The sequence below is a fragment of the Bacillus rossius genome, chromosome 1, assembly GCF_032445375.1.
Source record: "Bacillus rossius redtenbacheri isolate Brsri chromosome 1, Brsri_v3, whole genome shotgun sequence".
In the NCBI taxonomy this organism is placed as follows: Eukaryota; Metazoa; Arthropoda; class Insecta; order Phasmatodea; family Bacillidae; genus Bacillus; species Bacillus rossius.
The window spans coordinates 122584259-122863151 of NC_086330.1; the positions used below are offsets into that span (position 1 = coordinate 122584259).

At 38.4% G+C, this 278893-nt stretch overlaps 1 protein-coding gene and 1 non-coding gene across 3 annotated transcripts; both read left to right on the forward strand.

The window, feature by feature from the left end:
* Positions 1-21793: 21793 nt before the first annotated feature.
* On the forward strand, positions 21794-243382 carry LOC134529447 (transient receptor potential cation channel subfamily A member 1). Of its 2 annotated transcripts, XM_063363567.1 has the most exons (26): positions 21794-21916; positions 118595-118751; positions 133874-133964; positions 137898-138093; positions 142345-142554; positions 144648-144884; positions 152152-152352; positions 156339-156344; positions 163764-163942; positions 205280-205392; positions 209486-209652; positions 211485-211654; positions 213139-213283; positions 216303-216413; positions 220075-220259; positions 220456-220461; positions 220857-220875; position 221080; positions 222891-222931; positions 227806-228077; positions 229428-229554; positions 231699-232001; positions 236036-236203; positions 237515-237549; positions 239273-239402; positions 242790-243302. In XM_063363567.1, exons 1-26 carry the CDS (start codon positions 21803-21805, stop codon positions 242943-242945), a joined length of 3540 nt encoding a protein of 1179 aa, XP_063219637.1. In that variant the 5' UTR covers positions 21794-21802; the 3' UTR covers positions 242946-243302. The 2 variants fall into 2 exon arrangements, with proteins under 2 accessions (XP_063219637.1, XP_063219628.1); XM_063363558.1 differs by lacking the exons at positions 21794-21916; positions 118595-118751; positions 133874-133964; ... (5 more) ...; positions 222891-222931; positions 237515-237549 and adding an exon at positions 161638-161691 and having other exon boundaries at positions 142357-142554; positions 220075-220335; positions 227788-228077; ... (1 more) ...; positions 239275-239402; positions 242790-243382.
* On the forward strand, positions 99645-99717 carry Trnar-ucu (transfer RNA arginine (anticodon UCU)). The gene has a single exon. It is a non-coding gene; the product is annotated as a tRNA-Arg (tRNA).
* Positions 243383-278893: the final 35511 nt, after the last annotated feature.

Sequence of the window (278893 nt, forward strand, 5' to 3'; positions counted from 1 at the left end):
AAGAGCATCATTTGATAATATTCAATTTTTACATCTAAGGATAAGTAACCGAAAGACGTAATCCGTTTTTATCAACAATATGTTTTATATTTTAATATAAACAATTTTGGTTTCGGCTGAGCCTAACACACTACTTAATTGAATGTCTTAATAATAGTGACTGAGTGCTACAAATTGTTTATCCTGCGATATGATTATTGGTGTTTAGCATTAAGCAATTATTTTTTTCTTTCAGATTGACTACAACTGTAATAATTATGTCAATAGAAACTATATAATGGTATTAAGAAACTAAACAAATAGAAAAAAAACATAATTGTTACTAACGGTAGAAATTAAAATAAGATTTTTAATGTTATAAAGCCGTAAATTATCAATCTGGCAATAGTTTGCGCCATTTTCTTTGCACTGAAACTAAATGTTACACTCGATAGTCATTACCTGCTGCCACATTCTTCCTTCTGCGTGTTTTGAACACGGTTAGATCATTTAGATACTGGCATTTTATTATTGGTTGTTTGCTCGTGACCCGATGTAAATACACAGGATCATGTATTTTTCGCAAAAATATTTTCAGACCAGCTGTGTGTTAAAACTTTGTAGTATCGTCTGTGTTTTGTGGCTGACTGGGCTTATTTCAGGTATATGTCTACTGTCAGCACACCAATCACAGACACCTAGTGCTGAAGCAAACGCTTCCTGATTGGCCCAGCTAAATATGGCAATGGCTTCTCTTGCAAACGGCTGCCAATGACAAGGAAAAATTCGCTAGTGCAGGCACTGCATACCTTATTGCAGTCTAATGAGCGATCATAATTTTCTGCGATAAATACACGCCCATATAAATACCATATAAACGTATGATGGTTGGTACTCTAGCCTGAACCAGAAAGTAACGCAAATTTTTCAGACTTGCTACTAAAAAAAGCTACGCATACAGGTGTGCCTCATCCAAGTTATAATTTGAATGGCATTTTCACTGAGTCATGGGTAGGGCCATGTTTTATTCGTGAAAAGATTTTGAGACAAGCTGAGAGTCTAAACACTGTAGCATCGTCTGTGTTCAGAGGACCGCCAATTAAAAGGAAGAAACTGTTGGCCCAGGCATACCATATTGCGTTCTAATTGGCGTTCAGATATTTTCGCGATAAATGCCTGCCCCTAGTTATAGGTAGTTTGACACGCATCGAAGCACATGCCACCACTAATAAAGTACAGAAATTCGTATGATACAATCATATGCAATCAGGTTAGAGGGTAAAATGGCAGCAGCCAATGAAATAGACACTTATTAAAAATATTTTCTTACATCAATGACGATCTGCACTGTATGCTATACACAGTATGCGCAGTTGATAAAGGAATTCAGGGAACAGTTTACAAATAACTTTCACTGTTGGAAGTACTAGGACAACACAAAGCATACAGTCTCGTATAAGAATCCGAGCCCAGAATAACTGCGAACTATATTTTGTAGTGATACAGTCGTTTTCATGTAAATGTACAAATTTACAAATATCTATAATTTATCACGAATATTTCTGTTTCATTAAAAAAAAATAGTAGTGTAGAGGAACTTCAAGTACGGAGAAAAAAAGATGAATATACAAAAAAACAGAAAACAATCTAAAATAAGCCGGCGTCAAAAGTTTAATTCATAGACAGCACAGAGAATTCAGTGGACTAAATAAGTCATTGTTACTGTTCTTGTTGCAGCTGCCTCATCACTGTCAGCCTGCTGGGGTCGTCTGTGCTGGGATGTTGGTCTGAATAATTCCTTCCACGGGATTCTCTGTGCTGGATATGCATTTAACTTTTGACATCGGCTGATTTTGGCTTGTTTTGTTTTTGTTTGAGTATGCATCTTTTTTGTCCGTTCTCGAGGTTTCGCTACGACATACAGTGTAAACCATAATTGACGTATGCAAAAGAAAGTTTTGAACCAATCTTCTCCATAGCAAGAACCATTCAAAGAACTTGTTCGTGTGTGCAAGTGTTTGCAGTCTAGAAAATAACGCCAATTTTAATTTTACAGGGGTCTACTTAATAATGATATAGAAAGCGAGCTCGTGTTGCGCTTTAGAAAATTTCTTAGTCAATTTTTGAGCTACTTATTTGTCAATAGAACGTGGATTCCGCGCACGTCAGAAGTGAAACTTCTTGCTTTCTAGGTACAGATAGAGATAAATAATTATAGTTTTCGATCAAACTATCAACATTAAAATAAAATATAACTATAAACTTGATTGCACAAATCAATAACTCTTTTCCACACTATTAAATAAATTGTAGGTACTTTAAATGAAACAAAAGAAATATGGCAGTGTCAATCGTCAGCCGTTACTACCACTGCGGAGTAGACAAACACAAGCAGCGTTACTAGAAATCAGTAGCATCACTGCTGCGTCATTTATACCTCTCCCCTGCCGTCTCTTCTTCCGGCCGTTCCAACCAGCACATAGGATGCTACGCCACGTACCTTCTCCCCCTCCCTCCCTTGACGGCTTCCCATTCGACCGCTAGCGCATGCATTGGAGTGGAGTCGCAGCTGAAGCACTCTCCTCCTGTCCCCCCCCCCCCCCCCCATCACCACCACGTAACTAACTATTCCCCTCATGCGAATGGAATTTTCGTAACGCTCGAAAATTGTTACCCCCCTCAGCAAAGAAATTCCACTTCAAAAAGAGTCATGGAGGATGATAGTTGGTGTATCGTCGAAGCTATAAAACTCCGTGTTATTTTGTATTCCGAGTTTGTAATACATTAAATATTATATATTTAATTACAAGTACATTTTCATATTATATATGCATACTCACTACATAACGTTTAAATTTTATTGACAATAACCTGAGTTTGTAGGTGTGCCGTTAAGCAGGTATTACACTATTTGGTTTAAACGGAGCGGTTGCTAGTTTCTACTCAGTGGTTTCTTCTACAAAAGTTGTTTACAGGTTAAATTTTGATGGATTTACTTAGTTAGTTCTTGAGAAATCTGCGTTTTGCACTGTAAGTAAAGAGGTCGGAAGAATATTGAGCTAAAACACGCTGCGGAAGTGTTAGCCGCAGTGGCAGAAGCGCATAGTGTGACACCAACCTTTGTAAAAAAAAAGTGGCTTTGTTGACATCAGATTAATTACATTGTTCTCTTGGAAAAACTTAAGCTAATGTTAGTCTCGTGCGCAAAATACAATGAAGGCTCTTTATCATACAGAGTGAGTCTGAATTCAACCGTCAAACATCGGCTGCAAGTGCATCCCGACAAAATAGTTGAAAACTTCCATAGTATTGTCTAAGTGCTACCCAAGGCTGGTATACACCTTTGAAATTGGGATTAACAAAGTTTTTTATTGTAAATAATAGAGAAAATATTTATGTCAATATTTCCAAAATTTTTTTTTTTTTGCAAAAGTTTATTGATTTTTGTAAATTAATCTTGCAACAAAAAAACTGAACTGCACAAAGCTAAGAATAAACATGGAATTCTGCAATTTACAGTATATCTAAGACAAAAAGAAACCTTTTTTTTTTAGGTATGTTGAGAATACTCTTTAATTTCGTCGCTAAACAAAAATATTTGATTTAAGCAACTGAGGATAGTAATACGTAATGAAAATATATGAAAAATAACGGTGTTACCCCTAATTATTTCAATGACATGATTTTGCTCTAGAGACGAAATTCGCGTTGGTTGTAGAAATTCATTCAATGAAACATAATTCGGAACACACCCAGTGTTCCATATTAAATACTTTTTTCTATTAGCTACAGTAAAAATAATGTTCAGCTCCAACTTCAAAGAAGTTAGGAAGCATTAAAGACCATAAGTCTTATGAAGTATATGTTCTCAACTTATTTTTTTTCGGGATGAGCCTGCAGCCGAAGACTGTAGCTGGAGTTTCAACCAATGCAAGCCTGTATAAACCAGCCAGTGCGAGGCACGCGTCCCGGCACGTCAGTGGCGGTCACCCCTCGCTTCAAGAGGAGCGACGTAGACGCGGATAGGCACCTATCACCACGCAACCACCTGGATCCTCTACACTTTTTTTTCAATCAAACTCCCTCCCCCTCCGCAAGTCCAAAACATGAATTATAATCACTGAGAGTGCATTGAATCCAACCGAATTTAAGTATCAAGGATCAGAAATAAACCAAGTTCTTCCAGAACTCGCCAGATATGTGCAATCTAGGCTCGGTGTAACGAGCATATTCATGTGTTATCATGTTGCAAATGCACTTATAATACGACACTTGGACGCCAAATTTTACGTAGAGTTACTTAAAATAATCACGAGTGTGAAAACCATTTTATTATACATATTTATCACATTTACATAATCACTCATTAAAAGTACAACATCTTTCGGGGACAGTTAGATAATAGGTAGGAAGAAAAACACAAATAGGCTTAGTGAACTTGAGAGTTTTCAGTGGTGAATTTACTACAGTTCCTTCACTACTTTCCTTCGAGGTTTTTTCCTCGAATCCAAAAGCTTTTAAATACTTGAAACTTGATGGCATTCGAGGGTTTCGCGTATTCTCCCAGTCCTTTCAATACATTCTTTGCCTTAAGAAAATACTTACGTTTAAACACTTAAAACACACTATTAATATTAGTTCCACAGAGATTTCAATTAAAACAAATTATGAAGCAACAGGTACAGGAGAGGGAGGGGTAAGATTTATGTACTACTTGGGCACGGGGCTGTAAGCAAGGAGGTGGAAAGGAGATGCACCCTCCCTTGAAAATATTGCCCCTCTTCCCAAAAAGCATAAATGTTCAAAGTATTGACTAAAAATAGTTTTCACGCAAATAAAAAATATTTTAAAAATATGACCGAAAAATTGCTAACGATAAAAGGAACTGTGTAAGTAATGTCGTGTTTTGCCCAACATGTTGCTAATAATTAATTTAAATATCTTCTCTACTGAAGAACGATAATTCAAACGCAAAAAATAGGATCGACCTTTTTGTTTTTTAAAATAAACCTTCAAATGTCTTTCTGGACCACAGCATCCTGCCTCCCCACCACCCACGCTCTCTCGGGGTACGCGTAATGTCCCAGGACCTCTTCCTCTCTTCCCCCGCCTCTCCAGAGACACTGGAGCAGCGCCTCTCAGCTTGCTCCCACCCTCACCTCGTTCCTTGCACTGTAATGTTTTGTAAATTGAACAGAAATATTCACGTAAAATTACAGCTGTTTGTAAATTTGCACATTTACATGAAAACAACTGTATCGCTACAAAACAGTGTCCGCAGATATTCTGGGTTTTGGATTCTTACCCGGGAGTTTATGCTTTGTGTTGTCCCAGTACCTCCAATAGTTAAAGCTATTTGGAAACCGTCCCCTGAATAGCGTTAGAGTATTAACTGCGCACATAACAAGCATGGTTAAACAAAATATAATCAAATTCTTGAATATCCGATTATCTTTTCCCTGGTGGAAATTTTTTTTGCTTGAATGGAAATCATTAAACTATAAAATTATGCGCCAAATTCCGTAAGAATTACTCAGTATTATCCCGAAAAACGTATTACGTACGTGCAAAAATAACGATAGCCATGTGTTGTACGAACTTACAATTTCTTTTTCGTAGTATGTGATGATATTTCCTGGCAACTGGTTTCCAAAAGTACAGATCAGTGTCTCCTGAGTGGGGTGATGTGACTGGCTGGGGATGGGTTGGGGGGGGGGGGGGGGTGGAAGTGCCAACCCCCAGGCGCCACTGGACAGGAACTGCCTGAGGTCAGTTAGTGGTGGGGATGGCGCGAAGAGCGGCAGGAAACTGCATCAGACGTGCCGTCCCACTTGCTCTCATTTAACATTAGGTATATGTCGGGCATACGCCTTTTTTGGTTTATGTTGCTTGTCATAAAACAGGGTGTCCACAAGTTGGCAAGTCAGCAAAAGTCAGGGAACAGCCAGGAAAATTGTATTTGGTCAAGGGAACGCCAGGAAATTTACTGGAAATCCTGGAAAAGTAATGGAAATTCCCTAGGTATAGAAATTTGAAGGAAAAAGGTTATGCTTTAGTAGTCCACCACTCCGACTGTCGAAGCATTTTTTTGTTAAAATTTATTAAGGAATAGTCTTACACACTCTAAAATGGTATATGCAAGGTTCTGTTTGAATTTTTATTTTGGTTATGTAATTATAGGTTAGACATGGGGATGTTGGAGGCCGTGTTTTCTTTACTTCTTTCATATAATCGTAAAATAGGCAAATCAGTAATATATATAATCTGATAAACTAAAAACTTTGGTTAAAGAAAATAAGGGAAAGCAAGGAAGTTTTAGTGCAGATTTTGTGGTTATCCGGTAAAAAAAACCCAGCATAAAACAGAAATGAAATATGCCCAACATATTACGTTGAATCTATCTTCCCCATTGCAAAAGTAATCCGAAGGACTCCTTTCTCTCTCTCTTTCTCATTCGTACCCACTCGTCTCGACTAGGCAGTGAACTGTATCGTGGTATTGTTGCACTACAAGAAGTATTTTTTTCTAAACAGGCACCTACCCCAGCTTACCCATCTTGGCATTCAACATGTGTGTGTAGGTGTATAGGAAAAATAGTCTGTAATAATAAAGTGTACCAAACAAAATTCAATGTGCGAGTATAAGTGTTAGTGTTTAAAAAGTATGTTGTTATTTCTTACCACCTCTTTGACAAAAGTGAAGACAATTTAGAAACATTGTGAAAAAAGCTTTGTTGTGTACGATCAAATATGTAAACAGAAAAAGCAAATGCGCCTGCAAAATAACGGGTAGGCTAAGTGCAATACACTAATGTATTCAGTTTGTGTGTGTTGCGTGCCGAGTGTGTGCAGGCAACCCACAAAGTTTACGAAAAGTATGGTTAAATACACATGTTATCATAAATAACTATGATTACGTGTAACTTCTCTACCTAAGCAAGCTAGATAAACGCAAATTATAAGCACAAGGAAGTTAAATATTAGAGACGAGCCCAGGGGATTTTTTGTAAAAATGATAAAAAATACGACACAAAAAGGCATACAAAAGTTATGAAAAACTTTAAATATCATCACTGCAGACACAACATATGTAAATGAAACAAGCTAGATTGCAAAATAGCAAACACTAATTCGAGAGAAAAAATCTTAAAGAAAATAATTATGCAACACAATCATCGCTGTCAGACACAGAAACACGACCGGTAATGAATACACGATTTGTAAAGTTATTTATAAAAATAGATATGTTTTAATCTTCTGCATAAGTAAGTTATTTTACAAGGGAACAAATTTTAAAAGAATAAAAAAGATCGAATGTCACCTAAATAGTATAATGTATATATAATTAAATTTGTTAAATTGTAAATAAAAATTCCTTTTTGTTGTCAATGCTGTCCAAAGACTCAAGGTTTTCAAGCTTTGGCATGTCAGTATTCCAACAATTGACTGCGATTTTATGAAACTTGGACACCAAATGTAACGCAGAATTCTTAAAAATAACGCAGCGTGAGATAAATATACGAAAAGTATTCATTTTAGTAAAAAAGAAAAAAGTAAAAAGTTTTTCCCCCTTATAAAAATATCTATAGTTCTGTTTAACAAGGTGGTACTATTGATTTCGTTTCTCAGGGCTAGCAGAACAACAGGAGTACCGAACGCTTCGCATGCAAATATCTCAACGCTTAACACGTGACGTTTTTCCCCCTAGACCGGAATTATCATTGCCTGCGTTTTTGAGGTTATACTTCTTTAGGCTCGTTGAGGGTGACATTTTAATATGCACCAGAAATGCAATGAAATAAGCGCGCATTACACGACGGAAATTTAACAGGCTGAAAGTCTAATGCACATGCATGGAGCAACTACTATAGCCACGAACCAAAGTCGTCAAGATGGCGGAACCACGTGTGGCAATATGCACACGTGCATGTTTCGCGAATATCGGGGGATGGTTTAAGCGTATTGGTGTGCCAAAGTAAACATTATGGTAGTGAAACTGTTCTGGAATACATTTTGTAAACTTGAATAGTCATAATAAAATATAATAGCAACTTTAAAATTACCTATAATTTATTAGCCAGGAAAAAAAGTGTTGTGATGAACATGGCATTAAATTTTTAACATTTAGTTGGTTCTCCAAAGCATTACGAACGTGGCGACATCTTTCAGGTATTTATTAAAAATAAAAATTGCAGTCCAATAGATCCCGGTTTTAAACTTGATTTTTGCTAAGGAATCTTATTAAAATACTGCCCATATTGTTAAATTCATTAAAAATTTCATGCTATAAATTTTCCGCACATGTTAGAAGTTATACTTCTATGTCATTACTAAAATGTTAACCTGAATACTAAGTATATGTTTGCAAATTTGTTTTTGCTTAAACGACTGAAATCAGTCTGTACATATTTCTACAAAAAAACTTTAACCTTATTGAGCTGATTCAAAATTATTATATAATATTATAATATTATTATATTATAATGTTATTTAAAAAAGTAAAATTAATTCCCTGTGGCTTGAGTTGAATCCCATTCCTTTATGTTAAAAAGCACGCTTTTTACTACTAAGCTATCGGGACAAATTGAATTTTCCGAGGAGACTATGTATAATCAACGTGTAATGACATTTCGCTAACGTATTCAAAAAAATTTGTGTTACTTTTACTATGATTATTTTACTTTACAAAAATATTCCAGGGTTGTTTCACTATCAAAAAGTTTCAATTGACACACCTATACGTTTGGTAATTTTGACGAAATTGACAATGTACGGGTTTATGATGTTACACATGATCCGCCATCTTTGTCCCACATTTACGTTCATCAACTTCCGTTCCATTTTCACGAAATCACTCTTACAAAATGCCGTATACGGAGAGCTAAGATGTTAACACATCAAAAAGTAAATAAAAAATACACTTATACAACATTAATAATGTTAATATTATATATTTGTGTAAAACTATTTATATATAGTTAACGATACGCAAATTAAAAAAAAAACATTACTATTTATTAAATTATAAAACCATTTATGTATATCACTGTGACATCAAGTAACATGAATCAATTAACATATTTTAATGGTTAAGAAATAAAATTAATGTTATATATTTACTGTTTTAACAAATACAGAGTGCAGAAACAATTTACTATCCATATTCAGTGGTATTTTTTCAAAATGATTTCCCTCATTCTGCCGTATTTCCCATCAACTCTTCAAAATTGTAGAAAAGATGTGTTAAAAGTACCTACCTTTTAAACATCATAATTACGTTAGCGAATGTTATCCAATACTTTTATTCTTGTGGTAAAGAATTTAAAAAAAAATTGGTTGTCTGTAAAGTCGGTTTACGGACGATAGTTTAACATGACAACGTCATAACAAAACATTGATGAAATGATTGCATATATAAATTGAATAATTTTTATTTTAATAATAAAAGAATAAATACTTGAAATTATACTAGTAATCAGATTTTTAAAATGCAAGAATAATTAACCTTTATTGCCGAAATTGTTGTTGTAATAAGCAATGAAAACCACATTAACTTTTCACTTCATACAAACAGTCGACGAAACAGTTCACGTAAAGATGACTTGTAATAATTACAATTAATTATTAATTTTAAAAACTGGCGTTTAGCTATAAATTTTAAATATAATTATGAACAAGTTTTCATATAAATAATCTGTAATCAAATATATATCATCAATTATATGAATCACCATAATTTTTTTAGTTAATTGTAACATAACCTATTATTACTGCACTAACCGACAGCGTAACGGAACACAGCGTAATGTTAAAATGAGCGTAACGGGACACAGCGTAAAGGAACAATGAGCTAATGGAACAATGTGCGTAACGGGACATTTTTTCGTGCGTGCAGCCAGCGTTGATCGATTTTTTAGACGTTGTCACGTCAATATTTTACTTAATATTATGAATACTTATTTAAATGTGGGTGCGCGAGTGAATACGCGAGTGAATAAGGTGTTACGTATGACCTAGCGAGATGAGCTCAGGCAGATGCAACTACAAAGTAGCTCCATAATCGCAACTCTGCCAAGAAAGCGATGTATGTGCTGTTATGCCCCATCCATAAACCATCCATAAACCAGAAAGGGAAATTAACAGCGTGGGTGAGTTCGACACGGTTGCAGTCTGGGCAGGGCGGGCTGGCCGATAGACGTGAATTCAAATATTTGAAGGGATTCGGCTTACTCTTCATCACAACGTCAAAACACTTTAGTTTATAGTGGCGCTTGTCATTAGTTAATGCAAGTGCACTTGGAGCCAACCATACTTTTAATTGTTTACCGCAACAAAACTTCAATTAAAAAACAGGTCTATAAAAACGTTAAGCAACTTTGCTTTAGAGTAGCGGCAATCTCGATCAGTACCTTACCAACATTTTGCTTTTACTCGGAATTATTTTTAGTGGATACAAGATTAGGATTTTCTATAGTAAATAAGACGCTGTTAAAGCAAAAGTTAACAAAGATTGCAGTCATTAACTGCGCAATGTTTTTACACAAATCTGTTAGGTGTGTTAAGAATATTAAAAAAAAATTATAACCCACGAATACTAACTCCGGACATTTTACTTGACAGCAGTGAGGCGAAAGCTAATTAACTAATAATATTATAAATGAAAAGTTTGGATGTTTGAATGTTTGTTACTCAGTCTGCGCATACTCCGGAAAATGTAACCTGCTCATTGGCAGTTGACTGGTCAGATGTCTCAACTGGGTGCTTGCGATTCGATACTTCCGTTGGTTGAGGGGCTTCTCGTTGGCCAAGAATCTTTACGATAAGTTGCGTTTCAATAGCGGAAATACCTTATAGGTATGAGTATTTGAATTTTAGCCTATCACGAAATAACACGCAATTTTTTTCTTGCCTCAGCAAATGTTTCGCTTGAAACTATTTAAGGCGTGTAAAACATTATTTCATAATTAAAAAAAAACATTTACAGTATGTTGAGAAACAGCGAGACGTGAAACGTTTTCTTGAAACAGGTGTGTCTGCCATCGAACCCATCGGTGAAACACGAAGTCGGAGTTCAACACAAGCGGAAACCAATGAATAGTTTATGTTATCATCTCTCGAACATGAGCAGGACAGCGGTATTTAGCCTGACGGTAAAATATACCATAAAAATTATGAGATTTATAACGGTTAGAGATCTGCGAAATCTACTGTATTTTCGGGTACCGTGCTGGACACCCCGCACTTGAGCACGAACAAGTCAATGGACTGTATTTTGTTAATAGCAAACTGCATCATTTTACCTTCTGTCTTGATTGCATACGATGTGATCATTAAGACCATGTATTTTTCGTGAAAATATTTCCAGGTCAGCTGTGTGCTAAAACACTGTAACATTGCCTGTGTTTCGTGGTTGGCTGGGTACATATCTAATATCAGCACACCAGTCATAGTCATCCAGTGCGGAAGCAAACGCGTCCTGAATGACCCGTCCAAACAGGGCAATGACTTCTCTTTCAGACGGCCACCAATCAAGGAAGGACACAACCTAACTGCAGAGATCATACATTTTTTTCAAAACATACTGGATGTCCATAAAGGATTTCCCAGTTTCAATGTTATATTATAAAAATTTAATTTAAACCATTTATAACAAATCATATATAAAATAGAAGGTAAACTAACCTAGTGTTTCTTACAAATATTCAATATGTGCACCTTTAGTTATACGGCACACATCCAACATCTTCCCACACGTTGGTTAAAAAGATCGGAGTAATGGAAGCAATATCCCCTTCATTTCAGTGTCTCAACTCTGGCAAATTCTTAGGAAGCGACGAAACGTAGACACGATCTTTTATAAAGCCACACAGGAAAAATCGCATGGCGTTATGTCAGTCCCATACTTTTCCTTTTACAAACACATCCAGTCGTTTCTAATTGCCTTTACCATCGGCGAATTTTTGACGTGACAACGTCTAATAAATCGATGAACGCCAGCTGCACGCACGAAAAAGTGTCCCGTTACACACATTGTCCCGTTACGCTGTGTCCCGTTACGCTAATTGTACGCTTGCGCCGCATCTATCTCTCTTACACTCGATTGGAACAACCATCGATTTGACTTTTTCGAGGCACATTAAACTTGAAACACTCCCATTCGTTTCCTACTTTTCCTATCATCGTCCTTTCCTTAACAGAATAATTCAGATTGGAAGAAGTTCAATAGCAAACATGTATAAAAGTTATAGTTAAAATAATCTCTTCGTTAAAGTAATAAACATATTTGAATTAATGAGTGCAAATAAAAGTAAATTTATCAATTAAATTGTAGATTTCATTTCACTCCTTCTTTGTATCCATACAAAATAGTGATAATTCAATAAACATGATTCAATTTTATTCATAAAAGTATGCAATCATTTCATTAATGTTTTGTTATGACTTTGTCACGTTAAACTATCGTCCGTAAACCTACTTTACAGACAACCAATTTTTTTGTCCACATGAGGGATCACAATTAAATTCAAACGAAATGCACGTTGAACTGAAATTACACATTCACTCTTAGAGAATTGCAGAATACTAAACATTTTACCCTCAAGAGTCACCATTTTTTCGTAGGTGGCGCTGCAAGCGACAAAACATCAAGGCTGTACTCGCACATAAGCTTATCTAAAACTGTTTGAGTTACTCATTAATTGTGACCTTGAACTAATACTCTACAACGCTTACAGATTATACTATTAAAATGTATACTTGGAATATTCTTTTATAGGTGTATAGTACTTTCCCGTAGTGATTATACAAATCTTGGTGCCTACTTATTGGTAAAGAACAGGAAATTTGGCGAATTTTTTTGGTTACCAGTTAGAATGACATCTATAGCTGAGTATTGATTTGGCGAATGGTTCACAATTGTTAAGCCACTCCCCTCTACGACTGCGGGCCAGTAAGCTACCAGCTGCCAGTGGAGATATGAAATCACACTGACCCACTCCCAAGAAGGAAAGATTCTTCATAAGAAATCAGCCACTAGGGAAGCACATGAGTGCACAGGACACACAAGACTGAGAATTTTAACAGGACAACAGTAGTATGTTAATGGGGCTCCGGGGACATGGCACTGGCGCGAGGAGCGAGGTGACAGTCCGCCAACTTGGATTATGACGTCACCGTTGCAATTTCCGTTACGGACGCCATCTGAAAATCTATATTCATTATCCGATTTTAATGAAAAAAATTCTAAAATTCATTTAAAAAATGAAACAATCTAATTATATATAAAAAAAATAATTTAAAAAAATGTACACTTACGCCATGAAACACGGGTTCCTCGGTTCAACTCGGCGAGGTCAAAAATTAAAAAAACACGTCAGGATATTCCTCCATGGAAGCCACCCGCAAAATGACCTCCCTCCACTTATGCCAAGGTATATATAGCTATATCGTCAACTAGTATGACGTCATGTCGCATCCTCGAAAATCAGTAATTTTAATCCGATTTTAACAAAAAAATAATAAATAAATAAAAATTTAATCAAATATAACTTAAAAACCACCATTCCACATATCGTTACACTCGTCATGTTGGATTATATAAATATTGCATGTTTGGTTACACCCACCACCTTAATAGAGTCTGTTGTCGTCGTTACACTTTTCGTTACGCCCACCATATTTGATTATTAAAATTTTGCATGTTTCGTTACGACCGCCATCTTGAAAATCCGTAATTATAATGCTAGCAATTCCAAAAAATTAAAAAAAAATTAAAATATTTGCCTACTTAAAATGTTTAGTTACTTAAACGATTTGGTCCTCGGTTCGATTTCAGGCGAGAAAAACAAGAAATTTATTAATATATAAAAAAAAAAACCTGAATAAAAAGTAATAAAAACATCTTACGTCACACCCGACATTTTGATATTATGTCACCACTGTATCAATTTTAATAACGGATGCCATCTTGAAAATCTTTATTATCAAATTTTAATGAAAAAAAGTTCAAAATTAATCAAAAAAATTTATTAGTATACTGATTAATCAGATCGATTCCTGTTCTTGGTTCGAAACTGGTAAGAGCAAACAATAAAAAACGACATATCCTTCCTCCACAGAAGCCACCCACAGACTGACCTCCCACCAACAATACCAAAGTATATATCGTCATATGGTAACACATCATGTCATCCATCTTATCTTATTCAGCTGGAGGCCACAACCTTGTTTTCGTCTACTAGAGTGCAATTATGCCATGTTAGAGTAATTTTTGGTTCACCATACCTTTGACATAGACTGTTGGCATTTAAATTAGACCTTGAACTTTGACCATGACATTGAACTTTGAACTTGACCTTTAATTTTGAACTTGGCCTCTGTTATTGACCTTGACGACCATCTTAGATCCGCCTGTTTGTGTTTCAGTACTCTCTACCAGGAACGATAGTTTACATATATTACCTGCTAGAGGACATTGTCACCATCTTGTTTTCATCTGCTGGAGGACGTCATCTTGTGTGTGCACTTGTCTGATAGAGTGCATTACCATCATATTTGTTTAAGTTTTACCCGCTAGAGTGCAGTAATCATTTATTATTATCGAGGCGCGCGGAATCTTGAAATTTTGGCGTCATCATTAATTTTGTGTAATTACGTAGTTAGAATTTCAGGAAAAAGTTCAAAATTCATCAAAAAATTAACTTATTAATATACTGACTGATTCGATCAGTTCCTGTCCTTGGTTCGATCCCTGGGCGATGCAATAAAATTTAATTTTATGTAAAAATACCACAAAAGTGAAAGGTACGAGAAATAAAACACCACCAGTTCTTTTAAAAACATAATATTTATAACTTAATTACTATTCTACTACAGGAACACTTGCAAAAGCCAGCAATCTTATAAACATTTAAACCTGCCTAGACGTGAAATGACTAATTCTTAGCTCCAACCTGTTTAAAACTAGACGTAGACCAACTAAAACACGCGTTGCACTGATGTTTAATACGTCCAGACTTATTATTACAATTGTGTATAACATAACCACGTAATTTCAAGTTTTTGATTTTGTCACAGTACGTACAGTTAGGTGATGGAACACCCTTGGATGCACCTTCCTTCATCAATGTCACTGGCACTGTTGACAACCATTGTAACACCGCTGAAATGTTAACTACTGAAGCCTTCGGGTCTGCTCTGCGGAAAATGTTGCACGCGTCGAAATCTTCTGCTGTGCTGAGAGAGTAAGTGTAGCTGTTGACGACGGTGTCATCGGGCTCTGCACTATTTATGGTAGACCTTTCATCAAGGTTGGTGTTAATAATGGTAATGATACCATCGAGTTCTCAAGAATAGCTAGATACTGGTCTATTATGTTATACAAGAATAACTATCTGATCCACACGGCACCGCGGCCAGAGGTGAACTGAGGGTCCAGTCGTCTGAACATTACTTATATATCCCCATTGGTTCATTACATGTGTCAAATAACAACCATGTACATTATACTTGCACTTAACTTTCTCGGGGCATTTTTTATAATGACGACATAATTATGCTATCGAGACGTGAAATTAGTTTATTGCACTTGTGGCACTGACATAGGATTCTTAGAGCAATGCTCGAACAACCGCTTTTTATAATGTCTACAAGCATTTGAAGTGCTAGTGAATCATACACCACAGTATTTGCACTGACGCGATGAACGCTCGTCATTCATTGAAGTCTGTATTATTGATGTCGAAACTTCGATCAATGGAACAACACAAGTTGGTACCGATATCGCAGATTGCACCGAATATTCTGCAGTTGGTGGTACCTATGACGTCAGGATCTCCGAAGCTGTCAACACCACAGCCATTGAGCTCTCTGCTGTCGCTGTTGTCATCGTCGGTGTCATCAGGTTCCGCGATGTTGATGATAGATCGTTCATCAAGGTCGATATTGGAAAAAAACGAAATATAACGAAACTTACTGAAGAGATACGATCTGTACTGCACCACGGCCAGAGGGGGACTGAGGGTCCTGTCGTATGAACCACACTTTTATACGCGAGGGCTACTGGTATACAACATGAGTCAAAGTAATGACGTTATTTAAATTATTTTTTATAGATAAGTAAGCATATTTAGAAACACAATCATCGAAAAAAAAGGACATTCAAAAGCAAACTCACAAAAAGGAAGCACATTCGGAAACACAATCATAGAAAGGAAGCACATTTGGAAGCACAACAATCGAAAAGGAAGCACATTTATAAGCACAATCATCAAAGGGAAGCTCAATTGGAAGCACAATCAACGAAAGGAAGCACAATCGGAAGTTCATTCTACAAAAAGGAAGCACAGTCATCGAAATTACACATTTTTCACGAACATTTAACTCAGTAGGTTGTGTTCGTTAATTTTATGTAATGATACAATGCCTCCAACCGCTTCAAAGCTCCAAAACTCCAACAGCTCCAAATCCCCAACAGCTCCAAATCCTCAACAGCTCCAAATGCTCCATAGCTCCAACAGCTCCAAAGATCTAACAGCTCCAAAGGCTCAAACAGTCATTTGCTCCAACTGTCTTGACTCCAACAATCGATAATGACGTCAAAAGTATTTAACTCCAAATAGTATTAAGGCTATCGATATTTGACTACAAGACTAGGAGGCCACGAAGATACTAGACTACAGGACTACATATCTACATGAGTACTTGACTACGAATCTACAAGTCTACAAGTTTCCAAGGCATCTTGACGACGCGACTACGTGCCATGTGGTTACGAGACTACGCGATTACGAGTCTAAAAGGTTACGAGACTGCGAGGCTACAGGACTACAAAGCTTCCACGACATAAGGCTACGGGGCTACGAGACTACTTGGCGCTAACTGTCTTGGACTCCATTCAGCTGCGAGAGTTAATTTATCTCATGCAAAGAAATTTGTAGTAAGTAGTCCCAATACTTGTCAACAGATGACGCCACGTGTTGCTTGAAGGTTAATATTTAGTTCTCCTATGTGGGATCGTGATGCTCACTAACGATCGCAAAAGAAGGATGACTTCGCTAGACACCAAGGAGAAGGAAGTTCGTCCTTCCTGTTAGTGTTTCTCAGATGTCTCAGAGGTTATTATTTGACTGAGTAATGGGTGTTTATTTTTTGAATTCCACCTGGTAAAAATATTGCAAGTGCTGCTTTAGCAGCAAAAATTCACTAATTAAATGTAACTCCAAATAAAATGTCATGTCTCATTAGGTAAACAATCCTTCATGCAGAGATGGGTTTCACATAAATAACCATAAGTACTTAGAGAAACCACGGGAATATTCGGGAGCACACGGAGAAAACCATCATAATATTTACAAGAGTAATCGGGAGCACACGGAGAAAACCATCATAGTATTGTCAAGAATAGTTGGGAGCACATGGAGAAAACCGTCACACATTTACATTGATATCAGAAAAATTACAGAAAAAATGTTGTGCTTCCAAATGTGCTTCCTTTCTATGATTGTGTTTCCGAATGTGCTTCTTTTTTGTGAGTTTGCTTTTGAATGTGCTTCCTTTTCGATGATTGTGTTTCTAAATATGCTTACTTATCTATAAAAATTAATTTAAATAACGTCATTACTTTGACTCATGTTGTATACCAGTAGCCCTCGCGTATATAAGTGTGGTTCATACGACAGGACCCTCAGTCCCCCTCTGGCCGTGGTGCAGTACAGATCGTATCTCTTCAGTAAGTTTCGTTATATTTCGTTTTTTTCCAATATCGACCTTGATGAACGATCTATCATCAACATCGCGGAACCTGATGACACCGACGATGACAACAGCGATGACAACAGCGACAGCAGAGAGCTCAATGGCTGTGGTGTTGACAGCTTCGGATATCCTGACGTCATAGGTACCACCAACTGCAGAATATTCGGTGCAATCTGCGATATCGGTACCAAATTGTGTTGTTCCATTGATCGAAGTTTCGACATCAATAATACAGACTTCAATGAATGACGAGCGTTCATCGCGTCAGTGCAAATACTGTGGTGTATGATTCACTAGCACTTCAAATGCTTGTAGACATTATAAAAAGCGGTTGTTCGAGCATTGCTCTAAGAATCCTATGTCAGTGCCACAAGTGCAATAAACTAATTTCACGTCTCGATAGCATAATTATGTCGTCATTATAAAAAATGCCCCGAGAAAGTTAAGTGCAAGTATAATGTACATGGTTGTTATTTGACACATGTAATGAACCAATGGGGATATATAAGTAATGTTCAGACGACTGGACCCTCAGTTCACCTCTGGCCGCGGTGCCGTGTGGATCAGATAGTTATTCTTGTATAACATAATAGACCAGTATCTAGCTATTCTTGGGAAATCGATGGTATCATTACCATTATTAACACCAACCTTGATGAAAGGTCTACCATAAATAGTGCAGAGCCCGATGACACCGTCGTCAACAGCTACACTTACTCTCTCAGCACAGCAGAAGATTTCGACGCGTGCAACATTTTCCGCAGAGCAGACCCGAAGGCTTCAGTAGTTAACATTTCAGCGGTGTTACAATGGTTGTCAACAGTGCCAGTGACATTGATGAAGGAAGGTGCATCCAAGGGTGTTCCATCACCTAACTGTACGTACTGTGACAAAATCAAAAACTTGAAATTACGTGGTTATGTTATACACAATTGTAATAATAAGTCTGGACGTATTAAACATCAGTGCAACGCGTGTTTTAGTTGGTCTACGTCTAGTTTTAAACAGGTTGGAGCTAAGAATTAGTCATTTCACGTCTAGGCAGGTTTAAATGTTTATAAGATTGCTGGCTTTTGCAAGTGTTCCTGTAGTAGAATAGTAATTAAGTTATAAATATTATGTTTTTAAAAGAACTGGTGGTGTTTTATTTCTCGTACCTTTCACTTTTGTGGTATTTTTACATAAAATTAAATTTTATTGCATCGCCCAGGGATCGAACCAAGGACAGGAACTGATCGAATCAGTCAGTATATTAATAAGTTAATTTTTTGATGAATTTTGAACTTTTTCCTGAAATTCTAACTACGTAATTACACAAAATTAATGATGACGCCAAAATTTCAAGATTCCGCGCGCCTCGATAATAATAAATGATTACTGCACTCTAGCGGGTAAAACTTAAACAAATATGATGGTAATGCACTCTATCAGACAAGTACACACACAAGATGACGTCCTCCAGCAGATGAAAACAAGATGGTGACAATGTCCTCTAGCAGGTAATATATGTAAACTATCGTTCCTGGTAGAGAGTACTGAAACACAAACAGGCGGATCTAAGATGGTCGTCAAGGTCAATAACAGAGGCCAAGTTCAAAATTAAAGGTCAAGTTCAAAGTTCAATGTCATGGTCAAAGTTCAAGGTCTAATTTAAATGCCAACAGTCTATGTCAAAGGTATGGTGAACCAAAAATTACTCTAACATGGCATAATTGCACTCTAGTAGACGAAAACAAGGTTGTGGCCTCCAGCTGAATAAGAGAAGATGGATGACATGATGTGTTACCATATGACGATATATACTTTGGTATTGTTGGTGGGAGGTCAGTCTGTGGGTGGCTTCTGTGGAGGAAGGATATGTCGTTTTTTATTGTTTGCTCTTACCAGTTTCGAACCAAGAACAGGAATCGATCTGATTAATCAGTATACTAATAAATTTTTTTGATTAATTTTGAACTTTTTTTCATTAAAATTTGATAATAAAGATTTTCAAGATGGCGTCCGTTATTAAAATTGATACAGTGGTGACATAATATCAAAATGTCGGGTGTGACGTAAGATGTTTTTATTACTTTTTATTCAGGTTTTTTTATATATTAATAAATTTCTTGTTTTTCTCGCCTGGAATCGAACCGAGGACCAAATCGTTTAAGTATCTAAACATTCGAAGTAAGCAAAGCAACTATTTACATATTTTTTTGAAATTTTTCCGAATTCTAGCATTAATATTAGGGATTTTAAAGATGGCGAAAAATGCAACATTTATTTAATCCAATATGGTGGGCGTAACATAAAGTGTAACTATGACAACATACTCAACCAAGATGGCGGGCGTAACAAAACATGCTACATTTATATATTCTAAAATGGCGATCGTAACAATATGTGGAACGGAGGTTGTTAAGTAATATTTTGTTTAAATTTTATTTAATATTTTATAAGTTTACAATTTTTTTTAAATGTAATAAATATTGCTGATTTTCAAGATGGCTGAAATGACGTCATACTAGTTGATATATATATACCTTGGCATAAGTGGTGGGAGGTTATTCTGCCGGTGGCTTCCGTGGAGGAAGATCCTGACGTCATTCTTTTTATTTTAGACCTCGCTGGGTTCGAACCGAGGACTCCAATCTTCATGGCATAAGTGTACATTTAATTTTTTTTAATTTTTTTTAAATATTTTATTAATAAATTCGAAGGATTATTTATTTATTTGATTTTCAAAAGTTTTTCATTAAAATCGAATAATAAATATAGATTTTCAATATGGCGACAGTAACGTAAATTGCAACGGTGACGTCATGATCCAAGATGGCGGTCACGGCATCCTAATTCATAGAAATGGCTTATCGAAGGCTGTAGACAGGGATGCTTAAGCCGTTTTTTTTTGGAATTTGTGTTCTATCTAAGGCAAAAAGTATTTTGAGGTTTTCAAAATCATTATTTTCGAATTGTTGAATTTTTGGGATTTTTTGCCGATTTTTTTTCTCGGAAAAAATGGAAATTTTGGTGAATTTTGGGTGAATTTTGTTGAATTTTAGCGAATTTTGAACAATTTTGACAAATTTTGAAGTCTAGGTTTAGCTCATCCAAGATGGCCGCCGTGACGTCACAATCCAAGATGGCGGACTGTCACATAGCACTTCGCGCCAGCGCCATGTTCCGGAGCCCCATTTACATACTACTGACACCAAATGAATCTGCGAAATTTCCGGGTCTCTTTTAATTGAAATGTTATTAAAACTTTTTTAGTGCACTTTAAAACGTGTTTCCAGATAAAAAAAATTTATCCCCGAATTTTGTAGGATTCTATTAACGATGCATTCTGTATGACATGTTTTATTCACGAATTCGCTTTTCCTCGAACGCTGTGTTTTCTTAATACAACGGGACATGTGAGATTTGTTTCTTACTCGCGGTGGAGCGTATTTGAAACGCTGCGTGTGTGAACAGGATCGCTGGTACTTTCCCGACACCACCGTTTTCTGTCCGCAGCGCTGCGACCCGCCGCGCGCACGTAGGGTTGCCAACACTGCCACTCCCTCAGGTCTCACTGCCGCAGTTGCGCTTGCTTGATGTTCGGGGAGGAGTCTGTCGGGGCTAATTCAGTGAATCTGATGTTGACTATTTGGTTTGCGGGATGGAATTGAGGCAGTGTATTTGAAATGATTATTATTTTTTTTTAATTTGTAACATGCCATGTAACATATCTTTAGACTTTTATGGTAGGCACGGCACTTATAGATAATACAAGGTTGTCACTGCAAATGTATGGACTCCTACCCCCGTCGGTACCATAGCAGGCAAAACATCCGCAAATGGCCAAAAAAAAAAATTACAAACAAACTTAGATAAAATAACTAAGGACGAACAAAAATAACAACAAGGAATAGCTGAGTAGAAAATACAAACTAATATAAGCCACGGTAAGCGAAAAGGGAATGCAGGAGGAGGTGTGTGCGCAGGGCAAGGTGGCGGTGACGGCGACCGGCGCGCTCAAGCGGCGGCTGTGGGCGGCGCGCGCCAGGGGCAGCGACTGCGGCCTGGCCGCCTCCGAGCTGCAGAGCATGCTGCCGCCCTCGGTGGTCGTGCAGGGGCTGCGCGACTCCACCGAGACCCCGGCGGCGAGCGAGGCGGGCGAGGTGTGCCTGCTCACCGACAGTCCCTTCCGCATCCTGCGGGTGAGTGCCGGCTGCTGCCTTTACTGTGGTGCACTGTGGCGCACACCGCGCTTTAGTTGCAGCGCAGACCGCGCTTTAGTTGTAGCGCAGACCATACTGTTAGTTTAGTACACATCTGACTGTAATCGTAGCTCAGATCTGACTGCACATGCAACAAAGAATATCTGCTAAATTCTTCTCTCCTTGTCGCATATGGGCACTTTTTGTCACTAAACCGCACTTGTATTTAAAATTTTTAAATCGACCGCCTTTCTTTCGGAATAAACGTCACCTAAACCCGCGCCGACAAGCAATCCACCGTCCACTCTCATTCAGTATCCACTTATAAAGTTATTCAATAAATAAAAATCTGGATGCACTCCATTGTACTAAGAGTTAGCTGTGAGTATGCTATGAAATGTATCCAAAATTTATCTTTAAATGTATAGATATCTGTTTATTCTTTTCCCTCAAGTGGAAGAATAAGTGAAATAAATCATGTTTAGAGTTTTAGAACATGCGGTGATATATATTTTTTAAACTGCGCACAGCAGTTTCTCTGACAGTTAACGTCTGCGAGACGGCTTCTCTATCTTGTTACTCTGATTACTCTGTCAACATGGCCTGTTCTGTGTGCTGTGCACACGGGTCTACAATTGGAGTGGATAGCAGACCACCCGGACTCTCTAGATAATCGAATTGTCTTACCCAGCCATCCGTTTCGAACGGGTAACTGTAGGGACGTAGACGTAAGCTGGATGTCATTTTAGCACTTCTGGTAGCTTGGGCTGAACAGAGAACAAACTACCGTCGAATAAACAGGATGGCGTGAAATTCACATGACATCTGAAATGTAATTATTTACTTAAATGTTGACCTACGTCTGAGGTGGAATTTCTTAGCTTTTAGTTTTTATTCATCTACCCTCACCTTCACAAAGCTTATCACTGCTATGTGGTATTTGTAAACAACCATGTCTGCGAGTCCGGTGTTGTTAATATTATTTACCTTCTTGCAGATACTAACTATTTTTTGAAAGCGAGTCTTCCAACTTTTCATTCGTGAATGTTAAATTTTTGTTTAACTTAATTTCTCCGAGAAGTTATCAAAGCTGACGAAACCTTTAAATTTTGAAACTTGTAAATAACCAATTTTTCCCTATCAACTATCGACGATGGACTCTAACGTGTTTTCGTGATTCGTTTGGTGAACCTTAGTGTAAAAAAAAAAAAAACAGCTAAATAACATGAAATTTTCTCTAGACTTCCAGCAGACATTATTATTTGGAATCCCTTAATTATTTATAGTTATTTGATGCTCATTAACATCAAGCCTCCACGCTTAAACAACTTCAATTTTTTTTTATGATAACGTGGAAAAATATCATTTCACTTTTTCAATTCAGCTACAAAATATGGACACAAAAAGCGTAAAAGCATGATTGTTCATCCGCGGTACCTACGAGTGTTGGTTCAGTCTATAACTTAATGATTAAATTATTGGTATTCCTCGCATTACTAACTGAAGATCTAAAGGACGCATGAGTGACAGGTGTCGCCCTTAAAGATTCAAACAGGACACGACTCTATCTGGGCTGAAAGTACTTCATACGGACAAAGGGGGTATACAAATCAAAACGGAAAATGAGGTTTGGAGGGGGATATTTTTTTAGAATTCATCATATTTCAGTGGGGAAGCAAGTGCTATACAGATCTATGCTTTGAGATACTCAAGGTCAAATGTTGGAGTGAATGACCTTGAAATGGTTATCCATCGCAAGGAAGTCATGCAAGGTATCTAAAAAAACGTTTCTATTATCTTTTCAGAGATTTTTGAATTTTTACGCTAATAAAATTTAGGAAAAAGATGTAGCTATTTATGAACGTGCAAGTGTCAATTTTTAAAGATAAATTCTGATTTTTATTATATGCATATATTAAACCACTTTGAAAATAAATTACGAAATTTGGTAGAATGAATTATTTTTTATGACATACAAAAACAATCAAAAACAATAGTTTGTAAGGGTTAGTTATACATTTTCTATCTTTTTTGCTCATGGTTTGCAAAAAAAAAAAAAATCGACAATGAATGCTTAGCATGGCTTACCTATCTAATCACTTTTACCAATAGTGATTCTTGGTCAACCTGTTAGTAAATTTATCAGAAATTTGTTGTTGGTATTTTTTTTCTCCCTTTTACTAAGTGGAAGAGGGGGTTGCTGGCCTCCATGCCACCCCACTGTATTTTGTTTTGCAAATGGAACAGGAATATTGTTGTAAAATTACAGATGTTTATAAATTTTACATTTACATGAAAATTGGTGTTCGCAGTAATACAGCTTTCGGATTCTTACCCGAGTATTTATGCCCTGTGTTGTCCCAGTACCTACAATAATTCAAAAGTTATTTGTAAAAAGTTCCCTGAATAGCTTTCCAGTATTAATTGCGAACATTAACAAGGACAATAAAACAATATAAAGTAAAATTATTGAATATTCGATTATATTTTTCATGGTTTAAAATAGTTATCCTTGGATGAAACATAAATTGAAGTATAAAAATTATGCGCCAATTTTCGTAAGAAATACTTAGTATGCAAAACTAAAAATAGCTACGTGTTGTACACATTTGCAATATCCCTATTACAGTATTACAAACTATTTATGGCGACTAGTTTCTAAATGAATATTTTGTAAAAGTACATAATTTTTTTTTGCCCGTGCAATGAGTACTCCCTTGTTAGGCACCACACTAAGTGCCGCTCTTCGTTGGTAGAAGATAATGGACACGTGTTTCGGAACGCCGACGGAGATTAGATTATTCCTCCCGTACGGGTCCCGAGGCAGCCACAAGCCAGTCGGCGCTCGGGCACCACGCCAGCTGTCGGCGTGCCTCGCCCGAGTACCCGCTACCTGCAGTACCCGGTACCAGCAGTACCCGCTACCTGCAGTACCCGCTACCTGCAGTACCCGGTACCAGCAGTACCCGGTACCAGCAGTACCCGCTACCTGCAGTACCCGCTACCTGCAGTACCCGGTACCAGCAGTACCCGGTACCAGCAGTACCCGCTACCTGCAGTACCCGGTGCGGCTCGTGTCACGTGAGTGGGCGTCGTGCTGGAGTCACAGCAGCGCCAACGACGGACGCGACGCGAACAACGTGATGCTACAACAAATATAGTATTCATTATTTCAAATCATGCTTTTTTTTTTAACCAAACGACAAACAAAATTCAAACGAATCTGTATAAAATAATTCTGACCATAACATATGCATCACACGTACGATAGCCATGAGCCATGCACATAAACAGGTTTTTACAATCGATTTGTTTGAAATAAATATATTTAATACTAACTTTATAGTTCATTCGGGAAAAAATCTCTACGCGTGAACACATTAAAAAGATTTTCCCAGATAATTATAATAAGCAAAACCTTATAAAATTATATATTTTAATAATATTTACCAATGCATAAGTCCAACCGTCAATGGAAAATGAAAATTATGACTTACATTTCAGTGATGTCGAGCCCACGACGTGATAGAACTGGAAAATATTTCTAATCGGAAAGTCTTTCGTGCCCACGAATTTAGTCAGATTGATTTCACACTTGAGTTTTTCGAAATTTTCTAGAAAAAAACGTCGCGCCATTCTGATTCCAGCGTTTGATATACTCCCGTCACGGGTAGCGAAGACATTGGTGATCAGAGGATCGAGGGTAACGTCAGAGAAAAAACTATTTATTAATAGTTTTAATGTATTTGTAAATTAAATCTTTAAATTGTATAAAACAAATTCGCTATCCGAGTATGTCTGTTTGCTTGCTTACTGCTAAATGGATTTTGATGCAGTTTCTACCATCATCTAGGGAATGTGTATAATACATTCATATAAAATTTGAGGGCATCTACATTACTTACGCTCACATGTATATGACTGATACATAAAATTAATGTACTACAGAGTAGTGGATTCTAAAAACGCCCTACAGAAAATTCCACGATGTATGACTATCTTCTAATGATGACTCACAGTAAAAATTTTGATATTTCAGAATTGGTTAAAAATAATGAGTTCTTGCTATCTAGATCGATATAGTATTAATCATCATCCATTTAAATATATTAGGCAGTTAATTTAGATCAAAATTGTCCTTTACACCATATCATATGTGATCCATCAAATAGTGCTATTTAGCGCAATATTTAGATATAAGTACCTAATTATTTTTGTCGGTTTATCTGTTACAACTTTATAATTTATGATTGAAACTAGCGACAAATCTCGGCTTCACCCGGATGCGATCTACTAATGTGGCGTCATTTAGATTTAATAAGTAAGTGCTTATAAGTATCACCTTCACATTCGTGCGAAGCCGGGGAGGGTTGCTGGTTAAAACTAATTATAGATCCGCACAGAATTAATGTATTATCTAACGTGTTTGACATTACAATTCATGCAAAACATGTATATTATATATTCTTGAACTTGGTTTCATTTAAACGTGATAACTGCTAGGCTTATGCAAATACTGTTTTTTTTTCTTCATTCGAATAGATATCACAATAATCACGAATGTCTAATATTTTTCGAATAGAATTTTTACCCACAGTGAAACTTATTTTCCACACTTCACAAGAGTTCAAGAAAATCTGATCAAAAATTAATTTAAAAAAAGAGGAATATATATGGTACCATACTAGACAGGTGTAAAATGAAGGGAAATAGAAAAAAACTCGACAATGCATTTTCTTAAAGCAGTATAAATTTAAGTATTAAAAAGTTTTTAAAAAGGTTTATGTATATAACTGCTTATATAGGTACATAATATATTTTTATTAATAATTTTGAATTTAAAATCATAAACAAAGATTTTTTAAAATATAAAAAACATCGTGTGAAAATGTTTGCTGAAAAGACTAAATGTCATAATAAATCATCTTAGCCCCATATATGTAACATTTTTTCAATAATTAATTTGTGATTGATTCCCACATGATATAGGCCTAAATATTGGTAACAAATAATAAATAAAATTAATCAATTTTAAATGTAGAAGTGAATAATAAATTATTCACAAATATAGAATAATTTAGAGTATTCGCAGAATCCTAACAGCTGATACCGTTAACTAACAAATATTTGATAATATTAAGGGCAGAAAATACTGGTGCCAACTGCGATCTGTTGTCCTGCAAACTACTCACCATTTTGCTGTTGTACATGGATTCGTATTCGCATAACATAAAGAAAACTTCCACAATTATTAGCTACATATAAACAAGTTTCTTTGACGTTCGTAAGCATTCATTTAATTAAATGTTTATTCAGTGTCCTGTCCGTAAAATCTTTCATTTCACACGACCTGCATGAAGAATTGTTCAACAAATATAAATATTATCATTTTTAATGTCATGTGTTATAAGTCTCTGTATACATCTAGAATAGTCAGTACATAGTTTCTAGAACCCCCCCCCCCCCCCCCAAAGATTAAAATTGGAAGAAAAATTTTCACAGCCGGTTTAGAGAAAACATACATACTTATCAGTTTGAACAGTATAAAAGGTAGAGTATGGATAAGTCTCGAATAAGCAAATGGAAAATAAAGCTTGTATATATATGTATATATTACTGTTTTTGATCCTATCCTACTAATATATAATAATTAAAACGTTTGGAAGTCAGGAACCTTGTTACTCAATCACTGAACGGATTTAAATACAGTTTGAAACAGAGATAGCTCATAGCCTACATACAATTATAGAATTCTACCCTAAGAGAGTGAAAGAAGTGCAAATAAGACAGTAGCAAATAAAAACATTGGGAATTTACGCCAAGCAAAACTCGTTTTAAACCTTGGAGTTATACAGTTATTGATCCAAAGGCAATCTATATGGTTGTTATACGCAAGTATTATACAAATGGGGTTCCTGGCACAGGTTTCAGGGCGTGGTGCCTGTGGTGCTGACCGCCATATTTTATTTTGATGTCACGGCGGCCATCTTGGATGCCCTTGACCTTTTACCTTGAACTTGACCTTATACCTTCAAAATTAGCCAAAATTAGCCAAAATTTACCCAAAATTCGTCAAAATTTCCATTTTTTTGGAGAAAAATCCCGCCAAAAACTCTCAAAAAATTCAACAATTCGAAAATTAGGATTTAAAAAACCTCAAAAGTCATTTTGTCGTAGAAAGATCACAAATTCCTAAAAACGGCTTAAGCATCCATGTCAAAAGTCTCCGATAAGCCGTTTCTAGGAATTAGGATACCATGACCGCTATTCTGAATTATATCACCGTTGCAATTTCCGTTACGGCCGCCATCTTTAAAATTCGTAATTTTTATGTTAGAAAATCGGGAAATATTTTAAAATTCATAAAACAATAAATAATTGCATTTAATAATACAAATTTAATAAAAAAGTATTAAAAAAAATTTACACTTACGCCATGGAGCTCGGAGTTCTTGGTTCGAAACTGGTAAGAGCAAAAAAAAAAAAAAAACGACAGATCCTTCCTCCACAGAAGCCACCAACAGACTGACGTCCCACCACTTATGTCAAGATATATATATATATATATATATATATATAGTCAGCTGGTATGACGTCATTTCCGCCATCTTGTCTTCGTCCGATGGAGGCCACCATCTTGTTTTCGTCTGCTAGAGTGTGCTGATGCCATGTTAGTTTAATTTTCTGTTCACCATACCTCTGACATGGACTGTTGGCATTGAACTGTGACCGTGACCTTGAACTTTGACCTTGACCTCTGACTTTGACCTTGAAATTTGACCTTGGCCATGTACTTTGACCTTTACCTTGAAATATGATTTTGACCTTGACGACCATCATGGATCCGACATTTTGTGTTCAGTACACGCTACCAGGAGCTACCACCTGCTAGAGGACATTGCCACAATATTGTTTTCGTCTGCTGGAGGACACCATCTTGTGTGTGTACTCGTCTTATAGAGTGCATTACCATCATGCGGAATCGTGTAATTATTTAGCTATAGATTAGGTAAAAAATCTAAAATTCATTAAAAATTAACTCATTAAAGTAATGATTGATTCGAAACTTGGTTCGATCCCTGGGCGATATAAAATTAATCTATAATATAACAATGAATCGCAAAATGTGTTGGTAAGCGCATAACTCAACAACGCCTGGACCAATTTGGCCAATTTTTTTTTAAATGTTCGTTGAAGTTCAAAGATGGTTTTTACGGCGAGAAAAATTCGAATAATTGCCGGAAAAACCCTAAAACCAGCCCTTTTCTTTTTCCCATACAAACGTTTTCTAACTAAAACGAGCACTCATTGTTGTTTAAACAATGTAGGTATGTTACTAACGTCAAACAGTCAATTTGCACTTTATTACCTCTGTACAACGTTCAATCATATCTATCAAAACGTGCGTTGGAGTACAGATAAATAAAAAAAAAAATAAACCGAAATCGAATAGTTCATTTTGGTGGGCTTCGTGATATTATTTCATTTGTTTTACTTTAAAATGCATCAGTTTACAAGTCATTACATCAGTCAAACAAAACCAGCGTTACCAAAAGTATTTCATAAGTTTAAGTTTTTATTACTTCTTTTCCCTATTTTAAATACGGCTTGAAGGATTTGACTCCAAGTCATATCAAATTTAAAAAAAGTTGAAACAACAACAAACTGTCAATGTCAGTGGTTTTTTTTCCTTGGATTTTAGGTTACCTACCCTAATGAGTTTGCTTTTGTCAACTTATACACGAAACAAATTCTTACCTATATAGTGATTTGTGCAGTGTTTATTTACCTATGATCGCTAATTATTGCATGTGACAAAATAATCTATAATATAGATATGCCTCCTATTAGACGAATCAATTTAGGTAGAAGAACCCGAAATGCTACAAACCAAGCTAATTACCGATATAATCATGCTCTACAATGAAAATAAAAATTATTATGTTTCACATGATTAACAATAAAGAGATTACTTATTTTTTTATTTATCTTTTTATTTATATGTTTTATTTAATTATATTTCTTATTAACAACACCCTATCACCAGGGTGACAGTTCTGTTCAGGAGAATTTTTTGCCCCGACTATAAAATATGTAGGGAAAAAAAATGTCACATTACAAATCATTTTGACAGGACTTTATTGCAATTTAATTAGGCAGTACGAAGTCTGCCGGGTCAGCTAGTTTAATATAACATCAATTTAGCATAATAGTGACAGATTCGATAAATAAATTACTGCAATATATTTTACAAACGTAATATGTTTTACTTAATTTCTATTCTACTATAGGATCACCCTGCAAAGGTTAGCAATCTTATAAACATTTAGGTCTACATAGCCGTGAAATGACTAAATCTTATCTCCAATTGGTTTATACTAGACAGAGACAAGCCAGAATCTTTACTGACATAGTCATCCTCTTTTTGACAGAGTTTCTGGACACCATGTTTAACAGTCTGCTTCACGTCGTCATAATTGTAAATTACTGCAGTCGATGTCTTGAATGCACACTTCGTCACTTTGTCATCCAACATATATGACTTTCCATATATAGAGTCCAACCACATGTTATATTTTAAAGGAAAGTTTGTTGCTAAATCATCAGTAAGCTGATTTATAATATTCTGCCTGATACCACCAAGGAAAATAAAAATGTCTTTGGCTCCAAATGCTCCAACAGATCCAACGCTCCAAAGCGCCATCTGCTCCAAAGCTCCAACGCTCCAAAGCTCCAACAGCTCCAAAGCTCTAAAGCTCTAAAGTTCCAATAGTCATTGGCTCCATCAGTCTATGACACCAACAGTCTTTTGGCTACAAAGCTCCAATGCTCCAACAGCTCCAAAGCTCCAAAGCTACAACAGCTTCAAAACACCGAAGCTCTAAAGCTCCAAAGCTCCAACAGCTCCAACAGTTACAAAGCTCCATCAGATCCAAAGCTCCAATGCTCCAAAGCTCCATCAGCTCCAAAACTCCAAAGCTCCATCAGATCCAAAGCTCCAAAGCTCCAAAGCTTCAACAGCTCCAAAGCTCCAAAGTTCCAATAGTCATTGGCTCCATCAGTCTATGACTCCAAAAGTCTTTTGGCTCCAAAGCTACAATTAATTGCTACAAAAGCTCCAAAGTTCTAATTGTTCCAAGTGCTCCAAAAGCTCCAATTCGTGCCATCAGGTCCATATACATTTGTATCTAATGCTTCAATTGCCCATCAGCGTCTAGTGCTCCAAGAGCTCCATTTGCTCCAACACGTAATGTTTACGCAATATACACGGAATGAACGCACAGTAAACACAGTAAACGGAACGAACTCGCAATGTTCAAGCATTTGACGTGCAATACACGCATTGTACACGCAATGTACGCAATGACCACACAACGTTCACGCAGTTCAGCATTTAATGAAAAAGTAGCACAATCGGAAGCACAATCATAGAAAAGGACGCACAATCGGAAGCACAAATATAGAAAATTACGCGCAATCGGAAGCACAATCACCGAAAAGGAAGCACAATCGGAAGCACAATCACGAAAAGGAAGCACATTTGGAAGCACAATCACAAAAAGGAACCACAATCGGAAGCACATTCAACAAAAAGGAAGCACATCTAACGAAAAGGACACACATTTTCACGAACATTCAACTCAGTAGGTTGCGTTCGTTAATTTTACGTTAGGATACAATGCCTCCAACAGTCATTTGCTCCAACTGTTTTTGACTCCATCAATCAATGACAACAAAAGTATTTGACTCCAAATAGTCTTAGGCCTAGCTATATTTGACTACAAGACTAGGAGGCTACGAAGATACGAGTCTACAGGACTACATGTCTACACTAGTACTTGACTACGAAGCTGCAAGTCTAAATGGCTCCAATTGATGCATCTGTCTTCGGTGGAATATTCTTTTTGGCTCCGACTGCTCCAGCAGCATTATGTTATAAGATTACAAGGCTACTTGGTTACGTAGCTACGAGTAGACACGGCTCAAAGACATCATGACTACGCAACTACGAACCATGAGTTTACGAGACTACGCGACTACGAGTCTACAAGGTTACGAGACTGCAAAACTACAGGACTACAAAGCTTACAGGACACAAGGCTACGTGGCTACGAGACTACTTGGCTCTAACTGTCTTGGAATCCATTCAGCTGTGAGAGTTAATATATTTCATGCAAAGAAACTTGTTGTAAGTAGTCCCAATTCTTGTTCAACAGATGACACCACGTGTTGCTTGAAGGTAAATATGATTTAGTTTTTTTATGTGAGATGCAGGATTTCACTAACGATCGCAAAAGAAGGATGGCTTTGCTAGACACCAAGGAGAAGGATGTTCGTCATTCCTGTTAGTGTTTCTCAGATGTCTCAGAGTTTATTATTTGACTCAGTAATGGTCGTTTATTTTTTGAAATCCACATAGTAAAAATATGGAAAGCACTGATTTAGTAGCAGAAATTCAATTAATTAAATTTAACTCTGAATAAAATGACATGACTCATTAAGTAAAAAATCCTTCATGCATAGATCGGTTTCTCAGAAACAACCAGAAGCACTTCGAGAAACCACAGGAATAATCAGGAGCACACAAAGAAAACCATCAAAATATTGACAAGAATAATCGGGAGCACACGGAGAAAACCAGCACACATATTTCTTTGATATCAAATAATCACAGAAAAAAAAATAAAAAAAATAAAAATAAAATAATAATAAAAATAAAAACAAAAAAAAATTAAAAATTACAAAAACAGCTTCTGACTTGTGCTGGAACTTTAGCCTTGTTCTACAAATGAAAAGTTCACAAGCTGACAAAATCTGTAATTGTAATTTTTAAATTTTTTTGTCTCTTGGCGGGATTTTTCCCCCCAAAAAATGGACATTATGGCGATTTTTTTGGTAAATGTTGGCTAATTTAGGCTAATTTAGACTAATTTTGAAGGTCAAAGGTTTAGTCAAAGGTCAAGGTCATCCAAGTTGGCCACCGTGACGACAAAATCCATGATGGCGGTTGGCACCACAGGCACCACACCCTGGACCCTGTGCCAGGAACCCCATTTGTATACTACGTACGCACTAAACATAGGGTTTTTATATAATGTGATCACGTTAAAAATGCGTGACCTTTTACGATACTAGGAGGATTACACGTTACAGATATCTCAGCTAATTGCCAGAATAAAAATTGGGGAATTCAAGAATGCATATTGTCACGTATATGAAAAATATTTAAATAATGTAACTAATCAAACACTGAAAACGACTGGCATGTATTCTTACCTGAAATAAACCCTAGGAAACTGTCAACAATATTTCATTACTTTAATATTTCACATACTTTTTAAAGATGTACAATAATACTGATCCTATTCCTCACTAAAATGTAAATAGGAGAATTTGATTGTATTTATGTTGTTGATAAAATTTAAAATAGAGATATTCCTCAACTAGATTAACATGTATGCTGTCTATCATTAGGAAATTGAACCCCACAGGGGGTGAAAAGAGGTAAGTTTAGTCTCATAAAATAAAACATAACTCCAAAGAAAATAAAACGTCAGGATAAACAATAAACAATTAAAAATTACAATTCTCCTAAGTTCTTCATTTAAGGTGATAACATGAAGTCAGATACCCTATTGTTTTATATTGAAAAATAATTTTTCTAAAGGTATTCAAACAATTTAAGTAACTGGGAGTAGTATGTAAATGGGGCTCCGGCGCCAGGCGTCAGGCGGTGGACTATGATTGTCGGTCCGCCATATTGGATTGTGACGTCACGGCGGAAATCTTGGATGACCGTGACCTTGATTCTGACCTTTAATTGACCTTTGACCTTAAAAATTTGTCAAAATGAGCCCAAATGTTCCAAAATTTGCCCAAAATTCCTCAAAAATCGGCTAAAAAACAATTTTTATGGAAAAAAAATTCTGCCAAAAAATCTCAAAAAATTACACAATTCAAAAATTAGGATTTCGAAAAACCTCAAAAGTCGATTTGCCTGAGAAAGAACTCAAAATCATTAAAACGGCTTAAAAGTCCTAAGAGCTAGTCGCTTTAAGCCGCCGAAGTAATGACCTTGAAAATTAGGATGCCATGGCAGCCATTTTGAATCATGACGTCACCGTTGCAATTTTTGTTATGTCCGCCATATTGAATATCTTTATTTATCATCGTATTTTAAAGAAAAAAAAAATAAAATTTATAAAAAAATTCAATTAATAAAATTTTAATAAAAACTATTTAAAAAAAAAACATACACCTACGACATGGAGCTCGGAGTCCTCGGTTCTAACCCGGTAAGGGCAAAATAAAAATGGCGATCGATACTTCCCACACGGTGGCTGCTGACAGACTGACCCCTACAATTTTTTTATGGCATATATATCATCAGGTAGTACGACGTCAAGTCCGCCATATTGAAATTCCGTAAATTTAATGTTAGAAAGTCGGGAAAATTTAAAAAAAAAATCATTAAAATATTAATCAATCAAATTAAGTAATAAAAATCTTTAAAAACACAGTTGCACTTTTCGTTACGACCACCATCTTGGAAATCTTTAATTTCAATGCTATTAATTCGGGAAAAATTCCACAATTCATCAAAAAATTTACTTATTAGAATACTGATTGATTATATCGATTCCCGTCCTTGGTTCGAAACCGTTAAGAGCAAATAAATTAACAAAAAATTTCGATGGATCCTGCCTCCGTGGAACCTACCTAGACTGACCTCACACCACCAATAACAAGGTATATATCGTCAGCTGGTATGACGCCATGTCCGCCATCTTGTCTTCGTCCGTTGTAGACCACCATATTGTTTTAGGTTCCTAGAGTACGCTGACGCCACGTAAGTGTAATTTTTACCCGCTAGAGTGCAGTAATCATTTATTATTACTGTGACACCCGCCATCTTATCATTTGGGTGTCATTTGGTATTTTATAATTATTTAGCTAGAAATCGGGAAAATGTCCAAAAGTTTAAATATAAAATATTAATGTACATATTGAATCGATACTTGGTTCGATCTATAATCGAAACTAAAAATAAATTTAAATGCCAGAAAAGTATCAGGTTCAACCAATAAAACACCGAAAGTTCTTTTACAAACATAATATTTATTACATAAATTCAGATTCTACTACAGGATCACTTGTGAAAGCAAGCAATCTTATAAAAATTTAGCCCTGCATAGGGGTGAAACGACTAATTCTTAGCTCCAACAGCTCCAAATGCTCCAAATGCTCCAACAGCTCCAACAGATCCAACAGCTCCAAATGCTCCAAAGGCTCCAAATACTCCTAGATCTAAATGCTCCAAATGAAATAACAGCTCCAAATGCTCCAAATGCTCAAAATGCTCCAACAGCTCCAACAGCTCCAACTACTTTAAATGCTCAAACATCTCCAACAGCTCTAAATTCTCCAAATGCTCCAACCGCCCCAAATTCTCCAAATGCTCCAACAGCTCGAACAGCTCCAAATGCTCCAAATGCTCCAACAGCTCCAACATCTCCAAATGCTTCAAAAGCTCCAACAGCCCCAAATGCTCCAAAAGCTTCAATGCTCCAAAAGCTCCAACAGCTCCAACAGCTCCAAAGCTCCAACAGCTCCAACTGCTCCAAATGCACCAAATGCTTCAAATTTTCCAAAAGCTCCAACAGCTCCAAAAGCACCAACAGCTCCAAATGCTCCAAAGGCTCTAAATGCTCCAAAAGCTCCAACAGCTCCAAATGCTCCAAAAGCTCCAAACGCTCCAACAGATCCAATGGCTCCAATTGCTCCAAATGCTCCAACAGCTCCAACAGCTCCAAATGCTCCAAAGGCTCCAAAGGCTCCAAATACTACAACAACTCCAAAAGCTCCAAATGCTCCATAGGCTCCAAATGCTCCAACAGCTCAAACAGATCCAACAGCTCCAAATGCTCCAACTGAGTTTAATTACTTTTTATCGAACTTCGCATGATTACTTCCATGGCTTTATTAGTATACTTTTGGTTGTCAGTGGTGACTTTGTTACACCTGTAAGTTTTAAGTTTTATTTAGAAAAGAGATTTCGAGAAATGATAAAATCCATTTAAAAAAAATATATTAATTATTTTTAAAGTTTATACACATGCATTAAATCAAAGCCATTATTGTATGTAGCCAGCTTCCCTCAGTTCTTTGAGTATGAAGGATATTTCTTTGATGCTCGAATAGTTTCCTGCACAAAGCGAACCATGTAGAAGTCTTAGCCTGTCAACCAAAATGTTAGGATATTCCCATGAGGTATAATCAATCTCTTCTGCTACGTTCATCTTCCTTGTATGTTTATAATAAATATTATTATCCCTGGTTTCTTCCGTTTTAACCCCAAACACAAGGTTACTTTCGTCATCGAGCCAGTGATTATCACAAGCTTGATCAGGATAATTTATTTTATTACGTCGTTTCCATCGTTTTGATCTCAAGCCACCATCAAAGTCTTCTCTCTTGCATGATTTATGTGCTTCAGCACAGTACTCAATCATGTCAGCATCACAAGCTTGATCAGGTTAATTTATTTTATTACGACGTTTCCACTTTTTTGGTCTCAGGCCGTCACCACAGTCTTCGGTCTTGACCGCTTTAGGTACTTCAGCACAGTACTCAATCATGTCAGCCTTAGATGTGTCAGCACAGTATCCGATCATGTCAGCCTCAGATGTGTCACCACAATTTTCAATCATGTCAGCTTCAGATGATTCATCACAGTCTTCGGTCTTGTCAGCTTCAGGTGGTTATCCATCTTTCACATTTTCATGGAGACGACTAGATATTGGTGTAAATATCTTTTCATTTCTAATGAGGTTGCTACTTTCTTCGTTTTTTTTTTAAAATTTAAATTATTGTCTTGACCTATTTTAGTATTTATAGCATTAGCTTTTTTACATTCTTCGTAATCATTATTGTCGTCTAATATTCCGCATTCGTTATCTTTATTCATCTTAGTTGTACAGTTCCTGCAATGTCTATCCAAGTAATATCTTCTACCAAAGGATTTCTGACACTGACTGCAATTAAATGGTTTTTGACAAGAACCCAAATTACACTCGCTTCTCTCATGTCGTTTAGCATTCTTTCTCAAGGTAAACACATTGCTGCAGTTTCTACAGTGATGTCGTTTTGATACAGCTACAGGTAACGAACCAGGGTACATGTTAGCTTCTGCGACTAATGCCAGATGCAAACTAAGAGTTTTAAATTAAAACTCAAATAGAAAACTTAAATAGAATTTTTTTAATATTTTGTCAGTGAGAGTTAAGTTATCTCATGCAAAGGTACTTATTGTAAGTAGTTCTGCTTTTCAACAACAGATTACACCACGTGCTGCTTGCAGGTAAATATTATTTATTTCTTTTATGCGGGATGTGGGATGCTCACTAACTATCGCAATAGAAGGATGGCTTCGCTAGACTCCAAGGAGAAGGAAGTTTGTTCTTGCAGTTAGTGTTTCACAGATTTCTCAGAGCATCATATTATTTGACTGAGTAATAATATTTTTTAAATTCCACCTGATAACAATATTGCAAGTGTTGATTTAGTAGCATAAATTCACAAATTAAATGTAACCTTGAATAAAATGACATGTCTCATTAAGAGTAAAACTCCTTCATGGAGGAGAGATCGGTTTCTCCGAAATAACCAGAAGAACTTGATGAAACCACAGGAATGATCGCAAGCACACGGAAAAAACCATCAAAATATCGACAAGAATAATCAGGAGCACACGGTGAAAACCACTACATATTTTCTTTGTTAACATAAAATTACAAAAAAAAAAATTGGCTTTGACTAGAACACTATCTTTGCTCAACAATGAGAAGTTCACAAGCCAGTACCTTTGTATGAGATAACTTAACTCTCACTGACAAAATATTTAAAAAATTCTATTTAAGTTTTCTATTTGAGTTTTAATTTAAAACTCTTAGTTTGCATCTGGCATTAGTCGCAGAAGCTAACATGTACCCTGGTTCGTTGCCTGTAGCTGTATCAAAACGACATCACTGTAGAAACTGCAGCAATGTGTTTACCTTGAGAAAAAATGATAAACGACATGAGCGAAGCGAGTGTAATTTGGGTCCTTGTCAAAAACCATTTAATTGCAGTTAGTGTCAGAAATCCATTGGTAGAAGATATTACTTGGATAGACATTGCAGGAACTGAACAACTAAGATGAATAAAGATAACGAAGGCGGAATATTAGACGACAATAATGATTACGAAGAATGTAAAAAAGCTAATGCTATAAATACTAAAATTGGCCAAGACAATAATTTAATTTTAAAACAAACGAAGAAAGTAGCAACCTCATTAGAAATGAAAAGATATTTACACCAATATCTAGTCGTCTCCATGAAAATGTGAAAGATGGATAACCACCTGAAGCTGACAAGACCGAAGACTGAGATGAATCATCTGAAGCTGACATGATTGAAAATTGTGGTGACACATCTGAGGCTGACATGATCGGATACTGTGCTGACACATCTAAGGCTGACATGAGTAGGGAGAGCGTGCCGACTCTGGAACATAGACGAGGGGGGAGCGGGGTAATCCGGGGATTATCCCATTTTTATGGTTTTTTATGCATTTTTTATGGTTTTTTATGTGCAAATCTAGTTTTTTATGCGCTAATCCAGTGGCTAATCCGCAAATCCGCAAATCCGCAAATGCGCAAATCCACCATTTTCTATTTCTAGAAATTTCCACCAACTTCGAATCATGACGTCATGATTCTGTGTCGTCTGCTGGAGGCCGCCATCTTGATTTTTCCTGGCCGCCATCTTGTTTCGTCTGCTGGAGGCCGCCATCTTGATTTTTCCTGGTCGCCATCTTGTTTCGTCTGCTGGAGGCCGCCATCTTGATTTTTCCTGGTCGCCATCTTGTTTCGGCTGCTGGAGGCCGCCATCTTGTGTGACGTCATATAGTTCTGTTGGTCGCCACCAGGTAGCAGCAGGTATTATTTTATTTTAACTAAAATATTTTCAGTGCCGAGGCTGGGATTCGATCCATGGGACGTGAAAACGTCCAGGATGTCGTGGTTACGAGGCGGACGCCTTGACCACTAGACCACGAGACCAATTGGAGTATGGTGGAATAAATAATCTATATATGCTACGTACTGACGGCAAGTTTATGATGAATGGGGGAGGGTGTTTTTGCCTTCCTTAATGCTTACCTAAGGCGCCACATTTGAAATTAAAATTATTATACAGCCGCCATCTTTAATTCCAGCACAGACTACCAGATGGCGCTAAATTAAAAAAAATTAGTTGTCAGAGGCGCCGCCATCTTGGTTCTCAAGTTGGCTGGTAGATGTCGCTAGTATCGCGCGCCAAATTCAAAAATTAGTTGTCAGAGGCGCCGCCATCTTGGTTCTCAAGTTGGCTGGTAGATGTCGCTAGTATCGCGCGCCAAATTCAAAAATTAGTTGTCAGAGGCGCCGCCATCTTGGTTCTCAAGTTGGCTGGTAGATGTCGCTAGTATCGCGCGCCAAATTCAAAAATTAGTTGTCAGAGGCGCCGCCATCTTGGTTCTCAAGTTGGCTGGTAGATGTCGCTAGTATCGCGCGCCAAATTCAAAAATTAGTTGTCAGAGGCGCCGCCATCTTGGTTCTCATGTTGGCTGGTAGATGTCGCTAGTATCGCGCGTCAAATTCAAAAATTAGTTGTCAGAGGCGCCGCCATCTTGGTTCTCAAGTTGGCTGGTAGATGTTGCTAGTATCGCGCGGCAAATTCAAAAAATAGTTGCCAGAGGCGCCACCATCTTGATTCTCAAGTTGGCTACCAGAGTGTGCCACCGTCGCCATCTTTATTTAATATTTCAGCTGCCAGGGCGCAGCACCATTCAATAGGTCGAATGCTAATCGATATATTTACTTTTATTTCATATTTCAGCTGCCAGGGCGCAGCACCATTCGATAGGTCGAATGCTAATCGATATATTTAGTAACAAGTGTTGCTACCAGAGGGCGCGATATTTAAATTTAAAAAATGTTACAACCTTTAAACAATTCTCCGCCATCTTGGATTCAACAGCCCCACCATCTTGGAAGCACATGATACACCTAAGGACTCGTTCCAATACATGCATAGAGTGCACCGAAAAGATTGTTCCCTTACATGCACAGAGTGCACCATATTGAATGATCATGATATGTGTTCCTTTATATGCATCAGAAGCAGGCATTATAAATTTTTTCTTATAGGCATACTTTAGTGTTAGCTTTCCTGTAATGCATTTAATAATAGTGTAAGCTCATTATTATTATTTAGTGATAGTGAATTTATAACTATGATGTGTAGTCTCATTCTCTTCGTCTCGACGTGGCGGAAGATTCCCTGGAGTGTAAGCTGAAAAAAAAAAAAAAACTTGTGTTTGAATTTATAGTGGTATGCTGCTTTCCACATCACCTTAGAGACTATGTCTCAGGAGGTACAGCATTAGATGCGTTAACTCCTTTTTTTTATACATGGTGAGTTTCCCCGAGAGGCCTATTTTCCATGTTTAACAAGGGCGCAAGCATTATGCTTCACCGTCACTCTCTCCGAAGCCGCTGTCCACTCCATCATCTGGCTCCACTTGCTCTTGAGCCTCTATTACAGCTTCAAGGCATGCTATAATACCGTTGTAAAGGTATGTTAGAAACTCGTATTCCTCTGGAAATGCAGCGAACAAATTGATCGCGGAGACCTCTAGATGGTGTACTATCGCATCTATATTCATGCCGATGCAAGCATGAAGCGCATATTCAATGCAATCGCGAATTTCCTCAAAAGCAGCCATGTTCATTATGGAATTGTCAGAGACAGAATGAAGACTATAGTTGACCGGGTCTTGACGGAAAGATGACATGCAACCCCGATGTCGCGCTACACATTCCAATGAGGCGCCCAGCGCGGGCTGACGTCACAGCTTGTTGATCCCAAGCTGCAGAGTGCTGGGTCGTGTTCAGGAAGTAGTCCACACATTATAAATACATTGCAGGAATAGAATCTCAACAACAGCCCACACAAACGATTCCATAGAATATGCTTCGATTGAGAACAAGCAATAAGGTAAAATAAAATGTGTATATGTAATCTTAAACTCCCATATTGTTTCTCTTTACCCATGTCCTCACGGTATCGGGAAACCCCTTCCAAGACACCTGGAATCTTTCACCACGCTTTCGATGAATTTTATTTACCAAATATGTATCGGGGTATTTTGTAATTTGAATTTCTGAAGCATAAAAAACACCTTGTATTTCATTTCCATCCATATCACTCAAGTTATACACACGCGGAAAGCTGGACCTCATAGCTGTTACTTTAAACACTTCGTGAGACCAATTCGGTGTAAACCCCTTTTCAAAAACTTTCTTGTTTCGTGACATGCGTACATGATCCCCCACACAAGCCTTAAGTTTTCTAGGGTCAATTGTCTTTACATATTTGTAAACACTTTGTAGCAAAGAGCCATCCTTCACTTGATTCGGAGCCATGCCAATGGTGCGGTGGAATCTGTTATTGTAGACACGTAGAACTTGTGGTAAAATTTTAAACCACTTATAATTTCCTTGAGCTGAAAACTCGCGAAAAAGCAGAGATTTTAGAGATCTATTAAACCGCTCTACCACACTTGCTTTAATCTCACTGTGAGTGGAATAATGATTAATATTTTTTCTGTTCATAAGAGCTCTGAAAGTTGAGTTATAAAATTCTGTTCCCGCATCACTTTGAATACTTTTAAAACTTCCTGCTTCTTTCAAAATACTTCTCATGGCAGCAGTAACCATCACACCTGTCTTTTGTTTAACTGGAACTGCATAAGCACGTTTGCTGTACACATCTATGGCAGTCAGGATGTACTTGTAACCACTGTTCACTTTACTGTATGGTATCATTTCTACCAAATCAATCTGTAGTAAATCATGGAGTCCATATGTTAAAACCTTTCTGCGAGGAAATATAATACGTTTGCCTCGGTGAATCTCGTATGCAATCCCACGCTGTTCGTCGCTCATTTTGCAATGTATCCTGATTCTTGTAACTCTTCAAGTATCGAAAGGATTTCGTTATTGTGTCCGGTGTGGCCAGAAGCCTGCGAGGCCATTAACAACCTGAGTCGATCTACTATCTCATTCGGATCATTCCAATAAATGAACTCTCGTTTACGACCTAAATCCAATGTTTTATGTAACAATCCACTTCCTCGTTGCTGCGAACCAATATGTGGAAACAGTTGCTTAATGATATCAAATTTCGCATGTGATGTGCTTTTATAGAGATTTGTTGCAGGATCATTCTTTTTAAAATAAGCATTTGTAAGCTCTAGTAGATTACCATATTGTTTAAGGGCCGATTCCGAGTACGTATGCGGCTCTCTGCGAAATAAAAGTTCAAATAAACCAGGAGCAGGTTGTATTAGTTCATCTTTAACGCGAATCATATTGTTATCGTGAAAAAATACTTCCGTGTCCCCTAAAAACCAGCGGTTATGTCGTTTAGATACACCATAGGTTCCATCACCAGAGCGAAGGCTGTAGCTCTGCAAATAAGACTGCACTCCACCTAAAGAATCATCATATGGAACACCGTGATGTTTTAAAGGAATAGCGTTCGAGTCATCACTGTCGCTTGATTCTAAACATTCTTTCACAGTAGCTTCTTCCGCAGAATCCTGCTTCACAGTATCGATAGACTGTGCGAGCGATGTAGTAGGTCCAAGTTTATCCAAACGTGAATTAACAGACTTGAATATTTCTTCATTAATTGCATCCCTCTCCAAACGAGCTCGTTTGGCAAGTAGATACTTTGCACGAACATTTTCTATGACGCGCTCCAACTTACTAGCCTCAAGAGCCATGACTGCAGAGTTAGCGATAGCATATCACCCTTTTATATACAACTAGCATCAATACGTGAGTGATCTAGGCATGTCTAGAGCTTGATGGTTTTGGAGGTGCTGGTTTTGGAGGTGCTGGTTTTGGAGGTGCTGGTTTTGGAGGTGCTGGTTTTGGAGGTGTTGGTTTTGGAGGTGCTGGTTTTGAAGATGCTGTTTTTGCAGGTGCTGGTTTTGGAGGTGAAGGTTTCTTAGACAACACACCGCGAGAATATTCATCAGGAGTAATCGTCAAAACACCAACAGTGCGATTCATTTGTGAAAGCTGTTGTACAATTCCAGCATTAATTTTCAATACCATCTCAACCATGTTAGCATTTAGTGCATCATTTAGTTCCTCTATAAATGTTTGTGCGAATAAATCTAACCTGCTCTCTAACGAGGTGCACATATCACCCAACTTTGTCGACACACCTGAAAGACTTTCATTTAATTGAGCAATTAAATGCTGTTCTTTAGCCTCCATATTGCGCAAGAACTCCATAATCCCCACTTGCACATCTCTTGTTACAGTAAGTGATCTGTTGATATCTGTAACTTGTCGTGTCATACCATCAGTCATCGAATGCAAAGTATGTGTAAAAGCCCCGCTTACTGCGTCAACATACTTCTTATTAGCAGCATCACCATCTTGTTTAGGATCACCAACTCTCTTCAAATGTTTCCAGCTTAAGTCGCAGTCCCCTTCACGAGTAAACGTCATGCATGAGTCGTGCGATCGTTTAAGTCCACCACCACCGAACTTTGACATCATGATTCATGAACCTATCACAATAAACTGATCAAAACCACATCTGTAACGCCCTTTATGTAGAGGAAAATCTTTAGCTATCACAATGAAACCATGCTCATTAGGACTGTTCCAACAGTGACCGCAAAGAGTTTTAAATCTCTCAAAGCTCATATCTGTACCGACATGGTCGGAAAACACATGTTTTAGATTAAGATCGTCCATTTTAAACAAAATTATTAGATTACAATTATCTCGCACTAATTGCTTTCGGGTTTGGGTATAAGTTTGTACCAAGTAGAAACAGTCGATCTTGTGGTGTCGCCCCATAGAATAATACTTTTGAACAATGCTTTGTTTATCACAAGCAACATCATCGAAGATTAGCACAGAGTTGGGGAGCAGGTTAGATTTATTCGCACAAACATTTATAGAGGAACTAAATGATGCACTAAATGCTAACATGGTTGAGATGGTATTGAAAATTAATGCTGGAATTGTACAACAGCTTTCACAAATGAATCGCACTGTTGGTGTTTTGACGATTACTCCTGATGAATATTCTCGCGGTGTGTTGTCTAAGAAACCTTCACCTCCAAAACCAGCACCTGCAAAAACAGCATCTTCAAAACCAGCACCTCCAAAACCAACACCTCCAAAACCAACACCTCCAAAACCAGCACCTCCAAAACCAGCACCTCCAAAACCATCAAGCTCTAGACATGCCTAGATCACTCACGTATTGATGCTAGTTGTATATAAAAGGGTGATATGCTATCGCTAACTCTGCAGTCATGGCTCTTGAGGCTAGTAAGTTGGAGCGCGTCATAGAAAATGTTCGTGCAAAGTATCTACTTGCCAAACGAGCTCGTTTGGAGAGGGATGCAATTAATGAAGAAATATTCAAGTCTGTTAATTCACGTTTGGATAAACTTGGACCTACTACATCGCTCGCACAGTCTATCGATACTGTGAAGCAGGATTCTGCGGAAGAAGCTACTGTGAAAGAATGTTTAGAATCAAGCGACAGTGATGACTCGAACGCTATTCCTTTAAAACATCACGGTGTTCCATATGATGATTCTTTAGGTGGAGTGCAGTCTTATTTGCAGAGCTACAGCCTTCGCTCTGGTGATGGAACCTATGGTGTATCTAAACGACATAACCGCTGGTTTTTAGGGGACACGGAAGTATTTTTTCACGATAACAATATGATTCGCGTTAAAGATGAACTAATACAACCTGCTCCTGGTTTATTTGAACTTTTATTTCGCAGAGAGCCGCATACGTACTCGGAATCGGCCCTTAAACAATATGGTAATCTACTAGAGCTTACAAATGCTTATTTTAAAAAGAATGATCCTGCAACAAATCTCTATAAAAGCACATCACATGCGAAATTTGATATCATTAAGCAACTGTTTCCACATATTGGTTCGCAGCAACGAGGAAGTGGATTGTTACATAAAACATTGGATTTAGGTCGTAAACGAGAGTTCATTTATTGGAATGATCCGAATGAGATAGTAGATCGACTCAGGTTGTTAATGGCCTCGCAGGCTTCTGGCCACACCGGACACAATAACGAAATCCTTTCGATACTTGAAGAGTTACAAGAATCAGGATACATTGCAAAATGAGCGACGAACAGCGTGGGATTGCATACGAGCTTCACCGAGGCAAACGTATTATATTTCCTCGCAGAAAGGTTTTAACATATGGACTCCATGATTTACTACAGATTGATTTGGTAGAAATGATACCATACAGTAAAGTGAACAGTGGTTACAAGTACATCCTGACTGCCATAGATGTGTACAGCAAACGTGCTTATGCAGTTCCAGTTAAACAAAAGACAGGTGTGATGGTTACTGCTGCCATGAGAAGTATTTTGAAAGAAGCAGGAAGTTTTAAAAGTATTCAAAGTGATGCGGGAACAGAATTTTATAACTCAACTTTCAGAGCTCTTATGAACAGAAAAAATATTAATCATTATTCCACTCACAGTGAGATTAAAGCAAGTGTGGTAGAGCGGTTTAATAGATCTCTAAAATCTCTGCTTTTTCGCGAGTTTTCAGCTCAAGGAAATTATAAGTGGTTTAAAATTTTACCACAAGTTCTACGTGTCTACAATAACAGATTCCACCGCACCATTGGCATGGCTCCGAATCAAGTGAAGGATGGCTCTTTGCTACAAAGTGTTTACAAATATGTAAAGACAAATATGTAAAGACAATTGACCCTAGAAAACCTAAGGCTTGTGTGGGGGATCATGTACGCGTGTCACGAAACAAGAAAGTTTTTGAAAAGGGGTTTACACCGAATTGGTCTCACGAAGTGTTTAAAGTAACAGCTATGAGGTCCAGCTTTCCGCGTGTGTATAACTTGAGTGATATGGATGGAAATGAAACACAAGGTGTTTTTTATGCTTCAGAAATTCAAATTACAAAATACCCCGATACATATTTGGTAAATAAAATTCATCGAAAGCGTGGTGAAAGATTCCAGGTGTCTTGGAAGGGGTTTCCCGATACCGTGAGGACATGGGTAAAGAGAAACAATATGGGAGTTTAAGATTACATATACACATTTTATTTTACCTTATTGCTTGTTCTCAATCGAAGCATATTCTATGGAATCGTTTGTGTGGGCTGTTGTTGAGATTCTATTCCTGCAATGTATTTATAATGTGTGGACTACTTCCTGAACACGACCCAGCACTCTGCAGCTTGGGATCAACAAGCTGTGACGTCAGCCCGCGCTGGGCGCCTCATTGGAATGTGTAGCGCGACATCGGGGTGCATGTCATCTTTCCATCAAGACCCGGTCAACTATATTCTTCATTCTGTCTCTGACAATTCCATAATGAACATGGCTGCTTTTGAGGAAATTCGCGATTGCATTGAATATGCGCTTCATGCTTGCATCGGCATGAATATAGATGCGATAGTACACCATCTAGAGGTCTCCGCGATCAATTTGTTCGCTGCATTTCCAGAGGAATACGAGTTTCTAACATACCTTTACAACGGTATTATAGCATGCCTTGAAGCTGTAATGGAGGCTCAAGAGCAAGTGGAGCCAGATGATGGAGTGGACAGCGGCTTCGGAGAGAGTGACGGTGAAGCATAATGCTTGCGCCCTTGTTAAACATGGAAAATAGGCCTCTCGGGGAAACTCACCATGTATAAAAAAAAGGAGTTAACGCATCTAATGCTGTACCTCCTGAGACATAGTCTCTAAGGTGATGTGGAAAGCAGCATACCACTATAAATTCAAACACAAGTTTTTTTTTTTTCAGCTTACACTCCAGGGAATCTTCCGCCACGTCGAGACAAAGAGAATGAGACTACACATCATAGTTATAAATTCACTATCACTAAATAATAATAATGAGCTTACACTATTATTAAATGCATTACAGGAAAGCTAACACTAAAGTATGCCTATAAGAAAAAATTTATAATGCCTGCTTCTGATGCATATAAAGGAACACATATCATGATCATTCAATATGGTGCACTCTGTGCATGTAAGGGAACAATCTTTTCGGTGCACTCGGTGCATGTATTGGAACGAGTCCTTGGGTGTATCATGTGCTTCCAAGATGGTGGGGCTGTTGAATCCAAGATGGCGGAGTATTGTTTAAAGGTTGTAATATTTTTTAAATTTAAATATCGCGCCCTCTGGTAGCAACACTTGTTACTAAATATATCGATTAGCATTCGACCTATCGAATGGTGCTGCGCCCTGGCAGCTGAAATATGAAATAAAAGTAAATATATCGATTAGCATTCGACCTATCGTATGGTGCTGCGCCCTGGCAGCTGAAATATGAAATAAAAGTAAATATATCGATTAGCATTCGACCTATCGAATGGTGCTGCGCCCTGGCAGCTGAAATATGAAATAAAGATGGCGACGGTGGCACACTCTGGTAGCCAACTTGAGAATCAAGATGGTGGCGCCTCTGGCAACTAATTTTTGAATTTGCCGCGCGATACTAGCGACATCTACCAGCCAACTTGAGAACCAAGATGGCGGCGCCTCTGACAACTAATTTTTGAATTTGGCGCGCGATACTAGCGACATCTACCAGCCAACTTGAGAACCAAGATGGCGGCGCCTCTGACAACTAATTTTTGAATTTGGCGCGCGATACTAGCGACATCTACCAGCCAACTTGAGAACCAAGATGGCGGCGCCTCTGACAACTAATTTTTGAATTTGGCGCGCGATACTAGCGACATCTACCAGCCAACTTGAGAACCAAGATGGCGGCGCCTCTGACAACTAATTTTTTTTTAATTTAGCGCCATCTGGTAGTCTGTGCTGGAATTAAAGATGGCGGCTGTATAATAATTTTAATTTCAAATGTGGCGCCTTAGGCATGCATTAAGGAAGGCAAAAACACCCTCCCCCATTTATCATAAACTTGCCATCAGTACGTAGCATATATAGATTATTTATTCCACCATGTTCCAATTGGTCTCGTGGTCTAGTGGTCAAGGCGTCCGCCTCGTAACCACGACATCCTGGACGTTTTCACGTCCCATGGATCGAATCCCAGCCTCGGCACTGAAAATATTTTAGTTAAAATAAAATAATACCTGCTGCTACCTGGTGGCGACCAACAGAACTATATGACGTCACACAAGATGGCGGCCTCCAGCAGCCGAAACAAGATGGCGACCAGGAAAAATCAAGATGGCGGCCTCCAGCAGACGAAACAAGATGGCGACCAGGAAAAATCAAGATGGCGGCCTCCAGCAGACGAAACAAGATGGCGGCCAGGAAAAATCAAGATGGCGGCCTCCAGCAGACGACACAGAATCATGACGTCATGATTCGAAGTTGGTGGAAATTTCTAGAAATACAAAATGGCGGATTTGCGAATTTGCGGATTTGCGGATTTGCGGATTTGCGGATTTGCGGATTTGCGGATCTCCGGATTAGCCAATGGATTAGCCACTGGATTAGCGCATAAAAAACTAGATTTGCACATATAAAACCATAAAAAAGCATAAAAAATGGGATAATCCCCGGATTACCCCGCCCCCCCCCCCCTCGTCTATGTTCCAGAGTCGGTACGCTCTCCCTACTGACATGATTGAGTACTGTGCTGAAGTACCTAAAGCGGTCAAGACCGAAGACTGTGGTGACGGCCTGAGACCAAAAAGGTGGAAATGTCGTAATAAAATAAATTAACCTGATCAAGCTTGTGATGCTGACATGATTGAGTACTGTGCTGAAGCACATAAATCATGCAAGAGAGAAGACTTTGATGGTGGCTTGAGATCAAAACGATGGAAACGACGTAATAAAATAAATTATCCTGATCAAGCTTGTGATAATCACTGGCTCGATGACGAAAGTGACCTTGTGTTTGGGGTTAAAACGGAAGAAACCAGGGATAATAATATTTATTATAAACATACAAGGAAGATGAACGTAGCAGAAGAGATTGATTTTACCTCATGGGAATATCCTAACATTTTGGTTGACAGGCTAAGACTTCTGCATGGTTCGCTTTGTGCAGGAAACTAATCGAGCATCAAAGAAATATTCTTCATACTCAAAGAACTGAGGGAAGCTGGCTACATACAATAATGGCTTCGATTAAATGCATGTGTATAAACTTGAAAAAAAAATTAATATATATATTTTTGAAATGGATATTATCATTTCTAAATAAAACTTATATCTTACAGGTGTAAAAAAAGGTCACCACTTACACCCAAAATGTATACTAATAAAATCATGCAAGTAATCATGTGAAGTTCCATAATAAGTAGACCTAATTGAACTCAGTTGGAGAATTTGAAGCTTTTGGAGCATTTGCAGTAGTTGGAGCATTTGGAGCTGATTGAGCTTTTGGAGCATTGAAGCTTTTGAAATGTTTGGAGCATTTGAATCTGTTGGAGCTTTGGAATTTTTGGATATATTGGAGCTGTTGGAGCTTTGGAGCTGTTGGAGCATTTGGAGCATTTGTAGCAGTTGGAACATTTGGAGCCTTAAAGCATTTGGAGGATTTGGAGCATTTGTATGTAGCCTTTGGAGCAGTTGGAGCTGTTGGAGCTTTTGGAGCTTTGGAGCATTATAACTGATGGAGCATTTGGAGCCTTTGGAGCATTTGGAGCTGTTGGAGCTGTTGGAGCATTTGGAGCATTTGGGATATTTGGAGCTGTTGGAGCTGTTGAAGATGTTTGAGCTGTTGGAGCATTTGGAGCATTTGTAGCAGTTGGAACATTTGGAGCCTTAAAGCATTTGGAGGATTTGGAGCATTTGTATGTAGCCTTTGGAGCAGTTGGAGCTGTTGGAGCTTTTGGAGCTTTGGAGCATTATAACTGATGGAGCATTTGGAGCCTTTGGAGCATTTGGAGCTGTTGGAGCTGTTGGAGCATTTGGAGCATTTGGGATATTTGGAGCTGTTGGAGCTGTTGAAGATGTTGGAGCTGTTGGAGCATTTGGAACATTTGGAGCTGTTGGAGCTGTTGGAGCACTTGGAGCAGTTCAATCAGTTTTAGCCTTTGGAGCTTTTAGAGTTGTTTGTGCATTTGGAGCAGTTGGAACTGTTGGAGCTGTTGGAGCTGTTGGAGCATTTGGATATGTTGGAGCATTTGTAGCCTTTGGAGCCTTTGGAGCCTTTGAAGCCTTTGGAGCATTTGGAGCTTTTGGAGCATTTGGAGCTGTTGGAGCTGTTGGGGCATTTAGAGCCCTTGGAGCATTTGGAGCTGTTGGAGCTGTTGGAGCATTTTAAGTTTTGGAGCATTAGGAACTGTTATTTCATTTGGAGCAGTTAGATCTAGGAGTATTTGGAGCCTTTGGAGCATTTGGAGCTAAGAATTAGTCGTTTCACCCCTATGCAGGGCTAAATGTTTATAAGATTGCTTGCTTTCATAAGTGATCCTGTAGTAGAATCTGAAATTATGTAATAAATATTATGTTTGTAAAAGAACTTTCGGTGTTTTATTGGTTGAACCTGATACTTTTCTGGCATTTAAATTTATTTTTAGCTTCGTTTATAGATCGAACCAAGTATCGATTCAATATGTACATTAATATTTTATATTTAAACTTTTGGACATTTTCCCGATTTCTAGCTAAATAATTATAAAATACCAAATGACACCCAAATGATAAGATGGCGGGTGTCACAGTAATAATAAATGATTACTGCACTCTAGTGGGTAAAAATTACACTAACATGGCGTCAGCATACTCTAGGAATCTAAAACAAGATGGTGGTCTCCAGCGGACGAAGACAAGATGGCGGACATGGCGTCATACCAGCTGACGATATATACCTTGTTATTGGTGGTGTGAGGTCAGTCTAGGTAGATTACACGGAGGCAGGATCCATCGAATTTTTTTGTTAATTTATTTGCTCTTAGCGGTTTCGAACCAAGGACGGGAATCGATATAATCAATCAGTATTCTAATAAGTAAATTTTTTGATGAATTGTGGAATTTTTCCCTAATTAATAGCATTGAAATTAAAGATTTCCAAGATGGTGGTCGTAACGAAAAGTGCAACTGTGTTTTAAAAGATTTTTATTACTTAATTTGATTGATTAATATTTTAATGATTTTTTTTAAAATTTTCCCAATTTTCTAACATGAAATTTACGGATTTTCAATATGGCGGAATGACGTCGTACTACCTGATGATATATATGCCATAAAAAAAGTGGTAGGGTTCAGTCTGTCAGCAGCCACCATGCGGGAAAGATCAATCGCCATTTTTTTTTGCCTCACCGGGTTCGAACCAAGGACTCCGAGCTCCATGTAGTAGGTGTATGTATGTTTTTTAAATAGTTTTTTATTAAAATTTTATTTACTGAATTTTTTTTTAAATTTTAAATTTTTTTCTTTAAAATACGATAATATATTAAGATTTTCAATATGGCGGACGTAACAAAAAATGCAACGGTGACGTCATGATTCAAAATGGCTGCCATGGCATCCTAATTACAAGGTCATGACCTTGGCGGCTTAAAGCGGCTAGCTCTTAGGACTTTTAAGCCGCTTTTAGGATTTTGAGTTCTTTCTAAGGCAAAACGACTTTTGAGGTTTTTCGAAATCCTAATTTTTGAATTTTTTGAGATTTTTTGGCGGAATATTTTTCCAAAAAAATAGAAATTTAGGTGAATTTTGAGGAATTTTGGGCTAATTTTGGCTAATTTTGACAAATTTCGAAGGTCAAAGGTCAAGGTCATAATAAAGGTCACGGTCATCCAAGATTTCCGCCGTGACCTCACAATCCAAGATGGCGGATGGACAATCACATTCCACCGCCTGACGCCTGGCGCTGGAGCCCCATTTACATACTACTACTGGGTATGGATAATAAATACACATAACATAATTATACTTTTTTTTAATGAATTCTATGAATGGAGTAATTTTTGTTTTGGAAAGAACATCTGAAATAATCGAATCTACAATGAGGAAGGTAACAGTTGTCATAAATTTCAATCCTAAAGAGTAACATCGTTGTTATTTTTTCAATGAATTTACATTTGACCGCATAGGGGGTGAACATGATGCAATTTTATTTTCATAATTAGAAATATTAATAGGATTTAAGATAATGGACTTAAACAAATACTAGCTTATTTTATCACTACAAAAATTCCACGCCAATTAAGGTAAAATGGTGTTCAATATAAAATATTTAATACATTTCTTAAATGTATCAAACGAAAATGTAGGAAAATAAATAATTTAATTAATAATTAATTTAATTAAAATAACCGTAATTTTTTTTTTAAACTAACGTTCTGGCGTATTCATAAATATATTTAACTATAGTGATATATGTCCGTTACTCCTTCGTTTTAAATATACTCAACTGATAAAGCAAAAAAATTTACATAAACAAAATTTAATAGGTACTTGATAAAAACTTAGGACTATAGCAGTTTCAAAATGTTTCACCGTTACAAGATGGTGCCCGTTTTAAAAGCCTGTGGCACCAAATAGATTATATTACTTGCCGATATTTAGCGTTACTACTACCAAACCGTTGGTAAAATCGATATCTGAAACAACCACAATACTAACAACAAAATAATTTAATAGTAAGAATTAAAATTATGAATCAAATAGAATTGTTAAAATTTATAAATAAATATAAATAGAATCTATCTTAATATAGTTTACTATAATTGAACGACAATTGTGTTGAGCATGGTCATAGGGTATACTTCACTGAAAGGAACACATTATTAAGCTAAAAGCGTGAAAATAACCAGCTCATTTTAAACGCTCCGTGCTCCAGAATTTTTTGTGACGAATCTGATATCCAACCTGTCAAAGACGGGTACTACATGTAATAATGTATATTTTAGAGAACGACGAAGGATCTGTTAGCCTGAAAACGCACAAAAAATTGGAAACTGCTTTTTTTTTTCACTTCGAAGAACATTAATTTGAAGTCATGGAATGACGCCTAAAGGACGTATGCTTGACGTGTTATTCTGCACGGAAGTGAGTGAGTCTTGTTGTTTGATGGGAAATGAGGAAGAAATAATGACAACTTTTTGAGGCTTAGTGTTATGTTTAAAAACACCTGGACATAAAATACACAAAACGTGTTATTCTCTACGGAAGTATACGGAAAATGTGAAATGAGGAAAAAGTAATATAGAAGACTGCTTTTAAAGGCTTGGTGTGACATTCAAAAACACCTGGTAAGAAAAGTCTACTAATGATGCTATTTTGGGAGATGTTTCAAATACTATATATGTATATATATAATTATTTTTTACGTGACAACGTCTAATAAATCGATGAACGCTGGCTGCACGCACGAAAAGTTGTCCCACTACGGATGTCCCACTACGGATGTGTCCTGTAATTTTTTTCTTTTTCCTAACCTAAATAAAACTAAGTGTATTTTGTTTGATTCTGTTATTTTTTTTCCTAACCTAAATTAAAACTAAGTGTGTTTGGGAGGGGTCTGGGTTAGGGAGAGACTCTAAGTGCGTCTCAGGCCAAAGCCTATACGCTCTAATCATGCAGCGGTTAAGCCTGTTTTTTTTCCTAACCTAACTAATTACTAAGTGTATTTGGGAGGAGTCTGGGTAGGGTAGACTCTAAGTGCGTCTCAGGCCGAAGCCTATACGCTCTAAGCATGCAGGTTATTAACCATGCAGGAGAGGAAGCATGCATCATGTGCTAGGAGGGGATTGGCCAGCCATGGCAAAGTTTTAGCCATGACTAACTCCCCTCACTGACTATTCTAAGTTAAAGCTAGATAAGTTGGGCCCAGGTAAAACCTGCATAGACAAAGGGAAAATCCTGGGCACTGACATGCGGGATGCAAAATTTCATGCATTAATTACAAGCAGGTTGGTTACAGGAAACAGAAGGATGGTTCTGGAAGAAGAGTTGGACAGAGTAGAAAGACTACTATGCAAATGGGTGGGAGCTTGGACATTTTGTCCGCACTGGTTGTTTCGGGGGTGACTTTGTCGTTTCCCACCAGGCTGCCAGCCAGCCTAGACTAAGTTAAGAAGGGGAAAAATTCGTGTGCGCTGTTGAATTTAAGCAAATGTAAAGACACATTAAATTAACATAAAATAAACATTTAAAAATTACGTTTAGTCGGTAGCTTTAATTTAATCATGCTTTTTCGTAGGCTGGTGCATCAGGCCTACACTCAGGAGTGGACAGAACCTCAGGTTTACAGAAGTCGGTTAGGGAAATTATTCAGTCCTTCATCGCGAGGTCAAAGCCTGTTTTTTTTTCCTAACCTAAATTAAATCTAAGTGTGTTGGGGAGGGTTCCGGGTTAGGGAGGGAGACTAAGTGCGTCTCAGGCCGAAGCCCATACGCTCTAATCATGCAGGGTATTAGCCATGCAGGAGGGGTAGCATGCATCATGTGCTAGGAGGGGATTGGCCAGCCATGGCAGCGATTGGCGCCATGACTAACTCCCCTCACTGACTATACTAGACTAAAACTAGATAAGTTGGGCCCAGGTAAAACCTGCATAGATACAGGGAAAACCCTGGGCTCAGACATGCGGGATGCAAAATTTCATGCATTAATATCAAGCAGGAGGCTTACGGGAAACAGAAGGATGGATCTGGAAGAAGAGTTGGACAGAGTAGAAAAGAGTCTACCATGCGGGGGGGGGGGGGGGGGGGTTGGGGGCTTGGACATTGCTGTCCGCATTGTTTTGGGTGGCACTGGTTGTTTCGGGGGCGACTTTAGTCGTTTCCCGCCAGGCTGCCAGCCAGCCCACTTAATATTACGAAGAAGGAAATTTTGTTAATTTATTAAAGCTGCAATTCAAAATCTCATGCCTTTCAGAACACAACCGGCACTGGAGGTGAGGCCTGCCAGGCGGGCGATGCCATCAGACATGAGAGTCAGCACTAACACGACAGGCAGAGAACCCCCGGGGGCCGACCATACACCTTCGTGCTTCGCACTATTTTGAATTGGCACTGTGTGTCCTTATCGCTGGTGGTGGTGTTGTGGTGTGTGAATTCGCATGTTTAACGCAGAATGTTGTGTACTTAAAGCTAAATGCCTAAAACTATTATTTTTTTTATTATTATTAATTTTTTTTTGGCACCTATAATCTAAATTGTGTGTGTTGTTCAGGGGTAGGGGAGGAGTTTCGCATGTTTAACGCGAAATTTTTAGTGTGATTACAGCTAGTTACTAAATCTATCTATCTATGACGAACTGCCAGCAGCACGAGTGTATGTGTGAAATTTTCCCACCAGTCCGCAACCACGTAGTTGGGGTCTGGCCTCGGCCGTCGCAGGCAGCTGTGATTGGCCGGCTGCTCAGCCAATCGCGTATCGCTACGGGGGGCGATGCGCGAGGATGGATTTCGGGCGTTTGTATTTTTGTGTTATGTCTGGATCATAATTCCCAAGTGATGAAACATGCGGATTTAAGCTGTTTACGCATTTATCGTAAAATGTTTGTGTTGTACGAATGTAAAAGTCTTGCAAAGTTTCCGATTCCGTTTCGCGATGCAAAGCTTCTACAGTACAGTACACTGGGGCGTCTGTAGCGATTCGAATACATTTGTTTTGAATTCGCTGTAGTTTCAACAAGTGTGTGCGAGCTGCGGTTGCCCAGACAGGGGATGCATATGTTATGATAGGGCGGATAAGAGCTTTGTAAAGCAGCAAGCCATTTTTGACTGTGCTGCCGCGTCGCCTACTCATGACTGGGTATAGGGCACTGATTCTAGCCTGCGCTTGCGTTCGTTTGGCGTCTATGTGATTGCGCCAAAGCAGTTTCCTGTCAATATATACGCCTAGATATTTAACTACGTCTTTGTGAGGGATGTTTTCGTCAAACAAACTAATGTGTGGCCTGTTGTCGGCAGGAGTAATGCGTTTGCGGGTAAACACAATTGCTTCTGACTTTGTTGTATTTAATTTGATTCGCCAGGTCGTGCACCAGTGTTGGAACTCTGTGAGTGCGACTTGTAGTCTGTCTGTGGCTAGCTGGAGGTTGTGAGACCTGCTATACAGCACCGTGTCGTCTGCATAGCAGCCTAGTTTGACAAGTCGGTGTGTTGGGCGTGGCATATCGCTTACGTATATGTTAAATAGGACAGGGCCTAGAATGCTACCTTGTGGTACTCCTGCTCGTATTTGTTTGATGTCTGATAGAGCTCCTTCTGTGAATACTCTGAATGTTCTGTCTGCTAGGTAGGACGCGACTAGCTTGATGTAGCAGTCTGGAAATCCTGTTTGATAGAGTTTATAAATCAGCCCCGCATGAAAAACTCTGTCGAAGGCTTTTTCTACGTCTATAAACGTTGCGACTATATAATCGTGTGTGTTAAATGCACTTGTTATCTCCTCTGTGAGACGCACTAATTGGTGTACTGTTGAGTGAGTACTGCGGAAGCCAAACTGTTCGTTAGGCAGTATGTTGTTATCGCAAATGTATCTGTTGAGACGATTTAGTATAATGCATTCTGCGACTTTCGACACAGTGCTTAATAAGCTGATTGGTCTGTAGTTTTGTGGTAGTGTTTTGTCTTTACCCGGCTTGTGGAAGACTATAACTTGTGCTTCTTTCCACTGAGAGGGGAAAATATTTAATCGAAACATTGCATTTATGCATTCCGTTAAGTATTCAAGTGTTTCGTTTGGGAGTTGTTTAAGAACAACAGCTTGTATGCCATCGTTTCCGGGAGCTTTGCGCGGCTTCATTTTTCTGATTGCTCGCTTTATTTCGTGTGCTTGTGTTCGCAAGGGCTCGGAGACTGTAGGCTGTCGCAATTTAATACGAAGTTCGCGGTAAATTTGTGCGGTGAATTGCCTGTCGCAGGGCTGCAGGTTAGGCTGGAAGGCTGTTTCTAGTGTGTCGGCAAAGGCCTGTGCCTTGTGTTGGGGCTGAAAAACTACGCCGTTGTTTGTTTGCAGGGGCGGGATTTTATCCGTTTTGTTTAGAATTCTTTTAGTCAGGGCCCAGGTACTGCCATCCTGGGTCTTGAGTTTTGATATTTTTGTTTCCCACTGGCTGCTGCGCCAGAGTGAGATTTCATCGGATATGACTGTTTTGAGTTCGTTGATTCGGCGTTTCGTCTGTTGTGTACGGCGCCGCGTGTATTCACGCCGCAGTCGATTCTTTTGTGCGATCAAGCTGCGGATGTACTCTGGCAGCTCGTCATGCGCTAACCTAACCTCCTTTTCAGGGATGCACTGGCTGATACCCTCCTGGATTTTTACAGTTAATTCAGTTATCGCGGAATCTAGATTTTCGCTATTCTCAATATTAATTTCGGCCGGGTCAGGGAGATTAATCATTAAGTAATGTTTAAATCGTTGCCAATCTGCGTTCTTGTAATCCTTAACCTTGCGCGGTGGATTTTTATCTACAGTTGCGTCATCAAAGATTAGGTGAACAGGGAAATGATCTGATGACATGTCGTGTACAACCTCGAGTTCGAATCCCGTGTTGACACGCTTATTTAGGGCGATATCTAATATATCGGGTATGCTATTCAGTCTGCCAGAGTCATGTGTTGGCTCTGAGGGAGCATGTACGTGGTAGTTTTTATTAAGCTGGTGAGTGTAGAGTAATCTGCCGTTCGCTGTAGCGCGCCTGCAGTTCCATTCTATGTGTTTTGCATTTATGTCGCCTACAGCGAGGAAGCTCGGGGCCGCCCCATACAAGGCGTCCAGATCCGCCACGCTGAGGGACCTACCAGGGATCGCATACATTGAAATGAGTTTAATTTGTTGGCGGTTAATAGTCAAATTAATACCTATTGCTTCTAAATTTTCAAAATCGGGGAGCTGGCAGGCAGAGTGCCTGATACTGTTGTGTACTGCCAGGGCGACTCCGCCGCCTCTGGCATCGCGGTCGCGCCTGTAGATGACATAATTTAAAATGGTTAGTCTATCAGTCGGTTTTAAGTGCGTTTCACTTATCGCAGCTATTTTTATTTTATATTTATTCAGGTGGTTTATTAATTCCGTTAATTTATTTTTAATGCCACGTGCATTCCAGAATAGGAGGGAATTTAACTTAAAACTACTGGCCGGGTTTGTGTTGTGAACCGGGGCCGCATTATTCGTCGCCGCCATGGATGGTGTCGGCGAGCGCACACACGCAATCCATGGTTGCACGGATTTTATCGGCCATGGATTTCGCTGGATCGAGCCAGATTGCCATCAGTTGGCAGAGTGGGCCGATGGCACCGCGCAATTGTGTGTTGGCCCTCAAGGCCTTATTGTTCAGGAGGAAGGATTGGACATCCTCCAGGAGTGGCACCTGAGTGTCGGTGGCGGGTGAGGGTGGGGGAGGTGGTGACACAGGGGCTGTGTCAACAACCATGGTCTGGGCAGCTGCTGGTGGCGTCACTCGTCGCGGGGCCGCGGCGGGTTTTTCCTTGGCCCGGGCAGCTGGGGCAGCTGGGGTCGGTTGTTGGTGTTTTTGTTTGTCATTGCCATTGCCATTTTTGTGGCCTGTCCAGTTTTTCTTTGGCTGCTTTTGTCGCGGCCTGCGCTGCCAGGGATTGTTGGCGACGACAGGGAAGTCCAGCTCGTTGTAGCTGGGTACACTGTGGTGTGCCAGTGCCTCGTACCTGTTTGTGGTGAACTGCGTGAAGCCCGGGGGCGGGTGGTGCCTCGGGGGGCCCCATGGTTGGGGGCCTGGGGGTCCGAAGAAGCCCGGTGGGGGTTGTTGTTGGGGCGCGGGCTGTGTCGCGGCTCGTCTGTTCTCGCGAATGTCGCGGCGAGACTGCTGTTCGCGCGCTTTGCGGACCTGGGGGGGAAGGTGCCTGCGGCTTTCCGTTTTGTAGGCACTGCAGCCCTTGTAGTTGGCGCAGTGCTGTCCCTGGCAGTGAGCGCATTTGTTGTGCTCCTGTTGCCCGGCCAGAGGGCAGTCAGGGGCGCGGTGCGGGCCACTGCACCACCTGCAGACTGGGGCGGCTCTACAGCCCTTGCCAACGTGGTTGAATCGCTGGCAAACACTGCATTGACTAGGGCCTGAGGGGCGGCGGTAGTCGTCGACGCGGATTTTCATGCCAGCAAATTCGGTCAGGGCGCGGATTTTCTCGGTGTCGTACGTCTGCGGCACCTCTATGACGAGCGCGTCGCATTTTTCCCGTTTCTGCCGGTTTTCGAGAAACCAGCAGTTTTGCACCGGCAGGTTGGCTGCAGCGAATTCCTGCTGTAGGAAGTCGTTGGGCGTGTGTCGGTGTACGCCACGCAACACGAACTTCTGGGGCGTCTCCTCCCGCTGGAGCAGGACGGAGTGTTGAGCGCCGATGGCCTGAAGGGCCTTAATGGCGCGGTGGTACTCTGTAATATTGGCCGTGTGGACCATGAGTTCATCGCGGCCGCGGTTCTGACAGACAAACTTCTCTGCCAGATTTGATTTCAGGGCGTGGTAGACCCTCGAATACTGGTGGCCTGCATCGAGGAACACAAATAATGGCTTCACTTTGGGAGCCTTGGTCGCTTGCGCTGATGGCGCTTGGGGGGCGGGAGTAGGGGCGGGGCCCTCCTCGTCGCTGCTGTCCTCACTTCGTTCGCTGTGGGCACGCTTTGCCCTCTTGTTGGACACTGTGGTCCAGCCTGGCTGCTCGCCACTGCCTGAAGGGCCTTCGTCCATGTCGCTGATGTCAATGGTCACTCAGTCCTAACGCTCAGTTGCACCCACTGACCACTCCCCCGGGGCTAGTTAGCCGGGTTCGTGGCTAGGCTATAGGGGTTCTAACACCCCGGGTGTCGCTGAGTTTGTCGGTCGTCAATACCTTTTACCTGTACAGTTACACTATTACCGCCTGTGCGCACTAGGCACACAGGCACCTTTCAAAGATCGTCTGCTGCCGGTTGTGATAGCACTGAGAAGTGCTATCAACAACAAAACAAGCGAGACTGCAGGAGCTGCTCCGGGACACGTCTGTCCTCCACGAAGGCGCAGCTGGAACTCTCCTGTTTTTTTTTTTTTTTTCCTAGCCTAAGTTAATTCTAAGTGTGTAGGGGAGGGTCCAGGTTAGGGGAGGACCTAAGTGTGTCTCAGGCCGAAGCCTTTACACTCTACCATGCGGGTTTTTAACCATGCAGGACAAGGGCGCGTGCATCATGTGCTTATTGGGGTTTATTGGCCAGCCATGGCTGCAATTGGCGCCATGACTGACGCCCCATTGGTCGCCTAGCTTAAAAGCTAGCTAAGTGTGGCCCAGGTAAAACCTGCATAGACACAGGGAAAACCCTGGGCCGGTTCATGCGGGGATCAATTAACATGCATTAAGCAAGCAGGTAACTACTGGACAAGAGGAAGAAGGGTCCAGGTAAGAAGAGTTGGAGGGGCTGAAAAATCAACCTTGGTGGAGTTGGGTGCTTGGGCCTTGCGGCCCGCATTTAAGTTGGGAGCTCCTGGGTTATTATTAGCCAGGGGCGCATGCGCCCCCAGGGGCGGGCGACTTCACGTCAGCCCAGCCACAGCTGCCCAGGCAGCCACAGTTAAGACAGAAGCGGGCAGACGAGCCAGTAAACCGGCTCGAACTGCTGGCTCTCGGTGCGAAAGGCAGCCTGACGTTGCGCCATCTTCATCTTCCTTCTTCAGGTCAACAGCAGTACTTTTCAAGCCAGGGTGGGGGGAGGGAACCAACCTCGCCACCCAAAATCCCCGAGACGGTTGAAGGTCGCGCCGCTCGAGGCTACTGCTGCCACACCTACAGCAGCCCCAGCTGAAGGTTCCTGATGTCTTCCTTCAGAGTTCCGATGCATTTCAATTCCGTTGCGCGCGCAGCAGTTCACAGCTCCGCAAGTTCCAGCCCGCAGTTCGTCTACACTTCGCATTTTTTCAGCACCTCGAGCTCCCCTGCGGGCCTTCGCCGACGAAGCTGCTTCCTGCCACGCGCCGAGCTGCATTCAGGCTACCTTTCACACCGACAGCCGTAATAACGACTCCGCAGGCCGGCCATTGGTCCGCGGACTGCTATTGGTTATTCACAGCCACCCCAGCGAGATTGCAACTCTCGGGCTGGGCTCCCGTATCCGCCACCCGCGGGACGCGGTCGGTAGCAGTTGGCGCTGCTAGGCCGCCCCCAGCACGCACACAAAACCAACACGCACTGCCAGCCTTCGGTTACCCAATAGGTCGTAGGGAACTCCCAGCCAACAGCCCGTGAGAGAGATGCGCACGCCCCGAGAGACGACCACCGACAACTCTCCTGTTTTACGCATGCGTGGCATCTCTCTGGTATGTTGCGGACGGTACAGAGATCTCGGCCGGCACGTGGAGGCAAACCGAGGTTATTGTTGTGCACCGCGCCACGGGAGTATATTCGCAAGGAAATGGCGTTCTTACAAGTATGTTTTATTTGAATTACTAGTGTAAATCAGTATATTTAAACAGTGTTGTAAGAGTATTGTTTTAGCTGTGTAACTAAATATTTATTGCTGGTATGATACTTTTCACTCTTTAGTTTGACATTGGTAATTATTTGTCATGAGTTATTATTTGATCAACTAAATCACACACCGTATTATAGTTATGAGCCCACGAGCGTGTAAATATTTCGAGTCCAACAGATAATATGCTATTAATCTATAACATCTGAAACAATTGTTTCCAATATGGCCTCGTTATTGTGCGGTTAGCGACGCTGACTGTCATTCGATAGGTTGACGGATCAAATCCCGGCGGCTGATATTTTTTATTTGTACTTGTAAAAATAAATACGGCGTACACGACACTTCAAAAGTAATAAATATATTTGAATTAATGAATGAAAATAAAAGTAAATTTATTAATTAAATTGTAGATTTTATTTCACTCCTTTGTATCCATACTAAATAGCGATAATTCAATAAAAATAATTAAATTTTATTCATAAAAGTATGCCATCATTTCATCAATGTTTTGTTATGATGTTGTCACGTTAAACTATCGTCCGTTAACCGACTTTACAGACAACCAATTTTTTAAATAGTCTCTATGATCGGACGAAAACTTTGTCATGCTGTATTTTTCAAGAAGGTATAAAATAAATAAGAAATAAATATTTAACTGGAAGGCGATATATGAAAATCACGGGATAGATTTTCAGGGCAAATAAATTGTAAATCATGCTGTGAATTGAAGAGAATATCTGATACACATGCATAATGAAAAGCTGTTATTGCCTACAAGCCAATACGCTATTAACATCAGAAGAAGAAAACTGCTGTTGAAGAATTGTTTCTACTCTTAGTAACAGTTCAAACTGAATTGCAACGATCGCCAAACTTGAGCCTTTAGTTTTTGAAAACTCGTATGGTAATTTAATTGTAATAGCAGCAAATAAATACATAAAGATTAATATTGTTACGAGGATGCTAGAGATGAGGTAGGCCTGTGCTGCGAGGCTGCTGGAAACGAGGCAGGCCAGAAGGCCCGGTCAGCTGGCCAGAGGGTGGTCCAGGGGAGGCCACACCTCCCGGACAGGTAGAGCCCGTCTCTCCACTAAATGGTAATCATATTAGTGCGGCACCTGTCTGTCCCTTTAGCGGGTTTGGGGCGTCCCCAGAGCCCCGTCTGCGTGAAGTGGTGTGGTGTAACTAGTAAGCCATTGTTTTCGGAGCTTCGAGTGTTAATACGATCTTGATGACGCGGTTCTTCTGAGGACTACGAGATATAAGTGCGGGTATATAAGTCGACGCTGACCTCAGGTGAGAGAGTGACAGAGGCAAGTGGCGACACCGGCGAGAGTGAGAGAGCCGTAGAGTGAAGAGAGTGAGTGATCCCTTGGCGGGCGACCAGCGGGCTCCGTGTGCATGGGACTGTGTCGCGGCGGACGAGTGAGTGGTGCGAGGCAGTGTGTTGGGACAGAGGTGCGCGGTAAGAGATGAGCAGTAGGGAGAGTCACTGTTGAGCCGAGCTCCGGTGGGGAGAGTGAATAGTGTACTTATTTAAAGTGTGATTACTTTGTGTACAGACAATTAAATTGTTGTATTTTAATTAATAGTGTAAATATTTTTTTTTAATAAAGCTTAAGTTAATTATTAATTTAGCTACCTATCCTTTCGGACCTGTTTTCCACTTGTAACAATAATGTAAAGAAATATAATACATAAATTACATAAATAGAAAAATACAGAAAATTAGCTAGTTTAATTTCACAAGGAGAGTTATTTTCCAACCTATCGAAACCTACTTTTAAGGGAGATTAGTTACTTATAATTCCTTATTTGTTGATTATCACGTAAAAAAAAATTCTGCTCTTTTTTATTACTACTTTTCAAGTGAAGTTATTTTCTGAAAAAATTTCGCTGCTTATTATTTTTGCATAATTGGTTAACAAACCCCGTAATTTTTGAAGCTCTTAAAAAGAATCAATTTTAAATTTTTATATTTGAGATCAATACTTTTTTGAACTTCTTGATAACAGTAGTATTTGTATAAACATGTGATTTATTTGTTTTTTCACCTGTATAAATTTATATATGCCACGCACATGAAGAAACACGATTGCCAGTTTATTTTTACTGATTTATATTTATTTAAATTTTACTGACCATAGACGTGTACATTTTGAAATTATTTATTGCTATATAGTCACTTATAGTAATGAACGATTTGTACATCTAAATAGTATCAACTTTGGATTTATTGTTGTAAACCTAGGTGGAGATTTAGTTATAAATACAGTATGTTAAGTATGCAATTCGCAGTGACATATCTATGTTTGTACATCTAAAAAATAGTGACGAAAACAATTTACTTATTTAAAATGTTCTTTATTGTATTGGCACATTCGTGTTTTTTAAATGAATTTATCACATCCTTTTAATTCTCTAGAGAATGTATGCAAAATTTTATTCTTTGCAGGCGTTTCTAAATAAATCACAAGATAAATATATAAAATTATTTAACATTCGTTCGTGTAATTTTACATTTTATATTTTAACTAAATTTCATGACTCACTAGTTGATTGCGTTTCCAATTCGCTGATTGCAAATTCCATTCCAAGTTAAAATTTAAATAGAAAAGTAAAAACATGGTGTTTTCAGGTGTCTTTCTCGACCGCATACGTCCACGTAATAAATCGACAATCGGGTCCTGCAACGCTGTATTTTTTTTTCTGTAACAAAACATGTGAATGATTGCTGTAACTTCTGACTGCATTGCCCCACAAATATCCTTCCAACCCGCAGGATAAAAAAATGCTCGTGACGCCCTTGACACATCCACCCGTGGTCATGAACACAGCCCGGCTTCTATTAACATTCCGCAGAGACCGCGCGCCTGTTATCTTCCACGCCTGCGCCCGTGGTTCGGCAAATGGCTCCCAGGGGCGCTGCTGAACTCTGCGGAAGGTAAGGTTCAGGTTTCACGACACCATGAAAGTATCCAGGGAAAGGAGAGGGTACAAACTACAGATGAAACAATTCACAAGATCTTGTAGTTAGAGAAATTTTTTAACTAATCCTCTAAAATAATATTTTTCCCAAGAAATGTATTTTTTTTATTGTTTATAATTTTATGGCCCTATGAACCTCCCCCCCCCACCCGCGAAAAAGGTTGAATTCCAGAAAATTCCACCCTTTATTTTTCTCTTTTGGGTTGGATAAGCCTTTGCGTCACCCGGCCATGCATCGATACTTACGATGTAAAATGGGGCATGGAGAATTCACTCGAACAAATCTCTTTCGCGTTTCTGAAACTTAAAACTAAATTTTACTGAGATACCAACCGTGAAAACGACTTTGTTTGCGTGAACAGTATAGTGCATACAGGTGATTTGGGTAGAGAAGATGGACAATAATTGTTTATTAGTGTGTGCATTTAAGTTAAAGGTACTACTTTAAAGCTTCCCTACAAATGATATTTTTAGCGTTACGTTTAGGAGCAAGCGCAAACAATTTAGTAGAATCATATAAATTTATTTATCAACGTTCACATGATAGTATTTTTTTTTAACTTTATAATCAAAGTAGAAATAATAATAATTGCTTTTGCATTTTAAATGAGTATCATCATATTTTTGGAAATCTTTGATGTAATTATCCAAAAATAAAGACAAAATTGAACATTGTGTTACAATCTGCAAATTGTTTTAATTTCAAGTCAATAGGATTATGTTTTTTTTAGTTAAATCATTTCGTAAAGACAGATGCAATGATTTTTAAACTTTATTATTAGTTAAGGTATCTTTGCTATCAAGAATAATATTTAATATATATAATTATAAAATAATAAACAGACACTTAAATTTTATTTTTTGGAATGATCCCATTCTATTTTCCCAAGGAAAGAGAACCAACTAAGTCACCAGGACTGTCAGAATTTTTTTTTATAAATTTAATTAAAATAATTTAAAAAAGGGTCACCAATGAAGTTTTTTTTTAACGTTTTCAAGGCTTCATTCAACAAAAAGTACTTATGACATATTAAACGACACGACCCTTCTGTGTTCTGCTGTAATAAAAGTAGTGGCTTGTACCTAAATCCGTAAGAGCGAAAAGTCTTCTCTTGTCAGGCAAACGAGAAAAATAAGTGCTTAGTGAAAGCGCATAGGTGTTCATGACCCAATTAGAACCCCAATTAAAATTTATAATAAAGTTAATTATTTAAAATTTAATAAAATATTACTTAAAAACCACCGTTGCACATATCGTTACGGTCGCCATCATGGATTATATAAATAATGTATGTTTCGTTACGCCCGCCATCTTGGTTGAGTATGTTGTCATCGTTACACTTTTCGTTAGTTAAAATCGGATAATAATTACTGATTTTAAGATGGCGGACATGACATCATACTATTTGACGATATAATATGCCTTGGCATAAGTGGTGGGAGGCCAGTCTGCCGGTGGCTTCCGTGGAGGAAGGACCTGACGTCATATTTTTTTTGACCTCGCCGTGTTTGAACCGAGGAGTCCGAGCTCCATGGCGTAAGTGCATGGTTTAAATAATATTTAATTAAATTTTGATTAGTTTTTTATGAATTTTAGAATTTTTTCATTAAATCAGATAATAAATATATATTTTTAAGATGGCGGCCGTAACAGAAATTGTAATGGTGACATCATAATCCAAGATGGCGGTTATGGCAACCTAATTGCTAGAAACGGCTTATCGGAGGCTGTAGACATGGATGCTTAAGCCGTTTTTAGGATTTGGTGTATTTCTAAGGCAAAATGACTTTTGAGGTTTTTCGACATCCTAATTTTAGAATTGTCGAATGTTTTGAGAATTTTTGGTGGGGTTTGGTTTTCAAAAAACTTGAAATTTTGGTGAATTTTAGGTAAATTTGGGCAAATTTAAGCAATTTTTGACAAATTGGGCAAATTTTGAAGGTCAAAGGTCAAGTTAAAATGTCTAGGTCATCCAAGATGGCCGCCGTGACGTCAGAGATGGACGTGACGTCAGAGCTGGGTCGGCACCTCACACCTCAGCCAGAAGCCAGGCGCAGGAAAGACATTTACATACTACTTTTCTTAATTAAATAATCGCTTAAATATTTCTAATAATTTGAATGAAATTTTCTTACCAATTGCACCTTGTTTGGCAGGCTCCATGTTGTTAAAATCAGCATACCATGTGTGTGCCACTTCCCACCATTTACTCTTTTTGATTTTACCGCTGTATTCCTCACACATAATGTCCCATATCGCGGCACTACTGCTAACTGCTCCACATCGAAGCCGACAGATGGAACGCCCTCAGCGGACTCGACTAGGCGACTGGCGTTAGGACGTATGCCTGGTAGTGTCTTGTGTTGAGTCTACTGGTGGGGACGAGGACAGGAGCCTACTGGCCACCCGCCAGAGGGGCATGTGAAGGGGTTCACTACATCACCACACTCCGGGCACCCACCCCTCCAACCAATGGAATAAACTAGTCGCCTCGTCTGAAATTGTTATTAAGGGGACCACTACACTCCAAGAGTGTAGTGGGTTCCGAACCACTCGGTTACCGGCACTCATTGAAGTGGGCCAAGCCAAGGGTTGGAACCGAACCAGCGACCCTAGCCCAAACTCTGTGAAGACCTCCACGTAATGAATATCCACGAATGCCTACAGTGTAGTGACGTGTCGTTCGTGAACGATTCCTTCAAAATGAACTAGACTTTCAGCGAACGAAAGCATAATATGGGTTTACTATGTAAAGAATAGGTTCTTTAACCAGTCATTGGTCACGCTATGAACATTTACCTCTCTCTCTCTCTCTCTCTCTCTATATATATATATATATATATATATATATAGAGAGAGAGAGAGAGAGAGAGAGAGAGTTTTATTTTTGAAGACGAGTCGGAGAGCAGCCTTTTCCCTTCTTCTAGCAGAGTTTTCAGCTTTCATTGGACAACGTGTGGATTGGTTACGACGGATGATGCCATGTTGACCTCGAGACAGGCTTACTGGCATGTGTAGTATGCGAGAACGTTTCTGGTCTCCTGACTAGTCAAATTTGTGAAACCGGAGGAGACGGTTATGAATAAGTCTTATCATTGTGACACTGCAGGCTAAGTTCAGTTTATGCTTAATTTGCAGTGGTGCTGAAACACATTTCTTTAAATTAGATCTGTTCACTTTGTCTGGCAGAAAAAAGGAATCCTTACTATATATATAATATATTATATATATATAATATTATAAATGCGAAAGTAACTCTGTCTGTCTGTTTGTTACCTTTTCCCGGCTGAATGGCTGAACGGATCGTAATGAAATTTGGCAAGGAGATAGATTATATCCTGGGGATGGACATAGGCTATATTTTGTCCAAAAATAAATAAATTTTAAACGGGTTAAAAAATATATCATAATTTTATGTAACGTGTGTCATAGATATACAAACTGTTAGTGTCATTCCTCTATGTCTGCCGAGCAATAGCTTTCAAGCCATTACGTTACGTTTTGCTATTGTAAGGAACTAAGTAGAGAGTAAGGAAAAAATAAATATCTTGACAGTTTGTAGTGTCGCCATATTTGTTTCAGTTTTCAATACAGTTTTTGTATATTACAATTTAAATTATTTTTTACAGTACCTACTTATAACTTATTTGCAAGGAGTTTGGTTTAGTGTTTATAATTTATCTGCTGAGCGTCAAGAGTCTTAGGGCTACTGAGACCGAAGACCATAAATATTTATCAAGTATGTAATATATTGTTGAAAAATTTGAATTTTACTATTTCAGGTAGGTCGATTTTTTTATTAATTATAAAAGTTACGTGTAATTGCCATCTTCCTTTATTTCATATTAAACATTATGTTTGGTTGAGTGTGAGATAATTTTATTTATGTATGTTTTAATTTAATTTATTTTCTTATATATATATTCTTACCTACCTACTTCTATTAAATTTCAGGAGGATGTTAACATTGTCATTCCAGTTGAATAAATTTTTTTGACAAATTAGTTGTTATTTATACTTTTTGTTTCATTTTGGACTATGTTTTTTTTTTTTTTTATCTCTATTAATTTCTATACTCCTTTGGATAAGCGGAATATGGCCACCACAGTTTTACATATCAACAAATTCTACAAATGTTTTAAACATTATGACAAATAAAAAGTAGTTTCACAAACATCCTTAGTTTTTTTTGGTGTGTATAGTTTGAAGTTTAATATTATGTATGTACGTAAATTCTTAAACATAGAGTTATTTATTAATTTATTTAGAAAATTATTCATAGGTAGGTAATAAGTTTTCCTTTATATCTCTTTCGATTTGGAGTGTTTCCGAGCCATTCGGGGTCCTCAACATCACCCCCTCCCCCATCCCCCCCCCAGGTGGTTAAAGCCCCAAAATTTTGAAAGTTTAAAATTTTTAAAAAATCTTTCTCTTTCGATTTTAAGCGTTTTCGAGCCATTCAGGGTCCTAGAACCCCCCCGCCCCCCTCTGGGAAAATGCCCCAAAATTTCAATAATTTTAGGAATTTCAAATATCTATTCTTTCGAGATGGAATGTTCCGAACCTTTCGAGGTCCTGAACCTCCCTTTTCTCAAAAGTGAAAGCCACAAAATTTCGAAAAATTGGAAGAAATTGTATTAAAATTAAGTCATTACTAACTAAAGTGTCCGGGGGATGGCGGAACGTTTACCCAAAGACGTGTTCTCCAAAAAATTTGTGGTAAGGGGATTGGGGGAATGCAAAACCCCAAAATTTCGAAAAATGTCTTAAATTTAAGAATACTTTTTTTACTATTTGGAGTGTTTCCGAGCCATTCGGGGTCCGCAAACTACCTTCCCCCCACAAGGAGTCAAAGACCCAATAATTAAAAAAATTCCCAAAATTTCCAAAAACCTATTCTTTTTCGATTTGGAGTGTTTACGAGCCATTCGGGGTCCTCAACATCACCCCCCCCCCCCCTCAGGGGTCAAAACCCCAAAATTTAAAAAATTTCAAATATCATTCTTTCGATTTTTATTGTTTCCCAGCCATTCAGGGTCCTCAAAATCACCCCTCCCCCTCTGGGGACAAAGCCCCAAAATTTCGACAATTTCAGGAATTTCAAATATCATTTCTTTCGAGATCCACTTTTCGCAAAAGTGAAAGCCCCAAAATTTCGAAATATAAGAATATATATAATTGGATTTTGGTATGTATGACGTCGATAAACTCTTACACCGTTTGACCGATCGCCAGGAAAGTTGGCACATCGAAGTGTTTTTATCATCCATTTTTTTTGTAACTCGCCGCTAGATGGCGCTGTAGCGCATCAACTTCTAAACCTTTCAACCGATCGCCATGGGTAAACAGAAAATCATAAGTCACAGATACAAAAACAGTAATTATGTGTCATTTCTTAATGTCCAACACACTGGACATATCGCTATCCATTTTGCTGTAACTCGCGGACAATATTTCACCCGGTGTTCAGCCCGGGCAAAGCCGGGTACTGCAGCTAGTTTTTTATAATGAAAGAAGAGAGTGTGAGAAAAATCCTCTCACGCAACCTACTGTGTAACATTGTAACACGCGACCAATGACGGGTTAAGAGTCGATTACTCGAAAGCTGTACATGATTAGGAAGAATATAAAACGCAGAAAGAACGAGAGAACTGGCCAGTCTGATTCGTTTGTAAAATGACTCATAGCTCCGGGAGTCAGAGCAATCAGTTATCGTAGCGTGCGCGTGTTCTCGAGAGGAAACGATAACTGATCAAAGAAAAAGGGTGACATGAAAAGGGGTGGGAGTGGGGGTCTGAGAACCAACCAGTATCTTTTACATTTCTTACTCATGCATTGTCTAGGTTTTGTTTACTAAATTCATCTGTGAGCGCTCTGAAATTTGTTCAGGCACATTTGTTTTTGTAAGAGTCGTTATACAGCTATCCGAGCCTAGACGTAATGAATACTTGAATAGGTGAGCGAGTTATACCTCTGACTCTTGAGATGTGTCTTATTCCGTTGTCGGTGGCCGGAACTGAAACAACGAAATGAACGAATCCATTGAACGAATCATTACATGGTACTGATTCAAATGAATCTATTCGGTCAATTTAATCGTTCCTCGTGTCACTACTTCAGTGATGAAATGTAATAGTGTATTGTTACCAAAACCAAAACGAAAAGATAAATGAAAATACAAGAAGGACACACATATCATACATTTCCTCTAAAACAAGATGTTGAACACGAAATCAAGAAAGGAAAAATATTTTCCCTTTTCAAGAAGAACATGCTAACTTTAATTTATGTAATATTCTGAGGACGTAGTAGGTATATTATTATATTTAATTTCTTAGTTATTGAGCAGTCAAAATAGTTTTTTCGTGTTATCTAACTTGTCGTGGTTGGCACCCCCTGTGTCACACCACCACAAGTCAGACACCCGTCTGGGAACAGCCTTAAACACTCCAAGTGAATTCTTAATCTTTTTCAAATTATTATTTTGCGGGCTGCTCCAATAAACGGGTGCCCCAAAATTCTTAAGGAAATTATTCAAAGACCTTTTGGAAAAGGAAGAGAACAGAGTAATAGTATTTAAAACGAAAAACACGTAATTACTTGAAATGCCAAAAACTTTAATAGGACTACCTGCGCATGAACATGGCAGGCAATTTAATTGAAGACAAAATCTCAAAAAGATTACAATAATACCTATAACCATTTGCCCTATAGAGCTACAGAGGCTTTTAATAGAGCTCGTTTTAGTATATACCAATAAATAAATATTGTAATAAACCCATAAATAAAATCAGACATTTATGAAAAGCTGCTTCAAATATATATATATATATATATATATATATAAATAATGAATTACAATTCTTTTTAAATAAAAGTTAATAAAAATAAATGTCACACTATAATGTCTTAATTACACCCGGGTGATTTTTTTAATTTTCGACGCTTCGCGGCAAGCATGATACAAGGTTCGATAAAATTGGTACCACGATGGAACATACACTCGAAGTTGTGGGCAGGGTGTTTTTGCAGAAGTTATTTTTGAATTATTTACTCTAATTTTGGCAAAGTCCAAATCAACGCCCCGGGATTACAGGGGCAAAAGTTCAGGGCCGGAATCACTTACTTGGACGAACGATGTACGTTGAATCACACCCCAGACCTCCTGGCCCGGAGTTTATCGGGCTGTAATTTAGCAGAGGTGCTAAATGCTTCATATTAACTCTGCAATCAACGGAAACTGTAGCGTGAACTCTTCTTCTTCTTGGCGGCACCCGTGACGACGTAAGTATTCCCCAATGCTCAATACACGTCAGCTGATTTTATTGAAAAAGTATTCGCGAGCTTGCCCAGGCCCAATACCACGAGCCATCGCGCCCGTTACGCTCGAAGCGCACACACGCCACACGGCGATCAGCTGACGACTCTCCGCCTACAGCTCATTCTGTCTTTTTCTTTTTCCTTGACGTATTTCCCCCACCACCTTATAGCCTTGGAACAGTCCATTTGCAGGCTCACAGCGGGGGAGCGTCGCACACAGTATTTTGATTGAAAGTCCAAAGCGTTATTATTAAATATTAAGAAACTAAACCATTAACGTAAAAAATAACATAATATAAAAACATATTTAAAAATAAGATTTACAAAACTTATAACAAACCAAAAAAGAAAGGGGCAAATATTAAAACTAAAATTACGTAACAGCCATAATTCAAAATTAATTAAAATAAATCTAAAATCAAGTGGCCATGCCGCCTATGGCCACAAACTCAAGTCAGACGTTTACGATGTAATTTTAAGTTTAAATTTTACTTCCATGAATTATAAATAAAAACAAAAGTGAGTATAAAAGCTGCAATATAAGCTAATACTTTTGATGTTTCAGCTAAACTTTATATTCGTACCCTGGAGTATTTACGAATGTTTACCATAAGTGAAATCACAATGTATTTTCTTTCTTTTTGGAAAAATAGGTTTACAAAACTATACTATTTAATTAATTTTTGAAGGAAATTATGTTGAGAGTGAGAATCAAAAGGCAATTAGGAATTCCTTCCGTTTAATGAATGGAGTATAAATTGTTTCTACACACATAAATTTTGAGTGGTTTATTTTGTGCCTAACTTTTGATTTCAAAACCTACCGTGCGGATAAAACTCGTGACTTTTTAGTGGATTTATGACTAGCGTCCGCAGTGAAATCCGACTCAGTAACTTCATTTCAGCAGTAAGCTGGGTAAGTTACAAGCTCGCAAATTGAACTGTGTATAGACACTGTCAGGATTTTTTACCTTTTCGAAGCTCAATTATTTCAACCCAAATTTCCGGAAATTAGTCTCCGCCTTATGCTCGTAGGCGCACAAGTGAAAGTTATAATTCTGAAGTTACTCAACTATAAACCCACCTTTAAGGCGCTATTATTACACGGATAGACTAAACACGGGATTTAAACTAAGAGAAATTAACTATCCCGATTACTATGCTTATACTACACATGACAGAGTAGCTGTCCACACACATAATTCCAAAACGGAATAATTCAGTACAGAAGTGGCTTCCAGCATACAATGCGCAATCTTGTTCGTCGTGATACTATAACATAAGAAAATGTTGAAAAATTTTGCCAAAGAACTGTAGTGAAAAATGGTGTGGTGAACGAAGGAGAGTAGACGAATTACTATCCATATGCGCTATCCACTAGACCCTTGCAACTTCTAGCTTTAGTACTTGCCCAAGTACTTTCCCAACTGTGCACACGAGGATAGTGGCGCGACTTTTCTTACTTTTTATAGTTGCCATACCGTTTGCCCTACTAGTGTAATAGCTCCTTTATTCCTTTTCAAGTCGTGTTTATGAAGTTAGTATACTTCTCATCTCGAGAAGTGAGCACACTGGTTTTTTTTGTAAATAGTAAATAAATTTTCATGTAAAATTATATACATTTGTAAATTTTTACATTTACATGAAAACAACTGTATCACCACAGAATAGTTTTCGCAGTAATACTGAGTTCGGATTCTTGCTCGGGCATTTATGCGTTGTGTTGTCCAGTACCTACAATAATTAAAGTTATTTGTAAACCTTTCCCAGAAAAGCTTTCCAGTATTAAATGCGGGCATTAATAAGCAAAATAAAATAAAATACTGAATAAAACAAATGATTGAATATACAATAATTTTTTTTCCATTTTTAAAAAAATATATGTTCTTTGGATCCGTTTGAAAACGGAACTTTTAATAAAAGTTTGTAACGTAGAAGATAAAAGATTCAGTCTCTCAACTTAGATCAGACTAAAAGCTACGGCGATATTTGTTTCTTAATTATTCCTCAGACACATAGATCAGTAAGTATAAAGATAGAAATAATTAAGGTCCTTCTCTCTGATGTTTAAAAAATAGCAAAATATTTCTTTTTGCATTGTCATAAAACCATCATATGATTAATTAAAACATATTTTTGGGGAAATGACTCAAAGCACTATTGACATAAAATAGTTTGAAAATAAGTTTACGAAAACAACGTAAGTAAATCAACTAATTAACTAAATGACAAACGCCGAGGATTGTAATGCCTCTAACAAATGTAATCAACGAATCCCGGATACGAAACCCAAGTAAATAAACGTGCCTTGGTAATTCCGAAACAGGGTGGGTTCATAAGGTGCTCTGTGATTAAACCGGCCGGCGGCGGTTTCTCTTCTGGTGGCGCCCATTGAAACGTCAGCTCGTCCAGCAGGAACAAAGGGCGGAACAAAAAGGAAGCGGTCCTTCTCCCCTCCTCCCCCCCTCGATGTTTAGTTTCCGCTGCAGCTATTCGTTCCCCGCGCCGCTCCCCCGCAATGCGCCCGCGCGACCTGGAGGACTGCGACCTCGAGCGCCGCCGCTCTCAGCATTCCAACTACAAATCACTGATTATTTTATTGTTTCATTTTTGGCTGAGCTAGTCTCGTCGGTCAGTAAATTTCTAGTGCCGCGGCTTTTCCGTAAAAGTAAAAATTTATTTACGAAAGGTGTTAATAAACCTCAGAAGCCATAGGGAATTTCCAAACGCTACTTAGGGTTGAATAGAGGAATGCCTGTAGTGTTAGAAAACGAACCATTTTCGGAATTTTATTATTTTATTTACGGGAAAGCCGCTACTCTATAAATTTACCCTTTTATTTATCTGGACCGCGTGAATTACAACTAAGTGAACTGTGCTGTCTCCATAATCAACTTAAGGTGTTACTATAGTTGTTTATTGTTATGTATTATCTTGGAGGGAGTTAGAGTATCTTACTTTATCTGTCATATAGTTTTGAATGGTATTTTGCATACATGCTTCTGTTCTTTGGTATATTAACCTATTTGTCATGGGAAACAGGAGTGAGAGGTAGGGAGGGGGGGAGGGCGTACCCACGGTCGATCTTCTTCTTCTCCTCTTCTTTTTGTCATTGTCGTCAAACGAAATTAGTTTTCTTCCGGAAAAAAAAATCCCTGACGTGGTCGACAGTGAATATTTGTTTTAAAACACTATTTAAAGCAAGTTGATGGCATACACCATTGTTGTTTACATTTTTTGTCCTAAATATACCTCAAGAATGGACTATCTTAATTTTGTGTTAAAAAATATAATGTTTTTACATTCATAACAATAATGAGAATAAAATGAATAAATGCGTTAAAGACTCGTTAAAAAAAAATTGGGTGTGTACGGAGTTGTGTTTGCAATATGCAAAATCAAAGTTTTCTTACGTTCTTTGAATGCTACTTCGTATCTGACCCGTGACTCATGCCCGAACCACATCGCACCAAACGCCAGTGTGCGTCAACTGCGGCTACAGCGGTCGGTTCCTCTAAGAACCATCGAGCCTGACACGTCCGGATGAAGCTAGAGTCTTCAGAAAGGAAATTAAATAAAAGCTTCGTTAAAGCATACGTATTAGGCGTATGTGTAATGCACATATATATAAATATAGTGCAACGTTAATTTTGTCTTACAAAAAAAAATTCAAACTAATTTTTCTTTAGAGGTTTATTGATATATAAACCAAGGTGGACATATTATAAATATCAATATATCAATATATATAATAAATGTAGGCGTGGTTAGTTCTTGCGTGCTGCTGTAACTCCGCAGCCCACCCCCGCAGCACCAGGAGGGTTATATGGTATGGTAGCCCTCCAGCCCCCATCCGTGAAGAAGGTTTCAGTTTGGAACTGCAGGGATTGGTTTCGAAGATATGGTTGTCAAAAGAGGGCATCGCTCCAATGGACTTCATTTGGGAAGTCGGCGAAGCAGCTGGAAATCGAGTGTCGAGTGACCGAGACTGGCCAGAATATTCCTGAATGTTCTAGAAGGTTCTAGAAAAATATAGAATGTTCGATATTGTCCGAGAATGTTGTAGAATGTTACAGAATGTTATATAACCTTCCAGAAGATTCAAAAATGTACGATAATGTTCCAAAACGTTAGAAAATGTTCAATAATTTTGTAGAATGTTCCAGAATGTTCTAGAATGGACCAGAATGCTCTGGACCTTCGAAGGGAAATCCGGCCCGATTTAATTGGAGCTGGCTGGTTTGTCCGAACGAAGCGTGGATAACTCCAGCTAGTATGAGATATGTATAAATAACTATCTTTATTATCTTTTTGTATTTGATTTTTTTTGCAATGGTGAAAAATTTGATTTGAAAACGACATAAATCAATTTACGAGCGCCACATGGTTCGGAGTGCACTATAATCTTGGAGGTCTCATTAAACCATGACAGCGTGACGTTAAGATATCTTACTTTTAAAATTTTATTCTTAGATATACCACCATAATGTTTCTCTTTATTGACATCATCAATTATTAGAAATTAATATAGTTGGAAGAACCATGTGTATAGACATATGCTAATGCGTGGAATATCAGCAGGGATTGGGAGGCGTTGCAAAAGTTAGGCTACTGGTAAAATAAACATATTGTTACGAATGTAATATGGGCCAAAGAAACTGGATTCGTAAGGGTTAGCCCAATTAATTAATTCAGTTTTATTTATTACTAATGTTTACTTTGTGAATTTAATTACTGCACGCAAGATTTCTGTCCACAACAATTAGTCTTACACTGATAATTGAAAACTTAACACTTGCCATTGGAGCTTGGTTTGACAGTGACTCGCTCTTCTGTCCGCCTCTGTCCGCTTACTTCGTCCACTCACCCACACCGTCCCGCTGTGCAGTCCCCAACTATCGCTCGTCACACCCGATTGGCTCACCAGGCCTTCTTGCAGGTATCGCCTCCCCATAGGTCCGGTTCGCTCAGTAAGGGCCACTTGCCCTCTTCACCTCTCGCTGATCGCACGGAGATCGCCAGTATCACTCCCCGAGAGGGATACTCTATCCCCCACTCTTAGAACTCTCCGAACCCTCATAACTCGCTCGTAACTGCCTCAGAGGCTGGCGACGTCTCTTATATACCCATAGCGTCCTTCTCGAATCGACGAGAGCGGCTTTGTAGAGTCGCGTCATCCCGGGAGGACGCGATGCTCGAAACATCGAGAATGGCGACGCTATTCACGCCACTCCATGCGGCGGCCTCTGTAAGCCCGGAACTCCCAGGCCACTATTGGTGACAATAGTCCGAGGCGGGACTGTGAGCGGGAAGCGGAGGGGGTGGGTAGCGAGGACCCCTGTAATCCGGCCAGGCACTCGTGGCATGCCTTATGTAAATAGACGGCGCGTGACGTCAGTGGCCGTGCGTGGACGGTAGCCCGCTCCGAACTTGGCACGCATTGCGGTCTTGTCTCTCGCGTTCGTAACAAAGTAATAAAAAACACATGCGTATGTTTGCATTTGGTATTCAGTGAAGAACTCGACCTTTCTTAAAATATCATTTTGAGAATTTTATTCGACGCAGTTAAAATTTTTAATGTGCTTTTCAAAAACGAATGAATCAATATCTACGAATAAAAACTTTTGAATGTACAAAATTGTAATGATAATTTTGTAATCTAAAACGTTCTAACTGCATACATCATGACACTCGTTTTAGACGAAGAGAGACTATCCATTTTTTTTACCATCTTTATTGACAAATATGCCTCAAAACCAGTCTTGGGGGGGGGGGGGTTGGGAGGGGGGGGGGGGGTGTGTGCAAGAGTCTTGAAGGGCTGAGACCCTCTATTTCACTTGAATACAGCATCATACACTGGAATATTTTTTTGTTAAAGCACCAAGTAAAGAATTAGTTTACGAACATCGAACCGCCTCAACCTTCCAGAACTTTCCAGACACGAGTTTACCCTAAGAGTAGGACGAACATTACAAATCTGTTCTCTGATAGAATCCTTCGAGATCTTCTCAAGTCACGAGGTGCATGCAGAACCACGGGGTCAAGTACCAGAATGTTGGGGGGGGGGGGGGTGCCCCCGGGCCCTTGGACCTTCTCGGCGGCCCTGCCAGCCACACGTGCGTGTCGTGGTTACGTGACGCGCGCCGATGGAGGGAGGGGGGAGGGAGGGACTCGCCGGGCAGGGAGAGGTCCGCCAGAAGACGCCGCGGCAGTCGCCGGTCACCATGGCGATGCGGAGAGGTTCCCCCGCGCGCCGCCAGGGTCGCAGGCAGGCCGCGCCGCCCCGCCGCCGGCAGCAGGCGGGCCCCGCGCCGCGCCGCGACATGGCCCGCAGCTGGAGGAAGGTCTTCCTGGGCTTCCAGTTCCCCATGAAGCTGTCCGCGGAGGAGCTCATCAAGGTCAGGCCTCCCCTCCTCGCTCTCCACTTGTTCGTTCCTCATTTATTCCTTGTAAATAGAACAAACATATTCATGAAACTCACAGACATTTGCTCATTTGTACGTTACATGCAAACAACTGTATCACTACAAAATAGTGTTCGCAGTAACATTGGGTTCACAGTCTTATCCGTGTTAACTGCGTACATTGACAAGCATAATAAATCGAAATAAAGTCAAATAATTGAATATTCGGTTATATATTCCGTTGAATGAAAGTTCAATTAAAATATAGAATTAAGCGCCAATTTTCGTAAGAAATACTCTGTATTATCTCGGAAAAGTATTTCGTATATGCATAAATATCTGCAGTAATGTGTTTTGCAAAGTTACAAGATATTTATTGGCCACTGGTTTCCAAAGGAATCTTTAGTAAAAGTACAGAAAATATTTTTCTGTGCACCGCCTCTCTCCCAGAGCTTCGTTACATCCGACTTTTTCACAATCTCATACACACATTCACTTTGAAGAGATAAAAAAAACTAGGTTACAAGCTTTCGCGACCGTTCGAGGTTCAGCTGCGTCCAAGTGGTAGATTATACCTACGTTTCGCCCTGCATTGCTAGAAACTTCCGGGTTGAGAAAACAACTGATTTCTTTTTTTAATTTCTCAACCCCAGAGATTCTTGCTGCAATTCTGAGCCAAACGCCAGTAAAGTCTACCACTCAACCTAGAAAGCCAAGGTTGTTTGTTAATTTTTTTGTAATTTTAACTGCAAAATTGTGACGCCAAAAACCACGTAATGAAATAATCTTGTAGTTGATAATATTTTTTATTTTATATTGCAGACATATTATTTGCGGGTTATAGTAAGACACCAGAAAATTTTCGGATTAATTCTGCGAAAAGCTAAAATTCAAATACTCATACCTTTAAGATGCTTCTGCTACTGGCTCAGATTTTTTATCTTGAGGACTCTCAGCCAATGTCAAACCATTCACACAAGAAGTATCTAAACACGTTAAACCCATTCCAGACAGCACCAGACAGCAGCAAATGAATAGGAGACTTTCGATAGAGTATATAAATGACTTTGGGGGCTATCCGAGAGGCCATTGAATTTGCGAATATTTTTTTTCAGTCCCTAGTTATAACTTTAAGAAAACTTATTTTTTTCTGAAAAACCACCCTCCAAGCACTTGCCTCCCAGCTGTAGCGTGTCCGTCTGCCTGCGAGGCTCGCGAGGCTCGCCGCACCGCGGCGCTAGTGTCGCCGCGCCTTGCCACGGCGAGGCTCGGAAGACCTAAGATGCACAAATTTTTTTTTCTAGCCTAAGTTAATTCTAAGTGTGTAGGGGAGGGTCCAGGTTAGGGGAGGACCTAAGTGTGTCTCAGGCCGAAGCCTATACACTCTACCATGCGGGTTTTTAACCATGCAGGACAAGGGCGCGTGCATCGTGTGCTATTGGGGTTTACTGGCCAGCCATGGCTGCAATTGGCGCCATGACTGACGCCCCATTGGTCGCCTAGCTTAAAAGCTAGCTAATGTGACCCAGGTAAAACCTGCATAGACACAGGGAAAACCCTGGGCCGGTTCATGCGGGGATCAAATAACATGCATTAAGCAAGCAGGTAACTACTGGACAAGAGGAAGAAGGGTCCAGGTAAGAAGAGTTGGAGGGGCTGAAAAATCAACCATGCTGGAGTTGGCTGCTTGGGCCTTGCGGCCCGCATTTAAAGATTGGGAACTCCTGGGTTATTATTAACCAGGGGCGCATGCACCCCCAGGGGCGGGCGACTTCACTCGTCGGCCCAGCCACAGCTGCCCAGGCAGCCACAGTTAAAACAGAAGTGGGCAGACGAGCCAGTAAACCGGCTCGAACTGCTGGCTCTCGGAGCGAAAGGCAGCCTGACATTGCGCCATCTTCATCTTCCTTCTTCCAGTCAACAGCCAACGACCTTTCAAGCCAGGGTGGGGGTAAGTCGTTCAGGCGAATGAAGTATCTTGCGAGTCGGACCCTCTTGCCCCCCAAATTCCCGGGTCGGTTGAAGGTCGCGCCGCCCAGGCTACCACTGGCTCCAACAGGGCCCCAACTTGAAGGCGCCGCCATCTCTTCCTTCAGAATTCCGATGCTGTTCAGTTCCGTTGCGCGCGGCAGTCCACAGCTCCGCAATTTCCAGCCCGCAGTTCGTCTACACTTCGCATCCAGGGCACATCGAGCTCCCCTGCGGTGCCTTCGCCGACGAAGCTGCTTTCTGCCGCGCGCCGAGCTACATTCAGGCTACCTTTCTCCCCGACAGCCGTAAAACGACTCCACAGGCCGGCCATTGGTCCGCGGACTGCTATTGGTTATTCACAGCCACCCCAGCGAGATTGCAACTCTCGAGCTGGGCTCCCGTATCCGCCACCCGCGGGACGCGGTCGGTAGCAGTTGGCGCTGCTAGGCCGCCCCCAGCACGCACACAAAACCCACACGCACTGCCAGCCTTCGGTTACCCAATAGGGCGCAGAGAACTCCCAGCCAACAGCCCGCGAGAGAGATGCGCACGCCCCGAGAGACGACCACCGACTAAGATGCACATAAAGTTCTGCCATTCCCGATTACACCCGAACAATTCACCTTCGGCCAACCTTGGGATTTGTTTTAATTTTGCGCAGGAAAAATGAATTCAAATATTAAAAGTGGTCGGTTAGGTTAGCTACATTAAAACACTTTAGAACACTATGGACGGTTAGTTAGGTTAGTATAGTTACATTAAAATAAACAGAGAAATTAAAATCTATATAAATAAACCCGAGGTTGGCCGAAGGTGAATTGTTCGGGTGTAATCGGGAATGGCAGAAGTTTATGTGCATGTAAGGCTTCCCGCGAGGCTCTGGTGCAGCGCTGCGTCCACGCGAGGAGGCCAGGCGGAATCCCGGTCTCCCGTACCGGTCCGGACTAAACAACCTCAGGAGAGTGATATGATGGACCATTACTAAAGTACAATTCCTCCGATTTCTGTGAAACGTATTCGTCTCCTACGACATCGATGTTGAGAGCTGAAAATAACAAATTAACACCTGGAAACCAATTTCGAGCAGCCAAGTTTCGTATTTGTGTGGAGGGAGTGAGGAGTTATTTTATTTGAAAATCATACTTTACACATTTAGGATGATAAAATTTTAAGTATACCCTAAGCTGGAACTGATGACTCAAAATTAAATTACTGTAACGATTTACATTGACACAAGTGTATCATAAACAACAATAAAATAATAATATGTCTGTAAGGAGCTAAAGTCCCCAAAGAGCTTAGCTCTATCGGTTAGTTTGGCAGTGTATACCAAACCAGAAGATTCTTCCAAAACGCAGAGGATAGATGAAGATAAATATCACTCAATGAAAAATAAGTGCATTAACAACTAAAAAGTTAGTAATAAATAATAGTAAAAATCAAGAGCTGTCAAAATTTACGAAGGGATTTCCATTGAAATATCAACAGATGAACATTGTGATAGAAATTGCTAAGAAGTTGCCTTTCGATTACGACGTCCGAAGTTCGAATATAGAAATATGCCCACAGTTTTGTGTGTCCCAAGCAGCAAAACTTCCAAAAATAGAATATTAATAGCGAACGAGTACAGTTCAGAATTTTTAGAGCTCCCATAGGTATTTTAAACTATTTTTATGCCTTTGCCAGTTCTATTTATTATTTTTGTGGGTGGAGGGAAAATTAGTAAACCAAACTAGTGTAGATCGTCTATAAATGTTTCATTATATCTTTTTAAGCATAATTTATCTCGAGAAAGTATTTCTTTATATTTGTTTCTTACAACAGTCTCGGTATGTCTCCTTTAGTTTCCATCTATTTCGTACATCACCCAATACCTAAAAATTAGAAAAAAAAGTAATGCAATCAATTCAATCAACGAAACATAATAAATTTAAGTATTCTATCAGTCAACAGCGTTGATTTACCAGGTCAAGGAATTCCTTACTTGAACCATAACATTTAATAAGCAAACGTTTCATAAAACTAAATGTTTTATGATAAATTTATTATCACGCCGCAAGCTTACATATGAAATAAAATATTCACTTTCTTTAGAACTAAAGGACTTTCACCATTAATGTAAATGTGAGTTGTGACAATTTCTTAGGGGATAAAAGGAGGCTTCCTTAAAACTCTAAATTGTAACACAGTACTTTAATGATTTTTGTAAATAGTTAATTTACACTGTAACCTTACCTTAAAAACTCTTCTCTCTGTTCGAACTTCATACGTTTTTCTTATATCCTGAGTTTCTGTCATTTTTATCTTGTTTGAAAAATATATTAATACGTTTCTACACTTCTCGGGTTTCAGTTCGAAATGAATGAAAAAGCTTCAATACGTCTGTACGGACTTGTACATATTGACATATTGAGAACGTTGCTTTTAATATGTGGGTGGTGACAGAATAACGGCAAGACTATGTAGTTACAAGTTTTGTCACAATTTTACTTAACGTCATAGAGAATATTTACTATAATATTTTATATCCTAATCTGTAAAAAATAAAAAAGACCAATGTATTTTCTAATTAATTAAAACAAGAAAGTTAGTTTTATGTTGCTTTGAATAAAATTTAAGAAAGAATGTTTGGCGAAATAAATAAGTGAACAGGAATGTTTATTTTTGTTGTAAATTATTTTGACTTTATGTGACTTCATTTTACTTCTGGCACGTACACAGATTTATTTGTTGTACTTTTACAAAAGATTCCCTTGGAAACCATTTGCCAAGAAATAGTTTGTAATATTACAATAAAATAATAATAAATTATATAGTTTAATCGTACAACATTTTGCTTTGGTTCTTTTGTGTGTGTGTATATATATATATATATATATATATATATATATATATATATATATATATATGGTTTTGGAAAAAATACTGAATATTTCTTGTTGCATTTACGAATTGGTGCATAATGATTGATATTTTACACGCTTAAATGTTTACAAACATGGAAAATATAATCGAATATTCAACTATTGGACTTTATTTTGTTTTACGTGCTCATTAAAGTACGCATTTGATATTTGAAAATTATTCAGGGAACGGTTTACAAATAACTTTAAATATGGGAGGTACTAGGACAACACAAAGCATACATGCCCGGGCAAGAATCCGAACCCAGTATTACTGCGAAATGTTTTTTGTAGTGATACAGCTACTTTCATGTAAATGTATAAATTTAACAATATCTGTAATTTGACATTACTATTTCAGTTATATCTAAAAAAAAGTTTTTACAGTGAACCCGGTAAGATTGCAACTGAACAACGAGGGAAAGCGTTATTCCCCATCGTAATTCCTGTTGATCTCGCTCGCTGCGTACCGAGTCTCCCTGCGTCTCTCTCACTTCTTCCTGCTTCCCCCCTCACTTCTTCCTGCTGGTCCGCCAGTTGATCTCTCGCTCACGTACGACGCCTTGCCGTTCCATCGGCCGGACGGCGATGTGTCTTCATGTGTGTCCGCCACTTCCGGAATTTCGCTCGCTCGCTCGGGGCTGCTCGCCTCTCGAGGGATTACGGGAGAAGTGGTCTGCTCCCTAGGGAAGCAAAAGTTTATATACTTTTACAAAAAAGATTATTTTGGAAACCAGTTCCAAAGAAATGGTTTGTAACACTACAAGCAATATATTGTATCTTTGTACTACACATGGCTATGATTATTTTATCATACAAGAAATATGTTTTTCGAGATACTACCTAGTATTTCTTACAATAATCCAGCGATGATAATAAGATATTTTTGATAACACAACGACGACAGCACAGACCAACACAGTGGCTTCCTAAGACGAAACATCTACAACGTTTCGGAAACTAACAAACAGACTGACGCCTGTGCATCGCTTTGTTATCGTTCTGTTGTCCAGATTATCTGTTTAGTACTATCGAATCCCCATTTCTACCTCTTTTGTTTGATTTTTCCCAATAGCAGACTCGACCGAGATTTTTCATTACTTTATTTTAGGCATACTTTTGAAAGTCATTTGTACAAAATCACGGCAGTTATGGTGTCCATATGAAGTGATGTATATGTATATGTATGTATACAAATAAACTTTGGAAAAGACGATGTTTTAGGGTTCTATAGACCATGAAACGAAAAATAATGTAAAAATTGTCTGGAAGTCGCATAATGGTAACGGTTAAAATGGGTAGACTTTTATCTAAATTGATCTAAAACGGGTGCATGGCTGCTAAGGATGTTAGATATGAAACTTCAGATTTAAAAAAAAAAAATATTTTTAATTTTTCTTTAGACATACTCTGGTAACCAGCAATAGCGTAAGTAAAAAAATCTTACATAAATCTTCTCTGTTGCAAGAACCATTCAAAGAACGTACAAACAGTCCACTTGCACGATAACAAAACAATAACGTACACAACGTGGGTACAGAATTGTAAAAACATTGGTGACAAAAAAACCTGGGCAGAGTCCTACAGATATCTGACTCTCTATTTTATTTGTTACTTAGCTTATGTACCCGTGCATCGCTATGGCAGCCACAGGCAGAAAACTCTCGCACATGGCCCTCCTCTTGGGTACGCCACTGCCGCGTTCTCGAATGAAAGAAAAAAATTAAACAATGGAATTGCCGTTGCCAGGAGACGAAGAAAACATCAAAATTATCAAAGGCGAACTTTCTTCATAAAATATAAATTTCTGCTTAGTTCTGTATCTACAGTAGCGCGACGACGCGATGTGGCGATGCAACAGAAAAATATCGCGTTGTTAGGAACATAAAGTTTTTACCCGTGCGACAACCAAATATAACCGATTGTCTTTCAAATGTTTCTTGCCGTTACACTGTTAGAAATTACAGCCTGTTTAACGAATAATTTAACTCAAATAAATGAAGAGTTCTTCGTAATTTTTCGTTCTAAACTAAGGTACCCATACACACTTGGAAAAAAGAAGAGTGTTCTTGCTGTACACTTCCACAGTTTTTGAATGTTTTGATAATATACCAAGAATATTCTTTTGGATTCATGTTCAATGTAAGGGAACTCAGTGTCCTTAAATTTACGACGATAGCTGTTAATTTTTGAAGATCCCTGAAAAATTAATTTATAATCAGCGTTCTTCGTAAATTGAAGGTGAAATCTTTTAACGGATACATATAAAGCAAACATTCGACACCTACAAGTACTTGCAGGTTTTTTAAAAATATATTTTTATGACAGTTATTTATTTAATACGAATCTGGCATTCATTGTAAAAATCACTGCGTGTAAACACATTTCAGAGATTTCCCATATATATTTATTATACAAAAACTTAACAATACAATAAGAATAATAGAATTGCCAATGCTTCAGTTTAACTATCTTTTTAAAACAAAATTCTACACGCCATTCAGCAAGGCCGCGCCCGTGACGCGATGGAAGTAGAAAAAATTTCTAATCAGTAATTCTGTCGAATCCGCCATTTTTTCACGCTGACGTCATAGATGCGTGAAACGTGATTGATTAGAAATTTTTGCTGTGGTTTCGTCATTAAGCAGTGGTTTTTCCGAAATATTTTACCAAGTCATGTTTCGAAAGCCAAGTGTGCAAAATTTCAACAAGTTCAGAGTAAAACTGTAGATTTGTATAATAAACAGAAAAACAAACTTCTTTGTACATGAAGGGTGCCCACAGGAAAAGGTTTTAAGTACTGTTGAACAACCTTTACAGGAGAACAGACACAATGAAATATTTACATTTTGATTGCTGTTATTTTGCGTTGATATAAATTTCCTCTCCCCCTAACCCTCCACGCTATCAAACGTTGCACTTTTAATTTTTCATAAAGTTTTGATGAGTAATCGCCTACACTTACCTTACCACGAGTAAAGAAGTTTCACATTCAAAATAATCTTTTAAGGGACCCGCCCGGTCAAGGGTGTATTGGTGATTCTGATGGATTCTCTTAATATGCGATCTTCACTAAATGTTTAAGTTTTAGGTAATGGTAAGTACACCAACGATACGCTGAATTTATAAAGCGGCATAATTCATTTTAGTATTTTACTGCAACCAGTAAATATTCTTTTGAACAATAAAGAAAGACATTGTTCTTCTCAGTTGTTAAGGACACTAGTTAACAGCTATCTGTTTTTTACATAAATATTCATTAGCAAGTTCAGTGAAAAATTAATCTTTGAAGTAAAATTTAGATGCTTAGTTTAAAGGCAGAAAATAAACTCTTAGGCTGGTGTCCCACTATGCTGCGGCTAATAATTTCACAGCATTTTTTGGCTGGATATTCTCTCGATCGTTTTCTTTAGAGTGCATAATGCAGGTCTTTCAAGGATGAACTAAGAAAATTTATCAGAATCAAATATGTAAATAAAAAATCTTGATAATATCTGAGTAGAAACTGACAACCGCTCCGGTTCAACAGCTTAGTGCAACATCGGCCTAAATAGTTTTCCCACAGTCTTCACAGAACTAACTTTCATGTATTCCAGAAAAATTAAGCAAGATAATTAATATTCAATCAATCCCTTTGGCGTAGAGGAAAGAACGCTGGACTTCTAATCCAAAGGACGTGGGTTCTATCCCCACAAGGGAACAATTGTTTGATTTGGCTGAGCGTTATAGCACTGTAAGTCTGCCTCATTTGACGAAATTCTTGACGCTAAAACTATGTAACACAATTTAAACGAAAAATTAAATCTTGAGCTGTCACGCAGTATTCTCGTTGTGCATAGCATAATTATAAGATTTGTGTGGATGCCTAAATATCAGATGACGGAGGAACGAAGATAGGTGTCATGATTTCAAGGTGAATATTTACCGGGCTTCTAATGTTTTAAAATTATTCTGAAAACACACTTTCTACCCCTTTTAACTCTTCTAAGAATACAGTTTAAAAAAATAAATACAGAAAAATAATATTCATCCACACCTAGAGCACTCTTCAATACTTTTTTGTAAACAGACATCAGTCAGATGTCTTGAGCAGCTTTCAAACCGCGTGGATTTTTTCTGAAGCTCTGCACACCGTACGTGTGCCCGGGTAGGGAACAACTCCTTTTCTCCGCCTCGCTGGCATGCTTACCCGCACCGCAATGCTGCACTGCTTGGTTGCAGGCCGCCCATTCGCAGGGGGAGTTGTTCTAGTCCCATTTCGCCGCCTCTAGCGTTGTACGTGTGTCCTACCACGTCCCATACATCCATCACCGGCCGAGATAATTCAGACTGTTCTGGAGAGGAGGGACGCCAAATGTCAGGGAAAACTCTGACTTGGCCCCGCGAACATTCTCCTACAGGATCGCGTGCAAACCCAAAGTTAAAAACGTGGGTTGAAGCAGCTAATTAATAGATAATGCTAAATTCTTTTTTCTTTTTATTATGTGTAACATCTTAACCCTCAGTATACGGCATTTGGTAGGAGTAATTTCTTGAATGGAACGGAATTCGCGTGGAACGTAAATGTGTAATCACGGTGCTGCCATCTGTGACGAATGGCACAAATCAAAATTCACAAAGCCAAGGGAAACATTATAATATTAATTGTATAGTTAATTTAACAAGATTTGCAGTATTTTAATAAAATTGCTTGTTGAAAATCAGATACAAAGCTGGAATTTAGTGTTTTTTAAATTTTTTAATCGGAGCCGTTTAATTATATAGTTTAAAATTTCGGTCTGCTAATAAAAATATTTAATACTCTACGTAGCTACTCCAGCAACGAGCTCTAGTGGCAGTTGTAAAAACTACGTGTGGATTCCCTTCGAGAAATATATTTGAAAACATAATTTGCATATATTTATCATGGTCGGCATTATTTAAAGAATCATACGTATAATTTCGTATCAGAGTTCCGTATTATAAGTTTATTTTCAACACGAGAACACATGAATCTGCTCGTAACCGAGGTTAGGTATTACATGTCTCATGCGTGTACTGCAAGTTTCCCTCACATTTTTTATTTTATTTTTAAGACATGATAGAATTTATACAACCATACGTTTGAAAGTAATTTTTAAACCTTAAAAGACACGAAAACTTCAAGGAATAGTCTAAATTATTTCGATCAAACTATATGCAATCCAGACAGAAGGTGAGATATAGCAGCAGCCAATGAAAAAATGACATTAACTTTTATGAATATAAACGTGAGAAGTATAGACTGGTTCGTGAACTATACTAACTATACTAACTACCAAAGGCTTTCCAATCACAAGAGACACGAGGATTTCACTGATACATTCTTTAGCAAAGTAGACTTTTAAGCAAGTTTACATCTCCTTTACTTAATTGATTGGGTTGCAAGTCTCTTTCCACGCCTTGGATGGCCCTAAGTCAGTTAAAAACAAGGCTAAGTGTTGGTCCAATCATGTGCAAACCACTTCAAAGGATTAAAACACCCTGACCTTGACATCGGCCAAAGAACACACTCAAGAAGCTGGAACACGTATAGAAAAGTTGAGTCTAGCTTTGAGTAAAAATATCCGCGAAGCAGCAATGGCCTCACCAATCACATTAAACGATTATACGATTGTCACAATATAAGTTACAAATGCAATCAACAAATGGTTGGTGGATGGGGTGCTTGGGGGTGGATGTCAGTGCGTGTACTTATGTACGCGCGTCAGAATTAACGCTTTATTTTTTGATTTCATACATTATTTTTTTTAAAATCAATAGTTACAAATATAAAAAAAATTTGGTAAATAACTTTTGTAATAATTTTTTTAACACAGTATATATTAAGTTAATTATATATATATATACATAAGCTGAAGTACTCGGTACTACCAGGGCTTTACGCATCGTAAAGAGGGTTTCTTTAAAGAGAGTTGTTGAAATAAAAAAAATAAAATGTTTTATCAGAGAAATTCAAATATTTGTTTGATGAGAGAAGTAGTTTTTTTTTGGAATCAGTTGTATACAATAATTTTTGTCATATTTTGTTTTGTATATCAAGAGTGTAAATTTTCATCAAGATGTAACAAAATACTTACATAGGCGGAAAATGAATTCCCAACACCAAGAAGGAGTTGTGTTTTTGCTCATGTGAAAGATGATGCTATTAAAATTAGCGCGCTAGTCGACAAAGAGTGGTACAAGTTTGCCTCGAATACGCCCTGTATACTTCTAGAGCGTTTATCATTGTCCGGTGTTGTCGTCGCGATGTAGGCGTGAGTCAAGCATGCCTCTAAGAAGACGAAGAAAAGACAATCTCAGGAGCTTACTGAGTTTTCAACAAGGCCGCTTGATATGGCTACGAGAAGGTGGATGTTCTTTCCGCGATATTGTGGAAAGACTTAGCAGGGTTGTATCCACAGTGCATCGGTGTTGGCAACAGTGGTCACGGGGAGGCACTGCCTCGAGAAGACCGGCGTCCGGCCAAACACGGGCCACTTCGGAGAGGGGAGACCACCTACTCGCCGCATGGCCGTGGTTGATAGTACTGCATCTGCAGCAGACACTAGGGCTTCAGTTGGCGCGAGAGTGTCACAGTGAACTGTAACAAATCCATTACTTAAGTGACAGTTCCAAGCCAGACGTCCTGTGGAGTTCATGCCACTAACTCAGAATCACTGCCATCGGTGACTTGAGTGGTGTCAAACTAGAGCTCTTTGAAGGGCGTAGTGGAGATCTGTTCTGTTCTTAGATGACAGCCGTGTCTGCCTTGGTGCCAGTAAAGGCCGAAGGTTGGTAAGAAGGGGGCCAGATGAGTGCTTGGAACCGAGCTCTGCGGTGTCGACACACTGGACCGACACAAGGTCTGGTGAGCGGTTTATTTTGACAGAAGGAGTACAGTAGTCATTATTCCAAGAACCTTGACAGCGGTAATTTAACAGGTTGTGCTGCAATTCACTCGCAGTATTCAAGAGGGTGTGTTCCAACAGGAACAATCGTCATCATACAGATGCTGTCCCCCACCGCGCTCTACAGAGTGTCGACCAGTTGCCCCGGCTTGCGAGAGCTCCAGACATTCCGCCCATTTGGCACGAATGGGACATTGTGGGAAGACAAGTCCAGTGTCATCCAACACCATCATTAGCCATCGTTGATTCGACTGACCAAGTGCAACAAGCGTGGGACTCCATCCCACAAAATGACGTACGGCTTCTGTACGATACAATGCATGCACGTTTGCATGCGTGCATTCCAAATCGAAAGACTACGGCGGTTATTATTAATGTTCCACCATGTCACATGTCTTCTCGAGAATATTCGAACCTGTGACCTGGAAACTGAAATCAAATACATATGTTACCTAGACAACTTCTTAACTTAAATTTTATTCCTCTAAACTAATGTCTTCTTGGTGTTGGGATTTCATTTTCCGCCAGTTATTTCAGAGTTGGGACTGTGAGATGGAATGGTTTTGAAAATATTATTTAGACAGTAATCACTTTTTTTTTTTAAATTAATTTTTGACATTATTTTTTGACAATCCTGCAAAAAATTATCAAGAAAGATTAAATTATCCTTTAAGTAGCGGGAAAAAGGCATATGATGGTTTTTCTAAATATTATGTAGACAGTGATTTTTCTTGTTCTTTGAAATTACCTGTAAACAATAAATTTGGCCGAGTGTGCCATATTTTATCAAGAAGTACTAAAATTCAGCTACAAGGGGTAAAAATGTGAAATTGAGTATTTTCTTCAAAAGCTCCTCTTTATCTGAAACATTTGGAGACACTCATTTTTATTTTTATTCATTCGCCAGTTGGGCAAAATTTCATTCAGAAGTACCAAAATTCTGCTTTAAGGAGTGGGTAATGGAAATGTTGGTTTTAGCTGAATACCATGTAAGGTGATCTTCCTCTTTTATTCTAAATCAAATACAGACGTAACATTTTTCGTATTTTGAAAGTCAACTGTAAAAACTTTCATCAAGAGGTATCAAAATTCCGGTATAAGGACTGGGGAAAGGGACTGGGTGTAGTTTTCCAAAATCTAATGTAAACCGCGACATTCCTCCCATTTTGTAGATCAGGTGTGCATTTCATCCAGCTTCGAATAAAACTATAGATTAGTATAAAAAACAAACACGCATGATCACTACTTTATATACTTTATATGTACCTATGTATAGATATATATCAAATCCGAGTGTGTGCGAGAATTATTTGTATTATAAGAAAAAAATAAGTTTTTATGCCTAACTAGTGTAAAATAGCAAATACTAACCGGCTGAGCCATTATTAAAATTTATTTTATCAATTGGTTTAATTATTAAATATTATTTTAAAACACATTATTATTTAAAATACAATGAGAGGTTAAAATACTGACCATTTACGGTATTTGAACCCGGGATCCTTGAATTGAGATATCACGCATTACAACCATAATTACAGAGTTGCAGTTTTTTTTCTTCCCGTGACTATTAAAGTTTATGAATTGCATTCCAGGATATTTTTGCTATCACAAAGATTTATTTGGCACATCGATACGCTTGGTACGTCCCTAGATGTTCACAGAAGCGAGTGTACATATGTATGTATAGGTGTGTGTGTGTGTGTGTGTGTATGTACTAGTCATTGCCGCCGCACGCGGCTGGGTTGTGGGTATGGTGGGAACGCGCCTGCAAATTATACCTCAACTGTTAAACTTCGCAGCACAGCGCACGCATATCGTGGTGTTGCCGTTGCGTACTTAAAATTTCTCCCTCAACGAAACGAATGTAGTATAACTTCAAAAACCAACATCTGAGTAAAACCAAAAGGCCTTCATTCTTACCCGAGCGTTTTTTATTCTTTGCGAATATCTAGTTTCCTTATGCATTAATGATTGTTTGGTCGACTTCAGCTACGTCAGCGAGAGCTGGATTCGCGCGTGTCGTACGCCAGCAATCAATTTCAGTTATATTAGTCTAACTTTTGTCGTTTTATTTTATTTTCTTTCGACTTCCAATCTTCGACTACGAATCGGCTGCAATAAGCACAAACTTCCAGGGAGTTCTCAGCGCTTGGAGCCTGTTACCTTAATATAGTTTAGAAGATTCATCCCCTCAAAGTGCCCAATACCTTGAATCAGATGATATTTACGTTTCACCAAAAAACTTATCTCGGTTTTTTTTTACTTAGTCTACTTTAAATAAAATTACAGCTTGTCTTCCAAAAAGCCTGTTTATTGAGAGAAAAATGTAGCACATAAAAAAATACAATATTTGTATGGAACTGACTGGGAATTTATAATATCCTGTCAAATTCTTCAGGAGTGCAATTTGTTTGAAATATATAACGAAATGCATCTTGTAAGTTCTGTGGTATCCATAAGTCATTTTGAAACAACATTTTTAAAAATTTATATTGGAATAAAAGTAACAGTTTTCAACTCAATAAAATGATCTCGATCTTGCTTTTTTTTTAATAATTGCCGTTAGCGAAATCGTTGCTGTTTAACGAACATTACACCAAACATGTAGATTATAAGAGTCAATATTATTTTAATATTTCATGTAGTGCCATGTTCCAACTCGAGTAATTTATTGATTTTTCTCGAAAAAAATGACTGAACTCTTCGGTTTGGAAAATCGTCCCAGCAACGTCACTTGCGCGTTTTTGTTTCTCGTCACCACACATGACAGTAAATTAGATCACTTAAAAACTACATTGTCCTTACATGTGTGTTTATTTTTTTTAATAGTTTCCACGTGGGAATTAATTCTTAGTTCCTCGATTTTCGCCCAGTCACAAAAAAAAATTGTCAATATAGATACTACCAAAAATTTTATGCTGACAACAAAGTTATATTTTTTTTGTGTTCACAAAATTACAGCTAAATTTTTCTCTCGCTTATAAATGGTTTCGTTAAGACTACAAAATTATAGTGTTGTCACAACAAAATGTTTGCTAGAGTCCACAATAACCTCAATACGGCTTTCTAGAAGATATTCTAAAACTCGTGAATCGCACAGTTGACACAGCGTTGGCGAGGGTCGGCGAAATGTAACATCTGTCACGCTGACATGGCGGGGAAGATCGTAAGTATTCGTAGCTGTGACGTCTCTCGAGGCAGGGAGAATCTACCCGCGGCACTCGGTTACCTTTGCCGCCAGGAGGCCTGTACCTCGCTGCAGTGCGCCGGCAGAACGAGGCCCGCGCATGTCCTTCACATGCGGAGCTCGCATTACGGCAGAGACCGCTCCTTCCTCCCTCCCCGCTTACCCAGTATCCACCTCGTACGAGAGTCTTCCAGTACTCGCCAGAGATGTTTAACATCTGATCTCGGTGACGAGCGAGTTCACGTGTTCTCATGCTGCAAATACACTTACAATACGAAACTCGGACGCGAAATTTTACATAGAATATTTTAAAATATGGCCGAGCGTGATAAAAAAAACGCAACTATTGTTTCCAATTGCATTTCTGGACGCGAATCACGCGTAGTTTCCGCACACTCCGCTGGAACAGTGTTGCCGTAGCAGCTACGTCGAATATTAGTCAATGGATTAACAGACCGAAATTTTAAACTATATAATGAAACGGCTCCAATAAAAATGAAAAAGGCTTAAAAAAATCACTAAACACCAGCTTGGGATGTAATTTTCTACAAAGAATTTTATTAAAATACTGCCCATCTTGTTAAAATTCATTAAAATAATAGTACTATAAATTTTCCCTTTGGCTATGTTAACTTTAAGATGTTACACATCAAAAACTGCATGAATAGCATAAAAAATACACTAGGCCGTACTTGAACTTTGATGAAGTTTTTTTTGTAAAATTATATTATTTTCATTTATAAGTTGCACTCTACTGTGGAGAATGAAAATAATAATATTCTAAGAATTCTAATAAAACCATTTGTTTGATAATGCATTTTCAAACTTCAGATATGCGTTAAAATAGTCTATTTATTAGGTCTCACACTCCATGTTGATGATTTTGTCATTCTCGTCAATAATTTAATTTAAGGACTATTTCTCAAAATTTAAATCCACACCTCCCTGCATTTGTTGTTCTGCCAAAAACATTTTCACCAGATATTTACCTAGTGTAATATCATGGGATTAAAAAGTCGCGCAAGTTGAAGTCAACACTTGTGAACTGACGTAATTATCGTGATAGTTGATGTCGTCCGCGTAAAAAAATAAGTTATTTCCTCGCGGCGCTTATAGACTAGAGCCTGTTAGTAAATATGTGGTAGCCACAAGGTATAGAAGGCCTGGGAGATATGATTTATGCCTTGATATGCCAAAAATTTGTATAAATAGTTCAAAATTAAAATCATAGCAAAATGATGGAAAAATTCAAGATGACGGTGCCTAATTCCCCTTAACCCCCACAAGCCAAGACCCTACTTTTTCTTCATTATAAAGCAATGCACATTGATTCCAATGGTTTATTTTTTCTCAGATATATTCTACACACAAACACACACCGATATATATTTTATTATTTGAAATTTCTATACAATTTGCCATTCCTCGTAATGTGTGCAACTTTACTTCTATAGTCGCATTTTCGTAAAGTTTGTACATAAATATTTGGAATAAGGTTATTCTCATATGTAGAATGAATATACATTTTTTAATTTTGTTTCGTGATATAAATGCTACACCTGATCAAAATTACGGAAATATTTTGTAACGCCCCTCGTGCCTCAAATTTATATTATTTTAATTTAATAAAAAGGCCTTGGAAACTGCTGGGCAAAATATTAAGAAAATTAAAATTAATTACCAGAGGGGGCACGAGGCGGTGAACAAGACAAAATTTACACTCCCTGCACACTAGTAACTTGGGAGTTCGTGGATCGTTAAAATGAAGAAGGTATTTGATAAATAAATACACTACATCGGTAGCTTGGTCTATAGGTTTCCCTGGTTTATTATTAAGGGATTTTGTTTTAGAATTATTTCGACATGACAATAAACATCTTAGTAAGTAACCAAGTTAAGGGGGTGCCCCAACATTATTTCAAACAATACATATTACATCGTAACAAACAAATGATTACATAAACAAAAATTTAAAACTTGGACCAAAATTTGATTCTCCCAACGATTACATATATATGAGTTTCCTTGATTTAACGTTTTCTTGAGGATTACGTTCTTAAAGCACTGCTCGCTGGTATCTTTTAATGAATTTAGTTCCTTCTATGCAGGTGGAATATATATATAGCTCATATCACCCGGGTCTTCCCAGGATGACGTCGGACCGAGAGGAAAACTCTTCTAAAGGGGGAGGGGGGATCAGCTGAAGGTCCCGAAGATCATGCGGGGAGCAATTTCTCTCCCCGGAAACTTTTACCCTGTCTGAAACACAAGTCAAATTCAAAACGAATTAGACCTGCTTCCAGACAGTCATACACACTCGGCGCGAAAGGCCAACAAACGGGAATTTGGGGAAAAAAAAACAAAAGGCCAGATTACTCACCAAACAGGGTGTAGAAAAAGGGCTTCCGAAGTGTATCGCGCCGACATCAGGATGACGCGCACCGAGAAATCGCGGATGCGCATTAAGAAACCAAAATTTTTAAAGAATAAAAAAAAATATAAAAAAATTTAACTACACATGACTTTTTCTAAAAACTACATCTGCCTGGCTACTGTACAAATGGGATCACATCCCTTAAACAACTGACTACATCTTTTATGCAACCGAAAATCGCCATTCCCGCGAAAAGCCTCTTAGCGCAGAGGACGCCGAGAAGACATGGTCAGCAGCCGAGGTCAGAGTACTGAATGCCCGCTATGGCGGACAAGGCTTCTAATTAAAACGGGCGCTAAAGCCCTAGGGAGGAGGGGGAAGGTTCGGTTCTAAGCCGAAAACTTGCGGAGGTGCCCGAGGCGGGCGTGACAACAACATGACCTGCGCGCTCTCCACCAGCAGTAACCGGAAGCTACAAAGAATCGACTTCTACAGGCCGCGAGAAGAAAGCATAGTGCCTTATGGCACCGCGGCGCTGCTCTCTAGCGGCGTAAATGGGAACTAACTGAGGCGGTGAGCTGACTTGCCACCAGGTGTCACGAGGGTGAGCTCTGCATGCTGGCGACCAGTCCCGCGGTTACTTTTTTGCCGCTAGATGTCGTGGACGTCTCTGTCGGACCCGGGGGAACGTCCTTGAATTAGGCCCTCGTCTTGGCTAAGTTCCCGTCAGGTCACTGCTCCTGGCTTGATTTCTCAGAACTAAAGGGGGGGGGGGGTGGGGTGGAAGGGGGTCAGAAAACGCCACTCCGCTGGGAACACAGGTCCACTGGAGCCCCATTCGTGACGAGTCTTGCTATTCTCAGCAGGCCTCTCAGAAGTAGCAGCTTGCAGCCCAGAAGCTGCTCTATGCAATATTGGTCATGAAGAGAAATAATATTACCAACTCGGGACGTGACCGCAGGCGAGAGAAAATCAACCGGGCTGCCCACGTCCACATTAGACAGCAAAATATCAGATTGGCCCCCTGAGAAAGGGGCTTTGGTCCACTGGCACAAAGTTTAAACACGTGGTGTACACCGGCCTAACAAAAAGTAAATCACCCCCGTAACAACCAGATAAATTAAAAAAATAAGAATTCCCAAAAAAATTTAAAATTATAGAAAAATTAAAAAAAAGGTGACGAAATGCCTAATTTCCGGCACAATTTATTATTTTAAGCAGGATTTACATAAAAAATATCAAAAATGTTTGAGGCAAGCCATTATTTATACCCAGAATAAGTTTATTACCTGTTATATACTTTAATTTAAACTAAATTACCATTAATTTGCAATTTAAAAACTGAGCATTTTTTAGCAATAACCGTATATTTCTCATGATATCTATACGATTTGATTTGTTGTACATTTAGTGTGTAAAATAATTATTTCTTTTTCCATGAAATGAATTTTTGTGGTAAATAATTTTGTAACGAATTAAAATTTGTGTGTACATCTATAGATTTGTTTCGTGCTTTACATGTTCTCAGCCCATTTTCTGCACAAAATTACGAATATATATGATAATTTGTACGTTCAGATCGTGTCATATTAACGTAAACATCAAAAGATGATTATATTCAAGCAATCAATCGCTCAGGTACGTTGCCGATTATCACCCAAGCGCAAAACAGACGTGCTGTCGCATGCTAGTATATATTTGTTGCTAGACTAACGCCAAGTCTATTAGCGTCTCCGAGGACTCAAGTCGCGCGAGGCGTCACAGGTGAATGTCCTGGTTATTGATTCTGTGAGAGTATCGGAGTGGAGTTTTAATGACTATAAGCCGACACGTAGAAGAATGCAACTTCTTAGCTCGAAGAATCCCCGATTTAAATTTTTAGTTCTCGCAAGGACTTCCCTCCACGGTTCTGAGACGGCACCCCGGGCAAGAAGGAGCTAACCAGGACGGTGTTTGGGTCATATTCTGACGATTAAGAGATATATAAATAAATAAATAAATATATATATATGAATTATAGTCAAATAAAGAAACATTTGGATTTGAGTGTAACGTGGTTTTCAGGATACTGTTATTTCTTAAGCTATCCGATAAAATATAGCCAACAGTTATATAAAGATTTTCGTACCGAGTATTCACAAAAACAATACGTTTAGGCCAAACAAATTAAATTATAAGATTTTTAAATTATTTTAAGTAGAATGCAATTTCGTGTTAGGCAACTGGATCAAAAGTATTTACACTCAAACAAACATTTTTTTAAATTTTGGGCACGCTCTTATATATATATATATATATATATATATATATATATATATATATATATTTGGTATAGGAGCCAAGCTGCACTTTACAACATGGTGATACTGTCACAAATAAAATAGTAGCATAGTGGGTTATTATTTTGTCACTCGTTGCCGAGCAAACCGTTTGCATAAAACAGGGGGTGGCCACGTCTGCATAATTGCGTGGTAACTTTGCGAAGCTGTTTCTTTCCCCTTCAGCTCATTGTTTCACCGTATTGGTTAGACGCCCAAAAACATTGGCTTTAATTTAGTGTTTGCATTGTGGAAACAGTTTAAAATGACATTTTTCTTTTATGAAAGTGACTGTTTTTAATGACGTAGATTCTAATTCACACTTACTAACCATCGTCAGGTGTTATCAACCGTCATTTCCGCAATGATTTGGACGGAGCAGTATGGTGATAGCGAGGTTACAAAGTGGCTACAAATACGTCATAGAATGTCGTCCCCTGACAGTTCCTTACTCAATGGCACAAAATTAGTTCTAGAATTTCACACGCTTACTTGCGAAGGCAAGTCGTCGCCATTGAGGTACTCGCTGGCCGTAAGCTTCACGCAGGTGCGGCGAGGGGCCAGGGTTCCAACCCAACACTCCGGCATGTCTCATAATTATGAGCAATGAGCCGGTGGCCAGGTGGTTCGGAGCCCACTATTACCTCGGAGCTCCCGTCGCCTCGAGCCCCTGTGCCTAAGCGCGCGACGTAAAACCCTATCAAATCACAATCAGTATCTTCGCTTTTGAGGCACCTGCACTATCAGAGAAGTTACGGCACCCACACCATCGACTAGCGCAAGACAAGCTTTTTCCAACGGTTGCCGGCTAACGAAGCTTTTAAAGCAAACACGGTATAATTTTACTGCCACGACAAATAAACGTGCGTGTGCCCTAAAATGGTTTGATGGTGTGGAATCCCAAAACCAAATCATTTAAAACTATTTTATAAATACCCGTATTAAAATTTACAAGCCAACGATTAGTACATAAATTGAATCACCTCACATCCATATGCATGACGATTATTAATTGCCAATCGAAATCAATCACAATGAGATTCTGTAATGTTCCTTTTTTTTTTGTATTTTTAGTAAGTCAATAATTTTTCAGACATAATCAGCAAAATCATAAATAATATATAGTCCACTTTCATTTCATCATTATTCACTAATCTACTGCTGTTGACGTTACACAGAGCTTGTCCTTTATAAGTTTTTGATAATGAGAGAATGTTTTTGTTTTGAGATTTAAAATATTTTTTGGTGATTTTGATGAATCCTCTCAAATTTAAACTTGACTGAATTTTATAATTCTAACTGATGAACAGTTCACCAACGGTACACTGACTTTCTAAAGCGTAATTCTTAATTTTAGTATATTACTGCAAATAGTAAATATTTGTATGAACAATTAAAAAAAGGCGTTGGCACAAGCAACTGAACAAAATGTTGTCCCTACCAGTTGTTGAGAAGAGTAGCTAACGGCTTATACATTTTTGATTAAAATTTTCGTTAAAAATTCAGTGAAGGATTTAAAATCTCAACTTGAAAGTTTAGATAATTAGTTTAATGGGATTAAAGAAACGCCAAGTGTCAACACTATGAATTTCTGCCGCTGTGACTATGACTTCCACACAGTTTTTTGGCTGAATATTCTTCCGACCACCTATCTTACAGTGCACAATGAAGATCTCTCAAAGATGCACTAAGTTAATTTATCAAAATTACACATGTAAACAATCGATCTTGAAGAAATAACTGAGTATAAACTGGCAATCGCTCCGACTCAACCGGCCCAAATAACTTCACAAAGTTAACGATCATGCCTTCGGGAAAAAATTAAGCAGGCTAATCAATTATTTTCTCATCAGTCCCTTTGGCGCAGAGGAAAGCGCGTTAGACTTCTAATCCAAAGGTCGTGGGTTCGATCCCCACAAGGGACGCGAATGTTTGGTTTAGCTGAACGTTTTAGCACTGTAAATCGGCTGCATGGAAAGAATTCTTGTCATTAAAACTCTAACATATTTTAAATTTAAATAAAATGCATTGATCGGTTAACTGATTACAATTTTTATAGTCTGGGTTTTATTTGGTTTGCGACTGTGTAAAATGACAAAATTAAAATAGTTTTGTGACAGTATATGTAATAAATATCGACACATGTAACTAATCAAGGTTTATACTCTAGATAAAACAGGTGACGCATAGTAAAGTTAACACTGAATGATCCGAGCATTTCGCGTTATGGAACACGTATGAAGCTCTGCAGGTAGACGCAATGTAAATGCTCAGGCCGGGGAGTGTTTGCAGCAAGGAGTGAAGGAGTGGCTAGGCATGCGCTACTGCGAGGGTTCTGCTGCGCGAAGTCACTGTTTATCCCGGTGATGGTCTGCGCCGATTGGTTGAAGTGTGGTGTCGGCGTTGTGGCTGAAGGTCCACGGGATTGACCGTGTTTAGCGACGGAAATTGTAAACCACGCTTTTTCATTCTCGTCAAGTGTATTCAAGCATAATTACTCATAATTAATTTGTTGATGTGTAACAAATTAGCTCTCGGTATATGGCATTTGGTAGGAGTAATTTATTGAATGGAATGGAATACCATGGAACGGAAATGTGTAATATCGGTGCTGCCATCTGGGGTGGATTACCGTACCAAAGTTCACAAAGCCATAGGGAACATTTCTAGCGGTTTATTGAATTTTAACAAGATGTGCAGTACTTTAATAGAATTCGTTGATGAATATCAGGTCCAAAGCCGGAATTCAGTATTTTTTCAAGACTTTTTCGCTTTTATCACGCCTTTTCATTATATGGTTTTATATTTAGGTCTACAAACGGAATGATTCGATAGTCGACGTTGCATCTCCGGCAGCGAATTCTAGCGGAGGGTGCGAAAACTACCATTGATTCACGTCCAGAAATGTATTTGAAAACACAATTTGAGTATATTTATCACGCTCGGCATTATTTTAAACAATTCTACTTTAAATTTAGTTTCCGAATTTCGTATTATAAGTGTATTTTCAACAAGAGAACACATAAATTTTCTCGTTACCGAGGTTAGATGTTACACATCTCTGGCTAGTACTGAAAGACTATGACACATTTATTTTTTTTGGAGGGGGAGAAGGGGGTAGGACGTGACAAACTACGTCGTAGCATGACTGTCCACCAAACGGGGATCTGTGGTTGCATCCTACGTCTAGCACGTAGCGTGGCGTTTCCATATCAAGAGCAGATGAATCGAAGCGATCTCAAAGATTATAGAAGATTCCCACGCACGTCCTTCGATCCGCGTTTAATCCATCTCCATCAATCATCTTACCCTCGAGGGGGAACTGCCCGGACACTCGCAAGGCCTTCATCGCCAGCTCCACGTCACGCGTGCCAACTGCACAGAAGCCGTAATCCCCAAGAGCGCAAGGTAACTGACCCAGGTCCGCAACATGGTTCCGCGCGGCCCGCCTAAACAATCGTCCAACGAAGATATATCATCAGGCACACTTTTGCGTGTTATCCGTCATTTTCTGCTTATACACGCTGTCCCACAACTCAACGTACAGCTGAGAACAGTCGATAGGGCAGTAAATTACGGTTATGAATATAAAAAAAATTAAAAATTGTAGTTTTCGAATTATGGGCATTCTTTTAATTTTTTTAAAAATCTCCACTTTGCACCAAATTTCCAGCTACTGTGATTCAAAATTTTTGCTACACAATCATAAATAACCCCACCATTGACAAAAAAAATCAAGATAAAATCAAATATGTTATAGGTACTTATAGGAGAAAAACAATTAGTTGAAAGACATGCTGAAAAAAAATATTTAATCGATTAAATTTGAGTAGTCATACTATAAAAAAATACTTTGCTAACTAAGTAATTTATTTGGAAGAAAAAGTAACGGCTGGTTAAAGCAAGTATCTTGCTGAGTTAACATAGTAATTTTTTTTACAGTCAAAACTACCCGATTAAAAACTGTTACCGTTTAAGTCGTGCAAAATTTTTATTTTCCCCAGAAATATAGTTTGTTTGATTTTATTTTGAATTGTTATCAATGACAATCGTAGTAGTAGGGTTATTTATAACTGCGTAACAACAGTTTTCAGTCACAGGACCTAATAATTTGGTGTAGGGTAGAGATATAAAAATTTTAAAAAAATACCCACAACTCGAAAACTACGACACAATCGATTTTTTAAAATCAAAATCGTAATTTACTGGTCTATCAACTGTTCTCGGCTGGACGTTGAGCTATGGGAAATTTTGTATGTAGAATAAGTTCTCAAAATAATACTCAAAAATACTATTTATATGCTAATTCTTTATAGATTTTTTAATTTTTTGTAAATAATATTTTTTACTTACTAAAAATTGTATCTATTGGCCACTGAGCAAAACTTAATTAAATAAAAAATATATATAAACATGTTATATAATTTGTGTGTGGCTGGCCGTCGGATTAGTTTCAAATATGTTACCCAGCCCTCGGAAAGAGTGAAGTTAGTCGTCACTGACCTGGGTGGTCCTCGATATTGCCCGGGTGTGAACTTGCAGCTGTACAAACAAGTCACAGCACTTATAACTGTCAACTGAAGCAGTCGAAATACAAATTACCATTTCAGAAATTAGTCGTGTAAGCTGGCTGTTTGATAGCCAGCTTACATGACAGGTGTACCGCTCGTGCAACGTGGGTCTCGGCATCACCCGAAGTGATTCGGAGCACGCTGTAATGTCGGAGATCACGTGATCTTGTGTCTCTGTCGGCAACCGCGCGGCGTTATTCATCTTCTTGCGCTGTCTTGTAAGGTGATGGCCAACTTCAATCTTATTACGTGCCAAGTACGTATTATTTTTTGAAAATTATTTAAGGGTCTGACACATATGAATTAATACGAGGGATGTTTTTTTTTAGTAGGTACAGTTTTGAAATTCGGCCGCTGCAGCGCTGCGGTCAGCATGTGTACCTGCATCTGTTGGCAAGCCACAGACGCCATTATGGAAACATGCAACCGTGTTTACGTTTGTGAAATACGCGCTGTGATTCGTTTTATTATTGCTAACAAAGGCGTGAAAGCGTCTGAAATTCGTCGTCAAATCAGCGAAGTGTACGGAGAAAAAAGAGACCCATGGAATGGGTTAGAGATTTTAAAGATGGCCACTTGAATGTTCATGAAGGGTGACTTTCTGTCATTACTGAATATTTGGTGCGGAAAGTGGACAAAAATGTAAAAGAGAACATACGTTTTACGATTTCGTTGTTATTTGCTGAGACTCCACGAATCTCAATGGTTGTTAAATCAGGCAGCAGACTTCTATGAGAGTGTGATTGAAAACCGGGTTGTACGATACGATAGATGCCTTAGGCTAATATTGGCGGAAATCATGTAGGAAACTAGATTAATGTAAAAATAAAATTGTTAAGAAAAGTCTACTTTTCTATTATTTCAAAACGGCACTTACTTAAAAATCACGCCTCGTATAATACGTCTTACAAAATGTTTTAAATATCTTAGTATTCTGTAGAATAACCACTAAATACATTACGTGACATGTGGTGAAGAAAAAAAATATCTATGAAACATAGTGTACGGGATTTAAAAAAAATAAACATAAGACTTACCTTGTAACCAGGGGGTGGCCACGACTGCATGATTACATGGTATAAACAAGTGAGCCCTTTTTTATCCAGATAATGGTCTGCGCCATGTTAGTTAGACGTTTCCGTAACAGAGTGGTAAAGTACACGATACAGAAGAACGATCAAAACCAGGTGGAGAGGTAACTTTTTTAACCCCTAAAATTCTAGATAAATCAATTAAATATTATTTGTTTGGTTGATTTATATAGTTACTTCTAATGAATATCGTCGCTTAGCTAACAATACCGCCTAATTAACATTTCAGTAACTTAACAGGAGAGTAAACAAATTGCTTATTTTCAAGTACTTATAGTTTTTTTTAACACATCTTGAATACTTATTTTAACTGCCAAACAAGGGCGCTGGAACCAGTTTCTAGCCTCACGCAGGGCACCGTTTATTAAAAAGGCTGCCGATCTGTTCCCTTACTGGGATTCGGTTTGGACACGTCCTGGAATACGGCCCGCGAGTTAGGTTACGGTTGAGTCCCAACAAGGCAGTGCTTATTCGCTACGTTACCCGCACGTCTTGGAATACCGTCCTTAGTTACTCAAGCAAAGAAACCCTTGCGATCTGTCGTGCTCGTTTGCGGCGAAGTTCGCCTTCGACTTTGGTTACCTCCGCCCCTCCCCCAGGCCCCTTCCGCGCCATTTCTCTTCAGAACACGGCGAGATGCGGGCCTTTGATTGGCGCTTGCTTTGTTTTCACGGCAACGTGGCGGGCGGCGGAAGAATCAGCGAAGTAGCAACTCTGCCGTCGACGCGAACTTTACCCTCCCCCCATCCCCAATCGCAACTCCGAGCGGAACTGCCAACGAACTCGCACACCCGCTGTTGGGAAGATGTTCGTTTCCAGAGCCGAGATTCACGTCAATACCGCCAGCGCATTTGCCGTCAATCAGGGTAGGCAATCCACACTCTTAAACATCTTCACTTTAAATCTACGAAAAGCGGTGGTTAAAAAACATCCAGGGAGCCTCGTAAATTTATCATTATCTTCGAAAATTTACAAAATTCACTTTCTTTGAAAATGAATCCACAAGAAAAAATCTTGATATATAGAAAACCATTAAAAAAATGACTCATGCAAAAAAAGAAACACTTATTTTTTCAACATGTCCGTTTACCCTTTTAATACCGAAAAACAGTTGATATACAGCGTCATTTATACGTAGATACAGTTATCTGAAACCACGAAGAACTCTTCGTTTATTTGAGGCGAATTCTTGGTTGAAGGGCCAGTAAATTTACTGTAATTTCTAACAGTGCAGTATTTGTATGATTTTACATATTTACTGGAACTTTTAAACTTGTAAGAGAATATCATACTCAAAACAGTGTATTTGAGCTGCAAAAACTAGTACGTGTAGAAGTAAAAATCAGTTTTATTTAATTGCTCATAATTATTTCATCGGCATGAACATAATAAAAATATATATATAATTTTTGAAACAAGAAATTTATTCATGTATCGTTGTATATATCCACTGATGAGATTTCTCTTACATTTAAGCATCGGTGGCACATTTATGTTCATTTTGTCGTAACAGTAATTCTAAATATTTAATATAACGGGGCAATGTATTACTTAAGCTTACACAAAAGTTATTTGTATTTTAAAAATTATTGTTGAATAATTTATGTAATTTGTTTTGCTATTGCTTAGTTAGGCTTAATGGTATACACTGTAAAAATATTGTACGTAGACATACGGGACAAATATTAATGATATAACATAAATGATCAAATCAGCGGCAGTGCAAAAGAAAGCCGAACTTAAAAATTGTCTGTTTACTGTGCATTTTACTCGACTATCGCAACAGAGAAGTAGTTACAAATAAATCTATGTGAGTGGGAAACACACACCATTGACAACGTTTGTCGCTACACACTGAAGGTGAGGTTGTAGTTGCAACTATTAAAAGCGCTAAGGAGACAACTCTTAAATGATCTGAGTCCAGTTAACAGAGAGGTATATTCGTTTATACAGTGTCACAGAAAAGGCTGGCGACGGTGGTTATTAAATGGTTCACGTGACCTTGGGCAGCTTCGCTTGTATCCAGTTGCTCGCCGACAACCAATGACAAGCCACCCACGCAGCTGTTCGCAGAGGCGGGCGGGGTGGCTGGCTGAACCCGCGGTCTCCCTAGAGCTCCACCAGCTCTCAGACGGCTTGTAGACACGCCAGGAGTCAACAACCGCACATTCGTTGCGCAATGGAAAACACCCTGTAACGTGTGCCATAACAGATGAGGCCAGCAACTCACGAATATGATTTGTTGTCTCACCACATTAATTTCATGCACACCCCTCGATTATCGAATTGTGTAACCCGCCCTTCATTGGCATGACGTAAGTTACATCCATAAACGTTGTCTTTGCTCCGGCTAGACTCAGGGTAGAATCACAAGAGAGTGGTTGCGCGATCAGACATAAATAAAACAACAATTGAATTTAAAAAAAATCTTTTAGCACATCCTGCAGGCGTAGGTAGATTTTCAAAGTTCACATTTCTTCTGGAAATGTTTTGAAAACTTCTTTAAACTTCTAGAACATTTTCAAAACGTTCTCTAGTAATACAAAATGATCAATTAAACATTTTCTCATTTTCCATACAGCAAAAATATTATGATGTTTTTAATCAGTGCATCCAGCATTGAATAGTTCATAACGAATTTCATATTATGCCTCCTAAGGTAGTTATGCAATTTGATTTTACCTTCAAACACTGTCTTTCATCCCGTGCACTAATAACGTAGTGGGGTAATTTTTTCTTTGAGCCAAGTTTTAAGATAATATTACGATGGTTTAAAACCAAATTCAATGAAATTTGATAATAAGGAAGTTCTGATTTATTTAATTCCAACCATTGTTTTTATGGTAATAATTAGTTTCATCAAAAATTTTCTTAGCCAAAGTGTTAGAAAAATTCATGATTTTTTATTTTATTTTCAAAGTTTGTTATTTCCGCCCTCTGTAGTAATGGTTGATTACATAAAAATATATTTTAACAAAAGTTTTAGACATTATTTATAAAGTTAAAAAGAAAAGAATGATTTTCGATAGTGTACATGGTACGGAAGTTTAATTTATTTTCTTATTCCAACCACACGGTTTTTCAACCACTTGCAATAATGGTACTTAAATTATCAAAACATTGTTTCAGACAAATGTTTTAGATAAAATTATACTATTTGTTAACAATTAGATCTGATTTTAAGGTGTGCCAACTAAGGAAGTTATGAATTTCTTTTTTTTCTATTTCAAACCCCTCTTTTTCCACCCTTTGCAGAAATGGATTTTTGTATCAATAATTATTTCAGATCTAACTTTTAGATAAAAAATATAAGATTAAAAAATAATTCGAACGGATTCGATGGTGTGTCTACGAAGGGAGATGTGAATTTTTTTGACTTTCAATCATTTTCCCCCCCACCATTTGTAGTAATAGTTGGTCGCATAAAAATTATTCCAGACAAAAGTTATAGATAATAATTTAGGGTTGTACAAAAACTAAAAAGGATTTAATAGTGCTCATGGTATGGAAATGATTAATTTTTAAATATTTTACCCCTGAGTTTTTCAACACCAAGAGCAAAGGTTCATCTAACAAAAAAATCAGATAAAAGTTTTAAGTAAAAAAAATAAGATTCTAACGATTTGAATGGATTAGATGGTGTGCCTAGGAAAAGAGTTTTGATTTTTTTTTGTCTTCCAACCCTTGTTTTTTCCAACCCTTGTTTTTTCCACCCCTTTCAGATACGGTTGATCGTATAAAAAAATATTTAGACACAAGATTTTGGTATTACTCCTACAAATTATATTACATCCAAACGGATGTGATATTCGACATAATATGGGAGCTATAGCGATTTTTATGTTTTTCAAAAAGCCTTCCCCATTTCTACCCCTTTGGTCGGATATTTCCCATTAACAAACTAGACTGATAGTTTCCATTAATAAATTTAATGTGATTTGTGAAAAATTACGGCAGTTGTGTCCATAAAATCTATGGTTTTGGGGTTTATGGGCCATGAAACGAAAAACTATATACCTAAACATTTTCCGGAAGTCTCACAATGGTAGCGGCTACAATAGGTAGAATTTCTTCGAAATTGACCGGCCGATGCAGTTTCCTGCGGTCGGCGTCCACGCTCCAGGCCCCAGACCCTTCGAAGGGCGGACATGTCGGCATGCCTTCACGGCGGTACACTCCCCACATTGTCCCTCGAGGAGGCTAGTTCAGCGCCACGAACCAGCACCCGTCCCCGCAGCCAGGTTTCATGTTCGTGGACAGTGTGTTATTGCGATCGATTTGAATTTTTATATTTGTGACATTTATACATTGTGACTTGAATTTATTGAATGAGAATTATTATTTGTTTGGTATTTGCGATAACAGTTTTATATTTAATATACGACTGGCCTTGAATCGCAGTTTCCCCATTGGCCAGAAGGGAAGAAAGAAACGGGTCAGTCACCCTGGCGGGCACCGTTAGCTCCGGCGTGGCTGGCTCTACAGTCCTCGCGATATGTCCAGCATGGCGTCCCTTCCCGCCGCTGCTCCTTTTGAAGTCTTCAGCTCGGCAAGCTGTAGCACTTAGTTTTTATCACTAAATATTTAATGAAATCTTACGATAAATTCATTGTAATCTTCTATGTCTATAAAACCAAATAAAATAAATTAAATGGGCGTATTACAATTGTTCGATGCTCGGGTGTACTCCAAGTAATTGTATATTACTTCTTGAACCTTAGGGGTATTAGTCTATGGAGTTGGTGCCTGTTGTTAAATTGAAGTCACTGTGACTAGCCATTGTTTAGCAAAACAAATCTTAGTTTGAAATGAACTTGCTAGGAAGAGTTGTACAAATGCCACCATGAAGTTGTTAAACAACAACGGAAGGAATTAGCTTCATGAAAAATGTTTATATTATTCAGATGGGAAAGTGACGTTAGGGTCGTTCTCGAATTTGACTTCAATCATAAAGACGGCAAAGACTGCACACATCCACACGTTCTACTTCCATGGTTTGTACTGCAATTCTCAACTAATGACCGTTCTGTATTTTGATTTGATCCCAAATATTTGTTCAATACTTTATCCTGATGAGTACAGTCAACAAACTTACTCATGTTTAAGTATGTTTCCAGTAAACTAAAAAAAATGTTTCTGTCACGTGTTAGAAGACATGTAGCAACTGTAGGCTGTTCAAAACACGTGACGTTGGTCCATTATATGCTTTATTAAATAAAAAATATAGTCTGCTATTTGGAAATAATGCTTAAGATTTTAAACTAACCTTAAGAATCATAGGTGTTGCTAGAGTTTTGATAGTGTGTGTTCGTGTTTCTATCAGCTAGCTGTTAGCCCCTTGATTTATTAAATTAAAAAATCTGTTTTCAAACGTTTTGATTAGTCAATGGTTTACGTTTTTGTAGTCATCACGGTAGATGTTGGCCCACGAAAATTCTGTATTGTACAGAGTCGCCCAATGATCTACTTCTGTATTGACTATACGGTATTTGTAAACTGCATGGGAGATCCGTGTTGCCTGTCAGACATAGTGGGTGGTCTGTGCCTAGCCGAAACACCCCGTGGTCACAGCTGATTTTTATTTATTTTTGATTTTCGGAATTTTTCCATGATGAACAGTGCAAAGCTGCCACGGCGTATGTCCAAAAAAAAACGGCATTAAATTAATATTTTATTTTATTGTAAGAATAAATTATAGGTTTTAGTTGTGTTATTTTATTTGGTTCGGTTTCGGAGGGCGTGTTGCGTGGGAGAGCGAGTGGCGAGGGGATGACGTCACGCAAGTGCTGGTGTCGAGGAGAGACAGCTGTGCCCGGTGCGAGGCGCGGGCGATGGCTTCACGGGCAAGCCGTCCACTGCATCGAGATGGCACCGACTACGCAGCACAAGTCAACGAGAGGATTAGAAACTTCCTAGAGCTGCAACATCCGAGGCGCCTATGACTTCGATATGCCCCTGCAGAGTGCGTGAACTTAACTTTGCCCTGTCTACGAACTGTGGTGTCATTTTTTATAGCTTGCTGCGACGGTTGATCCAAGTAACCTTTACGGTTTTAATAAGAACTTTTCTCGTTATATACAAGAAACTGTTAAATCACTAATAAATGTACAAGTCGTATGTAATATCTTTAACAACACATAAATTATGTTTGCTTTAATTGGGAGTTTAATTTACTTTTTAGCACTGCCCCACTTAAGGTCTTTTGTTGTGAATGTTGTTCGTTCATGAATTTTTCTGCATTTTGATTCTCTGATAGTTTATTTATTTGACGCGGCACTTGGATCGTGGGTGGTGCTTGGGTCGGCGTTTATTTCAGCGGGAAATAAAATAATTAAACATTTTTATAGTTTTTGCCATTTTGTAACGATCGTCCACAGAGTGTGGGGAAGTCACTGTTCGTGCTCTGGAAGGGCAAGGACAGTTGCAGTGTCCAGAATATCTGTTTAGTATCATTTGTTGGGTTCATCTGCTTGTCACTGTGTTGTTGAAGGTCTTTTTTTGTCTTTATTTGCTGCTCTTGTAAACTGTCTCGTCGTTGTCAGCTCACCATGTCCGTCTGCGCTGCAATTTGTTTCTGACTTATTCATTTTACGAAATTTTCTGTGCTACTCATGTTCTTTAACTATTGATACCAGCTGCTTTGGGCTTGTTTTCTGTGTGATTGAATATCCTCTTGTTTTTGGTCCGTTATGGAGTTTTCTTATGACATATAGTGTAACAAGCAATCAATTATGTCCAAGATAAACATCTTAAGTAGGTACGATAGTATCGTTCTGGCGGTGCGACAAGGAGTCTCCGCCCGTAACGAGCGGCAGCTAATGCGAAGTGAACAGGCGAACAGGTGGCAATGTCCGTAGATTTCGAGGAACAGCCCCAGTTGAAACAACAAGCAGCGGGGCTGGCGCAGGCCGGAGTAATGACGGTTCGGCCAATTGTGCTAATGGAGCGGGGCGGCTCCGCTGATAAGACCTCGCCCCTGTCTGCTCGGGTGAAGGGGGGTGTTGTCGTGACGACTGTGGAGGGGAGTGAGTGGGGAGGTGGGAGGGACAGTCGTCGCAGGAGTCGGGTCGCGGCGGCGAGGAATGTCTGGTGCCGCGGCTGAGGGCGACTCCAGCAGGCGGAGGCTGCCCCAGCCTCGTCGGGCCGGCCCCGCGCCGTCGCCCCTGCTCGCCGTGCTGGCCGCGGCCTCCTCCAAGTACTTCAACATGGTAGGAGCTCAAGAGCCTGCGCACCACGTCATTGTACTCTGTTGAATACCACTCAGGGACTCGTGCAGTTAGTCCACTGGACGTTTACCTCCTGCCTAAGGCATATCATTTATTATAATCTTGAATTTAAATTTGGTTGACTTTATAGCCTACTTATAGTTATGCTAACCGGGCTACCTGATAAACCACCATTCCTTTGAATGGCCAGTTATCCAGCAGCCGATCGTACACAAAACACTTATTATAGAAACACCCTGGCTTAAATTTATTTGGGGTTTCAGATTTTTGCTGGTTTTATTTTTTATTAGTTTTTGTTTTTATTGTTTTTTATTTTCATTAAGATTTTTATGCTAATGTTTTGTTTTGGTTTCTGCTTTTTACCAAGTTTGGTAAGTGTGTCTCTGTTTTCCGACTGTAATGTTTTGGTTCATATTATAATACTCTAAATTGATAGATATACATGACATGTTTTCTGTGCCTACCCCGACCTCGGTAATAATGCACCTAGATGGGGCTTCTCTACTGGATTATAATGGCAGCGTAAATACATGATAGAATAATATATAAAATGCACTATAGGATATAAACATATATCTTTCTGGGGAAGGCTGCCTGTATTTTGTATCTTGTCTTAAATTTTATTTTTATCCCTACGAACTCTCTGCTTGTCTATGCTTGGTTTTGCTTAAAACCTACTGGTTCTCTGTTTGTTTTTATGCTTGCTTGTTATTTTTGTTTTTAATTTATTATTGTTTGTGTTTTCCTATTCTTTCTGTTCCCTGTTGCCTTGACGGGGGTTCCTGACTGGGCATGGCGCTCGAGGGTGAAGCTCACCCCCGGCACTGGCCCCGCTATTCCCTCCATGTCGTCCTTGTTCAGAGTCGTGTAGAGGTGAGATTATTTCAGCTTCCTAGGGTCCTTGTTTTTGTGGATCCAGCAGGGTTGGTGTGTCCTGGGATTTGTTGGTAGGATTTTTTCCTTATTTCTTCAATCTTTTGGTAGATTGTTGGCATTTTTTTTGTTTTTTCGTGTATTTCTTGATTGCTCGTTCCTCTTGCATTTTGTAGTATTATTCGTAGAATCTTATTTTATTTCACTTGTAGTGTTTTAGTGTTCTTTTTTGCTGCTCTTCCCCAGACTTCTGGTCCATAGAACATTGCAGATATGATTATGGCTGTATAAAGTAGCAATTTTGTTTTTAGCTTGATGTTGGGTGATTTCCTGTGGCTGCTTGTGCCGTTTTAATTATATGTACTTTCCATGTAAGCTTTGGGTCAAAATATACTCCTAGATATTTGATTTCTTTTACTATAGGTACTGTTCTCCCATACATATTTATTGTTGAGTTATCATTTTGTCTTTTTTGTGTGCATTCTAGTATTGAACTTTATGATGGGTTTATTTTTCCCAGTATTTTTCGAATATTTTATATGATGTTATACGAGTTTTGTTGCAAATTTTTTGTTTCTACTTCTAAAAAAAAACACCGTCATTTCATTTGAGGGTGTATGGGGGTTATATCCACCTGCCAGTAACTATATTTATACATGCTTTCCCTAAATCCCTCGAACTTATTTTGAAGTGAAACTCCCTCACAGCCGGTAGGATACACAATAAAATGTTCTGTGCTTTTATAAAATATTCATTTGTAAACCAAGTGCCAAAAATATTTTGTAATAATGCAATAAATATATTGTATTTTTGTACAACACATGGCTATGGTTCTTTTTGCAATATCTAAAACTATATAATACATTTTTCCAAGATAATACTGAGTATTTCGTACTAAAATTGGGATATAATTTTATATTTTACTTGCTGTTTCATTCAACCATACTTTTTTAAATCATGGAAATATAATCGAATATTCCGAAATTTGACTTTATTTTGTTTCATTGTGCTTATTAATGTACGCAGTTAATACTGTAAAGCTATTCAGGGAACGTTTTACAAATAATTTTAACTATTTTAACTTCTGGGAAAAAAACAAAGTATTAATGCACTAGTAAGAATCCGTACCCAGTATTACTGCAAAAAATACTTTGCAGTAAAACAGTTGTTTTCATGCAAATGTACAACGAAACAATAATCTGTAATTTTACATAAATATTACTGTTCAATTTACAAAATATTACAGCCTGGTTTCCATAAATTAGCCCGATTAATCCGAGCGAACGTATTGTTACGAACACAGTCAGGACCGCGACGGAGCTGGCTGGCAGCCCTGCCCGGCCACTGACTTCATGCGCCGTCCATTGAAGTAAGGCATGCTACACGTGCCTGGCCGGATTACAAGGGCCCTCACTACCACTCTTTCCTCTTCCGCTCCCCTCTCACCCCCCGCCTCAGGCCATTGTCAATAACTCTTTTAGCGTCCTGGGAATTCTTAAAGTTTCCCGAGGCCACCGCGCAGAGTGACATGAATAAACACCGTTTTTCTGTATTTTTCGGGCGTCGGGTCGGCCCGGGATGACTCGTCACAGCTGCTCTCGTCGGTTCGAGAAGGGCGCCATAGGTATTTAAGCAGCGACGCCGGCCTCCGCGGGAGTTGGAATGTTTGGAGAGTTCCGTGAGTGAAGGGAAGTGCGACATCGGTGAAGAGGGTGAGAGATCCCCTCGAGAGTGGCGCGACGCGGAACGACGAGATCGAGAGAGTGCGACTCAGTGGCGCGAGACTGTGAGGGTGGACAGGCGTGAGGCCAGGGGTGAACCACTGTTGAGTCTAGCTCCAGTGAGGAATCGACAGACAATGAGTGACGTGAATAATCATTTTTAAATGCGATTGATTGGTGATCGGAGATTTTTTCGAACAATTATTTATTAGTAATGTAAATATTAGTAATTAATAAAACTGCAATAAAACTTAATTGAGCTATACCTTAAGGTTCCAGTTCTCCCCACATAGTCGTAAGATTATGATAAGGAACGCGTCCGGTTTCTTCTGCAGTGTCCTTGTGTAGTTTCTGCGGTGCGTCATCATCTCAGATGACCCCGTAGTCCGTGAGAAGTGAGCCCAACACACCGTGCGCGTTGCAAGTGAAAATTCGCACTTCAATAATCCATTTGAACGATAAACTACTCGCGCAATGGCGGTAGGCCCTGGAGCAGGTTCCCAATCACAATCGTAACTTACACTGCGGAGAAAAAAACTGCAAAGAGTTTTACAGTGATCTGACTCTCTACTTTATTCGATAGTCCATATCCCCCTTTCACAGTTATCATATGCCTTGCTCCTGATCGTTTCAATTTTCGTTACGCTCTGGACGAATCATTCCCCGATTTACACTGTAATTTTTTTTTCGAAATTACAGATATTTGTAAATTTACAAATATGAAAACCACTGTATCACTACAAATATTGTTCACAGTAATACTGTTGTCCCAATAGTTCGAATAGTTAAAGTTATTTGTAAACCGTTCCGTGAATAGCTTTCCAGTATTAACTGCGCACATAACAAGCATAATAAAACAAAACAAAGTCCAATCATTGAATAATCGATGATTTTTACCATGGTTTAGAAACGATATTATTGAATTAAACATCAATTAAAAAATAAAATTATGCGCCAATTGCTGACACATATTTTGTGGTTAGCATTGAACATATTTTGAACACTCCCTTCTGTCCTTTTCATTGTATTGTCTGAAATTTTATTGTCAATGGATGATGCGAAAAGGTGAACACAGGAACGTCCGTGCAATGTTAATGTATTTTTCTTAATAACCAAGACACAACTTTAAATATTAGTTTAAGTATAGTTATTACAGAACTAAAACTTTAAATGGAAACGTTTGTAGAAAGTCTTGCTCTTTGTACAACAGCAAAAAAAATTTGTAAATTTAATTAGAGTCCAAATTTAGCATACTAAATAATTAAAAATAATATTGACTGCCTGTCTCACGTAACTTGCTTCAGATTTGACAGTTCCCTAAAGAATAAACAATGGTCCGCGTATCCTACTGCCGCTGTTCTGTCAACAGTGCTTGTAACCAACTTGATGTCCGTAAACAAACACCATAAGATGCTTTACAAGTGACACTTGAGAAATGGGTACCACCGGTACTACTTTTGAGAACTTTCAATCCTGAGAAAAGTTACATGAAATAAAGCAGTTGATATTGCTAGCACTCGCGGCTAAGTGTGCGAGTGTTGCTCTGCAAGTTTCAGTTGGAAAATTTCGAGAAATGTCGAATGTGAGACGAGCTTCGTGCCCTTGACTACAAAAATAACCACAGACGGTTCTGCGGTGTTTTTCAGCACACGCATCTGGTCTCGAAATCATTTTCGCGACAATTACGTACATCTAGCAATACGTAGAGACAGTGATTTTTCCACGAAAATATTTCCAGATCAGCTGTGTGTTAAAACTTTGTAGCATCGTCTGTGTTTCATGGTTGGCTGAGTTTATTTCAGGTGCATGTCAACTGTCAGCACACTAACCATAGCCATCCAGCGCGGGAGCAAGCGCGTCCTGACTGGCCCGGCGAGACAGGGAAATGGCTTCTCTTGCGGACGGCCGCCAGTTACAAGGAAATAATCGCAAGCGCATGCATACCTTATTTCTAGAGAACAGAAAAATTCGCGGATTCATTTCGCGATTGGCTATAATCCAAACCAGTTTGCCTTCACACTGCTTCCGTGATTGGACCATAGTTAACCTGAGGGACTCTGAGCCGATGTGGAGGAACCTCAACCAGAGGCCCGTGGCAAATTATTTTGATGGGGCCCTTTTAAATAAATTCGTCATGTTGTTCTTAGTTTAATTTTAATAAACCACTAAAGTAGTTACCCAACACTAATACTTAAAAATTTAATTTTCAAGAGCATGGGTTTATACATTTACATTGAAATAACAATTTAATTTCAATAACATTTATTAAGAATAATCTTTTCTCCGAGATTTCTGTTCCGCAAAAGTATCTATGACATAAAAGTTTAACGATCGGGCCACAGAATTTTCAATAGACAGAATAGCCAAGTTACATAACCTATCTTGTCTCATAGAGTTTCTTAAAAAGGTTTTTATTAATTTTAGTTTTGAAAATGATATTTCAGCACTAGCTGTAGTCACAGGAACTGTAAGAAATAACATTAAAGCAGTGAATACTTCAGGAAAGCTGCAGGGCATAAAATGATTCTTAATTATTAATAAATCAGCAAGGTCTCTAATACACTAAGACTTTTCTATTTCGTCTCTGAAAGTGGACCGAAAACTGAGAATTTCCCTGGAAAATGATTCAGATATGTCTTTTTTATATATATCAACAAATTCTAGAGTTTTTTTTAATAAATCAGTGTCATTTAAAATTTGCAAATTCGAAGGCTGCAAAACACTGAAATTGGAAACAATTTCATTCATCGGAAGAAACCGCGATTTCAGTTGTTCAATAATGGTGTCTAATACTCGATAAAATATGTTCACTCTGAACAAACGTTCCGGATCTTGGAGAAGCTCATCTTCGCAAAGTTTGTCTAAATGGCGTTTTACCTTCCTCTGACGAGTTTTAGAAAATTCAGGGGTGATGGACCATTTTTCTGCTACAATATTTGCTTCCATTTTCAAATTTACAAATTCATGTCGATATCTTTCCAATTATTCTAGACAAATTTTCAAACATTTTAAGGCATTTGAAAGATCAGTTGCTTTAGACTGAAATGCTTTAGAAGCTGCATTGGTAGTTTGTAGTATTTTGCAATGGAAAACCAATAACATAATAAAATTGTAGTTTTCGATCTTCTTTTTGAGTGAAACAACTTCATTTCTTTCATCTGATTTGCAATTTAATAGAATTGTTTTCGTTAGTGCTTTTTGGACTTCAACAAACCGAACTTTTAAAGCAAAAACAGCATCATAACGTCCAGCCCATCTAGTAGGGTTTAATATTTTTAATGTTATTGAAGTTGAAGACTCCCTTTCTTCATTAGATATTAAACTTGATAAAATATTCCATCTTTTGATACTATGCCCAAAAAGAATTATAAATTTGTTGAACTGTATCAAAAAAATTCTGCATATCAGTAACCTCTCTTACTGCATCATTGAGTACCTACTAGATTTAAGTTATGAGCAGCACAGTGAACGTATACGGCATTTGGCTCGACATCTTTTATGAGTTTTTGAACTCCACCATAAGTCCCTTTCATTGTGTTAGCACCATCATATCCTTGTCCTCAACACTTATTTAGAGGAATATTTTTGTCATTTATGGATTTAATAATTTGCTTGGACACTGCTAAGGCAGTTTGATCCTTAACTTCATGGAATCCTAAAAATGTCTCCTTAATGACAAGTGCCTTTGGGATTCCATTATCGTCTTCCTCGATCATACAATAACATATGATCAATTTTTGATATATCCTGAGTTGTATCGAATATGATAGAGTATAATGGTGCGGCGTTTATTTAGTATATGAGTGCATTTTCTACTTTTAGAACCAGGACTGAAATTAGCTCATTTTGTATTTCTGGACTTAAGTATTTTATTTGGCCCTATGGTTTATTTAACAATTCTTCTAAAATCGGGTCGTATTTTCTTAATAATTCAACAATACTAAAAAAGTTTCCTCGGGAGCTTGGATCATTGCTATCTGCATTTTCTCTATGGCCACGAAATGCTAAATTACACGTTGAAAGTGTCAGAGTAACATGAAGGAGTCTAGAAAGTACTTGGCGCCAAAATGATTTTTCTTTTTTGATCATCGACTCTTGCTCTTCATCAAGTGTTCCGTGTAGCCGCCACTGTTGATACGTAAGACAAGAATCCAGATGAATTTTCGATGTCTCGTGTCTTTCTATGGCGTCTACAATATATTTCCAGTCGTCATAGCCTTCCATCCAAACATTTTGTATTTTTTTAGATGCACGATTTGCGAATAACCAACACGGTTCACAATACGCCTTCTGAAGTATTATAGAATAGGATAGCCATGTACGTTTCACGCCAGACTTGGAAACAATATAGTAATGTTTTTCTAGAAAAGATCTATTGTCACTATCTTTTAAGAAAGGGCCCTTAGGTTTACTATGCCCGTTTTCAATCACGAATCTTTTCACTTGATCGGTTAGTTCTTTAAACTTACCCTTATCAGTAACATATGGCGAAGATACAATATTGTTCACACTAAAATATGATTCACTTTGATTTTTGATAGTACCTTGTTGTGGTTGTTCTGGATCTGGATAGAAACTGGTGTCGGGTGCTGCATCTGGTAATTCTGGTATACTTTTAGTAAGGTCCAATTCTTCACTTTTGGGGCACTGTTCACTGGCGTTTTTTAATAATAAAGTCATCATTCTTTAAGTACTGACTAATTTTAGGTAACTTTTTCTTTTTTTCTTCAGTCTCCCTCTTTCTCTTTCGTTATTCACTCCCACTTAAATATTTTCTAGAACTAGACATTTTATTAACTAACTTTCACAATTAACTTTACTTTTCCACCATTTGCAGGTTTAATAAAACAACAAATCCAAAAAATCAAAGATACAAATGATCAATTGTCAAGACAGTCATACAAAGAATGTCAATGCTCACCCGCGCTGCCAACGTACCGCGACAAAAAATGTAGAAACCAATGGATGCGTTCTAAAATTGATCAACACATTTTTGTTTAGGATGTGTAGAAATTCTTAATGATTAATTTGTATATATATTATGGTCTTTAATGGATTTTAAGCTTTAAAAAATGATATATATTTTTAAGTAAAATAAAATATAACTCAGGTGCAATGTTAAAAATTTATTTCTGCGCTTGCGGTCTTTTGGGCCGGGGCCCTCTTGGGTCGGGGGCCCGTGGCATTTTGCCAGCCCTGCCACCCTATAGTTACGCCACTGACCTCAACGAGAGAAGTATCGAGTAGGTGTGACGAGTCGGTAGCCAATAGCCCGAGCGCGTGGAGGTGCCGCTAGCAGTGGGCCTGTGACTGCTCGCAGGCGGCGGAGAGCGGTAACGTCGAGGACTTCGGGCGGCTGTTCCGCGCGCAGCCCGCGCGCCTGCTCGTCAGGGACTCCCGGGGCCGCGCCGCGGCGCACCAGGCGGCCGCCAGGAACAAGCTCAACATCCTGCAGTTCATCGTCAACCACGGCGGCGGTGAGTCCCTGCTCCGCGTTGCTCGTCCCTCGACTTGGACTCGTCGCTTCACCCATTACTGTCCCCAGGCCCGTCCATGGTTCCCCTCGTCCCAGCCCCTTCACCCAGTGGGCGGACAGACGTGTAACCATACAGGAACAAATATTTCGAATGTAAAGGTGGCCACCTGGCTGGACGCACGAGCTCTAAAAGCGCGGGGGCGCTAAGGGCGACTCTGGTCCACGCATCACACGCCTTACAGCCTCTACGCGCCAGGCACAGAACTGGTGTGCAGTCTTCGCGTCGGTAACGCGCCTCTACGGGACTTCAAGTGGTGGCCCTATAATTTTACTGTCATTATTAAAGATAAGGCTCCTTACTCTTCCCTATACAATTTACAATACTGTGTGCAGAATTCTTGATACCTAAAAACGTCCGTGAAAACACCCGTTCTAGAATTTTTCTCTGTATAAAAAGTACACGTTATAGACGAAACCATGGAACGAACTTTATGTTGACAAGTTAAATTCCTTTATAATGACATTCGTATCAGACAATTGTAATTATTCTCGAGCGGTTCGTAAATGGCGCGCTAACAGCCGGAACTGTACACACCGCTGGGTGACCTAGCCACCTTAAGGCTCCGTTTCACTCGCCATATTGATTTTTTTTGTCATTACTATTATTCAACGGGTATTTCAAAAAAATTAACACTATACCTTCCTCTCATTTGTCGTTCTGCCACAAAAATATTTTCGGCGGATATTCACTTGGTGTACCTAATAAGTACAATGAGTGTATAAAGTCACGCAAATGATTTACGCCCATGATGATATACTAAGCGAACATATGTTGAAAATATTTGTGGCAAACATCAAATCCAAGGGAGATTTCTAGTTAAAATTTTAGAAAATAGCCATTAAATAAAATAGTTAGCAAATGATTTACGCCCATGATATTATACTAAGCGAACATATGTTGAAAATATTTGTGGCAAAACATGAAATCCAAGGGAGATTTCTAGTTAAAATTTTAGAAAATAGCCATTTAATAAAATAGTTACGAAAAAAATCATAATGGCGAAGACCTAGCCTTAACACAGTTATAGTGCTTAATAAGAAACGCAGGCTTTCGCTACCATTGTCTAAGGTTTCTTGTATTTTTGGGTTTTAGGCAGCACCTAAATTTAAGAGTTCACCGACGTTTCCGGTCGACCTTGCAGTCTTCAAAGGAAAAGTCTGCCACCGTAGTGAGTAGGAGACTGTTGCCCTAATGATTGCGAAATATTCACTTTTGACGCTGCTTAAAACACACAAGCCAAGAAACCTCAATTATAGTGTTTTTACACTTAAAAAAACCTTCCTCGTTTCCACGTCCTGGATCTGATTTCGACCATTAAATATATCTACCGAAATTTCCCATCAATTTATTTCATTTACCAGTCTGGAAGTAATTTCTGCACAATTACGACATATGTCGTACCTAGAGAGTCTGAATTCGACCAACAAACTTCGACTCCGGTTCATCACAAAACATTAAATAGAAAACTACACAATTAAGGTCTTAAGTGTTTCCCAAGGCTGTTGTACAACTTCGAAGTTGAAACTGAACAAACTTTTAGTTGAAAATAATAGACAATGTATTTTAAAATGGATCAACGAGCGGCAGAATAATTTTTAATTTAAAATAAATTCTACAACCATCGCAAAATTTGTCGGAGTCATAAAATTATTTCTTTGAAATAAATTGGGGTAAAAAAATGTGAGATAATTTGTGGAAAATAAAGAGGTTTGTCCCATATAATTAAATTAAACCATTTTACAACATCATCAATTTTTGCGGTGTTTATAGAGCGTTTTTGAATTAAATTTTTTCCAGAAGCTAAGTGCTCCATTTTAAATAATTCATGTTTACATATACACAAACACTTTAGAGTCGGTGATGGTTTTGGGGTCTAGGGATAATCATACGTAAAACCAGATAGACTTTTCCGAAAGTCGTTCTACGGTAACGACAACAATTGGTAGTCTTAGTAGTCTTTCATAAAAATATTCCTAATGACGGTTTTGAAAGCAGTTTTAATTTATAGGTTGTGTTGCATTGAAAACAAACGAAATACTTTTTGCTTCCATGAGGAAAGGGAAGCAGAAAATAGGAAATTAAATAGACTTGAACTCTCAACCCCAAGATTCGCACGCAACTGTTGTCAAGAGCCGTACAAGGCATGCAGTAGCGATCAAAGCCCTTTAATATGCTAACAAGGCTACACCGTTTTATACGAGAGCTCGCTCGCGTTAAATACGATAGACACCAGTAGTTAGTAGTTCATTGAATAGAGCAACGGTTGAGGCAATCTAAAAGACTTCCGTTGTAAAGGGCTCTCTATAAAACATTAATTCCCAATTTTACTTTGAGTTTGCTCACGTTGAAACTCATTTTACAAACTATTAATTCTAAACATCTTTAAATATGATGAATAATTATTTCAGTTTTAATAACATAATTGAAATATAATTATTTATTTGCCCAAGGATGTGTTTTCATTAAAAAAAACTCTTTACAAGAAAAATGTCTTTCAAATTTATATTAAATATTATAATAAATATTTTTGACTGTTATTTTCTTGCTGTTGTGTCGTTAAAAAGTTATAAATAGGTTTCTATGTTAGTATTGACGTGACAACGTCTAATAAATCGATGAACGCCGGCTGCACATTGTCCCACTACGATGTGTCCCGTTACGCTCATTGTACGCTTGCGCCGCATCTATATCTCTTCCACTCGATTGGAACAACCATCGATTTGATTTTTCAATCATGTTTTCGTCGTTTGAATTATTAATATTTTGTAATTTAACGATCGTCCACCGATTTTCAGCACAATCGGTACGGTTATTTAAAAGTAATGTTGAATTTTCAAATACGTTTTTGTACGAACAATGGTGTTTTACAGTTACACATAATTCAAATTACACCCGGGATCTTTATCACAGTATTTAAAAAAAATGTAAAATATTATAAATAAGTTTGGTGTATTTGGGATGCGTATTTGTTATAAAATCGTATTATAAAACCGAAATAATATTATTCCCCTACGGTGCTGCCATCTACGGTGACGGACGCGAACCGAAAGAATCGCGCTCTCTATCCGCTTCCGCTGCAATCAGGCACTCGTTAATACATATTTTCCTTTGTTTATCGCGAGGGGCGTTATTATTAATGAATTATAAATAAAATTTCGTGCCCGGGGCCACAATTGCATATCATAATTTGAGCACTGGAAGACATAAAAACGTAAAATATTCTCGACGAATTTTAATGTCGGCCCCAGCGCACCAAAAGCGTCTGGGTTGAAGATTAAATCTGAAATTCTTTCTTAAACTTACTAATACTTATTTTATTAACTGCAAGGGCATTTTGATTAAATTCAACGTTTAATTTCACGACGAACAACTTCGTCGTTAAATGTGTAATTGCGAAAAAGCGTTAAACATTCTCGACGATCTTGAAAAATAGCAAACATGCATAAAAGTTATAGTTAAAATAATCTTTTCGTTAAAGTAACAAACATATTTGAATTAATGAGTGCAAATAAAAGTAAATTTATCAATAAATTATAGATTTCATTTCACTCCTTCTTTGTATCCATACAAAACAGTGATAATTCAATACAAATGATTCAATTTTATTCATAAAAGTATGCAATCATTTCATAAATGTTTTGTTATGACGTTGTCACGTTAAACTATCGTCCGTAAACCTACTTTACATACAACCAATTTTTTTTCTTATAAATTGAATTGATATCTAGAATAAATATTTTTAGAATATTTGTCATTAATCGTTATTAAATAAAATTAATAGAGAGCTGAAAAAAATCTTACTTTAATTTGAAGTCGAAATACAATTTTCAAAGCCATAAGATTTGTCGTGTTACCTATAAAATCAAATAACATTTAGATATATTAACACATTATGACTTATTTGTTTCATTAGGCCTATACACTATTGTTTAATAAAATGCGCTTTATTATGTCAGGCCAATACTTATTAGCTATTTAGTTCTTACTTTAAAGGCATTATATAAAAAATACTAAATTCGCAGTTGTAATTAGGCGCATGCTTCAGTGTGAACTCATTGTCGCACATAGTGTCTGTATCATAGATGAATTTCTGGAATTTATTTGTTGTTATGCTAAAGTCTGTTAGTTACATGAGATTTTTTCAGTTAATTTGTGCCAGCCACAGTAGTCTCAAAATAAACAATAAAACTGCAAGTTAGTCTTGAAAATGCAGTGGTGAGTGATTTATAAATTCTTATAGTCATTTATATTTTTGGGATAACATGACTACTGTCTGTTGACTTTGCTGAGAGTAAATAGTATTTTTTACACGGGTGATTACAAATGTCGTGAATAATAGTTATGCTTGACCATGAACAATGAAATAAAGGGTTAAACGTAGGCAGTATGCCCTGATGAGCCATAATCTCTAAAACTAAGTGTACTGGAAACTCCAAAATGTGAAGTTATTTGTTAAACAACTTTTTTTATTACAGGTCATAATATTTATTATTAATTTAAACTGAGCCATTACTTGGGTCACTTACAGTTTGTCTATTTCATTTTTTGATTTATTTTTTGTAATGTACAACGAGTTTCAGTTATTATGATTCGCAACTGGTCGAGAATTGTTCTCGGTGAATTGGGTACAAGTGACGCTATTCTGGATGTGGCGGATTAAATAAATCATAAAAAATTCCATTATTTGGTAGAGGAATATTTTAAGAAGCTCTCAGCTGCTGTCTCTGGTGTACGGAATAACGTTGACTTTGGTTCATTTTATTTACTTAAGTCTTCCTCGTTTATGAGAGTCATTTTCGTAAACGAACTCTCATTCCTTTCCACTTGTGTTAAGTGGGCGGCGAGAGCCGAGAATATCTACACGCTGAAGGGTTTGTTTTAACATTCACTCGCCTGGTCAAAACAACAAACAACGTGCACTCTTTTATCTCTGGCTGGGAAGGACAATTCTGTCTCTCTGTCTGGGAGGCTCGCACCAACAAGCTACATCCTTCTCTCACATCAATACGAGCTGAACTTGCTTTTGGTGGGAAACAAGACACGTGCGCTATGTGCTTTGTCCTCTGTGCTCTTTGCCTGTGCTAACTTCGCAACAGATGCTTCCATAACAGAATATTATACTATAAACGTCTACTGATAATATCTCTGTTAAGATAGCATGGACGGCTTCTGGAGCCCTAAGAAACGAACGACGTGCTGAGTAACTTTCGTCAATTAGATACGCGTTTGAAAATAAATGTTATTTACTGACTGTATTGTTTCAAAATTAGTGGATTGGAGGCTTTCGTTATCATTGTGTTATGCGTGTTTAAATGGTTTGCCAGAAAGTTTTTGATGAGTGCTTCAAGAACTGAGGTAAATAAATATAATATTTCCATTTAAAATTTTCTTAGCTGTTGAAACATCTGAAAAATAGAAAATTTCACGAAGAAAACGAGATCAAGTTTCGTATTAATTCAGTGTTAAACACGTTAAATTTGTATAAAACACATTAGATAAAATAATTATCGAGGGATTTTCGTAAGTTTACTGATTTGTTTGCAAATTAAGGAGCACTGAGTGAACTTGCTTCGAGCATGAACGTACAAGAATCGTCTTGTAATATTTAAAGAAAACACTTCAAACGCTTTTAAAGTTTGTAGCAAAATTACGCTTCTTATTCCACATGCACATGCATGTCTAACTTGATTTGAGATGTTTTTTTGGCATACGCCATTGCTGTTTACACTGTATGAAACAAGAAACCAATATGAATATGTATACACAGAAAACAAGCCAAAATAAGCCGATTTCAAAAAAATTACAAACATACCGCACAGACAATTACAAGGAAGAAAGTAGTAGAAACAAATGTTACACAACAGACGGACACAGTGGGCTAACGATGACGAGACAGTAGTAAATATAGACAAAAAAGACCTGAAAAACACAGCGACAAACAGATGAACCTAATGATAATACTCACAGATAATGAAGGGAAAAACAGGTGGTATGTATACCGTCACGCCCTCTCCAGGCCGGCCAATGACAGATGATCAGTCCTCTGATTGGACGTGCAAACGAAAGCTCACGTTATTGGCTGGTGTCTTGCTGCGAGGGTAATTTTTGCTGGTTTTCTGTGTGCATGCATATAGTTATCTTTGGTTTCCTATGACATACAAAGATGGTGTGCATCTAACAAAAATATTAAATCAATCTTCTCATTGCAAGAACTATTCAAAGAACCTGTTTAACTTGTTACAACAGAATATAGAGTTTAGGAGTTATAATCTGACGTAGTTTGTTAGAAGATACAGTATCCTGGATAGAGAAGAGCCCTTTGTTAGAGGAATATTGGGGGCCGGAACTGTAATGATACAGACTCCAAAATTGTAAAATCACGCTTCAAGCTGGAATGCGAAAAGTTGTGATAAATGATATTGAGGTTCAGCAGTAACTCACAAAATAGCTCATAAGCTTCACACGAGTCTTGTTACTAGGGACTTCTAAGATAATACTAAAGAAATAAAGCAGTTATTTTACTTTATGTCTAGTTTACAAATTTATTTTAAACTTTGCTAACAGTTTTACACTTTCCACAAGAAACTTTTTTTCAAGAAAATAGTTGATACTGTCTTTTAATAGAGAAACCCATAAATGCATAAAACAAACCATTTATACAAGGGAAGCCTACAGTTCACAGGGATGAGAGGCACGCCCTATCAGTTCCGATGTTCTCAGAAGTTTACAGATCACACGTGAAAAAACACCTTGTTGCAAGGATTTATATAGCTTATGGACATATATAATTGTATACTACTCTAACCTAGCCAATCTTTCCATTTAGTTATGCTAATTTAATCTAACCTAACCTACCCTCCCGGAAAAAAAATAAAAACTATTATTGACTACACTGACCGATCCTAACCTAACCTTTTACTTCGCTAAACCTCGGAACTGTTCGGGTAGTGGTTATAGCTTCCATCCCTGTGAACTTTAGGCTATCTGTTTTACAAGTTCTTTCCTCCTTTTCAAAAATTTTAGAAAAGGTTATAGCAAATTCTTTGACTAAATTTCTAAATAACCAAAGACTAATAACTAACCATCAGTTTGGTTTCATGGTAGGAAAATCAACAGAGCAAGCAATTTTTCGTTTTATTAATAATACTCTAACATCTTGTGACAAAAAATGTCTTACTAATTGCATTTTTGCTGATCTTTCAAAAGCATTTGACTGTGTTAACCATGATCTACTCTTGATTAAGCTAGAAAACTGTGGTATAAGAGGTGTGGTTAATGACTTATTTAAATCATATCTTAATAATAGAAAACAAGTTACGTCAATCATATTTACTGAAAATAATTATACGACAGCATGTTTTTCTGAGCCAAAAAATGTTACACAAGGTGTGCCGCAAGGCTCTATTTTGGGTCCCATCTTATTTAACATTTATGTAAACGATTTCCCAACAAGCTTAAAATTAGGTTATCCAATATTGTTTGCCGACGATACAAGTATATTAATTATGGACCCAAATAGACATACATTAGAAACAAAAACCAGGCAAACACTTACTGATACATTGCGATGGTTCTCTACAAATAATCTTACCTTAAACTCTAATAAAACTGTTATTATGCAATTCGCATTGCGAAGAAGCAATTCATTAATACAAAATAACATTAGGATAGGTGATGATATTTTTTACTATGTAAAAAGTAATAAATTCCTTGGTCTTACTATAGATAACACTCTCTCCTGGACTGCACATGTTGATAACATCTGCAAAAAATTAAGTTCAACATGCTTTGGTATATATACATTAACAAAATTGTGCTCCAGTAGTGCTGTCTTATCTTATTATTATTCAAATATACAATCTGTTATTAGCTATGGTATTATATTTTGGGGGAATTCCTCAAATTGGAAAAAAATATTTATTTTACAAAAAAGAATTGTGAGAATTATATGTGGTAAGGAACACAGAAGTCACTGTAGACAAATTTTTAAAACAAATAAAATAATGACTGTGGTAAGCATATATATATAAAACAATATTGTTTTATAACAATAATATACAATTAGTAAAAAACAGTGATATACATAAATATTTAACAAGAAACGCTGATAAAATACATAATGTACAGCATAGAACCAAAAAATATACACTAAATCCATTTTATATGGGCATGAAATTAATTAACAAACTCCCAAAAAGTATTATGGAAAATAGTAATAACCATACATTTGCATCTCAACTTAAAACCTTTTTACTACAAAAAGCTTACTACTCATTAGAAGAATTCTTTGATAAATAGTATTTTATTTTATTTTGTATCATGTAAATATGTATTTCTGTATTGTTGTATTTTAGTGATGTTTGCTATATGTAATGTGTTTTTATAAATTGTTTATTTGTCTATGATCATATGTGTAACATATATATATGTTTTATTGTTGTTGTTGTTTTTTTTATGTTGTTTGTTATATATATTGTGCTTTTAAACTGACAACTTCTACCTGTTTGAATTTGTTTGAATATGTATTTGTTTTCATATGTAATACTTATGTAGTAGTTTATTGCGGTTCTCTAATTATATATGTATGTGAAATGTGGTTCTGTAAATTGACAACTTCTTCCCATCTGCTTGGGTTGTATAGAAGGCCACAATAAATAAATAAATAAATAAATAATTCCAAAGGCCACGTTCACAAACTGTTCAACACTAATTATATATTTTGTAAACACTACACAATTATCGGTTTATTTACAATAATCTATAACATTTTGATGAATCATTGTAAACTGAAATATTTCCACGTCTTCAGCTCTGATGGTGGAGCTAAAATTGACGCTCGGGGGAAGGTTACGAAACGAACCGGAAGTGGAAGCTCTACGATCGCTCGACAAGGGCCAATCAAGCAGCGATCCAAGTATGGATACACGAATCACTGCAGTAAAGCTTCTCGCCATCTTCGATTGGTTCATTTACATTATAATAACTATCTTGAATTATTTACTCAGATTTTCGGCATTACAGAACATACGTAGCAACTTTCCAAAAATTATATATATATATATATATATATATATTGTTTAATACAATATATATATATATATATTGTTTAATACAGATGTGTCAATTGACTGCAAGCACCACCAACGAACTACGACTTAATATTTGAAAATTACAAAATGGCGGAGGTCAGTAACAGGAATTGTCTAAACTAAAGATATCTGCTTCGTTTGTTATCTAAATTAGCAAAACGAATTGCCAACCTAATAACATGTGTGTTTATATTGCTTTGTAGGTTCTAAACGTTTCCACCACACTAATTGGCAGCGCTAAAAGTGTCGTTCGGCGGAAAGTTACGAAATGGGTAGACTTAAGTATCTGTAGGAAGTCAACACAATTTATCCAGGTTTTATGATTTATAAAAAGTAAACAAAATTACTTTAATGTTTTATTTAGTTAACGTGCGTTGACATAAAAAATCTAAAAAAAACTTAGAAATAAAATAAACAAAAACAAAATACACCATTTTAAATATTATAATTTTTAAATTAACAATTGCATGGTTATATTTCCACGCAACTTACTTTCTTGCATGTAAAGGAAAAGATTACACCCCTAAAGTCTATAGATTTTTCGTCCTACGGCTACCCCTCTTCCCCCTTTCCTCCTTGGTTGGCGCCCTAGGCAAGGTGCATACCTATTTTGCCAGGGCTGAAGTTGGCAATCAAGAAGCAAGGCAAGTAGGCATATGTAGGTCTTAGCGTCGTTGCGAAGCGGAGAAAGTAACCAACCCCTAGCACTGTAGACATTTTCTGCCCAGACCAAATCCTATACCGGATCAGCCTCTAGTCCTTTATTCAGCCTGCTTGCCTAATACGTGCCACATTTCCACCCCGCATGAACGAGTCCAGGGTTTCCCCTGTGCTCAATCAGGTTTTATGCGGGTCGACCTCAGGTAGCATAAGGCCCCCGCCTACCCGGGCACACGTTCCATGCGCATGCTTCAGAAGACACCACGTGATTAGAAAACTGCTCGAGACATCCGAGTGGTGTATGTTTACGAACAACATTTAAGAATACGCCGAGGTCAGATGAGGAGTTCGGTTTCTGTATTTCGTTTTTAAACAGTATATTTAGGAGAGTGAAAACTTCCTAAAATGCGTGTCTTCAGAATAATGTTAAGCATGAAAGTCCCATTAAAGATTCTTGAAAGCACTCACGAGACTTTCATTAAACCTCGATTTCATTTCTCCATCATATATGTTTATGGTTTTACCACTCAAATATCTTAGTTTCTCTACGCACTACGAGAAGACTGCACGCCTGTCCACAGCTTGGCGCTTAGAGGCGACACCGCACTAGAAGCACCGGAGAGCGTCGCACTTATCATCCCGTTTCACTAACATAAATAGTATACTGACTAGGCGGGCCCCTTAAGATTAGGGGTGTTTGCCAAGACCAGTCCTGAGACAAATAACATGATGCATGATTAAAAATAAACACATAATGTAGGCTTATGGCTGAAGCTGATTTAGACTCCGCATTTTACCGGACCTCTCTCAAACACACTACATTATAAATTCAGGGACCAGCAGGTCGAGTGATCAAAGAATCACTACCCACCAAGGTGAACCTGTTCTTCACTGTAATTATTTTGTAAATGGAACAGAAATATTCATGTAAAAACTTACAGATATTTGTAAATTTGTGCATTTACACTAAAACAACTCTATCCCTACAAAATAGTGTTCACAGTAATACTGGGTTTGCATTCTTACCCATGAACATATGCTTTGTGTTGTCCCAGTACTACCAATAGTTAAAGTTATTTGTAAACTGTTCCCTGATTAGCTTTCCAGTATGAACTGCGCATATTAATAAGCACGTTAAAAAAAAGTCCAACTGTTCAATTTTTTTTTTTATCTTTTCCATACTTAAGAAAACACTATGCTTGAATGAAACAATACTCTGTATTCTCTCGTAAAACGTAATTCATATATGCAAAATAACCATAGTAATGTGTTGTACACAGTTACAATATATTTCTTGTAGTGTTATACAAACTATTTCTTGGCAATAGGTTATCAAAGGAATCTTGTGAAAAAGTACTCAAGACAACGTGGCGAACGTGATATTCAATCGGAGGGATTCCTCTCCCGGTTTTTTCCGTTTCTCTCGCCTATTAATTCCGTAAATGCTCGTTCCATTTTATTCTAATCATCTCTTATAGTCTTCAAGAATGACCTACATGCTATCGAAGACGTCAAGGCCCTGCTTTGTCCTCCATGTTGAATCACTTGTGCATGCTGTTTATTTTTATATGACAATTTCTAACAACCTCTCAGTATTTAAGTATTACATTATGTGTATTTTTATTTATTTTTCACTAGATATATACTATTTATAAAAACATCTGGCATATATTCATGATTAAAATTTTAGCCTGCAACTTAACTTGTAGTGGTCACTTACTTAAATTTCTACCGAAAACCTACAGAATGAGTCAGAATTCGACCCAAAAAAACTTCAGCTGCAGGTTCATCACGAAAAAAAGGGTAACAACACGTCTGAAAATGTACGGAAAATAAAGGCGTTTCCATCAATTATTTCAGTGTTATCATTTTAAGATCGCTACAATTTTTTGCACTGGTAGTATACATTTAAGCAATTAAAAATCATCCAGAATTTAAGTGTTTCACGTTAAATACATTCCATATTACCTGCAGTAAAAAGTTGTTAAGTTACAACTTGAAGTACGTGCGTCTTCCTTGGAAAGAACTATATACCATACGTATTAGATATGTTTTTAACTTTTTTTTCCCCGTCTGCATCCGATGTTTGTCGGCCGACTTCAGACTCATCTGGTATAGTATCATCTCCATACAAATCTTAAAATAGAAAACAATATCCAACTTAACGGGCAAATCTGAACAATAAGTCACGATTCGTTATTTGTGTGTGTCTTCACCGTTACGTGTGACAGATGCACTAATGTTTCTCGAGCATGAGTCAACATTATCAATATTTTATAAGTGCACTCTTCCATTAAATCATATTTAATATAATTTATTTTAGCTATGACAATTATTAATTACTTCCCTCAAATAGGAGGAGAAAAATAAATACCACCTGGCACGCTTAGAGCACGACTTAAATACAATTTATTCACATATACAAATATAGGGTTAAATACCAAGAGAGATTTGTTTAAATTTTTATTTTGACAACAACTTTCAGAATGTTTTCTTTTTAATGAGCTGTAGAATAAGGTTTATATAATATTAAGTGTCTCGTGTGCTGCACTTTATAACCAAGCATTCAGTAATCCCAAGTATGGATTGATAAAAAAAAAATGTTTTAGTGGAGTCAACGTGCGACAGAAGTGAACTTCTTTATTATTCTGCAGATATAGATAAATAATTAGTATTTTTGTATTGAAAAAGAGACAATTATTGGGAATAGTAAGGATGCGGGTATGATCTCAAAAGACAAAAAATGCCCTTTTCCGCGTCCTGTACTCTCACATCTGTTCACTGGCACTTGTTGGCGCCTCTTTTGGCGGTTTATTCCCACGTTACCTTTTATAATACCTCTGTTTTTTACAGTCTTTATTTTTAAGCATTATGTTCAAACAATATCTCCAGTTGAATAAAATGAAAGAACAGAAAACACTCCAATAGAACATAAATTACATTTATAAAAGTTTATTTCACAAGTCTGTATTTGACATTTAAATTCACAGTGTTCACATACCAAAAATAAATTACACTTATAAAGCTAACCTCCTAAGTCTATACGTATTTTTTACATTTTCAATCACACTACACACATAAATATGAACGATACTTATAAAGTTACATTCACAAATCAATAACTTTTTCCCACAAGAATAAATAAATTGTAGATACTTTAAATAAAATAAAAGAAGTATGGTAGCGTAAATCGTAAGCCGTTACGAAAACTGAAGAATAGACTAACATAAGCAGCGTTACTATATCCGTATCATTCGTCCTTCCCCTTCCGTCTTCCCTTACGGCCGGTATAACTAGCATATATGTAGCATGCTACGCTACGCGCCTCTCCCCATTCGACCGCTAGCGCATGCGTCGGAGTGGCGTCGCCGCTGACGCACTCTCCTCCTCTACAGGCCCCCCACCACATACCTAACTATTCTCCTCATTTGATCGGAATTTTCGTAACGCTCGAAAATTGTAGCCCCGTCAGCAAAGAAGTTTCACTTCAAAAATCTGAACTCCCACTGTTGACAGTGATGCGAGGTACTTAGAAACATTTAATAAATGTAATTATTATTCTTAATTTCCTTATTTTTACGTGATTTACACAATCGCACTAATTTTTCCAGCAAATCGATCTCTCACAAATGCAAGCTTGTGTGTTAGTGCTTCTAGTCTCTTAATAATACGTGCCGTATAAAAAAATAAGAGCGCGTGCAACTCAGTAGGTACATGTGAGAGAAGTGAAACTTCTTTGGCAATTCAAACCTCGACTCGTAAGTATATCGTAAGGAGTAAAACGGCAGCGAGAAAAAAAGAAATAAGACCATTTTCTAAATAAACATGAATTAACAAAATTATTACTCACCTTAATATAACTGCTTAGGATATCAGAAATTATTAATAGATCAATAATGATTAATTAACAATAAATATTACCCACTGTTGAAATAATCACACCATAAAATGATATATTAAGATTTTCAAGACCCCAACTATAGCTCGAAAACAATTCTACCTACAATTTATACACATTTTAAAAGTAACTCAACTTTCATAAATTTTATTCGCAACCATATATTTATAATATTACTTAATGTTACTCAGAAAATAAACATTTATACAATTTAATAACAATATAACACAGCGCCGTAATTTTGGCTTTTGCGTCCAATCACTACAAAACATTCACATTATACTTTAATAAATATGCGTTTAAAAAAACAAGTATCTATAACACACACTGGACGTTCTCAAATTAGAATAAGTTATGATTGTATAATTCGTGAAGTTAGGTGCAGCACCATACTATGCTCGCAGATGCATTCAGTGCAAGTATACACAATACCAAGGAGTGGCATGCTGCTTGCTGGGCGGTGCGTAGGTGCGACACATAGGGTTAGGTAAGCCACTCTGACTTGGATACCGCTGTAGCGTAGCCAGGTCCTTGACCACGCCTCGGGTGCAAATATGTGCGTACTCAGGCTGGCAGTGCTGAGTGCTGGACGTCACAGTAGTGTTATTTCAGTTAGAATTCATCTTTTCCTTTTCGTAATTTAGGTGGGCTGGCTGGTAGCCCGGTGGGAAACGACGAGAGTCTCCCCCTCCCCCCCCCCCTTCCCGAACGAACCAGCACCGCACGAACAAATACGGAAAGCATTGTCCAAGTTTCCGCTCACTTGCTCAGTAGTTTCTCTCTACTCTGTCCAACTCTTCTTCCGGAACCAACCCTCTGGTCCCGTAACCAACTTGCTCGATTTTAATGCATGATCTTTTGCATCCCGTATGTAAGAGCTCAGGGTTTTTCCTGTGTCAATGCAGGTTTTACCTGGGCCCAACTGATCTAGTTTCAGTCTAAATTATTCAGTGAGGAAAGTTAGTCATGGCGCCAATCGCAGCCATGGCTGGCCAATCCTTTCCTAGCGCATGATGCATGCGACCCCTCCTGCATGGCTAATACCCTGCACATAGAGTCTTTCCTACATATAACCCTCCCGAACACACTTAGTTCTAAGCTTAGGTTAGGAAAAATATCAATGTTTCATGAAAACGTTGCATCGGCATTTAACTCCCATCGCGCCAAAATAATTTTCACTTCAATATACAAAATATTGGAAAAAAACTATAAAAATAAAAAGTATATATTAAATAGAACCATAACTATTTTAAATGCAATTTTTTAAAGAAAATAAACAAATAAAAGAAAAAAACAATTTTTAAGTTATTAAAGAGTGCAAAGGGTAAAATAAAAGCCGACCAGTGTTTCCCACGAGACTGTAGTTGTTAGTTGAGGTGAAGGAGCAGCGAGCGAGAGCGGCTGGTTGTTGGCAGACCTGAACGTGCGGGACCACGTGGGCAACACCCCCCTGCACGTGGCCGTGGAACACGACAGCCTGGAGGCCGTGGACTTCCTGCTGCAGGCGTGAGTTCCCCCCCCTCCCTACTGTGGCGACCACCACCCCTGCGACGAGCCATGGGGGCGGGAGCCATCCCCTCCTCGACGAATATCTTTTATATTAGAGTGTATACTTGTGTTTCCTTTCGTGCAAACGTACTCACTGAGTCAAATCAAAGTTATCTGGAAGCAGATCACGAAAATGTCACGCTCCTTCTGGGAGTAGAAATTTACAGAATGAGTCTGAGAAAACTTTACATATATGTGTATGTATATTACAAATGCATTCTCCTTTGAACGATGAACCCTCCTAAAAAGCCATTATGGAGCCGTCCCCTGCGCTTGCGACTCTCTTCTGTTTTCTAACGTACCCCAGCACACCACCATCCACACATATCTTGTCGCCTCGAGTCGCGAGGAAGGTCATCTCCTGAGGAGTTCAAGAAGTAGGGTAGGATAACGCACCCCTTCCATGCTCTGTGCTGTTCTAAAAACTTTCTGCTTCGCTTCGTCGAATAATGTCCTCAATAATGTAGTGTGACGAACGAAGTCACACATAATTATTAAAATGGTAAAAAAAAATTGTAATACAGAGACCAAAAACAAATTTCACTTGGAAGTTAGAAGATGAATGCTTGTAGGACAGCTGTTATCGTTATTCTGTTAGGGGCGTGGTTTTACCAGCAGGGAGGTTCGTCAAGGCGCGCTGGGACAGAGGAGGAAAACCAGGCGCTGAGTAGAGTCAACACCATTGACCCATCAACACGTTTTATAGACATACGGTATTGCTGGTTTACACCGCTTGTCAATGAAAAACCTCGAGGAAGGACTACAAATATTAACACACTAGCTGAAGTACCCGGAGTTTCCCGGGCTGAACACACGGTGAAAAGAATTATATTTAAAATCGGATGTAAACAGTAATTGTCTTATTAATTTGAACGTCAAGTGTGCAAGTTTCATCAAGAGTTTCCCAGGTTCTTATTCAAGGGGTTGAAAAAGGCGATGTGTGGGGAAAGGGGGTGAGTGGGAGAAAATTTATGTTTCAAAATCTCATCTACAATAATCAATTAACGTATTGTTAAAATTAGTAGATAGTAGCATTCTTCTCACTTTTAACTTCAAGTGTGAAAATTTCATCAAGGAGGGCCAAAATACTGCTTTAAGAGTTAGGAAATGGAAATAGCGGCTGCTTTTCGTAATCTCATGTATTCAGGAACATTTTTAAAATTGTATATTGATGATAAATTCCTCTTTGTTTGTACGTGAACTGTACAAAATTTCACACAGGAGCGCTAAAAATCTGCTTTAAGAAGTAGTAAAGTGGAATAAGGGTAGTTATTTCTAAACTTCATGTAGCCAGAAAAAAGGTTAGGTTAAATAGTAATTTAATTTCTATTTTTACATCAAGTATGAAAATTTTCAAGGAGTGGGAAAGGGGAATGTGGCTATTTTTTAAAACTATCATGTATTCCATAAACTTTTTTTTAATGAAATTCAGATGTAGACAATAAATTTCTCCTCTTTTGAACGTCAAATGTGCATGATGTTATCAAGTTTTACCAGTACTATACTTTAAGTGATGGGAATGATAGACGGGGGTAGTTTTCTAAAATCTCATATTGATAATTTTATAGGGTAAATTTTAATTAAATTTAGACAGTTAATTTGTTCTTAACTTGAACGTCAAGTTTGCACAATTTCTTCAAGAAGTACCATAATACTGCTTTAGAAGTAGTAAGGGGGACTAGGGGTGGTTTTTCGTAATCACGTTTAGACAGAGGGATGGGAGATTTTTTTTAAAAAAAGTAGGACATATTAATTATCTTCCAATTAATTTTAACATGTATGCCAAATTTCATAAAGAAATACTAATTTGATGCTTTAAGGGATGAAAAAAGAGGATGGAGAGGTTTACCAAAATCCCATGTAGGCAGCGACCTTACACTTTTTCGTAAATATTAATTTCTGCCTTAAAGTTCAGGAAAGTGGGATTAGGGTGATTTTTCAACATTACCATTTTTTTCTAAATAAATTAATGACAGCAATTTTCCTTTTAATTTAAATGAAAAGTGAGCTAAATTTCATCAAAAGTAAAAAAAAATTGGCTTTTGGGGGTAAGAAAATGGGATGGTTCCTTTTTTTTAAATTTAATGTATCAATTGACCTGCCTCTTTTTGGAAATCAATTATAGATATTAATTTTAAAATAATTTTCAATGCAAAGTGAACAAAATTTCATCAAGAAGTGTTGAATTTTGTTTTTCAGGGGTGCGAAGGGGGGATGCGGGTGGTTTTATGAAATCTCAATTAGACAGCGATCTTCGACGTGTATCGAAGGTCAAGTGCGCAAAGTTTCAACTCAGTCGGATGAACGATGCGCGAACGCATAGAAAACGAACAAAATAGAAGATGAACAACATTCGTTTTTATATTTAAGATAAAAAATAAATTATATTAAAATGGCGTAGCCCCTGACAGAGGCATCACCGGATTTGTTTGTAAGGTCCCAGGATTATTTTTTCTTTTAGGCTCGCCAACTCACGCTTGATATCTTATCTATTAAAAAAATCGTATTAAAAGAGGATAAAACGATTATCCCTGGTAGAGCTATACATCAACTATCTGCATTACCGGACTGCTTTATAAGGTCCCCGAATTCTCTTGTTTGCAAGCGCACTAACTCACAACTGATATTTTATCTAATATTATAGTATTACGCTGCAGATATATCCCACAGGAGCCGTGCATTTTTCCGGGATAAAAAGTAGTCTATGTCACTCTCCGGCCCATAAACTATCTCAACAAACCAACATCATGGTGTAAACTAGCAATAGCGTATATCCATAAAAATGTTTTAAATAAATCTTCCCCAAAGCAAGAATCATTTAGGTAAATAACCCTACCCGATATTCTTGTGTGTATTGGCGTCTGTTTGTGCCTGATGAGGAGAACGTCTTGTTTTAGGAAGCCTTCTGTGTTCGTCTGTGGCATTGTTATGTTGTCCATATCTGTTTTTATTTTCATCGCTGGGTTCACCTGTGCGTCTCTGGGTTGTCGTCGTGTTGTCCAGATTATCTGTACAGTATCATATTTGGATTTTTTGCTGTTTGTGTCTGTGTTTTCCAAGGTTGTTGTTTGGCCTGCATTTTCTGTTCTTGTTTGCAACCGTCTCGTCGTTTTTATCCCAATGCGTTCGTCGGTGACGTGCAATTGTTTTCCCGCCTTTCCAAGGAATTATCGGTGCTATCTATGCATTCCACATTTGACATCGGCTGGTATTGGTTATTTCTTGTCCATTCTTGAGGTTTCTGTATGGCATACAGTGTAAAATATGTCACAAGCGCGGTCCAGAGGGATGGAGGTGGAAGAAGCGATATAGTCTCTCCCCAGAACAAATTTGATTATTTTAATATAATTTTGGACGGTGTATTTATATTTATTTTAATACTACAATTCATGAGTTCAATCAAAAGCTATATGTAACTTTAAACTTTCTGTACCTGGGACTATAATTTTTTTAATATTTCAAGGCCAATCTTTTTCTTATTTAATGTGATGTTTTTCAACTGCACTGATAGAAATTACAGTAATTTTACGTACTTTTCAACAAAGAATCCACCTCAAATAAACGAAGAGTTCTTAATTTCTGATAACTGGTATTTGTCGTAAAAAAAAAGCGCAGGGTATTTACAATTCCGATATTGTTTGGAGAGTAAAAACACAACGTGAAAGAAATATCAGTGGTTTTACAAGAGTTATTTAAGTTTTGATAATATACTAAGAATATTGATGTAGTTCATGTAACTGTAAATTAACGAAGATTGCAGAAAATTTACGAATATGCGGGGATAATTTGTAACCAGCGTTCTTGGTAAAGTTAAGGTGATAATGTTTAACAGCCTTCCTCAGTAATGTAGTGTGAGTGGCAACGAGTGCAGGAGCTGGTGTCGGCCCGCAGCGGGGCGGACGCGAGCCTGCTGAACGACAAGAAGCAGGCGGTGGTGCACCTGGCCACCGAGCTGAACCGCGCCGCCGTGCTGCGGCTCATGGCCCGCCACAGCGACAAGGTGGACGTGCAGCAAGGGGGCGAGCACGGCCGCACGGCGCTGCACATCGCCGCCATCCACGACCACGAGGAGTGCGCGCGCATCCTGGTGGGCCTCTCCGCCCTCTCGCCCTGCTCTCTCTCCTACATTCCTGATGTCGCCTCTCTCTTACATTCCTGATGCCGCCTCTTTCCCTTACCAGCTCTCTCTCTCCTACATTCCTGATGCCGCCTCTCTCTTACATTCCTGATGCCGCCTCTTTCCCTTACCAGCTCTCTCTCTCCTACATTCCTGACACCATCTCTCTCTTACATTCCTGATGCCGCCTCTTCCTCTTGTCATCTCTCTCTTACATTCCTGATGCCACCTCTTTCTCTTACCAGCTCTCTCTCTCTCTTACATTCCTGATGCCGCCTCTTTCTCTTGTCACCTCTCTCTTACATTCCTGATGCCGCCTCTTTCTCTTGTCATCTCTATTTATGTTCCTGATACCAGCTCTTTCTCTTGTCATCTCTATTTTACATTCCTGACACCACCTCTTTCTTACATTCCTGATACCACCTCCTTCTCTTGTCATCTCTCTTTTAAATTCCTGGTACCACATCTTTCTCTTGTCATCTTTCTTTCACACTGCTGCCATAATTGCCATCTCTCTTGCATTCCGGTTACCACATCTTTCCCTTAACATGTTTATTATACACTTCTGTTAACACCTCTATGTCTTATCATCTCTCATATACACTGCTGTTACCAATTCTTTGTCTTGGAGTCTTTCGTATACACTGCTGCCACCAACTTTCTTTCTTATAACTCTCATATCATCTATTGCCGCAATTGTTTACTCTTTGCACCTCACAAAATCACTAACGTAAATACATATTTCTCTTAGCATTCATCCTATACATGACTAAATCATCACTTGTTTGCTCTTAGCATTTTTCATATACTCTGCTCCCACCTACTCCCACATTATGCTTATTCTTAGCGCCTCACTTAGTTATTGCTGCTATCACACGTTTCACTTATCACCTGTGCATTTGGTAATAGCACCGTAATATTTTATTTAAGAATAATAATTTGTGTTATAAAGTTATTTTTTGATCATGCCAATATAGAGTATAGGAGCTAAGAGCAAAAGTGTTTATTTAAAGGAGATCATCGAAATATAGGCAATGTTCTTGAATCAGCGGTGACAGAACTCTCAAGTCAGTTTATCCTGTCACGGATGCTATTGTATTTAACACAATATCACTGCTGTGTGTCCTAGTATATATAACACTATGGAAATTATATTCGCTCAGGGCTGATTTAACTCCTGGATTCCTCTCAAAAATAATGCCAGTGATTCAGTTACGTGGGATTTTACTGTCTTGAGGAAAACCTTTGTTGTTCTTGACCTTTGTACTCTCCTCCAAGTGTCATCCAACCCTGAAAGAGACAGGGATTAAAGTGACCTTGTTTATCGCAAAAAATGATAATAATAAAAACCTCTCGGCCATTTCAGAAGCAATTTCCCCAATGAGTTGACCCGATGTGTTCGGAGACACGCAACGTAACTGAAGTCGCGTGACCAGTCCTTCGATTATGTCAGGCATTATCAGATGTCACGCCGATAAACCGTAAACCTAATACATATTAACTAGAGATCTGGTACTCAGATAGACTGCACACAACTGTGCACAAACAAGACAAAGTATTTTATTTATTGGCTGGACTATTTTTCTGTAATCTTGAAACAGAACAACTAAAATATATTTTGGAAATTCTACTGACATGTATTATAGCCATATTTACTAGGTATTTACCTAAGTTGTGTTAGTTTAGTAATAAATTTACAGATAAGTTTAGCGAGCTGCAATCTGTGCTTAAATACTTTCACGAAACATCGTTGAAAACATTGCTTTCAAACGATAACTTTATTCTGAATTATAAAAATTAAAACATTTATTCAGTACATGAAGTGCAACAAAGTCACTGTAGGCTTGTATTTGCAATTTTACTTTCATTTATACATATTCAAATTTTTAATCAACATCAAATATAACTTTTCCGTCCCCCCCCCCCCCCCCCCCCAATTCACCATGGCAATGCTGTTCTCTCCACATTGTGATTTTTGCTGTAACGTGACGGTTGAAAAGCGTGCGGAAGTATATCTGCGCATGGCAGAGTCACGAGGTAGGCTGGCACTTTGAAACTCAAGTACTCGCCTTGTGGGTTGTTCATTTTCTTGTCGTTACTTTTTTTAAAGTGCTGATACCAGTAGATACACCAAGACGGCTCTCGTGCTTTTATATTTCTCCTCTAAGTTTGTCTCATAAATTTTATCCAATATCGGCGAAAATTCCCGCCATCGTTTGTGGCTACGATTTCTTAGGTGAAATTTCAAAGGTTGTAAATAACGAAATTTGCCAACAAACAACAAGTACAAAAGTAGTGCTGTTAAACCTAAGTAAAAATATAAAAAGGAATGGTAAAACAAAATTGGCGCTTCTTTACCAGCAATGTTGAGTTTTTCCAGTTTAATTTCATCATTTATTTTTATCTAGAGAAATTTATACGGATGTTCCATTATATGTTTTGCAGCAAATTTTATCGCGAGATGCATGCCGCATATCATCTGCTACTTATTTTGTAAACATTCCTGGAAAATATTCTATTTAAAGTTTTTTTTTCCCGACTGATTGCGTCGTTGTCTCTCACTAGAAGTAATTTCTCTAATATGTACTTCTGGGAACTGTCTACAAATTTACTTCTACAGTCCCATTTTCCTACAGTTACCTATTCATTAAAATATCATATCAGCCTCAGTAGCTGATCGAGCCTCAAATTAATTTTTGGTGAGGTTGTAAATTTTTGGGAGTGAAAAAAAGGGAGGGGGACGACCTAAGGTTTTGTATTGGCACGGAATATCATCCAATGAAATGAATAGTCCAAATTATTTCAAATTAATGACAATTTAAAACATTATTTTAACGTATTTCTGACGTCCTGAAAAGTCATATTTTATTTAATATATTAGAGTGCTAACTTAAAAAACTATTACACCCAGCTGGGGCTTATTATGCGCTAAAAAAGGAAAAATAATAAGAGTAGTATAAAAAGGCCGAGTCTGACGCAATGTATTTCTTATGGGACTACGATTATGGTGGTGGCTTGCCAATAGTCAGAATTCGACCATGTTCGGCCTTTTCCGTAACTGGCGCCGTGATTCCCGCGCAGAGCGCCGGAACGACTCGGAATGAGCTTTGTGGCCTGACCGCACAGTGAGTAATTTTTAATTACTTAAGAAAGACCAGTGATGAGATTTCAATTAATAATCAGCAATTAAAGCATAACATAATAAAGTGTGGGAACTATATTTAGTGGGTTGATATCCACCTGGCACGGCGGAGGAACACATGGACACTTGATAGCCGCACGGGTGGCTATCGGCTCATCTACCTCGGAGTCGTTCTCCCCGCTGCACTGTGCTGCACTAGGCTGCCCCGGTGTGCGTTCGTTGCACACGCTCGTCTGAGGCGTTGATGAGGCGTAACGGCCTGTGTGACTAGAGGGAGCACCGGCGGTCGGCGTCAAATGTTATTCATATTAAAATATAATAATCATACATTAATATTATAATTCTTGCTTAAGATGACTAAACAAAACGTGTTTAATTAAAATTAAAATAAGTTATTTATATCTTTTAAACTGACAAAGTGTAACTGAAAAAAGTTAATATAAAGGCAGGGAAATTTGGGGATCGATAAAAATAAGGGTAGGGAAACATACATTGCCGATCAGGTTCATGCTGTCAAGGGACTTTTCGTTATCATATTTAACTTAAATATACTTAATTTGTGCTTTTGAAGTGTAACTATTAGCTCTCGGGATACAGCATTTAGTAGGGAAAATTTCGTGAATGCGACGGAAGTACCATGCAACAGAAATGTGTAACCTCGGTTCTACCACCTGAGTCATATGGCGCCAACCGAAGTACACAAAGCAAAGAAAGATCTTTTAGTATTAACTGTTTTAATGAATTTTAACAAGATGACCAGTATTTTAATAAAAGTTTATGTCGAAAATCAGATCCATAGCCGGAATTTAGTTGTTTTTTTTTTTATTTAAGTTTCTTTCTTTTGTCGGAGCAGTTTTCTTATAAATCTAAAATTTTGCTCTAAAAATCGAAAGATTCAGCAGTCGACATAGCTGCTCCGGTCACGGATCACAGCGGCGGGTGTGTAAACTACGTGTGATTTGCGTCCAGAAATACAGTTGCGAATATTCATGACGCTCGGCATTACTGAATTCGGTGTCCGTGTTTTCGTTTGCCGAGTGTGTTTGCAGCACGAGAACACGGGATGACGTTGCCGGCAGATCACGGAGTTCGGCGCGTGCCCCAGGAAGCCGTGCAACAACGGCTACTACCCCATCCACGAGGCGGCCAAGAACGCGTCGTCGCGCACCATGGAGGTGTTCCTGCAGTGGGCCGAGTCGCGGGGCTGCAGCCGCGAGGAGATGATCTCCTTCTACGACTCGGAGGGCAACGTGCCGCTGCACTCGGCCGTGCACAGCGGCGACATCAAGGTCAGCTCCCTTCGCCGTCGACTCCCCGGGTCAACCACAGCTCCTCCTCGATCACTGCGGCCCGTCAGCGAGCAGTTCATAACTAACCGTCGCAGCTTTGCCGCTCCCGCTACTCACGGAGACGTAACAAGTGGTAACCAATGAAATTAACTTCCAAGGTTTCTAAAAAATTAACGGCTGCACGGAGCAACGTAAACGGAAGAGCTAAGCATTGCCGAGCTAATCCCTTCTACTGGTCCGTGTCCGCATGCGTACGATTGTACAAACTCCGTTGCGTGAGTTTCCGTCTCCGAGGTCATCCGTCTACGCTTCCGTGCCATTGTGAACGGACCTAACCAGCGCCGCGCCGTTAAAAGTGTCGCACCGTCGCAATTTTTTTGTCTCAAACTGTGTTTGACATGAGTTCGAGGTGTAATATCTGATGAAAAATATCTTCCAATCTTCTCCATCAAATAAAGTCTAACAGATAACCTCACATGTGTTTTTGATAATGTCACACTATCAAAGTTTATTTTTGTTATAAGCTATCTCAATTTTTTTCTATTTTAATCTCATTTTGAAATTTAAAAATACATCACATTGCTACATGGAATTTTTGAACTTGTAAATTTTATGCATTTTAAACTTTTAAAACATAAATAGATCTAATTACTTCACAAAAACCACGTTACACAATGAAATTAATGTTGAATTATTTTAAAAATTATAGTCACATTATTTTTTTAATAAAAAATAATTTTGCATGCGACATTCATTTTAAAAATATTTTAGTTATTTCACCATGTTCTTAATCATTGTAAATATTATTTGTGACAGAAACGGACCCCATTTCTGTGTTCATTGAGCACGATTTTGATTGGCTGATTTCTTCCCACGTCCAACTTATTTTAATACCTGTCCTGTATGAAGAAAAAAAAATATTTGATGGAGACTCAAGTCATCAACAGGTGAAACAAATATGGCTGCAATAGTGATTTTTTTCGGTGATCCTCCTACAATATTTGGAAGGTATTGAAGCGAAAGTTTGCGGTGTTACAGTGTCGTAGGCAATGTGCTAGAACCAGCACAGGAGGTCTTTATGATCTTTGTGTGACCAATTTGTCCTCGTTGTCACCCCAGTCCTGTAGATGTGTATTATCAATATTGAATTTCTTTATTTAACTTACAATACAAAAATATGGTAAAATAAAATTTATTTTCTCTTAACAAAACTTTTTTTTCCATTCTTTATGTAAATTTATTGTAAAATAACATTTCAATTCTTGAAAAATAGAGTGTCAGGAGAAGTCATACTGTGACGTAGTTGGTCACTCTTTGTAACTCACCATATACATATTGTCACACCCAAAATAATGCCGAAATGGTGAATTACAAAGTTTGATGATGCTTTTTTTAAGTATGAATTAGTCTTTCGCTAAACACAGTCACTTCCATAAAATACAGCCATTCAAAACTGTTTCCTCAGTTCAAATACTATGTTTCAGCCAATGTTTTGCGCGTCATGCAAACATGGCACGAATCATCGGTTGAACCAAAAGCCAGTTTGTCCAATCAGTATCAGTGTAGTGACGTGTGCATGTCCACCCTCTGCATTGATTTTTTTTTTTTTTAGCTTCTGTGTCACAACTATTACCAAAAGGGCAATTTTTTTGTAAATTTAATACGACACATCTCTTGGACTGGTTGTTTTGTTACAAATAATTTCACCTGATATTTACTTAGTGAAATGTGAAGGTTATAAAAAAGACGCATAACAGATAGTGATTACGAGTTGTTATTATTATTGTGACGGTCAGGGGCGCAACAACTAAATTTCCAAAAGGGGGGGGGGGGGGCAATATACCTTTTTATAAATAATCATCGATCCCCCCTATTAAAGCGGGGGGGAGGGGGGAGGTCCGGGGGTCCTCCCCCGGGAAAATTTGTGTTTGAAGGTGGAAAATGGTGCTATTTAAAGCAGTTTTACTATCTAAAAATTGATTACACAGCACTTCATTTGCCCCCATTTGCCCCCACTTGAAGGTTTTGCCCCCCCCCCCCCCTGTTTTTGCGCCCATGGTGACGGTGAAGAGAGCACGGGCGTGTGGCGGCAGGCGGTGGAGCTGTGCCTGCGCTCGGGCGCCAAGATCTCCACGCAGCAGCACGACCTGTCCACGCCCGTGCACCTGGCGTGCGCGCAGGGAGCCGTCGACATCGTGCGCCTCATGTTCGCCATGCAGCCGGCCGAGAAGGCGCAGTGCCTGTCGTCGTGCGACGTGCAGAAGATGACGCCGCTGCACTGCGCCGCCATGTTCGACCACCCGGAGATCGTCGAGTACCTGGTGCACGAGGTGCGCGGCCGGCCAGCCCCCTCCCGCTGTGTGTCGCTCAGGATGGTTCCCGAAACTATGCAGCTGTCGTCATTCGTCCGTGCTGTCGTCATTGCGGTGTCCAGAATATCTCTTTTGTCACATGGTTGAATTCGCCTGTGGGTCTCTGCGTTGTTATGGTTGTGTTGGCCTCATTATCTGTTTAGTATCATCTGTTGAGTTCGTCTGTTTGTCGCTGTGTTGTCCAAGGTTGTTTTTTTGTTTTTATTTACTGTTCTTGTTGCTGCTGTTTCGTCGTTTCAGCCCTCTGTATCAGTCTGTACTACGATAATTTTTTGACCATTTCATTCCATGGAATTTTCTGTGCTGGTTATGTTTTTAATTTTATTGACATCGGCTGAATATATTTATTTTATGTGTGTTTGCTTGTTCATAGTTCTGTTTCTTTCATTTTTGTCTATTGTGGTTTATTATGACATACAGTGTAATGAGCAATGGCGTTTCTCCAGAGCAACATATTGAACCATTCAAAGAATTTTAAAATAAGTGGCTATTACTTTTCAAAATGTCTAACTTCTGACTTCCCAAATAACTGCAAGGTGTTTCAACCTGCCACACAAAGCCCCGTCAGTCATCCACTTCCCTCCCTCCCTCCCTCGCCCGGGGAAATCACCCCTCCCAAATTCACAAGCTGGGCCCGACCCTGGTGATACTCGGCTTAAAGCAGTACAGCGAGAGATCTTTTATCAGGCGTTATGAATACTTCGGCACATCCTGTAACCCGGCAGGAATACAGCCGCTCGCGTTCGGGTGGGTTCCGACTGTTAACCTTGGCCACAAGGTCGCATTACTACACGTATCGATATCGATATCTATTTTATTTATGTAGCATAAATTTCGAAATTTTGGCTGTGAGCAGCACAAATTGAACACTAATTCGCAACGAAAATATATTTAAAAAAAAATTGATATTTTCAATGGATGGTAGCCAACTTGGCGACCATCTTACTATATACTTTATATGTAATAATCACAAGTTCCGTTTTCTACGGCACAAATTAGCACAACTTGAGCACTAATTTTTGGCAAATTTGGGACATAATTCTAATATGTGGTCGCCAAATTGACACACGTCATTACAGCGCTGCTGACGGTCTTCAGTTCGCTCAGAGTTAATCGATACTGGCGGTTTTCATTTCAGTGCAGTAGGTCCTGTTTCTAGCGGGTTACATTTCATATTTGACATGAACATTTCCGTATTTATTATTTTTTAAGAAGACTAGCCGCAGTTTATTACAACGGGTTTTAAATACATTTTTACTGTATAGTAATTTTTCTTTGGAATTACCGTTAAAAAAATACTGACGTTTGATAATCCGTTAAAATCACAAATTCCTAACTTATTGATCAAAGACCTTTCGCTGTACCTACAAATGTTCTACGTATCCTTCTCCCACTTTGGTTCTGCCAACACAGTATTTGTAAGCCGTTTCATGTAATTGCCAGTGTTCTTGTCCATATATAAGTGGTATTTAAGCAATGGGTATCACTGGTAATATTTTTGACAATTGTCAAATTTGAGACAAAGTTACATGACACTGACTGTACTTCCCATGCCGGGTCTCTAAGTCTGCACTCCCAGGTCGAAAAGGGGTTGGGTTTACATGGTATTTGTAACATCCAAGGGCACTGAGCTAGGCTTGTACCTTCTCGCCAGTCCCGGGTAACCGTGACGGCTGATGCGTCACGCTCGTGAGACGAGGGTCGTGGGCTCGATTCCCCTCCCGGAAAGTCTCCAAGTTACGTGCCGACTAGTCGATAGCCTAGCTGTTTGGAGCCCGCTATGATCTTGGAGGGCCTGTATTCTTAAGCTTCTGTGCGAAACCAGGAGATGTAAAACCCTATCTGGGCCTTTATTTTAATCTACTATTTACGAAAACATCCAACATTTGACTGCATTGAAACTGTGAAAGTTGCGTGCGCCATCACAGATGTCCGTGACAGATTATCTTGTAGCTTTATAGAAAATAATCATATTATAGATTATGTATGTTTACTTAAAGACTACTCTGGATATAATCCTTTTTATAAGGTTTGCAAGAGTAGTTTATTTATATTTATTGCACACATGATTATATTTTTAACACACATATATATATATTATATAATATAATACAGTTTATATTATATAATAATTCATATCCTTTTAGCTTGCTTATACAGGTTTCCAGGGCGTTATTCTGTCATAATTCTTATTCTTATTTTCAAAGAGAGATCTGGTGTATATTTTTAATTCTCTTATTCTTAATTAATTCTTTTCAGTTCATTTATCTAATTTGATATAATATTCCGGCTGTTCGATTACACTATACACAAGAAGAACAGCCAAAGAAACTTGTGTAGGAGATTCAAAGAGTTATTTTATTTTTCTGTAGTAAGTTATTCCGTATCGGAAAGCAGATCTTCCATCAGAGATTGTTCGTGCATCCAACTATCGAAACGCTCCAGTCTCTTGGATACTTCAAAGGTGTAATTTCTCCATATGTCATAAGTCTTCTTATCTCTCACAATTTGATTAATATCCTTAATATCAACATCCTCCATAGCCATCTTCCTTGTGTACTTGTTTCGTATGTCTTCTATTTTAACGCAATCATTTAGAACATGCTCTACTGTGTCTTCTTCCATGCACACAGGGCACATAGGGCTTTCCACTAAGTTAAAAGAGTTTAATTTGTGTTTAAAATTCCCGTGACCTGTTAGGAATTGTGAAGTGTAGTGGTCAGTACTTATCCATGAAAATTTCATCCGTTCTTCTATTGAAGGGAATATATTGTGTGTATGCCTTCCCTTGTCAGAGTTTCGCCACCTTTCTTGCCAGATTTCAATATTTTCTATGTGGATTCTGCGATATTTTGAAGCAGTGTATTCCTTGTTCATCTTTAATATCACAACTTTTGCTCTTTCTTGTATTAGTAGGTCTATAGGTAAGGCTCCAGCGATAACCTGCAGTGCTTCTAAAGACGTAGTTCTGTAGCTTTTTGTTACAGCAATTAGAGCTGTTCGTTGGGATGAGTTTAACCTTCTTCTTACATGTGAATTGCGTAGTAGTTCATACCAGACTGAGCAAGCATAGGTAAGTATGCCCAGGTATACTACATTGTACAGTGTTGTCATAGTATTAGTGCTCAATCCTACATTTGTAGGTTTATGACTCCTTATTTTTTGCATTAACAGTAGGGCCTTTTGTGATGCTTCTTGTATGTGTTCTTGGTATCCTGTTCCCGTTGTGATTTGTACCCCTAGATACTTAACTTTTTGTTTTATCTTCACTATTCGTTCTTGAAATCTTATTAAAGGTGGTCTGTCTTTATGTAATTTTCCCTTTAGTAATACGCCTTCAGTTTTTTCAGATGATATAAGAAGTCGGACACTGCTTGCCCAGGTGTTGATAGAGCGTAGAATAATTTCTGCTGTCTGCTCTAATTCGTAGCGTGAAGTAGCGGGTATAATGAGCAAGCCATCATCTGCATAGCCATATATAATGTTATTTACTGGTAACTCAATTTTCAGAAGCTCATCAAATATTATATTCCATAGTAGCGGACCAAGGACTGAACCCTGAGGACAGCCCATGGAGAGCTTCTTTTCCACAACTATGTGGCCCAATCGACATTCACACTTTCTATCTTGCAGAAAGCCCCTTATGGCGGCATACAGGTTCTTAGGTGTGTTAAGATTCTTTAAGCGCCATAATACTTGAGGCCACCAAGCGTGGTCGAATGCTCCTGCTATATCTATCGTCACTCCAAGCACATATTTTTCTTGTAGGTTTTTAATATATTGATTTACATCGTATAGCGCTTTTTCTGTACTATACCCTCTTCTGAAGCCATACTGCTGTTTATCTATTCCCTGTATTACTTCCAAATAAGCTGTTAGTCTTGCATTAATGAGCCGCTCATAAATTTTTCCCATGTTAGGCAGCATAGTTAAAGGCCGGTATGACTTAGTTAATTTCGGGTCCTTAGCATTTCCCTTGTATATGATTTTGAGAACTCCTTCCTTCCATATTTTTGGAAATGTTCCTGAAGATAAGCATAAATTATACAGATGTAACAGTACTTCCTTGATTCGAGGGTAAGCTCGCCAAATTAACTCAGTTGTTATATTATCTTTACCTGGTGCTTTTCGTGGTTTTAACTCTTTAATGATCTTGTCAAGCTCTTGGATGGTGAAAGAAACTGTGTCTTCTGTATCAGGCAGTTCTATTACCGAATAAGCCGTTGAGTGTTGGGTCTTCAAATTCGTCATCGCTATATACCTACTATCCGCGATAAATACATGTCGCTGCTTAGAGCTAGTCCCTACTTGTTTGCGGTCTCAGTTTACAATAGCCTACGGGCAAGTCTTAACACTCCTTGCTATAGGCACCCTGACGTCTGTCAGTTCTTCAGCAGCATATACTTTCGGTTTTTTATTTCGGCGCCAGATACATTCTCCATGTTATCTGCTAATCGTCAAAAGTCAGACCGATTTCAAAATAAAAGATACGATAGTTTTTTGCTCATTCCTAGAATTTCATTTTCTGTGTTTCCACAGATGGTTAATGCACATAGCTATAGTACTATAGTCCAATTTTATAACATTATTTTTTACAAAAATTTGGAGTTATCTATGAACCAAAAATTCAATCTAGCTACTCAATTGAGCCCCAAAAAAATACCTTAGTTTTATTAGATTTTAGTTTTATTTGAACTACCGGTGATTTGTTTGATAATTATTGTGTGTTGACAATGTTGCAATACCTGTGTATTGCCGTAGTAAACATAAAAACTTAGATAAATATACTACCGTAAGAGGTACATCAAACTTCATTGTAAATAGGTTTGTCTCCTTAACAGTCCCAGCTAACATAAAATAATCGTGCCAGCAGAATTTCACATTATTTAATATTTATTATACTTAGATTACATGGCTAACCTCTCATTCGTTTCACACCACCAACTGATGAATACGTGGAATAAAACGTAGCACCTATACGGTACATACCATCCAAAATGTGTGTTCGTACTCAAAGGTTATGGTACACACCCAGAACGTCATCAGTGGTCGGAGTTCAACAACAAATGTTGTGTTCGTGATCACACAGCTTCTGCCTGCGGGAATACCCACATGCCTCGAAGTTGACCGGTCTTGTGTCGCAGAATGTGTGTTCATAATCAGCCCGTGGGTATGCTGTGATGTTAACTGAAGTCACTTTCTACCACTCCTTCGCCAAGCTTCTACGCCAAAAAAAAAAAACATAGCGGAACTGGTGCTCGGTGAATTTTAATAAGCATGAATTAGAATTTTCGTTATTGACACAGAAAACATAGTTCTTTTGAAACTGTTTCCCCAGTGCGATGTTTCTGGTGGTATGTATGTATGGCACGTCTGTGAAGAAAGCGGCTTAACGTAGTGATGCCAAATATAGTACTAGGGACGATATGGGAAACTGGTAAGAAATACGTGAGACAAGTGATTGGAGAGAACCTGGCGGCGTGGAGTGTTCCTACGATTTAAAGGGTAAACCAATTACAGTAGTGGAGTGTAAAGTAGCTAGAAAGCAATGCAGTAAAATGTCTCGCGCTTCGCCGATGCTATTTGACCATAGTTTTCCATATTGTCGTATTCAGAGACTAGGAAAGGATACTGGCGGAGCATTATCCCTTTCAGACGTGAAGCTGTTTGTGCCCCATCCCCCCCCCCCTGGATTTTCACATACCAATATGGCTCACGTTTGTTTATACTTGTATCAGCTGTTCTGGCCTGCTTATTTTACCGACTGCAGTTCGGAAGAAAATTATATCAAATATTACTGATTAAAAGTCCAACTGGCTTAAGGGTCTTGCGTCCCACAGGGTTTCCCGTCAACCTTGTGGGATGATGAGCGGACCTATGAAGTGTCGGAGTTGTAGTCGGCTCTAGTATCTGAGTGAAGCTCTCAGCAAGATCCAAAAAGGGCGTGCGATGTGAATATATAGCCTCTCCCGCTTACGGCAACCCATAGCCTTCTCGTGGCGCCAGTGTTTAAAACAAATATGTGAAATGCCGGGGGTGTCCACTCCTCAGACTTCCTCGGTGTGTCGGAACGGGAACTCTGGTGGATTAGTAAGCTGTGGGTAGGTGACTAAGACTTGCTCCTGCAGAAAGTCCACCAGGGGGTTTTGGACCCCCAAACCCTAGGTGGTGTCTCAAAGCATTGGATTCAATGTGAAGAATCCAGGATGCATATGGAATAGCGAAGGGCGGTAGCATGGCGGGTTTTCGCTCCCTGTCCGGGCACCTGGGCTCTGGCAAAGCTGTAACCTTCGGGCGGTGTATAGTCTAAGGGATGGTAATTAAGGCAATCCTTGGTTTGGTGTTACCATACCTACCCGGGCTCTGGCAAAGCTGTAACCTTCGGGCGGGGGATATGCTGATATTGAAGTACCCAAGGACATCCAAGTCCGGATTAGGGGGTGCTCTCCCGCTATGAGGCTGCCTGGGAAAGCACTATACCTGAATATGAAGGGTGCCATGGGACTGATCCTTTACTGTGATAGTTCCCTGCTGAGATTTCCTCTAATGGCTCAGGATCAGGATTGGAGTAGGAAACGTGGTGGTAGTGGTCCTCCTATGCTTGGAGAACACTCCGAAGGGTCCCCGCCCTGTTGACGAGGGGAAGTGTTGAGCTACTTAAGCTCGGGTACTAGCCTGCTGAGCTAGTAGAGGTTGGATAGGCCTCAGCTGGATCACGAGTAACTGGGTGACCGAGGGGTCCCAGGGATGTGAGAGGTATGGTTCCGTGTCGTTGCTACTCAGATCCCTCAGAGGGGGCTGGCTCTGTTGGAGGTCTGGGGGTGGACGGCGGAGCTAGGGGTGTTTCGGTGGGGCCGAAGTTGGGATGGGTTTCCTCAACCTCTCGACCTAGCCGGGCGCTCTCCAGTAACATGCCGCGATTGGAAATGGTGAATCTATTTCCCAGTTCTATGAACCCATGTTAGGCTCTGGTAACAGTGTCTGGAATGTAAAAGACCCATCTTTCTCCTAACCAGGATTATGCCCTAACGGGATTACCTGCCTGGGGGAGTATTGATGCAAATTTTGAGGTGTGAACCTAATGTACATGATTAAAAGTCTAAAACGAAGCTTAATGACAGAGATGTAATGATGTGAGTTTAGTTTAAGCTCCGATACAGGTTTGTGAACAAACGGCCGCCACGGTGGTAGGTGTGGTACACTCGCGTGGACTCGGACCCCGCAGGGCGCAGACATCAACGCGCTGGACAAGGAGAAGCGACCACCGCTGCTGCTGGCCGCGTCTCGCGCCGGCTGGCGCACCGTGCACGCGCTCGTCCGCCTGGGCGCCAGCATCCAGGTCAAGGACACCAACCAGCGCAACGTGCTGCACCTCATCATCATGAACGGCGGCTGCCTCGAGGAGTTCGCCGACCAGGTGCTCAAGGTACCGCCGCGCCTGCGCTTTTCGAACAATCTTTTTGAAATCACCGAACGGAAATAATTTTAAAACGGCAATTGTAGTCAAGCAAAGTGAGCGAGTCTTTCAGTACTCGCCAGAGATGTGTCAAATCTAACCTCGGTAACCAGCAAGTTCATGTGTGCTCATGTTGCAAATACACTTATAATTTTAACACGATGGGCATGAAATTTAACCTGGAATTCTTTTAAATAATAACCCGTGCGTGATAAATATACACAAATTGTTATTTCAACTTTATTTCTGTACGCAAAGAAAAAAAATGCGTAGTTTCCGCAACCGCATCTAGAATTCGTTACCGGACCAGCTACTTCGTCTATTGAATCGTTTGATTACCAGACCGAAATTTTAAACTATACAGGGTGTATCAAAATTCATGTTACAACGCTTGAGGCTAGAAAGCTCTTATTATTTGCAACCATTTTTGCCAGTAAACATGTTGTCGGAAACACGTAGTTAAGCCCCTGTAGCCCCAGAAGGAGTCAGCGTAGGCAACCCGTTGGGCATTGTGCGAGACAGATGATGCTGTGGTGAATTACGTGTTTACGAGCCGGGCAGCGCTCGAGAGGACTGTACGATGTCGAATGCTGACCCCCGTCCCTTTTTACTTCCGTTGGTGGCGCCCTCACCTCTTTTCTTCCGTTCGTGCCGTGCCATAGCACTGCGCAGCGTGACATCGCAGTGTCGCAGTGTGTTTTGATATCACTGGTAGTCTGTCGTTGACTGTTCTGTCGTACAAGCAAACTCGTGGTGTCATTTCTTTCGCTGTGGTTCTGAAAAGGGCGACGTTTTAGTGGAGCTCAATGGAGTACGCGTTTAGTGAGTACACGGACATGCTGCTTGTTTACGGGGAAGCTAGACAAAATGGACGAGCCACCCGTCGTCTGTACGAAGAACGATATCCGGGTCGTAGGATTCCAGCTCACACCATGTTTGCAAGACACTCAGCGAATGCGTGATACTGGTACATGTGCCGTCACAAGACCAAATGCTGGTGCTCCACGCAGGGTTCGTACTCCCAGTTTTGAAGAAGATGTACTTCAGAGATTTGAGGAGAGTCCGGATACAAGCACAAGGGCAGAAGGTTCCGATATGGACGCTGACAAAATGGCTGTTTAGCGAGTTCTTCATGAGCAACTCTTGTACCCGTACCACCATCAAAAAGTCCAACACATGGGTCCGGCGGACTATCCTCTTCGCATGACCTTTTCTCTTTGGTACATTCCAAGAGCATTGAGGAACCCCGAGTTAGCAGTTTTATTCAGCGATGAAGCCAAGTTCACTCAAGACGCTATTCTCAATTCGCACAACAGTCATGTTTGGAATGATGTCAATCTGCATGCAATGTGTGTTACAGCTCGCCAGGAACGTTTTTCAGTTAATGTGTGGTCCGGTATTGTTGACGGCGTACTCATCGGGCCTTTTTTTCTTCCACCACGACTTACCGGCGCCGGATACCTCCACTTGCTTCAGAACGAACTACCAGGTTTTCTTGAAGAGGTTCCATTGCATGTCCGACGTGTGATGTGGTACCAACATGACGGGGCACCACCTCATTTTTCCCTGCAAGTGCGAGAGTATTTGAACCAAACATTTCCAAACCGATGGTTTGGACGAGCGGGCCCTGTCGCATGGCCGCCAAGGTCACCGGTCCTAACCCCGTTAGATTTCTTCTGTGGGGTTATGTAAAAGGGCTTATCTATGCTACGCCAGTAGAAACGGTAGAAGAGCTTACACAGCGAATCATTGAAGCGTTCGAAATCATAAGGTCGACTCCACACATGCTCCAGCGTATCCGTGAAAACATGATTCGCCGTTGCCACCTCTGTGTCGCTCAAGATGGGCGTGTTTTTGAGCAGTTGCTTTAGGCTGTCACGTTGTTAAAACGTATGCAACAATTTCAATGTTGTGAAACAAAGCCGAAGCTGTGATTGATTTCAGAGTGAAATTAAAATCTGTGCCACGATTAAAAAGGTTATTTCTCTACTCGAACGCCCGCACATCCACAACATAACACTCTACAACGGGTTGCTTACGTTGACTCTTTCTGGAGCTACAGGAGCTTAAGGCGATTGGTGCATGGAAAATATTACGACAAAACTAATTTAACTGCACATATTTATTTTTGATGCTTCTTTTTAAGACATAATATACCTAGGATATTTTTAATAAACTTTTTTTTACTGAGTTATGTCATTTTAAATGCATTTATTTTTATTCCAAGCCAGAATTATTTAGTAAACACATAATTATGTTAAACTTAAGTATAGTTCAAGAAACGAGTGTACGAATAGGTTTCTGCACATATAAAAGTAAGAAGAAAAAATTTTCATCATCAAAATTACAGTTTAATATTGACAATTTCCATTGATCACTGCTGGACTACTTCAGGAGCGATTTAAAGAATAAATTTAAATGAAAATGAAAACATAATTGACAGAACACTATTGAGTTATGTATATATTTTCATATCCTTTTGTTTTTGATACGATCCGACTCAAAACATGCCCTCTGGAGTGACAGTTCTAGTGCTGCGTGTAAAACTCTCGCCGCCGGGAAGAATGTCCCCACGACGTGGCGCTGAGGGCGGCACTTGTCGCAACCAGGTAGTCCGGCGGAGCTCCGGCCGGCTGGCCGCAGCCTGCGGGTGGGGAGGGGGAAGAATGGGGTGTAGAGGGATGACGAGAGAGGAGACCGAAGAAACGAAGGGTCTGTCAAGGTCGCGCTCATGGAGCTAATATACAGTAATGCATCTGGAGAGGACAAGGGAAGGCCAGCAGAGGATGCGAGGTGAAGCCGGGTATCGGCTTCCTACGCTGGAAGAAAATGAAAAAGAGCCAAACTCGCCTCGAGCGGCCGAAAAATCCTCCAAACTAAACTCGCAACAGCTCCGAAACTATCAAAACAATCAAACTGAAAATTTTACTGGAGTATCTGTAAACATTTTTCCCCACATCGCTTTAATATTTTTTTCGAAACATGAATGCTTTTGCGCTTTGTGCCATATTTTTTGTATATTAAGCGCCCCATGTTTTTTTCTCATTTATACTAGTATTGCTTATATACTATTGTCATAGATTAAATTTTAAAATTATTTTTAACTTTTTATTTTGATAATCTTTAAAAGCATGTTTCTTTAGTTTTTTAAACTATATTTATTTTTAACTTTTTAGTTTGATATTCTTTAAAATAATGTTTTTTTTTTTAGTTTTTTTAACTATATTTATGTATAATTATCATAGGGAAATGAGTTACCGACACTACCTATTACCATCTGAGATAACTATTTGGAGTTGCAACGTCACAAAAAATGGTAAAGTCTCTCCGAATCATTTACAGTTAGATGTATGGATATAATCTTAGAATTTACCAGAAAAAAAATATTTTTTTTTTCCGGCGTGGCCGGGAGTAGATCCCACGATCGCTGTATCCGAAAGCTGACATCTCAGAAGCCGCGCGCCTTAGACCGCTCGGCTAACGAACATGATGAAATTGGTGGGACATTTTACAGTGATGAGCCACTCACTCTTAGTCGAAAGAGTTACAGACGGACAGACAAACAAACATACAGGTGAAGCTAATATAAATCATGTGATAAAATACGCATCTGTCGCCCATTTACTTTAAATACAGAATTATAAACTACATATTGTGAAAACATTCTGCAGCAGTTTTTGCTGAACGGAAAAACACGGATGAGAAGACAGACAATATGTGTTTGGTAAGTGATTTTTCGTCAAATGAAATGGAACAGGACAGTGCTTATCAGAATGAAATTACAGAACTACTTTTGTGCAAGGAAATGTAATTTACAAAGACATTTCAAGAGAAATCACCTTTAAATGAAATAGATCTTGCTGACATGGAAGAAATAGACTTAGATTTAGAGGCCAGGCCCCTTTCAAGTGACGAAATTTCTCTTGAAGGGCTGAAATATGTTTCTGGCTATATAGCTCACCGTTTCAGAAATAAATATCCTGACCTTGGCACTACGGATTTCAATTCGGAGGACGATAGCTGGATACATGTACAATCAAAGGGTAACTTAAAATGTCCCACTAATGAATTTTTTGAATTAATAAAGATCGCTGAAATGTGTTTTGATAATGTTCATGGCAAAAATTTGTGCAAAAAAGAGCGTAGTTTTGAATCACTGACTAAAATTATTTGCGGAACTACTGAAAATAAATATCCAGAAGAAGTTATATACTGTTTTGTCAGGACAAGAACGTATATGCGTATCAAGTATTTGAACATGAAATATTTTAACGAACAAGACCAAAAACGCAAAGAAAGAAATAAGATGAGAAAAACTACCCTCTAAGATTTTTCAGTGTGATAGTGTCCACTTTCCTTCACCATAATATGTATGTTCATAATTTATTTACGATGTTTTTTAATTACTATATTTAAGAAAAGCATATATTGTGAATATCGCAGCAATTATGTAGGGCTTAAGGTATTTATTGTATTCCAAATATTGAGTATGTCATTTTTATTGCCTTTATTAAAAATAATATATATGTTAACAATGTAACAAAATTGCGATATTTTTGTATTGCTATTGCAATTTCGTTTCTTGTAAACATTATTGTAGACTTTTTCATATTGAAATTAAATTTGCTATAGGGTTGTTTGTATTTTAATTTTACAGTTATAAGATTTTTTTATATGTTGTTTACTGTTTACAAACATTTGAAAAATATTTCCTTAACCATATTTCCATTTCCATGGCAATAGTCTTGTTAGCTTTTCGGGTAACTCTTCTACATGGATGATAAGATGGTGCGACATCTAAAACATATCACACCACCTTTACATAACTATAAAACTAAAAGGTGTTTTCTTTACATAATATTAAAGCACAATGTTTCCTTGTGGCGTAGGTGATTTAGAATTTCCATTTATCTAGAAAGATGGGCTTTCAGAATGTTTTTTAACACACAGTGTTTCGGAAGGTTTTGAAGAAAAAAATTGACTACGCGTTTTATTTTTTTGCAGCTGAATTCGGGCACGTGCATGAAATATAATTAATCCGTAGGAAGCGCAATGGTTTAAACTATTGATGTTGAAGATTTGAAAAGATTTATTGAAATAGTGTGAGAGAATGAGCGAGTTGAGTGAGAAGAGTGTGGGAGTGGCCACATGACGTCTGCGCAGTTGCGGACAAAAAATAATCCATTCCGCCTCCCCATGGCGAAGGATGAGTGAAAGAGAAACCTGCTAAACCTTCCCCTCCTCCGGGCACGATAGAACCTTATCGGCTGTGTGTTAGAGGGAGAGCGAGATACAACCTTCAAGGTTTTGTTAGTTCCCGCTAGATGGCAGGCCGCAGAGCGACCACCAGCGACACCCTTCCCGTATGAAGGCCATCTCGCCAATGACGAGCTTGAACTAAGCTCCTGACCTCCCTACATAGTAACGGTCACCCACATAGGCATCTAGACTCTTTAGTGGTCATATGATACAAAATTCATTGTTTTCGGGCCTGTGACCATTTTTTACCATGCACCAATCGCCTTAACTACGCGTTTCCGCCTACATGTTTATTGGCAAAAATGGTTGCAAATAATAAGAGCTTTCTACCCTCAAGCGTTGTAACATGAATTTTGATACATCCTGTATAATAAAATGGTTTATACAAAAGCGAAAAAAAAAAAATTAAATACTAAACTTCGGCTTTGGACTCGATTTTCGACAAGGAAATTTATAAAAATATGACCATCTTGTTAAAATTCATTACACAGCTAATACTTTAAAGTTTCCCTTTGGCTTTGTGAATTTAGGATCACGCCATACACGACAGATGGCAACACAGTAGTTAAACATTTCCGTTCCTTGCGACTTTCCATTCCATTCACAAAATTACTCATACAAGATTCCTTATGCCGAGAGATAACATGTTTACACATAAAAAACCATTACGGAAGATTACCCATGAAATGTTAATAAAGTAACCTGGTAGAAAAAGGAAACTGTTACTGAAATGAAAATCGAAAGCAAACGATAAAACCTGAGCGTATTGAAAACTCCGGCAGCGCAATATTGGCCGAGGCAGACAGCAGGAATTCACCCGAAAGAATCTGAACGCGAGCAGCACTATTGCTGCTGGTTTAGTGTGTGCCAACCCATACAGTGCCAGGATTAAATACCTTTCATTACTTCTTGGCTTTAGGGTTTATTCCACGTCCACGAAAATTATGGTGTGGCTGACGTTTAAGCATGCCTCGTTTCAGCCATCTTCAAAGCAGTTAACAAGGCTCCAGGGACCTGATTACACTCCGCGCACCATATGTGATAGCTTTGGCGAGCGATGAAACGGCCCGTGACTGAGGCGAGGTGTTGGCTTTTAATTCATAAATGTTTATTTTTAAAAAAATGATAAAATTGGTTGGTTCTCGCATTAATTCTCCGAATCAGCATGACTTGTGAGCTTGTGGACTTTAAACCACGTCAAGTTCGTAGAAATTTTCTACGTATTTGCGGTAGCAGCTGTCTGCTGGAGTAAACTGCTACGCTCGACTAAATATTTGACCATTTGTAAAATATCTTCATTTCTTTGCTATTAAGGTGAAAACGTAAGCTTCGACTTGTACTTTCTGTTATTGTGCAATAATAGATTTAATAATTACCGGGCTTCCAGATATTCCATGTATGGTGTGAATATTACTGTATAGTATTTGAAACAGTGCAATTGCATTACTCTTGCATCAGGTATCGTTTCCATTGTTAACATTTCGCGTATTTAACTTGCGTTTGATGTAAGCATGCGGCAGAAATCTTCTGTTTGTTCCAGACCAACCACAGCTTTCTTTTGACGTTTGTGTGTACATGCACATTTAATTGTCTGCCTGTTCTCTGGGTTCTTTCTCTGTACAAACTCGTGGTTGGGGCATTGCAAAATTCGCGTCATTTTCCGGTGCCAGACTTGACTCCACGCACTTGAAACAAAACAATCGATGTCTTTGGCCATTGGCTGTTGTCATTCAGTCTGGATTACTTGTGATTAGAGCGTAGGAATTCTGGTATTTTATTATTAGTTTGCTTGTACCTCGGGGTTTGTCTAACCACACTTTGCCCAAATAAAATGCAATTCAAACCTATACCGGTTTACATTTTTAGTCTGTATTCGGTATAAAATGGTAAAAAAAACGCTAAATTTTGTGTTATGGCGAAGTCCAGCAAATCTGAAAAATTTTAAAATTAATTCAATGTCTACTTTCAAACAATGGGACATTAAAATTAGAAATTTTTTTTCCTGATAGGATAGTTGGAGCAGTTTTAAGACAAGGCTGCGTTGAATCTTGTGCAGTAGGCCTATTTGGCAGGAATCACCATCTGATGTCGATGCCAAAATGTTAAAATAAGTTAGACTGTACATACCAATAATTTAGGTATTCACACTTCCAAATGATCATGATGGTACGAGGGATTTCACGAGCATGTTTAGGCGTGCAGTGATGTAGTAGGTAAAATTGGGTACAATGATTATTGAAATTACATATTTTCCCAGAAAGTAAATATCTATAGATATTATCATCCTAGAAACTATTCACTCAGAAACATTTTCCAGGAGTGATTAGGAGGGAGTGTTTTATTAATATAGTTTATATATGATTTGCCTTAATGAATCACTGAATTGCGAAATTGTCAAATAACTAATGTACTAAAATTATAAAGTAAGCATAAATTAGCATTCTTCTTAAAGTAAAGGAAACAAAATTTAATACATTATTTTGAACGCCCCGGTTTTATTACGTAAAATACTATAGGAGGTTTCGTTTTGGCCATACGATGTGTTCTTTTAACTAATTTTGTGTTACAAATGCATTGCAAATACCAACCTGAATAACAATGCTCTCAAAATTAATATATTAAATAAACTGTAATCGTAGTTAACGTACAGTCATTTACCATTTAATTAACAGTAAAAAATTTTAAGTGAATTTTTATCTATTTGACAGATGGAAAACAAAATATTTTTTTTTATCAATGGCAACGCTGTATTTAGTCACGGGCATAATAAAATTGACTTATGTAATATTAAAAAACTCTGTAATGATTAACGGCTAACTTTTTAAAAATTATCTTAGAGAGTACGTGAAAATAAAAAATTTAGAATAAACATAAAGTAATATTCTGAACATTATATAATTGTGGAAAATTTCTAATTAAGATCACACAGTGTTTGATCACATTACAGTTGTTTATATACAACAAGGCAATAATTAATTTTTTTTGTATATTTGAATGAGTAATTATTAAAATAAGAATCGTTTTTTTTAAGATTCATTAAAACGAAATAGATGACACAAAATAATTAATTCATGAAGAAAACCTAACAGGTCTTCTTTTCATTGCTGGACTGTTTCACTGCTGATGAATGATATCGGCTGATATAAGCATGTTCTCCGTGTTTTTCTGTATTCATATTTGTTGTATTTTATTGAGGTTTTTATATGTGCAAACCAGCAGTGGCTTACGTCCATGAAACTACATAATTCAAGCGTTGTTTCAAACACCAAAGTTTTAAGCTCACAGTCAAGCAAATTATTTTAAATAATCTGTCTCAAATGTAAATATTATTATTGAGAATAACTTAGTGAGTGCTTTCTATATATACCTGGTTTTACAATTTTTTCAAGCAGGCACGATTTATTCATGCATGTCTTGTATACTGAAAAAGAGAAAACCAACATAAAAAAATCATGCTGACTCTCTGTTAAGACAAAAATGAAATACCGTAAAATTATATGTTAAAAATATCGTAAAACAAAATATATCCAACAATTTTCCCCCTCTGTATTTTATTCAAACATACATGTATTTATATCTAACAATAACACTATAACAAATTATTTTAAATGACAAATATTTAAACGTACCAATAGAATGTTTTTATTAGAGCTTATGATCACATGTTTGTGTTTCATTAAAATTACACGAGAAAAAAATAATGCTAATCAGCTGGTGTCAAAAAAAGAAAATGAACAATACGTTAAGTTAGCCATTTTGTTTATATAAAAAGTGTTTTTTTAACTAATTTTATTATTTTTTATATTTGTGATACTAGATTAAACACATAAAAATAAAATAAAAGGAAAATGTCATTTTACAAAATTTATGTGCGAAATGAGGGAGAAGGGTGTCGGAATAAAATCTGTTTCCTTGGGTTAATAGATACATTAGATTCGGCTATTAAGATATAAATTATTCTTCCGCAATTAATATTGTGTGTTTGGACTTTTTCAGGCAAGTATGAAGTTTGAACAGTTCGGAGACGCACGAGATACGTTCAAACAAAAGGTACAAAATATTTTTTTTTAAATTTTATAATAATTTTAAATTTTCATTTTGGAAACGTAACATTTAATTGAACATATAATTGGTTTGGATAAAACAGCTTACACCCATTACCTACATCCTGTGGCTAAGAGGGCATTTGTTATTACTGAAGAAATAAATTTGCATTCAAATTGTGCATATTTATGTTTAACTGTTGGTAAAACAAATGTCACGTCATTCACTACGTATCATTCATTTTAAATGTTGTAAATAATACAGTAAATATCGTAATTAAACTATATCACGACATATATTGAAATTTTTTTTTTAAGTAGTTCAATAGGGACCCCGAAACCTACATCTGATCCGAAAAAATAACTAGATATGTATGTACTTATTTCTTCAAAATCTCTTAAACCTATGTTCTAGGGAAAGACCAACATAACTGAAATGTCATCAAATTAGTTGCTTGTTCATACGCTTCCAAAACGAAAAGAAATGTTAATATGAAAAGGATTTCATGACCTTCAAACCTCGCCAGCTAAGATCGCCATTTTGCGAAAGTCCTGTTGGTAAATGAGCCGTTCATTGGTGAGCTCAAAAATGTTTCACTGCACACGGGAGCTTAGCTTTGGCATGGTCTGTCAAAAATTCATAATAGTACTTGAGGCTTTTAAGTCCAGTTTTTAATACAACAGCCAAAATAGGGATATATTAAGTATAATCCAAGACAAAAAATACGAATTGCAAAAAAAAAAAAAAAAGTTTGGAAAGAACCACTACCAAAGCCAAACGCAGGTACTTATTCGGTAGAATATCGGTGCTGGGGTTTACACCAACACAGGGAGTCAGAACTAAATCCACTAACTTCAACTAAGGTTCATCATTGAAAAAAATAAGTCATATTTACGACTCATGGTCTAGAGTGCTTATCAAGACCTTTGAAGTTACAGCTAATTTGTTTTTGCGAATAATAAAGTAAGTAATCAAATATGGATCTTAAAGTATCTGAATAACGTTTAATTAAATACAATTTTAACATTACAACATAACTTGTCGCTGTTTAAAATGATTATATTTAAATAATTTGGGATTGCAGTTATTTTCCATACATTTATTCTAATGAATTGCTTTCAACTTATTTTTTTCCGTGATGAAGTTTGGCAGTCGCATTTTGTCTCACTCTGTAACCAACATGTGGTCTAAGGTTAGGACGGGCTTGTAAACTACGCAAGAAACGCAACATGCGAAAAGTTCAATTACGTTTTCTAAAACTCGTTCATAAACTACGAAGACGCAAAAACGCAATGCAGACATCGAACAACTTTAAACTTATTGCTTTTGGGCTTGCGTTTTCACCATCCATGTGCGTAAAGTGTAGTGTTCCGAAAACTTTTAAAGACACAATCGTTATGTGCATAGAAGGTAAGTTTTTGTTTATGTTAAGCTATTTTTATCACGTTTACACTTGTTAAACTTTTGCAAAGTGAAAGAAAGTAACCCTTTAAAATCAAATTATTGGATATTTAAATTATTTACAAGATAAATATTAACAGCAAAAGGAACTCAGAGGAATAAATTTGTTTTCTACTGTTCAAAAATTTCAAGTTATGGCGTCTTGCGGCTTTTGTGCTTTATAAATGACCGTGATTTACTGACTTTGGTTTACGTGTTTCTTTGTCGCGTCGTTGCGTCCCTTGCTTGGCTTGTAAACCCGGTGTTAGAGCTGGCATTGACTGCACCGCAGCAGCTCGGACACTCGGGTTGCGCGGCCGCAGTCAAGGTTTGGCCACGTCTCGTCTGCGCGGTCACATGACAACTGGGTGAAGGCATGGCGCCATGTTGGTTACACGCCCGAAACATTGGCCGATGTGCAGTGTTTGCATCGTGGAAACAGTTTCGAATGACTGTATTTCACGACGGAGAATGAACAAAATGAAACACAGTCATTCCGAACTGTTTCCACGATGCGAACACTACACTGCAGCGTGTAACCAACACGGCGCGGGCCTTCACCCAGATGCCACGTGACCGCGCAGGCGTGTTCGAACCTGACCCGCGCCGTCCGCCCTCACCCCCCCCCCCTGGCCCAGGCGCAGTCCAAGGTGAGCCTGCTGCAGCTGCTGAACGAGAAGGACAGCACGGGCTGCTCGCCGCTGCACTACGCCAGCCGCGAGGGCCACATCCGCAGCCTGGAGAACCTCATCCGCCTGGGCGCCTGCATCAACCTCAAGAACAACAACAACGAGAGCCCGCTGCACTTCGCCGCCAGGTGACTCCCCCCTCCCGTCCTTCTCTGGCTTCTCACTGCTCGTTCCGACGTGAGCCCAGACGTATCCGCGCTCCCAGTGATGTTGCCGCATTTCCCCCCTCCCCCCACCAAGGAATTTGAACTTGAAAGTGTCCAACCAGGTGGTTCGGGGGTCCTGTCCTAACCCAGAAAATTTTTTTTGAATATTAATTGGTCATAATAAAAAATATAAAACTAAAATATCGCCCTTTTGATGCAACTAATGTCAACGGATAAATTTTTTTACATTTTCTGTTAATTTAATTTTTCTTAACCCTTCTCCTCCCCAAAATTTTTCTTGGTGGCTCAAACCGCACCATTTATCCCCTGCATGAACCTACAGTTATGTAAGCTTGCGTACACTTCAGCACGCCTGCACTCGCAGGAAACTTCACTGATAAGAGGTACAGGACATTTTTAGGGTCCTCTAATAACATAAACACGCCTAAATCGACCATTTGTCTGTCCATATCTTCAATGGAATCTGGATGTATGATAAGATAAAATATGATACATACACCCCGTTGTAAATGTCTATACAAATTGCACAATTCCAATGCTAAAAACAGATCCAACCACAGGGTAAAGAGTTAAGAGTTGCGAATTGTGAGTTTTGAAAGTATGCAAAAGCATTAGAAAATATGTAAACGTTTATAAAAGTATTGGAAAGTATACGAAATCGTGCGCTGGTGCTGCCATCTGTAACTGTCTGTAAGGATTTACAATTCAAAATTAAAAAAAAAAAAAAATGGTGCGTGTACTTAATGTACGCGCCTTCAAGTTATACTTACTTGGCGCAATAAAAAAAACTTTAATTTCGCATGCAATTAATTAATATAAATTTATTAATTAAAGGATGAGAGTAATATTAGATACACGGTTGGTAAAATATATATTCAATCAAATTAAAAAAAATTACTCAATATTCAATATTAATATAAATATGTGTATAAAATTAAATATTTAATTTAGTAAAGACATCAAAATACATTTTAATTAATATGGAAAATCTTAATAAATAGTAAATAATAGGGCATTCGAGCCCAGGCTTCAATGCTGAGATGCCAATGTCCCGACCGCCAACTTGGATTGTGGTCTCAAAATTCCTCTAAAATGACTCAAAATGACTCAAAATTTTCTAGAAATTTCTCTATTTCGAGGGGAAATTTCCCATTTTGAGGGAACATTTCCCCTTCATTCTTCAAAAATTCAAAAATTCGGAATTCGAAAAAACTCGAAAGACTTTTGCCTTAGAAAGAACCAAAATTCCTGAAAATGACTTGTGTCCTAAGAGGAAGAAGCCGCCCCTAAGCCGCCAAGGTCACGACCTTGACCTTGACCATAAAATTAATATTCTTTAATTTTTGTCCAAACATTTCGAAAAAATTCAAATAAATATGAAAAAAAAAAATTGTTTGCTTCGAATGTTTGGTTACTAATATCGATTTCGGTTCTCGGGTGGATTCCTGTCGAGAGTAAACATGTAATTTAGTAATAATATTTAAAAATATTCTGAATAAAATAAAAAAATAAAATTTACTATGTAACACCCGTCATCTTGAATTTTTATGTAACCGCTGCTGTTATCGTTATGGTCGCCATCTTGAAAATCCTATTTTATGCTAAAAATAGAGAAAAACTTTTATAATTCATACTAATTTAATTATTACAATTTTAGTAAAAAATTACATCATCTTGTTTAAGAAATCACTGTTGCACATTTTGTTTCGGTCGCCATTTTCGATTCTAGAAACTTAGCACGTTTCGTTAAGCCCGCCATCTTGGATTGTATATCATCGTTGCACGTTTAGTTACGGCCTTCATCTTGAATTATGATGTCATTACCGCCATGTTGAAAATTCATAATTATTTTCAGATTTTAATGGGAAAAGTTTTCAAACTATTAAAAATATTTAATTAAACAAATTTTAATAAATTATTATTTTAAAAACGCATTTTCATCATGGATTCCTCGGTTCTATTCCGATGAGAGCAACAAAAGACATCAGATCCTTCCTACACGAAAGCCACCAACAGACTGACCTCCCACCACTAATTCCAAGGTACATTTATCGCCAGCTAGTATGACATCACGCCCGCCATCTTCTTTTCGTCTGCTGGAGGCCAACATCTTGTTTTCGTCGGCTAGAGTGTGCTAACGTCGTGTTAGTTTAATTTTGACCTGCTAGAGTGTAGCAAATATTTATTTTTACTGTGGCGCCCGTCATCTTGAAATTTGGACGCCATTTTGGAAATTTAGAAATATTTAGCTATAAATTCGGGAAAAATTCCAAAATTGATTAAAAATTTGCAATTAATATTTTGATTGATCCTATCAATTTCTAACTTTTTTCGATACTTGATCGATAAAAAAATTATTTTATTTAAAAAAAAAATTAGTTTCAAAAATCATGTTCAAAATCCTAAGCAGCTTAAATTCCTACACTACCAGCCTCTAGTAAGCTGATGATGGTATATTGACTGCCATCTTAAAAATTCGTTTTAATAAACCTACAGTTAGAAATTCAGAAAAAAAAAATACAAAAATTCAACAAAAATCACTTATTAATTTACTAATTTAGTCGAACGATATCCTTCCTCGGTTCGATCCTTGGTCGACGCCAAAAAAATATAAATACCTATCACATCAATGTAACTAAAATGACAGGTTCGAAAAAAACACTTCTTTTACAAATACAATTTTTACATAACACCTACACTTATGCGGGAACACATACTAAAGTTAACAATCTTAAAAAATATTTAGTTTTGTATTGGCTTGAACTTACTAATTCTTAGCTCCAATCGGTTTACTGAAGACAGAGACCAGTCAGATTCTTTGACTACATAATCTTTTTCTTCCCGACATTGTTTCTTGATACTGTGTTTAACAGACTGCTTCACATCGTCGGAATTGTAAATGGGAGTATTGGCTGTCTTGAATGCACACTTCTTCACTTTTTCCTTGAACTGATATGGTTTGCCATATACACAGTCCAACCACAAGTTATATTTTAAAGGTCCGAATTTAGCTACTTCATCAGTAAGCTGATTGATAATGTTCGGCATGGTATCGTCAAGAAAAGTACAAACATATTTCGACTCACTAAATGTATTTCAACTTTCCACGAAATGCAGATTTTACCAAATAGAAACAATTATCATTTACCTGTAATTCACCGAGCACAGTCTGAGGCTTAGATTCATATCCAGGTCTCGTCACATTCGTTTACTGAACATATGTTTTTGTGCTTGTACGCATACGCGTCTCCAATCTAAAGCGAGGAGTCGAAATATCTGCAGGTAGTTCATCAGTAGGCATACTGACTTTTCCTTTACATTATTTCGAATGCCATCGCAAACTGTCAATACGTGTAAACCAAACTTCTCACTCATCGCAGCGGAACTTTGTACGATAATGATTCTTTACACATTTGCTCCGCTCATGTCTACGTGCATCATGGGAAAATGCGAATGACCTATCAAAGTAGCTGCAACGATGTCTAGTTGATAAAAACAAACCTTTAACACCCGAACCAGATTTTGATGATGCTGCAGTTGCACCAACTCCCGGAATACTTTTATGCACATCGATGCATCGTTGTTGCAGAGAAACCGTTATTTTATGCCGTACAACACGACCTTTGCATGTCATCATGTGCGTTTTCATATTATCTTCTCTGGCAAACTGCTTATGACATTTCTCACAGTCAAACATTTTGCAAGGAGGAATCTTAGCACATTCTCTCTTCTCGTGCCGTCGAGAATTACTGGTGTTAGAGAATATCTTGTCACAGTAACGCATCGATGCTTGATAGTAGCTGTGGAATCACCAGTCATTGAAGTCTTCATCGAAGGCGAAAAGTCGTTCATCATGGTTTCCTGTGCAGCCAGCACTGAAGTCATTAAGCTCTCTTCTGCTGGTGGTACCACGACTGTTGAAGTCTCCTATAGTGTTGTATACGTTCACAACGGGATCTGTGCTACTATCGTCGACGTTGACGTCAGGGTTTCAGTAGAAGATGGTACATATTTCATCTAGTTCGACATTAAAGACAGTAAAGATGCCATCGAGTTTACAAGAACATGTAATTACGCGACTTGTATACCAGATGAAACAAAATAGATGATCCTTACACCGCCGCAGTCAGTAACAAACTGAAAGACCCGCTGTCTGGGGACTCGCTTTTATACCCGCTACCAGTTGAATATTTAGCTAGTCAAAACAAGAACCATTTACTATATTACACGAATTAAAACAAGATTAAAAAAAGAAGCACACTAAAATAATGTAACACACTTGGAAGCAAATTCGACCAAAGAAACGGGCACACAATACACGCACTGGACACGTAATTGACACACAATACACACAGAGGACATGAAGTGTACACAAAACTACACACTCATACAGGACACAAAGTGTACACACAATTACACACAGGACACGCAGTGTACACACAATTACACACGGGACACATAATGTACACGCAATATACGCAATGAACACGCAATGGACACACAGTTTAAACACAGGCGATGCAAAGGACACACAATAGGGTTACCAACTTAATAACACAGATGTTAACAATGCAATTAAATGAATGCAAAAATGGAAACAATAATGCACTATAGTTTAAATGTATTAAGCTAAATTCACTTTTAATTCGAAATATTCTATGTCCTAGAAATAGTTGAAAAATGCACAATGCAATATAAAAAATTAAGAAACAAATATTTGCTGGTATTTTAATATTTAACAATGATTTTTCCTTTTTTATTTTTGTATATGACCAAACAAAACAAACTTTTAAAACAACAACAAAATTCCAAAGATATATAAGCAACCTGTAGACTTACATACTAATAATTAATTACACTTAAAGGAAGGTCTATCCCCCAGTCACACGTTCCACACACCTCGCTGGGCCGCACATCTGGCGCAACTCTCGCCGCCGCCGACGCACTTCCCCTTCGCCGAGGATCCGCTCGACGCCTCGCTCGCAACGTCGCTCGGGAGTCCACCGCGCCCGCGACTCTATCGCCCGGAAACTCCGCCGCGGGAAAACTCCCGACTCCACTGAACTCACTCACTCCCTGCCCTGGAACCTTCGTCCAAGGACTTCGCCACTCTGCCGCACCCGCGGCACTATCGCCCGGAAACTCCGCCGCGGGAGAACTCCCGACTGAACGCTCCAAACTGACTCTCTGCCCTGACGTCCTCGGGCATATATATAGGCCCCGGCGCAATTCCAGAACTCACGAGAGCGGCTAGGGCCAGTCGCGTCATCGCGAGCCGTCCCGATGGCAGAACTCTCTCGAAAACACAGGTCGGCGGCTCGCGTAACTCCGCAGCTTGCAGGTTTCTGATGTCAAACTAACAGTGCCGCGCGGGGGGAGCGGAGGGCTGGAGGGAGATAAAGCGGCGACCCAGGTGCGCACAGCACATCTCATGTTACGGCGGCATGTGATTCAGCCCAGCTAGCTCTGCACCTGCGCGTGACGTGGCCTTGCTAACGTTCAAAACAATATAATTGCCCATGAGAGAAGCACTCTTTTCTTAGGTTGTTACAGTCCTTGCGGCCCGGCTAACACATAGAAATGTAACAATACAAATAATGTTCTTTAAAAATTTATGATTACGATGGTCGATTCAGATAATTTTTAGTTACATCAAAATATGTTTTAAATTGGAAATGAACGAGTTTATTGCATTACTTTTTGTTTATTTCGTTTCAAACCAAAGAAACGATAGTTTTTTCAGTTACATGACAACACAATTCAGACAAATTTAGTTCTAAAGCTTTGTTACTTGCACAGTTTTTGTTCTACAAATTTTTTCGAAATCCTTGAATTTTGATAGGATGAGGTCCAAATGCATACCATACCAGACATTTTTCTGTTGATGGTCGTTGAGTCTTGTCGCTCACAAAAAAAAAATAGAATTTATTACTGTCCCTTGGTTAGCGATGTAACTCAAGGTACGGTCGCGCACTGACCGAAGTCGCACTAAGTTGGGCCGTTGCCGACGCCTAGGGCCTAAATTTCTAGTTACATTATTCCGAAAAAATCTTTAGGTTAAAATTTACGGCCTGGCCCCAGCCCCTAGGCGTGAAATTTTCCCTTAGTGCAACTCCATAATATTGTGCGAGTTGCCGACGACACGACCGGACTGGACGACAATCGAGCGACAACTGAGTTGGTAGACGAGATTACCTCCCTTGTATAGGTGAAGACAAGGGAAGCAACCCCGTGGGCCAACCGACCAATCACAGTACAGCATTCATCAACACGCCCAAATAAGGAATTTCGGCCGAGCGCATCATACCACGCCAGGACTCGCCCTGATTGGTTGGCTAGTGGTAGCCTCCAGAGAACCTTCCAGACCGTCGCGAAAGCTATGCGTCCACGTGACGCGTAAATCCCCAACAACGCATTTACAACGAGGAAAATAACTTGCTGGCGCCAGTGTGTCGCGCCTGTCCGCTCTTCCTTCTGGGCTTTCCAGACTGTTCTCGAATTATTCCACTACAATCTCAATATAATTCAAAATTTACCCAACTAATTTAAATATAATATTCAAATTTTAGCAATTGACGTTGAAATTCACATTCAAAATTTTAGTTTAAAAATTATGTCCTGTAAAATTATATTTTCCATTGCCTTAAATAAAACAATTAATGAAATCATATATCAAAATTAGTTATGAGCTGGAGTTAACCCACAAATTAATAATTAAATATCTCGGGAAAATAAGTATTTTAAGACTTTACATGAAATTTAAAAAGAGTAATTAATAACAATTTTTAACATATCTGAACTGTTCTCTATATCAACAAAAAAAAAATATCCTTCACCTCAAACTTATTCTTAATATTCTTATGACCCATTTTGCAATGCTACATAACCCCCCCTACTTTTTGATTGAATTTGCAAAATTAAATCAAAAAGTACAAAAGTGTAAATTGTTGAAACAAAAGAAATAACATACCATAACAAATCAAAAAAGTGTAAAAAAATGTAACAAATTAACATCAACATTAGAAATGCAAATCTTGACACAATAATAGCAAACCATGACTTTTCATATTATTACAAATCTTTAAAACACAAACAATATTACTCAAACATTGAAGCATTACATAAACAAATCATTTAAATTCTCCTTACCAAACTAAAATTAATGTGTTTTAAGTTTTAAACATGAGCAAACATGATTACAATAGAATAGTGATTTTTTTTTTCAGTTTACTTATGTAACGCTTTCCTTAAAACAACAACAAAAAAAAAACTTCAGACAGAGGTTCAAAGAGTGACAAATCAATCTTTAACATATAACACAACACAATTATATAACACAGAACTTTGAACAGGTTATACATTAACAAAAAGATTTCATTGTAGTTTCATGTTCATTAATCTTTCAAAAATATGCAAAATATTCCCCATGAGTTAAATCACTTGTTCAACTTTTTTTTTTTTTAACACAAATTGTTTACAGTACCAATACATATATACCTTAAGCAATAATAATCAATCTTTGCACAACTTATTTTCAACACGAATGTACCTTTTAATCATGCTATAAAAGTATATACACAACTTGCTTAAAATTCACCCTTTTATTTCTTCAATTACACTGAATTAACTTTCCACGGTCTGAGTAAAGAGATGTGCCAATTAGCATCATTTACTCTGTAAACATTGTGGCCTACGATAGCTTGTATTTTATATGGCCCATCATACAATTTGAAAAACTTGGATATCTTACCATCTAAAAGGGATGACAACTTGTGTGAAGCAATTAAGACTTCATCCCCTTCCTTGAAACTCGTTTGTTTGATAGTTTTGTCAAATCTGGCTTTCCTTGAGTTAGCTTTATACATTAGTTTTTCTTTTGCCTTATCCAACTTTTCTTTTAATTCCACAATGTCGCTTTTAGGAAATTTAATTGTATTTTGGAGCTTTGTAGTTGGTAACATTTGTAGCATCAATTCGATAGGTGTGAACCCTGTACTCTCATGCCAACAATTGTTGATCAGTTTCTCTACCTGGCCTACAATGCTTGCCCATGCATTATGTTTCTCATTACAGTAAACCCTAAATAAACGCCCTAATTCTCTCATTACTCTTTCCGCAGGGTTGGCAGCTGGGTGATATACAGCAGTGTATCCTAGTTCGATACCTAAAATACTAGACAAGGTTTTCCAAACTTCACTCCGAAATTGGGGACCATTATCAGAGATTATTTTGTCAGAGAGACCTATTTCTTTTACATAAACATCCATTATTTTATTAGTAACAATCTGAGCTGAAGCCTTTTTAATTGGATACAGTTTAACATACTTAGAAAAAATGTCTAAAACTACCAGGATGTATTTGGTACCACCCCTTCCACTCGGTAAAGGTCCAAACAGGTCAACGTAAACACAATTTCTAAAGGCTTGGTAGCTAAAACATTTCCCATGAATCCTTGGCATTTCCGATTCATTACTTTAGTTTGTGCACATAGTAAACATGATTTGATAATAATAGCTACCATCCTGTATATATCTTTAAAAACACAAAACCCTTGAATATATTTGATAGGTTTTGTAACTCCAAAATGTCCGCATTCTGCATGCATCAAAGTACATACCTCATTTTTCAATGTATTGGGGACACACAGTACCCACTTTGGCACCCTGCTGGATACATTTTGGAATAAATATTCCCCTTCCATTACAAAATTTTCTCTTATCACATCCCTACAATTTGGAGATCCTAATTCTTGTATCACTTTCTGTAGCCTGGGATCTTTACTTACTTCTTCTGCCAATTTCTTAGAAAACTCCCCTATTCCCTCTCCTACCTCTTGCATTTGTTTTCTTAAACTACGAATTTGGAATTCCTTCATTCGGGCCGATTGTGAATCTGTTGCAACTCTAGACAGTGCATCTGCAACAACCTGTTCTTTCCCTGGTACATGTTGGATATCTAAACTGTACTCTTGTAAGGATAAAATCCATCTAGTGATTCTGCCATGTAATAGTTTACACGAATTCATGTGGCATAAGGCCTTATGATCAGTTTGCACTGTGGTTTTCTTACCATAAATGTAGATTCGAAATTTTGAACAAGCAAATACAATACTTAGTAGTTCTTTCTCTGTAGTAGTGTAGTTTATTTCTGCAGAATTCAGAGCTCTACTGGCAAAGCTAATTGGAATTTGATCCCCTTCCTGATTCATTTGGAAGAGCATAGCACCAACTGCCTCACCTGATGCATCACAAGTAATATAAAACTCCTGATCTAAGTTTGGGTGGTGCAACAAAATTTTCTTTTCTAATGCTTGTTTTAGTTGTTCCACTGCTCGCTCCTGTTCCTGTCTCCATTCCCAACACTGATTTTTTTGTAACAATTTTCTTAATGGACTACAAATACTGCTAAAATTTGGAATATATTTCCGAAAAAAGTTAAAAAATCCTATCAGCCTTTCTAATTGTTTTCTGTTTGTAGGTGATGGGTAATCCCTAACTGCTTGTAATTTGTCAGGATCGATACAAATTCCTCTCGAGTTTACAATATTACCCAAAAAATTAATTTCATCTTTCAAAAACTCAGATTTCTTTAAATTTGCAGTCATGCCTCCTTCTTGTAATTTTCTCAACACTAACTGCACAACTTCACAATGTTCCTCAAAAGTTTTAGTTGCAATCAGAATATCATCTACATATACAGTTACCAACTGTAATACTTCAGGTCCCAAAACATGTTCAAGCCCTCTAATGAAATAGCTAACTGATACATTTAAACCGAAAGGCATCCTTTTGAAACAATATGTTTTCCCTTGATATGAAAAAGCAGTGCAAGGTCTAGATTCCGCATTTAAAGGTATCTGCCAATAAGAAGCTACTAGATCAATTTTTGAAAAATAGGCACAGCCTTCAAATTTTTGTAAAAGCTCGTTCATAGGTTCTGGTGATTCTCTATCAGGAACAATTAACTGGTTTAATTTCCTAGCATCTAGACATAATCTTACCCCCCCATTTTTCTTGTTAACCACAATGATTGGGTTCAAATATTCGGAACTGCGCCTTTCAATTATGTCCCCATCAATCATATTCTGTATTTCCTTTTCAACTGCTGGCCTTAAATTATATGCAACTGGGTAAGGTTTCTGTACAAAAGGTTGGTGTTCTTTCAGCTTCAAGCGACATTCGTATTTATTATTTGACCCAGGGAAATTGGCAAACGCTTTGCATTCCCTTCGCAAAATTTGTTTAAACTCAGACTGCTGTTCGGAGTTCCCACTATGTAATATTATTTGTTCTACTTCAGTTTCTATATGTTCCCTTTCTAAAAATTTACATTCTACCCCAAATCCCCTTTTAGAATAATTTCCCATGATAATTCTTAAATGAAATGAGTTGTTTCTGTTATCAGTTTCAGCAAAAGAAATTTGTGCTCCGTTTACATGTATACACTGCCTTGAATAATCAATGATAACCTCATTGGATTGTAACCAATCCGCTCCTAATAGTACATTTACATTAAGTCCTCTAACTATGAGAAAAACAACCCACATAATTACTTCACCTATTTTGATTTCAATTAAAACTTGTTTTTTTCACATTTTTATTTCTTACTCCAGTTGCTCCTATGATTGTGATATTTGAAACTGGTAACACTGCAACTGATTCCATTACTTTACTTCCTAGCGAATTAAAATATTCTTCAGACATTGCAGTTACTTCACTCCCTGAATCAATAAATAATTTAACTTTTATTTCTGTACTGACAATTTCGCCTTGGATTACTGGACATAACCCCAACTTTCCTGCAATGAATTTTGAGGATTCGTTGTAATTTTGTAAAAGATCCTCCCCTTCGTATGTAGTATTGGGTTCAGTACAGCCCTGTTTTTTCAACACCTTACATGACACTCCTGCCTCTACAAAATGCCTAGGGAAAGTATCCGAGGCTAGATCTTCCCTATCTAAGAGTTTAAATTTCTTGAATTTCCTTGTCCTTCATATCTCGGCCTATCCTGTCTTTCCCTGACTCTCTCTTCCCTTGGATTTTCCTGCTGAACTCTCTGTCCCTCCCAACGTGGTCGTGCGTTACCCTGCAACTCTTGTCGTTGGGGTCGCTGAACCTGTTCCCTCGGCATGCCCTCTGGAGGAAACCTCTCCCTAGGTGGCCCTCTCTGCCTTCCTTGGAGCTCTGGCTCCCTTCCCCTCAGTCCTTCCTCTCGCTCATTCCTCCTGTCTAATGTTTCAAGCAATGCAATGACCTCCTCAACACTATTATTCCTAGCCCCTAAAATGCAGTTCTGTACTTGCTGGTAAAAATGGTGTACAATATGGGAAATAAATCTTTCATCAGTAATTGGATTATTCAAAAACTTTGACTGTAAATATAACCTTTGTACGTAAGGAGCCATGGTCCGTCCCTTGCTCTGTGTTTTCCTGAAAATAAATATTGTAGGAAATCATCTTGAATGTATATACCCCAATACTTGTTCAAAAATGCTAATTTTGCCTCTTTAAATGTTTTCCATTCATTCTCTTTATGCATTGCCCATTGTAATGCAACACCATCCAATTTAGTGATAAACAATTCTACCTGTTGCTCATCCGAACCCCTAAGATAGCCGAATACCTTCTCACATTTGGTGATGAACTGTATTGGAGTAGCTCCTCGATCATCCCCAAAAAATTTAGGCACTGTTTTTTCAAAAGTGTTTATTTCATCTACAGTTAAAACCGAACTTCTAATGTTACCCTGTCCATTCCCTCTAATATTACTCAGCTTTTCCTCTACTTTTTGTAAACATTCTCGACCTACATCATCCCTAAAATTCTCAAACTGGTTACTTATTTTTGAATTTTCTGTAAATATTCTTTCGACATTAGCTTCAAAATTCTCTTGGACTTCTCTGATTTTCTTTTCATTATAATATATATTTTGGGAATTCTCATTTACTTTTACCTGCAAATTTGTGATATCCCCTTGATTTATGGCTATTTTGTTTTGTACACTTTCATTATGTTGTAAGATTTCGGAAAATTTTTTACTATGTTCCTGAACTGTTTTACCTGTTTGTGTAGAATTTTCCTGGATTTGGCCCACCTTTTTTTCACACATGTTTACCCTAGATTTTATCTCCTCCACCTGCAATTCACAATTATTTACTTTGTAAACACAGGAAGAGATTTGTTCATTAAGATCGTTCCTAAGCGCATTAAATCGACTCTCAACTGTATTGGTTAGTTCTTGTCTTACTTGTGTAATTTCTTGTGTAAGTTCCTGCTTGGTGGCATCTAATTTTTGTTCTATTATCTGTCGGAATTCTGTCTGACCCTGTGACATGTTATGCATCATTATCATGAGTTTTTCTAACATTTGATTAGCCATATCTGACCCCCCCCATAACCTCTACTGGAATACTAGTTGCAGGCTGTTCCATGTTTTCTGACTGCTCCTGTACCAATTCAATGTTTAAATTTGGATCAGAAATTCCTTAAGTTTCAGGAAAACCCGTAAAGTCATCCTGACTGTCGGTACTCATTTTGTACAATTATTATGAATTACAATAAAAACGTAAACAACCTTTTAAAACACAAAAAAAATTGAAACAAGTTATTACTACAAAATTTTAGACCATTAAAACGTAAGTTTTGTCCAATTTAGACTTGCTGTTTCTGGCGATTCATCGTTGTCCCGCGAAGTAGGTACCAAGATGATTATGTTGGAATCGTGTCCCGCGTTGTTCCGCGAAGCTCTGCTCTACGATGTAGTTCTCGTCGCATTTCTTTACCACGACGTCCCACGCTGTTCTTATACGGTGAGTGTTGACTTTTCACGCTCGTCTTCGTATGTCGAAGTTTACAAGTAGGACGCGGAGATAATTGCTCACACGATCCACACGCGAATCACTCGTTCACAAGTTATAGTTTTGCCGATGTTCTAAAAATGTTTATGACAGTTAATTTAAAATTGATGATTGGATTTTCCAGAACAAGTTTTTATTGAAGTTAAATGTTTTTTTTTTTTTCGATATTTTTTTTTTTTTTTTTTTTTTTTTTTTTTTTTAGGCAGTGTCTAAATATGTGCCCCGCGGCTGGGCAGCCATGTTGTTACATTCCTTGCGGCCCGGCTAACACATAGAAATGTAACAATACAAACAATGTTCTTTAAAAATTTATGATTACGATGGTCGATTCAGATAATTTTTAGTTACATAAAAATATGTTTTAAATTGGAAATGAACGAGTTTATTGCATTACTTTTTGTTTATTTCGTTTCAAACCAAAGAAACGATAGTTTTTTCAGTTACATGACAACACAATTCAGACAAATTTAGTTCTAAAGCTTTGTTACTTGCACAGTTTTTGTTCTACAAATTTTTTCGAAATCCTTGAATTTTGATAGGATGAGGTCCAAATGCATACCATACCAGACATTTTTCTGTTGATGGTCGTTGAGTCTTGTCGCTCACAAAAAAAAAAATAGAATTTATTACTGTCCCTTGGTTAGCGATGTAACTCAAGGTACGGTCGCGCACTGACCGAAGTCGCGCTAAGTTGGGCCGTTGCCGACGCCTAGGGCCTAAATTTCTAGTTACATTATTCCGAAAAAATCTTTAGGTTAAAATTTACGGCCTGGCCCCAGCCCCTAGGCGTGAAATTTTCCCTTAGTGCAACTCCATAATATTGTGCGAGTTGCCGACGACGCGACCGGACTGGACGACAATCGAGCGACAACTGAGTTGGTAGACGAGATTACCTCCCTTGTATAGGTGAAGACAAGGGAAGCAACCCCGTGGGCCAACCGACCAATCACAGTACAGCATTCATCAACATGCCCAAATAAGGAATTTCGGCCGAGCGCATCATACCACGCCAGGACTCGCCCTGATTGGTTGGCTAGTGGTAGCCTCCAGAGAACCTTCCAGACCGTCGCGAAAGCTATGCGTCCACGTGACGCGTAAATCCCCAACAACGCATTTACAACGAGGAAAATAACTTGCTGGCGCCAGTGTGTCGCGCCTGTCCGCTCTTCCTTCTGGGCTTTCCAGACTGTTCTCGAATTATTCCACTACAATCTCAATATAATTCAAAATTTACCCAACTAATTTAAATATAATATTAAAATTTTAGCAATTGACGTTGAAATTCACATTCAAAATTTTAGTTTAAAAATTATGTCCTGTAAAATTATATTTTCCATTGCCTTAAATAAAACAATTAATGAAATCATATATCAAAATTAGTTATGAGCTGGAGTTAACCCACAAATTAATAATTAAATATCTCGGGAAAATAAGTATTTTAAGACTTTACATGAAATTTAAAAAGAGTAATTAATAACAATTTTTAACATATCTGAACTGTTCTCTATATAAACAAAAAAAAATATCCTTCACCTCAAACTTATTCTTAATATTCTTATGACCCATTTTGCAATGCTACAAGTTCGATCCCAACAATCGAAAAAGTTTGTCCCTGTGATTTTTTTATCGCAAGGGAAAACGTTATCTTCACAGGAAACTGTAACCTTTTAAGGACATAGGCAAATCTGTCGGAATCATCGGGATTCGCGGAATGTGAGCGAGCTGTCAGGCTGCGGGTCCAGTGATGATTGTTGCTACAATCACATTGTCTCGTAATTCCTTTATCAAAAGTCTTGTGCCATTACACATACTGGAAGGGCTTAAATTTCTCAATATCATAAGGGGAGTACCTCCTTTTAATTTTAGTTCGTGGGGTGGCAAGCCGGCATGATTAAGGGAATTAAAAAATTCTTGTGGCTAGTGCACTGTATCTTCGATGTTGCACACGGTGTTAATAGATTTGTAACATTTAAAATCACCCGGTACTTTTTCCATAATTATTCTATTTTTCTCATTTACTGAGTCGTTTCTCGGTGACACTATCGCCCTCGAACAGAGCCAATTGAAATTTCTTCCCGTGAGATGTCGGGATAGATTTTGTCTATCAGAATTTCTAGACTGTTAACAGTTTGAGCTAATTCATTGTCCAACAATACTTGGGGGCTATATAAAATGTTGAAAAAATGTAAATATAAAAATCTTAAGTAATAATTCTCCCTTAAGATTAAATAAGTTACTTTAGTAAAAAAAGATGAACAAATTCGGATTGTAAGTATACATAGATAATGTGATACCGTGTTAAAAAAATATAGAAATGAAACAACAAAAAATATAAATAAAAGGAAAAAAATATAAAAATAATCATGTCCACCCGTGCGAAGCCGGGACGGGCCGCTAGTAATTAATAAAACTCTAACGCTGACTGACTGACAGACTATGCACAGCTTAAACCGGCGGGTCTAGAAGCATGAAATTTGTATAGGAGTTCTTTGTGTAACGTAGGTAAGCACTAAAAATGGTTTTTGAAAAATTTTCCTCATAAGGGGGTTAAATAAGGGATATATTTTGTATGTAAGTTTATAATTTTTAAAGTTAGAAATTTTTAAATTGGTTGTTTAGGCTTCTGTTTATAAATAAAAGTAAGTTGTATCAGCGTTTTTGGTAGTTCATCAAAAATGAGGGTCAAATACTTTCCCATCTGGCACACGACAAGTGAAATAATGAAGAGCCAAAGAAATAATCAGACACATGGAAACTGAGGATTCTTTTGCCATATAAATATGAAAAAAGAAGATTGAGATTTGAACGTAGTTGACGTATGCTTCATGGTTGACAAGGGCGTACGCAGAATCCACCCCCCCCCCCCCCCCTTCAATAAATTCTAAAGCAAATATATAGAAATCTATCATCCTTACCTACAAAGGGAAAGAATTTGAACTCAAACCGTGGGACAAATTATTACATCCCACCTCCTGCAACACGAATTGAAATTCTACGTACGTTCCTGACTGGGAAGGGGCGGGTGGGGATGAAGTTTTACAATGTTATGGCGTCCTCACGGGCGCCACCTTAAAATATTTCCTGGTCGCACAATGACGTGTCACGACCACACATCTGCCCTGGTCGCCATGGTAACGGATAAAAGGGCCCGCCTCAACCCCTGCGACCTTCGCTAAGCCCCGCGCGAGTTTGTGAGCTTACAGAAATTGCTTCCAGTCGCTTCACCGGGGCCATCGCAAGCGATGTAATATATAACTTTGACCTCTGTGGCCAGCGACGTGACAGTGAACTCTAGCGCGAGGGGTTAAGGGTGTAAGTCCAGTATAATCGCCTTCAATTAAGTTCCTTAGATGCATGATCAACCAGTTAGGAGTTACATTGAACTAACGGAATTTTCAACGAAGAATGAGCCTCGTAAAAACGAAGTCTTCCTCGTGCAGAATCTTCCTCTGCCTTCCTTATGATTTCCAAATATGAAAGAGAATTGGTGGAGAGGGAGGGTTTCTCATTTGCACTTCAGTTAGTGGCAAAGTTTGCGCACACGCCCTATTGCTACATCTATGGCTGTGACAGCAATCGTGCAAAATAAGAATCAAGCGCAATAATTGCAACAAGCCTTTCTTATCTTACTAGATAACAACTAAAGTTAAATTGATTTCACCAAATACGAATTTTAGAATTTTATAAAACTATTATTGGGGAAAATCGATAAGTATACTCACTTAAATGACAATTAAATGAATTTCTCCATATCATATATAATGTTAGTTTTCAAATTAAATATTGATGTTGTTACATTTTACTTAGATGGATACGGCCGCTATATTAATCTACTTTAACGAACGTTGCGAGGAAGTTTTTTTATAAAGGTACGTAATATATTTATAGATAAAATTATTATTTAATTTATTTCATTTTTAAATGACCGAGCCTTTGTAGAAACCACGTCGGATTTTAGCTTCAGAGTTAAGTAGTCCGTTACTAACATGGTAACCATGCACGTAGATGGACAAGAGTATTTCTGCCGTAAACTTAAGTTCACGGAAGTGTCGTTGATACTGCTTGATGATTTTTATGTTAATTCATTATCAAAATAAGTGAATACAGAAACCTTTAATTAAAAAGGATTTTCGTACATTTTCGAATATACCTGAACATATGTAACCAGTATTCTTGTTAAATATGAGCTGAATATAATTTATAACTGTATAGAGTCGATTCCAACCTCTGGCATGGCTTGATTTACGAGGAACGAGCGGCTTTCAAATGGTTTTGTTTGGAGCCCACTATAGTATAGGATGTCTCGTTCCCATAATTAGGACTATGTCCATAACTATAGCCAACAACAGACGTTAAATTCTACATTTGTTGACCTTACATAAACGACTGTGGAGTGTAAGGTTGAAGATAAGCGAGTCATTTTAGTTTTTAGTCCAGAAAATTCTAAAGAACGGAAATTATTTGTGTTTAACGTCTTACGTTTTATCATAAACAACGTATCGCCGGCATTGTCAAACAAATGAAATCACGTTGGCTTCAAGAGACAGCGTCATTGATGCAAAACTTTAATGAATTCACAGAAAAAATTTAACATGGACTTAGTCATAAGAAGAAACTCTGTCGTGACATTTACGTGTTTCTTGAAGAAACTTCTGCAGAAATTTTTGGTGCTGTTACATTCGTAGTTCTAACTTTAGATGCAGCTCGAAGCAACTACGTGTAGACTATGCACGCAGCTGAAAATTAACCACGTGAATTCATGGAGCGGTCTCTAACTATTACAGTAAAATGTCTTTAATCCGCACGTTTGTGATCATTGTCATGCAGGGTTAGCGTTTTTGCTGGATTATCGAGGGTCAATATATTTCTAACAGGAACACCAAAGAAAAAATATGTGAGCGAGTATTTCAATACTCGCCAGAGATGTGTAACATCTAAGCTCGGTAACGAGCAAATTAATGTGTTCTCATGTTGAAAATACACTTATAATACAAAACTCGGACACGAAATCAAACGTATAATTATTTAAAATATACGCCAATTGTATTTTCAACTACATTTGTGGACGCCAGATATATTCAGATATATTCCGACCTTGCGGCCGGCGTTTTCACGTTCCCCTCCCAATTTGCGCCCTTGAAGGGTAGTGTGGGGGTATCTTCCAGTTCTCTTTTAAAACATTCTGGACGCCAATTGAATTTTCAACAACATTTCTGGAGGCCAATCACGCGTAGTTTCCAAACCCGCCACTAGAATTCACTACCAGAGCAGCTACGTCAACTAGTTAATTATCAGACCGAAATTTTTAACTGTATAATGAAACGGCTTCGATAAAAGCGAAAAAGATTTGAAGCAATACTAAACCTCAGCTTTAGGCTTGATTTTTGACAAGGAATTTGATTAAAATATTCCAATCTTGTAAAAATTCATCAAACAGTTAATACTATAAAATTTCCCTTCGGTTTTGAGAACTTTGGTTCGCGTCATCCGCTGACAGCACCGTGGTTCTTACACATTTCTGTTCCTTGACTTCCGTTGCATTCACGACATTACTCCTACCAAAAGCCATATACAGAGAGCTCATATGTTGCATATCAAAAGTTAATATGCATTACAATGGTATTTGAAACAAGTTGTAAAAGTTAAAATATGTAAGAATTATATATATTAAATGTCATGTACTGATATGGAAATCGATGCTAAAGATAAACTAGAAACGCCGGTAGCGTGGTAATGCAACATTGAGGGCCAAGGTAGCAGGAATTTACCCGAAAAAAAATCGGAACTTAAGTGCAGTGGCTCGATTGGTGCCGGATTACAGAATGTGTCTAACCGTACAAGGCTCGATCAACGACCTTTCAATTAGTTGGCATGCATTAAGTACTGAACGATACATTTTTAGCATGGCAAACCCAGATAAGGCCGCGGTGTCGGAAGCCATGACTCGTGGCAGTGTGGTACTGTAGTGGTTTCCCACTGCCTTCTGCGGTACACCAAAGACTCATGCAAAAATCAAACCCGTAACATTAATGTAAGAGTTCTTACCACCAGACCATGCTGCCGGACTGTGGTTGATATACCTGCAATGGGAATTGTTTCGTGACTGTTATCCTTTCGGAGGCAGTCATTGCAAAGTACATAGGGAGCGCATGAGCATTTGCAAAATTTACACTATCTGTCACCATGGAGATATTATTATTTGGAGTGGGTGGCTGTTATAACCATGGGGGGACCATGGCTGCAAGATTACATGGTAACTGGGTGAGGTATTTTTTATTTTTTCATTAAATTTTTTTTTGTCATATTGGTTAGACGCTCAGCCTTAAGTGCAGTTATTTCATTGTGGCAACAGTTTTAAATTACCTTTTTTATATGAAAGTGATTGTGTTTAACGACGGTGATTCTATTAGTTCTTATTAACCATTAACTGACGTCATCAAGTACCATTTACGCAATGTTATGGGCGGAATGATTTGGCGATGGTGAGGAAAAAGTGACTTCAAATACGTCATAAAATACAGTCTCCTAACGATTCCCAACTCCATGGTTCCAACGTAGAAGTCATTTTTGTTGGTTGCTGGTTACCGAGACAAAAACATAGCTGTACAGAGGTCAATACGAGCACTAGACGATTTTTTCATAGCTTGGAAGTAACTCGACTCGCTAGGAAGAACCGCAAAAATCTCTAACATGAAGTGAGTGTTGTTAAACAAATATGTTAAAACACATCAGAAAGGAATTAGCTATAAACTTCATTATAACAAAAAAATTATGATTTTTTAAATATAAATAGTTACAACTAGATTTACAAATAGAATAGTTCTAATTTGGACTTAAGTTTGTAATTATACACAAGCTCCTTGTTTTCTTACTTCTATGCCTGTGACAGCAACCAGACCAAAAATGTGAATCAAGCGCAATATTTGCAACAAGCTATTCTTATATTACTAAAAAACAATTAAAACCACAAAATACCACTTTTCAAAATTTACCAAAGTACTATAAGAAAAAAATATGCGGATTACTTACGTAAACGAAAGTTAAATTAACTTGTCCTCAAATATAACGTAAGTTCTTTTTATATATTAAAGCATTTGTTATATTTTACTATCAGGGATACGGGCCACTTTACCAATCTTCTTTAAAATACATTGTGAGGAAGTTTGTTTTATAAAGTTAATGTAAATATTGATAAAACTATTATTTAATTTCTTCAAATTATTTTTATAGGTGTTATTAATTAATTGGTATTATATATTATGTTATAAGCCTTTATTTAAATAACATGGGAAAACATTCATGAAATTATAATAATTTGTTTATTGTAAGCATTTATTGAAAGAACGTTTTACAAATATTATCTTTTAGATAAATTTCGAGAAAAAAACTACCTAATGCAATCGTTACCATAATGCGACTAATATGACTTTTTTAAATTTTTGTTTTCTTAATTTATGGACCCCAAAACTTATATAAAAATAACCTTATTATGAACAACTGCCTTAATTTTATAATTTTGCACCAATCACTTCTAAAATGATAAACTGATGAATAAAATATACCAAAGAAAATTCTTGATCGAGTTCGTTAATGGGTAAAATTGACCGAAAGAGTACAAATGGGGAAGGTTTTGTAGAAAAAGAATTGCTATAACTCCCTCTTAATGCCAAATATCGCATCCCTCTGAAGTTGTTATAGCTCGTTAGAGAAATTTATTTTTGCTATCAACCATAACTGCAAGAGGTGGAAGAAACAGAGGTCGAAGGACAAAACATTTCATAACTCTCTTAAGATGCACACGATCACATCCGTTAGTATTTAATTTATTTTATTTAATTTTATTTAGGTATATAAAGATCATCTGAAAGGTTTGTCTATAACAATTTTTTGGCGTGACAACGTCTAATAAATCGATGAACGCCGGCTGCACGCACGAAAAAGTGTCCCGTAACGCACATTGTCCCACTACGATATGTCCCGTTACGCTCATTGTACGCTTGCGCCGCATCTATCTCTCTTCCACTCGAAAGAAACAACCATCGATTTGACTTTTCAATCACGTTTTCGTCGTTTTAATTATTACTATTATGTAATTTAACGATCGTCCACCGATTTTCAGCACAATCGGTACGGTTATTTAAAAGTTATGTTGAATTTTCAAATACGTTTTTGTACGAATAATGGTGTTTTACAGTTACACATAATAATTCAAATTACACCCGGGATCTTTTGCAAAATGTTTTAAATAATATTTTAACACATTATAAATACGTTTGGTGTATTTGGGATGCGTATTTGTTTTAAAATCGTATTATAAAAACGAAATAATATTATTCCCTTACGGTGCTGCCATCTACGGTGACGGACGCGAACCGAACGAATCGCGCAATCTATTAGCTTCCACGGCAAGCAGGCACTCGTTAATACATATTTTCCTTTGTTTGTCGCGAGGGCCGTTATTATTAATGAATTATAAATAAAATTTTGTGCCCGGGGCCACAATTGCATATCATTTTGAGCACTGGAAGACATAAAAACGTAAAATATTCTCGACGAATTTTAATCTCGGCCCTAGCGCACCACGAGCGTTTGGGTTGGAGATTAAAGCCGAAATTTTTTCTTAAACTTAATAATACTTTTTTATTAACTGCAAGGACATTTTTATTAAATTCTACGTTTAACTTCACGACGAACAAACTTCGTCGTTAAATGTGTAATTGCGAAAAAGCGTAAAAATTTCTCGACGACAACATGTATAAAAGTTAAAATAATCTCTTCGTTAAAGTAATAAACATATTTGAATTAATGAGTACAAATAAAAGTAAATTAATCAATTAAATTGTAGATTTCATTTCACTCCTTATTTGTATCCATACAAAATAGTGATAATTCAATAAAAATGATTCAATTTTATTCATAAAAGTATGCAATCATTTCATCAATGTTTTTTTATGACGTCACGTTAAACTATCGTCCGTAAACCGACTTTACAAACAACCAATTTTTATAAAGACAACATTTACTGCAGTCAATTTGTTCTTGATAATGAGAAATGATGCCAGTACTTTTTTGTCATAGAAAACCTACTGTTTTGTTCACGATACCTATTTATTTTCATTGTTGTGTTCGTATGTTTTCTAAGTTGTCCATGTTTGTTGTCTCTCTGTATTTACTGGGTTTTAACTGTCTCGTCGTTGTTAGCCCACTGAGCTGTTAATTTTTCATAATTAAAATCCTTCTACGGAATTCTTGTGCTGTCTGATATTTAAAGTTTTAATATATTCGTCTGTGCTGTTGTCGTTGTGTTGTCCATTATACCTGTTCAGTTTCATCGTTGGGTAAATCTGTTTGACGTAAGCTGATTTAGGCTTGTTCTTTGAATCTATGTTTTCATTTTGATTTGTTATTTTGCTTTTTTGAATCATTTTCCATTACAAACAGCAAAACTGCAATGGCGTATGTCCAAAAACAATATATAATAATTCTGCAAAAAGTAGAAAAACATGTGTTGAAATAGAAAAGATTATATCTTCCTTACTTTGTACATTATCAAGCCCGTTCAAACGTATTGTAAATATTCTAAATATTGTCTGAAACATAGGTACAAAACAAGTTTTTATACTTGACAGTAGGATGTACGTGGCCATAGTTTTCAATAATTCCTTTTTTTTTTTTTTTTTGGCGTGCCATTTCGCAGCCATTGTTTAGGTTGAAGCAAACAACTGAAGGCCTGGTATTGTTTTAATAACTGCAAGCCTTATCTCAAGGGGATAGAAATCAATTTATTTCGTTCTAAGCTTATGAGACATATTTAGTACATTATACTCATCGGGGTTTCCACTAGTACCACAGTACAGATTCTACTTATTTGCACCAGGCCATTTTCAAGTTAATCGTCATGCCATTCTTATCGAGAATGTTTAAAAAAAATTACATTCCATGAAAAAAGCTCGATGCATCAAACAGAAATCGTGCAAACTATTTTTGCTGCTTGGAATATAAGAAAATGTTTTATTGGTCCTTTCGGAATATTCGATTACATAAAAGCTGTTTTGTGCATTAAGTTTCCAAAATATTCCAGAAATTTCTAGAATGTTCCATTAGTTTACATAAAGTGCCAACAAAAAAAGAACTAAATCTACCTGCGCCTGTAGGCTGTCCTGAGAGGGACACGGTCTACGAAGTTCAATATTTATACGGTTGGCACTGCCTACAGACGTGCGTGCACTTAGGCTTAGTTAATATTTGAAAATTAAAAAATAACAGAAACAGTAACAGTTTCCTATGTGCACAAGATTTGACCGTAATGACATCAAACCTACTGATGCATGGGAAAGAGGTCGTGCGAATAGGAGGGAAAGGAATATATTTTATTTCTGTTTCGGACACATGGTGCAACAGCCAATTAGAACAGAGAATGTTGGTGGAAGTTGGGAACATATCTTGGTAGAAATTTCAAGATGTAAATTTTCTCAGGCAATTCTTCCATTAAAAATTATCATCATAAGTAGCTGTGTGACCGATGGGATTTCCCATACTTTCATCCCCTATTTAATAACCTTAGGGGACGAATTTTCAAAAAACCTTTCTGGTGCTCACCTACGTTACATAAGGAACTTACTTGCAAAATTTATGCTTGTAGACCCACCGGTTTAAGCTGAGCGTTGTCCGTCAGTCAGTGTTATAGATTTATTAAGTAGATTATTTAGATAATTGACTATTGATTAAAGTATTTTTAGTAAAATTACAAAAAACTAAATGTATTTTAGGTTACTTAAATGTTGTTTGATGAAACTTTTGCCTACTCTATCATATTCTTATAACATCTATGAGTTGAAAAATAATGTTTACAGACTGCAAGTCAGCTGCCGCGGGAGAATCATACTTATTATAGGACTTATTTTCATTGGCTAAAATCAACAAAAAAAATTCAATCTTGCATGTATTTCGCACAGGTCATATGAATGGTCTGCTATGCGCTCGCTATGGGTCTTTTTTAATGAGAAGCCTACCTCGGCCAACGATGAAACACTGCGAGGCAGGGGGCAAACAAGTGCTTTGTATGCACGCTACATCGCACCATCGCGTCATCCAGGCAACAAGGCAAACATTCCCGCCTCCCCGAGTTCCCCTCCGGCCCTTCTTGATGGAGTAGTGAGCTGATGATCCCGTGGTTAGATAACGAGCTACCACCTGAACGACTGACTACCGATCATGAGCGGGCATTTATCAAACGCTGTTTGTACTCAAACACGAGGCCTCGGATGTCTTGAGCAAACATTTTCTCCGCTGTGAATCCAGTTCATGGTTTTTATGGCGTTATAGCAGTGTAAATAACGTAAAATACTGGTGTCTTTAAAATATCTTAGTATTGAGGAATTTCATTGTACATCATGTAACAAACAACTTAAAAATATAATAATAATCAATTGCAAGTTTGGTTAGGAACAAAAATTTAGCTCGATAAGCTACGTAAAAGTAAATACAATGATGGGAATTTTTTTTAGTTGAAATCTATAAAATTTTACTTTAGACCAGGTAACAAACACCGAAACCGATACTTTTACTGATATCAACTGGCTTGAATATTTTTTAAAATATTAATATTTTTGCTACAAGTATGATGAACACTTTTTCCTGATGTTACAGTTTAAATAATTTTTACTTATATCAAATAATAAAAATGTGATTTTAGTGGAAATAAATAATAAGGTTTACATATGAAAAATTTTAACGCTGGACTGAGCGACATTTGTCCACACTTTTAGATGTGTAACCATCTTAGCTTTCGGTATATGGCATTTGAATGGAGTAATTTCGTAAAATTGGAACGGAAGTTGATGAACGGAAATGTGTAAACAAGATGGCGGAACCACGTGTAGCAACATAAACCCGTATGTAGTCAATTTCGTAAACATTATGGGACATGCCAAAATTATTGATGTACTAAATGTAACTTTATGATAGTGAAACTCTCCCGGAATACGGTAAATGCGGGATAGACGCCACAGCGGGAGTGATGCCACACTCAGTGTATTTCTCAGTTCACTTACTAGATGGTGCGGCCATTGCATCCATAGTATCCCTACAGATAGCACAGTAATCCTCTCTCAGTCAGAGGCGCTTCTGTGAACGAGTAAGAACTGCGCTGGCGTTTATTCACTCGTAAGTATTGTTTCTAGCTTTGAAATATTTTATTATCTTTGCGTTATTTTGCATTTATTAAACAAAAATTAAAATATATCTTAATATTATAGTTGTATGTGTTTGTTCCGTTGTTGGAACATACTATGGTAGTATATTTTGATATATCAACACCGTTAACACACTTTGGTGTAGTATGGCGTCTTTCCTTAGATTTTGGGAGAGATGCCACAGCTTGGTATGGGGAGAGATGCCACATCAGCTACATAAAATCACGCCTAGGGAGGGATGCCACATTTTTTATATGACTTAATATTATATGGAAAAAATTAATAATTTCTCTACATAGTAAATCAGTTTACCTGATTATATGCTGGATTAGGCCTACAATGGTACTGGTATGCTATAATTATTATGTATTAGTATCACAATTGTCTTGGGTGAAGCTAATGAGAAAATATTAGTAGCTCATATTCAGCATTTAGCCAAAGCTGGTTTTGCTCCTGATCGACAGACAGTTCGTCACCTGGCATATAAGTTTGCTGAGAAGATTGGGATTAAGCACAAATTCTCCCATGTCACAAAAATGCAGGTTATGCCTGGCTATCTTCATTCTTGGAGAGGAATTATGAAATATATGTGCGTCAAGCTGAGGGACTGTCGGTAGCCAGGGCCCAAGGCATGTCTCGTCCAGAAGCAGATGGGTTTTATAAGGTGCTGAAATAAGTCATGAGTAGTATATGAATGGGGCTCCGGCGGCAGGCTTCAGGCTGTGGAGCCTGTGGAGCCGACCGCCATCTTGGATTGTGACGTCACGGCGGCCATTTTTGACTCAAAATTCCTCAAAATTCCTCAAAATTGACTCAAAATGACTCAAAATTTCCCTTTTAAGAAAAAATTTCCCGTTTTCGAGGGAAAAATTCCCGTTCCAAAGGAAAAATTCCCGTTTTATTCCGTAAAAATCCCAGCGGCTAGAAATGTCCTAGAAGAGGCTTAAGCATCCTTAACTCAAGTCTCAGTTAAGCCTCTATCAGGACTTGACCTTGACCTTTGACCTTGACCTTGACCCCGGCGGCCATTTTGGATCCGCCATCTTGGATGACGTAATTTTGTTTTCTCTAACATTCCGGCGATGTGTTTTCCGTCATATTGGATGATGACGTCACCGTTGCGATTTTCGTTACGGTCGCCATATTTAACTTTTTTATTTATTATCCGATTTTAATGAAAAAAATTTAAAAATTATAAAAAATTAAATAATAAAATTTTAATAAATTATTAATAAAAAATATACTTTTACGACACGGAGTTCGCAGTCCTCGGTTCGAACCCAGTGAGGGCAAAAAAAAATAAAAATTACGACCGATCGTTCCCCCGCGGTGGCTGCTGGCATACTGACTCCCACCACTTTTTTTCAAAGCATATATATATATATCATCACCTAGTATGACGTCATGTTCGCCATCTTGTCTTCGATGCTGGAAGCCATCATCATTGTATCGATGGCTAGAGCGCGCTGATGACATGTTAACTTAATTCTTATCCGCTAGAGTGCAGAAATCATTTATTACTGTGGCACCCGCCATCTTGTCATTTGGCCGCCATCTTGAAAATCCGTAATTATTTAGCTAGGAATTCGGGAAAAATTCCAAAATTCATTAAATAAATCACCCATTAATTTAAAAATTGATTAGATCGACTAAGGTCCTTGGTTCGAACCCTGGCCGATACAAAACAACTTTAATATTTTAAAAAAGTACCACTAAAGTGTCAGGTTTGAGAAAATAAAAACACTGCAAGTTCTTTTACAAACATAATATTTATTACATAATTTCTATTCTACTACAGGATCACTTACGAAAGCTAACAAATTCATAATCAATCATTTAGTTCCGCATCGGTGTGAAATGACTAATTCTTAGCTCCAATCGGTTTATACTAGACAGAGTCCAACCAGAACCTTTACTGACATAGTTCTCCTCTTCTTGGCAGAGTTTCTGGATACCGTTTTTAACAGTTTGCTTCACATCGTCAGAACTGTAAATTAATGCAGCCGATGTCTTGAATGCACACTTCTTCACTTTCTCATCTAACGGATATGGCTTTCCATATAGACAGTCCAACCACAAGTTATATTTTAATGGACCTTTTGTTGCTACGTCATCAGTAAGCTGATTGATTATGTCCTGTCTAATATCATCAAGAAAAGTACAAATGTCCTTCGACTCACCGAACGTATTTAGATAATAATAGTCCTTCAATGTTCCACGAAATGCAGACTGCGCCAAGTAGAAGCCATTATCATTCACTTGTAATGCTCCGAACACAGTCTTAGGTTTATTTTCCTGTTCAGACGTCATACCAATCGGTTGCTGCACATCGGTTTTCTTGCTTGTACGCTCACGAGCCTTCAACCTAAACCGAGGAGTCGAAATTTCTGCAGGTAGTTCAGCAGTAGGCACACGGACTTCACCTTTACAGTTTTTCGCATGTCGTCGCAAATTATCAATTCGAGTAAACCATTCATGACACTCATCACAGCGAAACTTCATTCGAGAAGGATTCTTCGTGCATTTGCTCCGCTCATGTCTTCGTGCATCATGGGAAAATGCGAACGACGTATCACAGTAGCTGCAAGGATACCGTGGTGATGAAGACGAGCCTTTCAGACCTGATCCAGATACAGGCGTTGCAGCAGTAGTACCATTTCCAGGCATACTCTTATGCACATCGATGCATCGTTGTTGCGACGAAACCTTTACTTTCTGCCGCACAGCAGGACCTTTGCATGCCTTCATGTGCGTTTTCATATTATCTTTTCTGGCAAACTGCTTATGACATTTCTCACAAACAAACATTTTACGATATAGGTTCTTGGCACATTCGCTCCTCTCGTGTCGTCGAGCATTGCTGCTGTTTGAGAAAATCTTGTCACAGTAACAGCACCGATGTTCGTTAGTTGTTGTCGATTCGGCATCCATTGAAGCCTCCATCGAGGGCGAAACGAAGTTCGTCGAGTTTTCCTGCACAGCCAGCACTACCGGCATTAAAGTCTCTTCTGCTGGTGGAACAGCACATATCGAAGTCTCCTCCAGTGTTGTCATCGGCGTTGCCAACGGGATCTGCTCCAACATCGTCGGCGCTGACGTCATGGTTCCCGCAGTCGATGGTACAACCTCCATCGAGTTCGTCGTGAAAGTCGGTAAAGATGCCATCGAAGTCTCAAGAACAGGCAATTACACGACTTATGCACCAGAAAAAAAAAACTAGGCGATCCTTACACCGTCGACGGCAGTAACAAACTGAGCGTCCTGCTGTCTAGGACTCGTTTATATACATGCACCGGTTGGAATAATACGCTAGTCAAATCAAGAACCATTTACAATAATACTAGAGTCAAATCTACAAATTAAAAAAGAGGACATTTGATCGAAAAAAAAATTCGATCTCACCAATATACGCCAGGCTCCAAGAGCTACAATTCACGTCATCAGATCCATCTACATTTTGCTCCTATGCTTCAATTGACCATCAGCTACAAGTGCTCCAACAGCTCCATCAGCTCCAACACGTAATGTACGCAATGTACGCACAATACATGCAATTTACATGCAATAAATGTAATGATCACTCAGTACACACAGGAAACGGAACGTACACACAGTACACACAGGAAACGGAACGTACACACAGTACACACAGGAAATGGAACGTACACACAGTACACACAGGAAACGGAACGTACACACAGTACACACAGGAAACGAAACGTACACACAGTACACACAGGAAACGAAACGTACACAAAGTACACACAGGAAAAGGAACGTACACACAGTACACACAGGAAACGGAACGTACACACAGTACACACACAGGAAACGGAACGTATACACACAGTACACACAGGAAACGGAACGTACACACAGTACACACAGGAAACGGAACGTACACACAGTACACACAGTACACACAGGAAACGGAACGTACACACAGGAAACGAAACGTACACACAGTACACACAGGAAACGAAACGTACACACAGTACACACAGGAAACGGAACGTACACACAGTACACAAAGGAAACGAAACGTATACACACAGTACACACAGAAAACGGAACGTACACACAGTACACACAGGAAAGGAAACGTATACACACATTAACACACAGGAAACGGAATGATCACACATACATTAGCGGAAACACACAGGCTTAGTTGGAAATCAGAATACAAGAAATAAAAACACTAAATTTTTACTTTCAATATTTAATTACTTCTCAAAATTACACAAATACAAGTAAAAGAAGCCATTATTGTATGTAGCCAGCTTTCCTCAGTTCTTTGAGTATGAAGGATATTTCTTTGATGCACGAATAGTTTCCTGCACAAAGCGAGTCATGTAGAAGTCTTAGCCGGTCAACCAATATGTTTGGATCTTTCCATGATGTGTAATCAATCTCTTCTACAACCATCTTACTTGCTTGTTTATTATAAATACTGTTAATATCACAATCGTCCCAGTGATCATAATAAGCATTATCAGATTTATTTATTATAACACGACGTTTACATCGTTTCGGTCTCAGGACATCGCCACATTCTTCAATCTTGTCAGCTCTAGGTGCTTCATCACAGTCTATGCCTTTGTCAACAGCCTCAGAGTCACTGAAGTGTCTTCATCGTCTTCATGCTTCCTTTTTAGGAGTCCATCATTTTGACAAAGAATGGAGGATCTACTGAATATAGGCTTGAATGTATTCTCACTTTTCACGGTGTTGATACTTCCATTAGTTTCAGTCTTCCCGAAGCCATTAGCATCCTTTAATTTATGTTCTTCCTCACGATCGGGTGAGCTAATACCATCACGCTCAGGACAAGGAAAATTATTGTCGTAATGCAGATCACTCTTCTTTAGTCTAGTGGATCCATCGGTGTCCTCTATGCCGTAAGTAGTCTTGACTTTACATGTTCTACCATGTCTTTTTAAGCTGTCAATTCGTGTTAACAACCTGCTACGTCGATTACAGCTTAACATGTTGCGTAGTGGGTTTCTAGCACAATAATTCTTCTCATGACGTCTAGCATTCCTTCTCATGGCAAAATCCTTGCCACAGTATCTACAGCGGCTTCCTTCCGATTCAGCTGCAGATAACAAACCACGATCCATGGTAGCTTCTGTGACTAATGTTAGATACAAACTGTCAGTTTTCTCCAATTGGAACCATTTCTTAAATAGAGTTTTTGAAATATTTCATCAGCGAGAGTTAAGTTATCTAATGCAAAGCAAATTGATGCAAGTAGTTCTGGCTGTCGTCAACAGATATCGCCACGTGTTGCTTGCAGGTAAATAATATCTATTTCATTAATGTGGGATGCGGAACGCTCACTATCGATCGCAAAGGGAGGTTGGCTTCGATAGTATCCAAGGAGAAAAAAAGTTCGTCCTTCCTTCTAGTGCTTCTCAGATTTCTCACGGTCCGCCATCTTGGATTGTGACGTCAAGGCGGCCATCTTAGATGGGTGTGACCTTGACCTTTGACCGAAACCGCAGGAATGATCGCAAGCACACGGATTAACCATCAAAATATTGATAAGAATAATCAGGAGCACACGGAGAACACCATCATAATACTGGCAAGAATAATCAGGAGCACACGTAGAAAACCGCCACAAGATTACTTTGATATCATAAAAATACAAAAAAAAAAAATAAAAAATATAAAAAAATTAAAAATTAAAAATAAACGCGAAAAAAAAAATTCAAACATTCTGCTAGCTTGTGAACTTCTCATTGTTGAGCAAAGATAGAGTTCTAGTACAAGCCAGAATGTTTGAATTTTTTTTTTCGTTTTTATTTTTAATTTTTAATTTTTTTTAATATATTTTTTTTTTGTATTTTTATGATATCAAAGAAATCTTGTGGCGGTTTTCTCCGTGTGCTCCTGATTATTCTTGCCAATATTATGATGGTGTTCTCCGTGTGCTCCTGATTATTCTTATCAATATTTTGATGGTTAATCCGTGTGCTTGCGATCATTCCTGCGGTTTCGGTCAAAGGTGAAGGTCACACCCATCTAAGATGGCCGCCTTGACGTCACAATCCAAGATGGCGGACCGTGAGAAATCTGAGAAGCACTAGCAGGAAGGACGAACTTTTTTTCTCCTTGGATACTATCGAAGCCAACCTCCCTTTGCGATCGATAGTGAGCGTTCCGCATCCCACATTAATGAAATAGATATTATTTACCTGCAATCAACACGTGGCGACATCTGTTGACGACAGCCAGAACTACTTGCATCAATTTGCTTTGCATTAGATAACTTAACTCTCGCTGATGAAATATTTCAAAAACTCTATTTAAGAAATGGTTCCAATTGGAGAAAACTGACAGTTTGTATCTAACATTAGTCACAGAAGCTACCATGGATCGTGGTTTGTTATCTGCAGCTGAATCGGAAGGAAGCCGCTGTAGATACTGTGGCAAGGATTTTGCCATGAGAAGGAATGCTAGACGTCATGAGAAGAATTATTGTGCTAGAAACCCACTACGCAACATGTTAAGCTGTAATCGACGTAGCAGGTTGTTTACACGAATTGACAGCTTAAAAAGACATGGTAGAACATGTAAAGTCAAGACTACTTACGGCATAGAGGACACCGATGGATCCACTAGACTAAAGAAGAGTGATCTGCATTACGACAATAATTTTCCTTGTCCTGAGCGTGATGGTATTAGCTCACCCGATCGTGAGGAAGAACATAAATTAAAGGATGCTAATGGCTTCGGGAAGACTGAAACTAATGGAAGTATCAACACCTTGAAAAGTGAGAATACATTCAAGCCTATATTCAGTAGATCCTCCATTCTTTGTCAAAATGATGGACTCCTAAAAAGGAAGCATGAAGACGATGAAGACACTTCGACATCATCGATAGCGAATTCATACGGTAATCTGGGTGAAGAGGATGTCTTCTACAGTGATTGTTACAGTGACTCTGAGGCTGTTGACAAAGGCATAGACTGTGATGAAGCACCTAGAGCTGACAAGATTGAAGAATGTGGCGATGTCCTGAGACCGAAACGATGTAAACGTCGTGTTATAATAAATAAATCTGATAATGCTTATTATGATCACTGGGACGATTGTGATATTAACAGTATTTATAATAAACAAGCAAGTAAGATGGTTGTAGAAGAGATTGATTACACATCATGGAAAGATCCAAACATATTGGTTGACCGGCTAAGACTTCTACATGACTCGCTTTGTGCAGGAAACTATTCGTGCATCAAAGAAATATCCTTCATACTCAAAGAACTGAGGAAAGCTGGCTACATACAATAATGGCTTCTTTTACTTGTATTTGTGTAATGTTGAGAAGTAATTAAATATTGAAAGTAAAAATTTAGTGTTTTTATTTCTTGTATTCTGATTTCCAACTAAGCCTGTGTGTTTCCGCTAATGTATGTGTGATCATTCCGTTTCCTGTGTGTAATGTGTGTATACGTTTCCTTTCCTGTGTGTACTGTGTGTACGTTTCGTTTCCTGTGTGTACGTTCTGTTTCCTGTGTGTACTGTGTGTACGTTCCGTTTTCTGTGTGTACTGTGTGTATACGTTTCGTTTCCTGTGTGTACTGTGTGTACGTTCCGTTTCCTGTGTGTACTGTGTGTACGTTTCGTTTCCTGTGTGTACGTTCCGTTTCCTGTGTGTACTGTGTGTACTGTGTGTACGTTCCGTTTCCTGTGTGTACTGTGTGTACGTTCCGTTTCCTGTGTGTACTGTGTGTATACGTTCCGTTTCCTGTGTGTGTACTGTGTGTACGTTCCGTTTCCTGTGTGTACTGTGTGTACGTTCCTTTTCCTGTGTGTACTTTGTGTACGTTTCGTTTCCTGTGTGTACTGTGTGTACGTTTCGTTTCCTGTGTGTACTGTGTGTACGTTCCGTTTCCTGTGTGTACTGTGTGTACGTTCCGTTTCCTGTGTGTACTGTGTGTACGTTCCGTTTCCTGTGTGTACTGTGTGTACGTTCCGTTTCCTGTGTGTACTGAGTGATCATTACATTTATTGCATGTAAATTGCATGTATTGTGCGTACATTGCGTACATTACGTGTTGGAGCTGATGGAGCTGTTGGAGCACTTGTAGCTGATGGTCAATTGAAGCATAGGAGCAAAATGTAGATGGATCTGATGACGTGAATTGTAGCTCTTGGAGCCTGGCGTATATTGGTGAGATCGAATTTTTTTTTTCGATCAAATGATCCTCTTTTTTAATTTGTAGATTTGACTCTAGTATTATTGTAAATGGTTCTTGATTTGACTAGCGTATTATTCCAACCGGTGCATGTATATAAACGAGTCCTAGACAGCAGGACGCTCAGTTTGTTACTGCCGTCGACGGTGTAAGGATCGCCTAGTTTTTTTTTCTGGTGCATAAGTCGTGTAATTGCCTGTTCTTGAGACTTCGATGGCATCTTTACCGACTTTCACGACGAACTCGATGGAGGTTGTACCATCGACTGCGGGAACCATGACGTCAGCGCCGACGATGTTGGAGCAGATCCCGTTGGCAACGCCGATGACAACACTGGAGGAGACTTCGATATGTGCTGTTCCACCAGCAGAAGAGACTTTAATGCCGGTAGTGCTGGCTGTGCAGGAAAACTCGACGAACTTCGTTTCGCCCTCGATGGAGGCTTCAATGGATGCCGAATCGACAACAACTAACGAACATCGGTGCTGTTACTGTGACAAGATTTTCTCAAACAGCAGTAATGCTCGACGACACGAGAGGAGCGAATGTGCCAAGAACCTATATCGTAAAATGTTTGTTTGTGAGAAATGTCATAAGCAGTTTGCCAGAAAAGATAATATGAAAACGCACATGAAGGCATGCAAAGGTCCTGCTGTGCGGCAGAAAGTAAAGGTTTCGTCGCAACAACGATGCATCGATGTGCATAAGAGTATGCCTGGAAATGGTACTACTGCTGCAACGCCTGTATCTGGATCAGGTCTGAAAGGCTCGTCTTCATCACCACGGTATTTTTGCAGCTACTGTGATACGTCGTTCGCATTTTCCCATGATGCACGAAGACATGAGCGGAGCAAATGCACGAAGAATCCTTCTCGAATGAAGTTTCGCTGTGATGAGTGTCATGAATGGTTTACTCGAATTGATAATTTGCGACGACATGCGAAAAACTGTAAAGGTGAAGTCCGTGTGCCTACTGCTGAACTACCTGCAGAAATTTCGACTCCTCGGTTTAGGTTGAAGGCTCGTGAGCGTACAAGCAAGAAAACCGATGTGCAGCAACCGATTGGTATGACGTCTGAACAGGAAAATAAACCTAAGACTGTGTTCGGAGCATTACAAGTGAATGATAATGGCTTCTACTTGGCGCAGTCTGCATTTCGTGGAACATTGAAGGACTATTATTATCTAAATACGTTCGGTGAGTCGAAGGACATTTGTACTTTTCTTGATGATATTAGACAGGACATAATCAATCAGCTTACTGATGACGTAGCAACAAAAGGTCCATTAAAATATAACTTGTGGTTGGACTGTCTATATGGAAAGCCATATCCGTTAGATGAGAAAGTGAAGAAGTGTGCATTCAAGACATCGGCTGCAGTAATTTACAGTTCTGACGATGTGAAGCAAACTGTTAAAAACGGTATCCAGAAACTCTGCCAAGAAGAGGATAACTATGTCAGTAAAGGTTCTGGTTGGACTCTGTCTAGTATAAACCGATTGGAGCTAAGAATTAGTCATTTCACACCGATGCGGAACTAAATGATTGATTATGAATTTGTTAGCTTTCGTAAGTGATCCTGTAGTAGAATAGAAATTATGTAATAAATATTATGTTTGTAAAAGAACTTGCGGTGTTTTTATTTTCTCAAACCTGACACTTTAGTGGTACTTTTTTAAAATATTAAAGTTGTTTTGTATCGGCCAGGGTTCGAACCAAGGACCTTAGTCGATCTAATCAATTTTTAAATTAATGGGTGATTTATTTAATGAATTTTGGAATTTTTCCGAATTCCTAGCTAAATAATTACGGATTTTCAAGATGGCGGCCAAATGACAAGATGGCGGGTGCCACAGTAATAAATGATTTCTGCACTCTAGCGGATAAGAATTAAGTTAACATGTCATCAGCGCGCTCTAGCCATCGATACAATGATGATGGCTTCCAGCATCGAAGACAAGATGGCGAACATGACGTCATACTAGGTGATGATATATATATATATGCTTTGAAAAAAAGTGGTGGGAGTCAGTATGCCAGCAGCCACCGCGGGGGAAGGATCGGTCGTCATTTTTATTTTTTTTGCCCTCACCGGGTTCGAACCGAGGACTCCGAACTCCGTGTCGTAAAAGTATATTTTTTATTAATAATTTATTAAAATTTTATTATTTAATTTTTTTATAATTTTTAAATTTTTTTCATAAAATCGGATAATAAATAAAAAAGTTAAAGATGGCGACCGTAACGAAAATTGCAACGGTGACGTCATCATCCAATATGACGGAAAACACATCGCCGGAATGTTAGAGAAAACAAAATTACGTCATCCAAGATGGCGGATCCAAAATGGCCGCCGGGGTCAAGGTCAAGGTCAAAGGTCAAGGTCAAGACCTGATAGAGGCTTAACTGAGGCTTGAGTTAAGGATGCTTAAGCCTCTTCTAGGACATTTCTAGCCGCTGGGATTTTTACGGAATAAAACGGGAATTTTTCCTCGAAACGGGAATTTTTCCCTCGAAAACGGGAAATTTTTTCTTAAAACGGGAAATTTTGAGTCATTTTGACTCAATTTTGAGGAATTTTGAGGAATTTTGAGTCAAAAATGGCCGCCGTGACATCACAATCCAAGATGGCGGTCGGCTCCACAGGCTCCACAGCCTGAAGCCTGCCGCCGGAGCCCAATTCATATACTACTGTCATGGTTAGTCAAAATTTGATGAATAAGCCTCAAAATATTTTCAACATGAATGAAAGTGGTATCCAGTTGACAAACAAACCAGGGAAGGTTTTGACAGTGAAAGGTGCCAAGGATGTCCACATTTTGACTCCTCGTGAGAGAGGTGAAAAAATAACTGTAATTGCATGTTGCAATGCAGAAGGAGTATTTCTACCATCAGTTCTTTTGATGAAAGGAGTGAATAAGAAAAAATTATTCGTAGATGGACTCCCTCATGGATCAGATGTTTACATGAACCCAAAGTCGTCGTTCATAACTACAGAATTGTTTTTCAAATGGTTGGAGGAGCATTTCCTACCCCGGAAACCTCCTGGTGAGACTGTTTTGATTTTGGATGGCCATGCATCACATTACAACGCATTCGACATGTTGAGTCTGGCTGACAAGAATGATGTGATCATAGTATGTTTGCCTAGTCACACAACACAGGCTCTCCAGCCACTGGATCGTTCATTTTTTGGTCCGCTTAAGGTTTATTATAACAACGAGGCCAAAGTATGGATGCAAAACCATATGGACAGAAATATCACTAGATATCAGGCTAGATATCTCATTGGCAAAGCGTGGGAGAAGGTAGCATCAGTTGGTAATGCAGTTGCGGGGTTCAAAGCAACAGGAATATATCTCCTTAATCCCGACATTGTACCAGAGCACTTTTATGCAATATCTGATGCATCTGTTTCCACATTGACACTATCAACACGCCACTTACTTCTAGCAGCCCTGTTTCATCAGCTCCCACAACTCATTCTACAGCACTTTCAGCTTCCATTCCATCAACATTTCGAGCCTCAAATCCAACCCCATCAGGATCTTTCACATTTGTTTCAACAACTTCAACCCCTGAAAGTGGATCTCTCCATACACCAACGAAATATCTTCATGAGGTTAGTCCCGTGCCAACTGCTCCAGAAAAGAAAACAATCTGCAGCAGTTTTGATATCGCCAGAACACATTCAGAAATGCAAAGATTCCAAAGAGAAGAAGCAAAAGAAACTAGAAAGACAGCTCAACACCAATAAATGTAAGAAGAAGGTACCAAAGAAGAAAAGTAAACATGCGAAAGTCGAAGAAGCAAGTGATTTTTACAAATTTTACATGCTTTGTATTAGCTTCACCTGTATGTTTGTCTGTCCGTCTGTAACTCTGTCTGTCCGTCTGTAACTCTTTCGACTAAGAGTGAGAGACTGATCACTGTAAAATATCCCACCCATTTCATTACGTTCGTTAGCCGAGCGGTCTAAGGCGCGCGACTTCTGTGACGTCAGCTTTCGGAATCAGCGATCGTGGGTTCTACTCCCGGCCACGCCGAAAAAAAAAATGTTTTTTTTCCCCCGGTAAATTCTAATATTATATCCATACATCTAACTGCAAATGATTCGTAGAGACTTTACCATTTCTTTGTGACGTTGCAACTCCAAATAGTTATCTCAGATGGTAATAGGTAGTGTCGGTAACTCATTTCCCTATGATAATTATACATAAATATAGTTTAAAAAACTAAAAAAACATGCTTTTAAAGAATATCAAACTAAAAAGTTAAAAATATATATAGTTTAAAAAACTAAAAAACATGCTTTTAAAGAATATCAAACTAAAAAGTTAAAAATAAATATAGTTTAAAAAACTAAAGAAACATGCTTTTAAAGATTATCAAACTAAAAAGTAAAAACTAATTTTTAAATTAAATTTATGACAATAGTATATAAGCAATACTAGTATAAATGAGAAAAAAGCATGGGGCGCTTAATATTCAAAAAATTTGGCACAAAGCGCCTCACGCTTTTTTCTCATTTATACTAGTATTGCTTATATACTATTGTCATAAATTTAATTTAAAAATTATTTTTTACTTTTTAGTTTGATAATCTTTAAAAGCATGTTTCTTTAGTTTTTTAAACTATATTTATTGTATCAACAAGACATTTGCTACAAGTGAAGATGATGTGAGTACCAACAATTGTGTAGAATGCTGGGAAAATTACTACACCACCAAAGAGAAGGCAGACTGGATTCGGTGCGAGGTGTGCCACAAGTGGCTCTACGAGTCATGTACGATGTATGGGCCCATGTGCAACACTTGCGGAAGAGAAGTGAAGAGACAGGACGTGAATAAAGTAAAAAACATCAAGTGAGGCATCTCTCCCGATTCCCGTGGCATCTCTCCCTTAGCCTGTGGGAGAGATGCCCAAAAATAACTTTCATTGTTATTTTTTTATTGGATTTTTTAATTATGTTATTATCTTTTAATATTTTATCACAGTGAGTACACTTCTCTGACATTATTTGAGAATTTAATTAATGTATTAAAAATAATTTTATAGAATTTGTGATTTTTTTCAAAATGTGTGGCATCTCTCCCGCAATTACCCTATATTTGGTAATCTAAAATAGTCATAGTTAAAACTACCCGTAAGTTTGAAAAAATCTAAGAAATCTATAATTACAATTATAATAGTACATATGTACCGTCTACATTCCCAAGAGGCTTAGTTGCACAGCGGTAGATGACGCGCTTGATAACTTCTAGGGACGTGGTTCAAATTGGATCCTGGATTTTTTTTTTTTAACATTATAATATAATATTAATTTTAGCCCGCTCAATAATGTTAGGATTTGTTTGTAGGAAGTATTTACAGACGGATTTCAGTCGTTTGAACAAAAACAAATATAAAAACCCATAATTAGTTTTATAATATGTTTCAAAATGTTTACAGTTAATATTTTAGTAATACCATAGCAGTATAACTTTTAAAGTGTGTGTAAACCTTATATTATTAACTTTTTAATGAATTTTAACAAGACGGGCAGTGTTTTAATAAAATTCCTTGTTGAAAATCAGGTCTAAAACTGGGGTTTAGGAAATTTGTTTAAAGTTTTTTTCGCTTTTATCTGACCATTTATGATAGTTTCAAATTTCCGTTTGTTTCGTGCAGCTATCTATGAGTGATGGTGGCGAGCAACGTTTACGTTTCAGGCAGCGAATTATAGCTGTGAGCGCAAAACGTGTGTGATTCGCGTCTAGAAATAATAATAAGTATGCTAGTTTAATAGCGAATATGTTATTGTTCAGTATATTTATCACGTTCGGCATTATTTTAAAGAATTCCACTTTAAAATTCGTGTCCTAGTTTCGTATTATAAGTTTATTCGCAACATGAACAACATGAGAACACATGAGTTTGCTCGTCATCGAGGTTAGATGGGTAAACATATCTGGCAAGTACTGAAAGATTCGCTCAAATTTTGAACATAATGTTATTTATTTGTGTTTCAGCAGTTTATAGTAATCATTAATGTCTGGCAGCAAAGCAAATACGTTAATGAGATGGTGAGAGCTGTTGGACGGAAAAACCTCTGCATGTTCACGGCCCATCACAAGAGGGTCAGGATTTGTCTATTCATAAATTGACTGTTACAAGCATTGATTATAGTGACATAAACAAAGACGTCAAATTTTGCGACTCAAATATCTTATATATTTAAACGAGCAATTCTTATATATATATATATAATCTGAATCTCGGGAACGAATCTAACGATTTTCATGAAATTTAGTATGCAGGGGGTTTCGGGGGCGATAAATCGATCTAGCTAGGGTTCATTTCTAGAAAATGAAGTTTTATCCGTGTTTTCAATAATCAACTTTATCGATAATCAACTTAAACATAAATGACTTTTCCTGACATATATTGGCGAGTAATAGTACCATTTATTTTAATTGGGAGTAACTAACTGCTTTAACGACACAACACTAAAGCTACTCCAGTAGATGGCGTTGTTAAGCAACACTAAGCCAATGAGTGTTTGGTTTGAGGTTAGACCAAGAAAATCAATTGTTTACTTATATTATTATTTGTGTCTTTTTAACTTATGTGTTCACTTAAAAATGCCTAAACGATCTTTGAAAAAAAACCGCTTAGTATTTTGTCGGTAAGATCGAAAAATATTATTCATATTTCATAATTTCATCAATATGTAATTCGTATTTAAATATAATTTTTAAAAAACCCAATTTACCAAAAAAATACCGAGCAAAGCTAGGTTATCCAGGTATTTGCATTTATCGCAACTTGCAAATTATATCATCTTTATGCGTATGCATTCCATTGCTTTAAAAATATCACTTTTTTATTTTTGGCAAGTGCTCACGATGACTGAAAGTTAGGGCGAGACCGAGGGGAAAACTAACTGCGGAAGAAAATTATTTACAATTAAGTGTTTGCTAGCACTGACAATTGATATATATACACTCTGTTTCAATACACCAATCAATATATCACTCAATTGATACCCAGTATGTTTTAGGGCATAATGCTACATAGCACATTGCACATATACGAATATTTTATCTTACTTGACTATTAAGCATTCATTTGAAATGATTTCCTATCTTAACAACGTACTCCAGTACTGTTTATGGCTATAAGTTCTTAGAAATAATATAAATTTAGGTAGCAGAATTTGAAAAAAAAAATTGATTCACACTCGAAACCCCAGTACAGTCATTCTAATTAGTATTATCATTGGTTTTCATAAACCATTCGAAACCAATGTTAGGTTGTTTCCTTACTATAAAGGCCAAGGCCGATTTATGTGACTAATATCCCTACATTGTGTCCGTTGTAGCATATTGTTCCGCCTTCAATGATCTCACCGTCGATGGAACATATTGGATATAAGAGAACAAATAATATTTGCCTTAGTTAACTAAGTGCTTTACGTGGTTTATTAATGATAATAAAAAGGATTAAAATAAATTCGCGCGGTATCAACCCATTAGTATTATCTTTAATGTATAGCTTATTTTTCTGTATTTTTCTGCATGATGAATTAAAGGTTTTGATTCTTTAGGCAACATAATTTTAATACCTTTTCTTATTAAAGGAAAATAATATTTTCTTCAATAATTTATTTTTACTAACATTTATTCATATAATAAACATCTTTTTGATTAATTCTAATCAGGGTTTACCTTAATTGTTTATTGAATCAGGTTTATATCTTATCAAAATTCATTTGTTAGTAGACAAAATTAACAATTGATTGAATTTCAGCATAACGTGTAGCAAATTAACAAATGGCATTTGGCTGAACAACACTCTGAAGAATAAATAACCTTTTTTTTTCACTTATGATCATTCTAATTTGAGGTATAGCTCATTAAAATTCACTTACAAGGTTGCCACATCAATCACAAACTTTAATGTTAGTTTACCTAAACAATCACGCCGAATGTAAGTGTGCCGAGAGACCGTGTGTTCCAATGTCACGTGACGAAGGTTCTGCTCGAAACTGCAGGTACGGGCGCTACAACACCGTGCGACAGCTGCTGGACTCCGAGAAAGGCACCTTCATAATCAACGAAAGTGACGGAGAAGGGCTGACTCCTCTTCACATCGCCTCGCAACAAGGTTTGTTTATTTAAAGACATTGTATTTACATGAAAATTAAAAAAAAAAGTCATTCCCTCCATTATAGACACCATTGTTTCATAAGCATACAGCCTCAGATGCATTTTGAAGCTAAGCTAAAAATAATAATTTTGCCTCGCACCAGAAACTGACAACGTAACTGTAGGTCAGCCGTGACATACCTTTAGAGTCTTTAGACAATAAAAAAAATGTCTTCCTAGAGATAGGTGAGTGCCACACCGTAGTTTAAGAGCTGCTGAGTTGAGCAGCATCTCAACTCTGACGTGAGTGTCCCTCCTGGGATACAGAACAAACGTCCGTAAACTAACACCATTCTGAGAGATTTAGACTAAAAAAAAAAAGACAATATATCGTTTCTACGTTATGGGGACGTCGTGTACAAATAATCTATCACTTGTGGAAACGCAGTCATTGGCGTATGTTCGGAAGAGTGGAAGGCAAGGGGCGCTGCTAACCCCTCCTCTTTCCGAATTGAAAAGGAATATAAATAAAATAAAAACTAATAGCTGGAAAAAAATATTTTTAGTTTGTTTGTTAGTATTTCAAACACTTTGAGAGGAACTAATTACGAAAAAGTGATACTGCGACATTTGTGAGAATTCGTAAGAACTTCAACCTTAGGGTTTCTCATAAGATTAGAGCTCTTACCGTACTGCTATACGCCATCTCTAAGACGTCACAATAAAAGAAATGCATGTTTTGAGCGGGATATGCCCTTGTAATCAGTCTTGGGCATGGTCGCATTTTTCGCGAAAAAATCTGATAGACTGCAATAAGGTATGTCTGAGTTAGCAATTGTTCTCTTGTAATTGGTGGCTGTCTGCAAGAGAAGCAACTACCCTACTTGGCCGGGCCATTCACAAGTTTTCTCCCGCACCGGATGGCTGTGACTGCTAAGCTTACAGTAGACATGCACCTGCCACGAAACATAGACAGTGGTTCAAAGATTTAACGCACATCTGGTCTGGAAATATTTTCGCGAAAAGTTCATGTCCCTAGCCACGGGCTCAAATAAGGAACCATACCCAGACGAACGTTCCTGGAAACGATGGTAAAACTGGAATTTGGATGGTCGTAACCGATATTCGAACTCGGGTATTCGGGAGTGCGAGTCCAGTGTCTGCAGAGGTGAAGTACGTGTCGTGTAAACTAGTCTCAGATTTAAACATTAAAAAAAAAAAAAAACTAGTGCCAGTTGTCTATGTATTCTTCTGCCACCAATTTTATGTGAACAACTTCATGTGACAGTCAGTGTTCGTAAACAAATATATTATGTCGCATTTCAAGTAACAGTTAAAGATGGGCACCACTGGTGCTGCTTTTGAGAGTTGTCGAATTTGAGACAAGTTATATAACACCGACTGTAATAATAGTGACGTTATTTAATACAATTTCTTGGACATTAGCCATTGCAGTTTTGCACTGTTTGTCGTGGAAAAATGTCATAACTGCAAGCACGAACCCACAGAAAACAAGCCCAAATCAGCTGATGTGAACAGATAAACCCAACGATGAACCTAAACACGTGTAATGGACAACACAACGACGACAGCACAGACGAACACTTTCAAACTTACATATCAGAGCACAAGAATTCTGTGGAAGAAATTTAGTCATGAAAAATTAATAACAGCACAGACGAAACCAAACCAAATACATGTATAAATAAACATGAGAACACACGAGTTAGCTCGTTACCAAGGACACAGTGGGCTTACACAACTGTCTCCTCGTTGTTGCTAGTGTGTGCAGTTCATCCTGTTATCAGAAAATAACTAAAATTTTACAAGTCTATGTTCATCATCTGTCACTAGACAGAAAATAATTCTTTACTTTTACAAAAGATTTATTCTTAATCCAGTTGCCAATAAATACGACAAGAAAGATATTCTAACTTTATACAAGAAATGGCTGTGGTTATTTAGGCATATATGAAATGCAATACTGGAAAACTGTTGAGGGAACGGTTTTCAAATAACTTTTAACTATTGGTGGCAGTGGTACAACACAAAGTATAAATGCCCGGGTAAGAATCCGTACCCAGTATTACTGCGAACCTTTTTTTTTGTAGTGATACAGTTGTTTTCAAGTAAATGTACAAATTTACAAATATCTGTAATTTTCACTAATATTTATGTTCCATTTACAAAAAATACAGTATGGTAAGGACACAGTTTTATGGCGAATTGGAATAACACCGTAAAGCGTGTTAATACACAATATAATAATAAAATGCAAATTAATACACCACTTAAACCTCGAAATACATCTGAAATCATTAAATTAATTAGAATTTTAATTAAATGTAACCAAAAAAACGATAACGTATTACATTTAAAAAGTTATAAATGTAGCATGAACTTGGCACCCAAATATATAATTCTAAAGGGTAATGACAAAAAAAAATAATTTTACTGAATATGTTTTTACATTACTGATTTTGGAACATTTTTCGTCCCGAGTAAATCTGTCCTATAAAAAATATTTAAAATTATTTTTTATATAAATTAACAATTTATCACAGTCAAAATTACACTAATAAGCTGAAATAAGTATCAATGAACATTTAAGTGCCATTTTTTGATAAGCTTTAACATAAATAACACAATTAATTAAAAATAAAAGCAAGAACACCTTAATCTTCTGTTTGAAAAACGAAATTGGCCGATAAATAACACAATATAATCTTGTCTTTACACAGCATATTTTTTTAACGAAATTGAAATATTCATGTAAAAGTACAGGTGTTTGTAAATTACATTTACTTGAAGACAACTCTATCACTACAAATTAGTGTTTGCAGTAATACTGGGTTCAGATTTTACCCTAGAATATATGCTTTGTGTTGTCCCAGTACCCCCAATAGTTCAAGGTAATTATAAACAGTTCCATGCTCACATTAATAAGCATGATGCAATAAAATAAAGTCCAATTATTGAATATTCGATTATATCATTCTGGTTTAAAAAGTTATCATTGAATGAAACACGAATTAAAATGATAATTTTGTGCCAATTTTTGTAAGAAAAACTCAATATATTCTCTAAAGCGTATTTCACATATACAAAACTAGCTGCAGTACCCAGCGTTGCCCGGGCTGAACTAAAGGTGAAGGGTAACTGTTTAGAGATCAGATGTAGTTAGTAATTGTCTCCTAAATTTGAATGTCAAGTGTGCAAAATAATTTATATCACTTTCAGATCCCGACAGACGTTGTTCTGCCACTTTATTGTTATTTACCTGGTCTGTATGTAATCTAGACTCTATAAAGCAATATAGAAAAAAAACTGAAAAATAAGCAAGGGATTACTAATATTGAAAAGATTCCATTCCATGCTCGGCATGCATTGCAATGCCTCATTCAGTTTTGTTTTGCAATATGTTTGAAGTAGTTACACATATACAAATAATCTATCCATGTCTCTAAATATATATTTATCTCTATCTGCATCTATAGTCCTATATATCTATGTATCTCTCTATCTGTATTTATCTCTTTATATATACATATATACCTCACACTATCCTTATGTATACTATATGAGGGTACTGATTGCTTCGTTGTTAATATCACACAGGTTTTTTTTTACTTGTATGGGAAAATTAAGAATGATAAGGCATCTAGTGCGTGGCAACAATGTTAATAGGCAATAGTAAATAAACTTCTAGCGCCTGCGGCATTGTCAACACACACTTCGTATGTGTACTGCATGATGTATCTAACCCCCTCCAACGCATTTGATTCTAAATTGGACTTTTAGTGAGGATCCCTAATTTTATTGATAATATAATATAGCCTATAGCCTTCCTCGATAAATGTACTATCCAACACTGAAAGAATTTTTCAAATCGGACCAGTGGTTCCTGAGATTATCGCGTTAAAACAAACAAAGAAACAAACTCTTCAGCTTTATAATATCAGTATAGATTAACCGTAGAAGTTACAAAATCTTTCTTGTAGTATTGTAAACTATTTCTTGGCAACCGGTTTCCGATGGAATATTTTGCAAAAGCACAGAAAATTATGTTTGAAATGTGTGTAGCCTCGTGGTCGGCTCCTCGCTGTTCGCAGGCCACACGAGGGTGGTGCAACTGCTGCTGAACAGAGGCGCGCTGCTGCACCGGGACCACAACGGCCGCACGCCGCTGCACCTCGCCGCCATGAGCGGCTACACGCAGACCATGGAGCTGCTGCACTCTGTGCACTCGCACCTGCTCGACCAGACCGACAAGGACGGGGCGAGTACATAGAGCCTCCTGCCGACACTGCCCTGCCATTTGAGGGCAACATTAGACAGCTGGGGGGGACTTGTATTGTGCATATCATCACCAGGACGGGGCGAGTACATAGAGCAGCGACCGCGTAGAACCTCCTACCGACACTGCCCTGCCATTTGAGGGCAACATTAGACAGCTGGGGGGGGGGGGGACTTGTATTGTGCATATCATCACCAGGACGGGGCGAGTTCATAGAGCAGCGACCGCGTAGAACCACCTGCCGACACCGCCGCACTTTCGTTTGGGAGCAACATTAGACAGCTGGGAGGGGCCTGTATTGTACGAGTACATGGAGTAACGATCACGTAGAACCACCTTCCATCACTGTCGTTTGGGGGCAACATTAGACAGCTGGGAGGGACATGTTTTGTGGATATTATCACCAGAACGCGGCGAGTACATAGAGTGGTGACAAAATAGAACCATCTTCTAACACTCCCGTTGAAAGACAACAATAAACAGCTGAGAAAAACTTGTTTTTTGAATAATATCACCATCATGTGGCGAGTTTATAAAGTGGTGTAATGTAGAACCATCTGCTAACATGGACGTTTAAAGATAAACATTAAACAGGCATTAGTGACTTTGTTTATTCATGATTTCACAAGGACGGTGCGATTACATAGAGTAGTTATGTCATAGAAATATCTGCTAACTCTACCCAGGTGTTTGATAGTAGCACTAAACAGTTGAAAGTGAACGGGGTGAGTACATATATTTGTGCTGACGTGTAACCATCTGTCAACCCAGCCGTTTGGTGGCAATACTAGACATTTATCAGGGCCTTTTTAAACAATATAACAAGAACAGGCAAATACATACGGTGACATAGAACCATCTTCCAACACTGCCGTTTACAAGGCAACATGAGAGAGCTGACATGAATTCGTTTCGTGCACAATATCACTAAGACGTGGCGAGTACATGGAGTGGTGATGACGTAGAATCATCTGCTAACACTGTCACTTGAGGGAAACATTAAACACGAACGACAGAGTCTTAAGTTGACGAGACCTCCCAGATTTTATATGGTTTCGAAACACAAACAATCCAACTCAGTACTTTCAAATTAATATGAGACATGGGAGTTTTTCTTTTTGCCACATGCGCATCACTAGGCCTCCTAGAGCCCAACTGGATACAGAAGTTGTCAGCACTAAGTACAAATACACGCGGTAGCTTAGACCGTGTGCTTAACTAAGCATCATCCTGCAATGAATATTATTTATACTATGGCAGAAACATGAATTGTCGTATACCGATTGAAAATCAAGTGTATTTTATTATTGTTATTGTATATTGATTAATAGTGAAATATGATCAATTTTATCATCTTAACATTTTCAAAATTTGTTTTTATATACAATTACCATATTTTATAAATTCATAGTGAAAACTAAAATAATGAATTTAAATTAGTTTACATTTCACAACTCACGTAGTAAAAAAATAATTGGTTACTTATCAAATGTATATGAATTATTTGTTTAAAGCATTCAGATCTTTATGAAATAAGGAATAATATAAAAAAATTCTATGTCAAAAACGTAAGTTTTATTTTTATTTTATGGAATAGTAATAAACATTTATTATTCCAAATACATCTATTTTGGTTTTCAAAAATTGCTGTTTAACCATTGTCTTTGGATAGCAGTGAACCAGAATGGATAGGTATAATGTTATCAAAGTACATATGGCTTCGTGATTCCCATATTTTATACGACCTTTTCATTTTGTTGTGAATGTATATTAATGTTCCACGAAATGACATATGTGTTCTATTATCCTCGCAGAACACAAGCCTCCATCTAGCGACCATGGAGAACAAGCCGAACGCCATTGCTTTGCTGCTGTCTATGAACTGCAAGCTACTCTATAACAACTCGGAGATGAGCGCCATAGACTATACTATATATTACAAGTTTCCAGAAGCCGCTCTTGCTATGGTCACACACGAAGAGAGGTATTCAATATTTTATTCTTATTTTACCTTTCGTATTGTTTCCACGTTCAGGAAAGAGGTCTAGTTCATTGCCGTCTACTTATTGCATTCCAGTTTACAACTTGTACATTATAGTTAGAAGACTAATGTTTTATTTAAAAAGCCTACACATAATATTGTCAATTATGATAGTAAAATACCTAATAGGAATTTTTTAATACTGAAAGTTAAAAAGCAAGTCATTCTATTAACACATAATCTCTGGTAAACTGAATTAGAAAAAAAAAGAACTGGGAATCGACTTATTCATATGACATTACAATACGTTTAATCTTAACTACAATCTTACCTGAGTTATTTTATCATAATAATAAGATTAAATGTATATATGTTTATTTATAAAACTAAATCGTCTATCATGTTAAAATTGATACTACTAGTTGTAATACTTTTATTTTTAAATGAATTAATAATATTTAATAGTCAATTTTTCTTTTAATATGGTTATTTTGCAATAACTTTGTTTTACAATAAAGTATTTCTGCTTGAAACTAGACTAACTGTAGAAATTTCAAGGATATTCACGTGATTTCAAAGCCCTTGCGCCAAAACCAACCACCGTACAAAATTTTGCAGCTAGTGTGATAATACTACTAGGCACAAAATAATTAAAACTTTATTATTTCATAAAATTATAATTCAAAATAAGAAATTCAAACAAATCCGAAGCAATAATCCAGTGTTTACAAAGTAATCGGTTCCTTATACGAATTCAAGGTATTCTATTCCCAAATATGACTTACTTTAAATGTGGCTAGTAAAGTAGGGCTACCTTCAGATTCCCGTGACACATTAAACCACGTTAAGCGGGCCTCCAAACGGTGCCCAGAAACTCTAAAAGCAGTCTGAATAGTCAGTAACTCGCCTCAATGGGACTTACAGCGTTGAACCTGTAATTTGTAAATGGAATATTAAAGTCGAATGATCCCCACACGTACCTACACTGATATATATATTAAAAAATATGCTTGATTGAATTATCAATTAAAATACAAATTTATGGGCCAATTTTTGCAAGAAAAACGCATTTCATGTATGCAAAAATAATCATAGCCATGTGTTGTACAAAGTTACAATATCTATCTTGTAGCGTTACAAACTATTTATTGATAAATGGTTTCCAAAGGAATCTTTTTTAAAAGTACAATTTTTTTTCCTTTGTACCTACACTTATTTCAATACAGTGTTTAGAGTTTTCCAAAGTCTGTTGAAATGCCTAACCATGAAACTAATCCTATGTTGTTTGTATTCAGACATATTTAATAAAACTGGAACGATTTGTTAAATGGCGCGTTAACACTCTTTGGCGCTCAGCCAGGCGACCTTGAATGAAATATATTTTCTTTACGTCTCATTTTAACATCCTTCTAACGTTCCTTTTTTCTCCTCTCTCTTGCTCTCTCTCTCTCTCTCTCTCTCTCTCTCTCTCTCTCTCTCTCTTCCAGGGCCCAGGAGGTAATGGCTCTGAAGTCCCACAAACACCCTTGCGTCACTCTAGCACTGATTGCCTCCATGCCGAAAGTGTTTGAGGCCGTCCAAGACAAGTGCATCACCAAAGCCAACTGCAAGAAGGACTCTAAATCGTTCTATGTAAGTAGACTATTTAAATAAGTCACTATGGGGTTAACCACGAGGGTAGCATAAAGCCGAATTACAGACGAAAGGGTTGAAACAAGGAGGAGAAAGGGGGATGTAGCTGTTGCACCATATTGAAAAGACCCTATTTTTATATTTTGTTCTTTATAAAACATTGAGCGGATCATACGACCGCTTTATTTTCCAGCCATTTGTTTAGTTTCAATTTCTCTGGAACAAGCTGAGGACTCTGACGATATCTTGGGGATTAACTTAGACTTTAAAACGCAGTTTCGATCTAGATTTCGGCTTTAACCCGGAAGCTTATACCATGACAACGTCCGTGGAAGCCTGAAATTATATTTGTACTTTAAATGGTTTTGAGTACTATTTTACTGACTCAATATTTTGCATTGTTTAACTAGTTCTCTTTATATAAACATTGCCTAATATATGTCTCATTTAGACCCTGCATGATGTCTTAAGTATTTACTTCAAATGTGTTCTGAAAAATTTCAGTAAATTTTAAACATAAATTTTATTTTTCACCAGACTTAATTTAATTATATAAAAAAAATATTTTCGTTAATGTAAAGAAACATATCCTACAATCAAATTTTTTGGGGATTTAAATTCAATGAATGAATCCATAAGTTTTGACAACTTCGTATTCCCACACTCCGAAGGAAAAAACTTTTCAAAGTGAAACTTTAAGGTTTCTATACGGCTTTCTGTATGGCTATCATATATTTTTAACTAGTTGTATTTATGTTAATGGCACCTATTTTAACTACATATTAATTTTAATAATAATACTTATGACCTTATGGTTGCATATTTCTAAATTAGTTATTTTAGAATATCACAAAATACATAATATGAAATAAATTCCATAATAGATATTGGTCGAACTGAGATCGTGAATGTACATTAATGTAGATGGTAATAAATAGTATCAACCCCTTTCATTGCTAAATTAGATGTTGCCGGATCATTATCGCATGAAGTTATAATAATATACTAAAAATGTACTTAAAAGTTAAAAAAAAATTCCCTGGTATAACATTATCACTAAGTATTCTTACCTGTAAAGTTGTTTAAAGTCGTTTCCTGTAGCCTCAAAGCAAATCGCCCGAAATGAATGGTGTAGTGCATAATTTTGATACATCCCGTTTCAGTTCGCTATCAATCTCTCTTTATATTTAATATTCATATAATACGGCTTACTTTTAGATTAATGTTATCTGTTTGTACTTAAAAACGAATGCAGCTCATCTTCCATTAATGAAACCAACCTTGTGTATGTCACAATCAATGGCTCTATTATGTATTTAGGATTAAAATCATGTCCTCACTCCTTCCCTGAAAAAAGTTTGGTACTACATGCAAACCTTAAAAATTCTTAAGAAATTGGGTCCCAGTTGTATCTATATGTTTTTGATGAACGGAATTTTGAAATTAAAAAAACAGCTGCGTTATGGGACGCCCTACAGCGTCTAATGCATTAGCAGGATAACTTGTAGTGAAGAACATTTGTTCCATCAGTTCCCTTAAGAGCTAGGCTTGTAATGTGAAATGATCATGTTTCCTTCATGCCAGCTGGGATACATTGGGTTATACTCCCACTTTGTGTTGGGTCTGTGTGTTGTATTCAACCTTAAGTAAAGCTGAATTGTGAGTTTTTGATAGCCTCCAGGTACTCAGTGGGAGAAGCTTACAAATAAGTCAACATGAAAATAATGGCTGTTGTTCAAAACAGTGCATGTTGTACAGTCTGATTGTTGTTTAATAGAAAAAGCATTCTAAGAATGTTTTTGAGAAAGCTGCATGTTTTATGCTGATACATTGTACATAGATTTGTGCCTTGTAAATATTGTGTAAATTTTTACTGTTAATTCACAATTATAAATGTGTATTTTGTGCATAAAATGACACGTATGCAGTAGTTTATTACTTTTATTTTGTACATAACTGTCCAGGGCCACCACATTACATTCGTTTCAATGTTTGACTAAGACGATATATTCGCGCGTAATGCAAAGGAAACCTCTGTGCTACATTAATTGCTGTCATCAGCAGATGTAATATAAAGCCGTAGAATGGATACTTACTGGTTTACAGCATGCCTTTTTTTATTTATAGTTGGAAAATGTTTTCCAGTTACGCTAGGTATACGTGATCAGTTGTCTTACCTCAGCAAGTACTCAATGTTCGAAGGATATTCGTTGCCTGAATTTATATTGTTTGAAACAAACAAACTTATGAAGTATTTCAGTAGGATAAGAACATAAATAAATTAAAGACAATGTTTTGGAATCCACCCAGAAAATTCTAGGATACACTGTTAAAAATATTAACTTAAAATTTAAAAATAATACTGGTGTACTACTTATTCTGGATTCTTCATATATTTACGGATATCTTCGTAAATTTGCGATTAATAAACTTACTTATTTTGAGCATTAACTTGCAAGAACATTTTCAAGTATTAACAAAGCCCTCAAATCTACTTTTCTTCATTCCACTTGCTTGTTTTGTTTACCCTGTTTACAAAGGAACTCAGTACTCGGAAGTCTGAATGTAGTGTAGTTTCAACGTAGATGCAACTGTCCAGTTCTAGACGAACCCTTCGTTTATTCGAGGCGCATTCTCCGTTGAAATGTCCGTGAATTTTCTGTATTTCCTAAGAGGTATCACATGCTGTGAAGGTCGTGGCTCACACATTTAACACATTATTGAGGTTATTTAAATCTGAGAATTCTGTACGTTATACTTTCCCTATCTAGTACATTGACGTATATGCACTGTGTCAAATCGCTCATTTACAGTTGATTATTTCGACTATAGCGCTAGTGTGTTCGAATAACAGATGCAAACTAACGCATGCTTCATCATTTACACCTGATAGTTATATTGGCTGCCAATATAGCCACGTGATTATTTCAGGGCGTGTGGTCCTGATGTGGCGCTTTGGGCTCTGTTCGTGCTTCAACTGTTTGTTTTGTTTGTCCGTGTGCCCGTGGACTTGCCACAGATCAAGTACAGCTTCGCCTGCCTCCAGTGTCCGTCTCTGTACGCGCAGCTGGACGAACGAACTGGTGACGTCATCGTCATATCCGGTGCCATCCCGCTTCCGGCCATGAACGTAAGTCCGATCGACCTCCGTCTTCGTTCCTTTGTCCTGCCAGCAGCCCGAGGTGCCGCCGATCAGCGGAGTGGTTTGCGGGCGGAGCGAGGCGGCCGCAGCATGAACCTGCATGCGTGACGTCTCCCGTGCTGCGCGCCGCTAGCTGCTCCCCCTCCCCCCTTGTCGCCCAGCACAAGCTCTCGTGCGCACAGCTTGAGCCGTGTCTCGCGCTGACAGCCTTGTTCGCACTACCCCCCCCCTCCCCCCCCGGCTCGGTGATTCCCTCTCGCTTGCTCAGCTGTGCGTCGAGGTCTTTGTAAGTGTCACCGTCGAAAAATTTCACCTCCAATTTACGAAGAAAGCTGGTTACAAATTATCCAGGTATCTTCGTAACTTTACGGACACTGAGTTAACTTGTTTTGAACACGAATCCAAAAGAATATTGTTGATACATTAACAAAACATTCAAAAACTGGTGAAGTCTAAAATAAAGAACACTCTTCTTTTGTCCACCTTTGTGAAGATCGAAACATAGAGCTCGGAAGTTGAAATAGGACTTTGTTTCTATGAAGATTCAGTAATTTTAAATTACGAAGAACTCTTCGTTTATTTCAGGTGAATTATTCGTTTGAAAGTACGTAAATGTACTGTCACTCCGTTAGTATCCTCGAGATATATGGGAGAGAGATCATTGCCATTTTGAATGAAGGCTTATATTTTGACAATAACTTTTAATCACGTATATACTTAAAAAATTCTCCTTCGTTAAAGCACAGGAAACACATTTACATATTTTGTGATAGTGTTAGAAAGTGACCGTTGTTAATGATACTACAGTTTAATTAATTCTTAAAACTGAATTGCTTTATTTAACCCTAAAGATTTCACAAGGGAAAATGGCAAACACCATGTTTGTCCATTATTTTCCTTCTTACTTTGCGTTGCCAAGTTTCACCACGAGGATGTGGACATAGGCGTTTAGCCTGGAAGAGGCTAAGAGTTAAGATTGTTGCTACCCTGCATATGTTGGGAATTCAAACCTCCAGGGCCAATATATATATAAGTTTAAGGCTTTCCATTAACCAATATGCTATAACTTAAAGTCAAATGATAAATTATAAATAACATAAACTTCTATATACTAAAATCTACTGAATCTAAGATTTAAAAATTGAGTCAGTCGGTTTTTTCATCTTCTCTCCATCTCTGGAACCACTACACTGACCTGCAGCCATGCGGAGGCTTGCCAAGCAAGAGGGCATCGCCACGAGTCCGGGCCACGCCATGCACTGCTTCACGCAGCAGGCTTGCAGCACGAGCTCAGTCCGACTGCCGCGCGTCGCCTCGACTGGCGCTGTGCCTCTGTGTTGCCTGCAGATAAGGTATTCCTTCCACGCGTACTACCAGTACTCCAGCCAGAATATTGAAAGAATCAGGAAGCTGATGAACGACCCGAACTGGTTCCCCGCCCCGTTGACGATTGCCAATGTGAGTTCATCGGCGTGCGGTAAGACAACCTGCGTGAGAACCAAGACACATGTAATGTTTAGCATGTCAGTTAATGGTCTTGTTGCACAACTTACATTTGTCGAAATTTTATGTTTCAAAATTTCGACATATAGCTATGGTATAAACATATACCAACTAAATTGTGTTCATAATTAAAAATTCTATGGTCATTAATACTTGTTCATTTTGGTCAACTTTATCATTTATTCATTATACAATACATACACAGAAATGTCAAATATTTGTTACAATTTTAACAAACTGTTATTAATTATATGTTTTGCTCATTTACTAACTAGTTAACACATATACCATTTTAGGTAGATAATAACGAGTACGTTCATGATCTATTTCCCAACAAATAATGCGACTGCTGATAATTTTAATAATTTACATGCCTAAGCGAAGTTCAGCTTATATCAGTGCTTTAAAATCCAAGATAGGTGTAGATATTCAGTCAAAAATACATTAAATTATAATTAAAGTGTTTGTACTAATATGCATAATAATATTAATACCAAAATAATACTGAATAAATCTGGTGACATCGTCAGACTTTGTGAGATAGTGTGTGACCGTTGATAATACAGTTCAATCCATTTTTTTTAACTAATAAATGTATTTGAGAACCCCAACAATTGATGATGTGCTATAAATTTACTCCATATCGCTCGTATAAATGTTATTTTAGGTGGATGTTACAGTTAGCCGGGGTTTTCTATCGGGGTACTTCCGTTTCCTCCAGCCATTCCTCCCGTCAAGGATCCATTTTCACCTCATCTCATCGCACTTCATCGTACCTAATGACCTTGATGTTGAAGAGACACGTCATTGTGATTCATTCATTAATATTTAATTACTTTTAACGCTCAGCTTCGAATGTAATATGTTTTAAAGAACTTTGCTTCCTCGGAAAGGATCTTAATAAAAGTAAGATCTGAACAGTGTTGCTCACTGTTCTACCTATCATTATTTACCATGAAATAGTTAATAATATTTTTTTTTATTCTGAATCTGACTTTTAGAACAAATAATATAAAAAATCTGTATCCAAAGTTAGAATTGTTTATCATTTGATTACATGTTAATGTACTTGTGTGTACATCATAACAAAGGTGCAGAATATTCTGAAGAAAGCTATGTTCTGTATCAGTTGATCATGTTTTTGATCTTAAGGTCCACATATCTGAGGATTGATGTAGTTTTAAGTAGAAATTTGCATTGTATCGTGCAGGGGCCGCATTACATTTATAATATCAGAATCATCATGACTGTCTATAGTGGGCCAGAGTAAATTGATTGACGGAATAAATTATCATCCTGCTTGCAAATTACATATTAGCATTTGCTTTATTTAAATGAAAGATATTCATGCGAATGATCAGATGTTCATTTCATAAAAAATAAGTTTTACCTACGACATATAGGTCAACATAGGAGAGGAGAATGCTGTATTATTTCAGTACAATAAAAAAGAAACAGTATCTAAGAAAAGAAAAGAAAGGACAAAACTTTTACTGTATAGCAAGAGGCGAAATTTTTTGAAAATATTTAAAGTAATGTGTAAAAATAATTGTCAATGCCATTCTATTCTGGTTTTCCAACTAATGTGTAGGAACTTTAAGTATATAGCAAGAGCAAATTTTACCTGCATATGAACGATATTATATTCTGGTTTCTCAACAGATGTCTAAGTACTTTTAATACAAATCAAATGCATTACCATTTTCTAGTTTAGCATCTAATGTCTAGATACTTGCAGAATATTACAAGAGAAATGTAAAATATATAATGTTCTGGCTTCAAACAGATGTCTAGGGAATTTTAGTACAAATCAAGTACAGTTTATTTTTACTTTTTCTAATTTAGTATCTAATGTTTAGTGACTTGCAGCATATAAAAAGCTAAATGTGAACGATATTATATTTTGGTTTCCCAGTAAAGGTCTAGGAACTTCAGTACATTACAAGCGCAATTGGAACGATATTATATTCTGGTTTCTCAACAAATGTCTAGGGACTTTTAGTACAAATCAAATGCAGTTTATACCTATTATAGTTTAGCACCTAACGTCTGGGGACTTGCAGTCCGTCACAAGCGCAATGTGAGCGATATGCCAGTGAAGGCGCGGGGACTCGCCAGCGCAGTGCAAGGCAGTGTCGACCCCCAGGCGATGGTGGCCCACGGCCGAGTGGAGCTGCTGGCGCACCCGCTCAGCCAGAAGTACCTGCAGATGAAGTGGAACGCGTACGGCAAGTACTTCCACCTCGCCAACCTGCTGCTCTACACCGTGTTCCTGGCCTTCGTCACCTTCTTCTCCGCGGAGCTCATGGAGATACAGGACCAGATAGAAGAGCTGGAGGACCCCAGGGCACACCCGGCGCACCCCGCTGACGACAACAGCTCGGCTGCACTGAGCTTTCTCAAAGAGGTTCGTGGGGCGCGGTCATTACTTAGAAACATACAAGATAGAATTTTCTAGATCATGCCACTCTACATTATTTGGTCCTAACTTAGGGTACATCTAACTTAAGTGTTTATAACTTGTGAGATATAAGTTGTGTGTTTCTAAGCTATAAAAGTTCTAAAGTGTATGTTTATTATTTTTATGGATCTAAGTTGTGTGTTTCTAATTTATAATAATTCTAAGTTACGATTGTCTAATTTGTTCAGTTTTCAATTTTCGTGGTTTGGTTAAATGTTTCTAAGTTATGATGTTTCTAATATATGTATTTATAATTTGTAAAAAATTAATGTGTGATATTTTTAAGTTAGATGTTTCTAAGTTTTTATTTTCAAAGTAATGTGAATTTTTTCCGAGGTTTCTAAGTTATTACTGTTTCGAGCTGCGACTTTCTGAGTTACGTGGGGGTCCCGTTCTTTATGAGATTGGCAAATAAGGAGGATACTAAATGCTGGCTGAAGAAACAAAAAATAATAATTAAATAAGAGCGCAAGTAACTTAGTACATGTGATAGAGATGAAACTTCTTTGGCAATTCAAACATTGACTCGTATATATATCGTAAGGGGTAAAGCTGTAGAGAGAGAAAGAAAGAGATATATAAGACAATTTTCTAATAAACATGAATTAACAAAATTATTACTCACCTCAAAATAAGCTCAAGCCCCGTTGCGTTGCCCTCTGTCCAAATATTCCCTAACTCCTACGGCAGGGTTCACTGAGCCACACACCAAGTGGAGCCCGCTCAAGGGAACGAGGCCCGGGATTTCTCTGTACCGTCCGCTACATTTTAACGTCAGTAATCGTTCCGAAACAATGTTTCATTGCGGCCGAGGCCAGACCCCAACACTGCGGTTGCGGACTGGCGAGAAAATTCTGCCTAAGCTGTAGCACGCAGAGTGACACTCGTATTTCTGGCAGATCGTCCAATTTAATTTTAAGAATATTATCATTTTAAGAATATTATTATTAAGTTATAACATTAAGTATTAATCACTAGGATTCTGACCATGTGACTGACCACGTCTTGCGGCGAAAATGCCCAGGCTGGCAGCATAATGTGTCAGAATTAAGGCCTCCCACAATCCCAGTACACTCGCCGAGCCGCACGCTGAATCTAGTCGCGTTTTTGGCCCAGCGGGGCTCTAATGAAACCAGTCGCGTTTTGGCCCAGCGGGGCCCTAATGAAACCAGTCGCGCTTTGGCCCAGCGGGGCTCTAATGAATGCATCACAGTTACACACATGTGTCCTGACATTTATTGACCCTTGGATTAAACTATATATAATTATTCAGTGAGTAGACTCACTATTGATTAATAGGTGTCTGACCATGTGCCTGACCACGTCCTGCGGCGCAAATAAGCAACATTGGACTAGCCGATGATTGACATGCCCAGGCTGGCAGCACAATGAGTCGGCATACACGACCGCGGCAACTGGGGCAACCTTGGCGCTGCGGTCGTATAATTAATTATTACTTTCTTCAACTATTCGGCTGGCTGGCAGCCTGGCGGGAAACGACTAAAGTCGCCCCCAAAACAACCAGTGCCACCAAATCCAAATGCGGACAAAATGTCCAAGCCCCCACCCATTTGCATAGTAGCATTTCTAATCTGTCCAACTCTTCTTCCATCCTTCTGTTCCTGTAACCAACCTGCTTGTAATTAATGCATGCAATTTTGCATCCCGCATGTCAGTGCCCAGGGTTTTCCCTGTGTCTATGCAGGTTTTACCTGGGCCCAACTTATCTAGTTTTAACTTAGAATAGTCAGTGAGGGGAGTTAGTCATGGCTAAAACTTTGCCATGGCTGGCCAGTCCCCTCCTAGCACATGATGCATGCTTCCTCTCCTGCATGGTTAATAACCTGCATGCTTAGAGCGTATAGGCTTCGGCCTGAGACGCACTTAGAGTCTTCCCTACCCAGACCCCTCCCAAACACACTTAGTAATTAGTTAGGTTAGGAAAAAAAAACAATGTTTCACGAAAACGTTGCATTAAAATTCGGCCTTGAAATTTTACTCCCATCGCGCCCAAAGAAATTTCCCTTAAAAACATAAATAGATGGCATCTATTTGTGATTATATTTATAAGAGTTTGAGTAGTGAACATGACACATCATGACTCATCACGTATTATTCTTTACTGATGTTATCCTTCTTCCGGAGGCACATTTTACTAGTCATAGCCAACTAGGAAAACAGAGCTTTGCAACACAGATACTTAATGAACGCTGAAGCTGCTTATAGACGAGGCAAGTAGATGTCGCCAGTAATGAAGGCAATAACTGGTTGCCAGAAACTGTTGTCTACTTACTCCTTCTGTAGGGGTACTTTCCACTTCAGCGCCAACTTTCATGTGGCAGACAGTAAAATCCCAATTTTTATTTTATTTTACTTGCTTGTGAGACGGACAGTAGCGGTCACATGACCTACTCTCAGACAGTTATTTCCTGTCTGAACATGTACTTGCCACCAAAGTAAAGTGATTATCATCAATCGGTCATTCGCCACCGGTGTGGAAGATAGTTACTATAAATTCCATATGAATTCTATTTTGAATATTGTGATGAAAGATATACTGAAGAAGAAAGCAGTGAAATGAACATCTCACGACATGGTGATGTTTTTGGAAGTGTTTCATAACTACTAACTATAGTAGAATATTCGTCAGAGTTATTTGGTAAACAACAATAAGCGTGAAATTGTAATAACTAAATTTAGCAAGAATGATTACTCGAAAATTGTAGTACCGGACCTCAGCTTTCTGGGATCTAAAATTAAGTCAATAAATACCACCTACAGGCAGAAGTGAGTGGAAGTTGTGGAATGATAATCTAGCGAATATACGTACATTTTTAATTACTATTTTGACGTTTAATTCAGTTTATTACAGTAACTGAACTAAAAATAATTGAATAAATGAAAATATTCTAAACAAAAAAATGGTTGGGTAACATCTTTCTTTACATTTGAACTGCAACATATTTAAAAATAAGGTATAAAATGAAGCCTCATCAGAAATGTCAACTTTTTTTTTTCCTTTTATTAAGTACGATTGTATTAACTTTACAGAAATACCTAAAACCTGAAATATGATTATGGCAACTTATTTATTTGGGTGTTTCCACAAAAAAAAGGGTAACTCAATGTCATCAGTCAATAAAACGATGTATAATTATATTTTGTTTATATTTTATGATTAATTTTAAACAATTAAAAGCCTTTTGTTTGGTCACCCAATTTCGGCTATTTATTTTTAATACAAATTTGTAAAACTTCACAATATATTCTCGAAAAGTCAGTACTTTGGCGTGTCACAACCTGAAAAGCGCGCAATCAAATAGCTGTGCATTAAATATTACCTTTAATACAATAAAACTTAATATATCACTATAATCTGTAATATATTTAATATTATATAATCACAACTTTCATAATTTTTATTCTCACCGTTGTTGTAAAAATAATAAGAAACTTTGTGTTCAGTTTTATTCGTCAGTCCGTTGTGTGCTGTTCGATTTTGAATTTCCCGCTAAATACCGGCGACTCAAATTCAAGACCATGTTAAATGTCAAGGTTGGTACTAAAGTTAGCTGCAGACCGCGCCATTGTTCGGCCGCCATTACTGTGCCAGAGCTAGAGTTGTGTTTGTCTCGTGAAGACGTGTCGATCCAGACAAAATATCAGTCCTATGGTGAGTCGCTATTTCCTTGTAAATCTGTGTTATATTTTAATTTATACATAGTTAACTTTGATTTGTTAAAATATAGCTTCTTGATATTCGAAAACATCAAAATAAACGTTAGTCCTAGAGATAACCTCAAATTCATGTTTGTTTCGTCAGTCCGTTGGCGTCAGTCCGTTGTCTGATATTGCACCAAAGGACTGACGTGTTTCCAGGGTACTGACGTTTTGAGCGTGTCTAAGTATTTTTTTTTTACTTATTTCAGTTTAAAACATCAGGGCTCCGAAAGAAAAACAAAACATGTCTAAGGATATAGAAGATATATTGAAAAAGAAAAGAGAAGCCGAAAAGGCTCGCTTAGCTAGAATAAAAAACGACCCCATTAAATTAGCTGAATACCAAGAGAAACAAAGGTTGCAGTACTTAAAAAAGAAAGAAAAGGGACTAAGAAAAAAATATTAAAGACATGACGCCACGAGAGCAACGATTCACTAGAAAAGAATGGAAAAAATATTCATCAAAGTACAGACAACAAAAACAACTTTTGAAAAATAATACTGATAATTTTGTACGCCAAAATACTCCTTCAACTACTGACGATGAAGCACAACCAATAGTTGGTGAACTAACACGGTCCATTGTGAACGAAAATCGAAGAGCAAATGAATCAAAAAGAAGTGAAAGACAGAGAAAGTTTAGAAATAAGCAATTAAAAGAGATGAAAGCAATGGTTTCAAAACTAAAAACTAAACTGAACAATCAGTGTCAAAATAAAGTGTCAAAAAGCAGTTGAAGAAAGTTGTACAATATGTAGAAAAAAACTCCGAAAACCAGACTGACCTATAAGGCATAGATTTATATTTGTAACCAATGTAACGATATTAGACATATCAGAAGGCTGTTTTGAAGACTGAGATAGTATTACTTGGTAACTGTTATTACGTTAATTGGTATCTTTAAGGCAGAGAGAGTTATATTTTTGTTTCAATTGTTTGTTGATTGCTTAGAAAATGTATATTGTTAAGTTAAACTACCTCAAAGTAGTTAAGTTAAGTAAAATAAAATTAATAAGAAGCTGCTTTAAAGGTGGAGGAAGTTGTTCCTCACAGTATTACGTAAATAATTTTTGTTTCAATTGTCACTTAAGTGAATTAAGATTAAAAGTAAGACTCAAAATATGTGTCATTATTAGTTTCTAAGAAATTTCTTTTAAATCTTAATAAATGTCTTACATATCTTATGAAGTTGTGCGTTTTATCAGTACTTTGTCACCCTCGTCAGTCCCCTGGAAGTCAAATTTGGAAAAATCTAAATATCTCCGCATCTACTTTAAAAAGTGACTGGCCCTATCATGAGCAATATATTAATAAGATTAGCTATCTTTTAACGCGAATTTTAAGGAATTAGATTTAAAAAACTATTATAAACAAAATATCCCGAAAAGTTACCCAACTTTTGTATATTCGCCCATTTCAGATTTTTGAAAATTCGCATTAATTGTACATATATAATTAAAACTACTACATTTCTTAGTACTACTGTAAAAATTCTTACCTGCATGTACTTCTGCAGCACCGAAACTGTGTCTTTCAGAACTTCAGACAAAAAAATGTTATGTACTGGCAGGAATTTTAAATAGTAATGCTAATGATTGAAAACTATCACCACTTGCTAGATATGGCATAGTAACTTTTAGCTTTTGGTGAGATGATATTGCTTGCCGCATTGTTGTGTCTTTTTTTATTAGAAATAAGTGGTTCCATTATGTTGACAAGCTCTTCAAAAATTTCCACACAGATTCGCAAATGGTACTCATGAGGATCTTCGCATGCTAGTTCGCGAAAAAGGGTTATGCATGCCCCTAATGTTTCTCTTCTTTCCACCCAGCCTTTAACCCAATACCTACTTTTCTGCCAAATGTCTTGAAGTTCCATGACACACTCATCAATTACTCCATTAAATACATAATTAAAGGCTGTCATTTATTATTTGAGTTACAGATACAGCCTATTAACGTAACAAAATGTTGTACAATCAATATCCCACCGCTCACTGGCTCAATGGCTGCCAGTGACAGGCTGTCAGTACTTGCCTTCACTTGCCCCTCCTGTGTGCAGTTTAACATACTCTGAAGTCTATATGAACATCATCAGTATTGTCTACATTATCATCCACGCACTTTGAACATTCCACTACTGTAGAAGTGATTATTAAAATGACCTCCACATCTTGGCTCGTCTTTAAAAAAGATACGTAACCAAGAGCATTCACATGGGGAGGGGGATGGGGAATCTTAAATGATCCCTCAGCCTCCTCATAGTCCAGAAATAAAATTCTGCGTACATTCCTTTCTGTATTTAACATTTGTACTTTATTGAGGCACCTAGTGCTTAATACACTCTGGTTAACCCTTTTTCGTGGTTACGACCAGTTAATTCTCTAAAAAAATAATAATAAGTCAAATTAGAGCAGCATCGATCAATGGACAATAATGGCGACGGCGTTAACATTGTTTATTAATGTTTTATTATGTTTACAATATAATGTGTTAATTTATTTTTTGTTTGTAGACAATAACATCATTTTTCCGCATCTCAGTTGATCAAACCATTCATACTCAAACTTGTTTATAGCATCGCGCCATTCTTCAAATTATTTTGTTCCTAAATGATTATTATTTCTATTCTGTACTTTGTCTACCTTTATAGTTTCTACCCTCAAGGTTTTTGTATTTGCAAAGAAACGATTTTCGGTAGTGCCTTTTGGTCTATTGCATTTCGGTGTAATGCCTTTTGGTCTAATGCCTTTCGATCTAGTGATTTTCGGTCTAGGAATTTTAGGTATAGTGCCTTTTGGTCTAGTGCCTTGAGGTCTAGTGCCTTTAGGTCTAGTGATTTTTTGTCTGGTGTCTTTCAGTATGATGCCTTTCGGTCTTGTGATTTTTGGTCTACTGCCGCTCGGTCTAGTGCCTTTCGGTCAAGTGCATTTTGGCCTAATGATTTTCGGTCTAGTGCCTTTCGGTCTAGTGATTTTCAGTATATTGCCTTTCTGTCTAGTGCCTTTCGGTCATTTGTATTTCGGTCTAGTGATTTTCGGTAAATTTCCTTTCTGTCTAGTTGCATTCGGTCTAGTGTCTTTCAGTCTAGTGCCGTTTGGTTTAGTTCCTTTCGGTCTAGTGATTTTCGGTCTATTGTCTTTCGGTATTGTGCCTTAAGGTCTAGTTATTTTCTTTATAGTGTCTTTTGGTCTAGTGCCTTTCGATCTAGTGATTTACGGTTTAGAAATTTTGGGTATGGTGCCTTTAGGTCAAGTGCCTCTTGGTCTAGTGATTTTCGGTCTAGTGCCCTTCGGTCTAGTGCCTTTTTGTTTAGTTCCTTTCGGTCTAATGATTTTTGTTTTATTGTCTTTCGGTCTAGTGCATTTCAGTCAAATTATTTTCTGTATAATGTCTTTTGGTCTAGTGCCTTTCTACATAGTGATTTTTGGTCTATAAATTTAGGGTTTAGTGTCTTTCGATCTAGTGATTTTTGGTATAGTGCTTTCAGTCTAGTAATATTCGTTTCAGTGATTTTCGGATTAGTACCTTTCGGTCTAGTGATTTTCGGTCTCCTGCAGCGTTCCCGAATATTTGTGTTACATATAAATATATAAATGTTCAGTGCAGTGAACCCCGCCATGTTGTACTTGAGCGTGTCCTTGCCGAGCGTGACGCAGGTGCTCTGTCCCGAAAGCAGCTGAAGAGGACCCAGCAGCCTATCAACAAGGGCTCCCCGCTGCTGGTGCTGTGCGCCGTGTTCATCGTGACGTACGTGGTCGTGAACACTCTTCGGGAGGTGATACAGCTCTACCAGCAGAAGTGGCACTACCTGCTGGACCCGGCCAACTTCGTGTCCTTGTTCCTGTACGTGTCGTCGGTCATCATGGTCGTGCCCATCTTCTTCGACGACTACGAGGAGCTGCAGCTGGCCTGCGCCTCCCTCACAGTGTTCCTGTGCTGGTTCAACCTCTTGCTGTACCTCCAGAGGTGTGCCCACTCTCCTTTGGCAATATTAGTGCTACCAAGATTAACAGTATTTTAATAAAATTCACTTTAAAAAATCATGTGTAAAGCCGGGGTTTAGTATTTTTTTATATTTTACACTTTTATAGGAGTCAATTTATCATATAGTTTAAACTTTCGCTTTGAAAATTGAAGAATTTTATAGTCGACGTAGCTTCACCGGCAACGAATTCTAGCGGTGGTTGCGGAAACGACGTGCGTTTCGCATCAATAATTATTGTAGTTGAAAACACTAATTTATGTATATGTTTATCACGATCTGCATTACTTTTTTTTTAAAGAATTTTATGTTAAATATCGTGTCCGAGTTTCATGTTATTACTGTATTTGCAACATGAAAAATAAAACGTGAATTTTCTCGTTGCCGAGGTTAGAAGTTTCACATCTCTGGCTAGTACTGAAAGACTCGCTCGTGTGTTTTTCACTGGCATTTTCCCCTTGAAATATGAGTGTTCAAATCTTGATCGCAGTCTCGTGGCAGAAGTATCAACTGCTTGCTTGACTCTTGGGTTGAGGCCACGTCCGCAGAACACCAGACCTTCAGTCGTTAATTTTCTAGACGATGGCTGCAACAAGGCATGCTGAATTCTGCGGACCCTCAACCCGAAAATCAAGAAGTAAAACGAATATTTATAAATACCTAGGTATTTTTTCTCCTTGATGGTTAGTAGTGCAGTACCAAAGTATGGCTTTGTTTATTCGTACAATTAAAAAAATAATAATCCGGCCATATTACATGTAAAATATACAAAAAATCATTATTAAATGGTTACCATCGCGATATGATGTTTACATGCTTATGTGCACCTTTGAGAATTTTCGGGTTACAAAAATCTCAATTATTTTACTAAATGAAAGAAGTCATAAGAGATAACCTTTCTGTAAGAGTGCCGTATCAACTCAGCTTGTAATCAGGGTATTTAAATTAGATTTGTTTCCCTGGTTTTTTTGTAATATATTATTAAATTAATAATTAATTTTTGGTCTTTAAATTAGTAAACATGCCTTAACATTCGCCAAAAGTCATTAGTGACAAAGTTCGCATTTAAAAACGAAAATGTAGCTAGAAAAACAAGTGAAACCCGAAAACAATATGTTTACTACAAATAGTTGAATTTAATATATACAATATTTAAATTTCAACATCATCAACTATTTGAAATGAATTTAAACCATTTTTTTTCAAACGTTATTGGTGACTTTGGTTTCCAAACGTTCTCAACTTAAGCTTCCCTGAAAAAAACGCATTCGTCAAAGTAGACATTGGTGTCATTCTGTTGCTAACTTATATGTAATCGATGATCTGGTCCACAGGTTCGACCAAGTGGGGATCTACGTCGTGATGTTCCTCGAGATCCTGCAGACTCTCATCAAGGTGTTGCTGGTCTTCTCCATCCTCATCATTGCGTTCGGCCTGGCCTTCTACATTCTTCTGTCGAGGGTAATTCAGACGTACACACAGTTTACTATTAAGCTCAGTTTTATCTTAAGCGGGAGGTTAGTCATTAAAATGATTTATTTATGTGTAAACGTCTTAGCTTTCTATATACGGCATTTGGTAGGAGTAATTTTGGTGAATGGAACGGAAGTCGCACGGTGCTGCCATTTGTAGCGAACCAAAGTTTACAAAGCCAAAGGGAGTATTAACTATTTAATATACAGAAAGTAAGTACCGTTTGGTCATTGAAAACAAACTCATGGAAAAAAAAAGTTTTATTGAATTTTCATTTAGTCGCCATTCAGTTCTAATCACTTTCCGCAACGCTGTACCAGTTTGTTTAACCCATCTGCATAGAAGTTCGCCACCTGGAAATTAGACCAGTTAAGTTGACAATCGTGATTTTGTTCATTTGACTATAATTTTTGACTCCAGTTTCATTAAATCAACCCAAATGAAACCCTTTTCGTCCTAAAAAAAAACGGTAGCCATCATTTTTCCACTCGAGTACGGATTATTGTTTAAACTTTTTTCCGGAAGTGTTTACCAAGCGCCTGTACTTAGGCTACACGCACTGGGTATTCAAAGTCCATGATGCCTATACCCGAGGCGTTCATTCCATTCCCAGACAGCATAACTTCTATGCAGAGGGGTTAAATAAACTGGTAGAGCGTTGCGAAAATTGCTTAGGATTAAATGGCAACTATGTGAAAATGTGATGTAGCTGTGCGTAGTAAACTAAAACTTTCAATAAAACTTTTTTTCACGAGTTTATTTTTTTATTGACAAATGGTACTTACTTTCTGCACACGCCTCGTATTACCAAGCAAATCAGTATTTTAATATAATTCCTTGTCTAAAACTAGGTCTAAGTCTGGGGTTCAGTATTTCTTCAAGTCTTTTTTTCGTTTTTGTGGGAGACGTTTTATTCTTAGGTTTAACCTTCGATCTGTAAATCTAATGATTCCATAGTTGGCGTGGCTGTTACGGCAGCTGATTCTAGCGGCTGGTACAAAAACTACGAAGGATTTGCGTCAAGAAATGTATTTGAAAACACAATATTCGAATATTTATCACACTTGGCAATATTTTTAATAATCCTACATTAGATTTGGTGTCCGAGTTCCGTATTATATGTTTATTGCAACATGAGAACACATGTATTTAGTGGAATTTTTACTCTGAAAATGTAAGTGTTAAAATCTTGATCGTATGCTCTCGTAGCTAAAGTATCAACTACTTACTTGGCTTTTGGGTTGAAGCCTCGTTCTCAGAACACCAAGCCTTCTGGGCTTTTACAAAAGATTATTTGGAAACCAGTTGCCAAGTAATGTTTGTAACACTACAAAAAAAATATTGTACCTTTTTAGAACAAATAACTACGGTTATTTTTGCATATATGAGATACGTTTTTCGAGATAATACTGGGTATTTCTTTGTAAATTGGCACATAATTTTATATTTTAATGGAATTTTCATTCAAGAATAATTTTTTAAACCATGAAAAATATGATCTAATATTAAATAATTTGACATTATTTTTTATCATGCCTATTTTGTGTGCAGTAAAACTGGAAAACTATTCAGGGGACTGTTTTCAAATAACTTTAACTGTTTGATATACTGGGATAACGTAGAGCATTAATACCCGAGTAATAATCTGAACCCAGTGTTAAACGAACATTATTTTGTAGTGAAACAGTTGATTTCATTTAATGTACAAATTTACAAATACCTGTAATTTCACATTAATAGTTATGTTCCATACATTCATGCAATGGACAATTTTGATAAAATACAATTTCTTTAACATACTCCATTGCAGTTTTGTACTGTTGTCAAGAAGGCAAATTAAGAAATAAAAATGAAAACATAAACCCCCAGAGACCAAGCCTAAATCAGCTATGTCAAATAGATCAACCCTACGATGTACCTAAACAGGCATGATGGACAATACAAAGTCAACACAGATGTACACCGTAGGTTTCCTTTGACAAAACAGTTGCGACGTTTCGGTAACTGGCATCCGTTCCCGTCAACAAGCACAAACAGCTCAAAACTGCAATGGCGCATGTCCAAGGAATATTGTATTAACTAATTTGTGTGACCTTCGCCAAAGCAGTGACGTGCTCCTCGCTTGCCGGCAGGGCAACCACGTGTCGTTCAGCAGCGTGCCCATGTCGCTGATGCGCACCTTCGCCATGATGCTGGGCGAGATCGACTTCCTGGGCACGTACGTGCAGCCGTACTTCCAGACGCGCGACGACGACAGCAGGGCCGGCGAGGACTACGACGGCAAGCTGCTGCCCTACCCGCTGCCCTCGTTCCTCATCCTCGGCCTGTTCATGGTGCTCATGCCCATCCTGCTGATGAACCTGCTCATCGGTCTGGCCGTCGGCGACATCGAGTCGGTGCGCCGGAACGCGCAGCTCAAGAGGCTCGCCATGCAGGTTCGCGCGCTACACTGCAAAAACATCATGTTTGTACTTTTACAAGGATGGACCTCGGAAACTCGGTTGCCAACGGTGCAACTTGTAAAACTGCAAGCCACAGCTTTGCACCATTTATCATTTTACAAAGCTCTGCCTTGCAGTTTTACGAGTGTTATCGTTGGCAACTGAGTTTACAACGATTGTAGGAGTACAAATGTGTTTTACAGTGTAGATTAGAAGAGTCCATAGATATTTTTTTTACAAAACAAGTTTTTTTTAGGAATCACTATAAAAATTATATCCAATCCAACATTTTGTTTTCAAATAGGTATATGTGTATATATATATATACATATTATATTTCACCTTTAAGTTCAAATTTACCCAACCCAATACTGGGTTAATAGCATGGCAAAGATGATTACAGAAAGACTGGATTTAGAATCAACGAATATGTTCACTATATATAAGAGATATAAGGGTGTATAACACAGGATATTTCAAACTAACGTGCCTGCTCGTATGATATAGTTATTATGTTGTATATGTAACGGTTTAGTCTGTGTAAGACAACAAATCAGACAATTTGGTCGTATTCCCCTGGTTTTAGTAACAAATATTGCTATATCTGATAGAAACATGTTTTTAATAATTAAACACAGCCTATGTCCATATGTAGTGCTATATACTTTTTGCAAAAAGATTTCCAGACCAGCTGTTTGTTAAAATTCTGTAGCATTTTCTATATTTCGTGGCTAGCTGTCAGCACACCAATCATGTCCATCCAGTGTGGAAGCAAACGCGTCCTGAATCGCCCATCTAAATAGTGCAATGGCCTATTTTGCGGAGGGTAGCGCCAATCACAAGGAAACAAACGCTAGCGCGGGCATACCTTATCGAAGTCTAATGAGCTTTCAGATTATTTCGTGAAAAATGCATGCCTGTATCCTTATGGAATAATATATCTTTATAACAGTGAAATAATTTTTTAATAGGTACAGTTTACTGCTTACAAACAAACTCACGCTCTCTTACTAACCTTGGTGCGTATAACGGCTCGTCAAAAGGCAGGTCGTCATGGACGGACCACTTCATTGACACAGTCCGAGTAAAGTGGGGAATAAATCAACCGTGGCCTGAAGCAAGGTGCCTCTAAGACCAGGACTGTGGACTGGCGCGCTGTCTCCACGTTGTGCATAGGGCAACTATGAGATTTGAGTGGCATTTACCTGGAAATGTTACGAGAAACAATGTTATTCGGGATTAAAACACGGCTCTTCTGATTTATAATAATTTCCTGGACACACCCGTTGCTGGATTGCAGTGGATGACATAGATTAACCTTAATATTGGACAACCAAGACACAGAATTTCCACATTTTGAAAAGTCGGAGAAAAGACAGGGAGTTTAAATTGGTCAGGGAATTTACTTTAAAACAGTTACAGAAATTCCTCAATGATAGTAATTTTATGTGAGAATTCATGCTCCAGTATGCCATCAACCAGACTTTGAACACTTTTTTTTCAGATGGTGTTTTAGTGCATAGCCACGCTCATACACTGTAAAATGGTATATGCAAGTTTCTGTTTGAACTAGTACAGCTATACAGATGGTTGAGACTGGATTGTTTTAATTTATTTCATAAAATTGCAAAATAGGTAAATAATTTGAAACATTTGTCATGAGAGAAATTGGTAATTCTGGTCATGGAAAGTAATGGAAAATGTCAGGTAATTTTTTCTACAGATTTGTTTGGACACCTTGAAACACCCGGAGAACAGGCCAAAATCAGCGTATGCCAAATGTTTATTACCTAGACAGCACAGAAAATTATGTGGAAGAATTTTTGTCAGAGATTAATGAAGTACATCACAAACGAAGAATGTTATCTGGCAGTTACGTAACAATTGCTACAAGAAAGATAAATTCAGGCAAACAATAAATGACAGACGAACCTACTGATGATTAGGGGCATGTATTATTCGCGAAAATGTTCCGAGACTAGCTGAGAGTTAAGACACTATATCATCGTCCATTTCGTGATTAGGTAAGTTTATTTCAGATAAATGCATGCAACTGTTACGAGCATCAATCACGGTGTAATTTTAGTGCGGAAGCAAATGCGTCCTGAGTGGTGAGGTCAAATATGGCAATGGCTTCTCTCGCAGGAGGTCACCAGTTTCAAAGAAGAAACTGCTGGCGCAGGCATACCATATTGTAGCCTAACAGGTGTTCCCATTTTCTTTTCCGAAAAATGCCTGCCCCTACTGATGTTACTAAACAGATAACCTGGACAACACAATGCCAACACAGCGCAATTCAAGAATAATTCAAAACACGGTTCCAGTAGAGTGGGAGTTCATTGAAATGATCTTAAGCACCACCTCGCTCTATTTATTCGTAGATAAGGACACTTACCATTTCTCTGTATATTTTACTTCGGGGCTAGACTTCACAATCCTTCATACTCTCGATAAATGGCAAGACTTAATTTTGCTTCAACTTGCACAGAACGCTAAATATTCATTATTGGCTGTGAGTTCTTCTATGGCATGTCACGTTAACGATGAACCAATTTCAAGAAACCTGAAAAATTCGTGTAGTTATTGTGAGGCAGGTTAGAATGTTGGTATATCATTATACATTTGTAAAGCGTTTTAATTGCGTCTTGAGTAGTTTGACAGGCACATAAGTACAAGAAACCAATGAAAATTTATCATAATTTATTTTTTTTCTTTTATTTTTTATACACCAACCAAATTCAGCACTAGGCCGGTTTACAATTTGCTCGTGTTATTAAACAATAGAATAAAAATATCAGTTTAACTCTAAATATTTAAATCATGCCTTAGAACACCATTAAAGAGTTTTAAAGAATACAAATAATGAATAAAAAAACTTAATGCAAACCATTACATAAATAAAACAAGTCAGTTCAATTTCTTGAAAAAACTTACTAATGAGTTTATTTACTACATGTACATTATACCGCCTCTTATATATTATTGACTGGGTTAGGGTCACACTTCAGTGCGCTGCCTCTCTCAATGTGAAAGGTTATCCAACTGTTTCTTGCGAAGCAGTGCGTGACGAGTTTTGAAAACATCGTTGGACATACTCTGCCGGAAAGAGTCTGGTATGTTATTCCAGAGATGGCTTGCCAGGTAACTAAATGATCTTTTAAAGAAAGTGCTATGGTGCTTTGGTACATGATCCAACACTATGCTTTTCGGACTGAAGGTAAAATATGACAGCAGCCAATGAACTAAAGACACTGGCTTGTTTGTGTGTAATTGCGTGGAGCCTAGCCTGAACCATAAAATATCGCGAATTTTACACGACTCTAGCCATATGCCTACTTGACTGGGATACTGAGACAATTATAATGGGTTTGCTTTACAGTCGAATCTTTGTGATTTGCCTCCAAGTAACTTAGCTCTGTTAAAAATGAATATACCAATCAAATTAGTAAAAATGAGCTACACAAATTTAAAACTTACCTTGGCACTTTTTTTATCCGCGAAATACAGCTGTTTGTAGTGACAACAATCGCAACTGGACATTGATTTCTGTAAAAAAAATGACATTAAAGTACTGAAGCATATCAGTGACAACGACATACGTGTAACTGTAAAGATGGAAAGCATAAATGTTGCCTAGTCAGCGTGAATGTTGTTAAGGAACCCGTCTAGAAAGGAGTGTATTCGTGTTTGTGAGGCGGGATGATAAGTGCGACGCTCGCTGATGCTTCCAGCACTGTATATCCTCTGAACTGGCGCGCAGTATTCTTCTAGTGCGTAGGGCAACATAGAATGGTTTCAATAATTAGTTCTGGGTGTTTCATGCCTTAAAATTATACTGAAAATACGCTTCGCTCTTCTAAAAAATACCGTTTAAAAACTAAATACGGAAACAGAACTACTCATCCGACTTCAGCATATTCTTAAATGTTTTTCGTCCCGAAGTTTTCAAATCACGCAGTTTTTTCCTGGAGCTGTGCAGACCGTCGCTATCAAACCGGGGCTGTAAAGGTCGCGCACATTGCTCGCAGGTGGTTCTGCACACGGAGCTGGAGAGGAAGCTGCCGCGGTTCCTGCTGGAGAAAGTGGACAAGCAGGAACTGATCGAGTACCCCAACGAGACCAAGTGCAAGCTCGGCTTCCTGGACGCCGTGCTCAGGAAGTGGTTCTTCAACCCCTTCACAGACGATGGTGAGAGAGTCCTTAAGGTGACGGTGCTTGCATTTTGGTATGATTCTGGCCTCTGAGTTCAGTAGTAGTTTAACTGCCTCCATTAAGGTGTTTATTTTTTTTCTCGTCATTACTATTAATTGAGGGGAAAATGTATCAAAAAAGGCTCTGGTGCCAGGGTTCAGGGTGAGGTACCAAGGTGTCGACCTCCATCTTGGGTAGTGACGTCACGGCGACCATCTTGTATGACCTTGACCGTGACCTTTGCCCTTTATCGTGGCTTCGGCTGTCATTCTGGATTCCACCATTTTGTTTTCTAGAATCGGAAAAATATGTAAAAATAAAAAACAATTCATTACAAATTTAATTTTTTTATAAAAACGCAATTACTTCATTGACCTTGGAGTTGTCGATTCAAATACCGACGAGCTCAATTAAAAAAAAATTATCGACAGACCATTCCTCATTGTTGTCCTCAATCAGACTAATCCCCACTACTACTACTACCATCAGTATGACATAATGCAGCCATCTTGGACTCGCCATCTAGGATTATCTTATGGTCTGCTAGAATACGCTGCCGCCTTATTAGTGTATTTTCTACACACAGAGTGAATTATTGTCAATCACCAAAAAGTCAACTATTGTTGCGTCTACCATTGTGTCGATCATCTTTGCCGCCATATTGCCAATTCGTAATTTCAAGTCAACAATTTTTGAAAAATTCCATAAATCATTAGAAAATTTAAATATTAATTCATTTATTAGATCGATTACTGACTGTGGTTCAATCCTTGTCGATGAAAAAAAATGCAATTTCAGTGTAATTTTAGTTCATTATTAATTTTTTTTTTAAATTACTTTTGACAATAACTCTACCAAGGACTCTATACAAGAAACTAAACCACGGAAAAAATAGGTATGTTACAAAAATCACTTTGCCTACTATGGAGGCTGTATTCCGTGCACCTTATGACTACTAGAGTGCCAACTACAAGCATTTATACCAAATATCACCTACATTTGCGACTATCTTCGACGATACTTGGTATGCCTTTCAACCAAGTCATAAATAACATCAAGTATACAGACCAAGCGTCTCCGAGCCATGAAATCTTCGACCATATTTGGTGTGGCTTTCAAACAAGTCATGTTCAATGTCCAGCATATAATCCAAACATATCTTACCCACAACGTCTGCTGTTCAAATTTACTCAACATGCTTTATTTAACCTTTAAGAAAATACCAATTTCCAATATATACAACAAGAGACTCTGAAAATGCCAGACCTAGCCTGATGTACTTGACGATTAACGATTTCTATAAGATGTATTGCAAGCATGTTCACAAAAGATCTTCTAATTACAGAAAAAAATATGATTATACACCAACCATAGTCTCACAGTGACCATACACATTATGCTTAAGCTTAATATAGCATATATTATAAACCTAAGAGACCACCGAACCACTAATGATTATAGGCGCAGTACTTAGCATAATTCCACATACCAAATATTTACTCATCGCATTCCACCAATCGTATACTACAAATCCTACCCTATCCTACTGTATCCTATCAATCGTATTCTATCAATCATATTCTGTCGTATCCTACCAATTGTATCCTGTTGATCGTATCATATCCAGTCCTAACAAACGTATTCTATCACATCCTGCCGATCGTATCATACCGTATCCTACCAATCGTATTCTCCTAAATATCCTACCAAACGTATATCACCAATTTTATCCTACGGTATCCTACCATTCGTATCCTACTGTATCCTACCCATTGTATCCTACTTATCGTATCGTACCAATCCTGTCCTACCAATCGTATCCTATCGCATACTGCCACTAGTATCCTGTCGTATTTTGCCAACCGTGTCCTGTCCATCGTATTCTACCACATCCTAACAATAGTTTTATATCGTATCCTGCCAATCGTACTTGCCGATCATATCCTACCATATCCTATCAATCGTATTAGACTTTATCCTAACAATAATATCCTACCATATTCTGTTGATCATATCATATTGTATCCTACCAATCATATCCTGTTAATCGCATCCTATCGTATATCATCTATCATTCTATGGTTGTATCTTACTGATTTCAACTAACCTTTTATCGATGTTTCTATATCTTCGATGCTGGAATCTCATTAACTTTCAATGACATGCGATGCAAATGTTCAAGTGTGATGATTTTTTCCAATTCAACTTAAATTCTGCCCAAACACTGACTCTTTCTCAGTAGACCAAAAATTTGTAGCTCCGAAGATCTTGAGGTGATTTTTTAATTGTCACTTCGTCCGAACTAAAAACTGCACAAATAAGCATTTTTTTTTGCAAAGAACTCTTGTCACAATTGCTTTTCTCATGTTGTCGAGCATTGTTAGTGTTGATGAACGAAATGCCATAGTACCGACACACATATGCTGACGATGGCACTGCTGATACTTCCGAAACTACGCTGAACGTTCTTGATAAATCATCATAATGTTCTTCCATTATTGAAACAAAATATTATTGGGCCAAGGTTGAACACATCATTTTTAAAACATTTTAATGAGCCTGTAATCATGAATGGTTCGGTTATCTCTTCTTTGGATTTTAATAGGTTTTATAATAATCTTAGTTATGAAAAAACGGAAATATGAAACTGAATACCATTATTTGATCATTAAGCATTTAAGATACTTTGTGAACACATGTGGAAAAATAATTTAATATATTTGTTCATTGGAAACCACCACATTTTACCCTCTATTCGGATTGCATATGGTTGGATCGTATGAATTTTGTTATTTTCCTATTGTTTTCTTGACCTTCAAGACGTGTCATACCACCCATGGCCCAATGAAAATACAATTTAAACGTGTGGTTTTATACATTTTAGCCTGTATATAAATAATAACGCAAAATTTGTCTGTCTCTACTTATTAATTATGGTAAAATAATTCGGATTTAACTTATATGCTTCACCATTAACAAATGACGAAACAAAGGAAATATGCTCTGATAGCATGTATGTCACGACATTTTGATCAAATAAATATACATGTTTAGTTATGTTCGTGTGCTGTTACAGGTTTGGACATGGTGCTGGACAATCACGAGGATTACATCAGCGAGGAACTCGGAAAACAGAAGCGGAGGCTGAAGGATATATCGGGCGTGCTCGAGACACAGCACTTGTTGCTTCGTCTGATCATTCAAGTAAGTTCACGAGACGGCATTTCAATCAGTTTCAATTAGGGAAGGTACAATCAGTTCCTCATAGTCTCAGAAACCATAACATATTCAGGATTGATTTTCGAGGAAAAATATATTAAGAAAAAATATTTGAGGAAGTTAAATTGAGAAATTCAAACACTAACAACTTTGCAGTCTCTACGAAAGCTATCTATGAAATGTTTGTATTTGCCATCAACTACAATACTCTGGGAATGTTTGTTTAGAATGTCATGGGAAATTTTCGACACAAAAGTAATTTGTTTGTGTCTTAAACATGTAAATTGACTTTTTTTATTTTAAATATAAATTTTTCATCGGTAGAATGTTTCTTCAAAACTTAGTTTTCGGTGCTTTTGCTAATTCATTATTTTATTTCTGACTCTAGATTATAATTTGAGTCACTATTTTAAGAATAAAAATCTAAACTTACGCTTGAGAAAATGTGTATTCGACAAATCACTAATTTCAATACCATATTGACTATTTTAGTGAAATATTTTCCAACATCCGTCTATACAACTTAATGTAATCATATGGATTCATTTGTAAACTAACATAAATCGCCAAAAAGAGGCAGATTATTGCGGCAGATTATTGAGGCACTATGCATCCCTCTTTTTATTCCTTTTTTTTACATCGAATAAAATTACGTTCTCCGGGGAAACGCTTTTGGAAGAAATCAGTTTTTTTCTGAATTCGCACTTATGGATATTTAACTGCATTTATACTGCCTTTTTTTGTCCCAGCGATAACAATATACATGTTTAAAAAAACGGAAATATGAAACTGAATACCATTATTTTATCATTAAGCATTTAACATACTTTGTTGTTCCCCAAGTGCCTGAAGAAAATTTCTCATATCTCTGTTTAAAATATATTTTAAAAATTTGCGTCAGAAACTTCAAGGAGTTTCGTCGCTTACCTAAGCATTATTTAAATTTAGTTAAACTTCTTAACAGAAGGGGAAAGCCGCTGAGAAACCTAGGAATGTTTTATACTTGTATCGATATAAACTTGAACCAGTCACTAATTATTTCAACCTGGTTTCGGTTGAAACACCAGACGTATCAGACGCCCCAGCGGCGGTGTTCGCTAGCTCGTCTCGCTCGTAGGGCGCCAGTCGTGCCCCGGCGGCCCGGTGTCAGCAACCGCCGAGCTGGCACCCGAGCGGTTCGACAGCCACTTCAACCTTGCAGTTCTCCTTTGCCTTCTCCATACACAACCGTGTGACGTAAACTCTTACCTTTACCGCTACTTTATATGTTTATCACACGCTGAACATATGCGGAATAATCAGGGTTGGATTTAGGGGTAGCGAAAACGCCAAACGCCTCCATCCCGTATTCACCTGAGAGACAGTCAAATAATTTTTCAATAATATTTTTTCACCGTCTGGAAATTTTTTTTTTTTTAATTTTCGCACAAGCATGAGAGCAACGGTTTACTTCCAACAGTGAATGAAAATAGGCTACACATTGTATGAGATCACAATACACACTTGACCTAAGTTTTTCGAAATTGGGAAACATTTTGATCTTTTTCGTGAGCTGGGGTGGGTTTTACCACGCTACCCCCGTTTCCTCGCCAATCGTTGTGCCATCCTCGATGCACCGCAAGATGTTAGGCCATAACCCGACCATTCTAGTTTAAGTTCTTGCTCAGGTCTACCACCCCTCTTTTCGCGAAAAGATTCGATACTAGCTGTGTGTTGAAACAGTGTAGCAACGTCTGCGTTTCGTGTTTGGTTGAGAAAATTTGTGGGGCGTGTCGTGTATCGGCACTCGATATCACTGCAATTCTGTGCGGAAGCAAACGCGCCCTGAGTGACAGCATGATCCAGCTTCATCTTATTCATTTCACACTGCCTAGGTAGCATTCGCACGCATGACATTCAGTTTCCAAATGGCGACAATGCTCGATAACTGTGCGACAGGATGATAGCGTGTCCTGGTGTGCCTGAGACAGCAACCCAAAGAATTCTATGCAGCTGGTTTTTGGGGCACTGATAAAACTATATATTAGTGGATATTATGTTAACAAATTTAAAAAAATAGTTCTGAAGTGATTATTTACTTATTGTGACTTACTTAAATGGCAGTGATAGCAGCTGAAAGACGATATATTGTGTTCAACAGTTATTATGCCACAACATATGTTTTATCGTTTAATTTTCAGAATTTGTTTTCGTTAAGACAAAGATCGCACATTAAGAGATATTAAAAGACCATAACATAATGAATATACAGTATCATTAATATTGCAGTAATTTCCAAAATTTAGTTACAAATAAAATGCCAGTCACTCACAGGGAAAACCATTTATAGCTGGAGCCACTATTATCTTTATCCACTCAAGTAACTTAAGTAGCTTCCATGAAACTATTTTTTTAAACAATCAAAAAAATATTGTTATGGCTAGGGGGATGTATTTTTTGCGAAAATATTTCAAGACTACCTGACTGAAATACTGTGGTATCGTCTGTGTTACGTAATTGGTTGAGTTTCTTCCACGTTCATGTCTGATGACGATGGCACACGAATATCAGCAACTCTGTGTTGGAGCAAACACGTCCTGAATGGCCTAGGTAAAATAAGGCAGATGGCCGCCAATCACAAGGAAGAAACGGCTGGTACGGGCATACTTTATTGCAGTCTACAGTAAGTAGTAAGATTTTTTCTCGAAAAATACATGCCAGTAGTTGAAACAAAGATGGAAACTTTCAGTTCATATGTCTTCACCTTAAGGTTCGTTCTCACACACCTTGTTGATATTTTCGTTTTTCTTCATTACGTTTGTTTAAAGGCCGTTTCCAAAATTTTAAATTGATACCTCCTTTACTTTTGTTGTTGTCACAAACATTTTCAACAGATATTACACCAAGTGAATAGGTATATGTTGAAACTATAATTGCAAGAGAGGTATTGAGTTAAAATTTTAGAAATAGTCCTTAAGAGGAATCAGGATTCGCCATCTTCCAATTTCAAATAATTAAATACTGCTTGCACTAAAGCTTCCGTTCTAAAGTTTTTGGGTTTACATGGCATAGTACTTAGCTTTGGCTATATCTTGAAGTCAGCACTCGTGAACGGGTGTGATTATATTGATAGTTGTAGTCGCCAGCGTGAAATAATAAGTTATTACCTCGCGGCGCTTACAGACTAGAGCTTGTTAGAAAATAGGTGATCGCAACAAGGTATAGAAGGTCTGGGAGATATTATTTATGCCATGACATGCCAACAATTGGAATGAATAGCTAAAAAATTAGAATTGTAGCAAAAATGTATAACAATCCAAGATGGTGTGTCCTGATCCCCCATGGCAGTGAAATGAGAAGGGCGCGTGATGAGTGTGCCCTGTGGACCGGCAGAAGATGGAGATCAAGACGGAGGCGGACGACGTGGACGAGGGCGTGTCCCCGAGCGACGTGCGGCCCTTCATCGGGGCGTCGAGCAAGTGGACCTCGCCCCGGGTGCGCAAGAAGCTGCGCACGGCGCTCAGCTTCACCAAGAGCCAGTCCACGTAGGCCCGGGCCTTGCGCCACTCCGCCTCGGTGGAACACTCCACGTGGAGCACGTCGATCTCGACGAAACTGCGTATTGTAAACTACGGTTTCGTGATGATCGGTTGTGTGTTCGTGGTGCACGAATTGGTTTGCAATCCAAGCATATCACAGCTTTCCATGTCTATATGACGCTGCTGCTGCTGCTGCTGTGTAACAATTATTATGTTTCTGTATCAGTGAATTGGCCTCATTTATAATGTATGTTGCATACACGAGCATATTGAACTTCTGAATAATAAAGTTTTAATATAATCAGTTCAAATGGGTTGAATAAAAATGTTCCAACAGCATATAATGCAATTAAACATCCGATAACTACATGAAACTTTTCAGTTCAACAATTTATCCACCTTATTTATGTTTAAAAAAAGCAAATAAACAACATTCTTAATTAATCAGTTCATGTCTTTCAGTGAAAACTTCGCACCCGCTTAGTCTGTAGCCACTGTTCCAGGGAATGATAACGTTCTTCAGTGGTCGCTTTCGGATTGTCCTCAGAGCTCCCATGATGATTTCCAAGTTCAATACATCTGTCGATGTGTACTTAACGTAGATCACTGAAGAACACACTTGAACATGTTTGCAGCTGCAAGACACATCTTGGTATAGATTCGCTAATGGGCTGTCAAGTAATCTTTCCTATCAGTTTAGTTCTAGTCTACACACTAAAAAAAAAATTTCGCCAAGAAGCTTGGCACCGCATTATAAAACTTTGTTTCTTTTAAGCTAGAAATATAATTCTTGCCATTCTCGTAGGTCTAATCTTAAAATTACTGATACTTATGGCATTGAATTATGCCAAGTGTTAATCAGCTCTACTGATAACTATCCCCACGTAAACCGTCCGCGTCATCCAGACGGAATGCCATTCACGTTTGTTATGAATCAAAGATGCGTGACCAAATAAAATGATCGACTGTGCGAACATGGTTATGCTGAAACCTTCTCAAGCTGTTCGGTTCATACATACTTCATTGCCTATTTTTCTTGGTAAAAATCCAGTTCATTAAAACACACTTTTAGAGACCCGAAAATTAGTGAATCCGGAAGATATATAAATATACAGTATACATATATATATAAATCTGGTGATAGTATGAGCCTTCCTGAAAGTTATGAATTTAAAATCCCACATTTTCGAAGTTCAAGAAACCATGTAATTTGGCCTAAAATGATCCCATCATATAGTAGATCTTGGTGACTGTTGTGGGCAGTGGCGTTCTATTGGCCGATTGACTTTCACTGTAGGATGAGTCACGCGCCTACGTCTTTCTTATCTAGCCTACTCGCAATTTTATTTACAAAAAATAAACTTTCAATTTTTTATTTTGGAATTCCAGACTTACCGGTTACTCAATTTTATGTTTCTCCTGAAGGTAAAGACTGCTTACTGAACAGTTCACCAAATATCCGGGATAGTTTCTTAGTAAAGGATGCTGAGAGATTCTTCCTACTGAAGCTTTGGCTTGCCTACACTCGGTGACTCGGAGCCTGCAGCAACAAAGCTTTGCTTTTAGGTGACAGTGATACATGTTCAACTTGCAGAGTGCCATTTCTTTGAGCTTAGTGACGAAACTCTCCATATTGTATTCCGTCCTTCCTTTATGTTCTGTTGAATGTATTAACGCCTGATTTATCCAGTCTTACTCCTCTGATGATTCAGAGACAGTGCTGTAAGTTGCCGGGGATGCTCACATTCGCAACAATATTTTTTGCACGTTTCGTCCCTAATTTGGCCAAATTATCGTACATTTCCACCTTAAACTAGCTAAATGAGACAGAGAGTGATTGATTTAATTCCATTTACAGTTTTACAATCTAGTCTACAGTTTCAAATTGCTACCACCATCTTGGACAATGGCATACCCTTACTTCGGGGTCAAGGAGCGCGCTTCACAAATGGACATGATGACGATAAGTGCAGTCTACACCTTTCTTTCAACAGTAATTTCAACATAACAACATTGCCTCTTATGACAGGAACCACTTAATAATGCATAATGTGGCATCCTGAGTAATCAATCACCAAACCAACCAGACAAACTCTAGTCAACCTTTTACGAGCTAACTGAAGGTGCTGTACCCGATACAACAGACATATTCACGAGCAAAGATACGTGTCTGCGTTGTCAGATCTATCAAATTTAATTTCTCAATGCATAGCTGTAAACAAACTTGTATTTATACTCCTGCGAAAAAACTTGATATGATTTGATAGGCTGTAGTAAATATCATTACAAACCCATCAGAGTTTCGATTATTTTAAATACATATCTTTTTTTTTTTACATTTTCTCAGTACTATGTGTATTTTTCAGTATCAAACGAGAAAAGCTGGTGAACATGTCACATTTACTGTCAAAACGTATGTTTATTTTATTTACAAGTGTTAAACCAAACCTAATTGAAAACATTTTTTGCATCTCTCAGGTATGTGATGAAATGTCAATGCCAAGTATTTATTAAATATGGACATAAAAAAAACATGTATTTGTTTTGTACATTTCTTTAAACCATCCCATCACTTTCTGGTTTAAAAAAAAAAAATACTTCTCCAAAATTAATTAGTGACAAATCACTTTTTTGATGTTATTTTTTTTAAGTACCAAACATTAAAATAGGCTTTGAAATCATGCAATTCAACTTATAGAAATGACGTCGAAGTGTCATATGTTGTAACTCATTCAATGTTAAGGTCACATTTTCGATGTTCAGCAATGACAGTGATATGTGTGTGTCTATATATATACATATATATACATATATATATAGTTGCGATTTATCGGGTTCGTAAAGGATAGCACAATTAAAGATTTTATTACACACACAGTTTTATTTATAACCACTCTTTACATTACTAACAAATAATCTAAAAATGCCAATTAATCAATTGTACTTAAAAAAGTTGCTTCCCCAGTCACTCGTTTTTAAACACCGCACACCTCGCTGGACCGCACCTCTGGCGCAACTCTCGCCGCAGCACCCCTCGTGGATCTCCGCCGCGGGACTTCGCCGCCGCACTCCGCCGCCGCCGACGCACTTGCCTTCGCCGAGAATATGTTCAACGCTCCGCTCGGGACTTCGCTCGGGACTCTCGCCGCGCCCGCGACACTATCGCCCGGAACTGAACTCTTCGCCCTGGGACCTTCGTCCAGGGACTTCGCCGCTCTATCGCCCGCAAACTCCGCCGCGGGAGAACTCCCGACTCCACTGAACTGAACTCTGAGGCCGGCGTCCTCGTTTTATATATCACATTTCTAGGACTCACGAACGCGGCTGGGGCCTGTCGCGTCATTCCGCGCCGATCCGACGGCAGAAATCTCTCGAAACACGTGTCGGCGGCTCGCGTAACTCCGCAGCTGTCAGGTTTCGGATGTCAAACTATCAGCGCCGCGCGGGTAGGGAGGGAATGAAGGGGGGAAACTGCGACCCAGGTGCGCGCAGCATGTCTCATGTTGCAGAGGCCACCTGTCAGCCAGCTAGCGCTGCACCTGCACGCCGCAGCTCTGCTAACGTTCGTAACATTACCCCTCCTTAAATCTGTTCTTCTCGAACAGGTAACGCATCCCTTCCAGCATATTCCCTTAAGCGGTCCAAATGTAACACTTTCATACGTCCCTGTTTTCCTCTCTGGATCCTGTAAACCACATCATTTAGGTGCTTTAAGACCTCATAGGGGCCTTCCCATGATGCTTGAAGTTTAGGGCACCTTCCCTTTCTTCGTTGCGGGTTATACAACCACACTAAATCACCCTTCTGGAATCCGGATGAATTGGATTTCAGGTCATACCAAGTCTTCATTAGATTCGTCGGTAATCGAAGATTCCTGCGGGCCTCCTCGTGTAGAAGTGACATTCGCTCCTCTAGATGATTTACATATTCAGTAGTGCTGGTCGGCTCCTTGCGCGGACGACCGAACTTGACATCACAGGGCAGACTCAACTCCTGTCCAAACACAATACTCGCAGGGGTCTGCCCAGTGGAGTCAAGGATGGTAGATCTATATGCCATTAGGAATAACTGGATGTGTTGATCCCAATCCTGTTGATGCTCGGCCACAACTTTGGCAAGGTGTTCCTCCAGAGTCCTGTTGAACCTCTTCACCATGCTATAAGACTGAGGATGTAGGGCTGTAGTCCTGGTTTCATTTATTCCCAGTAACCGACACACATCCTAAAATATTGTCTATTCGAAATTGCGGCCTTGGTCTGAGTGGAGCTCCATTGGTACCCCAAATCTGCAAATGAAGTTGTTGATTATTGTATCTGCAATAGTGGAGGCTTCTTGATTAGGAAGTGCATAAGCCTCTGGCCACTTGCTGAAGTAATCCATTGCTACCAGAATATACCAGTTACCATCTATAGTCTTGGGAAATGGTCTAGCGATGTCGATGGCTATCCTCTCAAAGGGGGCCCCTACATTGTATGCCCTCATTTTCCCATGACTTCGGTGTTGTGGCCCCTTTTTAGCCGAATATGCTTCGCATTGTCTACACCAAGCCTCCACAACCTGGCGACACCTCAACCAATAGAAGCATTTACGGGTCTTGGCTAAAGTTTTGTTCACCCCTATATGACCACCAGAGGTACCATCATGAATTTCTTTCAACACCTATGCCACTAGACTCTTTGGAAGGAGTAGTTGCATGGTAACTACTTTTCCATTCGGTCTCTCCCATGCCCTCATTAGTAGCCCATCCACAATTCTCAAGGAATCCCACCGCGTCCAGTAAGCTTTCACCGCCCTTCGGTCACTGGAGATTTCATGCCATTTTGGATGTCCAGCGCCACTCTCTAACAAACTTATGATAGGTGCCAGGTCAGGATCTTGCCACTGCGCTGCCTTCAAGCTGGCACTATCCCATTTTTCTTCCCCATTAGTTATCGTTGTTCGCCGAATAGCTTTAATCCCCTCATTTTTCTCTGCCCTGTTACAATACTTACAGCCTACCTGCAAGGCCTTCGGGAGAGGGCATTGGCATTGCTGTGAATTAGGCCTTTCCAGTGTTCTATCCGACAATCATAGTGCTGTATCTGTTAAATCCACCTAGCAAGTTGTCCCTCTAGAGTTTTGAATTGTAGTAGCTACTTAAGTGTGGCATGGTCAGTGCGTAAAAGAAATTTTCTCCCAAATAAATATTTGTGGAAATTTTGCAAAGACTTTACTACAGCCAAGAGTTCTCATCTTGTGACACAATAGTTGTGTTCAGGCTTAGACAAAACTTTGCTGTAGTATGCTATTGCTATTACTCGTTAATTTCCACCCTGAACCTGGGACAGGACAGCACCCAAACCATCTCTGCTTGCATCTGTGTCGAAGATATACTCTCCATGTAGATGGTGGTAGGCAAGTATGGGGCTAGAACACAGGGATTTCTTGAGGTCTTGAAATGCCATCTCGCATGCAGAGATCCATATAAATTGTCTCTTGTCCTCGGTCAGCTGATACAGTGGTTTTGCGATTGTCGAGAACCCGTGCAACAAACCGTCTGTAGTAAGTACAGAGTCCCAGAAAACTTCTTACTTCATGCTTGTTCTTAGGTTGAGGCCACTCCATAACAGAACGGATCTTCTCAAGATCTGTTCGCACTCCATCCTGCGATACCTCATGCTGGAACAAAAAGCACTTCTTAGGACTTAACTTAAGTTGGGAATGGCAAAGCCTGTCGAATACATCATGGAGATTTTGCAAATGTTCCTTCACTGAATTACCTATTACAATAATCTTGTCCAGATATACTAGGCATGTTTTCCAAGTCAAGCCATGCAGGACAAGCTCCATAAATCTCTCAAAAGTTGCAGGAGCATTACATAACCCGAATGGTAACACAGTGAACTGGAACAGGCCACTACCTGTCGTAAAAGCAGTCTTCTCCTTATCCTCTGGGTGTAGCTCCACTTGCCAGTAACCACTCTTCAGGTCCAATGTAGAGAACCATCTGGTGCCAGAGAGTGTATTAAGTGTGTCATCGATAAGTGGGAGGGGGTAGCTGTCCTTTTTGGTGATGTCATTCAGCTTCCGGTAGTCCACACAAAACCTCAGTTGGCCATCCTTCTTCGCCACTAAAACAACTGGGGAAACCCAAGGACTGGCTGGTGGATCTATTATACCACCTTCCATCATACCCGCGATCAACTTCTCAGCCTCTTCCTGTTTTGCTAGAGGCAGCTGTCGTGGTGCCTGTCGGATCGGCTCTGCATCACCTGTGTTGATGCGATGATAGACCAGGCTTGTTCTCCCAAGGTCAGTATCCCCTGAGGAAAATACATCCTGGTTGTTTACCAGAAAAGCTGCTACTTCTATTTCCCCACCTGTCAGATTATTTTGGCATCGCCTTAGTAGTTGCTCTAGATTCGGGTTCAGTGTTTGCGCATCATGTCCAACAGGTAAGGAAGACTCGAACTGGCCTACCCAAGAGACTGGTTCGCAGCTAGCTATTGGGTACCCTGGTTTAAGGACCTTTGTTTAATAATCGAGGTTGGCCACCCTGACTGGTACAACCTCGCCGCATCTTGCAATGCTTCGAGCGACCAGGAGTGTCTTCGATCCTAACTTCATATCTGGCTCTATCAGGTAGCTCATGTTGCCCCTAGGGTCTCCCGTAATCCTACCTATTATCTTCTCATGATTTGCTGGAGTTGAAACAGTTTCGCTAACTTACACTTGCATTACAGGAACTTCTAGTTAGTCGGGAGTAAACAAAGCCACCTCTTCATCTTTAATACGCAGTACCTGTCCTTCCATGTCAATAACGAATCTGTATCGATTCATGATGTATACTCCTAATATTACCTCATCGGTGATATCAGCAACAAGAAATGTCTGTGATAATGTCCAAGTTCCAATCCTTAACTCCAGATCCAACTGTCCATGCACAGGTGAGGTGTCGCCAGTTGCTGTTTTGAGTCAGTATGGAATGGGTGTTCTCTTCAGTTTTTCTCTATTTACAATATCCATGCGAATAATAGATGCCTATGCTCCTGTGTCAACAGTAAGTAAACACTGTCTATCATTGATCCATCCATTGAGCAAAAAACTGTCATGGCCTCTACGAAATACGGATACAGGAAAAACCCTAGGGGCTACAATTTCCTGTAGAGCTGGCATTCGCCCCCTCATACCAGCTATTTCTCGTTTCCCTGTTATTCTTCTTGTATTTCTTTCTGTTGTGTTGTCTTCCTGTGTGTCGGACAGTCCTACTTGATGTGTCCTAGTTCATTGCAGATGAAGCACCGCGGGCGTCCTCCTGCTCTTTTGATCTGGTAACCTGGAGTATCATTCAGCAGCTTCCTCAATGCCCTTAGAATATATACTTCATTAGTGGTGTTTCTAGCATTTGCTGCATTGTAGGGCTCCATTCCAGCTCTCCTTGTCCTGATGCTTGTGTTTCTTGAGGCACTGCATGCTGCCTCGATTTTCAGGGCATGAACCAAGGCCTCGCAGCTCTTCTTTTGTCGGGCCAAACGAAGAGTTTACTGAACCTCCGCATCTCGGAGCCTGTCTTTAAAAGCACTAGTAGCTAGCTGCTGGCGGAACTCTGTTGGTGCTTCTGGGTAGGCGAGGTGCATGAGTCGCTCGATGTCAGCTTCGAACTCTTGGAGGGTTTCCGAAGATCTCTGTTGATGTGTCTTCAGGGTTGTTCTGTACACCCATGTGTTGGTCAACATACCTCAGCTCAAGGGTCTCTGCTAATACCCCATATTCTTTCTGGTCTGTACCTGGTATGGTCTGCAGCAGCTCTAGTGGAGATACTCGCAGGGCAAAGACGAGTGCCATAGTCTTTTCTTCATCGTCCCACCCATTTACTTAAGCAGCTGCCTTAAACTGTCGCCTGTAGACAGCCCATGACAATTGGCCATCAATGGTGGGTGGCTTGAATTTTGAGTGACAGGTTGCGCCTTCCACCTTCACATCTCCAGAATAACTGCTCCTTTTCGTAGCACATGTAGCATCCTTGAGCATCCGAAGGCATTCTTCAGTTACCTCTGATATTCGCTGTTCTGTGGTGTGTTCTAGTTGGGCAGCTGTTGTGCTACTAGTTATTCATGTTCTTCCACATGTTGCTCTAAACACTGTACTTTGCCTTCCAACTGGTTGCTGGTTTCATCGATCTTTTTCATTTCTTCTTGGTTTTTCTTGATGTCCTCTATCTCTTCCTTCATAGCATTCTTCATCTCCTCTTGGCAGTTAAAAATTTTATTCTTCATTTCTTTATGGCCACTATTCATTTCTTCATCTCGTCCAGCCTATTCTCCATTTTCTCCTGATTATTCTTCATCTCCTCCTCGCAGTTATCAATTTTATTTTTCATTTCTTCCTGGCTAATCTTCAGTTCTTCCTTGTAACTCTTCATTTTATTCTTTATATCTTCCTGGCCACTCTTCAGTTCGGCCACGAATGCCAGGACATTCTTAAGATCGTCGGCAGCCATCTTTCTTGTCCACATACACTACAAGTCTAACACTAATGTCTTATGACGACACTGCAATTTCCCCTATGTGCTAACCTAAACCCCTATGAAACACACTAATTTTAAAACTACTACACTCAAAACTAACTACAGATCCTAACACTTTTGCAATCTCTAACATCTAATTAAATTTTAATTCACTATAAACTAATCCTAAATTCTTTAAATTAGTGCTATCCCACTTCTGACACCAAAAATGTTGCGATTTACCAGGTTCGCAAAGGATAGCTCAATTAAATATTTTATCACACACACAGTTTTATTCATTGCCACTATTTAATTTACAAGCAAATAATCTAAAAATGCCAATTAATCAATTGTACTTAAAAAAAACGTTGTTTCCCCGGTCACTCGTTTTTACACACCGCACACCTCGCTGGGCCGCACCTCTGGCGCAACTCTCGCCACAGCACCCCTCGTGGGATTCCGTCGCCGCACTCCGCCGCCGCCGACTCACTTGCCTTCGCCGAGGGTCCGCTCGACGCCTCGCTCGGGACTTCGCTCTTGAACTCCGTCGCGCCCGCAACACTATCGCCCGAAACTGAACTCTTCGCCCTGGGACCTTCGTCCAGGGACTTCGCCGCTCTATCGCCCGGAAACTCCGCCGCGGGAGAACTCCCGACTCCACTGAACTGAACTCTGAGGCCGGCGTCCTCGTTTTATATATCACATTTCTAGAACTCACGAGCGCGGCTGGGGCCTGTCGCGTCAAACCGGTGCCGACCATACGGCATAAATCTCTTGAAACACGTGTCGGCGGCTCGCGTAACTCCGCAGCTGTCAGGTTTCGGATGTCAAACTATCAGCGCCGCGCGGATAGCGGTGGAAAAGAGGGGGGGGGGGGGGACGGCGACCTAGGTGCGCGCAGCATGTCTCATGTTGCAGTGGCCACCTGTCAGCCAGCTAGCACTGCACCTGCGCGCCGCATCTCTGCTGACGTTCGTAACATTATATATATATATATATATATATTACGGTGATGAGCGACCTAACTATAATAGTTCTGGTTTCTAGTACTACCTAGTAAAAAAGGTTTAGCACATAATTTTTAAGTATTTAAGTAAACATAACAATATCCTCAAAAATAAAACAAAATAACAATATAATGTAATTCTGGCTCTAGAGGGGCTACTGCTTATCTTCCCCCCCCCCCTTTTTTTTTCCTTTTTTTTCTTCTGGAGCAAGGCTTGACCTGGTCTCGCCAAGAAGAGCATTGTGGGTTTCGTTCACGAAACTGTCCAGGTAAAATCCTAGTGGAGGAAATTCACTATTATAATATTAAAGAAAGGGTCATCTATACATGCCATGGTTAAAAGGCTTCAAAATTTAATTGCAAGTTTTTTTTTGTGGCTTGACTCACCTTCATGGTTTTTTTTTTTTTAAGCTTAATTGGAGAAGTCATTTTGTTTGATTTTGCTGTCATTTTGTTGTACATATTTGTTATTCTAAAGTTATGATCACGGAATTTGATAAGAAACTAAAATAAAATATTTTATAGGCTTTAGATATAAGCTATACATAATATATATACATGTATATATCCAGACTGCTTCCGAACAGCACTGAAGTACCCGACAGGCCATCCCTCACAAAAAATTAAGACTAAAACTTATTCACAACTTTTCCTTTAAATTTATGTGTACAAAATTAAGAGTGGTGTTCCTTCGGGCGGGGTCTGAGTTGGGTTTTCGAACATGCGAGACAGTGTGTCCGCTACTATGTTCTGTGTGCCACGAATGTGTTGGATTTTGAACTTCAAACAGGAAATATTTGCAATCCACCGCCCGAGTTTCCCTAATTGTTTCGGGTGTGCTAAAAGCCAGGCTAATGCCTGATTATCTGTCTCTAACAGGAATTCCCTGTGTTCTATAAATTGACGGAATTTGTCGATGCCAAATACCACGGCGAGGCATTCTAATTCGTAGATCGAGGAGGCTTTTCTCTCGGCGTGGGTAAGTGTCCGCGACGCAAACGCAATGGGCTGTCTGCAGCCTTCGACTTCCTGTGACAGTACTGTGCCAATAGCCACACTGGACGCATCAGTCTGTAAAATGAAAGGTTTGGTGAAGTCTGCCATGCGGAGTACAGGCGGGGAAGAAATCGCCTGTTTCAGGAAATTAAAAGCTTTTTTTTTTGTTCCGGACCCCATGTGAAAGGTGTGTTTATCTTACGCAACATATTTAGTGGTGCTGCGTGCTCAGCGAAATTAAGAATATATTTTGAGTAAAAATTTGCCATACCAATAAAAGGTGAAATACCCTTAGGGTTTGTAGGAGGCGGAAAATCACGAATAGCTTGTGTACGTGAAGGATCAATGGTGACTCCCTTGCTAGAAACCAAGTGTCCTAGAAAAAACAGTTCTTGGACTGCAAACTTAACCTTTTGGTGCTGACTGTCAACCCTGCTTTACTAAATCTACTTAGGACTTCCTCTAAATGTTTGATGTGTTCTTCAAATGTTTCTGAATATACGACGACATCGTCTAGATAATTGTACACTGTTTTGAATTTTAGATCTCCTAGTATCTGATCCAGGAGTCGAGTTAGTACTTGGGCTGTAGTGGCCAGTCCGAAAGGTACTACTGTGTATTGGTACAAGTTCCAAGGGACACAGAAGGCTGTGATGGGTTTTGAATCCGCAGTAAAGAGAATTTGGTGGTAAGCAGAATTTAGATCAAACACACTAAGATATTTGGCCTTACTGAACCAATGAAAAGCAGTGTTTAGGTCTGGCAAAGGTATGTTTTGAATGACTATTTTCTCATTAACCTTTCTGTAATCAATTACACATCGTTGTTGATCCTTGCCCTTAGGCTCCAGAAAGGCTGGGGAACTGTAGGTGGAGGTCGAGGGTTCGATTACACCTTTGTCCAAAAGTTCCTGAACATGATTGCGCATCGTCTGCATCTTAGGGCCTAAAAATTGATAAGGGTGAGATCTCACTGGTATTTTATCCGTTAACTCAATTTGGTACTCGATTAAATTCGTGCGACCTAGTTTACTAGTCAAGACATCTGGAAAACTGCTGAATAATTCATCAATGGCGGCCTGCTGCTGTGTATCAAGGTGCTCGTGTGAAATGGTGTTTCCCTGATCCAAGATGGCTGCCGTTGGCTCGGCCGGAACCGAAACTATTTGTTCAGGGGTTCCACAAGGAATAGGATTACCCATATTGAATTTGAAAACAAAATTCTTAGCCTGAAGATTAATGATTAGGCCTGTCTTGGCAATGAAATCAGACCCGTAGATTAGGTCTGTGGCGAGTTGATCCGACACCAAAAATGGGAAATTCCATGAATATAAATCAATTTTCACCTTGATCATAACTGCTAACTTAATATTTAATGGCTGCTCAGAAGCTGTGAAGCAATGTAACTTAGTGGTCTCAGTTCTTAGAATTAATTTGCTTTGTTTAAACTTGTTAAACAACTGCCCAGAAATCAGGCTGCGCGCTGATCCCGTATCAATTAGTCCCGGTACAGTGTGTTCGCCAATCGTTGTTACTGCATATGGAATTACCGTAGGAATATTGCTAAAAATTTGGTGGCACTTTCTCTTGCCCTTATTTGTAGGATCAACACATGTCTTACATGAGTACGTGTGCGTTGAATTATCATTTCCCTTATTTTTGCTATTACTCCTGCTATTGTGCTTCCTTTGTTTACGTTTGTGACCTCGCTTGTTACTTTTATTCCTGGGCTCCTTGTACTTATGATTATTGTTTTTGTGTAGTTATTTTTTCTTGTGAACTGTCATTATTTTGCGCAAGTTGAACTTCCCATTTATAAGAAAAAATTTTAACACTTGAATTTTTCAGTGGCCCTAAATAAAGTTGTTCGGGCCCCCGCGTTATGCGTTTTTTGGAGTGTTGTTATTTTGTTTTTTGTTTTTGAGGTAACACTGGGACAGAGAATGTCCGTCTCTTTTACAGAAATCACAATACACATTTTGTTGATATCTACCTTGTGGCCTTGAAGAGAAAAATGTATTGCCCTGATGTTTCTGTGCTACATTCTTATAGTGTGTATTACTGCGCTCTGTTCCCGTGCTGCTACCTTGTTGACTAGCGAATGTAGCTTATTTATTTTTCTGAAAATCAGTGTACTCTGTGTTTGTGGCATGTACCTACGCAAAGTTTATCTAGCTCAGCATAATTTTGAGGGCGCGCCTGGAACACTGAGCGCGAACGCTCCGCTGGGTTCAAACCGTCTAGAATCGTACTCACGACCTCTCTCTGGAACATTTAGCCTGAGTACCTGGTTGGCTTCACGTATGTCAGCAACGCAATTCGGCAAGGCTTCATTACGCTGCTGCAAGCGGTTAAACCACTCCAACCGGATGTTTGTGAGTAGCCTACTCGGTATACAAAACTTTAACACGTTTTCATGAAACTCGTCGAAAGTGAGGTCATTCTCAATGGCTGCCATGATCCGCTCGCTTAAGGGAGCTTGGGTGTACGGATAAACAATTTCAAAAATTTGTTTGTCGGGAATCCCTCCTTTTTGCCGTAGCTTTAACAAGACTCGAAGAAAATCAATCAGTTTGTGTGCGTCCAGACCCGACGCCTCTGGCAAATCTTTGAGTAGCCTTTCTTCAGGATGGGTGATTTTTCCGTAGAAACTGTAGCCAGTTTCTGGGGCTGTCGTGCTCCTCAGTACTGAGTCATGGGGATGAGCCACGGATACTGCCGGCTGAGGTGAAGGCTGATTTTGTGGCACCGGGTGCGACTGAGCCTGTTCCCGAGTCGCGCCCGAGGGGCTGATTTGTGGTGGAGTGAGCTGGGGCGTGGTGAGTGGTGGCTGCAAAATACCAGCACTCGGAAGTGGAGTGGTTTGCCATGAAGGAAACTGTGGCTGGAATTGAGCATAAGGATTAAAATACCCCTGAGCGGTCGGATACGGGAAAAACATGTTTTGTGGGTATGGTTGCGTCATTTGGTGTGCCAAGGTTGGTAATCCCTGTGAAAATGTCACGCTAGTAACGGGGTGCGGTGTCACGTGACCCGTTATAATGTTTGTCGCCGCTGTCGTCAAATGCACAAGCGGCTTTGAATGAGTGGTAGATACGGATATTGGTTGATTTGGAAGCGACGTCAGTGGCTGAGAGTCAGGGGCTGCGTCTGGCGATCCGCTAGTTTCCCTCTCCTGTCTGTTTACCGTCGCCCGTACTTCTGATTGTCGCGTGTCGGGTTGCTCTACCCCCAGGGGCAAGCTAGGAGAGTCCCCTTCCGGGAAGGCGGGGCAATCGATGCCGAGAGCCTGTGCTTCAGCAACATAGTGCTGACTGCGTCGTGCATCTTCCAAAAAGGCTGCTCTAGCCGCTAATTTTGTATGAAAACCTGCCGTCTGTTGCAAACATCGTTCTATCTCCTTTATATAAATTCCGTGGAGAATGTCTGCCGAAAGCTGTTTCAGGTTTTGTAAGCGTCGGGTAACATGTTTTAGCCTGACTATATGTCCCTCGACATTGGGTAAATTTTCCTCAACATCTAGGTAGCTTACGAAAGCCGATATATCATAAAACTTGGCGCAAGCAAGGTTGAATTCTCCAGTTACATCTAAATCCAAATTCGATATACTAGTGGGCACGCCATCTTGAAGGGCGGCTCTGAGTCTCTTCCTGAGGACTTGGACATTGCCACTGGAGGGCAAATTGCGTAGCTGTAACTCATAGGTCAGCTCATCTGACAATAACTCCGGCTTAAACATACTGCTCGGACGTAATTTACTGCTAATTAAAACAAAAATTTATACACACATGTACGATTCAAAGGTACACCATAAACACTTTTCTCTTAGTTTTAAATACCTCATAAGGCTTCCTATATTAACATAAAATACCAACTAGCCCCATTGCGCGGGGAGTAAGTCACACTTTCAAGGTGAGGGAGTATGTGCCCAAACTTATTTGCGTATAATTCCGCCGTGCTACTCAAACATCTGCGCGAACTTCCACTGTCAGCTTGACTTGGGCAACCTGTATACGTCCTTGTGGAACAGGGGGAACGACCTGCCACTCGCAAGGTCGTCTGTCACGACGGACAGAGGCAGAGGGGTGTGCGGGAGGCACAGGTCCGTGTCGTCGCCCTCAGATTACGGGGCGTGTCGCTGGCCAGAGCACGGAAAGGGGGGGGGGGGGACGCCACCTGAGACGAGATAAGACACGGAGGCCTGCCGTCTGGCCCGCTAGCGGACCGGACGCCGCAACTTCTCGCGCCACGTGCAGACTAAGTTCGCACGGGACTTTTAAAACTCAATCATAATTTTATAATAGAAAAGCAATATAACTACAGGGTGTACCAGCGATCAGTTCACAATGTTAAAAATACAAAATTGATTTCACAAAAAAAATTAATTAATTAATATATTTTTTTAGGTATGCCTACTTGATTAAGGTATGCCTATAGACCAAACCACGCTCTGCTACCAATTGTTATGCCCCTCGTGCCTCAAAATTATATTATTTTAATTTAATAAAAAGGCCTTGGAAACTGCTGAGCAAAATATTAAGAAAATTAAAGTTAATTACCAGAAGGGACACGAGGCGGTGAACAAGACAAAATTTACACTCCCTGCACACTAGTAACTTGGGAGTGTGTGGATCGTTATGTAGAAGAAGGTATATGATAAATAAATACACTATATAAATAATTTGGTCTATAGGTTTTCCTGGTTTATTATTAAAAGGGTTTTGTTTTAGCATTATTTCGACATGATAATAAAGATCTTAGTAAGTAACAAAGTTAAGGGGGGCGCCCCGAAATTATTTAAAACAATACATATTACCTACACCTTAACAAACAAATGATTACATTAACAAAAATTTAAAGTAGTACACCAAAATTTGTTTCTCCCAATGATTACATATATTATTGCTATCCTTGATTCTACATGTTCTTGAGGATTAAGTTCTTATGGCACTGCTCGCTGGTATATTTTTAATGAATTTAGTTCATGCTATGCAAGTGGAAAATATATTGCTCATATCACCCGGGTCTTCCCAGGATGACGTCGGACCGAGAGGAAAACTCTTCTAAAGGGGGAAATCAGCTGCAGGTCCCGAAGATCATGCGGGGAGCAATTTGTCTCCCCAGAAACTTGGACCCTGTCTGAAACACAAGTCAAATTCAAAACGAATTAGACCTGCTTCCAGACAGTCATACACAGTCGGCGCGAAAGGCCAACAAACGGGAATTTGGGGAGGAAAAAAAATGCTGGATTACTCACCAAACAGGGTGTGGAATCAGGGCTCGCGAGGTGTCTCGCGCCGACATCAGGATGGCGCGCACCGAGATACCGCGGATGACACAGAAGAAACCAAAATTTTAGGAAAATTAAAAAAACTAATAAAATTTAACTAAACATGACCTTTTCTAAATACTACATCTGACTGGCTACTGTACCACTGGGATCACATCCCTAAAGCAAGCTGACTACATTCTTGTGCACACGATTTCGCCGTTGCCGCGAAAAGCCTCTTAGCACAGAGGACGCCGAGAAGATGTGGTAAGTAGCCGAGGTCAGAGATCTAAGTGCCGCGATGGCGGACACAGCTCCTAATTGAATCGGGCGGTCGGCTCTAGGAAAAAGGAGGAGGAAGGTTAGGCCCAGGGCCGAAAACATGCGGAGGTGCCCGAGTGGTTGTAAGCACAACTTCAGTTGTTCGCGCCGAAGAGCGACTACTGCAGTCTCTACCGGCAGGTACAGGAAGCTACAAAGAATCGACTTCTACAGTCCGCGAGAAGTAAGCATAGGGCCTTATGGCGCCGCGGCGCTGCTTTCTAGCGGCGTAAAGGGGAACTAACTGAGGCGGTGAGCTGACTTGCCACCAGGTGTCACGAGGGTGTGCGACTGGCGACCAGGCCCGCAGTTACTTTTTCTGTCGCTAGATGTCGTGGACGTCTCTGTAGGACCAGGGAGAAAGCCCTTGAAGTAGGCCATCGTCTTGGCAAAGTTCATGTCAGGTCACTGCTCCTGGCTTGATTTCTCAGAACTAATGGGGAGGGGGGGGGAGGGGAGGGTGTACAGAAGAAGCCACTAAGCTGGAACTGGGGTCCACTGGAGACCCGTTCGTGACGAGACTCGCTATTCTCAGCAGGCCTGTAAGAAGTAGCAGCTTGCAGCCCACAAGCTGCTCTATGCAATTTTGGTCATGCAGGGAATTAAAATTACAAACCCGGTACGTGACTGCAGGCGAGAGAAATTTCAACCGGGCTGCCCACGTCCACATTAGACTATCAAAATATCAGATAGGCCCCTGAGAAAGGGGCTTCAGTCCACTGGCACAAAGTTTAAACACGTGGCGTACACCGGCCTAACAAAGAGTAAATCACCCCCTTAACAACCAGAAAAATTAAAAAAATTAAATATCCAAAATTACTTTAAAATTATAGTAAAAATTTAAAAAGCTGTCGAAATGCCTAATTTCCGGCACAAAATGGTCCTATCTACCCTTTTGTTTTGTAGATAGGCCAAATCTTGTAGCACAAATCTGAAGTCGAGGTTTAATGGAATATTTTTAATAAGAATATACATCCAAATCACGAAAATGTGGTTTCATCGGAACTCATTCAAAAAACCGTTTTCGCAACTATATAAATAGTTATAAATATATATATATATATAGTAACGATTTAAAGTGGGGAGAACCACTGGGTTCGTAAGGGGCAGCTTGATTAAGTTTTACTACAGTTTTATTAACTATTCATTAATTTTTAACTATTATTAATTTACATTAATAATAAATAATTGTACTTCAAAATGTCCAAGCACCTATCATAGGCACTTAAAAATGTTTATTCGCAAGTCCCTCAATGTCTGTCAAGTTCCACAGTTCGCACTACTCACTGGAGCTTGCCTCTTACCTCGCGCCTGTCCACACACACAGCCTCGCGCCATTCAGTCGCACACTTTCGATCTCGTCGCTCCACATCACGCCACTCTCGAGGGAGTCTCTCACTTTCTTCGTCGATGTCGCACTTCCCTTCACTGGCGAAACTCGCTCGGAACTAGCTCGGAACTCACATGGAGGCCGGCGTCGCTGCTTATATACTTGTGGCGCCTTTCTCTAACCAACGAGAGCGGCTGTGACGAGTCGCGTCATCCCAGGCCGACCTGACACCCGAAACAAAGGCGGTGTTTATTCACGCCACTCGGCGTGGTGGCCTCTGTAAGCCCGGAATTCCTGTGCCGCTAAAGGTGATAATAGCTCGAGGTGGGCGTTGCGCGGGGAGCGGTGGGAGGATAGGAGTAGCGAGGGCCCTTATAATCCGACCAGGCACGCGTGGCATGCCTTACGTCAGTGTACGGTGGGTGACGTCAATGACCGTGCGTGGTCGCCAGCCAGCTCCGAACCTGGCGCGCGTCGCGGTTCCGTCTCTCACGTTCGTAACAATATATACATAATACAATATACATACAAGAATATAAATCAGCGACTCTCGCCCTTCTCATATTGTAACTTCAAGGGCTTAGTTTAGCGTAGAAATTACGTTTCAGTTCTAGTACACAGAAATAAAGATTCCTTTGGAAACCAGGTACCAGAAATAGTTTGTAATACTATAAGAAAGATATTGTTACTTTGTTCAACACATGGCTATGGTTATTTTTGGATATATTAAATACCTATTTATGATACTACTGAGTATATCTTACAAAAATTGGCATATCATTATTTTTAATTAATATATCATTCAAACATAATTTTTTTAACAACGGAAAAGATAATTGAATGCTTAATAATTGCAGTTTATTTTTATTGCTTGTATTAATGCGTGCAGTTAATACTAGAAAACTGTTTAGGGAACCGTTTAGAAATAACATTAACTATTGGAGGTACTGGGACAACACAAAGCATAAATTCCCGGGTAAGAATCCGAACCTAGTAATACTGCTAACAATATTTTTGCAGCGGTACAGTTTTTTTTTTTCAGTGTAAATGTATAAATTTACGCATATCTGTAATTTTACAAGAGTATTTCTGTTCCATTTACGAAATAAATTTACAGTGTGTGCGGTGACAATCGCAACGCCTGTGGAGGTTATCAGCGAGCTGGCCGGAGAGATGGTCGGAAAATGGCCGCCCACCTATGCCGGGCATGCCAGCGAGCGCGTGTCACCAGGCAGCGATAGAGTCACGCAAAAAAAAAAAAAAACAATTGGCAAAAATGCCATTCGAGCTTGTCCGGACACTTTCTAAATAAACCGTGGAAAGGAATCCCGTCCCAGAAGACTAAATGAATGGGCGAACTGCCTGCCTTAAGTACAACTAACTGGTTTAGTTGGTAGTACATCAATGAAAGAAGTGTCCCGACTTAAGAGGGTGGTATCATAAAATATTTTTCTTCTATTATTTCGTGTTTTGTAAATGATTTCAAACAAATCCATATTAAATTGTTTATAAAGAGTTTTCCTTACTAAACAAAACATTATAAAATGGTTATTATATGAACTTATAGGCTAATGTTTATGTCAGCCCTAGCATGTACTATAAGCATGAATTCCTGTTTTAATAAAGTTTTTTATTGACCGTTAATATGTAGCTTTCGCCTTAAAAGAATTAATTTTTTTAGTACATCCTTAATAAATCAATAAAATTAGGTTTTTCATTAACCCTGAAAAACTCAGGTTCATATGGTATTTAGGACAATTTAATTTTCATTTATTTAATTAATAATATGCCAAAAATAAAGGCTTTCAATATAAAGACTACATAAAAAAGTTTAATCCAAAACTGTATACCACATTATTTCATAATTTCAGTCCACGCTAGGACTGACACAATCATTTGTCTTTCAGTTCATAAAACCATTCAATAAGGACTTGTTTGGTAGAAAATGTATTTTATAAAAAATTTAAAATGGTAACATTATGAATTTATCAAAAGTCATGTGCAAAAGCACGACAAAACAGAAGAAAAATAATCTAGGATACTACCGCATTGGGAAACCCGCCTACCCGGGAACACATACTATGTGCAGAGCTTCAGAAATAAACCACGCTATTAAAAATTGGCTCAAGATATCAGATTGGTGTCTGCTTACGTAAAGCATTTAATGATACTCTGTGGAGGAAGGATAAGAAGTTCTGTTTCCGGATTTAGTTTTTAAACTGTGAAAAAGTGAGCGTCGCTAAAACAAGTGTTTTCAGAAATATGCCCGGTACAGATCCTGAAAGCTCTCAAGGGAACTGCCCGTGGGTGTAGATCCCGGTGGGGGGGGAGAGGGGGCAACCCCCCTCCCCCCTGAAATAAAGAATCCCCTCACTGAAGGTACCCGCTTGCGCTTGTAAAAGCGTGACTGTGAAACAGTGTTGAAATCGAAACTATGTCTTATGGAAAATGTTCTGTATATTTTAAAGTTATCTTCTTATTCCATGTATGTAGGCCAAAATATGGGCAGTATAACCATACAAGCACGTATCAAGTGATGACTTGTCGGTTAACTCCACGTGTAAAACTCTCGGGCTGCGAGGCCCCCTTCCCCTTCAACAAATCAAATGGAAATTTCCGAGGGGCCCCCTTGCGAATCCTACGGATTTGCGCCCCTGATTTGTGTTCATTTCTCCGCCATAGGGTCACCGCTCGGATCTCATAGTTGCCCTAGGCACGAGAAGACTGCGCGCCAGTTCACAGCCTTGCGCTTAGAGGCGATACCGCGCTAGGAGCACCAGCGAGCGTCGCACTTACCGTCCAGCCTCACCAACACAGATACACCCCTGACTATGCGAACTCCTGAAAGCCTGTTGAGGTATTTCATTTTTTTTCTTTTCGCGTTATTGTTGTTTGAAGGCTGTTCCTGGCAATAGCTCTCTTAAATTTTATTTTTCTTCTCAAATATACTCAACAGATATTTACTAAATAATATCTTATAAGGGTAAAAGGTCGCGTGATTGTTTATAATCGTGATCTCCTGTGTGACATTTTATAGCTAGAGAAAAAAAACGAATCCTTCAGTAATCCTGTTTAAAATTTCCACCTTCAATTTACGATGAACGCTAGTTACAAATTATCAAGGGACCTTCGTAAAAATACGGCTTTCTTCGTAAAGTTGTGGACACTGGGTTAATATACTTTTAACATGAATATAAAAGAATATTCTTGGTATATCAACAAAATATTTAAGTCCGCAGTAAGAACACACTTATTTTTTCGATGTGTGTTTATATTTGTTCAGAAAAAAACACACAGCTCGTAAGTCGAAGTACGGCGTAGTTTCTACGAAGATTTTGTTTTTTTTTTTAAATTAAGAAGAACTCTTCGTTTATTTGAAATAAATTCTTAGTTTAAAAGTCCGTAAGTTTACTATAATTTCTAACAGTGTGCCTGGTGACAAAGTTTGTGTCAACAACGAATAAAAGAGACCTATCATTATAAATTCAAAGGAAAATCTCTTAATAAATCGTAATGACAGGGAAGTGGAATGACCACATCGGCGTGTGAAACGAGTCAACGTTTTGAATTGAGGGTCAATGTAACTGGTTTATTTTAGTTTTCCACCCCACCTGGAGCTAGCATAACATGTCTCTAAGCTCATAACAGTGTTATTACACCACGGTGTGTGGACACTAAGTAAGTATCTCTGGATCAGGGCTTCTAAAAACGGTTGTTTTTGAACGCGAACCGACCACAGATCTGGTTTTTTTTTTTTTTTTTTTTTCATTATCTGTGAATATATGGTTGCACGTTATTTGTGTTAAGTGTTTATTTAATCCCACTGCTTTACGTCTGCGCAACAGCGAGTTCACTGGAGACTTAACCATACAGGGACAGAAACTTCGAGACATCTGCCAAAGTGCGGGGGCCAGCAACTTGTCATTTATTAAGAAATATATGCTAAGCATGGTCGCATCAACACAAATAAATAAAGTCTAAGTACCTGTCAGTAGTCTTCCAACTGTTACATATCAGATTTTTTATTAGTTGTTAGCAATTTAAATCTAACGTTAAAAAAATTAGCACATCAAATCTAAGGTTAAAAAAAAATTTCGTCCGTCTGTACGGAATGATTTATATTTATATATTTATATTAACTCAAAGCCTTTCAATACTGATTACTTTAAATAAATTTAAAAATAATGGTTTAGATAATATACCCAGTATTAATTTAGTTTTGTATTTTATTTATATCTCAAACTGTTTCTAGTGTAAATCCACGAAAAAGTAGCCACGGTCACTGTTTTTTTACCACTGCTTTAAATAATTTATTTCCGTTCATTCACATAAAAATGAAGCTTTACAAAAACACGTGTGAGCGAATCTTTTAGTACTCGCAGAGATGTGTAGCATCTTACCTCGGTGACGAGCAAATTCATGTGATCTCATGCTACAAATACACTTATAATTCGAAACTCGGACACGAAATTTAACGTAGAATTATTTTAAAATAATGCCGAGCAAAATGTGTTTTAAACTACATTTATTGACGCTAATCACACGTAGTTTGTGCACCCACAACTAGAAGTCGTTGCCAGAGCAGCTATGTCGACTATTTGATCATTTTATCAGCAGACCGAATTTTTAAACTATATAATGAAACGACTCCAATAAAAGCGAAAAAGACTAAACATACTAAATAAACCCCTTCTTTGGGCCTGATTTTCGACAAGGAATTTTATTAAAATACTACCAATATTGTTACAATTCATTGAACCACTAATAAGGTCACCTTTGGCTTTGTGAACTTTAGTTCGCGCCATCCTCCACAGATAGCAGCGCCGTGGTTATGGGTTTCCGTTCCATGCTCCCACCAAATGCCATACACAGAGATCTAAGATGTTACACATTAAAAAATAAAAATTCAATATACATATTTAGTTTCGTCTAAAATTTTTAATGTGTTTCTGTGAAGCACAAAGTGCATCACACGTGCTGTTCCTTCTAAACAATTTTTAGTGTTTACTGGACTAATTTCCCCGCGATGAATCCTGGGGGAAAAGTTGCGGGGGCGACGCGGCCGCCCCGCTCACGGATCGATGCAGGGACAGCCGCCCACGCGCCGCCCCCGCTGCTCCGACGTCTCTGAAGATAACTCTGCAACAAAGATCTTAAAACCACATACACAAAATTGTTTCGTATTTTACATTTTGTCGAATTGTTTTGAAAAACTAGTAGATACAGTTGGTAGAATTTTACACAAATGTTTCTAGAAAACGAGATTGTCCTACAGACTTCTGTAGAAAATTACACGAATGTTCATCTTTATTGCAATTACGAACATGTTTAATATCACATGTGGATGTATAGATGAAATTACCCATACAACAAGTGTTCGATTAATCAGTGTCCCTTTATTTGTCAGTTCACTGTACTGTACATGCACACATACGTCGTAAGAGAATAAATTATTTGTCATAGTAAATGAACAACTATTAAGGAACTGTCAAAAAAATTGCATTATGCAATTTAAATAGGCACAACTAGTAGTGTATATTGGGGCTCCGGAAACTGGCGCTGTAGAGTGGTGTCAGGATCGGTGTCAGCCATCTTGGATTATGATGTCACGCCAGCCATTTTTGACTCAAAATTCCTCAAAATTCCTCAAAAATGACTCAAAATGACTCAAAAATTTCCGTTTCAAGAAAAATTTTCCCGTTTTAGTCCTTAAAAATACCAGCAGCTAGAATTGTCCATATATAGGCTTAAGCATCCATGTCTACAGCCTCCGATAGCCTCTGACGTCATCATAGATAATGACGTCACCGTTGCAATTTCCGTTACGCCCGCCATCTTTAAATTTTTTACTATCCGATTTTAATGGAAAAAAATTAAAATTTATAAAAAATTTAATTCATAAAATTTTAATAAAAAATATTTAAATAACATACATTTACGGCGCGGAGCTCAGAGTCCTCGGTTCGAACCCGGTGAGGGCAAAAAAATAAAAATGGCGACCAATCCTTCCCTCACTGTGGCGGCTGGCAGACTGACCCCGCCACTTATGTCAAAGTAATATTGAAACCGTTCCAATTTCCGTTACGGTCGCCATCTTGAAAATCCGTAACTTTTATGTTAGAAAATCGGAAAAAATTTCAAAAATCATAAAAAATTAAAAAATCTAATTAAATAATAAAAATATAAAAAACCACTGTTGCATTTATCGTGTATCTTGGATTATATAAACGTTGCATGTTTCGCAACCCCCGCCATCTTGGTAAGTAGTATGCCATCGTTACACTTTACGTTACGACCGTCATATTGGATCCTATTAATGTTGCATGTTTCGTTACGGCCACCATCTTGAAAATATTTATTTATTATCCGATTTTAATGAAAAAAATTCCAAAATTCAATAAAAAATTAACTTATTAGAATTCTGATTGATTAGAGCAATTTCGGTCCTTGGTTCGAAACCGCTAAGAGCAAAAAAAACATATCAGATACTTCCTTCACAGAAGCCACCTACAGACTGACCTACCACCAATATCAAGGTATAATTCGTCAGCTGGTATGACGTCATGTCCGCCATCTTGTCTTCGTCTGCTGGAGACCGTCATCTTGTTTTCGTCTGCTAGAGTGTGCTGGCAACATGTTAGTATAATTTTCTGTTCACCATACCTTTAACCTCGTCTGTTGGCATTGAACTTGGTCATTGAGCTTGAACCTTGACCTCAAAATTTCACCTTGACCTTGAAATTTGACCTTGATCTTTGACTTTGACCTTGACATCCATCATAGATCCGTCATTTTATGTTCAGTACATGCTACCAGAAGCTACCACCTGCTAGTGGTCATTGCCACCATCATGTTTTCGTCTGCTGGAAGACACCATCTTGTGTGTATTCGTCTTATCATCATGCTAGTTTTATTCTAACCTGCTACAGTGCAGTAATTATTTAATATTACTGCGATGTCCGCCATCTTGAAATTCGGCCGCCATCTTGAAATCATGTAATTATTTAGCTATAAATGCGGGAAAAATTCCAAAAGTCTCCGAAAAAATAAGTTATTAATTTACCAATTGAATCGATGTATTCCTGTCCACGGTTCGATTCTTGACCAGTGACAGTTGTAACTAATTATTAAATAAATTTTAGATTCTGTTTTCCATTACCTTTAGCGGAGTTTATGAATCATTCTCTCTACGAAAAACAACTCAAGTCAATATATCTGACCAACGAATTAATACAGTGCTGATTAGTCTATTATGAAAGTCTAATTTTTCAATAATCTGAATAACCTATAAGCCATTCATGTACAAAGCCACACATATAAAACAATTGTCTTCAGTTTATGATACCGAGTCATGTCATTATCAGACGTATAGGCTAGTCATTTCAGGACCGCATGACCTTCCTCGTTAGCTAATTATATTCAATTAATCCATCATGACATGATTTATACATACTAAAGGACCAAGTGACCTTTAAAAATATTTTAGTAACACCATGAGGTTTTAAACTAGTAAATATTCAATAACTACATTATGGACTACGCGCAATATACAAAAAGGAAGCACCGACAACGAAAAGGCAGCACAGCCAACGAAAAGGCAGCACATTTAGAAGCACCGACAACGAAAAAGGCAGCACCGCCAACGAAAAGGTAGCACATTTGGAAGCACCGTCATCGAAAAGGCAGCACCGCCAACGAAAAGGCAGCACATTTGGAAGCACCGACAACGAAAAGGCAGCACATTTGGAAGCACCGACAACGAAAAGGCAGCACCGCCAACGAAAAGGCAGCTCATTTGGAAGAAATGACAACTAAAAGACAGCACCACCAACGAAAAGGCAGCAATATTTGGAAGCACCGACCACGAAAAGGCAGCACCACCAACGAAAAGGCAGCTCATAAGGAAGCACCCACAACTAAAAACAGCACCGCCAACGAAAAGGCAGCACATTTGGAAGCACCGACAACTAAAAGGCAGCACCGCCAACTAAAAGACAGAACATTTGGAAGCACCGACAACGAAAAGGCAGCACCATCAACGAAAAGGCAGCACATTTGTCATTGGCTCCAATATTCATTGGCTCCAATATTCATTGGCTGCAATATTCATCGGCTCCAATATTCATGGGCTCCAATATCAATTGGTTCCAATTGCTCCAAATGCTCCAACAGTCTTTTGGCTCCTATAGTCATTGGCTCCAATAGTCATTGGCTACAATATTCAATGACTCCAATATTCATTGGCTCCAATATTCATTAGCTCCAATATTCATTGGCTCCAATATTTATTGGCTCAAATATTCATGGGATCCAATATCAATTGGTTACAATTGCTCCAAATGCTCCAACAGTATTTTGGCTCCTATAGTCATTGGCTCCAATAGTCATTGGCTACAATATTCATTGGCTCCAATATTAATTGGCTACAATATTCATTGGCTCCAATATTCATGGGCTCCAATATCAATTGTCTAATTGTTTCAAATGCTTCAAATGGCTCCATGAGGCTCCATCAGTCTTTTGGTTCCAACAGTCTTTTTGCTCCTATAGTCATTGGCTCCAATAGTCATTGGCTTCAATATTCATTGGCTCCAATATTCATTGGAGCCAATATTCATTGGCTCCAATATTCATGGGCTCCAATATCAATTGTATAATTGTTTCAAATGCTCCAACAGGCTCGAAAAGGCTCTATCAGTTTTTTGGTTCCAACAGTCTTTTGGCTCCTATAGTCATTGGCTCCAATAGTCATTGGCTTCAATATTCATTGGCTCCAATTTTCATTGGCTTCAATATTCATTGGCTTCAATATCCATTGGCTCCAGTATTCATTGGCTCCAACAGTCATTTGTTTCCCAAATTCTTTTGGTCCTAATATATTTGGCTAGAATTCTTCGAGTCTAAGAGACTATGAGTCCACATGTCTACAAGTCTAAAATGATCTAGCTGGTTACGAGTTATACATGGCTTGCGAGGCTACAGAGCTACGAAGCTTCTAGTACACAAGTTTACGTGACTGCGAGGATACAGGAATTCAAGTCTGCATGAGTACTTGCCTACGAAGCTACTCGTCTACAAGGCTCCAGTTGCCACATCTGTCTTCGTCGGAATTTTCTCTTTTGCTCCAACTGCTCCATCAGCATTATGTTAAAAGATTGCAAGGCTACTTGCTTACGTAGCTTAGAGTCTACGAGGCTCCAATGCATCATGACTACGAGACTACAAGCCATGAGGTTACGAGTCTATGCGATTGCGAGTCTTCAAGGTTACGCGATCGCGAGGCTATAGGACTATGAAGCTTCCAGAACGCATGGTTACGAGACTGCGAATCTAAAATTCTACGAGGTCCCAAGAAAATATGTCTACGAGACTACGAGCCATGAGGTTACGAGACTACGTGACTTCGAATCTTCTAGTTTACGAGTCTGCGAGGCTACAGAGCTACGAAGCCTCTAGAAAACGAGTTTACATGACTGCGAGGATAGAGGTCTACAAGTCTGCATGAGTACTTGACTACGAAGCTACTCGTCTACAAGGCTCCAATTGACGCATCTGTCTTCATCGGAATGTTCTATTTTGCTCCAACTGCACCACCAGCATTATGTTATAAGATTACATGGCTACTTGCTTACGTAGCTTCAAGGCTACTAGGCTACTTGGATACGTAGCTACAATTCTACGAGGTCCCAAGACTTCATGACTACGCGACTTCGAAACATGTGGTTACGAGATTATGTGACTACGAATCTTCAAGTTTACGAGACTGCGAGGCTACAGAGCTACGAAGCTTCTAGTACACAAGTTTACGTGACTGCGAGGATACAGGAATTCAAGTCTGCATGAGTACTTGCCTACGAAGCTACTCGTCTACAAGGCTCCAGTTGCCACATCTGTCTTCGTCGGAATTTTCTCTTTTGCTCCAACTGCTCCATCAGCATTATGTTAAAAGATTGCAAGGCTACTTGCTTACGTAGCTTAGAGTCTACGAGGCTCCAATGCATCATGACTACGAGACTACAAGCCATGAGGTTACGAGTCTATGCGATTGCGAGTCTTCAAGGTTACGTGATCGCGAGGCTATAGGACTATGAAGCTTCCAGAACGCATGGTTACGAGACTGCGAATCTAAAATTCTACGAGGTCCCAAGAAAATATGTCTACGAGACTACGAGCCATGAGGTTACGAGACTACGTGACTTCGAATCTTCTAGTTTACGAGTCTGCGAGGCTACAGAGCTACGAAGCCTCTAGAAAACGAGTTTACATGACTGCGAGGATAGAGGTCTACAAGTCTGCATGAGTACTTGACTACGAAGCTACTCGTCTACAAGGCTCCAATTGACGCATCTGTCTTCATCGGAATGTTCTATTTTGCTCCAACTGCACCACCAGCATTATGTTATAAGATTACATGGCTACTTGCTTACGTAGCTTCAAGGCTACTAGGCTACTTGGATACGTAGCTACAATTCTACGAGGTCCCAAGACTTCATGACTACGCGACTTCGAAACATGTGGTTACGAGATTATGTGACTACGAATCTTCAAGTTTACGAGACTGCGAGGCTACAGAGCTACGAAGCTTCTAGAACACAAGTTTACGTGACTGCGTGGATACAGGAATACAAGTCTGCATGAGTTATTGACTACGAAGCTACTCGTCTACAAGGCTCCAATTGCCACATTTGTCTTCGATGGAATTTTCTCTTTTGATACATCTGCACCATCAGCATTATGTTATAAGATTACAAGGCTACTTGCTTACGTAGCTTCAAGTCTACGAGGCTCCAATGCATCATGACTACGAGACTACGAGCCATGAGGTTACGAGACTAAACGATTGCAAGTCTTCAAGGTTACGTGATCGCGAGGCTTTAAGACTACGAAGCTTCCAGAACGCATGGTTACGAGACTGCATGACTAATTGGCCGCGTGGCTACGAAACTTCATGTCTCTAACTGACTACAATAGCACTATTCAGTGGTGAGAGTTAATTTATTTCATGCAAAGGTACTTGCTGCAAGTAGTTCCGCTTTTCAACATCAGATGACGTCACGTGTTGCTTGCAGGTAAATAATATTTATTTATTTTATGCGAGATTCGGGATGCTCACTATCGTTCGCATAAGAAGGATCGCTTCGATAGTCTCCAAGGAGAAGGAAGTTCGTCCTTCCTGCTAGTGCTTCTCAGATTTCTCACGGTCCACCATCTTGGATTGCGACGTCACGGCGGCCATCTTGGATGCGTGTTATCTTGACCATAAATTTCTGGCTTGTACTAGAACTCTATCTTTGCTCAACAATGATAAGTTTACAAGCTAGCAGAATCTGTTTATGTAATTTTTTATTTATTTTAAATTATTTATTATTTTATTTTTAAAAAAAATTCCTGTAATTTTATGATATCAAATAAAACGTGTGTCGTTTTTCTCCGTGTGCTTCTGATTATTCTTGTCAATATTATGGTGGTTTTCTCCGTGTGCTCCTGATTATTCTTATCAATAATTTGATGGTTAATCCGTGTGCTTGCGATCATTCCTGCGGTTTCGGTCAAAGGTCAAGATCACGGACCGTGATAAATCTGAGAAGCACTAGCAGGAAGGACGAACTTTCTTCTCCTTGAAAACTATCGAAGCCATCCTTCTTATGCGAACGATAGTGAGCATCCCGCATCCCTCTAAAGGAAATAAATATTATTTACCTGCAAGCAACATGTGACGTCATCTGATGTTGAAAAACGGAACTACTTGTAGCAAGTACCTTTGCATGAGATAAATTAACTCTCACCACTGAATAGTGCTATTGTAGTCAGTTAGAGACATGAAGTTTCGTAGCCACGCGGCCAATTAGTCATGCAGTCTCATAACAATGTGTTCTGGAAGTTTCGTAGTCCTATAGCCTCGCGATCACGTAACCTTGAAGACTTGCAATCGTATAGTCTCGTAACCTCATGGCTCGTAGTCTCGTAGTCATTATGCATTGGAGCCTCGTAGACTTGAAGCTACGAAAGCAAGTAGCCTTGTAATATTATAGCATAATGCTGATGGTGCAGATGTATCAAAAGAGAAAATTCCGTCGAAGACAGATGTGGCAATTTGAGCCTTGTAGACGAGTAGCTTCGTAGTCAATAACTCATGCAGACTTGTATTCCTGTATCCACGCAGTCAGGTAAACTTGTGTTCTAGAAGCTTCGTAGCTCTGTAGCCTCGCAGACTCGTAAACTTGAAGATTCGTAGTCACATAATCTCGTAACCACATGTCTCGAAGTCGCGTATTCATGAGTCTTGGGACCTCGTAGAATTGTAGCTACGTATCCAAGTAGCCTAGTAGACTTGAAGCTACGTAAGCAAGTAGCCATGTAATCTTATAACATAATGCTGGTGGTGCAGTTGGAGCAAAATAGAAAATTCCGATGAAAACAAATGCGTCAATTGGAGTCTTGTAGACGAGTAGCTTCGTAGTCAAGTACGCATGCAGACTTGTAAACCTCTATACTCGCAGTCACGTAAACTCGTTTTCTAGAGGCTTCGTAGCTCTGTAGCCTCTCAGTCTCGTAAACTAGAAGATTCGTAGTCACGTAGTCTAGTAACCTCATGGCTCCTAGTCTCGTAGTGATGTTGTCTTGGGACCTCGTAGATTTTAACCTCGCAGTCTTGTAACCATGCGTTCTAGAAGCTTCGTAGTCCTATAGCCTCGCGATCACGTAACCTTGAAGACTTGCAATCGCATAGACTCGTAACCTCATGGCTCGTAGTCTCGTAGTCAAGATGCATTGGACCCTCGTAGACTCTAAGCTACGTAAGCAAGCAGCCTTGCAATCTTTTAACATAATGCTGATGGAGCAGTTGGAGCAAAATAGAAAATTCCGACGAATACAGATGTGGCAACTTGAGCCTTGTAGACGAGTAGCTTCGTAGGCAAGTACTCATGCAGACTTGTATTCCTGTATCCTCGCAGTCACGTAAACTTGTGTACTAGAAGCTTCGTAGCTATGTAGCCTCGCAAGCCATGTATAACTCGTAACCACCTAGATCATTTTAGACTCGTAGACATGTGGACTCATAGTTTCTTAGACTCGAAGAATTCTAGCCAAATATAATTGGATCCAAAGACTTTTGGAACCAAAAGACTGTTGGAGCCAATGAATATTGGAGTCAATGAATACTGGAGCCAATGAATATTGAAGCCATTGACTATTGGAGCCAATGACTATAGGAGCAAAAAGACTGTTGGAACCAAAAGACTGACGGAGCCTCATGGAGCCTGTTGGAGCATTTGCAACAATTAGACAATTGATATTGGAGACCATGAATATTGGAGCTAATTAATCTTGTAGCCAATAAATATTTGAGCCAATGAATATAGTAGCCAATGACTATTTGAGTTAATGACTATAGGAGCCAAAAGAATGCTGGAGCATTTGGAGCAATTGGAACTAATTGATTTTGGAGCCCATGAATATTGGAGGCAATGAATATTGGAGCCAATGAAAATTAGAGCCAATGAATATTGCAGCTAATGAATATTGGAGCCAATTAATATTGGAGCCAATGAATTTTGGAGCCAATGAATATTGGAGCCAATGAATATTGTAGCCAATGACTATTCAAGCCAATGACTATAGGAGCCAAAAGACTGTTGGGCCAAAAGAATGATGGAGCCTTTTGTAGCCTGTTGGAGCATTTTGAGCAATTCGAGCCAATTGATATTGGAGCCCATGAATATTGGAGCCGATGAATATTGGAGCCAATGAATATTAGAGCCAATGAATATTGGAGTCAATGAATATTGGAGCCAATGACAAATGTGCTGCCTTGTCGTTGTCGGTGCTTCCAAATGTGCCGCCTTTTCGATGGCGCTGCTTCCAAATGGGCTGCCTTTTCGTTGGCGGTGCTGTCTTTTTGATTTCGTTGGTTCCAAATGAGCTGCCTTTTCGTTGGCGGTGCTGCCTTTTAGTTGTCGGTGCTTACAAATGTGCTGCCTTTTCGTTGTCGGTGCTTCCAAATGTGCTGCCTTTTTGTTGGCGGTGCTGCCTTTTAGTTGTCGGTGCTTCCAAATATGCTGCCTTTTCGTATGTGGTGCTGTCTTTTAGTTGTCGGTGCTTCCAAATGAGCTGCATTTTCGTTGGCGTTGCTGCCTTTTCGTTGTCGGTGCTTCCAAATGTGCTGCCTTTTCGTTGTCGGTGCTTCGATATTTGCCGCCTTTTCGATGGCGGTGCTTCCAAATGTGCTGCCTTTTCCTTGGCGGTGCTGCCTTTTCGATGTCGGTGCTTCCAAATGTGCTGCGTTTTCGTTGGTGGTGCTGCTTTTGCGTTGTCGGTGCTTCCAAATGTGCTGCCTTTTCGTTGTCGGTCCTTCCAAATGTGCTGCCTTTTCGTTGGCGGTGCTGCCTTTTAGTTGACGGTGCTTCCAAATGTGCTGCCTTTTCGTTTGCGGTGCTGCCTTTTAGTTGTCGGTGCTTCGAATTGAGCTGCCTTTTCGTTGGCGGTGCTGCCTTTTCGTTGTCGGTGCTTCCAAATGTGCTGCCTTTACATTGGTGGTGCTGTCTTTTAGTTGTCGGTGCTTCCAAAGAGCTGCCTTTTCGTTGGCGGTGCTGCCATTTCGTTGTCGGCGTTTCCAAATGTGCTGCCTTTTCGTTGGCGGTGCTGCCTTTTCGTTGTCGGTGCTTCCAAATGTGCCGCCTTTTCGTTATCGGTGCTTCCTTGTTGTTGATTGCGCGTAGTACAAAATGTAGTGATTGAATATTTACTAGTTTAAAACCTCTTGGTGTTACTAAAATATTTTTCAAGGTCACTTGGTCCTTTAGTGTGTATAAAACATGTCATGATGGATTAATTGAATATAATTAGCTAACGACGAAGGTCATGCGGTCCTGAAATGACTAGCCTATATATCTGATGATGACATGACTCGGTCTCATGGACTGAAGACAATTGTTTTATATGTGTGGCTTTGTACATGAACGGCTTATAGGTTATTCAGATTATTGAAAAATTTGACTTTCATAATAGGCTAATCAGCACTGTATTAATTCGTTGGTCAGGTATATTGACTTGAGTTGTTTTTCGTAGAGTGAATGATTAATAAACTCCGCGAAAGGTAATGGAAAACAGAATCTAAAATTTATTTAATAATTAGTCACAACTGTCACTGGTCAAGAATCTAACTGTGGACAGAAATCCATCGATTCAATTTGTAAATTAATAATTTATTTTTTCTGAGACTTTTGGAATTTTTCCCGCATTTATAGCTAAATAATTACATGATTTCAAGATGGCGGCCGAATTTCAAGATGGCGGGCATCTCAGTAATATTAAATAATTACTGAACTGTAGCAGGTTAGAATAAAACTAGCATGATGATAAGACGAGTACACACAAGATGGTGTCCTCCAGCAGACGAAAACATGATGGTGGCAATGACCACTAGCAGGTGGTAGCTCCTGGTAGCATGTACTGAACATAAAATGACGGATCTATGATGGATGTCAAGGTCAAAGTCAAAGATCAAGGTCTAGGTCAAATTTCAAAGTCAAGGTCAAATTTCAAGGTCAAAGTAAAATTTCAAGGTCAAGTTTCCAGGTCAATGACCATGTTCAATGCCAACAGACGAGGTTAAAGGTATGGTGAACAGAAAATTATACTAACATGTTGCCAGCACACTCTAGCAGACGAAAACAAGATGACGGTCTCCAGCGGACGAAGACAAGATGGCGGACATGACGTCATACCAGCTGTCGAAATATACCTTGATATTGGTGGTAGGTCAGTCTGTAGGTGGCTTCTGTGAAGGAAGGATCTGAAGTTTTGTTTGCTCTTAGCGGTTTCTAACCAAGGAAAGAAATCTCTCTAATCAATCAGAATTCTAATAAGTTAATTTTATGATGAATTTTGGAATTTTTTCATTAAAATCGGATAATAAATAAAGATTTCCAAGATGGCGGCCGTAACTAAACATAATTACCTTGATTTTACGTCTGTTAAAATAATGACACCCTATGCATTTTGTGAAAATATAAATAAATACTATACATTACGCATTATTGCAGTTCATTTGTGGCGTAAGTATCGAGAAAATTGAAAAAACGCCAAAGAGACAAAAAAACTTAATGAGGACACGAACCCGCGACCCTCGCATTACGAAGCCGAACTCCTGTCGCTGCGCCAACCACTGCTTGGAAATTGGATTTCATAAAAGACTTGCGTATTGGCTGATCCGCGAAAAAAATATTTTATTTCTTACACGCTTGGCCACCTGAGCTCCCAACTGCGTCACTTTCATTTCTAGCGGCTCCAAATTGGGTGCCTCTCCCTCACTGTGTTTTCTTTTACTTTGTGTTTATTGTTATTATGTACTCACTCGCATGTAAGTAACTTAGGACTAATTATTATTTATTCTATATTTACCTTCTACTTAACTTTTTTCCTTACCTTTAAGGTATTACTTACCTCTGGTCCTTGGTTTTAATTATTCTTGTTTTTCTTGTTATCTTTCGTTACTTACCTTTTCGTGCCACTAATTTGGCCCCCTGAGTGACCACTTACTTTTCCCATCTGGCAGCAGATGGCGACCTGGTTTTTAATTATTCTTTCCGGCCCTTCTTGTTTCTTTCAGTTATTTCGGGTCGTTTTTTGTTTAATTTCTGTTCCCTTTTTGTTTGATGTTCTCTGGGTTTTTGTAATTTTTCCTAGAAATTTTAGTGGTGATATTTTGTACTGTTGTGTTTTTTTTATTGTAATATATATATATATATATATATATATATATATATTAAGCACGAAAGTGCTGAGTTAGCTGGAGCGTGCTCTTTTGTTTTCTGTAATGTTCGTTTGTAATGTGTATTTATGTGTTGAATAAAATCAATATAAATCTTTAAAAAAATCTTTCATTTCTAGTCACGTCTTACATGTACTGTGGATTCGGAGTAAATCGATGATGACGAGTAGCCGACCCCCCTTGTAAGTGTAATATCATGGTTATAAAAAGGCCCGCGATTCTTCGTAACTTTAATCTCCCCCTCCCCTTTACGCTCATAATATTACACAAAGTGATTATCTATTTAAAAATATGTGTAGTATAAAAACAAATGTTAGGGAGGTAAAGAATTAAAATTTTATAAACAGTCTTAAAAGTAAAGACTAAAAATGAAAACTAAAATCAACATCACGTGCGAGACGGAACCTTAAGCTTAATTATAACAACAAAAATAATCCACTTGGCAATAAACCGTCGCCACGTAGGTAAAGGTCAGTTAAGCGAAACAATAACATGTTACTTCAAGACTTCGACAAGTGTAAATGTAAGGTACTGTTTCCAACTCCATTTGGCGTTGCGGAAGACGCAGCAAAGTTAACCAACTTCCAAATTTTTGTTTTTAAAACTCAATATGATACGTCACATACTAGGAAGTCAACTATAACCATGAATTGATGTTTGTACTTCAGTTGAATGACTCCGTAGGTAGGATGCAAAAAGAACGTAGAATAATACCACTTCCATTAAAACTTTGTGCGTATAGTAAATTCAGTTTTCTCATGTGTTTACACGCTCTAGTTCGTAAATAAAAATGTAATTATAAATTGAAACCTTATATCCTCGGCTTAAGTATTAAAAAAAGAAGTGATGTGTGGCTGCCACGCGCTTTTGAAGTGAAACTTCAAAATTACAGGAAATATGTAGGATGCACAAATATTTGAAACACGTGTACAAGTGTGCAAGCATACAAGCGTATAGGCGAGAGAGTAATAATGTATGCGTCCGGGTACGGAAGTATTCGAACGAGCAAGTATACCAGTGCGTAAGTATGCTATTGTGCAAGAATACAAGTGCGCTAAGAATCTGAACTTGCCATTGAGCGCTGCTACCCATCTGTGGGTACGGCTAGTAATTTTATACCAAATACAGTTCCCGATTAAGATTTACACCAGAGATTTCGAAAGGATACCGATGAAGCTTTAGCCTTCAGACGTGAAGCCTTTATTTAACCCATTTTTTTATATTCACATACCTAAATGGCCAACGTTTGTTTGCATTTATTTTGTATCAGCTGTTCTAGCCATATTTTATAAACGATTGTAGTTAAGCTTTTCGGAAGTAAACTAGAACAAAATATTACTTGTTAGTATGTTTATATCTATTAAAAGTCCAAAAAATCTTCCTAATACAAATGTAATGATATAAGTTGACATTTTTGTCCAATTTAACCTCCAATACAAAACAAGCTGATATATTTGTAAACAAACGGTCGCCATATTGGTACTTTAGTACACTGAAATCCCCTGCCCCTTTGGCTTCCCACCCCCTTCTCGTCTAGAATCGGATATATTATGCTCCTGTATATTTCTCTAATCTCTTATTTACACTGGAGGATCAAAATGTTAACACACATGGCGACGAAGAAACTACAAAGAATCATACAGTTGTCCGACTCTACTTCATTTGATCTGAGCGTTACGCTTTTTCGTTGCACTCTATTCAGTCTTTGTCTCGAACATAAATTTATAAAAGAATTATTTCAAATTTTCTTCCCAATGTTCTGTAACGCCTGTTATAGT

Coding starts and splice junctions, on each gene's coding strand:
- LOC134529447 (XM_063363567.1), top strand. CDS start 21,803: ATGCTGCCGCCCTCGGTGGTCGTGCAGGGGCTGCGCGACTCCACCGAG. Junction 21,917..118,594: donor GTCCCTTCCGCATCCTGCGG/GTGAGTGCCGGC, acceptor GACTGCTCGCAG/GCGGCGGAGAGCGGTAACGT. Junction 138,094..142,344: donor AGGAGTGCGCGCGCATCCTG/GTGGGCCTCTCC, acceptor CGTTGCCGGCAG/ATCACGGAGTTCGGCGCGTG.